The sequence below is a fragment of the Dromiciops gliroides genome, chromosome 2, assembly GCF_019393635.1.
Source record: "Dromiciops gliroides isolate mDroGli1 chromosome 2, mDroGli1.pri, whole genome shotgun sequence".
Lineage (NCBI taxonomy): Eukaryota > Metazoa > Chordata > Mammalia > Microbiotheria > Microbiotheriidae > Dromiciops > Dromiciops gliroides.
The window spans coordinates 399,572,475-399,860,832 of NC_057862.1; the positions used below are offsets into that span (position 1 = coordinate 399,572,475).

General features: G+C 37.2%; 3 protein-coding genes and 1 pseudogene across 4 annotated transcripts; all 4 read right to left on the bottom strand.

The window, feature by feature from the left end:
* Positions 1 to 35,279: 35,279 nt before the first annotated feature.
* Positions 35,280 to 51,125, bottom strand: LOC122738974 (annotated as a pseudogene).
* Positions 51,126 to 98,304: 47,179 nt separating this feature from the next.
* On the bottom strand, positions 98,305 to 179,715 carry LPCAT2 (lysophosphatidylcholine acyltransferase 2). Of its 2 annotated transcripts, none has more exons than XM_043980583.1 (14): positions 179,440 to 179,715; positions 174,699 to 174,838; positions 172,625 to 172,842; positions 171,191 to 171,303; positions 167,736 to 167,796; positions 165,835 to 165,893; positions 164,751 to 164,785; positions 160,637 to 160,691; positions 133,768 to 133,850; positions 129,476 to 129,601; positions 127,601 to 127,754; positions 111,398 to 111,496; positions 105,049 to 105,190; positions 98,305 to 100,272 (listed from the first exon to the last, which is right to left on the bottom strand). In XM_043980583.1, exons 1-14 carry the CDS (start codon positions 179,617 to 179,619, stop codon positions 100,088 to 100,090), a joined length of 1,650 nt encoding a protein of 549 aa, XP_043836518.1. In that variant the 5' UTR covers positions 179,620 to 179,715; the 3' UTR covers positions 98,305 to 100,087. The 2 variants fall into 2 exon arrangements, with proteins under 2 accessions (XP_043836518.1, XP_043836519.1); XM_043980584.1 differs by having other exon boundaries at positions 179,343 to 179,528.
* On the bottom strand, positions 117,912 to 118,916 carry CAPNS2 (calpain small subunit 2). The gene has a single exon (XM_043980586.1). The coding sequence runs from the start codon at positions 118,871 to 118,873 to the stop codon at positions 118,058 to 118,060; it is 816 nt and encodes a 271-aa protein (XP_043836521.1). The 5' UTR covers positions 118,874 to 118,916; the 3' UTR covers positions 117,912 to 118,057.
* A 3,706-nt stretch (positions 179,716 to 183,421) lies between the features above and the next one.
* MMP2 (matrix metallopeptidase 2) lies at positions 183,422 to 218,773 on the bottom strand. Its single transcript, XM_043989939.1, has 13 exons — positions 218,392 to 218,773; positions 209,990 to 210,216; positions 207,347 to 207,495; positions 205,472 to 205,600; positions 204,351 to 204,524; positions 201,376 to 201,549; positions 200,686 to 200,859; positions 199,575 to 199,730; positions 198,946 to 199,093; positions 197,147 to 197,283; positions 196,316 to 196,475; positions 187,624 to 187,733; positions 183,422 to 186,508 (listed from the first exon to the last, which is right to left on the bottom strand). The coding sequence occupies exons 1-13, from the start codon at positions 218,539 to 218,541 to the stop codon at positions 186,405 to 186,407; spliced, it is 1,992 nt and encodes a 663-aa protein (XP_043845874.1). The 5' UTR covers positions 218,542 to 218,773; the 3' UTR covers positions 183,422 to 186,404.
* Between the last annotated feature and the right edge of the window lie 69,585 nt (positions 218,774 to 288,358).

The following is a 288,358-nucleotide window of genomic DNA, read 5'->3' on the forward strand; positions in this document are numbered from 1 at the left end:
AACATCACATCTGTTTTCCAGATCCCTTACCTGGGACCATTGTAAGCAAATTGGTTTTGTTAGCTGATTGTTTTGCCATTAAGCCTGGAGGGGGGTTGTGGGCTAGGAGAATGGCAGCCCCACTGAAGGAGCTGTCCAGGGTCTCAAAGTTATGATGAGTTCCACACTTGGCAGCTCCCCTCCCTGACCTATATTTTAATATGTGCGATTAGATTATTGCTAACGAGGCTTCTTAGGGATAAAAGAATTATGCTTGCTGCCCAGGCTGTGGTAAAAGTGCAATTGAATTAAGGGTTGAAATCGTTTAGGACTGAGCTAGACAAACTGTCCCCCAGGCTGAGCAGTAACGGAGATATTAAGCTTTGGAAATTACACAGAAAAAGTATAATTGATCTAAGGTAACTTTACTAGCCTAAATTAAATAAGGTGAGGGTGATAGGCAGAAAGGTTAGAGACAAAGAGATGTACTGAAAAGAAACTCCATCTGGAAACAAAAAAGAGTGCAAATAAATAAAGAGAATTCATAGCCCCATAGTGTATCAGAACTGAAAAGGCTCTGTGTGTGTGTGTGTGTGTGTGTGTGTGTGTGTGTGTGTGTGTGTGTGTGTGTGTGTACAGAATGTTGAAACTGGAGGGGTCTTTAGAGATGATTTAGCTGAACCTTTTTAATTTAACAAATGGGGAAAATGAGTCCCAGAAAAGTAGCTTTTCTATAATTGGCTAATAAGTATTCTGTTATTTTGAAAGTTATCCTTTCAACAGAAAAATTTAAGGCTTGTTATCCAAAATATTCACCTCCAAAATCAATGTTAGTGTACCTCTTCTCTGATTATCAGAATTTTATGGCTTGTCTGAAATCTGGCTACTATGGGAATGGCTCTACTTGCCCAGTTCAATAGGCAACTAGTCTCCAGAGTACTCTGTTTTTCAAACCAATTCCATCAATATTCTCCGTCTGCAGCACTCCCAATTGCCATCCTCCCCAACTCCAATGGGTTCATTATTTTGCTTAGTCTGGGAAAGTTAGAGATAATTTGATATTTGTATTATGATAACACTCCTTTAGGACTCTGGCACAAGGCCTGTGGCAGTATGGTTAAGTGATGGAAAGCCAGCCTGGGAGTCAAGATGACCTGGGTTCAAGTTCCACCTCTAAGGCATACTGACCCCGTTACCCTGAGCAACTCAATCTATCAGTTCCATAACCAACTTTTTAGGACTAAAACTACAGAATCGATGTCAATATTCACTGGTAGAGTTTCCTCATGTAGAGTTCTCTATCTTATGAATTAGGGGGCACAGTGGATACCAGGCCTGGAGTCTTGGAGACCTGAGTCCAATTCCAGCCTCAAACACTAGTTACTCAACCTCTGTCTGTCTCAGTTTCCTCAATGTAAAAAGAGATAATAATAAACACCTATTTCACAAGGTTGTTGCAAGGGTCAAATGAGACAATATTTGTAATGTACTCAGCACAATGCCTAACACATATTAGACACTTAAATGCTTATTCCTCCCTCCCACCCCCACCTTGCAGTGAAATCACAGATCTGGTAAACACACACATACATACATGCACAATTCTTTCAAAGTGTCTTGGATTTTGAATGTTCTTAAATAGTTGCCCAAGACCTGCCATAATATAACAGAATATCAGCGCCGAAAGGCTCCATAAGCATAGAGAACATTAAAACTGGATAGGATTTTAAAACATAAGCAACCACTACTAGGAGAGACCTTAGAACATGGTATTTGAGAGCTAGAAAAGCTTAAAGAATTATTTAGTATATTTTACCAAAGGGAGTTCTATTTTATCTCATTTGAACTTCATAATAACCCTCTGAGGCAGATACTCAAGTTGTTATTATCCCCATTTTACAGATGAGGAAACTGATACTTCAGAGAAATTGTGGCTTGTCCAGGATCATATACTCCTGTTAGAGGTGGAAGTGGAACCCAGGACTTCCTCACTATAAATCTAGCACTCTAGCTACTAAATCAGGTTACCCCCCAAAATATGCCTAAGAAGGCCCCTAAACTGACAATTCATTTATTTCCCCGGATTAGGGTAGGGTATTGAATCAGGTCATTATCATACATCACAACAAATGCACACACACAAACTGGTGCAAGATCACACTGATCCTATTTCCCTAGAGCTCACACATATAATGTGCTAGGCCAGGTCAGGCCCTCATCATCTTTCACCTGAACTATTGTAACAGCTTTCTAACTTATCTTTAAGCACTAATAGCTTAAAATTGCACTGTGACTTTTGGAACACTTTTTAGAGAAATGTGCTAAGGGGATATCATGGACTAATTTGTAGTGAGGTTGTGATCTTTATTTCTGGAAAGAGAAACAACACTGATGGATCCTTAAATTAAAGCCTTGTATTTAGAGCCCCAGTGTCCCAGAGTCACAGGATTTGAGAGTTGGAAGGGACCTCAATGACCATCTGGTTCAAATCTTATGTACCAAAGGAATTCTCAGTATAATGTACCAGTTAAGTCAGAGGAACTGGGTTCAAATTTCAGATTTGCTACTACTCATGTAACCTTGGGAAAGTCACTTCACCTGTCTAGGTGTTGCTTTTTTCACCTGTAAAACAAAGGGATTAGAAATGATGTCCCTTCAAGCTCTAAATCAATACTACTATCAATCAATCTTGGAGTGAGTTCTGGGGCAGAGTTGATCTGGTTGTAGTTGAGGACCTCAAATATACCTCATTTCTCTATGACCAACATATTTCTAAGACTCCATTAATTTTTTATTTGATCATAAGCCAGGACCAGAGACTGGAATTCCTCTATGTCACTATCTGTTGTTCAGCTGTTTAGGCATGTCTGGCTCTTTGTGTCCCTGTATGAAGTTTTCTGAGCAAAAACACTATAGTGAGTACCCATTTCTTCCTTCAGCAGATTAGGCAAAGAGAGGTTAAGTGACTCTAGGCCTGGCATTCTATCTACTGTGCCACCAAGCTGTCCCCTGCCACTATTAGCATACTTCATACCTTGCTCCCTCCCTCATTTTTCACCTCTATCTTAAGGGATTAATAATTAAATCAACATTATTTTTGCTATTATGAATGGTATAATAACCTATTTATTGCCTGATAACTCTACTCAGAATCCCTATGTTTCTGAGTTAGAGGCTTCCTAGGTCAAAGCTCCCTTTCCTAGCCATTGCTCCCTAGTCATTCATATTAGCCCCTTTCCTCCAGTGTCCTCTCCCATTTTTCTGTGTCCATCCATCGGGACCATTAGAACTATGATCAATTGTTAACAAACCATCTTTCATATTAGACCTGGATCCTTATGAAGCAAAGGCAGTTTCATTTTGTCTTTTTACTCCCCAGGGCCTAGTACAGTGCTGACACATAGTAGGCTCTTTCCCCCACAACAGAATTGTAGACATTTTAGGTGCCTACTATGTTCCAGGCACTGTGCTAAACACTGGGGATACAAATAAGAAAAAGACCACTCCTGCCTTCAAGGAGCTTACAATCTTTTAGTAGTCTCTTTAAAAACCCTTATTGAATTAAATTGAAATACTCTTGGATGTAGCCATCACTCTTGACTCCCATCTCTCCTCCTTTGGGGATAATTCAATTCAAATTCATCACCCAAACTAAATTCTGAAAGCTGTGTTTATCTACTGACTCCCATGACATTTTCCCACTTTTCTCAATTAATTCAGTCTCAAGTACGAAGACTTCCTCTTTGCTCCAATTCCTTGCCTCATTCTAGAAGACCATCATATCTATTGATATTCTTTCAAACATCCTAATTTCCTATTGCCTCAATCTATTTATTTGTCTTGATCTATTGTGTTCTCATGTCACCCCTTTTTCTGCCCTACCCCTATCTTCTCTGTTGATGTCCTTGACTAATACTTTACTGGAAAAATTTGAGACCATTTGCCAAGACTTGACTCTTCTCTCTTCCCCATCTTACATTCTACTGCTATCAACTCCTACTATCTCCTCTCCTCCAGTCTCTAATTATGAGGTGACCCTTCTATTTGTCCTCTACATGTATTCCTTTGGTCTCTTCTCTGTCTACATTCCCTGAAGATTGCTTCCACCATTATCTTCATTTTCTTTTTTCATCTTCAAACTCTTCCTATGTAATGTTTTCTTCTTTATTATCCACAACCATTCCCAAGTTTCCCCTGTCCTTAATAAACTCTTACCAAGCCTGCTAGCCACTGGACTAATTATATCTTTTCTCCTTTTCATAACTAAATTCTTTGAAAAAGCCATGTCTACTAAGAACCTCCATTTTCTATCCTTTCATTCTCTTCTAAACCCTCTATAAACTGGTTTTATAACCTCATTATTCAACTGAAACTGCTATCTACAATTTTACACATGATCTTCAAATCTAGTGTATTTTTCTTCTTTCTTTTAAATTTAAGGTTTTTTTTTCCTTTCTGCAGGGCAATGAGGGTTAAGTGACATGCCCAAGGTCACACAGCTAGTAAGTGTCAAGTGTCTGAGCTCAAATTTGAACTCAGGTCCTCCTGAATCCAGGGCTAGTGCTTTACCCACTGCACCACTTAGTTGCCCCCAATTTTATATATATATATATATATATATATATATATATATTAGTGAGGCAATTGAGGTTAAGTGACTTGCCCAGGGTCACACAACTAGTTAAGTGTTAAGTGTCTGAGGCCGGATTTGAACTCAGGTACTCCTGACTCCAGGGCTGGTACTCTATCCACTGTGCCACCTAGCTGCACCCTCCCAGTTATATTTTTAATGAACAAAACTCTATTTTATCTTTTTTCCTATTCCCCGCTGAAAAAAAATTCTTTGCAACAAATATACATAATCAAGCTGAAAAAAATCTCATATTGGCCATGTCCAAAAATATATGAGTTATTTTGTACCATGAGTCCCAAATAGTACAAATAGTGAAACCTCTGAAATGTTGTATTATTCCAGTTTGCACTGCATATTTCCTTTGATCCGGTACCAATGAATATATTTAACATAATTATAACTTTGAATAATATAAGTTTGAAGATATATAATCACTCCAGGGATTCATTCTTCATACTAATTCAGACCTAGCTATACCTCTTTGTTAGGAAGTGGGTAGCATGCTTCATCATTGGTCTTCTGGAGTCACAGTTAGTCATTGCTCTGAGCAGAATTCTTAGTCTTCCAAAGTTATTTGTTTTTATAGTGTTGTTATTACATAAATTGTTCCCCTCGTTATTCTCTTTTTTTTTTGGTGGGGAAATGAGGGTTAAGTGACTTGCCCAAGATCACACAGCTAGTAAGTGTCAAGTGTCTGAGCCCAGATTTGAACTTGGGTTCTCCTGAATCCAGGGTGAGTGTTTTATCCACTGTGCCACCTAGTTGCCCCTTCCCTTCATTATTCTCACTTCAATCTGCATCAGTTCACACAAATCTTCCCAGACTCCCCTGAAATAGTCCCTTTCTTAATTTCTTAGAACACATTAGTATTCCTTTACACTCATATATCATAATTAATCCAGCCATTCATCAATTGATAGATTCTCCTTTAGTTTCTAGGTTTTTGTTACCACAGAAAATGCTGCTACAAATATTTTTGCACAATTGGATCTTTTCTTTCTGTTTTTCATTTCTTTGAGGTATCGGTGGCATTATTAGATCAAATGGCATACATAGTTTAGTGACTTTTTGGTGGATATATAGTGTCAAATAGTTTTTCTTACATAGCTCTGGCAATAGTGCATTAATATGCCTGTTTTCCCACAGCCTAGCCAACATTTATGTTTTATTTTTTTCATCATCTTTGTAATGGCTTCTTCTTAATCCTCATACTTCTTGACCTTTATTCAGCATTTGACACTGTTGACCACATTTTCCTCTCTTTTCTCTGGTTTTTCTGACTTTTCTCTATCCTGGATCTCCAACTCCTTGTCTTCCCTCTTCTCAGTTTTTTTTTTAGTGGGTATTCATCCATTAATTATTCATTCTCATTAATTGTGAATATATACTAAGGCTCTGTATTTGCCTCTTTTTTCTTTATATACTCTCTCACTTGGTGATCTCATTAGTACCTATAGGTTCAATTAGCATTCTCAACAGATGGTTCCAAAATTTGTTCATTCTAGCCTCAGATTCTCTTTTGAGTTCTAGTTCTGCATCAACAACTGCTCAAGATGTCTAAGAGACATTTCATGTTCAACTTGTTCAAAATAGAACTTATCTTTCACCCCCAAACCCCACCAAACCTCTTCTCTTACTTACCCAATTATTGTCAAGGGCACCACTATCCTCCCAGTCATACATGTTTACAAACTCAGTGTCACTCTCTAAAGATATGCTCCATCTACTCTGTATTTATCCTTTGTGTAATGATTTATATATGTTTCCTTTCTCATTAGAATGAAAACTACTTAAGGGCAGGGTCTGTTTTTGCTTTTTCTTTGTATCTCTAGAGCTTAACACAATATCTGGCACAAACTAAGTGTCTACTAAGTATTTATTGGTTGATTAATATAGCAGTGACAGCAGAACCAGTAGAAGTCAAATAGTGAGTGGTATATTTGGCATAATGATGACTTCTATCTAGTTTTTCTTTAGGGTTCTTCCCTCTTCCCAGAATGGATGCCTTTACTTTCTTCTTGGTTATTCCAAGGTTTTCTCAATCTCTAATGGTAGAATGTCAGAAACTCTGACAAATATTGAAAGAAATATTTTGAGCAGGGTTCATAATCCTCAAAATTACAGACAGCTATTTGTTCAAAAGTTGGCCTTCAGAAACCCAAACGAAAGAGAGCAGGTTTCTCCCATCCCAGCAAAGGGTTTGTAGATTAGTGCATAATTACATTTCCCAGGCTTCCCCTCTGTTACCTTTGGTCACCTGTGGTCTCTGTAAAGCATTCATTACTTTCCAATTGTGTGATTTTCTTTTCTTTTTTAATTTTTTCCTGTTACCTTCAGACTTTGAAATTAGTTCAGTGACTCAGCCATTTTAAACTTGTTATTAATTTCATCCTCTCCTGCATTATCAGCCCCTTTGCTTTCCTGTTTCTCAGGAGCCTGGCTTTGTCTTTTAACCCTTTCTATACAGAAATTAATTCTCTTTAACCCTTGATATACATTAACTTTCCTTCTTTTGCTGGTTTTTACCATTTTTTCAGTCTTTACTATGGATGAATGATCTTATTTAGTTCCCTTCTCTTACTCAAATACCATAATTTGTTAATCCATTCCTTAATTGAGAGGAATATATGCCTTATTCATAAATAAATGTGATAGATACAAATGTGATATGTTGTAGACATATACTACAGATTACCTATACAGAAAATGGAACTGGGTGTGGAGTTTGGGAAACATCACAAACCTACTAAAGAAACATGCCATAGCGATCTAGATCAGCATCTATTTGAGCTCTCTTACTCCATCAAAAGCAAAAATCTGATAAATTTGTGATTTGCCTTAATGGTAGCTTCATCCTTCAATAGCTGGAACAATTATCATGAAGAATTACTCTCCTGGACCTGTTTCTAACCAACAATAAAGAAATGGTTATAGAAGTAGGAATGAAAAGAACATTGGACAACATATGACTATTTCACCTTCAAGTTGAAACTATCAATAGTAAAAACCTGATTTAACCTGGTTAGAGGAAAAGGTCTATTTGCCCTGTTCTCTACTACCAATATTGTTCTGAAGCTTTCGTGTATGTTACTACCGAGGTGAATTCACAGGGTACTTGTCAACAAGCTCATATTTTAAAAGCCATGTAAAGAAGATGCAAGCAAGGGCAAGTAACTGAGTATGAATAGAAAAGTGGAGCATAGCCCTGTAATAATTTTATCAGCACAATTAGTATCCAGAATAAATGAGGCTGGCAATGAAAGCTAAGTATGACAGAGAGGATTTTTTTGGGGGGGGGAAGGGGGGTTAAATATATCTTTGCAGTTGGGGGGCAGGGAAAGATCAAGGAAAGGCTAGGACTACTGTATGTAGTGAAAGGGATGGAACAATAATGAAAAAGCTGAACTACTAAGTTCTTATTTCATTGTTATTTTCTCTTCCAAGGAGAATGATTTTTGCACTGAAAATGGTAGAACAAAAGAGCGGAAACATAAACCCACGATAAATGAAGAAATGATTAGTTAGCAACTAGCTACATCCAATGAATTCAATTCATCAGGCTTGATAAATGAACTACATGTGAATGAACTACATCCTAGCCAACTAGAAGAAGTGATTGTTGAGCCATTGTCTGTGATCCTGAAAAAATGGTAGCGCTGATGCAGAAGGACAAATTTCCTTATTCTCCCCACCCCCAAAAGGACTAAAGGTGGACTCTAAATTGTAGTATATTGGATTGACTTTCATTCCTTGAAAAATTCTGGAATATATTATTAGGAAGCTTGTCGTTTAGCAATGAGAAAATCAAGCAGTGGACATACATACATAATGGCTACAGCAAAAAAGGTAATGCTAGAAAACATTTCCTTTTCTTACAGCATGGCTAGCCTGGTAGGTTGAGAGAATGTTGTAGACATGGTATATTTAAATTTCACTGTTTCACTTAACAAAGGCTCTCATTAAATTTGTGGACATATAAATGAATAAATGACTGAACCCAAAGAGTATATTTTAATAAAATGAAGCTTATTATATAAAATACTGACTTTGCAGTCATGATGGTATGAGTTTGAATCGCATTCCAGAAACTTTATAGTTCTATGACTCTGGTTAAGTTACTTAATTTCTCTTAACCTCATTTTCCATATCTGTAAAATGAGAATAATAACACCTCTCTCACAAGGTTGGAAGGAAGGAGGAAGAGAGGGAGGGAGAGATAAAGAGAGAGAAGAAAGAAATACCTGTTAAGTGACAGAGACTGCTCTAAGTGCTTTCCAAATATCATCTCATTTGGATCCTAACAATAATCCTGGGTGGTAAGTGCTATTATTATTTCTACCATATAATTGAAGAAACTGAGGCAGATAAAAATTAAATTACTTTTCCAGGGTTGCATAAGTATTAAGTGCATGATACTGGATTTAAATTTAGAGAGTTGTCTCTAGTGGAGTGCCTAAGATATCTCTCTTTAACCTTGTGCTATTTAACATTTTTTTATCAGTGATTTTATGGAAGGTATAGCTGACATGTCTGTTAAATAAGATAGATTGCATGCTTTTTGAAATTCTTAGAGTGATACCTAACACATTGTATTTTAGTTTGAATTCAAAAAAGATTTTGTCCAGTTAAAACAATCGACTGAATAAAAATAAAATCCAACTCCTAAGACAAAAAAGAAATTTAACATATAGAATGGGGGAGGTATGCCACATCAGTTTCTGTGACAAAGATTTGAAGGCTATGGGGAACTGCAAGTTCAACACGAGATAATAGTGTGGTATGTCAGACAAGAAAGTTGATCATAGGCTGCATCAAGAAGCACATTGTCCAGTATGAGGGAAATAAAAATTCTTTTATTTCCTGCTTTGGTCTGCTCACATCTGGAGAGCTGTGTCTACATCTTTGATACTTAAGGAAAGTCATTGAAAAAACAAACTGAATTCAGAAGGGGATACAGAGGATGGTTCAAGGACAATATAAGGATCAGTTAAAGGAATTAGGGATGTTTAGCACACAGAAGAAAAGACTTAGAGGGGCAATGCTTACTGTCTTCAGATATTTGAAGGTCTGTCATGCACAAAGGGATTAGGTTTGTTCTGGTTGTTCCAAGAGAGGAGATCTAAGAGCAATGGGTGGAAGTAGCAAAGAGTCAAGTTTCAGCTTAATGAAAGGCAAAACTTCCTATTAGAACTAACAGTGAAATGGGTTTCTTTGGGGGATACTGAGGGCCCTCCCTCCTCACTGTAAATCCTTAAACAAGAGTTGGATGAGCACTTAATGGGGATTTATTAGAAGGACTTCTGGGTCAGGAATGGACTGGGTTAGATGGCTTCTGAGGCTCCTCTCATCTCTGAGACTGTGACTTTCTAATTCTGTGAAAAGGACTCTTCACACCCTATTAGACTAGCTTTCCAAATTTGATTTGGAATTCAACTGCTGCTGAAGCTCTGGTCCTTAAAGGAGCTCACTAGAGGCCAGTAGTGATTTATTCCTTCCATCTACCCTAACTGTTGTCTTTCTCCTATCCCATTTATTTAATTTGTATCAATAGCATCCCTGTAAAATGCACATAGCCAAAAGGCTTTTAAAAGCCCTAAATGATTTTCACCTTATCACTCACCATCAATCCCTGAGACTGGGAAATGTGACTAAAGAAGATGGAAAGATCTCAAAGCTTGGTGTCTGGGGTCCATGGAACTTGATGGCTATTATAATTTAGCTGTGGACCACACCCTTAATCAATTACAAGACTGGCCCAGAGAAAGGGCTGAGGAGCCATGTTGTATAGAAATCTAACTTAATTCATACATTCATTTCATGAAGTATTTTGTGAATATTTATCCTAGGCCCAGAAATATGCTAGTGGTCAGTGGAGCTCTCTAATACTTATAGTCGAAGTATGCTATGCTATGTCCTCTTGGAAAAAAGTCATTCTTGACTCTTCCTTGTTCCCTGGGTAAAAGCAATAGTGCTCCCTATACCTTTTTTTAGGTGTAGGGAGGGAGTCTGGACCTTTGCTCACTCAGCAATAGAGAACTCCCCATATGAAAAGTCGCTCCACCCATGCACATCAACAACTCATCTGAAATTTATAGTCAGAGTTTGAGGTAATGAGAAATTGAGTTACTTATATAGGGTCATACGGCTAATATGTGTTAGGATTAGGTCTTGAATGCAGATCTTACTGACTGAGACCAATACCTTATTTACTACCCCCATGTTGCCTCTTACTTACCAAGAGCAATAATAATTGTTTCAAACACTAATAATGCTACAGTGGCATTGCAGTCTTAGGCTATGATGGACAAGAGTGGTGAAATCAAAATCTTCTCTTACTCTTTGTGCTACTATGGTCTTTATACTCTTATAGGCACTTAAGGGAGATATGAGACAAAGGCTCACAGACCTTGCTTGGTGGTCTTGTTGAGGAGATATGTTAAACATGAAAAAGCACTATGTGAGATTATGAGACAGATTCCCCAAAGTATGCAATAGATATTGAATGCTTCAAGAAGAGACAAAGCTGCTTTAGATTAAACAAGAAACCACACCTCTCAGAAAGAATGCATTGTTTGAGGGTGGGAGGGAAATTGGATTTTGGATCAAAAGAACTGAGTTCAAATTCAGACAATGACACTTTCTGGTAGCATGACCCTGAACAAACTCTTAAACTTCTGTAACCCTTTATTTCTTCATCTATAAAATGAAGATGAAAAAAAGATCATAGATTTAGAGCTGAAAGGGACATTAGCATTCAGCTAGTCTTATACTCATTTTATATGATGAAATTTGAGGCTTAGAGAGAAAAAATCACCTGCCCAATGTTACATAGTTATTAAGTGGCAGAGTTTGGATTTGATCCAGTCTTCTGAACCCAAATCTAATATATTTTTAAAATTTATTTTTAATATTCACTTTTAAAAAATGTGGATTACCAAATTTTCTCTCTCTCACCAGCCCCTTCCCAACCCATAGCAATATGATACCAATTCTTCATGTGAAGCCATGCAAACACATTTCTATATTAGTTCTGTTGTAAAAAAATAAATAGATAAAAGCAATAAACAAAGTTTTTAAAGGGTATGTTTCAATTTGCACACAGACTGGATCAGTCATCTCTCAAGGTTAATAGCTTTTTTTTTTTTACCATTGTCCTTCAGAATTGTCTTGGATCATTGTATTGATCAGAGTACCTAAGTCTTTTGCATTTGAACATCATTACAATATTTTTAATACTGTGTACAATATTTTCATGGTTCTGCTAACTTCATTTTGTATCAATACATATGTCTTCCCATGTTTTTTCTGAGACTATCCTGCTCAGTATTTCTTATCATACTATATAATATTCTATCACAATTATATAGAACAATTGGTTTAGTCATTCCCCAAATTGATGGGCATGTCCTCAATTTCCAATTCTTTGCCACCATAAAAAGAGCTAACATAAATATTTTTTGTACATATAGGTCCTGTTATTTCTCCCTGGAATAGTGCTGTTTCAATTCAAGTATATATACAAAGATTGTGCTAAAACTTAAAACCACATAAAAAAAAACACCTTTTAAAAAAAACCCACTTGCATAATGACTAGATCCTAGTTTCAGTCAAAACAGAAATAAAGAAACTAAACCTTTAAGACAATAACAATTTCCTTAGAATCTTCTGTCCTAAAGAGAGGATTCTGGGAATATGGTGGAATAAGGCAAGAAATTACCTGGCTCTCCCAAATTCCCCCACAAAAAATTTAAAAGAATGATTCAAAGTGAACATTGGAGTGGCAGAAGTAATTAAAAGTCAGGGTAAATCAGTTGTCCAGCATAAGACAATTTTGGAGAATGTTAGGAAAAACCTGACCTCCCAGAGTGATGGTCTGGCTTGATTGAAGTGTAGATACCTGAGGGCAAATACCTCTGAAGAAACAAATAGCAAGCCCTGGGGGCAGCTGTGTCATAGCAGCCTTGGTTTCAGGAATTTTAACTCCATGAAAAATATAAGAGTCAAATGACTAATCAGGGAAAAATTGCAGAGCCCTCTGTTAGCACTAGATTCTAGACTCAATGTACTGACCATACATAGGCCCAGGCTGTGACTGTGGGCAGATGAGTGGGGTCTCAGGGGGGTGGAGTCCCTGGTGGCTATGGCTACTCAAGGGAGAGTAGAGTCACTGGTTTGGATTCCAGGGAAGAAGGACAAGCTGAAGCTTGAAGTCAAGGGAGAAATGAGAGGGAATAAGAGCATTTGTGGGGACAATGTTGCTGGGGGTTTTGCACATGGGTCAGGGGCAGAGAAGAGTACCAGAGGTCAGGAACCCAGATAGAGCTCAGAAAACAATAGCACAAAAACATAAAGGTTGAGACACTATCCCCCAGACTGTTAGAACTCAACTCAAACATAAAATTAATAGTCAAGAAATAAGCCACTAAAAATTTAGTAAGCAAAGAGAAAAAAAATAATCTGACCATGGATACTAACTACAGTGATAGAGAAGATCAGCATTCAAACTCAGGATACAGTGAAGTAAAAACAGCTACTTTTACTTCAAAGATAAATAGAAATGGTAGTTTTAAAAGAACTTTATGAGATGCTGGGGGTGAAGCCAAGATGGTGGCAGAAAGGCAGTGAACTCTAAAACTCATGACATGATCACTCCAAAAAACATCCAAATAATGCCATAGGACAATTCCTGGAGCAGCAAAATTCACAGAAGGATATGCTAAAATCATCCAACCAAGGTTGGCTTGGAAGGTCAGAAGGAGGGAGATGCTGTGCTGAGACAGGAGTGGAGCCCAACCCCACAATCACCCTGACACAGATCCAGTCCCAGGAAGGTCTTGACAGAGAAACAGACCCGCAGAGCCTCTGAATCAGCTGCAGCTCCAGTGTCATCTGGAACTAAGCTCACAGTCTGGTGAGAGGGCTAAGCCTTTGGCAGGGGATAGACTACAGTGGTCTATGCTGGTGCTGAGGCAGAACTCCAGCCTTTACCTTTACTCTTTCTTTTCTGTTTAGAATTTTATTTTCCAAATTACATTAAAAACAAATTTTGCAGGCAGCTAGGTGGCTCAGTGGTTAGAGCACCAGCCCTGGAGACAAGAGGACCTGAGTTCAAATCTGGCCTCAGACAGACACTTACTAGCTATGTGACCTCGGGCAAGTCACTTAACCCCAACTACCTCACCAAAAAAAAAAAATTTTTTTTGAGATCAATTTTTTAAAACTTTGTGTTCCAACGTCTCTTCCTCCCTCCCTTCCCCCCAACCCCCAATAACTCAAGCAATTCAATATAAGTTATACATGAATAGTCATGGAAAACATCTCCACATTAGCCAGGTTGTGAGAGAAAACAGACAAAAAAAACTTTAGATTAAAGAACTATTTTTAAAAATTATGTTTCAATCTGTTTTCAGATGCCATTAGTTCTTTCTCTGTAGATGGACTACAATTTTCATAAGTCCTTCAGAGTTATATTGGAGCATTGCATTGCTGAAAATAACCATGTCCTTCCCAGTAGATCATCTTACACAATTATTATTTTTAATACAGTACATTTCATTCTGCTTCAGTCTATGTAGGTCTTTCTAGGTATTTCTGATAGCATCTTGTTCATCATATAGGACCTTAAACTAGTCAAAGAATTTTCTTCACAATAGCCCAGCAAAATAGGTACCATACATTTTGCCATTATAATCAAGCATCATAACTATTTCCCTCCATCCTATTTCCTTCCCATGATATTTATTCTATTTTCTATCTTCTTTTACCCTATTCCTACTCAAAAGTGTTTTGTGTGTTTCCATCTGTTTTCAGATACCATGAGTTCTTTCTCTTTAGATGGATTGCAATTTTCATAAGTTCTTCAGTGTTAAATTGGATCATTGCCTTGCTGAAAATAACCACATGCACACATGCACAACAGATCATCTTACACTATTGCTGTTATTTTGTATACAGTACATTTCACTCTGCTTCAGTTCATGTAGGTCTTTCCAGGTTTTTTTGATAGTATCCTGTTCATCATAACCTGTATATAGCACCTTAAACTTGACAAAGAATTTTCTTCACAATGGCCCAGCAAAGTAGGTACCATACATTTTGCCATTATAATCAATCATCTAACTTTTACCTCCATCCTGTTCCCTTCCCATGGTATTTATTCTATTTTCTATCTTCTTTTAACCTATTCCTCCTCAAAAGTGTTTTGCTTCTGACTGCCCCCTCTCCCATTTTGCTCTCTCTTCTTTCACCCTTCTCTCCTTATCCTCTTCCCCTCCTACTTTCCTGCAGGGTTAGATAGATTATTCCTCCCAATTGTGTGTGTATGTTATAACCAGCTTGAACCAACTCTGATGAGATTAAGGTGTTTGAGCTAATTCTGTGTTCGAATTTTCTTCCTCCCTCCCTCCTCAACCCTGCCTATGAAATCAAGCAATTCAATATGTCATACATATGCAGTTATGCAAAACATCTTCACCTTCCTCAAAATTGTTTTGCTTTTTACTGCTCTCTCCCCCAATCTGCCCTGCCTTCCTTCACCTCTCCCCGCACAGCCATCATCTCTTCCCCTCCCACTTTCCCTCAGGAGAAAATATATTACTGTACCCACTATGTTTTTCCCACTTTGAGCCAATTCTGATGATGTTAAGATTCATTCACTCCCCCATTCCTTCCCCCTCTTCAAGCTTTTTTCTTGTTTCTTTTATGTGAGCTACTTTTCCCCAGTGCACCTCTCCCTTTCCCTTTCTCTGAGTGTATTCCTCTTACTCCTTAACTTTCTTTTAAAGATGTCATCATGGGTTAGCTAGGTAGCACAGTGGACAAAGCAACCAGCAACCCAGGAGTCTCTGAGCCGAAATTCTGCCTCAGACATAAGCTACTCCACCCTACCTGACACACAAAAAACAAGGATAAACAAAAAATAAATGCTTTACATATATCATCCCTTCATATTCTATACAGACCTGTGTCCTTTGTCTAAGTTTATTCCTTTCAGCTGCCCTAATACTGAGAAAGTTCTTATGAGTTGGAAGTATTATCTTCCCATGTAGGAATGTAAACAGTTTAATCTTTTAATGTCCCTCATGATTTCCTTTTCCTGTTTACCTTTTTATGCTTCTCTAGGGTCTTATAATTGAAAGTCAAATTTCCTATTCAGTTCAGGTCTTTTCATCAAAAATGCCTGAAAGTCCTCTTTTTCATTGAAGTTCCATTTTCTTCCAGAATGATTATACTCCATTTTGCTGGGTAGGTGATTTTTTGCTGTAGTCCCCATTCCTTTGCCTTCTGGAATATCATATTCCATGCCCTCTGGTCCTTTAATGTAGATATTGCTATATCTTGGGTTATCCTTACTGTAGCTCCAGAGTATTTGAATTCCTTTTTTCTAGCTGCTTGCAATATTTTCTCCTTGAACTTGAAGCTCTGAAATTTGGCTATAATATTCCTGGAGATTTTCCTTTTGGGATCTCTTTCAGGAGGTGATCAGTGGATTCTTTCAATTTCTATTTTACCTTATGCTTCTAGAATATCAGGGCAATATTCCCTGATAATCTCTTGGAAGATGCAGTCTAAACTCTTATTTTGGTCATGGTTTTCAGGTAGTCCAATAATTTTCAAATTATCTCTCCTGGATCTATTTTCCAGGTCAACTATTTTTCCAAGGGGCTGTTTCATATTGCCTTCTATGTTTTTATTCATTTGGGTTTGCTTTACTGTGTCTTGGTTTCTCATAAATTAACTATCTTTCATTTGTACTTAGGAAATTATTTTCTTCTGAGAGCTTTTGTATTTCCTTTTCCATTTGGCTTTTCAAGCTGTTGACTTTTTTTCTCATGACTCTCCTGCATCACTCTAATTTTTCTTTCCATTCTTTCCTCCATCTCTCTAAATTTTCCTTTTATCTTTCCTACTTTCTCTTCAAAGTCCCTTTTGAGTGCTTCCATGGCCTGAGACCAATTCATATTTTTCTTGGAAGCTTTGAATGTAGGGGCCCTGAGGTTGCTCTCCTCTTCTGAGGGTGCACCTCAATCTTCCTTATTGCTAAAGAAACTTTTGATAGTTCTAAACTTTCTTTCCTTGCTCATCTTGCAGTCATTTACTTGACTTTTAACTCCCTCTTCCAGTAGGGCCCTACTTCCAAGCTATACTATCCCAATCTTCAGAGGGTCCCAGATGTTTTGGTTTGAGGAAATGCAGGTTTTTCTCTAGCCTAGCCTGTTCTCTGGTCTGAAGATAACCTCAAGCCAAATTGCTAATTAGCCATCAAAACTTTCTGAGCAGTGGTTCTTACCTCTGATGAACCTGAGCCCTTCCTCCCCGCCCCAGGCCTCCTGCTACTCAAGATTTCTTCCTGGTTCCCTGCTGGGGTGAGATAGCTGAATTCCTCCTTAGATCCTGCAGACACCCCTGTATTTTCCACCCCCAACCCCACCTCCTGGCCGGCCATACAGCCCTCTCACCCGACTGTAAGCTTAGTTCTGGAAGACACTGGTGCTGTAGCTGATTTGGAGACTTGGGGTAAGTTTCTCTGGCACAGCCTGCTTGGGGACTGTGTTGGTGCAATTGTGGGGTTGGGCTCTACTTGCAGCCCAGCATGGCCCTCTCTAAGGTGTCCTTGGCTGAAAATAAACTCACCCCTTCTTTTTGTGGGTTTTGATGCCTCAGGGGTTGTTTTATGGCTGTTTTGGGGGGTAATTGTGTCAGGAGTTCTGTGTGTTTAAGGTTTAATGTGTGCCATCTTGGCTCTGCCTCCGTCCCCCACCCTGGGCCTCCATACTCTCTTAATTTGTTTAGGGCATTATCCTTTATGTGTAAATCATGTACCCATTTTGACCTTATTTTAGTACACAATGTGAAATGTTGGTCTATATGTAGTTTTTGCCATACTGTTTTCCAGTTTTCCCAGCAGTTTTTGTCAAACAATGAGTTTTTGTTCCAAAAGCTTGGATCTTTGGGTTTATCATATAATAGATTACTATAGTGTAATTTATACCTATTCTATTCCACTGATACACCACTTTATTTCTTAGCCAGTAGCATATTGTTTTGATAATTACTATTTTATAATAATTTGAGATCTGGTATTGCTAGATCACCTTTGTTCATATATTTTTCATTGATTCCCATGATATCCTTGAGCTTTTGTTTTTCCAGAAGAATTTTCTTATTATTTTTTCCAAATATAAAATATTTTTTTTAGTTTCATTGGTATAGCACTAAATAAATTAATTAACTTAGGTAGGATTGTCATTTTTTACTATATTGGCTCAACCAATGAGGAATTAATATTATTCTAATTGTTTAGATCAGACTTTATTTGTATGAAAAGTGTTTTGTAGTTCTGGTCATATAGTTACTGGGTTTGTCTTAGCAGGTCTACTCCCAAGAATTTTATATTGGCCACAATTATTTTAAATGGAACTTCTCTTTCTATCTGTTGTTGCTGGACTTGGTTGGTAATATATAGAAATGCTAATAATTTATATGGGTTTATTTTGTATCCTGCAACTTGGCTAAAGTTATTAATAATTTTGAGTAGCTTTATAGTTGATTCTCTAGATTTTGTAAGTATAACATCCTGTCATCTTCAAAGAGTGATAGTATTATTTCCTCATTACCTATTCAAATTCCTTTATTTTTTTCTTCTCTTGTTGATATAGCTAACATTTCTAGTACAATATTAAATAATAAAGGTGATAATGGGCATCCTTGCTTCACTCCTGATTGTATTAGGAAGGCTTCTAGCTTATCCTCAGTATAGATAATGCTTGCTGATGGTTTTAGATAAATATTGCTTATCATCTTAAGGTAAGCTCCTTTTATTCCTCTGCTCTCTAGTGTTTTTAATAGGAGTGAGTGCTATATTTTGTCAAAGGCCTTTTCTGCATCTATTGAGACAATCATCTTTTCTGTTGGTTTTGTTATTGATATGTTCAATTATGCTGATAGTTTTCCTAATATTGAACCATCCCTGTATTTCTGGCATAAATCTCACCTAGTCACAGTGTATGATCCTTCTGATGTATAGCTGTAATCTTATTGCTAGTATTTTACTTTAAAATTTTGCATCAATATTCATTAGGGAGATTGGTTTATAATTTTCTTTCTCTGTTCTGGCTCTTCCTGGTTTGGGTGCTGGCACCATATTTGTCTTATAAAAGGAAATTGGTAACACTCCTTCTTGACTTATTTTCTCATATAATTTATATTGTATGGGGTCTAATTGGTCTTCAAATGTTTGGTAGAATTCACTTGTGAATCCATCTGGTCCTGTGGATGTTTTATTAGGAAGTTTATTGATAAATTGTTCAATTTCTTTTTTAAAAATTGTGTTATTTAAATACTTTATTTCTTCTGTTAATTGGTGTCATTTATATTTTGTAGATATTCATCCATTTCGTTTAAATTGTCAAATTTATTGACATATAACTGGGTAAAATAGTTCCTGAAAATTGTCTTAATTTTATCTACCTTAGTGGTGAGTTCACCCCTTTCATGTTTGATACTAGTAATTTGATTTTCTTCTTTCCTTTTTTTTGATCAAATTAAGCAATGGTTTATTTATTTTTTTCATAAAACAGTCTCCTAGTTTTATTTATTAATTCAATGGTTTTCTTACTTTCAGTTTTATTAATCTCTCCTTTGATTTTCAGGATTTCCAATTTTGTAATTAGTTGGGGATTTGTAATTTGTTTATTTTCTAGTTTTTTTTAGTTGCATGCTCAATTAATTGATCTACTTTTCCCCCTTTTATTGATGTAAGCAGTTACTGATAAATTTCTCCCTAAGTACTGCTTTGGCTACATTCCATAAATTTTGATATATTGTCTCATAATTGTAATTTCCTTTTTTCTTTCTTTCTTTATATTTTTATCATTAGTTATTTAGGATTTTATTTTCCAAATTACATGTAAATACAAATTTTGATATCAATTTTTAAAAACTTTGTGTTCCAAATTCTCTTCCTCCTTCCTCATAAAAAAACTCAAGAAATTCAATATAAGCTATACATGAGCAGTTATGCAAAACATTTCCACATTAGCCAGGTTGTGAAAGAAAACAGACAAAAACAAAACTTCAGATAAAAGAATTAACAAAAAGAATGATACTTCAATCTGTATTCAGACACCATTAGTTATCTCTCTGTAAATGAACTGCATTTTATATAAGACCTTCAGAGTTGTCTTGGATCATTGCATGGCTGAAAATAACCAAGTCATTCATAGCAGATCATCTGAAAGTATTGCTGTTATTTTGTGTACAGTATATTTCACCTTGAATCAATTCATGTAGGTCTTTCCATGTTTTTCTGATAGCATCCTGCTCATGATTTTGTTTTAGTGAGGCAGTTGGGGTTAAGTGACTTGCCCAAGGTCACACAGCTAGTAAGTGTTAAGTGTCTAAGGCCGGATTTGAACTCAGGTACTCCTGACTCCAGGATCGGTGCTCTATCCACTGTTCCACCTACCTGCCCCCTAAGATTTTTTAATAGTAAACTACATTTTTATAGTACTTTAAAGATAGATTTCCTTACAATAAACCCATGAGGTTGATTCTTGCAACAACAGTAATAAATAACATTTATATAGTTATATAGGTTGTGCAACCTGCCTGGGGCTGAATCTGTGTTGGCTCAACCTCAGGGTTGGTTTCCACACCTTCCCCAGCACAGCTGACCCCTCCTGATGTCTTTCTAAGATGTCTTTGGCTGGAAAATAATCTCATCCTGTCCTTTTGTGGGTTTTGCTGCTTCAGTTACTGTCTTATGACATTATTTGACAGGATTTGGAGGGATTTGGGGGAGAGCTCTGAGGATTACTTGCCTGTCCTTCAACATCTTGGCTCTGCCCAGCTGTCATTTTCCTTAATGAAATCATCAATTGTTTCTATGATTGTTCTTTGACCCACTTCTTTTTTAGGATCAGTTTATTTAATTTCCAATTGATTTTTAATCTCTCAATTGTTCATTACTGAATGTAAGTTTTATTGCATTATGATCTGAAAAGGATGTGTTTACTATTTCTGCTTTTCTGCATCTGATTGTAAGGTTTTTAAGCCCTAATATACACATAACTGGTCAGTTTTTGTGTAGTTCCCATGTACTGCTGAGAAGAAGGTATATTCCTTTCTATTCCCATTCAATTTTCTCCACAGATCATATCTAACTTTTCAAGAATTTTATTCATTTCCTTAACTTCTTTCTTATTTTTTTTTGTTAGATTTATCTAGTTCTGAGAGGGGAAGATTAAGGTCCCCTGCTAAGATAGTTTATTATCTATTTCCTCCTGTAACTCATTCAACTTCTTCAAAAATTTAGATGCTATACCATTTGGTGCCTATATGATAAGTATTGGTATGACTTCATTGTCTATGGTAACTTTCAGCAAGGTATAGTTTCCTTCTTTATCTCTTTTAATTAGAACTCTTTTTTTCTTTTGCTTTGTCTGACATTATGATTGCTACTCCTGCTTTCTTTGCTTCAGCTGAAACATAATAGACGTTGTTCCAGCCCCTTATTTTTATCCTGCATGCATCTCTCTGCTTCAAATATGTTTCTTGTAAACAGCATATTGTAGGATTTTAGTTTTTAATCCATTCTGCATTCTGCTTCCATTTAATGGATGAGTTCATCCCATTCACATTGATAGTTATCATTACTAACTGTTTATTTCTCTCCATGTGATTTTTCACTTGTTTATTTCCCCCACACCCTGAAGTTTTAAAACTACAAGATAAAATGGAAATTTTTAAAAATTCACCAATGACCACCTGAAAGAGATCCCAAAATGGAAACACACAGCAACATTATAGTTAAGTTTTTAAGCTCCCAGTTCAAGGAAATCATGCTCTAAGAAACTAGAAAAAAATAATTTAAATACAATGCAGATACAGTCAGGATAAGAAAAGATTTAGTAGCTTCTATATTAAAAGACTGAAGGACATGAAATATGATATTCCAAAGAGAAAAGGATCTTTGCAACCAAGAATGAATTGTCTGACAAACCTGAGTGTAATCCTTCATGGGAAAATGGATATTTAATGAATAAAGGACTCAGGTATTTGTGGGGAAAAGACCAGAACTGAATGGAGATTTTGACCTATAAGAATTAGGAGAAACATAAGAAGGTAAGCATGAAAGATTAATTATAAGGGATTTAATAAGGTCATGATGTTGCTTCTTATATGGGGAAACATTGCTACAGCTAGGTTTTGCAGTGGATAAATGCCTGGCCCTGAATTTGGGAGGACCTTAATTCAAATCTCACCTCAGACACTTACTAGCTGTGTGACTCAGAATGTCACTCAATTGCCTTAAACATCCAGTGCCATCTCCAGTTGTCCTGATATAGATCTTGACACTGGATCCAAAATAAGTAAATAAGAAAGAAGCCAAGGAGATGGATAGAATCTCTGATAAATTAGATGTGATATCTGGAAAGAACTGAATGGGAATAGAAAAGAATATGCATTTTCTTCAGTGATACCTTTATAAAAAATTGACCATATACTAGGGTATAAAGACTTTATAGTTAAATAAAAATAAAAATTAAATGAATCTTTTTCATATCATAATATAATAAAATTATATTTAATAAGGGATTGTGGAAACAGATTAAAAATTAACTAGAGGCTAAATAACCTAATCTTAAAGAATGATGAGGTTTAAAATATCACAAAAACAATAACAAACTTCATGAAAGAGAATAATAATAATGAAAACATACCAAAACCTATGGGATACAGCAAAAAAAAATAATCAGATGAAAATTTTGATTTGATTTGCATCAATAAAATAAAATAAAAAAATTAAAGTGAATGCTTGGAAGAATTCTTACAAAAATATAAACCACATAGATTAACAAAAGAGATAAAATACCTAAATAAATCTATTTTAGAAAAATAAATTGAATAAGGCATTAATGAGTTTTCCAAGAAAAAGGCATCAACATTACATGGATTTGCAAGTGAATTGTATTAAGCTTTTAAGGGTTAACTAATTCCAACATTAAATAGACTATTTGGAATAATTGGCAAAGGAGTACTACCAAACTCCTTTTACAAAATAAATATGGTTCTAGTACCTAAATAAGGAAGAGCAAAATTAGAAAAAAAAATTATTGAACAATTTCACTAAATAATATGAATGCAAAAATCCTAAATAAAATGCTTGCTAAGAGACTACAAATATATATATCACAATGATTATACATTGAGAACAAGTGGAATTTATACCAGGGATGCAGAGATAGTTTAGCATAAAGAAAACTATTAACAAAATTAATCAGTGCAATAACAAGTAACAGAAATTACATGATTATATCAATAGATACAGAAAAAGATTTTTGACAAAATATAACGATCATTCCTATTAAAAACACTTGAGAATAAGATAGTGGAGAGGAATCAGCAAGCTGCCTGAGCTCTCCTTCTGTTCCCTGAAAAAGAACATTAAATCAAGCCTCTGGACAGATTCTGAAACTACAGGACCTGCAAAGAGACAGAGAGACACAGTCTTTCAACCAGAGATAATTTAGAAGACTTCAGGAAAGGTTGGTCTGACTCAGGCAAAAGAGAGGTGCAGCACAGGGCAGCAGCGCAACTCAGAGGGGGTCGGAGAAACTCAGCAGGAAGCTGTGGGCCACAGCTAAGCAACTGAGGCCCCTGGATCCTGGCTCAACAAGCTGGTTGTGCAGCAGGACAGTGGTGAAACCTACCTGCACCAGCCAAGAAGGCAGGTTGCCAGCTGGAGGGCCACGGACAGGATAGGCGTAACTAGGCCCACTGATCACAGTGCGCTCAGACAGGAAGTCCGGGGCAGGGGAAATCCACACAACATAGAGGCCTCAGTGTAAAAAGCCGGTCACACAGCCACTATACTCCAGTACAAGAAGCTCAAAACAGGGACCCTGATGCCCCCAGAGCAGACCTCTACTTAAAAAATAAAGAATGAAAGAAATAACCTTCAATATGAGTAAGAAACAAAAAAGAGCCCTCACCATTGAGAGCTTCTGTATCGAAAGGGAAGAGGCAAACACAAACTCAGATGAGGACAATACTCTCAAATTGTCTACATGTCTACATTTCCTCAAGAGGGAAATTGAATTGGTCTCAAGAACAAAAAGCCTTCCTGGAAGAGCTCAAAAAGGATTTCAAAAATCAATTGAGGTGTTCATGGTTGAAGCAGGATGGTGATAGAGGACTTGACGAGGAACTGGACCAGGCTGGAACTCTAGACTAGACTGTGGGCTAGAAGTGGCAATTCATGAACCCTAATCCAATCCAACTGGCACAGAAGTTTTGATATTCTCCATTTTTCAAAGCTGTATAGATTCACCCCTCCATAGGTAGTTTTGTCATCCACCCCTCCCAGGTACTCAGCATACTGGCATTGAACTTAATGTGGACACCCAATTGGATTTAGAAATACCATAGTACACTACAAACTCCAGTGACAGACCAGCCTCATCGTCTCCAACATCAAGGATTAAAGAGGACCAATGACATCAGGAAGATAATGTCCTGACTTGCAAGTGATTTGGATTTAAGTGAAGCAGCAGCTGTACAAAGTCATCACCCTCATTCCCTCCTCCAGAGACAACTGGGTCCAGTGGCAAGACATACTTCAAGACTAATAGAAATGGCCCTGGATGGAGTGGGAGACCTTGGCCTCTTTAAGCTAAGGTCTTTTTCGGGTCATTAATTAAGGTAACCCTAAAAAACTTCTTAGTCAGAGCCAAGATTGTGGAGGAAAGGCAGTAAGCTCCCAAACTCATGACACGATTGCTGCAAAGAACATCCAAATAATGCCATAGGAAAATACCCAGAGCAGCAAAACTCACAGAAGAATGTGTTGAAATCATCTTCTAACCAAGAACGGCTTGGAAGGTCAGAAGGTGGGAGCTGCTGTGCTGATACAGGAGTCAAGCCCAACCCCACAGTCACCCTGACACAGATCCAGTCCCAGGAAGGCCTTACCAGAGAAGGAGACCCCCAGAGCCTCTGAATCAGCTGAAGCACCAGTGTCATCTGTAACTAAGCTCACAGTCTGGTGAAAGGGCTGAGCCCTGGGTAGAGCAGAGACTACAGGGGTCTATGCTGGTACTGAGGCAGAACTTGGGTTTTACACCCCTGCTGAGAACCAGGAGGTAGGCTCGAGTAGCAGTGGCCCAGGTTGGGGGGGGGGGTGTACAGGCTCGTCGGAGCTAACAACCACAACACAGAAAGCTGGTTGATTGGCAAGTTAGTCTGGGGTCATCTAGGACCAGGGAACAGGCTGGGAGAGGGAAGAACCTAATTCACCTTAAATCATACCACCTGGGACTTCTTAAGCTTGGGATACTGCAGCCTGGAAACAGTGCCCCACTTTAAGGAGCTAAAAGTCTAGTAAAAGTAAGGCAAGATGAGCCAACAGAGAAAGATGAGGACCATAGAAAGTTTCTTAAGTAACAAGGAAGACCAAGGGGCATCCTCAGAGGAAGAGGTCAACATCAGGGCCCTTAAATCTAAAGCTTCCAAGAAAAATATGAATTGGTCTCAGGCCATAGAGGTACTCAAAAAGGACTTTGAAGATAAAGTTAGAGAGGTAGAGGAAAAAATGGAAAGAGAAATGAGGGTGATGCAGGAAAGACATGAGAAAAAAGTCAACAGCTTGAAAAGTCAAATTGGCCAAATGGAAAAGGAGGTACAAAAGCTCTCTGATGAAAATAATTTCCTAAGAATTAGGATTGAACAAATGGAAGCCAGTGACTTTATGAGAAACCAAGACACAATAAAGCAAATCCACATGAATAAAAAAATAGAGGTCAATGTGAACTATCTTATGGGAAAAACTGCCAACCTGGAAAATAGGTCCAGGAGAGATCATTTGAAAATTATTGGTCTACCTGAAAACCATGATCAAGGAAAGAGTTTAGACACCATCTTCCAAGATATTCTCAGGGAAAATTGCCCTGAAATTCTAGAAGCAGCAGCTAAAATAGAAATTGAAAGAATCCACCGATCACCTCCAGAAAGAAATCCCAAATGGAAAATTCCTAGGAATATTATAACCAAATTCCAGAACTCTCAGGCCAAGGAGAAAATATTACAAGCTGCCAAAAAGAAAGAATTCAAGTACTGTGGAGCCCCAGTCAGTGTAGCACGGGATCTAGCAGCTTCTACATTAAAGGACTAGAGGGCATGGAATATGATATTCCGAAGGGCAAAGGAAATGGGATCACAACCAAGAATCACCTACCCAGCAAAACTCATCATTATCTTTCAGAGGAAAAAATGGGACTTTAATGAAAAAGAAGACTTTCAGATATTTCTGATGGAAAGACCTGAACGGAATGGCAAATTTGACTTTCAAATACAAGACCCTAGAGAATCATAAAAAATTGGAGCTGGGGGACATACCTGGGGTTGTACAGTGGGTGACTGTCTTGTGTCTGAGGCCAGGTTTGGTCTGGGATCCCCCTGGGTCCAGGGGTGATGCTTTGTCCACTGTGTCATCTAGCTGCCCCATGATGACATCTTTAGGGTTAAATTGAGGGGTGAAGGGAAGTCACTGGGGGAGGGGGAAGGGCAGAAGTGAAATCCTACATGAAAGTAAGAGGAAAAGGCTTATGGAGTGGGGGAAGAGATGGGAGAAGAGCAAGGCAAGAAATGAATTTTACACTCATCAGAAAAGGCTCAAAGACCTTAAACTCATCAGAGCTGCTGCAAGGAGGGACTAACACACACACACCCAACTGGGTGGAGTAATCTTTTTAATCTGGGCAGTAAATGAACCTAACACTCATCAGAATTGGTTCAAAGATCTCAATCTCATTAGAATTGGCTCAAGGAGGGAATAATGTACACACTTAGTTGGGTGGAGTAATCTCTCTAACCCTGTAGGAAAATATGAGGGGAAGGGGATAAAGAAAGAGGGGCAAAAGAAGGAAGGGCAGAGTCAGGGAGGGGACAGACAGAAGCAAATCCCTTTTGAAGAGTGATAGGATGAAAGAAGATGGATAATAGAATAAATATCATGGGGAAGGGAATAGGATGGAAGGGAAACAGTTAATAACACTAATCATGAAAAAGAGAAAAGGGGAAAAAATTGGACAAAAAATATTTATAGCAACTCTTGGTGGAGGCTAAGAATTGAGAATCAAGGGAATGCCCATCAATTGAGGAATGATGGAAAAAGCTGTGTTATATGATTGTAGTGGAATGGTCTTGTGCTACAGGAAATGACAAACAGGATGATCCCTGAAAAACCTGGAAAGACTAATGAACATCAGTATATAGTGAAGTGAGCAGAGCTGGGAGGACATTGTGCATAGTGACAATAGTATTGTTCAATGAGCAATTGTGAATGACTTAACTACTCTCAGCAGTGCAATCATCCAAGACAATCCCAAGGAACTAATGAGGAGGCTTACTATGCACCCCTGTAGAAAGAATTGATAAAAGCATTTGTGGATTGTACATATATAACCTGATTGTGATCTTATGGAGGGGGGAGGAAATGGGGAGAGGGCGGGAGAAAAGTTGGGAACTCTAAATCTTATGAAAATGAATGTTGAAAACTACTCTTACATGTAACAGAAAAATAAAATAAATGTTTGTTGCTGAAAAAAAAAAATCAATTGAGAGAGGTAGAAGAAAAAGTGGGAAGAGAGCTCCAAAAGGATTTCCAAAGTCAATTAAGAGAGGTAGGAGAAAAAATGGGGAGAGAAATGAAAGCAAAACAAGAAAATTATGAAAAAAGAATCAGCATCTTGGAAAAGGAAGCACAAAGATTGACTGAAGAAAACAATTCCTTAAAAATTACATCTGGTCAAATGGAAAAAGAGGTGCATAATCTCACTGGAGAAAACAGTGCCTTAAAAATTAAAAATAGACAGTTGGAAGATAAGGAATCCATGAGACACCAGGAATCAGTCAAGCAGAATCAAAAGAATGAAAAAATAGAAGAAAAACACTTGAGGTATAAATGGATTTTTCCTTAAAATTATAATAATCATCTACCTGAAACCATTAGCAAGCATTATTTGTAATGGGATGAGCTAGAAACCTTCCCAATTGAAACAATAATGCCCATTATCGCAAATATTATTTTATTTTATTTTATTAATAAAGTTTTTTCCCATTACATGTAAAGATAGTTCTCAACTTTTGTTTATACAAGCTTTCCAATTTCAGATTTTTCTCTCTCCCTCCCTCCCCTCCCTCACCCCGACTCTAGACAGCAGGTAATCTGACATAGGTATATATATATATATGTATATAGGTATATACGTATATAGGTATATATATGTATATATATGTGTATATATATATATATATATATATATATATACACATGCATAATAACATTAAACATATTTCTGCATTAGTCATGTTGTTAGAGAAAAATCAGAGCAATGACAAAAACCTCAAAATAGAAAAACATCAGCACCAAAAACAAAAGAAATAGTATGGTTCATTCAGCATCTATACTCCACAGTTCTTTTTTTTTTCCCCTGGATTTGGAGATCCTCTTTTATCATGAGTTTCCTGGAACTCTTCTGTACCATTGCATTGGTGAGAAGAATATAGTCCATCACAGTAGATCAACACACAATGTTGATGATACTGTGTACAATGTTCTTCTGGTTCTGCTCATCTCACTCATCATCAGCCCATCCATACAAGACCTTCCAGGTTTCTCTGAACTCCTCCTGCTCATTGTTTCTTACAGCACAATAGTATTCCATTGTATTCATATACCACAACTTGTCCAGCCATTCCCCAATTGATGGGCATCCCCTCATCTTCCAATTCCTTGCCACCACATAAAGAGCAGCTATAAATATTTTTGTACATGTGGGTCCCTTTCCCCTTTCCATAATTTGTTTGGGAAAAAGACCCAAAAGTGGTATTGCTGGTTCAAAGGGTATGCACAGCTTTATCGCCCTTTGAGCATAATTCCAAATTGCTCTCCAGAATGGTTGGATCAGTTCACAGCTCCACCAACAATGCATTAGTGTTCCAATTTTTCCACAGCTTCTCCAACATTTATTATTTTCCTTTTTTGTCATTTTAGCCAATCTGATAGGTGTCAGGTGGTACCTCAGAGTTGTTTTTATTTGCATCTCTCTAATCATTAGAGATTTAGAGCATTTTTTCATATGGGAATAGATAGCTTTGGTTTCTTCATCAGAAAACTGCCTGTTCATATCCTTTGACCATTTCTCAGTTGGGGAATGACTTGGGTTCTCCTAAATCTGACTTAGTTCCTTATATATTTCAGAAATGAGGCCTTTATCAGAAGTACTGGCCATAAAAATTGTTTCCCAGCTTTCTGCCTCCCTTCTAATTTTGGATGCATTGCTTCTGTTTGTACAAAATTTTTTTAATTTAATGTAATCAAAATCATCCATTTTGCATTTTATAATATACTCTATCTCTTGTTTGGTCATAAACTGTTTTCCTTTCCAAAGATCTGAAAGGTAGACTATTCCTTGTTCTCCTAATTTACCTATGGTATCACCTCTTATGTCTAAATCATGTATCCATTTTGATCTTATTTTAGTATAAGTTGTAAGATGTTGGTCTATGCCTACTTTCTGCCATACTATCTTCCAGTTTTCCCAGCAGTTTTTGTCAAATACTGAGTTCCTATCTCAGAAGCTGGAGTCTTTGGGTTTATCAAACTCTACATTACTCGTTCCATTTATTACTGTGTTTCCTGTGCCTAGCCTATTCTATTGATCATCCACTCTATTTCTTAGCCAGTACCAGATAGTTTTGATGACTGTCACGTTATAGTAAAGCTCCAGGTTTGGTACCGCTAACCCACCTTCCTATGAATTCTTTTTCATTCTTTCCCTGGATATTCTTGATTTTTTGTTTTTCCAGATGAATTTTGTTATTATTTTTTCTAGTTCTATAAAATAATTTGTAGGTAGTCTGACTGGTATGGCACTGAATAAGTAAATTAATTTAGGTAGTATTGTCCTTTTTACTATATTAGCTCTGCCTATCCATGAGCAATTGATATCTTTCCAATTATTTAGATCTGATTTGATTTGTGTGAAGAATGTTTGGTAGTTGTGTTCATAGAGTTCCTGGGTTTGTCTTGGCAAGTAGACTCCCAAGTATTTTATATTATCTACTGTTACTTTAAATGGCATTTCTCATTCTATCTCTTGCTGCTGGACTTTGTTGGTCATGTATAGAAACTCTGATGATTTATGTGGGTTCATTTTATATCCTGCTACTTTGCTAAAGTTGTTAATTGTTTCAAGTAATTTTTGAGTTGATTCTCTAGGATTCTTTAAGTATACCATCATATCATCTGCAAAGAGTGATAGTTTTGTTTCCTCCTTGCCTATTCTAATTCCTTTAATTCCTTTTTCTTTTCTGATTGCTAAAGCTAACATTTCTAGGACAATATTAAATAATAGGGGTGATAATGGACATCCCTGTTTCACCCCTGATCTTATTGGGAAGGCCTCTAATTTATCTCCATTGCATATAATACTTGCTGATGGTTTTAAGTAGATACTGTTTATTATTTTAAGGAAAGCTCCACCTATTCCTTAGCTCTCTAGTGTTTTTATTAGGAATGGGTGCTGTACTTTGTCAAAAGCTTTCTCTGCATCTATTGAGATAATCATATGATTTTGGTTGGTTTTCTTACTGATGTGGTTGATTATGTTAATAGTTTTCCTAATGTTGAACCAGCTCTGCATTCCTGGTATAGATCCCACCTGGTCATAGCGTATTATCCTCGTGATCACTTGCTGTAATCTCCTTGCTAATATCTTATTTAAGATTTTAGCATCAATATTCATTAGGGAAATTGGTCTATAATTTTCTTTCTCTGTTTTTGCTTTGCCTGGTTTTGGTATCACCACCATATTTGTGTCATAAAATTAATTTGGTAGAACTCCTTCTTCCCCTATTTTTCCAAATAATTTGTATAATATTGGAATTAATTGTTCTTTAAATGTTTGGTAAAATTCACCTGTAAACCCATTTGGCCCTGGGAATTTTTTCTTAGGGAGTTCATGAATGGCTTGTTCAATTTCTTTTTCTAATATGGGTTTATTTGAGGATTTTATTTCCTCTTCAGTTAACCTGGGCAGTTTGTATTTTTGTAAATATTCATCCATTTCATTTAGATTGTCAAATTTATTGGCATACAGTTGGGCAAAATGATTCCTAATTATTGCTTTAATTTCCACTTCATTGGTGGTAACATCACCCTTTTCATTTTTGATACTGGTAATTTGGTTTTCTTCCTTTTTTAAATCAAGTTAACCAATATTTTATCTATTTTATTGTTTTTTTTTTCATAAAACCAGCTCTTAGCTTTATTAATTTGCAATAAGCATAAACAACATGAAATACCTGGGAGTATACCTGCCAAGACAAATACAGAAATTACACAAACATAATTATAAAACATTTTTCACAAAAATAAAGTCAGATTAAATAATTGTAGAAATATTAATTTTTCATGGATAGGAAGAGGCAGTATAATAAAAAGGACAATTCTACCTAAACTAATCTACTTATTCAATGTTATTCCACTTAAATTACAAACATTTATTTTATTGAGCTACAAAAATAATATAGGATTCGTTTTCATGAACTTAAGTTCAGGATTTTAAAAGGAATTAATGAAAATGTAGAAAACTTAGGACAATAATGCACTGTTGGTGGAACTATGAATTGATGCAGCCATTTTGGAGAGCAAACTGGAATTATTCCCCAAAAGTTATTAAATTCCCTATACCTTTTGACCCAGCAAAGCCTCTATTACCTTTGGATTCCCAAGGTGATTGGGGAAAAAGGAAAAGAACCTATGTGTTCTAAAATATTTATAGAAACTCTCTCCTTGGTGGCAAAGAACTGGAAATTGAGGGAATGCTCTTCAATTAGGGAAAGGCTAAACGAGTTGTAGTATATGATTATGATGGAATACTACTGTGCTATAAGAAATGATAAGCAGGTTGTTTTTAAAAATTCATGGAAAGACTTGCATATAATAATGAAGAATGAAATGAGCAAGACGAAGAGAACATTTTATACAAGAACAGCAATATTTTTGTTAAAAGAATAACTGTGATCAACTAAGTTATTCTGAGTGTTATACATACTTAGAACAACTGCAAAAGACCTATGAAAGAAGATGCTATCTACCTTCAGAGAAAGAACTGTTAGATAGAAGTATGTATAGTATGGTTTTTCATATGTGGGTATGTGTGCACATGTCCACACATGAATATATATGTTTCTGTGTTTGTGAAATGGTTCTTTTGTGTCAGGGGAGAGGGAGAGAGGGAAAGAGTTTGGAATTTAAATGCAATAAATAAATAAATTTAATTTAATTTACAAAAGAACTTTCTGTACCAGTTCAATATAATTACACTGAAATTATTTCAGCACATTTCAAAATAACAAAGCAGATAAAATAATTAATTGAAAGAGTCCAACAATCACTTCCTGAAAGAGATCCCAAAATGAAAACTTCCAGGAATGTTATAACCAAATTCTAGAATTTCCAGGTCAAGGAGAAAATATAGCAAGCAGCCAGAAAAAAACAATTCAAGTATTGTGGAGCCACAGTCAAGATAACACAAGATCTAGTGGCTTCTACATTAAAAGATAGGAGGGATTGGAATATGATATTCTAGAGGGCAAAGTAATTGGAATTACAACCAAGCATTACCTACCCAAGCAAAACTGAATATAATCCTTCAGGGGCAAAAATGGGAATTCACTGAAAGAGTGGACATTCAGGCATTCTTTATTAAATGTAATTTTCATTGTATCATGATCTGAGAAGGATGAAGTTACTATTTCTGCCTTTCTACATTTGACTATGAGGTTTTTGTGCCCTAATACATAGCAAATGTTTTAATATGAGCCATATACCACTGAGAAAAAGGTATATTCCTTTCTGTCCCCATTCAATTTTCTCCAGACATGTATCATATCTAACTTTTCTAACATTCTATTCAACTCTTTAACTTCTTTCTTATTTTGTGGTTAGATTTATCTAATTCTGAAAGGGGAAGGTTTAGATCCCCCACTAGTATAGTTTTGCTGTCTATTTCTTCTTGTAACTCATTTAACTTCTCTAAGAATTTGGATGCTATACCAATTGGTGCATACATGTTTAGTATTTATATTACTTCATTATCTATCATACCTTTTAGCAAGATATAGTTTCCTTCCTTATCTATTTTAATTAGATATATTCTACCCTTGTTTTGTCTAAGATAAGGATTGCTACCCCTGCTTTTTTTACTTCAGTTGAAGTATAATATATTCTGCTCCAACCTTTTACCTTTACTCTGTGTGTATCTCTCTGCTTCAAATGTGTTTTTTGTAAACAACATATTGCAGGATTCTGGTTTTGAATCCACTCTGTTATTTGCTTGCTGAGCCAGGTCAAGGGGCCTCTGTTGCTCTGCTGTGGCCAAGAACCTCCTGCTGACTTGCCCAGACCCACTCTGTGCTGCGTTGTGCTGTGCTATGCTGAGCTGTGCTCCCCTTTTGCCCTAGTGAGACTGATCTTTCCTGAAGTCTTTAAGTTACCTCAAGTTGGAAGATTGTGTCTCTCTGTCTTCTTGTAGGTTATGTGGTTTCAGAATCCATTTAGAGACTTGATTTAATGTTCTTTTTGAGAGAAATGCAGGAGAGCCATTCAGGTATTCTTTTTTTTTTTTTTGTGGGGCAGTGTGGGTTAAGTGACTTGCCCAGGGTCACATAGCTAGTAAATGTCAAGTGTCTGAGGCCAGATTTGAACTCAGGACCTCCTGAATCCAGGGCTGGTGCTTTATCCACTGTGCCACCTAACTTGCTCACCTTCAGGTATTCTTGATAAAAAGACTTGAGCTGACTAGAAAATTTGACTTTCAAATACAAGACCCTAGAGAAGCATAAAAAGTTAAATAAGAAAAATAAATCATAAGGGACATTAAAAGATTAAACTGTTTGCATTCCTATATGGGAAGATTATACTTTTAACTCATAAGAACTTTCTCATTATTATGGCAGCTGGGTGCAGTATATTTAGACAGATGGCAGAGGTGTGAGTTGAATATGAAGGGATGATATCTTTAAAAAAATAAAAGTAAGGGGTGAGAGTAATGCACTGGGAGAAAGGGAAAGGGAGAGATGAAATGAGGTAAAGTATCTAACATAAAAGAAACAAACAAGAAAAGCTTATAGAGTGGAGGGGAAGATGGGGGAGGTGCTGGGGAGAGAGTGAGCCTTACTCTCATCAGAATTGTCTCAAAGAGGGAATAATGTACACACTCAATTGGGTATAGTAATATATCTTACCCTTCAGGAAAGTAGGAGGGGAAGGGGATAAGGCAGAGGGGAATGAAAGAAGGGAGGGCAGATTGGAGAAGGGGACAGCCAGAAGCAAAACACTTTTGAGGAGGGATAGGATGAAAAAAGATAGAAAATAGAGTAAATGTCATGAGGAGGGAGTAGGATGGAGGGAAATACAGTTACCAATAGTAACTTTGAAAAAAAATTGAAGCAAGTTTGTCTGACAGGCCTCAGTTTTCAAACACAAAGTGAAATGAGTCAAATTTATTAAAATAAGAACCATTCCCCAATTGATAGGTATAAAAAGAAATGAAGTTTTCAGATGAAATAATCAAAGCTACCTATAGCCACATGAACAAAATGCTCAAACTCTCTTTTGACTAGAGAGATGCAGGTTAAAACAATTCTGGGGTACTACCTCATACCTATTGGATTGGATAATAGGACAGCAGAGAAAAATGACAAATGGAGAGTATATAGGGAAAATGAGAAATTAATACACTCTTGCTGATATTATAAACTGATTCAAATGTTCTGTAGAGCAATTTGGAACTATGGCCAAAGGGCTATAAAACCATTATACTCTTTGACCTAGTAATACCAATACTAGGTTGGTAGTCAAAAAGATTAAAAAAAAGTTGAATTCAAAATTGAGGAGATGCCCCTCAGTTGGGGAATGATTGAAGAAATTGTGGGATGAGATTATGATGGAACACTATTGTTCTATAAGAAATGATGAGTGGGATGCTATCCAAAAAACCTGGAAAGACTTATATGAGCTGATGCAAAGTGAAATATACTGTATACAAAATAGCAGCAGTATTATAAGATGATCTGCTGTGAATGACAGTTATTTTCAGCAATACAATGATCCAAGACAACTCTGAAGGACTTATGAAAAATTCAGTCCATCTCCAGAAAAAGAACTGATGGTGTCTGAAGACAGATTGAAGCATAATTTTTTTGTTCCTATTTCTAAAGTTTTTTAGTCTTTCACAACTTGACTAATGTGGAAATGTTTTGCATAACAACACATGTATAACATATACTGAATTATTTGAGTTCTTAGGGGGGAGTGGGGAGGGAGGAAAAGAATTTGAAACACAAAGTTTTAAAAATGGGTGTTTTTACATGTAATTTGGGGAAAATTTTAAATAAATAGGGAAAAAAGAGAACATGGGTCATGAAATGTTGCTGGAAAAATAAAAAAATAAAATATCTTCCATACGCATTTACTTTTTGGCTATTTGTACACATAAGGTATAAATTTAGTCACCTAGCCCGTAGTCTTTCTACATATTTGTATAGTATACATCTGCAATGGTCCTCCTAATAGAGAACAAGGCAGTTTTTAAATAGCTTAAATGTGAAATATTCTAGACCCACATTTTTTCTTTCTATGAATTTTCTCCTCTTCAACAAATATATTCAAGTGATTTGAGTTATGCCATCTTTCAAATAAGAAAGGCCTCAGCAATGATTTTGAACTGTGGCATAATATTAATTTCAGCATTAGTTGCCTTTTCCAAGAATTCTTCTAGTTCCTTTTTGGTTACATAACAATAACTATTTAATCTCAATATTTAATAACAATAAAATATCTCATTAGAACCTTAGAATCTAAGGTTACATCTTTCCTCACAAACAAGATATAATAAATTTCATGTTCTCCCCAATTTCCATAATATTGTGCCTTGTGTTGGATTCATGTTAGATACAAAATATCTCTTGGAAGAATCTGTTCCATGCTGATTCCTAGTTTAGCCTTTAAATGTCTCTGAGCTGTCCATCTTACTCTTATAGCATTATTTTCTTCCAGTTCTATTGGGTTGCTTAGTGGATGACTACAACAAATGTTTGCAAAACAACCTGGAAAAATAATTTTAGCATTTAATCTCTACTACAGTGATAACTTGTTTTCTGTATTAAATAAGAAGACAGTAAAAGCGCCATGTAGTAATCCTTTATCAGTGTTTTTGTTCAGGCAGCAATTCTTTTTAGTCTCTGCATCAGTTTTATCATTTTCAAGAATAAGAATGTACATCTTTTCAAGGAGCTGAACTTGCTGTTTGTCAAGATTGTCAATGTTTATTTTAGGCTTTATTGTGATATGTTTAATCTTTCATACAAAGTCTCTGCTCCTGCAGAGGCTATGGTGCTGTGGCCCTACTCCCAACTCCACTGATGGATGAGGAGCCCTCTCAGATTGTTTAGATTTCTCTTAATTTGTGTGGAAAGTGTTCTGTATTGTGTTCATGTAGTTACTGGTTTGTCTTGGTAGATTAAATCCCTCCCTAAGTATTTTATAATGTTCATACTTATTTTATATAGGATTTCTCTTTCTCTCTCTTCCTGGTGATTGGTTTTGTTTTGTTTTGGTAATAGAAATGCTAATGATGTATGTGGGTGTATTTTATATCCTTCAACTTTGTTAAAGTTGTTAATTGTTTCAACTGCTTTTTTCATGGATTCTCTAAGGTTTTCTAAGTATGCCAGGATACTATGTGCAAAGAGCAATAGTTTTCTTTCCTTGTTGTCCATTTTTATTCTTTCAGTTTCTTATTTTTGTCTTATTGCTATAGCTAGCAATTCTAATATTTGGGTTTTTTTTTCACTTTCTTCATCTTGAAACATAAGAGGTTTCACTTGGGTGTTGGGGGGATTTACAATTCTAATACAATATTGAATAATACTGGTAATAATGTACATTCTTGTTTCAACCCTGATCTTATTAGGAAGACTTCTAGCTTGTCCCCATTACAGATAATCTTGTTGAGGCTTTTAGACAGATGCTACTTATCATTTTAAGGAAAGCTCCATTTATTCCTATGCATTCTATTGTTTTTAAAAGGAATGGATGTTGTATGTTTTCAAAATAATTTTCTACATTTATTGATATAATCTTATGATTTTTGTTGGTTTTGCTAATGATATGGATAATTATGCTCATAGGTTTTTCCTAATATTTAACCAGCCCTGTATTTCTGGTATAAACCCTACCTGGTCATATTTTATGAACTTTGTGATATAGTATTGTAAAGTCCTTGCCAATATTTTATTTAAATTTTTCCATCAGGGCAGGTAAGTGGCTCAGTGGATAGAGTACCTGCCCTGGACTTAGGAGGACAAGAGTTCAAATATGGTTTCAAATACTTGAAACTTACTAGCTGTGTGACCCTGGGCAATTCAATTACCCCTAATTGCCTTGCCAAACAAACAAAGAAAAACAATAATTTTTTTTTAACAATAAAATTTTTGCCTCATTATTCATTAAGGAAAGTTGCCTTATGGTTTTCTTTCACTATTTTTGCTCTTCCTGGTTTAAGTATCACCATATTTGTGTCCAAAAGAAATTTGGTAGGACTTCTTTACCTTTTTCAAATTCTTTATGTAGTATTGGATTAATTGTTCCTTAAATGTTTAGTAGAATTCACTTGTAAATTAATCTGGGACTGGGGATTTTTTTTTCTCAGGCAGCTCATTTATAGATTATTAAATTTATTTTTCTAGGATGGGTTTATTTAAGTATTCTTTTCCCTCTTCTGTTAATCTGGACAGTTTGCTTTCAGTAATATTTACTTAGATTGGCAGTTTTATTGTCATATAATTGAGCAAAATAGCTCCTTTAATTTTATCTTCAGTGGTCATATATTTACCCTTTTCATTTTTGATACTGGTAATTTGGTTTTCTTCTTTCTTTTTTAAATCAAATTAAATAATTGTATTATTTTTTTTTCATAGAACCAGCTCCTAGTTTTATTTATTGGTTCAATTTTTTACTTTCAGTGTTGTTACTCTTTCCTTTGAATTTTAGGATTTCCATTTTGGTGTTAATTGGAGGTTTTTAATTTCCTTTTTTCTAGGTGTTTTTTTTTAGTTGTGTGCCTAAATCATTAATCTGTTCTTTCTCTATTTTATTGATATATGTGTTTAGAGATATAAATTTCCCCCTAAGTACTGCTTTGGTTGCATCCCACAAATTTTTAGCATGTTGTCTCATTGTTTTTATTATCTTTAATGGAATGATTGTTTTCTATGATTTGTTAAGAATAAGTTATTTAGGGGCAGCTAGGTGGCACAATGGATAGAGTATCAGTCCTGGATTCAGAAGGATCTGAGTTCAAGTCCAGTCTCAGACACTTGACACTTACTAGCTGTGTGACCCTGGGCAAGTCACTTAACCCTCATTGTCTATGATGCCCTTCAGCAAGATGTAATTTCCCTGTTTATCTCTTTTAATTAGGACTATAGGGGCAGCTAGGTGGTTCAGTGAATAGAGCACTAGCTCTGGAATCAGGAGACCCTGAGTTCAAATCTAGCCTCAGACACATGAAACTTGCTAGCTGTGTGACCCTGGGCAAGTCACTTAACTCCAATTGCCTCACCAAAAAAAAAAAAAGTTAGGACTATATTTCTTTTGCATTGTATGAGATCTTGATTGTTACACTACTTTTTGGACTTCAGCTGAAACATAATAGATTCTGCTCTAGGCCCTTATTTTAACTGTGTGTATATTCTGTTTCAAACATGTTTCTTGTAACAATATACATTCTGCTAACCACTTGTTTCATGAATGAATTCATCCCATTCACATTCACAGTTATGATTACTAACTGTACATTTTGCTCCATTCAATTTTCTTATGTTTTATCCTTCCTTCCTTCCTTCCTTCCTTCCTTCCTTCCTTCCTTCCTTCCTTCCTTCCTTCCTTCCTTCCTTCCTTCCTTCCTTCCTTCCTTTTTCTCTCTGTTTCTGTCTCTGTCTTTCCATCTTTCTCTCTCTCTATGTCTCTCTTCTGTCTCCCCTCAAAAAATGGTTTTGTTTCTGACCAATGTCTCCCTTAATCTGCCCTCCTTTTTATCACCTCCCCCTTTTTTTATTCCTTTTCCCCTCCTACTTCCCTGTTGGGTAAGATTGACTTCAATATCCAATTGAGTTTATGCTTTTCCTTCTTGAACCTATTTATTTATTTATCTATTTATCCATTTATCTATCTATCTATCTATTTGTTTGTTTATTTATTTATTTTGGGTTCTTGTGTGTTTTTTGTTTTTGGTGAGGCAATTAGGATTAAGTGACTTGCCCAGGGTCACACAGCTAGTAAGTGTTAAGTGCCTGAGCCAGGTTTTGAACTCAGGTCCTCCTGACTCCAGGGCCAGTGCTCTATCCACTGCATCACCTAGCTGCCCCTCTTGAAACAATTTAGATGTGTGAGGGTCAAGTGTTGCCTGCATCCCCCACCATTTTCCATTCCACTATAAAAGTTCTTCCTTTTGTGCCTCTTTTATGTGAGATAGTGTTCCCCATTCTTCCCCACTTTTTGCACTTCTCCCAGTGCATCCCTCTTTCTTTCCCTTTTATTTTTTAAATTCATTTCAATGTAACTGACTCAGTCCTGCACCCTCTGTCTATGTAGGATCCTTCTACCCACCCTAATAATGATAAAATTCTTAGGAGTTATGTGTATCATATTCCCATAGAAGAATGGAAACTTTATTGAGTCCTTTATAATTGCTCTCTCATGTTCACCTTTTTGTAATTCTTTTTAGTCTTTTTCTCAAAAGTCAGATTTTCTGTTGATCTCTGGTATTTTCATCAGGAATGTTTGGAAGCCCTCTATTTCATCAAATATAATTTTGCCTCTGAAGGATTATACTCAGTCTTGCTGGGTAGATTATTCTTGGTTGTAATCCCAGTTCTTTTGCCTTTTGCATTATCATATTACAAGTCTTTCTGCTTCTTTAATGTAGTAACTGCTAAATCTTGTGTGATCCTGATTGTGACTCCACAATATTTGAATGGTTGCTTTCTGACTTCTTGAAGTATTTTCTCTTTGATCTGGCAGCTCTGGAATTTGGCTATAATATTCCTGGGATTTTTCATTTTGGGATCTCTTTTGGTAATTGATCAATGGATTCTTTGAATTTCTAATTCACCCTTTGGCTCTAGAAGTAGTTTTTCTTTACAATTTCTTGAAATATGTATTTTAGGCTCTTTTGAAAATCATGACTTTTAAGTAGTCCAATTAGTCTTAATTTATCTTTCCTTGATCTTTTTCCCAAGTCAATTGCTTTTCTAATGAGATATTTCAGAATTTCCTCCATTTTCTCATTCTTTTGACTTTTTGTGTGTGTCTTGAGGTCTCATGGAATCATTAGGTTCCAATTGCCCTCTAATTTTTAAGGAATTTTTTTTTCAGTGAATTTTTACACCTCTTTTCCCATTTGGTCAATTCTGTTTTTAAGTTTTTTTCTTCAGTATATTTTGTGCCTCTTTTACCAAACTATTGTCTTTTCCTGATTTTTTTAAAATTGCTCTTATTTTTTCCTAGTTTTTCCTCTACCATTTTTATTTGTTGTTTAAAATACTTTTTGCTCTTCCAGGAATTCTTGTTATGCTTAGGGCAAATTCACTTTTTTCTTTGAGGCTATGTTTATAGCTATTTTGACATCATTATCTTCTGAGTTTGTCTTTATCTTCCTTATCACCAATTTTTATGGGCAGTTCTTTCATTTTTGTTGTTGTTGTTGTTTGCTTTTTTCCCCAGCTTATTTCTTGATTCTGAACATTATGTTAATGTTGGGGCACTATTCCAAGGGTGGGGTAGGAGGCACCATCTCAAAATTCAGACTTTTTCACACTGCTATTTTCAGAGCTAGTTCTAGAGGTTTAGAAGTTTTTCATGTTTCCAAGGTGGCATGATCTGGGGAGAGGCATGGTCACTATTTCCTTGTAACCATAAGTAATACTGCTTCTCAGGGCTGTGCTCCCTTTCGACTAAAAAAACAACACTGCTCCTCAGGGACTCTGCACCCTTGGGATAGCAAGTGATCCTTTCCACCCTAAAACTGTAATTCAGAAGAGGATATAGGCAATTAAGTTGCCCAACAGCACCTTATTTTGTGCCCACTGCCAACACTGGGATCCCCTGTAGTCTCATTCCCTTACCACCTCTGCTTTGAAAGCTCTGTACAAAGGTTCTGTTGCTTTTACCACCTCCAATGTCCACTGGCTCTGGCCCAGTCCCCACCCCAATGTCACAGACTTCTTCCTCTGACAGACCTTATCTGTCAAACTTCAAAGTTGTCCTGGACTAGACTCTAACCTTTTGTTGGCCCTGTCACTCCAGAATTCAGTTTGAGTCATTATTTTAAAGTTGCTGGAGGGGAATGTTGGGTGAGTTCAGTAACTTCTTCTATTCCTCCATTGTGACTTTCCTCACCCCTACCAGATCTAGCATTTTTGAAGACTGTTTTGGAAACATTGATTTGTGTAAAGGCCTAAAATTCTAGCTATGATATTTAAAATCTAATGAATGTTCACCTTAAATTAGAAAATGTATAGCATCAATCTTTGGGCATTAAGTATTTATTAAAGTATATTAGGGGTTAGTAAAGAGAAAAATGTGGATGAAATATGAGATTTGCCTGCTCTCCCTATCCTGCCTGTCTCTGCCACCAAGCCTCCATTTGGCAACGAAATGGCTTTGCTCCTCCCTGAAGCCTTCTTTGAAACAGGAAACCGAGACATACACACACACAGCTCCAAGCTAATTGGTTGGTAGCACTGATTGACAGCACCCACAGGGCAGCAAATGTCACTTCCAGACTCTAAAGTCACACGGTTTCTTTTCAGGCCAGAGCTTACAATGTCCTTCCTAGAAAGGGGTGTCATTCCAATCCTCACAGTACCCCGTGCTTCAGGTGAAAAAACATCATTTCCTCACATGAAACAATAATGTTATAGATGCCCATGACTAAAAAAATAAAGGGAATGAAAAGAAAGAACAAGAAATTGAGCAACACATTGACAAAGACTAAAGGGGGCACTCCCCTTTTAGCAGGTGGCCATTACAAACAGAAAAACTAAAGGGGGCACTCCCCTTTAGTATGTGGACATTATAAACAGTGTATACAATGTGCAAAAGGAAAACAGGATAATATCCATTTAAGTCTTTGGAAGTCTTTTCTCAGATGATTCTTGGTTTGTCCTCTGGGTGTAGTTGTGGAATGTCTTTCAGGTGTGGATGCTGGTATTCAGCCAGGAAATTTTCTGGCACAACTTTAAATAGCTTTGCTAATACTCAAATCAAACAATGAGAGTTCTCAAAAAAAAAGCCTAAGGAATTTCAGAATCTTGATTGTTGCACATGAAACATATAATAAAAACAAAAAATTGAAACATTCTCTAAAACTTAATATTACTACACTCCCCCCCTGTGAAGGATAAATTGAGAAGACAATTGGGATATTAATTGAGGAAATATTTTTTTATCTTTGTTTCATTACTTTTTGTATCATCTGCCTAATTATCCTCATGCCATTATGAGAAATTACAGAATCTAATATAATTGGTAGCAGATGTCAAGGCCAAATCCAACATTGTACTTATGACACCTGAGAAAATTATGGGGGTTACCATAAAAGAACAGAGAAATAACTGAGTCAGGTTTAATCAGAAGTATAGGATTGAGATGTCTATGACATCAGGCATATAGAAGGGGGAATTGAAGTCAGGTGTTGAATGAGATGGCATAGCCCAGCCACCCAGTGCCATGTGGAGAAAAATTAAACCAAGAAAATCAAACCTCCATGTTTGTCAATAGACATTTTCTTGGCCTTTCCCAAAGCAGTTCAGTACCTGGACTCCGTGCATGTCTCTCCTCATGTGACAGTTCAATGTCTGTTCTTGTATATATTCCTCTTGTGATTAGATGGCATCTTGGCCAACTGGCATCTGATAACTGAGAATGAAGGCAATTAATGTCTTAAATGATAAATTCCCATAATCTAAGTCTCATATGGATTTAAAGGTTGAGGATAATAATGATTGCAAAAAATGTGAATGTGCCTAGACTCAGAATATAATATCCAATTATGCAATAATTTCAAGTAATAATGTTTTTACTAAGTATACAATTATTTTTGTGAAAAATCAGAACATATTTTAATACAAGTTAAAACACAATCTTAAAAGAATAAGAATCTCTACAAAAATAAGCCTATACTATTGAGTTCAAAATGTAGTTGCAATAGCATAAAAAAGAAACCCCTATGTAGCATTTGAACTGACTTTTTTTTAATCTAGAACATTTTTTTTCAATATCTAAAATCCCCAAATCACATATTATTATTTTGCAAAATAGGTCCCTATTTATGGCAATAATAAATATGATTACATGAATATAAAAAAAAACTTTTGCAAGTCCTCCCCTATTTTTTTAATGCTTATCAAAAATAATACTTCTAGAATTAATTTTCACTTGCTATGGCAACCAATTTGCCAGAGAAATGCTTTGTAGAATTTGATCAAATAATCAGTTGGAAAAAATAAACAATTTAGAATATGGGAGCATAATACTCCCAAAGTTAATATGATATTATAAAATCAAAACCATCTTGGATTGGTTCAAAATTGGAGAGATAGATGAATAGAACAAAATATACATGGAAGAATAAGAGATAATGAAATTCAATAGTCTACATATGCTGGTGCCAATTTTACATGGCAGCAATGTATCCATGAGTCATTCTCTCAGATTTTGATGGCAGTCAGAGTTGTTAGCAGTACTTGAAAAAGACCTTTCCAAGCTGACTGGGTCCCACTAGTCTGCTGAAAATTTTCAATGTATACACTGTCTCCTGGTTTCAAATCATGTAAGAAGTCCAAGGGGCCAGCCTGTACTGCTGCTCCTGCCTCGTGGAGTTCATGTAGTCTGGCTTGTAATTCCTGTATATAAGAAGCAACAGAGGCATCTCCCCCCACCAATGATGTATATACTAGGGGAAAAGGCTTTGCTTGGGTAGGAGAATGGCCAAAAAGCATCTCATAAGGCGATATATGTAGTTCTCCTCTTGGCCTGCTATGCAAATAGAACAGTGCCAAGGGTAGAATATCAGACCACTTCAAATGAGTTTCAGTGCACAATTTGCCAGTCATGCTCTTAAGCTCTTTATTCATATGTTCCACCTGGCCTGAACTTTGTGGGTGGTAAGGTGTATGGAATTTTGGAATAACTCCCAACAAAGTGTAAATTTGGGATAAAACAGAATCAGTAAAATGTGTGCCTTTATCAGAATCAATGTGGGCTGGTGGGCCAAAGCGAGGGATTATTTCTTTAAGGAGGGTTTTGGCAACAAAGGCAGCTGTGGCTTGGGAACATGGAAAAGCTTCTACCCACTGAATGAGTTGATCAACTATAACAAGACAAAACTTATAACTTCCTGCCTTAGGCATTGTAATATAATCAATTTGTAGATGCTCAAAGGGTGTATATGCTAAAGGATATCCTCCATAAGCTTTAGCCCAGAAAGCATGTTGATTATAAGTCTGAGAAACTGAACAAGAGGCACAAACCCTAGAGGCCACATTAGTAACTCCAGGGGCAATCCAAATCCTTTTTACTGAGTCCACAATTCCTTGTTGCTAAAATAGCCTTTTCTGTGAATAAATAGGCATACCTGATAATAGAAGCTCCAGGGAACAAGTGGCTTCCCCTCCGGAGTCACCCAGACCCCATTGACTTCTTTAGCCTTGAATTTCTTTTTCCATTTCTCTACTTCAGACTTATCATAAGTAAGAGAAATGGAAACATCAGAAGAAGAAGAAAGATTAAATACATGTTTATGGGTTCCAAAGCAACAAGCTTAGCAGCAGTATCAGCTAATTCATTCCCTTTGGAAACAGGATCACTTTTTCCAGTATGAGCAGGACAATGAACAATAGCTATGGTAGATGGGAGTTTTAAGGCAGATAGATCTTTAATAAATTCTCAATTAGCAATGGCTTTACCAACAGAGGTTAAAAATCTCCTTTGTAGCCAAAGCATGCCTACAGCATGGGACATGCTAAATGCATATCTAGAATCAGTGTAAATAGTAACACTTTTTCCCCTGGTTAGAGAATGGACTTGTGTGAGAGCCACAAGTTCGGCAGCCTTTGCACTAAGATGTGAAGGCAGAGAAGCTGCCCAGATAGTATCATAATCAGAAACTACAGTAGCTCCTGTATAACAGGTACCCTCACACATAAATGAAGAACTGTCAGTATAGAAAATAAAATCAGGGTTCTCTAAGGGTGTGTCAAAAATATCATCATGAGGTTTCTCAGCTATGTCAACTAGGGAGGTGCAGTCATGCAAAGGCTCCCCTGAGAGTGGCAGGTCAAGGAGCAATGTTGCTGGGTTAAGGACTGTACAATGCTTTAAAGTGATTCTTTCATTTCTTAATAGGTTACTTCATATCTAGTGAGCCTTTGATCTGAAAAAGCCTGTGTCCTATGATGTAGTAAGAGAGCCTCAATTTCATGAGGGCATTTCATGACTAGAGAGTTACCTAAGACCACATCAGAGGCTTTTTCTACCAAAAGGGCTGTAGCTGCCACTGCCCTAAGGCAAGGTGTCACCCCAGCAGATACAGAATCAAGTTGGCTAGAATAATAAGCTATTGGGCACTGGAAAAGTCCTAAATTTTGAGTCAGGACCCCTGAAGCCACTCCCTTCTATTCATGTACAAAAAGAGTAAAAGACACTGTAGTCTGGGAGTGCTAGTGCAGGTGCTGATAACAAGACCTGTTTTAACTCTGTTATAGCTGAAAGATGCTGTGAATCCAGCTGTAAAGGTTCTGGGACAGAATTTTTGGTTAGAGATGTTAGAGGTTTAGTAATTTTACCAAAAGATAGTATCCATTGTCTGCAACATCCAGCTGCTCCCAGAATAGCCCTTAGCTGCTTCTTAGTAGAGCGAGCTGAGAGTTGTTAGTCTGGACACACTTAGGAGAGATGGATTGAATGCCAGCAGCCAAAACAAAACCCAAATATTACACCTGAGGTAGACACCATTGTACTTTAGACTTAGAGACTTTATGGCTTCGTTTGTGCAACTCTAATAACAGGTGTTGGCTGTCTTACTGGAAAATCTCAGCATTAGGTATAGCCAGGAGTAAGTCATCTACATATTGGACTAAGGTAGAGCCTTTAAAGGTAATGGAGGCTAAATCCTGATGCAAAATCTGAGAGAATAGTGTGAGACTATCAACAAACCCCTGTGGGAGTCTGGTCCAAGTCCACTGTCTATTCTTCCAGGTAAAGGCAAACAAATATTGGGAGTCCCGGCATACTGGTATTGAAAAGAAAGCAGAGCAGAGATCTACCACTGTGAAGAAAGTTGCTTCACATGAAATTGAGGAAATAATACAGCAGGGTTTGATACTAGAGGATGACTAGTTATAACATAGGAATTAGTTGCTAGCAGATCTTGTACAAAACAATAAACAGGCTCGTTATCTGGCCCCCACCTGGGTTTTTTAACTGGCAAAATAGGGCTATTTCATGGGTAATAAGGGCATGGGATAATTATGCCTTGCTTTTTTAAAGCCTCAATTATAGGAGAAATTCCCTCAATGGTGTCTCTAGATATTGGATAGGATATTGTGGAATGGATGGTGCTGGGCCACCTTTGATCTTAATGATAACATGCACAGATGATTTAAGGAAACCTACGTCAGTAGAGGAGGAAGCCCATAAGGACTCAGGAATTTAGGGAGTTGATAGTGATACTGGGATTGATAGTGATACTGGGGTTGATAGTGATTCTGGGGTTAATAGTGATCCTGGGGTTGATAGTGATTCTCAGCTGCCCAACTTCACTGCCTCATTATTTCCTGTACTGGAGCTAAAATGCTTTGTCTGTTCCTTTCTTCCCTCTCATTTCCTTCATAAATATATGTTGCTATTTCTTTAAGTCTCTTAGGACTCAAACTATTCCTGTCTGGACACTGCCTTTCAAAGTATTTCCAAATTTCTGGTAAGGACTGGTGTATAAAATGAGAACAGATAATATGGGCATCTCTAGGGTCTAATGGGTCTAGTCTAGCATATTACCTGGCATGCTTACACTACCTGTCATAGAATCTATTAGGTCTCTCATCAGGTTCCTGAACTGTATCTATAAATTTTTGCCTTTTATCAGTCTTTCTAGCATAGGATTCCATTGCCTTCAACAATGTTTCCCTTGCATCCTTCAACATATCAGAATGCCCAGGGATATTGGGATCCTAGTAAGGGTCTTGAATAGGCTATCCAATATCAAACTTTCCCATGGCTTCCAGGGCATTTGCTATAGCTATTATATCATCTCTTTCCCCTGGGTATCATATCGTTTCCATGAGATCATTAACATCATTCCAAGTGGGCTGATATCCTCTGAAAATTGCCCTAACGTGGCTGACAACTGCTGTGGGATCCTCATCAAATTTAGGAATTTCTTGTTTCCATAAACCTAAATCTTTGGGGCCAAAAGGTATATATCGCTTTACTACAACACTCCTTTTATCATGGGTGGGGATCTCTTGAAGGGGAAGGATTTTTAATCTCTGTCTCCTCTACACATGAATTTTCTCTTGTACCCTTTTTTATTTCCTTGGTTGATGTTTCAGCCTGAGAGACAGGTTTACATTCACATTAAGGCTCAGAGTCCTCTTTTTCTCCCTTTTTGGTCAATTCCTTATTTGCTACATTCCAGAGGTTCCAATAAGTTAAATCTTTGGGGGACTCAAAGTGAAGGATCATTTATAGAGTTTTCAGTATTGAGTGGTCAAAAGATCTATTCTCTAACCATTTGTTTTCCAGTAAGCTAGAATAAGCCTTGCTTTTGTCATGCCTGGCTGAATCAAAAGCTTATGAGTCCCATGCTGTGATTATTTTTTCAAGGGGGAGTCTCGAATGATATGAAATGCACTATCATCCATCCCCTTCCTCACTATAATATAAGGAAAAGTAACAATAAAAATAATTCAAAAATTTCCTCACTATAATATAAGGAAAAGTAACAATAAAAATAAAAATAGGAATAGAACATTTGAATTCATAAGGGCCAAGTATAAAAATGAGGTCAATCTTGGCCTGGGTGAATAGCCACAAAAGGAGGCTTACAGGTAGCATTTTCTTTTACAATACAACAAATGTAGCATGGTAGAAAGAGCACTGGATCTGGAGTCCTACCACCTGAGTACAATCCCAGCTGTGTCACTTACTACCTGTGTGGTATTATAGAAATCATTTAAACTCCCTGGGGTCTCAGTTTCTTCAAATTCAAAATGTCAAAATCTAACTAAGGAACCCCTAATTAAATGACCTAACTAAAGGTCTCCAACTTCAAATCTGTAATCCTATTACAGTAATCAGGGAATTTTATGACAGTCTTAGGCCTTCCATGAGGCCAGGGAATGTGCTTTTTTACAAATCTTGTGTGTTTTCTAGCAACCAGCACAACAATCCACACAAAATCAATAATAGTAATAGCTGACATTTATGGAATCCACTAAGGTGGGCACAGTATTTTAACTATAGTGTCTCATTTAATCCTCACAATAATCCCTAGAGGCCAATGGAATTGTTATCTTCATTTTATAGATAAGAATGTTGAAGTTGAGGGAGGTTAAGTGACTTCCCCAATGTCACACAGCTAATTTGAACTTAGGTCTTCTTGACTTCAAGGCAAGCCCCCTGCTATGTCACCTAGCTACCAGTGAGCACTTAAATACTAAATGAACATATTTCTTCTGCATCTCTTTTCTTCTTTGAATAATCCAGGATAATTCCTTTTTTCTTCGGTCTTCAGCTCAGATAATTCTACTTTAGGCAATCTCAGCCTCATATGTATACATCTTCTTTAACAGCCTTTCATTTCTCCCTCTTTAGCTCAATTGTTACCCAGTTGCCTTAGGAAAACTTCCCTTCCTCCTTCTTTCACATTCATTTGTGAAGTAAGAAATTAACACAATAACTAGCAGTTTATTCCAGTGAAAAAAGTGTTAGTGAGGGGGAAGAGAGAGCCAAAGGAGAAAAGGAACAGACAGGATTAATGTTAACATTCTGGAGATGCAGTCCCTGGGGAGGGAGCTGCCTATGCATTCTATATTTTAATGGAGAATTAAGGCATGCTAGCCATACCTCCCCTTTTGTATTAAAGGAGACAACCCTTTGAGACCCAAGGACTAGAAACTAAAGCCTTTGAAAACATGCTAGGACCTCTACAAACATTTTTGTAGTGGGACCCCAAGATATCCAAAAGATTCAAACCCTCTATGTCAAGGGAAAAACAACTCTCTCCCATCTCGGGAATGAGGTGTCATAGGACATGCCCCCAGTTTGGTGATGAGCAATGCAAAGGTCTGCAAGATGATATGCAAGGGGCAGCTAGGTGGCGCAGTGGATAAAGCACCAGCCCTGGATTCAGGAGGACCTGAGTTCAAATCCGGCCTCAGACACTTGACACTTACTAGCTGTGTGACCCTGGGCAAGTCACTAAACGCCCACTGCCCCGCCAAAAAAAAAAGTTAAAAAAAAAAAGATGATATGCAAGATTTAGTTGGATGCCCCATACTTTACTGATTCCTCATTTTTAAAGACCCTCCTCTTAGTTTTCTGGCCCTAGTTTATTTTGTGTTTCTTCTTGCTTCCCCTCAGTTGCCTAGATGGTAGAGGTATTTCCTTATCTGAGAGTTCCTTAAGTCATTGGAATTGCAAGTCCAGTCCCCAATTCTTTTCCAAAATAAATTTTTTAGAATTTCATATTCAATTTGATTATGTTTTATTTTAATGACTAATTAGCAAAAAATGTTCATTGTCTTCCATTTTTTCATCTGATATATGACTGATAGAATTTTGTGGGCTAGCCTGGGAATCTAAAAGAGAAACCATAATTTATAAGACAGTTGCTACAGGAAAATATGTTCTAACTTAAAACCAATCAACTTATAAATGAAATAGGATTACAATGGTATTCATAATTTGAGGGAATCTTTTTGGTTCAGAGAGACTTCTCAGATCATTTCAAGCAGTTGGCTGCCTGTTCTACCCATACATAAGACCAGACAGCCTGAGAATCAAGGGCCAATTATGGACTTCCCTCTCTTTCCTGATTCTCTCTTCCCACAATAAACACAGGTGTTTCCTCTACATGGATTGACTTTTAATCACCTCACCAAACACAATGTATACTCAGCTCCATCCTAGTTCCTGGTTATGATATCGTATTTTCTGTTCCTGCCATTTCTCCACACCATGAAAGGTGAGAGGTAGGTTCTGTGCATTCCTATGAAAGACTTGCAGTTTGGTTCACAATTTAGTTCTGGACAGGGACTTTTCAAATTGTAGGGGTTAAATGGTGATTCTAAAAAGTTTATTTGGAGTGTTTTTTCTACATGAGACAAGAAATAATGGCCTGGTCATCCTATCAATTTAATCATTCTTTTTTTCTGTCCAGGTTTCTCTGTGTGCGTGTGTGTGTGTGTGTGTGTGTGTGTGTGTGTGTGTGTTGTGTGCTACTCTTAATGTTACTCTCTACCTCTGTCACTCTGTTCTGTTCTCTTTTTTTCTCTATCCCTCTTCCCCTTTTCTGTTTGCCAAACCATCTGTTATGCAAGTTCAAGCTCAGTTTCAGTGGTTTCTACAAAAATTGCCAAAACAAAGTCTCTTCATCTTTCTGGACCCCACAAAGAAGCAAGCCAGTGGCCTTCTATGATCCCAGGTATGTTCTTGTTTTCCTACAGAGAGGGGCATATGATCTATCTGATGCTTTGGGATGCCTATATTTCATTGAAAGGGAAGTGACTTCCCTAAGTATGTGTCACTTGTGATGGAGGGTTGGGTAGTGGTAACTTTTACATGCTTTCAATGTTTGCATTGTGGATGGAGGTGGAAAGACATGACTGAGTCCATGTTACTAATCATATGGCTGTTCCACTGCAAGGGCCACTCTTGGAGGCATTCATGGGGTAGGCTGAGAAACAATATGTGATTTACCTGAAGGTAGATTGGCCAAGATGAGTCCTGGGGTCATTTTTATTTCAGTGGGGAATAGGAAGAAGAACCTTGGAGAATGGGTTTATGTTGCTGCAGTGGATATAATGAAACAAACTACTCTCATTCCTTCTTGCTTTCAAAGTCTAGGGTATTAGTCAGAAGTCAAGGATCATGGGCTCCATGTATGACAAAGCATACTACAATATTTCCTCAACAAGAGAACAATCTGCATTCAAGACCTAATAGGATATTACTCTGGAGCACCTATCCTTCTGTCTTCCCCATGGTAGCTAGTGCTGTGTGGCCTGAGATCCACCAGGGATGTGACCACATCATCTGCTCCTGAGGTGTATACAAGCTGTGAGTTTCCAGATTCCTCTTTAGAAAGGAAAATTTACGCATTTACGCAAAATATGGCCATCTCCTTCATTTCCAGGCAACATTGTCTTGGCCCTGATATCATGAAGGATGACCTTAATAGCAAATTTAATTGGGATGTAGCCACAAAAGACCCTGCCTTACTCAAGACCCCTGTCTCAACCCACTCTAATGTGACAACTCCATTAAAGGAGCGCACCTAAATAAAACATAGTGGTGACATCCCTGTCTGTTACATTTCTTAATCCCATTTTCCCATTTAATCTGCATAATGCTGTCCTGGTTTGGCCAAACCTTGAGAGCCTCTGATGAAAGATAACATTTCAGCCCTATCTGGACAGTTAATGGTTCTCTATTCCCTGAGAGCTATCTTCTTTCTGCCACTACCACCTCCCTTCCCTGAAGAGAAGTTCATTTATGAGCTATACCACATCTTAGTCTGCAGACTTCTTTCTGTCATATTGCATTTACAGGTCATGAGTTGAGCTGGAATCCCAGAGTTTATTACTGTAATTTCACTGGATATGTGCATTATTTTTCAGGGAACTTCTCTATTATAATTTGAATAGGGTCCTTGAACCAAAGGAAATAGCAATTCAGCAGAAATCATCCTATGCTGTAGTTTGTTCTGGTCTAAAAGCTCTAGAACATCTCTATTTCTCTAAGCATATTCCCTAGAGTAGGTACATAAATAAATGCTTGTGCAATTGGATTATAGAAAATAAAATATAAAGGGGTCTTTCTAGAATGAATAGGTTCATTTAGGATATATGTGTTTATGTGTGTGCCAGGGGTACATATTTGGTGTGGTTTGAGGGTCAGAAAAAAGTTGATAACATCTGGGTTCATTTTAAGGTTCAGGAAACTAATTTCTTCAGGTTAAGGGTCCTTGATCCCTTTCAATCAAACTATTCAGAGAAAAATTCAGTCATTGAAAAAACCCCGTATATCAGGAAATAAAACAGACACTTCTGAACATAATGAAAATATGCAATAATCAGAGGTTTCCCATAAAACCAAATATTTGGTAATCAATGGAGTCAGGTTGATTATTTTGACCTGCTTCTCTCCCTGAGATCACAGCAGTCTTCAGCATAGCATAGATCTCTGATAAACCCCAGCAGGTTAAGTTAACATCTTTACTTTCTCTAAAAAGACTGACCCATCACAGTCTCCTTATGACTACCATCAAGGATTTTAATACACAAACCATAAACAAGAATTGTTTTGTTATTTATGTTCACAGAACAGAAGTTTAAAAGACATAGTTTGCTTTTGACATGGATAATTTATGGTTTAATCTAAAGCTTCAAATTAGGCTGATTACTTTCTAATCTTTAAATTACCTTTAGTGACTTCTCTAGTTTATATAGACTTTTTTTTTCAAATTGTGTCTTGTCTTTTTGACTAGGCTACTCAGGACTGCACTAGCTTCATAGTGCATTAAAATAGATAACTGAAGATATTAAGTTTCAAAAGGATCTTCTATTTCTTTAAAAAACAAAATGATTTTTATAGTTTTCATCCTGTGCTAGCTCAAATGTTAAAATTAAAGTTTCCTCAAAAATGCCTGAGTTGTAGAAGAACATTAATATGTTCCATTCCGAGTCCTGTGAATACAGGAGAGCTTATTTACCTTCAAGGTAGGTTATAGCAATATACTACTTTTCTGATTTATTTTTCATTATATTGCAAATATGCAATGGTTTATCCTGAAAGAATTGTATTTTCAGTACAATTTATAATACATATCTGTATGTTAACAGTCCAACAAACTTTGGGAAACACATAATTATAAAGTTTTGCCTGTGTTTCTTCATGCCCTAGCTGATGTTTGAGAATTATGGTTAAGATATCAGAAAGGAATATTTTCTATTAAAAATTTAAAAATTTATTTTTACCCAAATTTATATGAAGATTCCTGGATATGCAGAAAGTATGCTCATGATGACAAAATATAAATTAAATTAATGGGACAAACTAAGAAAGAAAAATATGTGCTTTTATTTTATTGCAGGGAAATGAGAGTTAATATGTACTTTTAATGTGTAACCTTTGTATGCTGAGTGGAATGTATATATATGTGTGTGTGTGTATACATACATATATATCTATAGATATATATAGCTTTTGATTAAATTAATGAGTTACAGTTAATGTGTCTTAACTTTTGGGGGAAAATGATATTTGTAGCCAACTGGGACACTCATTTTCTTACCATGGACAAGGAAAATTACAATTAAGACAACAAAATTGAGCAACTGATGTCCTCTTGTTCTCTCCTTTTAAAGATCTTTAAAAAAAAAAGACTAAAATCAAGACATGCATGTGCTGGAGCTTAGGAAGAGAGATTGAATAGATCCTTTTAATGTCTTTTGAGCTCCTTTGGAGAAAGTTCCTGAGTTAATTCCACGGGCATTCTGATTATACCAAAAATAAAGGACTTGAGTCATCCAAACCCAAAAAGAAAAGCTGAACAAGTCATAAATGAACTCTTCCCCCCAAAAAAAACAATCCAAGAACCAGATATATTTATCAGCAAATCCTATCAAATTTTAAAGAACAACCAACCCCACAATTATATAAACTTTTGGGAAAAAATCGGAAAAGGTGTCTTATCAAATTCCTTGTAGGAAAAAATATCTTCTTGGGACCTCAACCAGGTTAAAACAATGAAGAAAAACTATAAATCAACGCCTCTAATAAATACTGATGCAAAATTTTAAAATAAAATTTATTAAGGAGACTACAGCAACATTTCACAAAGAACATACACTGTAACCAGGTTATATTTACACAAGGAATGCAGGACTAGTTCATTCTGAAAAAAAAAACTATAAAGATAATTGACCATATTAATAACAAAAACAACAAAAATTATGTTGTATCAATAAATGCAGAAAAAGCTTTTAATAAGATGCAACATACTTGAAACTTAAAACTTTAAAAATATTTTAAATGTTTAATCATATAACTGGGGGAACATAAAACATATTTTAAAATACACATAACAAAAAAAGTAAAAAAAAAAGATACAATATCCATTCATTCCTATTTTTTAAAAAAACACATCATAAAGCATAGGAAGAAACATAGCTTTCCTTAATATGATAAATATTGTCTATCTAAAAATAAAAGCAACATCATTGTCTGTATTGGGAATTAACTAAAGCTCTTCCAATAGGATCAGGGGAAAATCAAGGATATCCATTATTGCAATTAATATTCAACATAGAAATATTAGCTATAAAAATAAAGCAGAAGTAGAAATTTTGGGAATAAGCATAGGCAAATAGAAAACAAAATATAATTTTTCAGAGATGATATGATGATTTCCCTAGAGAGACAATTAAAAACTAATTGAAACAACTCACTTTAGTAAAATTGTAGTATAGCATAAATCATTAGGATTTCTGATAGTAGCAACAAAATACAACTGGAAGAGATAGAGAAATCACATTTAAAAAGTAGAAAATACTTTAGAATCTATCTCTAAAGACATCTATAGGAATTATATGAATATAACTACAAAATAGCCTACACAAATACAAACAAATCTAACTGAGTGGAGAAATATTAATTACTCACAGGTAGGCTGGTTCAATATAATAAAAATGACAATGCTCCCTAAATTAATTTGTGTATTCAATGTCATATCAATCAACTACCAAAGGATTACTTTATAAAATTAGAAAAAATATATAGTAATAAAATTGTTCTAGAGGAAGAAAAAATGGTCAAGAATCTAGGAAAAGCATTTTTTAGTAAAAAAGGAAGAGGACCTATCAGTATCATATCTCAAGCTGTATTATGAAGAAATAATTGTCAAAACAATTTTGATACTAGTTAAGAAATAGAGAGGCTGATGAGTAGAATTCATTATGTAAACAATATACAGAAAAGTAAGTGAGCACAGTAGGTTGTGTTTGATCAGCCCAAAGACTTGAGTTACTGGGGCAAGAACTCACTCACTATTAAACAAAAACTAATGGGAAAACTGAAAAGCAGTATGGCAGAAACTAGGTATAAACCAGCATTCATATAATATTGCAATATAAATGCCAAATGGATAAATAACATACATAAAGGGTGGCATCATAACCAAATTAGAGGGGCTAGAAGAAATTAGTGGTCAGATATGTGGATAGAGAAAGGTTGGTCTACAAACAAAAGACAAAGAGGATCATAGGAGGTAAGGTGGACAATTTTGACTATGTAAAAAAGTTCTTGCATAAACAAAACTTATTCAACCAAAATTAGAAGAGAAATAGATAAATAGGAAAACATATGAGTAGCAAATTTCTCTGATAAAGGCCTCTTCTCTAATATTTATGGGGAAATGATTTTAGAATTATGATTAAGAGCCATTTCACAATTGGAAAATAGACATAAAATCTGAAATAGCATTATTTTCAGAGGAAGAAATGTAAGTTCTTTATAGTCATATGAAAAAATGCTCTAAATAATTAATTAGATAAATGTAACTCAAAATAACTCTGGAGTTCTAACTCACTACCATCAGATTGGTGAAATTGGCAAAAAAGGGAAAATAACAATTGTTAGCAGGACTATGGGAAAACAAGAGCATATATATGTGTGTGTGTGTGTGTGTGTGTGTGTATATATATATATATTATTGGAGAAGCTCAGAAACTAGCCTACCAATTCTGAAAAGCAACTTGAAATTATGCCCCCAAATCTATTAAATTGTCTGTATTCTTTGACCAAGAAATACTACTACTAAATCTACACATATTCCAAGGAGATTTAAAGAAACAAAGAGGAAAAGTATACGTGTTTATAGGAGTTCTTTTTGTGGTAGCAAAGAATTGAAAACTGAGGAGATACCTATAAATTGGGGATTCACTGATATATAAATGTGACAGAAAACTATCATGATATAAGAAATGATCGAGTGTATGATTACAGAGTAGCATGGGAAGACCTGTATGAAATGATACTAAGTGAAGTGAGAAGAACCAGGAAGACAATTTATACAATAACAAAAATATTGTCAAGACCAATATCTTTGAAAGAGCTAGAAATACTGAACAGCACAATGATCAGTCATTATTCCAAAGGAGCCATGATGAAACATACTACCTGTTCCCTAATAGAAAGGGGATGGACTCAGAATGCTAGCATTTTGGAAGGGGTGGGGCATGACCAATATGAAAATTTATTTTGCTTGTTTATACATTTTTTGTTGTTGTTTTTCTTGCTTTTCCAATAAAAGGCAATGCATGGGAGGGAAGGATGCTGAAATTTCACTTGGAAAAATTAATTGAAAAATTCAAACACATAAAAATAAGAAAAGATCATAGGATATTATTATAAATATGATACTTGTATAGCATTTCATATCTTTCAAATTGCATTCACATGCAGTTGAAAAAAATTACTATTATCTTGGACTGCCTTATCAGAAGGATAATGTCCAGAATGAAGAAAATGATTGGTGAGCTCTTCAGTCATCTTCGTGATATGCTCTTCCCCCCTGGTTCTTGTTCTGAAAACAGTAATACAATCACACAGGTACTCCTGGAAAAGACATGTCAAACAATTGTTCAATGACTCTAGTCACCATCCCTATTATTTCCCAGAATACTAGTCACTGCTCTCCTATGAATATTATCTTCTCCCTTTGGATTGTAAGCTCCTTCATGACAGGGCCTCTCTTGTTTTCTGTTTTTTGTATCCCTAGGACTTAGCACAGTGTTTGAAACATATTACATACATAATAAACTATTTTTTTGGCACTCATTCATTCAGACACTCATTCTTTCATTCATTCATTTATGATAGTTTTTCTGTACTTTGTCTTGGTCAGATCACATCTGAAGCATTGTTTTTGGTTCAGGGCATCATATTATAGGAACAATACTGACACTGTTTAAGACAAACTGGCTCTCTTTCTAGTCTTCACCTGTGATACTCTAACTCCCATCTCCATGTCTGAGATGACAATTTCCCATGCCTAGAATGTACTCCCTCATTTCAGCCTCTTGGTATTATTGTTCTCCTTTAAGATTCTATTCAAGGATAATTGGCTATATGAGGCTTTTCTTCATTTCCCCAGCTGAAAGTGCCTTTTATTTGTTTACTACAAGCTTCACAGTGTGTATGTGGTGGTGGGATAGGGGGTGGGGAGGGAGGTTGTGAATAAGATAAAGCAGTAAACCTGGAGACAGGAAAAGCATTTCAAATCTTGTCTCAGTTTTCTCAACTTGAAAATGGGGATAATGACAGTACTACTTTTCAGGGTTGTTGTGAAGATCAAATAAGGTAATATTGTAAGGCACTTAGCACAGTCCCTGCCATATAGTAAATGCTATATAAATGCTTGTTCTCTTACCCCATTACATATACCTATACAGATAGGTGGCTCAGTGAATAGAGTGCCTGACCTACAATGATCCAAGACAATCCCAAAGGACTAATGATGAAACATACTATCCACCTCCAGAGAAAGAACTGATATAGATGGAAGCATGCTATTTTTCACTTTCTTTCATTTTTTTCTTTCAATCAAATTTTCTTGTACAAAATGACAAATATGGTAATGTTTTACATAATCACGGATGTATAACCCATATCTGATTGCTTGCTGCCTCAGGGAGGGGGAAGGGGAAGGGAGAGAATAAGGGATAAAAATTGGAACCCCAAAGTATAAATAAAAATGTTTATTACACTAAAAAAGACTCAACTTTCTGAGTTTATATTTGTCCTAGCTGTGTGACCCTGGGCAAGTGACTTAAACCTGTTGGCCCCAATTTCCTCATCTGTAAAATAAGCTGGAGAAGGAAATGGCAAGCCATTCCATTATCTTTGGCAAGAAAACTCCAAATGGGTCATGAAGAGTCTGACTGAAACAATTCAACAACAAGGCATGTGCCTGTCTTTCCTTTTATAACAAAAAGTTCTCCAAGGGCAGGAATTGTTTTGCTTCTGCCTTTATAGCCTCAAAACCTAGCCTGGTACACTGTGAGCAAGCATTTTGACTGAGAGACAAACTGATCTGTGTCTAAAAGAGGACATCTGGTATGGTGGTAAAGATGATGCCAACTAAAAAGTAACTGAAGGATTTGGGGATATTTACCTTGGAAAAACTAAGGTTTACTGGGGGATTAGGGGGAGGGCATAAAAGCTGTCTTCAAGTATATAAGAACTATCTTGTGAAAGACTGATTATACTTGTCCTAACTGGCACCAAAATGTGTGTGTGTTGGTGGGGGGAATCAAGCATCTATTAAGTGTTTACTATGTTTCAGACACTGTGCTAAGCACTTTTACAAATATTATCTCATTTGATCCCAAGAGAGCAGAATAAAAAGCAATGGGTAGAAGATTGAGGCAGATGTCAGCTTCCTAGGAGAAAAACCTTTCTAACAAGTAAGTAGTGGGAAAGTAGAATAGGTTCCTTCATGTGTTAGTGCGTTTCCTATCATTAAAGGCTCCCAGTGAAGTTTTGATAAACACTTGTCAAGGATGTTGGAGAAGGGATTGCTGTGTAGTCAGAGGCTTGATGAGATGGCCTCTAAAATCCCTTCCAACTCCAAGATTATATGATTTAAAGTTGGAAGGAAACATGGAGATTTTCTAGTGCACCTCTTTCATTGTATAGGTGAGGAAACTGAAGTCCAGAACAGTTAAATAATTTGCCTAAAGTCATATGGCACAGCTAGGTGGTGCAGTAGATAGAGCACTGGACTTGGAATCAGGAAGATCTGAGTTCAAATATGGCCTCAGACACTTATTAGTTTTGTACCACTGGGCAAGTCACTTAACCCCCATTGCCCCCCAAAAATAAACAAATGAAAAAACAAAAAACAAAATAAAACAAAAGTTGAGTAATATAGCTTTCTCATCTGTAAAACAAAGGGGTTGAACTAAATGAATTTAATAATCCTTTTAATTCTATAATCCTATGACATGGACTGAGCTTTCAAAGTGCAGAAAATTCAGAATGGCAATGGTGGATATATGAGACCTGAATGCTCATTTCTGTGATCCTCATAAATAGAAGCAGTGATTTCTCAATGAATCAAGATGGAGAATTGTGAGAAAATAATTATTAATAATGGATATCTTGGGGGATGCAGGGATCATTTTTTATTGCTTTCCACCCCCCTGCAGAAAGTCCAGTTCTTAAGAAACTTCAGCAAATCTATTTTTGGGACAAACCCAAGGGAACAAAAGAAATGAAGATATATTCTTTCATCTAGCTCAGTGAAGAACTGATGGGATCAAACCACGCCTAGGTGATGAACTTTCCTTTGAGCAACTTCAGTAGGGGTCTTTTGCATTCTTTTCCCTGATGTCATCTGTAGAATTCATTTTAATTTAGACCACCTTCAAGTGATATCAACCAATGGAATTGAATGATTAGCATCATTATGCTAATCAATTATCATCAAATACCAATGTATAATTACCTGCCTCTATCGAAAGAAGATAAAAATTCTGGAAAGAGGCCAGGAGCTCTCTTGGCTTGGCTCTAGCTTCTTGGTATTCTGGGTGTTTGAGTGTTTTTCTCCTGCTCATGGTAAGTGGCATACTGAAACTCTCTCCCTGCTTTCTCTACCATCAGGCCCAAGACCATGAGAAGTTAGGGAGACATGTGGTCAATCCTTTACTGGTTTATAATATTAATAAATAATATGTTTAACTGCTATCTATACCAATAGCAATAGAATTTATTTATTTTAAAATGTAGACACAATGCACTTTATTTTGGGGGGGTGGGATGGGGCAATGGTGGTTAAGTGACTTGCCCAGGGTCACACAGCTAGTAAGTGTCAAGTGTCTGAGGCTGGATTTGAACTCAGGTCCTCCTGAATCCAGGGTGTGTGCTTTATCCACTGTGCCACCTAGCTGCCCCAATAGTAATTATTTTTTGAAAACATAGTTACCTAGAATTAGTTCTGAGACATTAAATGACTTGCCCAGGGTCACAGAGCTAGTACGTGCCTGAAGTAGGACTCAAACCCAGGTTTTCTTGGCTTCGAGACCAGCTCTCTATCTAACAAGCTATGCTCCCTCTCAACCTCTCATTTTAGATACAAGGAAACCAAAGAGAGTATTTTACTTTCCCAAGATCATATTTACTAAGCATCAAAAGCAGAATATAAACCTAAATACTTCAGAGGACTCCAGAGCCAGTGCATAAAGAATAAAAGACTTGAAAGGGGTCACGACTTACCTATGGTCAGATTGCAAGTTAACAGTGCCAATAGATGGAATTTGAACCCACGTCTCTGATTCTTGTGCTCTTCCCCTTCCCCTATAGACAAAAATTGGCCAATATTTTAGTGATAAATTGCTGGGCTCAGGACAATGTAAGGGTGAGGCCTAGGTCCTTGTTTCTTTTCCTTGATCCTTTTCTCCACATGGATCTGGATGTAGTTTGCCAGATACTTCTTAGGTAAGCAAGAAACTGCCCTGGGATATGGTAGATCTGAGAGAATGTGTCCCTTGCCTAGGGAATAGGCCACTGGGAATAAACAAACGGTCTTCCTCTTGTGCCCCTGAATATTTGATCTTCTATTTATTTACATTCCCCAGCTGGGGGTAGGTTTGGGGATGGGGCTAGAGAGACTGTATGTCAAATCCTGCCTGAGGCTTTCTTCCTGTTAATATATTAGAGCTGGCCAGGGTTTCTGTGACATCAGCAGGAATAAATGCATAAACTTGGGAGACAATGGTTGAGGAAACAGGGACCTTTGATGTGTGGCAAATGACTCTCAAATGGGAAGCACTGATATATAGCCAAGCTTGGGGTGAAAGAGGGGCTGATTAGAAAGTGTGTATACTCTTGACAAGATATCCATCTCATCCCTCCCCCTCCTCCTCTTTAGGGGTGCAGGTTAAAGATCTCAGTTCATGCCCAGCTCTGAAGATCCTGGGGTCATGGCCAAAGACCCTGACATCACCAGGCAAGAACTGGGCTCTATTTAGGATCATAGGAGGATTGTATGGCACCTTAAAGATATTAGAGTCTGAATCCATCATTTTATAAAGGAGGAAACTGAGGCAAAAAGAATGAAATTATTTGTCCTTGGTTATATAGGTAATATTTCACTAAGTCAGAATTAAATTTCTTTCATGCCTGTAAGTCTTGATCAGGCAAATGCAAGACAGCTCAAACCAGTAACTCAGGCCCAAAATGTATGATGCATGTTGTCAACTGTATATAACTACCAAAGTTAGGAATTCAGAACAAAAGACTGAATTTGAGGGCTGTATTTCTCCAATGATCCTTCTGGGTTTTGCTGCTGTTGTTGCACTTGACTTTTATTTGCACTAGAGATCAAAGAATCATAGAAATATGGATAAGAAAAACTTCAGGGCCTCCAACTGTGTTAGTTTGTTGAAAGGCAACTCCTTAAAAATTTTTTTTTTGAAAGGGATGACCAATAAGGAATAAATAGAAGTTAAAAGTGACCTACTAATTATAAATCAAATACAGGTCTGAGACATAGACATTTATCCTAGAGAGCAGGAGGAAGTAGGTTCAAGAAAAATTGAATTCCTATGGGGTTCTATTTAGTTTACTAGCTGTTGGTTTTGTGTTCCAAAACAGCTTGGCCCCTGAGTGCAAAACTCTGTTTATGGAGCAAAAACCCACATACATTTAGTATCTTGGGAACCAACAGATTCCTCTCCTTACAAAGAGAGAACAGCTAAAAACTTTCCCCTCATCTGACACTAGGTGGGAAGAATTCACTAAAAAAGTGCTCACTTAATTTTGTGACTCTAATATAAGTAAGAGATGACAGAACTCACTTCCCCTCTTTTGGGAAAAAAAGGTACCCCCTCAAGAGAAGACTCCAGCTGAAAGTGAGAACTGAAAATAGAGAGAAGCTGCTATGACCACATTACTCCAATGAAGTAATGCTTATTAGTCATTACAAAACTAGTGAAGATTACATGTCATTTGAAACTATTAGGGGCATGCCTCTATGAATGTTTCCTAAATGTGTGCCATTCCACTTGTACACCCTAGTCACAGATCACCCACATGTGTATCCTTTCATGAGTGTAGCTATTCTATCACTAATAAGAAACTACTTGTGACAGATTGTGTCCAAACTTTTCTCATGGCTGGGAGACATGATACTGCTACCTTTGTTACTATGCTCTCTTATTATTATGCCTTTGCTTTGAACTATATATAGTCTCTGACTAACTGTACTTGTAAAAGTAAACACATCAGTAGAGCTATGTTGTTGAGTGGATGCCAATCCACTGTGATCTTGAACCTGGGGCACTTTTGGGGGGGGGGGAATCCCCACATGCCAACAGTCACATTCTGGCTATTGGATAAGTAATAATAGCTAGGATTTTTATAAAGATGTGCAAAGCACTTTATATGTTAACTCATTTGATTTTCAAAACAACCAAGAAAGATTCCTTAGTAGATCTATGTAAATAGGTGAAATGATCAGAGAAGAACAAGGAATAGCCCCCCCTTTTAGACACTGGAAGCAATAATGCCTAAAATGCAATAATTATAGAATCATAGCTTTGAATTACTGATTGCTCACTCCTGTATCCTACACCAAGATATCCACCACCTGGGTATATAGTTTAGTGTGAATAAACATCAATTACTGAATTAACTTATTTATCAATTATTGACCTGTGCATTGGAAAGAATGGTCAGCATGAAGACATGGGGACTTTCAGGGACAAAACTGAAAGAGGGAAGAGGACACAGAAAGGAGCAGGAAAAGATCTAAAAATGCAACACAGTTGGCAAAGTAAGAAGCACTGAGAATCAGGAGACTTGGGCTTGAATGACACCTCTGAAACAAACTTGTCCGTGGTCATATCAGCAGTCAAATCTCCTTCTCAGTTTCTTTCATGTTCAATTCAATAAATAAATGGAAAAATTCAACAACATGTGTTAAGTATTTAGTAAGTACAAAACGGTAAGAATGCTTTTGCTTTCAGATTAGACCTGTGATTTCATCAGTGTAGAGCAGAGGCATCAAATACTGCCTGAAAAAGATAAAGTGTAATTGGGAAATATTTAACAAAATAAGTAAAAATACAATAGAACATAGTTGATATTCACTTGTAGTTTGTTTTAAGTCAATAGGAATTGCCCGTGATTCTTATTTATGGTTTAGTGCCTTGTTTCTTTTGAACTTGACATCTAAGGACATGCACAATTTTATAGCCTTTAGGACATAATCTCAAATTATTCACCAAAATGGTTGGACTAGTTCCCAACTCTGCCAACAGTGCATTAATGTATATATTTTTCCACATTTCCCCAGAATTTGTCATTTTAGTTTTTTTCATATTAGCCAATATTGATGTTGTGAGATGGTACTGCAGAGTTGTTTTAATTTGCATTTTTCTCTAATTAGTAGTGATTTAGATATTTTTTTTTGGTGAGGCAATTGGGGTTAAGTCACTTGCCCAGGGTCACACAGCTAGTAAGTGTTAAGTGTCAGAGGATGGATTTGAACTCAGGTCCTCCTGACTCCAGGACCAGTACTCTTTCTACTGTGCCACCTAGCTGCCCCAATTTAGAGAATTTTTTCATATAATTATTGAAAGCTTGAATTTCTTCTTCCAAAAGCTGACTGTTCATAGCTTTTTGACTTATCCATTGGGGATGACTCTTATTGTTATAAGTTCACTCAGTCCTGTATATATCTGAGAAAAGAAAACTTTATCATAGAAAAATCACTGTGATTTCTACACCCACCCCCCAGTTTCCTGCATTCCTTCTACTTTTGGTTACATTGATTTTGTTTGTACAAAACTTTTTTTTTAATTTCATGTAATCAAAATTGTCCATTTTACCTCTCATCACTTTCTTTGTTTCTTGTTTGGTCATGAACTCTTCCCTTATCCATAGATTTGACAAGTAATTTTTTCATGCTCTGTTTATTTGCTTATGATATTACCCTTTATGTCTAAATCATGTATAGGGGCAGCTAGGTGGCACAGTGGATAGAGCACTGGCCCTAAAGTTGGGATTACCTGAGTTCAAATCTCACCTCAGACATTTACTAGCTGTGTGACCCTGGGCAAAGTCACTTAACCCGAATTACCTGATGTGTACATCTTGCCACTGTACCCAGATGGCTCTGGATGAAAGAGTGAGGTTGGTGACTTTGCACAGCCCTCCCTCACTTAAATCTAATTCAGTGCAAGTCATGACATCATCTCCTGATGTCATGGTCTTCTTCGGGAACATAGGACAAAAAACAACAAATCATGTAAGCCATTTTGAGCTCATCTTGGTATGTACTATGAGTCTATGCCCAGTTTCTGTCAGGCTGCTTTCCAGTTTTCCCAGCAGTTTTTGTTAAATAGTGAGTTCTTGTTCCAATAGTTTGGATCTTTGAATTTATCAAATGCTAGATGTCTGTGGTCACTTACTTCTGTACATTATGTGTCTAATCCATTCCATTGAACAACCACTCTATTTCTTATCCAGTTCCAGAATATTTTGATGATTATCACTTTGTAATAAAGTTTGAAATCTGATATTAATAGGCCCCCTTTCTTCATTTTCCCCATTGATTCCCACTATATTCTTGACCTTGTTTTCTTCCAAGATTAATCTTTTTTATCATTTTATCTATCCTCATAAAATAATTCTTTGTGTTTGATATGACATTGAATAAGTAAATTAGGTGAAATTGTCATTTTTATTATATTGGCTAAGCCTACCCACAAGCAATTAATATTTCTCCAATTGTTTAGATCTATCTTTATTTGTATGAAAAGTGCTGTATAATTGTGTTCATATAGCTCCTGTGTGTGCTTTGATAGGTTGATTCCCAAGTATTTTTATATGGTCTAAAGTTATTTTAAATGGGATTTCTCTATCTCTGCCTGTTGTAATTTTGTTGGTAATATATGGTAATGCTGATAATTTGTGTGAGTTCATTTTAAGTCTTGCTTATTATATTGTTTCTCCTGACCTTTTAAAACATTGGGTCACGGTTTACAATCTCTTACATCTGAAATGAAAGAAAAACAACAAGGTAAAAGAACCAATGCCCTTATTCATGGGGACATCTTCTTGGATGGAGAAAAGGCCTGAGTCCTCTTCCTACAGGGTTCTCTCTCTTTCAGTGCTATCTAGAATGAAGAAGTAAGGTAAACTGAAGAAATCAAAAAGCAAGAGAGAGTGGTCCAATTAACAACTTTTTTAAGGCATTCCCAGTTTCAGTTCCATACTTACAGCCATTCAAAGAAGCTGTTCAACACATGGTTGGCAGACTGGAACCAGTTAAAGAAAATCTATGTAAGCTTCAAAGTCTCTCCAAGGCATTTCCGTTTCATGTCCCCACATCTCTCCCAGAAACAGGCTCCCCAAACCTTTCAATATAGGGATTGCATAAGTAGCACTGTGTGAATGCTTATAGAGCTCATTGACCAGTCCTTATTGCACTATGTATGAAACAAGACTGGAAAGATGAATGAGAGCCAGACTACAAATGGCTTTAAATGCCAAGTTGAGGAGTTTGGATTTTACCTTAGAGGACATAAGGATCTACTGAAGATTTCTGAATATGTATGACATGACCAGATATGGATTTTAGTAATATTAATATGGCAGCTATATGTTGAATGAATTAGAAAGGAAAGAGATTTGAGGCAGGGAGACCAATTAAGAAGTTATAACAACAGTCCCAGTGAAAGGTGATAGAGGCTTGAATTACATACAGTAGAGGCTGTGTGAGTGGAGGGAAGGGATGAATAAAAGGTATAGAAGTTAAGAGAAACTAAATAGTCCAGGATGATTCCAAGCTTGCAAAATGAGGTAGCTGGAAGGATGCCACCATCCTTCAGCAATAGGCAAAAGGGAAACTTGGAGAAGAATATTTTGGAAAAAATATGTTTTCCATTTCTGTCACATTGAATTTGAGATGCCTGCTGAGCATCCAAGTGGAGATAACATAGTAGGCAATTGGTAATATGGACCTGAAGTTTAGAAAAGAGATTATGACTAGCTATATAGATCTGTGAGTTATCTAAAACGAGATAACTTAACTAATAGGAACAATGAGCTCATTAAACGAGAGAGTTTAGAGAAATAAAAGTGGCAGAGACAGAGCCATAGCTTTCTACTCTTAGAAGGTGGTGAGATAAGACAGAAAAGGATAGACAGGTAGGAAGACAAGCAAGAGACCAATTTCATCGAAGCCATGGAAGGAGAAAGTGCCCAGGAGGAGGAGATGGTCAACAGTATGAAAAACTAGAGAGAGATCAAGCAAAATAAGGAGTGAGTAAAATTCACTGAATTAGAGACTAAGAGAACCTTAGTCACCTTGGATAGAACAGTTTTAGTTAAATGTGAGAGTCTGAAGTCAGATTACTAGAAATTAAGGAATGAATGGGAGGTGAAGAGAGGGAGGAAAAGAAAACTACAGATAATTCTTTCTAAGAGCTTGGCATTGAAAGAGGTCGGTAAGATATAGGAGAATAGTTTAAAGGGATGTCAGTATCAAGTGAGGCTTTGAAAGAATATGGGGGAATCTATAAAATAAGATGAAACCCAATGTTCCTCCCAGTTTTTAATCCAAATTTTAATGAAGAAATGTGACTTAATGCCCTAAGTTGAAAAGCCCTTTTAATAATAGTATGCATTACCATGGATGGTTGACAAAGTACTTGTGTATCTGATCCCATTGGATCTTCACAATAGCTCTGTTGAAGGGGGTTAAAGCAGGAGATGCCCTCCCTATTTTATATGAGAAGAAACTGAGGTTCAGAGAAGTGAGGTGACCTGCCTAAGGTCACCCAGCTAGCGAGTGGCAGGTCCAGGGCTGAAACCCAAGACTCTCATTGTCAAATCCAGTGTTCCCCCTTCCCTCCACCTACCGAGATTGCCAAAGTCTCTGCCAGTGACTGTTCGTTGGTTCCCTCCTCCTCTTGGCCTTTTAAAGATTAAATTGAAATGTTTCCACAACTGTTCTCCATTAGCTTGACTGTAGTAGCTTAAGTAGCTCAGGCTGCCCAGAGTGATGATAGAAATGGAGAACGCTTTTATGATTTCAAAAGTTGTTTGGGCCCAGGTTGGGTTTCGCTCATAAATTTTCATACAATTTAAACAAAGACTGGAATTGTAATTAGACCAAAGAGATGGCATTTCTCTTTCAGAGTTTCAACGTATTTTTACACTAAAAAAAAGGAAGGAAAAAACCACTTTGGTCTAGAATATTCGGTTACTAAGAGGTTCTGAAACATTGCAGGAAGAAAAACAAGCCCTCTGAGCATAGTTGGGATCAGAAGGAAATGTAATATGCAATAATGAAGTCTTTCAGACTTGTAAGGGACTCTGAATAATTGTTGTATTTCATTGCGAGTTTTCTCTGGTTTCAAAAGGCTTCCCGCAAGGAAGAAAAGTCCTGTTTTAAAAGCATCAACTATACCAGAAACTCCCCCATTACCTTCTAAACTACTCCCTGCCCATTTTATTCAAGCTTTGCGTAAATGCTGGGCCTTCTCCTGTGGTCTCTGATGTCAGGGACCCACCCTGGTGCGTAGAAACACCATCTGCAGAAGGGGTTGATTATATTCTTGCTGGCATGCTTCTTCTAAAGGAAATGGTTATCTCTGAATGATCCTGGCACACAACTTCAGCTTTCACTATCTCCCTTTAATTTAGAAGACTTTCCTGGTGGTAACAGTCAGTCCAAGAAAACTGGGAAATGAACATTTTTCAGTGAACCAGAAGGAATCTGAGACTCCCCTCCTCTACCCTGACTCCTTTAGGCAATTAAATACAACAAAAAAAAAAATCTTTGGGCAAACCTTATAGAGAAGCAAGATGCAAATTTGATAAAACTAATGGAAGTAACCCTCCTGAAATGGATTTGATCCTATTTATCTCCCTTCTTCATTCACTGCTTAGGTTCCATATGTTTTCCATTTCAATATTCTCCATTAAACACATATGCCTCCATTTGGTCTTTCACTGAGAAAATATTTACAAGGAGAGAAGAGGAGATACCCAAAGAAAGGAAGACTCAATAGGCTATATGTTCCTCAGGGAGATGAACCCTCTGCTGCCATATAATTCAGGAATACTGAAGTCTGCTTAGCTCCAGCAATCAGTTGCCAGGTCTAGTCAATTCTGCCTCCATAACATCTCTTCTCTTTACTCACACCACTATCACTAAAGTTCAGTATCTCTGGTCTGGACTATTTTAATATGATCCTAATTGGTCTCCCTGCTTTCAGTCTTTCCTTCTCCAACTCTTCCTATACACAGCTGCAAAATTGGTATTCTCAAAGCACAAGTCTTATCATACTAAACTTCAGTTCAGGATACATCAATTGCTCCCTATTGCTTGTAGCACACTGGTGTCAAACTCAAATAAAATGGGGACTAAACAACACATAGGGATCCCATTGGGCTGCATATTAACTTAGAAAATTATATACTTACATTATCTATATTCTACTATATTTTTATTTATTTTGTTAAATATTTTGAATGTTTTTGTTGATATCTTCTGTTTCTTACATCATCAAATATCCATCCTCTTCCCTCTCCCAGAAAACCATACCATATAACAAATTATATTTTATAGAAAAAATTAGCATAACTCGTTGATATATTTAAAAAGTCAAAGCATATGCAATGTGGAAAACCTTTGAAACCTCCCACATTCATGAAAGGGTAGGTTGGTGGGGAGAGTCTTCTCACATTTCTTCATTTGAGTTATGCTTGATCTTTAAAATTTTTGTTACATTGATTTTTGATTTGGGGGGGTATGTCTTTGTTCTTTATTCTCATAGCATTGTTATTACTGTATATGTTATTTTCTTGGCTCTGCTTACTTCACTCTGCATAAATTCATATAGATCTTTCCATCATATATATCAAAACTCTTCATCATATATATCATTTATTATAGCACAGCAATATTCCATTACATTCATATACCACAATTTGTTTAACTATTCCCCAATTGATGGGCATCTAATCAGTTTCCAATTCTTTGCTATCACAAAATGTACTGCTATAAATATTTTGGTATAAATGGGGCCTTGTAGTTGGGGTTAAGAAGAATTATCAGTCACTTTCTTTGGGGTATAAGCCCAGTAATGGAATCTCTTGTTCAAAGTCTACAGACATTTTCGTCGCTTTTTTTTCCATTATTCTAAATTTTTTTTTTCCAAAATAGTTTTACCATTTTATGGCTACACCAACAACACATTACTGTGCCTATCATTCCACAATGCCTCAGACAGTGAGTATTGCCATTTTGGGTCATATTTTGCCAATTTGTAGAGTGTGAAGTAAAACTTCAGGGGTGTTTTGATGTCATTTCTCTTTTTATTAGTAATTTGGAGCATTCTTTCATGTGATTTTGAATACTTTTCAGTTCTTTTGAGAACTCATTGTTCATTTCCTTTAATCACTTCTCTCTGGGGAATAGCGTGTGTGTGTGTGTGTGTGTGTGTGTGTGTGTGTGTGTGTGTGTACACACACATGTATATGATATATCTGGTATTTCAGAGAAAATAAAAGATCTACTTCTCTCCAAAAGCTTTTAATTTCATGCAATCAAAATTATATATTTTATCTTTTATAATTGCCTCCATCTCCTGTTTGCTTAAGAATACATCTCCCACCTATAGCTATGAGAGGTATATCATCTCTTTCTCTTCTAATTTTGTGAAGTATGATTTTCAACATTAAAGTTGAAAATCCATTTGGAATATATTGTGTAATAATACAGTTTAAAGTTTTGGTCTAAAACTAATTTCTACCAGACTGCTTTCTGGTTTTACCAGCAGTTTTTAACAAATAAGGAATTTTTTCCCCTGGTAATTTATGTTTTCCACTTTATTAAACACTGTACTGTTAGGGTTTATTTTTATTCTCCTCTGTCTAGTCTGTTAAATTGATCTATATCTATTTTTTTTAAACCAACACCAGATAGTATTGATGACACTGCTTTGTAATATGGTTTGAAACATGAAAGTGCTATTCACTCTTCATTCCTACTTCTTTTCATAAGGTTCCTTGATAGTCTAGATCTTTTGTTTTTCCAAATAAGTATTGTCATTATTTTATCTAGTTCTATAAAGCATTTCCTTTATAATTTGATTGATGTAGTATAAATTAATGTTGGTAGTACTGCCATTTTTCTTATATTGACATGGCCTAACCATGAGCAGTGAATATTCCTCCAACTATTTGTTGTTCTTTACTTTTTAAAGAAACACTTTGAAATTGAGACATCTTATATGCTTTAGTAGGCTGACCCCCAAATATTTTATTCAACTTATAGTTATTTGGAATGAGATTTCTTATTTTTGAGTCAATGTTCATGAATGATGTTCACCTATAGGTTTTAGTCTTCCATGTTTTATCTTTCTCTAGTTTAAGTATCAAGACTGCATTTGTCTCATTAGGATTATGATAGGATGTTTTCTTTCTCAATATATGAAAATAATTTGTCAAGTATGGATACCAATTCTTTAAGAGTTAGGATTGTTCCATGAATCCATCAAGATCAGGGGTTTGTTTTTCCCCCTTTTGGTAGTTCTTTTATAACTCAATCTTTTTTTTTTTAGCTCTCTATCTGGTTTTCTGATAGTTTGGGTATTTATGTTTTGGGGGGGTATTTATATTTTTAAGATATTTCCTTATTCTTTCATGTTCTCAGTTTTGTTACCATATGACTGGGCATAATATGTTCTGATTATTTTTTTCTTCTGGTTTTGTTGTGACTTCACCTTGCTCATTTATTATTTTATTGATTCTGTTCTCTGCCCTCTTCTTTTTAATCAGATTATCTACCTTATTTTCAATCAGATTAGCTAAAATTAGATCAAGTTTATTAGTCTTTTCAAAGAACTAGCTTTAAGTTTTTATTTATCAATACTATAGGGGGGCTGATTATTGCAAATTTTTCTATTTTCTTTCTAATTTTTAATATTTCCTCTTTGTGCTTACTTCAGATTTATTTGTTTGGTTTTTAATTTTTAAAAGACATATTCAGTTCATTAATCCTCCCTTTTTCTATTTTGTTAATTTGTTTTAAGGAAATTATTTTCCCCCTAAGTATTGTGTTATCTGCATCCCAGAAATTTCATTATGTTGTTTCATCATTACAATTGTCTTTTCCATAATTATTAATTGTATTATATTGTACTATTACTTGTACTATATTTGTTCTTTGACCACCTTATTATTTGAGATTTTATTGTTAGGTCTCCATTTGGGTCTGTATCTTTTTTTGGTAGTACCTGAAGCAATGACTATTTTTATTGCATTATGGTCTGTAACTGATTAATTATATATTTATACCTTTTTACATTTATTTGAAAAATCTCTGTGCTCTAGTACATGTTCAATTTTTATAAAAAATCCATGTGGTGTTAAGAAATACATGTTATTTGCAATTCCATTTAGAAAATACCATGTCTTTTAGCTCTAGTTTCACTATTAATTTATTCAGTTTCATATTTATCTTCCTTTTAGATTTATCCAAAACTGACAGATATTGAAGTCTTCTGTCATTGTTGGCTATGTCTTCTTGTAGTTCAGATAAAGTTTCCTTTATGAATATGCCTGCTAGAGGTATTTGGGGCATAAAGGCTTATTAGTGATATTTGTTTGTTGTTTACAATTCCTTTCAACATAATGTAATTTCCTATCATATCCCTATTTATTTTTGAATGTTTTTGCTTTTTCAGATATGATTACTACTCGTTTTTAGGTTTACTTTATTCATAGTAATTTTTTATTCCTCTGTTTTATTCCATATGTGTCCTTTTTAAATGTGTTTCTTGTAAGCAACAGATTGTAGGGTTTTATTTCCTTATCCTTGCCACCCTTTTTCATTTTGTTGGATTGTTTAATCCATTCACATTTATAAGAATTAGATTTATATTTTCTTCTATCAACTCTATTTTTTTCAAGTTGTGATTCCCTACCCCATCTGCTATAAACACAGCACTATGTTCCTTCAGTTTCTTCACTTATTCTTTTTGAAGGTAGTCCTATTCTCAATGGACTCTCTTTCTCTCACCCCAAATCCTTTCCTCTCATTAGTTTTCCCTTTCTCTTAGGGATTTTGTTTGTGAGTTTCTTTATCTTGCTTGCTTTTATCTGGTTATTTAATTATTCCCCTCCCCCAACTTTTTTCAGTTAGTCAAGTAGATTCTTCTTTCATCTAGTCCTGTTCATTAGTTTGTTTGTTTTTTTAATTTTATTCTTGTGCCCCTTTCCAAAAAAGATTTCTCTCATTCTCTTCATTACCAACCTCTCTCTTCCTGTCTCTCCCAGATCCTCCTTCTTTGATTCATGACCCTTACAATTATCTAGTTTCTGTTCTCTGTATCCTTCATTAAATTAAAATTTCCAAAGTATCCATTCTAGGCCTCCCATCTATAGAAATTCTGCTACTGCCTTATAGAGCTTTTCCTATGAATACCCCTTTCCCATTGTGCCTCATTCCTAGAATAATACTGATTATTATAGGTGTCAGAGAGGACACTGACCCATGGTAGGGCCCCTCCTCCACCATGTTCCTGATTATGCAGCCTGCCACTGTTCTATACTCTCCCTTGGTTACCTTTTATCCCCATTTATTTCAAAATCTCCCTGTGTCTGTGTTCTCCCCCAGGTGTCAGTTGTTCCCAGGAGTAGCAACTACCCCCTTCCTGGGGTAAAAGCAGACTTTGCAATCACCAAGCCCCCATACCATGCTCAACGCAGGGTCCTATCTCCCTTTATTGACCAGCTCTCTCCACCCATAGGAGCATTCATCAGTAGAACCTCTTCCCATGACCAAAGTAAAGTCTCCTTCCTACCCCCCTTTCAGATTTCCCCCCTTCTCCTCACCCACAAGAATCACCCTTCACTCATTGCTAGCCCTCCACTTGACCTGGGTACATCACAATTCCTCTCTCCCTGCTTCCTTTCTACCATTCATGTATATCCCTATGTCATAAGGTAGTATACAAAAAACTTTGATTGATCTGTAAGGTGTGTCCAGATTCTATCCATAATGCCCTAGGCCTGACTCCTGTTACTTTTACCAGATTTATGCCTTCATCCCTGTCTCCTTCTGTACATTTAGAAAGAAGTCTCTTAGTGGTATCTCTGTTGTCACTCTGTTGCTACTGCCTATGTTAACTCCTTAGCTCCTGCCTATATTAATTCCTACATTTCTCTTCTTTTGGGTGTTTGAGAAAAGCAATCCATTCAAGTCTGATTATTTTCATAAAATGTTTGAAATCCTTCTTTATTACTGAATTGCCACTTTTTATAATTTTTTTAAAATTTTTTCAGGGCAATGAGGCTTGAGTGACTTGCCCAGGGTCACACAGCTAGTAAGTGTCAAGTGTCTGAGGCCAAATTTGAACTCAGGTTCTCCTGAATCCAGGGCCGGTGCTTTGTCCACTGAGTCACCTAGCTGCCCCCAGAATTGCCACATTAAAATACATATATAGTTAAACTCTGACTTATAAGATAGGTCATCCTGATTTGTATCCTGAGCCCCATTGCTCTTCAGAACACATTATTCCATTCCCTCCTTTTTATTCCCCTAGGGATTGTACAGTAGTCCTGTATTATGTCAATTTCCCTTCCTCTGTATTTAAAGATCTTTCTCCTAATCACTTATAAAACTTGTGGGTTTTTTTTAATTGAATTGTTAAATTTAACCACTATGTGTCTTGGAGTTTGAAGCCTTGGGCATCTTTTTTCCCCTGGAAGCAATCTATAAATTCTTTCAATTGTTACTTACTTTTTTATGTTCAAAAGTTCTAAACATTTCTCATCTATTAATTCCTCCATAATGTTGTTAAGGTTTTTAGTCCTGCCATGTTCTTCTGGGCAACCTATAATCCTTAGGTTTTATCTACACATAACTATTGAGATCAATTTGTTTTGTTTACATAATGAGCATATTTTCCTTTAATTATCTTTTTTTTCTTCTATCCTTCTATATCATCCTTCAGTTCTGTGTATTTGCATTCCCAATCTATTTTCTCTCTTTTGTTTCTTTGGTGAGACTTTTCATTATAAATCATAATGTTTCTATTCTGTCCATTTTTTTTTGCTATGCAGGCCATAAATTCTGCCCTCATAATTCTTACTTCTCTATTGAACCACTCAGGAACAGTGTGTTGCAGTTCTATGTTCTCCTCAAATTCTATTGGGTCTTCTATCTCATAAAGTGTTAGATTATGTTCCTTTATTTTGCAGCATTTATTCATAAATGCCTGGCTCATTTGTTAGATCTAAAGGTCATATCTCTTTCTGCCATTAATGGTTGCCCTTTTAATTTATTTGCTTATGTTCAAAGTCTTTGAGTGTCCTTCTTTCAGGAATATTTAGTAATTCCAGCCTATTTTCTCTGATAATTCACTTTCTGAGTCTCTGACTCACTCCCCTCTGATAATAGTTTCCTTTGGAACTGGACCTCAGAATGTCTCAGCACCTTCCCACACTGGGAAATACAGTGTTTAATGATCAATCTAGGTCTCTGCCCTAAGTGACTTTGTGTTGACTCCAGCTGGATACTAAATACTTTCTCAATACATCCACTGTGTCCTGTCCCACAGTGCCATTTTTACTATAACAGGCAATTTAGAGAACTTCCATGCCAATTGCAGAGGGTTGATTTTGTAGTCTGGGTCACTGAGTCTCTAGGAAAGGGGAGGAGGGAAGGATGAGATGTGGTGTTGAGCTCTATTTTAAGGTCAGACATTGTGTCCTTCCCACTTCCCTCTATTCCTTGCTCTTCTGAAGAATTTCTTTTTTTGTGACACTTAACACTGCCCATTGTAGTGCTAGCTGTGTGGTTCTAGTCAACTTCCATAGTCAAGAGTGCTACATAGGCCTTAGCTATCAGTCTGACCCAAACATCTTGCAACTAAGAATTCCACACATAGAGAAGGATTTCTGTAGAGGTGGGATTTTATTTGGGAATTAAAATCAAGGGAGGGTAGTAGTCAGAGCAGAGGAGTGTGAATGTTCCAGGCATAGAGGACAGATAGAAAAAAATGCCTGGAGTCCAGAAAGGGAAAGATGGATCTCTGTTGTTGATTGTGAGTTTTACCTACCCTGAAAACTCTTTTGGGATTACTTTTGTCTATACATGCTTATCTGTGTACTTATTATATTTCTTATTCCACTCTGGACTATTTCATTTTTGTCTGCCTTTACTCTGTCTAGCATAGTGCAATTAATCAATGTTTGTTGAATTGAATCAAATAAATGTGCTAGCCTTCAACTATGGAGACGATACTCCTGAACCACCATGAATAAGACTCACAATTTGAGTTGTGTTTCCAGTAGTGGAGATGAGTTCACACTGAGACATCTGCATGATTTTTCCTTCTCCCATTACAATGTCACAGCTTGTTCTATGACAGAAAAAGTTATAGTATAACTAATTGGCCCATAGGCAAAATGCTAACTTTATGGGTATTTGGAAGTCCTATATCTAGTTCCAAATCTACTCCTTGCTAGCTGTGTAACCTTTGGTGAGTTTTTTAACGTCCTTGAACTTCAATTTCCTCATCTCATAATTATTTTGTTCTATTGCATAGTGATGATTATGAATTTGACTGTCCACAGCATTCTCCACTGAGGTTTCCACAGATTTCTAATCCTAACTTCATCCTGTCAGCATGAGATGGGAACTCTTTGTATTATAGAAGAGAAAAAAACCACACTCTAATAAATTAATGATGGGTAAAAATATATAGTCCATGTATTCAGTACCCAGTTTTCTTATTTAGCCTTGCAGTAGGAAGAGCACTGAGTTTAATTAGTTTCATTTTGGCTAATGTTATTTGATGTTCACCATATTTAGTACCTTTCTTCTTATAATTAATAAATAATTCAGGATGTATAAGGCCCATAGATTGTCTATAAACCTTTGACCTCTCTCATTTTTTTTTTACTTTTGGACCATTTCCACCAATATATGTTTGGTCCCCCTGCCCTATGCCAATATTTGTATTAAAATAAAGAAAATTAAGGTATATATGTATCTAATTTTGAAGGTATTATACATTTATTATATGATTTCTCTATGTGCATCCCCTTTGCAATAATTTTTGGTAATAAACTTCAGTTATTTTCATAATGATATTGTTGAAAAGGTTTATAATAAGCATTATATTGCAAGATGACTAAATGTCCCATAAAATGATGCTTCTTTATGCCTTTAGATACACATTAAAACCAATTCCTTTATTTATTCTTCAAAGAATATCTATGAGCCATTCTTCCATTTAGTTCTAACTTATCTTTGAGTTTCACTTATGACAAGAATATCAGGATTGACACAATTCAGCAGAATGCCCTCAAATTGGTCACTAACCTAGGCTTTCTTGAACACAACTCTAAGTGACATGCTTTGACTCCAGTGAGGGGTGAGAGGTCAGAGTCCTTTCCTAACCTACAATCATTAAGCTGAAATAGCAGCTAATGCTGAGGCTGAAGCTAGATGAACTAGTCCTTTGGTCCTTGGCAGTCCCTGCCTCTTCCATGTTTCCTTTCCTTGAGCAGGTGCATTTATGAGATCTAAAGGTACAAAGATCCTGGAAGGTCTATGATGTTGCTGAAGTAGCAGTAGCTGATAACCTGGGATGTTTCTGAATTGTAGATACTGGTCACCAACAATAGGATTGCCCAAATCTAGACTGTGATTTTGTTGTTGTTCAGTAGTTTCAGTCATGTCTGACTCTTCATAACTCCATTTGAGTTTTTCTTAGCTAAAGATGCTGGAATTGTTTGTCATTTCCTTTCCCAGCTCATTTTATAAATGAGAAAACTGAGGTAAACAGGGTTAAAGGACTTCCCCAGGGCAGCTAGGTGGCACAGTGGATAGAGCACCGGCCCTGGAGTCAGGAGGACCTGAGTTCAAATCTGGCCTCAGACACTTAACACTTACTAGCTGTGTGACCCTGGGCAAGTCACTTAACCCCAATTGCCTCACTAAAAAAAAAAAAAAAAAAAGGACTTGTCCCAAATCATACAGGTAGTAAGTGTCTGGGGCCAGATTTGAGCTTAGAAAGATGAGTCTTCCTGACTCTAGGTCTGGCACTCTATCCACCGTGCCACTTAGATTGTGTTACTAGAAGAAAAATGTCAGGTGGTTTGAGAGTATAATGCCAAAGTGAAATATAAATTGCCTGCTGAGCAGTGCTGTAAAACTACTTTTGGTTTTACTGAAGCTTACATAGTAACCACCCAACTGCTTCTAAATGCTATTGACTTATGTTCTGATCATATTATTAATATGTATTATGGTTCTTTTTTCTGACCTCTTCTAATTTGGGAATAAATCTCCTAGCTATACCCAATTCAAATTGTACACTGAGTATATTTATTACTTTTTCCATCTGGGAAACTCCATAGACTTGTTTTTTTTGTTTGTTTGTTTGTTTGGGGGTTTTTGGTTTGTTTTTGTGGGGCAATGGGGGTTAAGTGACTTGCCCAGGGTCACACAGCTAGTAAGTGTCAAGTGTCTGAGGCCAGATTTTGAACTCAGGTCCTCCTGAATCCAGGGCCGGTGCTCTATCTACTGCGCCACCTAGCTGCCCCCAGAACTCCATAGACTTGTAAGCCATAATTAGAATTGTGATGAAACAGTGAGTATGAGAAAAGAGAGTCCTCTCTTACCAGAAGTAGACTCCCCCAGTACTGAACCTAGTCCACAACCAACAATGGCTATGAAAAATGTAGGAAAGTACAAGCATCTTAGTGACCTAGGCTGATTGGCTTTTGCATACTAGAGTTGCAAGAGTTTCTGTGGCTAAAGGAGTCATCACCCAGTAGCCAACTGCTGAGAAGGTAGACTGGTCCTCAGAATGTAGACATAGTCTATGGCCCAGACTTTACTCAAAGTGTGATTGAATCTACCATACCACTTATCTGTTACAATGTCCAAGAATTCAAAATGGCCTCTATGCAAAAACTAAGCATTGGAATGGAACTTGATGAATATTATTATTTTTCTTAACAAGCACAGTGTTCCCATTTTGCTCCAAAACCCAACTGCCCTTCCCAGAACCTCCTAGTCTAGAGTTGCTCATTTTGGCAATGACTAAATGCTCCAAATGGATCTTTCCCTCCAATTGAAATTTGGGTCTTCCACCTCTCTCCTTTCTCCAATCCTTGTTCTTTATAGCCCTGTTGAATACTTAACTGATGAACCATTTAATTAAAGAGTATTTATGGATAACAAGTCGAAGTTACCACATTTGCTTCTAAAGAGGGGTAATCTGGAGACAGACACAATACCTGAACCTAGTTAATAGTGGGTATTACCAAAGGAGTCCAGTCAGGGAATATTTTGTGACAAAGGACTTTTCCTAGTCCTCACTAAATCACACCACTCCACTTACCAGGAAGGCTGGTCTTTAAATAACAGGCAGCCTCCTCACTCAGAACTGCCTACAGAGATGGTATGGTTTCAACTTCTAGTCCAACCACAACTGCTCTTCCCTGAAATCCTGAGAGATTATACATTCTGAAAATCCCTTCAATCCCTTGTGGGATTAGATTGTCACCTGAGGGGAGCCAAAACTAGGAATATCTTGGTTCTCTTTAACCTAAAATCATTCTAAAGAGTAGAATATTGTGAATTAGATGAAGCCTTTTTCCTACCTCCAGCCCAAAGTTCTTGGGGAAAACCTTTTTTCTCATTATTACGAAAAAGACATAATGTGGAACAGAGAGAAATTTCAAATCGGTAGTTTGTAGGTTTTCAGGTTTTAAAAATAAATGAAATTGAAATAAAGTTGGGCACCTTTGGCCTACTTAACTACAGGCCTCTTTCAAAACTAGAGATCCATGATTTTTTTTTTCCTAAGGGTGCCTGGAATCCCCGGGATGCTCCTTAGAAGGCATTAAACAGGGATTATATTTGCCTTGACATAATTGCCTTTTGATATCTCTTACCACACTTTTATTGATGAATCAGGTGCCATGGGGAAAAGTGGTTAATAATTCTAAGAATTGGAATGAGGGAGAGAATGGATACAAATCACATTGAGATTAACTCTGTCCACATTGCTTAAGACCAGACCTCAGGACAAAGGGATGGGACTTGAAGATAGACAGGATAGATTCACTCTGTGAAGATTCATTATTGCATTTGTTGTACTCACTTTAAGGTGAAATGGAACAATTTGGGGAAAATGAGACAGTTTTGTAAGCTTTAAAAAACAAACAAAGCAGGCAAAGAAGTGTCATTGAACTCCCTGTAAAAACAGAAATAATTAGCAGTGATGTTCATATATGATAGAGTAGATAAGATGGGAACTTCTTTTCCCAGTCCAAGTTACCCACAGACATGTTACAACATATATAAGCAAAGGCAAGCAATGTGCATAGTGTGTATTACCATTCAAATGGAAAGGCACCCTACAAAAACACCGTAGAATGATCCTGTTAGGATCGAGTTTATACACAATATGATCCTAGTGCTGCTTCCAAAGAATTAATTTGACTGTGAACTCATTCCAAAAATCCAGTGTTGCAGTATGAGTACCTACTGTGCATCCCATTATAGAGAAGAAACAGAACAAGATCAAAGGATGTTAGATTTAGAGCTAAAAGGGACCTTAGAGATCATCTACTCCAACCACCTTCCTCCATGACTCTGTACACACACACACACACACACACACACACACATACACACACGCACGCACGCACGCACATTTTACAGATGACACAACTGAAGTTGAAGAAGGGATATGATTTGCCCATGGTCATATAGGTAGCAAGTGTCAAAGCCAAGATTCAAGCCTAGGTCCTTTGATAACAAATATAACTATCTATTGCTCCATGCTGCTTCCCCGTTAATGCAATAATGTTCAATAGGGCTTTGCTTTGCATATGCCCAGATCACTCAGAAAGGAAGGTGTCCATGCAAGAGACTCCAGGACTGGCTTCTGTGTTCCCTTACCACATGGGTGGAAATAGCTTCTTTCTGCTATCTATATAGCTAGAACAGGCAGCATCTCTGAAACTATCAGACTGCAACAGCCTCTCTCTCTCTCTCTCTCTCTCTCTCTCTCTCTCTCTCTCTCTCTCTCTCTCTCTCTCTCTCTCTCTCTCTTCATCTCCCTCCCTCTATCTCCCCCACTCCTGATGGTGTGCAGGGTGAGGATAAAGCTCCTGTTCACTCACAATATGAGCACCATGAACTGAGCCGAATGTAGGGAAGGGCCTCTTCAAATACCATTACCAGAAAGTCTCCACAAAGCCCACATGGTAGGTTTCCTAATGGCTTCTGAATAACCATATAAGAAATCTCAAGAATTTTCTCAGCCTCCCAGAACTAGATAAATCTAACAACAAAAATAAATAAGAAAGTTAAAGAGGTGAATAGAATTTTAGAAAAGGTAGATATGATAGACCTCTGGAGAAAACTGAATGGGGATAGAAAGGAATATACCTTTTTGTCAGCAGTACATGGCACATATACAAAATTGACCATGTATTAGGGCACAAAGGCCTCACATTCAAATGTAGAAAGGCAGAAATAGTAAATGCATCCTTTTCAGATCATGATGCAATAAAAATTACATGTAATAAAGAGCCATGGAAAGATAGACTGAAAATTAATTGGAAAATAAATATTCTCATCCTAAAGAATGAATGAGTCAAACAACAAATCATAGAAATAATCAATAACTTCATCCAAGAGAATGACAACAATGAGACAACATACCAAAACTTATGGGATACAGTCAAAGCAGTTCTTAGGAAATATTTTATATGTCTAAATGTCTATATGAATAAAATAGAGAAAGAGGAGATCGATGAATTGGGCGTGCAACTAAAAAAGCTAGAAAAAGAACAAATTAAAAATCCCCAATCAAGAAATCTCTGAGACAGTTCTGAGATAATCTCAAAATTAAAGTTTCTAGGGAAGATATAGGCTTATCACAGCTGGTGGGCCTTGAGATCTCTTTTAACCCTAAATACAAAAGCTATGAAAATAAAAAAAATGACAGTTTATAGCATTTATTATCTTTACAGCATGGTTCTTAAGATGCAAGGCATGTTCATATCTGTCTCTGATTGCTGAATGCCAACATACAATATGCAGCCAGCATCTCTGGAAGCACTGCCAGAGCCACCAGGCACACAAAATGCAAGGTATCCCTAAACAAGACTGCTAAGCATATAAGACTTGCCTTCTTCCTCATTGCACTTTCCCCACTTTAATGAGGTTATTTGGGTCTAATCCTTTCAATTACTTCCAAATGTTATGTACCAGGCTTGATTAAGACCAATCTAATAGTTAAGGTATGGAATTGGAACAAAATGAGACACCTGGCTGCCATCTAGCAGATAACAAAGGGACTTTTACTGATCCAAAGCATGGGAAGGATAATCAGCAAGGCTACAACAATAAGTAAATTTGGCAAAGATTCTGCTTTTACATTTGCCATCATGCCACATAGGTGTGAAGCCTGTGGGAGGAGCTCCTACTTCTTACATGCTGTATTTTGCACTTAGACCAGAAGAAGTTATGCCAATGTCTTGAGCTTTTGTCCCTTGGCCCAATTAAGTCTTGAAGATGGTTTCAATACCTTTTAAGTGGGGTAGCTAGGCGGCTCAGTGGATAGAGCATTGGCCCTGGATTCAGGAGGAACTGAGTTAAAATCCAGCCTCAGACACTTAACAATTACTAGCTCTGTGACCCTGGGCAAATCAGTTAACCCTAATTGTCTCACCAAAAAAAAATATCAGTACCTTTTAAGTAAAGGCTAGTCCAGTCTTCATGGGGTACAGCCTTAGTAAAAGTTAGCCCAGACTAAGTGGGAGGTACTCTATTGCTCCTTCCTCAAAAAGTAATATAAAGTATTTCAAGAAATAGAGTACATTATATCCTGTGAAATGTAATGGAAAAAGAAAGGTATTGTCTAGGAGATGACATCTGAGCTGAGCTTTGAATGAATTTAAGGACTACAAAAGGCAACCTTTGGTGAAAGCCCAAGGTCTTACAAAATATTCCAGTGTATTAGACCTGACAGGTTTCTTCTGAATCAAATTTCATATACCCCCCTTCAGTTCAATTAGCATGCTCATATTCCTAAGGAATGATATTTTCTGAGCTTCAGTATGCCATTGGACATTCCTATAGTACTTAGAATCTGTATTATACAACTTAGCATTAGCTTGTGCTGGTTTATATTGTATTTTGTTCCAAATGCATATGTCTTGTCTCTTTAGCTAAATTATAAGATGCTCAGGGGAAAAGACCATTTATTCTTCTCCTTTTGTGGATCTCCAGGAACCTTAGAGTGTGTTGGGAACAGAGTAGGTTTTGTAAATGGAAATATTACTGTTGTAGTCATTAGCCATAAGGGTTGACAATTGAAACTTGCTTCAACAGGGGGGCGGAGCCAAGATGGCGGAGAGGAAGCAGCAAGCTGCCTGAGCTCTCCTTCTGTTCCCTCAAAACGAACATTAAATCAAGCCTCTGGACAGATTCTGAAACTACAGAACCTGCAAAGAGACAGAGAGACACAGTCCTCCAACCAGAGATAATTTAGAAGACTTCAGGAAAAGGTCGGTCTGACTCGGGCAAAAGGGAGGCCCAGCGCAGGGCAGCAACCCAGCGCCGAGGGGGTCGGGGCAAGTCAGCAGGAGCTGCGGGCCACAGCCGAACAACTGAGGCTCCCGGAACCTGGTTCAAAAATCTGGTGGCCAAGAAGGACAGTGGAAAAACTTACCTGCACCGGCCGAGAGGGCCACGAACGGCGGGATCAGACGCCGGGGTCTGGCGCCTGGCTGGCCGAGCACAATCATACAGGAAGTGCAGGGCGGGGCATCTCCACACACCATAAAGGCCTCAGAGTAAAAGCCCGGTCACACAGCACCTATACACCTGCACAAGAAGCCCAAAACAGGGACCCTGGTGCCCCCAGAGCAGACCTCAACTTAAAGAATAAATAAATAAGCTGCAATAATGAGTAAGAAGCAAAAAAGAGCCCTCTCCATTGAGAGCTTCTGTATCAATAGGGAAGAAGCCAACACAAACTCAGATGAGGACAATAACCTCAAATTGTCTACATCTGAAGCCTCACAAGGGAAGGTGAATTGGTCGCAAGAACAAAAAGCCTTCCTGGAAAAGCTCAAAAAGGATTTTAAAAATCAATTGCAAGAGGTAGAAGAAAAAATGGGGAGAGAAATGAAAGCAAAACAAAAAAACTATGAAAAAAGAATCAGCAGCTTAGAAAAGGAAGCTGAAGAAAACAAAGCCTTAAAAAATTCATTTGGCCAAATGGAAAAAAAGCTACATAATCTCACTGAAGAAAACAATACCTTAAAAAATTCACTTAGCCAAATGGAAAAAAAAGGTGCATAATCTCACTGAAGAAAACAGTACCTTAAAAAATTCACTTAGCCAAATGGAAAAAAAGGTGCATAATCTCACTGAAGAAAACAATGCCTTAAAAATTAAAGTGGGACAGTTGGAAGATAAGGAATCCATGAGACACCAAGAATCAGTCAAGCAGAATAAAAAAAATGAAAAAATAGAAGAAAATGTGAAATACCTCATTGGAAAGACAACTGATCTGGAAAACAGATCGAGGAGAGACAATTTGAGAATCATTGGACTGCCTGAAAGCCATGACCAGAAAAAGAATCTAGATACCATATTCCAGGAAATTATTAAGGAGAACTGCCCTGATATCATAGAATCAGAGGATAAAATCATCATTGAAAGAATCCATCGATCACCTCCTGAAAGAGACCCCAAAAGGAAAACTCCAAGGAATATTGTAGCCAAATTCCAGAATTATCAGGTGAAGGAGAAAATACTCCAAGCAGCCAGAAAGAAGCAATTTAAATATCATGGAGCCACAGTCAGGATTGCTCAGGACCTGGCAGCTTCAACATTAAAGGACCGCAAGGCTTGGAATATGATATTCCGGAAGGCAAAGGAGATTGGATTGCAGCCGAGAATCTATTACCCAGCAAAAATGTGCATTTTCTTTCAGGGGAAAAGATGGACATTTAATGACATTGGGTACTTTCAATCTTTCCTGGTGAAAAGACCAGAACTGAATAGAAAATTTGATCTCAACATACAAGACTCAAGAGAAGTTTAAAAAGGTAAACAGAGGGGAAAAAAAAAGTTACCCTATTAGGTTAAACTGTTTATATCCCTACACAGGAAGATAATACTCATAACTCTTAAGAACTGTAAATGTATTTGGGCAGAGAGAAGGACTTTATATAGAGGGTATAAATATAAATTGTCTTTGATGTGATGATACAAAAGAATTAAGGGGATAAAAAGGGAGTCTATGGGGAGGAGAGGAAAGGGGAGGTGGAATGGGATGAATTATATCATATGAAGAGGTGGAAAAAAACCTATTATAATAGAGGGAAAGAAAGGAGGGGGGAACATGGTTTCAACCCTATTCTCATTAGATTTGACTCAAAGAGGGAATAACATATACGTTCATTGGGATAAAGAAACTTAACTCATTCTTTAGGGAAACAAAAGGGGAAGGGAAAGGGGGGGGCTGATAGAAGGGAGGACAAAAGCAAGGGAGAAACGGGTAAAGAAAAGGGAGGGGGGTGATAAAAAGGGAGGGCAGATTGGGGGAGGCAGGGGTAAGAAGTAAAACGTTGGTGAGGAGGAATAGGGTGAAAGAAGGGGGGAAAGTACAAAGGGGGTAAATAGAATGGAGGGGAATAGACAGTCAGTAATAATAACTGTGAATGTGAATGGGATGAACTCTGCTATAAAACGGAAGCGAATTGCAGAGTGGATTAAAAACCAGAACCCTACAATATGCTGTTTACAAGAAACACATTTGAAGCAGAGAGATACACACAGAGTAAAGGTAAAAGGCTGGAGCAGAATATATTATGCCTCAGCTAAAGTAAAAAAGGCAGGGGTAGCAATCCTTATCTCAGACAAAGTGCAGGCAAAAATAGATCTCATTAAAAGAGATAAGGAAGGAAATTACATCTTACTTAAAGGTACTATAGATAATGAAGTAATATCAATATTGAATATGTATGCGCCAAGTGGTATAGCATCCAAGTTCTTAGAGGAGAAGTTAAATGAGTTACAAGAGGAATTAGATAGTAATACTATACTAGTGGGGGATCTGAATCTCCCCCTCTCAGAATTAGATAAATCTAGCCAAAAAATAAATAAGAAAGAAGTGAAAGAGGTGAATAGATTACTAGAAAAGTTAGACATGATAGATGTCTGGAGAAAATTGAATGGGGATAGAAAGGAATATACCTTTTTCTCAGCAGTACATGGCACATTTTCAAAAATTGACCATGTATTAGGGCACAAAAACATCATAGTCAAATGTAGAAAGGCAGAAATAGTAAATGCATCCTTCTCAGATCATGATGCAATAAAAATTACATGTAAGAAAGAGCCAGGGAAAAGTAGAATGAAAATCAATTGGAAACTAAATAATTTCATTCTAAAGAATGAATGGGCCAAACAAGAAATCATAGAAACAATCAATAACTTTATCCAAGAGAATGACAATAATGAGACAACATACCAAAATCTATGGGATGCAGCCAAAGCAGTGCTTAGGGGAAAATTTATAGCTCTAAATGCTTACATGAATAAGAAAGAGAAAGAGGAGATTAATGAATTGGGCATGCAACTTAAAAAGCTAGAAAAAGAACAAATTAGAAATCCCCAATTAGACACTAAATTAGAGATCCTGAAAATTAAAGGAGAAATCAATAAGATTGAAAGCAAAAAAACTATAGAATTAATCAATAAAACTAAGAGCTGGTTTTATGAAAAAAACAATAAAATAGATAAAATATTGGTTAATTTGATTAAAAAAAGAAAGAAGAAAACCAAATTACCAGTATCAAAAATGAAAAGGGTGATGTTACCACCAATGAAGTGGAAATTAAAGCAATAATTAGGAAATATTTTGCCCAACTGTATGCCAATAAATTTGACAATCTAAATGAAATGGATGAATATTTACAAAAATACAAACTGCCCAGGTTAACTGAAGAGGAAATAAAATCCTTAAATAAACCCATATTAGAAAAAGAAATTGAACAAGCTATTAATGAACTCCCTAAGAAAAAATCCCCAGGGCCAGATGGGTTTACGGGTGAATTTTACCAAACATTTAAAGAACAATTAATTCCAATATTATACAAATTATTTGGAAAAATAGGTGAAGGAGTTCTATCAAATTCGTTTTATGACACAAATATGGTGGTGATACCAAAACCAGGCAAAGCAAAAACAGAGAAAGAAAATTATAGACCAATTTCCCTAATGAATATTGATGCTAAAATCTTAAATAAGATATTAGCAAGGAGATTACAGCAAGTGATCCCCAGGATAATACACTATGACCAGGTGGGATTTATACCAGGAATGCAGGGCTGGTTCAACATTAGGAAAACTATTAACATAATCAACCACATCAATAAGAATACCAACCAAAATCATATGATTATCTCAATAGATGCAGAGAAAGCTTTTGACAAAGTACAGCACCCATTCCTAATAAAAACACTAGAGAGTTTAGGAATAGGTGGAGCTTTCCTTAGAATAATAAACAGTATCTACCTAAAGCCATCAGCAAGTATTATATGCAATGGAGATAAATTAGAGGCCTTCCCAATAAGATCAGGGGTGAAACAGGGATGTCCATTATCACCCCTATTATTTAATATTGTTCTAGAAATGTTAGCTTTAGCAATCAGAGAAGAGAAATGAATTAAAGGAATTAGAATAGGCAAGGAGGAAACAAAACTATCACTCTTTGCAGATGATATGATGGTATACTTAAGGAATCCTCGAGAATCAAGTCAAAAATTACTTGAAACAATTAACAACTTTAGCAAAGTAGCAGGATATAAAATGAACCCACATAAATCATCAGAGTTTCTATATATGACCAACAAAGTCCAGCAGCAAGAGATAGAAAGAGAAATTCCATTTAAAGTAACGGTAGGTAATATAAAATACTTGGGAGTCTACTTGCCAAGACAAACCCAGGAACTCTATGAACACAACTACCAAACACTCTTCACACAAATCAAATCAGATCTAAATAATTGGAAAGATATCAATTGCTCATGGATAGGCAGAGCTAATATAGTAAAAATGACAATACTGCCTAAATTAATTTACTTATTCAGTGCCATACCAATCAGGCTACCTAAAAATTATTTTATACAGCTAGAAAAAATAATAACAAAATTCATCTGGAAAAACAAAAAATCAAGAATATCCAGGGAAAGAATGAAAAAGAATTCACAGGAAGGTGGGTTAGCGGTACCAAACCTGGAGCTTTACTATAAAGCGGCAGTCATCAAAACTATCTGGTACTGGCTAAAAAATAGAGTGGTAGATCAATGGAATAGGCTAGGCTCAGGAAATGCAGTAGTAAATGACACTAGTAATGTAGTGTTTGATAAACCCAAAGACTCCAGCTTCTGGGATAGGAACTCAGTATTTGACAAAAACTGCTGGGAAAACTGGAAGATAGTATGGCAGAAATTAGGCTTAGACCAACATCTTACACCTTATACTAAAATAAGGTCAAAATGGATACATGATTTAGACATAAGAGGTGATACCATAGGTAAATTAGGAGAGAAAGGAATAGTGTACCTATCAGATCTTTGGAAAGGAGAACAGTTTTTGACCAAACATGAGATAGAGTATATTATAAAATGCAAAGTGGATGATTTTGATTATATTAAATTAAAAAAATTTTGTACAAACAGAAGCAATGCATCCAAAATTAGAAGGGAGGCAGAAAGCTGGGAAACAATTTTTGAGGCCAGTGCTTCTGATAAAGGCCTCATCTCTAAAATATATAGGGAATTAAATCAAATTTATAAGAATCCAAGTCATTCCCCAATTGAGAAATGGTCAAAGGATATGAACAGGCAGTTTTCTGATGAAGAAACCAAAGCTATCTATTCCCATATGAAAAAATGCTCTAAATCTCTAATGATTAGAGAGATGCAAATTAAAACAACTCTGAGGTACCACCTGACACCTATCAGATTGGCTAAAATGACAAAAAAGGAAGATAATAAATGTTGGAGAGGCTGTGGGAAAATTGGAACACTAATGCATTGTTGGTGGAGCTGTGAGCTGATCCAACCATTCTGGAGAGCAATTTGGAATTATGCCCAAAGGGCGATAAAGCTGTGCATACCCTTTGACCCAGCAATCCCACTTTTAGGTCTTTTGCCCAAAGAAATCATGGAAGGGGGAAAGGGACCCACATGTACAAAAATATTTATAGCTGCTCTTTACGTGGTAGCAAGGAATTGGAAGTTGAGGGGGTGCCCATCAATTGGGGAATGGCTGGACAAGTTGTGGTATATGAATACAATGGAATACTATTGTGCTGTAAGAAATGATGAGCAGGAAGAGTTCAGAGAAACCTGGAGGGTCTTACGTGAGCTGATGATGAGTGAGATGAGCAGAACCAGAAGAACATTGTACACAGTATCATCAACATTGAGTGTTGACCTACTGTGATGGACTATATTCTTCTCACCAATGCAATGGCACAGAAGAGTTCCAGGGAACTCATGATAGAAGAGGATCTCCAAATCCAAGAAAAAAAAAAGAAAGAAAGAACTGTGGAGTATAGATGCTGATTGAACCATATTATTTCTTTTGTTTTGGGTGCTGTTGTGTTTTTTTTTTCTATTTTGAGGTTTTGCATCACTGCTCTGATTCTTTCTCTTGTAACAGGATTAATGCAGAAATAGGATTAATGTTATTATGTGTATATATATGTGTGTGTATATATATATATATATATCTATATGTATATGTATAGAGATATATAGATATAACCTATATCAGATTACCTGCTGTCTAGGGGAGGGGGGGAGGGAGGGGAGGGAGGGAGAAAAATCTGAAATTGTAAAGCATGTATAAACAAAAGTTGAGAACTATCTTTACATGTAACGGAAAAAATAAAATATCTCATAAGAAAATTAAAAAAAAAAAAAAGAAACTTCAACAACAGTAAGCATTTACATACTGCTTTAAATCCTGCAAAGTACTTTGAAAATATTATCTCATTTTATCCTTACAATAACCCTGTGAAGTAGGTGTGATTATCCCTATTTTACAGATGAAGTAACTGAGGCATTGGTTAATCCCAGGGTCATAAAGGTATCTGAGACATTGATAAAATATGAAGGTTAAGAGAATTTTGCAGCCATTCTTACAGAGTAGGCTTTGTATACAAATAGTGAGGTGGGACAATGGAAAAGCATTGGACTAAAGTCCAGTCAGCAGTCAGGAAGCTTCAGTTCTAATACTGTCTTGGACACTTATTAGCTGTATCAACCTGGAGAAGTCAGTTAAACTATCTCTCAGCCTCATCTTCCTTATTTGTAAAATGGGAGGTGGGGAGTTGAAGTGGATGAACTCTAAGGTCTCTTTAAGCTCCAGGCCCATGATCTAATGAACTATGTTTGGACAAAGTGTGAATCAAGGATCATGGCATAAAATTTGAACAAAAATATTTCTATTAGCTCTTTTTGTGGTGACTAAGAATTGGAAATCAAAGGAATGCCCAACAATTGGGGAATGGCTAAACAAGCTGTGGTATGCGATTGTAAATAGAATACTATTGTGCTATAAGAAATAACAAGCAGGATAATTTCAGAAAGACCTAAAAAGACTTGCATGAATTGATGCATAATGAAGTGAGCAGAACCAGGAGAATGTAGTGCACAGTGACAGCAATATCATTAGATGAAGAACTGTGAATGACTTAACTATTCTCAGCAATGCAATGATCCAAGACGACAGAAAATGACTAATGATGAAGCATACTATCCCTCTCCAAAGAAAGAACTGATACTGATTGAACAAACTGAAGCACACAACTTTTCACTTTCTTTCATTTTCTTTTATTTTTCATGTACAAAATTACTAATATGGTAATTATTTACATAATTGCTTATATACAACCTATATCTGAATGCTTACTGCCTCAGGAAGGGAAAAGGGAAGGGAAGGGAAGGAAGGAGGAAGGAATAGAATTTGGAACTCAAAACTTTAAATAAAAATGTTTCTCATTTAAAAAAAGAATCATGGTATAAGAAATGAATTTCCATGATATGAGATGAATTTGTATTCTATCTATAAAAATGTACCTTGAAAGAATAGAAGAGTGCCTCAAAGATGAAATAAGAAATAAAAAGGAATTGAAGAAGCAAGGGGGAATTCTAACTGCAGAATCACACAGTTTTGGAGCTACAAGGAGCTAAGATGACTTAATATAACCTTTACCTAATCCCTTGTACAACATGCCTGACAAATAACCATTTGGTGCTTGCAGACCTCCAGTGAAGTGGAACCTGATAGGTCTTAAAGCAACCCATTTTACATTTGTCATTCTGATTATCAGGAAGATTTTTCTTTCCAACAAAATCAGAAAACTTCCTAAAAGATGCCTATATAAACAAGAATTTAGCATGAATGACCAGCGATCTGACTTATCTAGAAATCCTTATTTACCCACTAACTGAAGCTGGAAGGAAGTCAAAAAGGCCTTTGACCAGTCAAAACAGATGTCATAAGTCCACATATGCAAGCCCATTCATTTCATAAACTGAAGAGCCCATTAGATTCCCCATTCAAAAGCCAATTTATTGTTGTTTTTACTTTTAACTATTATTTATTTATTTATATTTAATTTAATTTTAATTAAGGGAAACTAGGTAATACAGTGGACAGAATATCTGGAATCAAGAAGACCTCTGTTAAGATCCACCTCCAGAGAATTATTTGCTGTGTCACCCTGTGCAAGCTACTTAAACCTGTTTGCCTCAGTTTCCTCATCTGTAAAATAAGATGGAAAAGGTAATTATAAGCCACTCCAGTATCTTTGCCAAGAATTCCCTAAATGGGGTCACAAAGAGTTGAACATAACTGAAGCAACTGAACAACAACAATTTTATTTAATGCACTTAATACCCAATTCTAATGAGATTGGTTACCAGTGCTCTTGTACTATCACAGATTAGAAGTGGTAAATTTTAAAAGGGAGAGAAGGGGTGGGCACTCTGATAAAAATGACAAATAACAGGTGATATTGAGTGAGGGGACAGAAACACTACTTAAAAAATTATAGTAAGGCAAATCTATGCCTTGGAGACTAAACAATAAAAGATACTTCCCTCCCTCTTGGCAAAGACATGGAGCCCAATGGTGACAGAATGGCATAAATACTTTCAGACACATTTACTGCAATTGAATATTCCTGCTTATATGTTCCTGCCTTCCATAGGGGACTCTAGGTCCAAGGCTAGGGATTTTTGAGGATGGAAGGATATAACACAGAGAAGGAAGGGAAGAACTATTACTGCTGAACCTTTAGATCCAAGTAATAGATAGAACCTGTTTCTACAGAGGAGGATATAAAATTTCTTTTACTTGTACCAGTGATGATGTGGACCTATGGGTGCCTTCAGGTAGGAAAGGTGATTGCAAAAGGGTCAGAGGAAAAATGATGAGTAGGGATGGTTGGTGACACCCACCCCACATAGGGATACTGAGATAGCTATCTGTCAAATATGAAATAAATGAGACAGGTTGTATTCACAGGGTATATGATCTGAGACTTGTCAAACCTGATAACTACTAGCTATCTGTGGTGATTCATTGTAGGAACAAAGAATCCTTTGTGGAGAAATCCATAAAATATTACTAAGAACTATGAAATCCTGTGCAAAAAATAAACAAATAAAGATTTTAGGGGACAGAGTTGGTGTTTTCCTCACTATTGCCAATTAACTGTAAGGGAGTCAGAAGAAAAAAATGGATTTATTAAGAAATAGTTAAGGATGTTGGAGTATAGAAAAATGTGAGAAGAGATATTACATGTGCCTGAGAAAGCGGTGTCTGAGAAGTCAGTTAAGATTTTTGGACCTCTGCTTAAAATGGAGATCTATCAAGACTGACATAATAGAGCAAAGGTGGTATAACATAAGAAAATTAGATGAAAACTAGAAATAAAACCAATGGCCTCAGATTTCTATATACAATACAAACATAAGTATCAAAATTGACTAGAGGTCTTAATTCAAGAAGGAAAATTTAATTTCATTAGATTTGTAGATTGAGATTAATTGTCAAGATACCTTAAAGAGGGGGCAGAGCCTCTGAACAAATAGGAAAATAAAAGCATCCACCACAGAATTTTATTCAGAAGGGACATTAGTGTCCATCTATTCCAACTCAAACTTCAAAAGACTCCCCACTATACCATACCTGAAAAGTGATCGTCCAACCTCTTGAAGACATCTGAGGAAAATGAAACCATTTACCTGCTAAGTCCATTCCACTCTAACAAACTATATTTGTTAGCAAGTTTTTGTCTTTGTTTTTCCTGACTGCAAAACTAAATTTACCTTTTTGTATCTTCTGGCCACTGCTCTTGGTTTTGCCAAGTGAAGCCAAATAGAATGTCTAATTCCTCTTCCACATGACAGTCTTTAAATAACTAGAACACAACCATGACTATTTCCCTAATCCCACCAATGTACTGTCCCCAGTCTTTTCTTCACTAGACTAAACATCTTCAATACCTTCAACCTATCCTTCCTTCTAAGATATGAATTCAAGTCCTTTATCATCCTTGTCATCCTCTTAATGGTCTCTAGTTTATCAATGTCATTCCTGAACTGTGCCTCCCAAAACTGAACACAATACTCTAAATGTGGTCTCACTGGGGCCAAGTACAGTTTCATCTCCTTCTTCCTGGAAGCTATACTTCTCTTATTTTAGCTAAAGATCACAGTGACATTTTGGTTGCCTTGTCATACTGCTAAATCATATTGAGGTTGCAGTCCACCAAAATACTCAGTTTCTTTTTTAGATAATTGTATCTTTGAAGTTTTTTTTTCTAACACAAGTATACTACTTTATGTTTATGCCTATTAAATTTCATCTAGATTCAGCCCAATTTTTAGCTTGTCAAGATCTTGTTTTATCTTATCAGCCAGTGTGATAGTTATCCAGTATATAGCTTTGAGCCATCTGTAAATTTGATATACATCTGTCTTTATCCTAGACCTTAATAAAAATATAGTCATCCAAAGTTTATTCAAGTATGAAAGAGGATTACAGAGAGAAGAAAAATGGAAAAGATCTGCCAAAATTATTACAACAAAAAAGTATGCTTCAGTTTGCACTTAGTATTTATCGGGTCTCTCTCTGTAGGTGTATAAAATTTTTCATCATGAGCCCTTTGGAATTTTTTTGGATCATCATCTTGATAAGAGTAGCTAAGTCCTTCATAATTGATCATCATTATAATATTGCTGTTACTATTCACAATGTTCTGATTCTGCTCACTTCATTTTGCATCAGTTCATATAAGACTTACCAGGTTTTTCTTAAACCATCATGCTCATCATTTCTTATAGAACAATAATATTCCATCACAATCAGATACAACTTCTTTAGCCATTCCCCAATTGATAGACATCCAATTTCTAATGTTTTGTCACCCCAAGAAAGAACTTCTATAAATATTTTTATACAAATAGGTCCTTTCCCATTTTCTTTGATCTCTTTGACATATAGACCCAGTAATGATATTGCTAGATCAAAGGATATGCACAGTTTTATATCCCTTTGGGCATAGTTCCAAATTGTTCTCCAGAATGGTTGGACCAGTCCACAACTCTATCCCCTCCAACATTTTTCATTTTCTGGTTTTTGTCATGTTAGCCAATCTGATAGATGTTAAGTGGTATCTCAGAGTCATTACATTCATATATCATATAGTTAGCCCTTTCTCCAATAAATGGCCATTTGCTTAGTTTCCAGTTTATTTTTTGCTACTACAAAAAAGAGCTGCTATAAATATTTTATGTGTATTGATCTTTTCCTTCTATAATAATAGCTAACATTTACATAGAACTCACTCTGTGCTAGGTACTTTACAAATGTTATCTCATTTGATCCTTGCAACAACCTGGTGAGGTGAGTGCTACTATTATTCCCATTTTACAAATGAGGAAACTGAAGTAAACAGAGATTAACTCTATTGCCTAGGGTCACACAGCTAGTAAGAGCCTGAGACTAAATTTGAACTCATGTTTTCCTGACTCTTGAGTCTGTGTATCCACTGTACCACCTGACTGCTTTCTGCTTGATGTATTTTTTAAAAAAATTATTGCTGCTACTGTATTTTGTAAATTGATTGCTATTTATATATTAATTGCTATTGCACCAGTTTTGGTTGTAAGCATTTATTTTTAATTAATATTGGATATCAGTAAAGTACTGACCACATGTCTGCCTAATTTTTCATAGTCTCAGGCCTTCATACCTCCACAATCCTAGGAGGAAGATTGGGCATCGAGAGAAAGCATTCTGAGCCAAAGGAGCAGGTCAAAAGAGCCAAGAGAGCCACCCTCCTGTGGTCAAGGGTTTTATCTTCTTTGGATAGAGGCAAGTTATTATACCTTGATCAAAGCTTATTGGTTAGCATCATTCAATTCCACTGGTTGCCCTGACTTGAGGATGGTCTAAATTAAAATGAACTCTACCCATGACATGATGATTTAAGGGAAGAGACCCTAGCTGAAAGGCAAAGGTGAAGTCTGGTATCTCGGTGTGGTTTAATCTCCTCAATTCACTGAGCTAGACAAAAGAATCAATCTCCATTTCTTTTCTTCCCTTGGACTTGTCCCAGACAAGAACTGAAGTTCCTCAAAAACTGGACTTTCTGGAGTGGGGAAGTGGGGGTGTGAGGGTGGGGAGGAAAGGACTGAAACTGATCTCTGGGTTCCCCTGAAAATTCATTATTAATAATTATTTTTCATATTGATCTCTTTGGGGGTACTGGCTTAGTAGTAACATTGCTAATTCAAAGGGATAATTACATCAAATGTATAATTTAGGGACATTTGGGACAGAGCTTTAAAATAGTTTTCCACAATGTTTGGATTAATTCAGAACTCCATAGACAGTATGCCAGTGAATGTATGTGTTATTCTGAAGTCTCTCCAACAATTGTAATTTTTGACAAAGTTATAGAGGCAGTTGGGTGGCACAATGTATAAAGTGCTGGACCTGGAGTCAGAAAGACCTGAGTTCAAATGCAACCTCAAATATTTACCAGCTTATCAAATATAAACTCCTTTGTTTGAAATTTACAGACCTTCACAAACTGACACTGTATTGCTATTCTAGTTTTATCTCATATTATTTCCCACCATATAGTCTACAGTTCAGCCAGTCTGGCCTTTTTTGCTTTTCTTTCCACACAATATTCTATCTCTTTTCTCTGTGTCTCATGCCTGAAATGTACTCCCTCTACACTTCTGCCTCTTAGTCTCCTTACCAAGCTCAATTCAATGACTACCTCCTACAAAAAAGTTCTCCCTGATCACTCACATTATGCCCGAATTACCTCAGATGTATTTTAGATGAAGTGAGTTTCTGCTCAACCCCTTCTCCTCCTTCATTTCAGTCCAAGAAGTCCAAGATCTAATCACATAAAGTGTTAATAGTGAGATGTTAAAATAACTGTAGATAATCATATATGTATAACCCATATCTGATTGCTTGCTGCTTCAGGGAGAGGGGAGGGGAGGGAGGGAAGGAGGGGTAAAAATTGGAACCTTATACTGTAAATAAAAATGTTTATTACATTTTTAAAAATAAAATAAATAAAATAAAATAATGGTAGAGATGTGTCTGCAAATTTTATCCCTTTACAAAATGAACAAGTATCTCTTTGATTGAGTTTAAAGTGGCAAAGTTATTGGTTAGGTGATAGTAGGCCATAAATTTGATTGCCCCTTAAAGGACTGAGACTTGACACCTATATGTGGTGAGTTTAGGCCTAGAGCAACTGTATGAATTGTGACTTGCTGAACCTTTATCAGACATCATCAAATGGTAAGGACAATAATGTTCCTTCTTCCCTTCCCATTCTCTTCCCTGATTTGGCCATGGCATCTAACAGTGAAGAGACTCACCCAGTAAAAGACATCATATCCAAGTAAACAACCCTACCTCATAGGTTGTTGTGAGGATCAAATGATTTGTAAAATTCTTAGGACAATGCCTGGCACATAGTAGGTAACATATAAATGAAAGCAATCATAATAATAATCTGACTTCATGGGGTTATTGGGGAGACCATGATGCAAAACTTAAAGTCCTAAGTAAATGTGAGGCATTATCAAGATCTAAGGAATAATTCAATTCAAGGAATACTTGCTATCTCTCTAACATATGCCTGGACCTTGGGCTAACAAAGGGAAAAATGAAATCATCCTTAATGAGCTTTTATTCTAATAAAGAACTCTAATTCCATGGATTATTAAAATAATAATTATTATTATTACTAATTTGAAATTCATTTTTAAAAAATTTGAGATATAGTTGAGGCAATGGATACATTCACTCTCCAGTCATACATGGGCACAGAGAGACTCAGAGACTCCATAAAGCAGTTTCAAGCAATAGAATATTTGACAGCAGGTAAGGGACCCTACTATCTATTCTAGGGAGAATTAATTCAGGCAACTGAAAGTCAAGCTGCAGAGAGAAGCAGACCTTTGGAGTCCAAATGAACAATCCAACCAAAACTCCAGAGCAGAGATAGGATATTAAGAGAGGGGGTGTTATATGTATGCATTTTATATACATGTAAATGTTTTCTTGAATTCTAGGGAGTTGAATTGCCTTTGCCACATGTACCCCACATGTGTACTTCATTACCATTGTATTCTACATTTGTGTTCATTCTTTCCACAAATGTATATATTTATGGGGCAGTGTGCTCTAGGTAATTGAAGGGAACATTTTGTAGGTACCATTTTTTACCATGCCACAGTACTAAATGACTTTGTTTTGAACTGATGCTGTCTACAAGATGACAATTAATATGAAACTCACTTTGGGGACTTGTGATCTACAGTTTTAGCAGTACAGTCACAGCAGATAGAATACTAGCCCTGGAGTCAAGAGGGCCTGAGTTCAAATCTTACCTCAGACACTAGCTGTGTGACCCTGGACAAGTCACTTAACTCCAATTGCCTTAAAAATCCTGGGCCATCTCCAGTCATCCTGATGCCACTGGACTCAAATGGCTCTGAGAGAGTGAGGTTGGTGACCTTGTACAGCCCTCCCTCACTTAAATTCAGTGCAAGTCATATCATCACCTCCTGATGTCATGGTCCTCTTCAAGAAAGAAGGACAAACAACAACAACAACAGCAGTCACAGATTATACACTAGAACTGGGGAACAGCAATTGCCCTCTAAGGACCCCATCTGTGACTGCAAGCTCAAACTGAGACAGTAACCCAGTGCTAGGGGTTGTTATATGTATATATTTTTTATGCATGTAATTTTTTCCCCTTAAATGTAAGCTCCTTGAAGGGAAGGGCTTCTTCATATTTGCCTTTGTACTCCCAGTGCCTAGTACCATACCTGGCTCATAGTACATGTTGAATAAATGTTTGTTGACTGATTGATAGCCTTTAAAGAACTCAGTCTCATCTATATTCCACAATAAATTTCACACTAGAACACTTCTCAGACTTAATTTCCCCAGTATTCTATCAATAGCAAATACTTTTATTAGCAACTGTTCAAATACTGCCTCAAATGACTTTAACAGCAGTTGTTCATTTTATATACTTAATATAATGATCTTATTCTGTATATTAATGCTGAATGTGGTGGTGAGCTTATAACAATTGAAGTTGAATTTTTATGGTTTATATGTTTTAGAATTTTAGTATTTTCAAATTCTATGTGACTTATTTGAGCTTCAACTATTTATTCAAAACTGTAGTACATTTGACTGGTTTTAATGAAATTTAATTCTTTATTTTGAATCTTAAGACAGGAAAAAGACTTTCAAAGAAATCTTTGTTGAATGCATAATAGCAAACCTTTGTATAGTAGAAATAATGATCATGATTTATGGTTGTTATCCACAATAATACTATCAAAAGTCAATTTCTTTAGGATTAATATCTATTGCAAGGTTGGTTGAAATCTGAGTCTTTCATTAGAATAAAATTATTTCTGACATTTCATAAGCTTGAAATGCAAACAAAAAATGATTAAACATAACCACACTTATAACTTCTATTCAGCCCACCATGCTGAAAAGATGGAGCAAATTTTGAGACAAAATGGAGAAAACAGAATGAAATGTTATCTAGTATGCTTATTTATTCAGTAACATAATAAAATAGGAAATGTTGAAAGATTACATAGACAAATTATTAGTGCAATTAAATAGCATAAATACTATTTTAAAACAGGAAAACAATATAATCAATTGCATTAGCCCCAAAGAAAGCCTTTAATTTGCAATGTTATTTATTAAGGATCTTTGGTCTTTCGTGATTGATAAGACTAATATCTAGATTTTCTGTGATAAACAACAAACAATTACTGGATCTGAGTATCAGGTATTTTTCAACTACTTGTGGCAGATACTATATAACAATGATGTGCTATTCTAATTATTCAAACAATTACTTCACTTCACTTATTGCTTAATGTCTAAATAGCTTTGAGGGGTAAAAATCAAACAATTGTGTTTTCTTAAGGATATGGGCTGATATTTAATTATCTAAATACACATTTAATTATCTGGGAAATGAGGACATTTATTGATCAATGTGTACAATTAGTTTAAAATCATGATTACTTGCCAAAAATAAATTCTGACATCTACTGTGAATATTTCTATTTTCATTGAAGGGCAACTTTACTTTAAAAAAAAAAAGATAAAGATCCAGACTGTGTAATTCATTTCAGATATTCTATAAAAAGCCAGAAGCAACCTCTTTTTATATCCGAGTGATTCTTTTGCTTTTTTGTCTCAGACTATATAGAGCACACAGTATTTTTTTAAAATATCAAAAATTTGGACAGTGTACATGATGAGGTTAAATTTAAAATGAATTTGAATGCAACTACTAACTAACCTAAAGTAAAACTATCACAACTGCTATCTTAGCTTTTGGTTATGTTTTGAATAATTGTGTATTTTCCAAGTAGGTATTCCTGACAAACTTCAACTTGTCTACTTCCCTCTTAGAAAATAGAGCATTTTTAATGGAAAACTCCACTTTTAAGATTAAACATAGATTTTTCTAAAAGATTGTTAACATAGATAGATAGATAGATACACAATAAAAAATGTCTGTTGGGCAAATAATACATTCTGTTGAATAAAATTCAACTCTAACACAGTTTATTGTTCTCATTAAGCAATCAGTATTAACTTAATAAGGCATTCATACTCAGTCATTGGCCAAAGAGACCACTATATTATCAACATACCCTAAATATGCATAGGAATATCGATTTTGACAGATAATTATGAAGATCTATCAGATGCACACTAAGAATATTAATTTCTTAAAATGTCTTATCTAATAAATAGAATTATGTATTCTAATTGCATAAGTTATAATACAAGAATTATTTTTATTCCTGGAAAATGAATAAAGAATTTAACAAAATAATGGATTACCAGAAATAGCCAGCTTCAGAATCCTGATTCACATCTTATCCTATCCCTGTGCTTTGGGGAATATCTTTTCAAGAGAAAAACCAATTCAGGAACATAGAATGTTTTTCTTTTTTTTCCAGGAGACCCAGAAAAACACATATAATAAAGACATTTTCAGTTGATCACCCCCAAAACACAGACCACTATATTTATTTGGCAGTCATCTTGATTTGAAAAGTAAAATCTATGAAAACTGGAATTTTATCCCCAATAAACCAACCACATTATTGAATGAGACAAAGCATACCATAAGAAAATGGTAAAAGATGATTCAGATAACTTTTTAAATAAGTTCCATTAAAACAACTTTAGAGAAGCAAAATGTTTCCAATATTAAATGTAATCTATATTCAGCAGACACATTTTAAATATCATTAATAAATGCCTTTAAAATATAAAATGAAAACAGATGTCCATTTTTGGTTCAGTCATCTTTTTTGTCCGATGTACCATCTTCATTAGGTTCTGGACTGACTTTGTTATGGGCAACTGATGGAGCGATGTCATTTTCCTTGGGCAATGAAAATACATGACATGTTTGGAGGTCTAGGTATGTAGTAAAAATCTTGGCATATTCTGGATGTTTCAGGGCAAAACTCCTAAATTCCACTGAGAAAGTAGAAAAAAAAATCTAAATTATATTGAGACCCTCTTGAGTAGATCCTATTTTATATGATATCAAAATAATAGAATAGTGCAAATTTCTGTTTCCCTATCTTACATTGGTGAATTAGTTACAGAAAACTTCATGAAATGTCAACAACGACCAACAAATTATTCCAGGTAAATTGTATATGCCTTAATGCAGTCTTGAAAAGCTTGTGGAAATTTATTTTGATTTGGGGACCCTACCTTTGGGCTGAGATTGGAAAGCCTTAGGCCCTCAGTGTCTCTTCTGTGTGGGAGAAGCTGGTGCCCCTCCTCCTCTGCTTCAGCTGAGCCAAAAAGCCCCATGGGCTGTACAAGACGCCAGGTCAGACAGATGGGGGAAAAAATCTCCCAGCTCCCTCCGACCTGAACGGAGCTATCCGAAAGATCCCAGACAGCCTGTGCTGAGGCATGTGAGGCTGGAGCACACCCCCCCCCCCCCCAGCCACAGCCCTGGCTGGCGGATTAACTTGGTCTGTGGGGGCGCAAGAAGCCCCAAGATTTGAGTGGAGAAAAGAAAAGGTATATATAGACCTGGGGGTTAGACTGGGGGGGGGGCAAGGAGGAACGAGAGAAGCTGAGAAGAGGATGGGACTAGAGACAGGGCTACAAGGACGCAGGAGAAGACGAGAAGGACTAGGAGCAGGGAAAAGAGAGGCCGAAGGGCAGACTGACGGAGCAGACAGACAGAAGGTCGGTGAGAGAGAAACACAGGGGTTCATCAGTGGCAGTAAGGAGAGGAAAGTTAGAAGCAGGGGGATTTACAAAGTGAAAGGGGCTCCGAGTTAGAATAAAGTACCTGAGTGCCCTAAGGCAAGCGGCTGCTAAGGCCCTTATTGTATTAAAGAAGTTCCAAAGAGACGCAGTGGAAAGAGAAGCACCATAACGCAGTCAGGTTGTACATTTTATTTCCCTGTATTCTTAATTTTCAATAGTATCTCATAAATAAATTCTGCTTTGATTATTTAGGTAAGAGGATTCTTAACCTTTAGCTTATCACCTTGGGAGCAGTGTAGTGGAACTTTATAAACGGCCCATATTAAATTAATAGCAGTCAGATAGCCAGTTAGTCAAAAGTCCCCAGATTAGTCATCCACAGTTTAGTCCCCCCAAAATTAGGCTAGTCATTTAAAAATATTTCTACAAGCTCAATAAGGTTGGTAAATGCAGTCCAATAACTAACACCTTAGTCTCAGAGTATATGATGATGATATCACAAGACCTTCTGATAAGAAATAAATCATCTTTTATCTCAAATATTTCAGGCTTAAAGAAATAGGGTGAAAGGACTAGGCTTAGCATAAAAATTTGAACCTCAACACTTCATACTAAAAGAGAGTGCCTAATCCCTGAATCATTTAGTTTCACCATACTGTTCAGTCTGGCTAAAGACTTTCAATAATTACATAGAGCAAAGGGAAGCTTGTCTTTTAGTCATCTTGCTATTAATGCTTTTCAGTGGTAGGAGTCTTTGGCTGTACTTCCTCATGAAGATCTGTAACCACTCACATCCTCCATTCAATAATTCAGATCATCAATCATTTTCTGAAAGTTAATATTATATTGATGGTTCGTTCCTTGTGAGAGATTAATAGACTATAGAGTAAGGTTAAACCCACTACTGAATATTCAGTAATCGTTTTTTTATTTCCCAAAATAGGACAACTATTTAATGTTCCTTCTAAATCCCTCTTGTGGTAGGACAAACTTACTAGTTTACTTCAGGGACTAGTAGGGAAACCAAGTTCCAAAGAGGAACACCAGCTTTCCAATGATGAAAAAGTAAGTCAATGTGAGAGCTAACATAATTGAATGCAGGGGCCTTAACTGAGGCCTATGCTCTGTTGAAATGACCAACATCTCAGCCTCTGGCATGAGGGGTGAAATCAAAGTGTTACCCATTTCTGGGAAAACTGCTCATGAAATTAAATCAAATCATGCTTTAATTTGATTTGTGAAAAGCATTAAAGCAAAAATTAGATGTGATTCTGGACAAATCATTTAAGTTCTCAATATGTGAGGCAACTCTTTTAGGACTACACATCTCTAAGACATTCTCTGCCTAGAAAATGCCAACTTGCACAGGCAGAGGAATTCCTCATCAGAAGCTCTAATTATACCACTGAAATCACAGTTCCAGGCCTCATCCATATTCTAATACCAAAAGCATTTTCAAAATGCTTTCTTAAATATTTTCTTCCATCTCCCCAAATTTGTACTTGAGTGAGATTGAGGCAAAAAACTCATCCTAATACCACTGGGCAGAGGTGAGGGATGGGGGGAGAGGAGGAGGAGGGGATGGTTCCCTTCGCTAAATAATTTTTTCAATTTTTTTTAGAAAAGTATTTTAGTTGACTGAGAAAATTATGGCTTTTCACTTACAATATTTTTAAAGCATTTTCTATCATTAAACTGAAAATGAGTTGATATCTCCATTTCTTCAGTAAAAATTGTTCTAATTACTGTTTTGAAGATAGAAAATTCAAAGAAATATATTGTTCTACCTAGGGAAGGAAAAATGGTTAGAGTATGTTCAGTACTCATAAACTTTCCCTCAGTATGTATATGCTCATTTTATCATTTCATTATTTTTTAAATGAGTTTATTAAAGAAAATTAGGCAGCTTGGTGGCACAGTGCATAGAGTACCAGAGCTGGAGTCAGGAAAACTCATCTTCCTCGGTTCAAACTGGCCTCAAACACTTACTAACTGTGTGACCCTGGGCAAGTCACTTAACCCTGTTTGCCTCAGTTTCTTCATTTTTAAAATGAGCTGGAGAAGGAAATTGTAAAACCACTCCAGTGTCTTTGTTAAGAAAACTCCAAATGGGGTCATGAATAGTTGGGCATGACCAAAACAACTGAACAATAACAATTAGTAAGAAAAAGAGCTCTAGGCAGCTAACTACTCAATATGGAATAGTGAAGAACAATTGAACAAGCAGTAGCTAAATTATGTAGTTACAAAATAATAGGATGTAATCTTCCTTTAACCTTAAAATCAACCGACAAAACTCTTCCAACATCAAAGGAGAAAGTGATTTTTCAGACCAGCTAGCTATTCACTCGCTGCCTCCAGAACTCTAAAATTCAAGGATTCTATTTTTATATTTATTAAGTGCCTACTGTGAGCAGAGAATTGTAATAGGTGAAGCTTAAAGTCTATTACAAAATGGGGCTAAGGAGAATAATAAATCAACAAGAATAATTTCATTACTATACTAAAAATTTTGGCAGAATGAAATCTTTGAGAACTCTACAGGCATATTTTTTGTAAGTCAACAACTACCCTGTGAGATTCATAGGTTCAAAGCTTTTCCTATCATCTAGACAACTACAATAGCCTCCTAATGAAGTCTTCCTGTTTTAGTTTTTCCCTTCTCCAATCCATTCTCCACACAGCTACCAAACTGATATTTCTAAAGCACACTCCAGCTCGACAAGCTTCAGTGGCTCTCTGTTATCTCTAGGAAAAAAAAATACAAACTTTTCTGATTGGCTTTTTCTTCTTCTTTTTTTTTTTTTTTTTAAGTGAGGCAATTGGGGTTAAGTGACTTGCCCAGGGTCACACAGCTAGTAAGTGTTAAGTGTCTGGGCCGGATTTGAACTCAAGTACTCCTGACTGCAGGACCAGTGCTCTATCCACTGTGCCACTTAGCTGCCCCTGATTGGCTTTTAAAGCCCTTCCCCATCTGACTATAATCTAGCTGATTATGTATTACTTCCCCTTAAGCAGTTTAGCTCCAGCCAAACTGGGCTACTTGCTGTTTCTTGTCCATGGATTTCCATCTACTATCTCTGTTTCTTTGTACAGGCTGTGCCCCCACAATTAGGATGTTTTCCCTCTCCATGTCTTTCCATTGGAACAAACACCTAGCTCTCTTCAAGGCTTAACTCAAGTGCCATTTACCAAATTATAATTATTTTACATTTAATTTTGTGTATATGTTGTTTCTTTCCAGCAGAATATGAGTTCCCTGAGGTCAGGGATTGCTTTGTCTATGTCTTTGTCTTTGTCTTTGTATCCCCAATGACTAACACAGTGACTGATAAATAGTAGATACCTACTAAATGTCTATTTGATTGAATTTAACTAATCCAATGGGATTCATGACTGACTGCAGAGATGTAGTTAGATGTTAGATAGATAGAGATAGATAAATGATACATAGATATAGATATGTAGATATAGATAAATAAATGAATGTAGATATAGATAGATTATAGTTATAGGCATATCTATATAGAGATGGCATGTCTATATAGATATCTACAGAGAGAGATATGAACATCTCTATATGTAGCGATTTCTATATTTCTCTCTCATATATCTATATTTAAATGTATATCTATTTCTATGTTACTGTGAGTCTGTGTTTGGCTACAAGGAGGGGAGTCAAACACTGATGATGGTTAAGCTGACTCTTTCCCTTCATAGATGTGGGGTCAGAGTCTATAAGGCAAAGTGTCAGTTGTCCATAAATCACACAGGCTGCTCTATTTGGGTTATAGCACACCATGGATAACAAGCCATTGCTATATCCTTAGCAGATGAAATCATAATCCCTAATTCAAGTCCAAGACTGAGATGACCCACAGTGGGGCAGAAGATCTGATAAAGTACCCAAAGATAGCATGTATGGAAGGATAATATAGAATACTGTAAGGGGGTAATCTATTAGCTATAATTACTACTAAGGAACCAAATTTGTAATGTCAGGGTATGGAGCATACTCACTGTAGGAAACATGTGTTGAATCCCCTTTGGCTATTTCCCGGAAGAGGCCAGAAACATTAAGGTCAGGTACTCCAAGAGATGCCTGCAAAATGGTGGCAAATTCTTCTTCTGTTATATAGCCATCCTCATCAACATCAAAAAGCTGAAAGAGAAAGATTAAAGGATTAACTCCCTGACAGGGACACTAGTACTGAGTAATGTTTGAAAATATATAATGATATTCCCTGGCATTCAAAATCCTTCCACAGTTGTCATTTAAATTTGATACACTTCCAAATAAATTTTCAAAAAATTACTTTCAAAAATGGAGTCAACTGGCATTAAATAAATTATACTGAAGGAAAACCCATTTGGCAGAATCTCTAATTACAGTCATATTTGCCTTATAATGTAGTTTTTCAGAAAAATAATTAGAAAATGTGACTAAGTTAATGGTCCTAAGTAAAATAGAATATGTAACTTTGACCAAACTGCTAAGTTTCATGGGGTCATAAGATTCTGAGTTATTTGTCAAAGTACTGACAATCATTCAGGGTAGACAAAGCTACAAAGAAGTGATAATTCTTTTTTTTCCTTAAGAGCATTATTTTCCCTATGCCCAGAGGGCTATAAAATTGGGCATACCCTTTGATCCAGCAATACTACTACTAGATCTGTATCCCAAAGAGATCATAAAAAAGAGAAAAGGACCCACATATACAAAAATATTTCTAGCAGCTCTTTTTTTTGGTGGCAAAAAATTGGAAATTATGGGGATGCCCATCAATTGGGGAATAGCTGAACAAGTGGTGGCATATGAATATAATGGAATACTATTGTGCAATAAGAAATGATGAGCAGGAAGATTTCAGAAAAACTTGGAAAGATTTAAGTGGACTAATGTTGAGTGAAGTGAGCAGAACCAGGAGAACACTGTACATTGGAACAGCAACATGGTGTGATGATAAACTGTGATAGACTTAGCTCTTCTCAGCAAAACAGTGATCTAAGACAATTCCAAAGGACTCAAGATGGAAAATGTTCTCCACATCCAGAAAAAAGAACTATGGAATCTGGATGTATATTGAACCATACTATTTTCACTGTTTTTGTTGATTTTTTCTTTCTTGAGGTTTTTCCTTTTATTCTTTCTGATTCTTCTTTCACAACATGACAAATGTGGAAATACACATTTAATGTGATTATACACATATTACTTATATCAGATTGATTTCTATCTTGTAGAGGGGTCAGGAAAGGATAGGAGGGAGAAAAATTTAGAACTCAAAATCTTATAAAAAGCCAATGTGGAAAACTATCATTACATGTAACTGGAAAAAATATTATTAAGTTTTAAAAAATGTTATTTTCTGTGAAGTACATGCCTTTGCTATCAGCCAAGTCATACCATAGTCAGGAAATCAGTAAATAAGAATTTATTAAGCCCCTACTATGTGCCAGGCACTGTTCTAAGCACTGAAAATACAAAAAAGGCAAAAAGACAGTCTCTACTTTCAATCAATTCACTGGTCCTAGGATTTCTGCATGATAGTACATGGTCTTCTGCTTTATCTCTCTTCATTATGCCTGATACAAAATGACCACTTAATAAATGACTTCTGATTCATTAGATCACAGATTTAGAGCTAGCAGGGAACTTAGAGGCCATTTAGCCTAACTCTCTTGTTTTTACCAATGAGGTAAGAGGGAGAAGTTTGGTGACTTGTTCAGGGTAATCACTATACTTCCTGCTACCTTAACATATACTCACTCATATATCATGCCCCTCACCAAAACATTAAAATTTATGAATATCACATCTCAGGCCTCTTATTCCTCTGCCATTTCCAAATTTCAGGAATATTTTGCCCTCTGTTTACCCTCAAATCTATATTCTCTAGCTTTTCTCAAGTAACATTCAAATGTCTACACTAGGGACACACTTGAGAATGACTACAATGATTAACTTTAAGTTCATTGAGGGTAAGATCCAGGTCTTAATTCATCTCTTAAAGTCTCTGACTCCTGACTTCAGTCCATTGAATTTAGAATCATAGGACAAAGAATAACAGAATGACTGAAGGCCTTTAGAGCTGGGCTGATTTCTTTTCTTTTCTTTTTGGCAGGGCAATGAGGGTTAAGTGACTTACCCAGGGTCACACAGCTAGTAAGTGTCAAGTGTCTGAAGCCAAATTTGAACTCAGGTCCTCCTGAATTCAGGGCTGGTGTTTTATCCACTGCACCACCTAGCTTCCCCCATGGGTTGATTTCTAACTACCTTATTTTACCAAAGATGAATTTAGGTTGAGAGAGGTTAATTAGCTTATGCAAGGTCACAGAGGGAATCAATAACAGAATTAGCCTTCGAACTCAGCTGCTCTGACTCAATCTTGTGCCTCTGCCTTATGCTGTGTTACTTCTGCTCAATAAGTTGTTGAAGAATACATATAAAAAACTGGTCAGTTAGCTAAAAATAAAATCTAGTCCTTCTCCATGTTGTTTTTTAGGTTGGACAGTGAGGCTGGTCCTCCTAAAAATGTGTATTTTTAAAGTGGGGGTTGGGAAGAAGGCAATTTGTTTTTGCAAGTAGAGGTTTACAGAAGAAAAAGAAAGATATGAGCAAGTCAGAAATCATAACATCTCAAAATGTCAAAATTGGAAAAGCCCTTAGAACACAGAAATGTAGAGTGAGAAGAGCCTTCAGAGATCATCTGGCTTAACTCATTCTGTAAGAGTAAGGAATAGAAGCCTGGAGAAATGAAGGGGCCTACTCAAGACCACTCAGCAAATAGTGACTTCAAAATGGGACCATTTCTTTAAGTGTTTGGCAGAGAGAAAAATGAATTAGGTTAGGCTCTGGAATGAAGGGTAGGTGACAGGCCAGAAGGCTATTGAAAGGTTTTCCTAGAGTAATTTAAGAGTATTTCTGATTAAAAAATATCTACCTTTGAGCTGGTCTCATTTATATAAATGGGATATATACCCTACCATTTGGGGGCGGGGTTCCTAAAATCCTTTCTGTCCTTTTGACTTCAGAGATTACAAAAAATATGAGGGGGGAGGGGAGGGAATGAAGGAGCTTTAGAGTTGTCATTCATTTTTAAAAACTGGAACATATCTAATTCTATTAGGAGAAAGGCTAATGCAATGGCAAAGCTTTAGCACTGACTTCTAGGGTACACCACTGCAGTGTATCTGTTGGACCATTGATTGAATTTATTTGTTCAAAGATTCATGGGAGCATAGATTTTTGAGTTGTAGGGGGCTTTAAACAGTCCTGGGGTATCACTCTTTCATTTTAGTGAGGAGGAAAACAGATTTGGGGAAATTAAGTGACATGTTCAGCCAGGGTCTGCGTAGTTAATAAGTGGCGGAGCTCAACCTTGAATTCGGGTCTTCTGATCCCACTTGCAGTGTTTTTTATACAGCATCAGGTTGTGCTCCCTTTTAGAAAGTCTTTCTCAGACCTCCTTAATGCTTGTGTCTTCTCACTGAGATTGTCTCCACATTGTCTTCTTTCTGTCCCGATCTGTTTCTTGCTCTGTGTCTCTTTCTCTCCGTCTGTCTCTGTCTGTTTCTCTCTCTCTCTCTCTCTCTCTCTCTCTCTCTCTCTCTCTCTCTCTCTCTCTCTCATATGTTTTACATGTTCTCTTCCCCATTACATTCTGAGCTCCTTGAGAGCAGGGAAGTTTTTTTGCCTTTCTTTGTTATCTCTGGTGCATAGCACAGTTCCTGGCCCACAGTAGGCACTTACTAAATGAATGTTGATGACTTGTATCTCACAATGCACAACAAAAACATTTTGGCCCTTACTGCCTATGACTAATGTAGATTTAATTATTGTGGATATAGTAAGGGTTGCATGGGCAACAGCTTGTTTTCCATATTGATTTGCCCAGGCCAGCACCCTGGAGAGGATACTCCAGGTACTCCTTATGGGGTAGATACAACACGGGATGGGGCAGTTACTGGTTATAAGTCACTCAGGAGCTGTGGCTCCCACATCAGACTGCACAGTCACACTGTGGCCTGTGGCTCTTCAAGGCGCTGATCCATGGTTATCCGCGACTGGTGGAGGCCTACTACTACTACTAGTAAGGGTCGTGTAGCATGGCATAATAGAGAGCTAGCTTCAAAGTCAAGAAGGCCTGAGTTCCAATCCCACTTATGACACATACTGGCTGTATGACCCTAGGCAGGGTCACAACCTCACAGTGCTCTAAGCAACTTTCTAACATTATAAGTTGCAAATAAAATATGATTGTTTCTTGATAAAGGTAGTTTCCTCATGGAATTAGACACCCCCCCCCCAAAAAAAAAAGGTCTAATTCCTATCCCTATCTCTATAGTAAGGGAAAGGCCCTGCTAAAGAAAGTGCAGTGGACAATTCTGAGAGGGAACAAAAAAATCAGTCCCTTGGTTCTGGTGATAGCAATGACAACTGGCTAGAGTAACAATATTCAGCAGCTTTGAAAGGCTAAGAAGAGAGTAAAACTTGTCCCAAACATATTTCATGGAGCTTCAAGAATAAATATATATTATATGAAAATGGTATTACACTTTTAACACTATAGAACATGAGATCATGACACATTTCTTTATGTAGCAAAGGTTAAAATTAAATGATAAAATGTATGTGAAAGCAGAATAAAAAATGTTGAGCATTATACAAATTTAGGGAATCATTCTTGATATTACTAATAAAATAATCCAATTGGTATTATGACCTTTGTTCCTAATAAGGGGGAGGTTTAATTATGGCCTTAAATCTTGTTTAGGTTTATTTTTTCCCATTTACCATCATAGTATAGAACAGATACAAATCTAACAAATTCTAAGAAACAATAACTATTATAATGAAGGATCACATTTTGTATAAAACCTTTCATCAGTAAATGCCAAACTTTTATTCATTTAACTAACCTTAGAATTATAGGCTCATAGGATTTAGAGTTGGAAGGAAACTTAGAAACCATCTAGTCGGGGAAGCTAGGTAGTAGCACAGTGGATAAAGCACCGGCCCTGGATTCAGGAGAACCTGAGTTCAAATCTGGCCTCAGACACTTGACACTTACTAGCTGTGTAACCCTGGGCAAGTCACTTAACCCTCAATGCCCACCAAAAAAAAAAAAGAAAAGAAAAAAAAGAAGTTGAAACCATCTAGTTCAACCCCCTTTCACAGAGAAGGAAGGAGAGGAAAAGTGATTTGTCCAAGGATATAGGCAGATACAGCAAGTATTTAAATGCAGATCCTCTGATGTGAAATCCCCCAGTAACATAAAAATCATGTTATTAGGAGAAGACAAAGTTATATATTTAATTACTAAGAATTCTCATATACAAAATTGGGATAATTATGACACCTATGACACAGGTTTGTTGTAGACTTTAAAATACTATACAGATGTTAGCTACTGTGGCTGTTGCTGTTATAGAGATGTGTCAGAGAATGGGGATGAAATATGTATGATTACAGAGATTCAACTATGAGTCTGAAATTCAAAGGGGGCAGCCTATTCAAAAGCTCATCCAATATAGCATCTTTTGCAAGAACTTTGAACATGCACTTTTCTTCCTATACTACTAATACCCATATTTTTGTGAGAACTACACTACAGGTTTCATAGTATCAAGGGTTCCACATCCAATTCTACTGGAAATCACCCATCTATTATAACCACATAGCTTTCACACTTACTTATATTATTACTACTTAACCACCTATTCGTCATTGAGTTCATATAATAACATATGTGAGAGTAAGGGAAATACTACTGAATTATTGGAAAATAAGCAAGCTATATGATGAATTTATAGTGTTACTAATTGAGGGCTTCAATACAACAACAACAACAAAAAGTTGCACTGGAAAAATGTGACAAATATTCTTCATACAGGATCAGAGACAGCTCAGGATAAACCCATTCATACTAGTAGAAAAGAAAAATAACTGAAAGTCCATCCTCTATTGACCATGGACCAGCAGATTATACAAGTAGAATCAAGGAATCAGGGAAATTCTGGGACTGAACAAGTTAATGGCAGACATTGCTTATTTGTAAATCACATTTAAGTGCTTCAAAATGAGAAAGCTAAAAAGGGAAATCATTTTCTAACTTAATTTGTTAAATCACTTGCTCCTTAACTGTGACATTGTTACAAATTTCCTTTCAAAGGTCTTTATGACAAAACTGACACCTGCATTTTCTTCCCTGTCAGTGTCAATTGATTTAACCATATTATTTCCGTGTACATGTCAGAGTAGATCTATAAATTCCTCTAAAAGATTCACGGATTTTCAAGTAATACATTTAGAGTCAACACTCATTTGTGAAGCTGAACAAGATTTTCTCAATGGGGCTGACAGTACCTTAAATGCCACCTGGATGAGTTCTTCTGTATTGGCAGGATTACACAGGACGGCCAGACCAATCACGTATTCCCTGAAGTCTATGCTGCCATCGTGATTCTGTCAAAGGATGAGGAGAATTTAATTATGAGGTCCAGCAGTCCAATCACTGTTAACAAGAAAATGTTGGGTGACAATATGATTCAGTTATGCCACACAGCTCAGCAACAACTTCATGCACTGTGGTTATTTGGAAGAAAAGTTTAATTGTGGTGCAACTACAGGCTACCATCTGCAAAAGTAGAAGCAATGGGTAGAAGTGGAAGGGAAGCAGATTTGTGCTTAATATAAAGAAAAACTTCCTAACAATTAGAACTACCCAAAAAAACCCACAAAAAACAAACACACAAACAAACAAAAAAAACCAAAACGGAACACACTGCCAAGAGAGATAGTGCATTTTTTCTCCCTTGAAGTCTTTAAGCTAAGGCTGAATTATTACTTGGAGATGGGATGGAGAGGGATTCTTGGTCAAGTATGAGTTGGGTTAGATGACATTTGAGGCCCCTTTCAACTCTGAAATATTCCGATTCTCAGAAAAGCCAGGACACACAGTTATATTTGCTATTTAATTTGTCATAGATACCATGAACATTCAGCTTTCACTGGGGGGTTGGAGGGGTTGGGGCAGAGATAAGGATGATGATAAGGAAATTTTTTTTTAAAAGGCCACCTGAACATCTTTGAGACAAATGCTATGGGTTATCAATTCCAGGTGTTGTGAGAATCATCTTGGCAGCAAACTCTCAGATGAATTCCTAGATAAACCATGAACTAGTACCAGCAAAGCTAGTAAGATGTTTGATAAACTATCAAAGAAGGCTTGTCATCAGTGAAATGCAGGTTTTCAGTTGTGACTAAAATTTTACTTATATAATAAATAATACTTCTATTCTCCTAAACCACCCTAACACAGAACTTTCCTTCCCTTTACACAGCCTAAAAACTTATATCATTGCCTCTTTTGTCTTTGAAACACCCCTATAAAGGCAAAGGAGAAGAGAGCAGTATTTTTATCTTTCATTTCCACTGGAGAAATTAAAGAACAGAGAGGTGTAGTCATTTCCCCAAAGTCATACAGTGATTCTATAGCAGAAACAGGATAAAAACTCAACTCTCCAAGACTCCTCCAGTCTACCCTACTCACCAGTTTCCTGATGGGGCTGTCCAATTATTGTTAGAGGTGAAAGGCTTGACTAAGTCGGCTATGAATATTGTGCTGAGGACATGCATCAATTTCACCTGCAACCCACATTCTTAGCTAAGTATCACTGTGATATCTTGAAATTCTCCTAAACAGTGAACTCATTACCATTGATGTTATATTAATTACAACTCTGCTTTAAAAGAGAGCATATAATAGCCTAAAATGTCACTTTAAGTTTACATTGTGCCTTTATTCTGAGATGTTCAAAGTACATTACTTTAATCATATAAACTCACAACATCTTGGAAAGAACATAGGTCGGTGATCATTATCTCCTACTTTTCAGCTAGGGAAACATAGAAACTATGCCAGTCATAGATCTAGAATTTATATTCAGGGTTCTCAAATTTTTTCCTGAAATTTCTGATGCAATACATAACACTTGGCCAGGAATGAGTCTAATAGACAAAATGATACCACAGAAAGGTATACTAGGAGGTCCCAGCTCAGGGACCTGAAACAAATGAAACATTTCCCGCACCCTGGGAGATACTATTAGAGGATTAAAAAAAATATGGCTTGCCCAGGTTCATTTATTTACAGAATTTCAAATTTGAGATCAGGGACTTAAGAGCTTGATGGAAGTAGATATTATATTCTTCTTCTTCTTCTTCTTCTTCTTCTTCTTCTTCTTCTTCTTCTTCTTCTTCTGCTGCTGCTGCTGCTGCTGCTGCTGCTGCTGCTGCTGCTACTTTTTTTTTCTGGTGAGGCAATTGGGGTTAAGTGACTTGCCCAGGGTCACACAGCTAGTAAGTGTCAAGTGTCTGAGGCCGGATTTGAACTCAGGTCCTCGTAAATCCAGGGCCGGTGCTCTATCCACTGTGCCACCTAGCTGCCCCCCCTTTAAATCTTTTTACACTTTTATTTTAGTAGAGATTATCTTCAATACAACTTCTTTATTTAAAGAAAGAAACTGAAGCTCAGAAAAGGAAATTAATTCACATGTGGTCACATGGCTAGGCATAGTCAATATCTGAAGCCAAATTTGAAATTTTGGTATTTGTGAGCTCTCAGCTGGAGAGCCATCTTTGTTTTATAAATCATAGCATCAAAGATTAGAGCTGGAAAGAACCTTGGAAACCAGAGAATTCAAATCACACTCACACTTGCAAATAAGAAAAGTGAGAAAAAGAGATGTAAAGTGGCTTGCCCAAGGTCATCCAACTAATAAGTTTCTGAGGTGAGATTTGAACCCATGTTCTCCTGACTCCAACTTAAGTGCTATCCACTATACCATATTGTTTCTCATGTAAAACACTGTATATACTGCTGGCTTCACAGGTATCAAGAAAGCAGCTATTCAGATCTCTCAGCAACCAAGACCTGAAAATGGGGGTGGGGGGCAGGGGAGTTGGAAAACACTCAATATATTATTATAGCTATGGTACAATAAACTCTCACTTACCTGTTATAACAAAATAAGGTATCCTGATTTGGTGAATAATAAGATTACAAAAGAGAACAGTAAGGTAGAGGAAGTATGGTATAATAGAAACACTGCATAAAGAGTCAGAAGACCAGGATCCAAGTCCCAGACTGTAAATTAATAACTGTGTGACCCTACGCAGCAACGCAAATTTGGCCTCAGATACTTACTAGCTATTACCCTGGGAGAGTCACTTAAATTGCTTAAATTTCCTCTTCTGTAAAACATGGTAATAATTGAACTCTTTATTTAACCCACAGTGTTGTTTTGAAGAAAGAAAGCTGAAAGCTGTAAGCTTTAACATACTCTATAAAGGGGAATTATTATTACAGCCACTACATGAAATATTCTTAGAATACTAAATTTCAAAAACTTAGTAGATGTACTTAATACTTATTGTTACTGCATTCAGGTGTTTCAGTTGTGTCCCACTTTTTGTGACTCCATTTTTTTTCTTGGCAAAGTTACTGGAGGAGATTGCCCTTTCCTTCTCCAGCTCATTTTATAGATGAGGAAACTGAGGCAAAGAAGATTAGGTGAGTTGCCCAGTGTCACATAGCTAATTAGTGTCTAAGATCATATTTGAACTCAGGTCTTCCTGACTCTAGGTCTCATAGTTTATCTATACACTGAGCCACCTACTTTCCCCTACTTAATACTGTCTGTACACAATTTCATCTTTCTTTCACAATTCAAAAAGTGTTTTCTGATCTTTCCGTGGCCTCAGCCTTTACCATGAATATCTGGTACACTGGGAGTACAGTAAACAAAAATGGCAACTAGTAGAAATTTGGGGTTCATAGACCACTGTGTTGATCAGTTATGTTCTAGTTGGTTGTTTTATGTATTATTCCAATGAGCCTAAAGAAGATTTTGCACTCAACACTGCCATCACCCACAAATGTATAATTCTTCCCATCCCTAAATTCTTTTTCTTGACCCCACCACCCACTGAAGCCATCATTCTATATTCTCCTTTTCCATTCAATACTAAACTTCTAAAAAGGGTAGTTAATATTTCCTGCCTCTGCTTTACCTCCCACTAACTCTTTACCTCTTGTAATCTGGCTGACAACCTGCCAGTCAGATGAAACCAGTTTCTTAAAGGTCAACAAATGAGTTCTTGATTGATCAGTTAAAATTGGTCTTTTTCCAGTCCTGATCCATCCTGACTTTTCAGTACCATTCAACGTTGAAAACCAATCCTGGGGCAGCTAGGTGGCACAGTGGATAGAGCACCGGCCCTGGAGTCAGGAGTACCTGAGTTCAAGTCCAGCCTCAAACACTTAACACTTACTAGCTGTGTGACCTTGGGCAAGTCACTTAACCCCAAAATGCCTCACTAAAAAAATAAAAAAAAGAAAAAAAAAAGAAAACCAATCCTTTCCTCCTGGACACATTTCTCTTTGGTGGATATTGTAAAAATGTCCTCTCTCAGTTCTCTGACCTATCTACTTTGATGGTTCTGCAATCCCTGATGCCTAAGTATGGCTGTCTATCAAGCTATCAGTGAAAGAACACACACCAGGATGATGTCAGACACTCAAAGTATCAAAAGTAAATAATAGCTGAGTTAAATAGGAACAGTATTGGAGATGAGGTTTGAAGCCAGGCCCCCTGTCTTTTAGAGCCAATCTTCTTCCCACTGTACCATAAGGTCTTCTCTCTTTATAAATGAGGAAACTGAGACTCAAAAGGTCTTGCCTAGAGACTCAAGAAGCAGTAACAAACAGAATTAAGGTTCAAATTCAGTTATGTGGGAATAATCATTCCACTCTGGCCTAAAAGATAAGGTGTGATTGTAATGAGACTCACTTTCCGGCAAGTTTATGCAAACTGTTTTATTACTTTACAGTTAGGTCTCATAAAGGTGACTCACACAGCTAGTAAGTGTCAAGTATCTGAGGTCATATTTGAACTCAGGTCCTCCTAAATCCAGGGCTGACTATTCACTGTGCCACCTAGCTGTCCCCAACTTCATCAATTTCAAAACTATTTTCTGATAACCAATTAAAGACACACCAGGTATGTCATTATCAGTAGGAACATCATCACCACACAGTTGTTTCTTCTGATTGAGAATCAAAGAGGGAAAGGGGTTGCTTCTATCTCACTATTCAAATATTGCATTATCCTTATAGGCAAGTGAAGGAAAGTAATGTCCAATAAATGTGAAATAGTCTTTTTACAATACATCTAACTTACACTTAGCCTGGGATTGGGTTTATAAAATACTTAACAACTCTGTGCCTCTGTTTCCTCACCTGTAAAATGAATAGCTTAAATCTGATGACCTCCAAGATTCCTTCTAGCTCTAGAACTACAATCTAAGAAGTTTGGAGTCTTAAAGACAAAGCTTATGGTCAAATTAAAGCTAAAGAGGCATCTAGGTGGAGCAGTAGAGAGAATGCCAAACTTAACCTGTTTGCCTCAGTAATAGCACCTACCTCCCAGTGTAATTGAGCAGCTAGGTGGCACAATAAATAGAGCAACAGCCCTGGAGTCAGGAGGACCTAAGTTTAAATCTGGCTTCAGATACTTACTTTAGCTGTGTGACCCTGGGCAAGTCACTTAACTCTGCCCCAGTTTCCTCATCTGTAAAAATGGGCTGGAGAAGGCAATGGCAAACCACTCCAGTATCTTTGCCAAGAAAACACCAAATGGGGTCACAAAGAGTCAGACACAACTTAAAAATGATTGAAAATTCAGGGTTATTGTAAGGGCCAAATGAAATAGTAATTGCAAAGTGCATAGCATAGTACCTGGCACATAGAAAGTGCAATATAAAATAAATGTTAATAATTATAATAATTATTATCAGATTGTTTCATGAAAGAAAGGCATGTCGGTGGTAATTTTTCTATATCACTCCCCTCTTCATGCATCCTATGGTGTCAATTTCTTATTGTTCCTTCCTCCCTTCTCTTGGAAAATTGGAGAAGCAGGATTACCCTGTGCTCTTCAAGCTTGGTCTCAGTCTCAGCTATAATACACAGGGCATCACCACAACAGAGTTTTACATGAAAGCCCTACATTTATTTCCAACATTGCTTTACATTCCATTCAACTTACAATTCTGCCTTCAGTTTGTGAAGAAGAACAAAAGAATTTTCCTTGCTCCAAGGCAAGGCAAGACATGACAGGAGCTGGCTAACATCAACTAGGCAAGCCTGATTTTGCATGAAGTGCTTGTAAGAGTGATTCTTTTGATTCATTAAGGCAGCCAAGGACATTCTGAACCAAAGATACACCCTTTTAGTCCTTCTTCATGACCCTTTAAAAAATAAACAGAACAACAAAACAAACTCACTATTCACATTTGCTCTGCTTGAGACTAAAAGTAAAAAATAAGAGACCTGCAAAGAAAACCTCTACTAAAATGAAATAGCTTCTTCACATATGATGGCTTATCCTTATATTTTGAGATTTAAATTACTGTACAATTTGAAACAGTGGCTTACTAGAATACAATTCTTAGAGAATTTTTAGAATTTAGTAGAACCAACAGACATAAAATCAAGGGGAAAATTAGTTCTCTTTTTATTTTTAAAGGTGAGGGGGAAAGGAGTGAGAGGAGAACAACACTGGCTTTTTGTTGATTTATTCCAGGATTTTAAAAATTTTACTCTTAGTAAATATTTTCTACTGCTAAGAATTCATTTACCAAATAATTCCTAGTTGAGAACAGGAAATTATTATAGATTTTTAAAAGTCTATTCCCTTCAAGATTTTTGCACCTGACCTTTCACCTACAAAAATTATACACATGATTTCAAAGAAATAAAATATTTGTTACACAGATAATATCGAAACTACTCAATGTATTTTGCATTAAAATCCACTTTAATGAAGCAATAAAGCCCTGTACAAGATTTCAGAAACTGCAGAGTAGACAACCAGCAGCTACCATGCCCTATCCCAGACAGACACACCTAGTTTTAGAGCAGTCCTATCCTCAAGGCAGGACTGTGTCTTCTCAGCATTTATTTCAGGAATACATAGTCAGTTCCAGCCATTCTTGAATATTTACTTGAACTTGTCCATCTTGATCTCCATCTAGTGACTTAAAGGCACGAAACATGGCATCTAGACGTACCAGGCAGCTAATGAAGTTGTTAAAATCCATGCTTCCATCGTCTTCAGTATATCTACGGATAATCATTTGGTAAAGTTGCTCATTTAGCTGGAAGCCTGCTGCCTGAATAGCTTGCTTCAGCTGCATTTGCCCAAGAGAAGTGGAATGGTCAGTGTTATACTGCTTGTAGACACATTGCCATTTCTTGATGTTTGTCCACAGGTACTTAAATTCCTCAAATCCTAGTTTTCCTGTTGTATCACTATCCATGACAGCTACAATGCTCCGGCAAGTATCAAGGCTAAAGCCTTCTGAATTCAGTTCTGGGTGCTTAGAAATAATCTTGTTGAGAATGTTCATCAAGTCAGTGGCACTCACTTCCATGTCATCTCCAGCCAGCTGATAAAAGATTCGACGAAACTGTCTAACTTCATCACTTTCACTGGCTTCAACTTTTGCAAAGTGCTGGTAAGGGGGTGGTGGTTCAGGTGTATACTTAGCTGCTGCAGCTTCACTGATGAAGTTTACAATTCCCCCAACAATGTTTCCAATATTTCCTCCTCCTCTTTGCCCTCCTCCACCAAGGAGGCCTCCGAGTGCTTCTCCAAAACCTCCTTTATCTGCCCCTTCTAGGAATGCCTTTGCAAGAAACATTCCGGCAGAGTAAGAAGAAAGCTGCAGAAGTTTCTGAGCTGAGACAAAAACTGTAATGGAGTCTGAGCAGCACATGTAGAAAAACTAGTTCATCTGTACTTGCTTAGACTGAACCACACCCATTCATGTGTCATCCAGCCCTTGGGCTTAAGCTGCCTAAATTCCTTGAGGTCCTAGCACCTCCCCCACTTCCTGAGAATTCTAATGGTGAAATCATGAAAACCACATCAATTTTTCATTACACTAACAAGAGTAACATTCAACTGGGAAGTAAGAAGTATATTTTTACATGTTGTATAATTCTCCCAATAGCACCCTCTGTATATCTTGAATACTCCTGCTGGGAAGAAGTATAAGACAATTGGAACAGGTTGGTTCAAGTCAGGGGATCATTTTCAAAAGAATTATTTTACTGAAGTACAGAATTCTAAAATCCTAGAGATAGAAAAGTCATCTAATTTATCTCCTAGTTTCATAGCTGAACAAGGGTCAGTGAACTTCTATTCAGAAGCCTGGGGCTATCTTGCACTTTTTATACTTTTCACAGTAAAAAGGGAGAAAAGGGACCTAGCAGCAAGACAATTTGCCATCATGAAAAGACGTCTTTTCTGTTTTAAGAACGTCTCTGACCCTTAGGAAAACCCAAATTGACCTACTATTTGCAAACAAAAGAACTAGCCTATTTGAAAAGAGAAACATCCTAGTGATTCTATAGCCTCTCCCCATCCCCAAATGCCTCCATTCCCAAGTAGAATTTTGGTGATGGGCTAGCTTTAGGCTTCTATAGTATGATGATACCAAAATTAAGAAGGCAGAATTAAAAGTTAATTAGTCTTTCTTGAGCTCTATTTCCTACAATTATATATAGTAAACATTAGTCCATACTGTCTCATTTTTAGAGTAATTTCATACTATCCCTACCTTGGGATGTTCTTCCCAGACAGTGAAAAAGATGAATTTAAGGAAGAAAATGATGTTTCAGAGACAACTCTTGTATTTAGTGCATCTGGTTAATTCTTATCTCTATATCTCACACCCAGTGCTATTATTCCATTGAATGTTTGGTTTTATTTCTCTTTTATACAATGGCATACTTTGAAACATTAAGACTAAAATGTCTTTCTTAGAAACCAAAAAAAAAAATGACTGCATTTCTAAAAGGAGCACAAGATCCTGACCTCAGTCATATTTATAACACTTTACATAAATTCACAGTCCTACTTTTAAATATTTCTAGGAAGGGATATTACATGTTCTCCTAAGCCCAATTTTCATTGCTTTTCAGGATGTTCTTCCTTTTATATACCTAAAGGATTTCTTACTACAATTAGTTTAATTTCTCTGCATTTGGCCTCCATAATCATCATTTTCTTATAAACAATTTAGAGATTTGAAGGTGTTTATTAAGTTATTCTTATATATTTTTTTCATTTCTAGACTATTAACCCCAATATCATTTGCCTATTCTCAAGGTCCTAATGATTACCATCATCATTTTTGTGATTGTATTTATGAGTCTAATTTCTCTATATGGTACCTAAAATGGAGACCTACACTGAATAAAATTCTCTAAAAAGGAGACTGACTCATGCCAACAAAAAATGAATTATTCCTTCTGGCTAATGAAGGTTATAATCCTACTAATTTCCAGTACAGTACTACATTTACTTAAAAAAACCCTGAAAAATAGTGTAGCTGCATTAAATCAGGATTTATCTATCTATTTTTGATAGGTGTGCGTGGGAGTGAGAATATTGTTGGCAAGTCTGGTTGGGCAAATATTTTTTTCTCACTACAATAGTGCCCATATCTTTTTTTACACAGTTTAGTCAGGGGTTTGATTGAGGCCCCTTTTTTCCCATTGTTTCATTAGTGGGTAGCCTGACTGAATTGCCACAATGTCACAGAATGTCTAAATCTGAAGCCAATCTTGTCCAAAGTGCTAAAGAATCTCAATAAGCCCTTTTGAAATAATGGAGCCCATTTTATTGTTGGGCTGAGAGAGTTGGGGAAAAATGGGAAGAGGGTAGGGATTTTCCCTTAGAATTTTTTCTAGACCTAGGAGTACCATGAGAACCTAGCCCTTCCTCTACTTCCTACTCCTAAGGAAAGGCTAGGCAGAGCAGAAAGAGTCAGGGACTTTGATACAATGCCTAGCCACCATGAGTGACTTCCTTTGGTCTCAGTCAAAAAAAGAGATTTTTAACCAGTTTGAATTAAAAAAGCTTCTAGGTCCAGCAGCAACCATAAGGGCCTTGGCCTCCCACTGCTTCCTCCCAGGGGAAGACTGGAGAAGGGAGAAGGTGGACCTTTTATAGAGCCTGTCCACTACTGCTAAACTACCTCAGAATTTCTGAAACATAATTACCTGCCAGAAAGTGGAGAGATACAAAGAAAATTGAGTCAAAGAAACTTCTTCCAGCTCCATTGTTCAGTCTAGATCTGAGGGAGAAAACTGGAGAAGGAACGGAAACTTCTGGGATGGAGAAGCTGATGTCCAAATTTCTGTGTTCTTATTCTCAGCAGTCTTAGAACATGAAAGTTGGGGGCAGCTAGGTGGCGCAGTGGATAGAGCATTGGCCCTGGATTCAGGAAGACCTGAATTCAAATCTGACCTCAGAGACTTAACAATTACTAGCTGTGTGACCCTAACAAAGTCACTTAACCCCAATTGCCTCACCAAAAAAAAAAAAGAAAAAGAAAAAGGAACAAGAAAGTTGTATGAGTTGGGGTTTTATGGAGAAGATTCCCTATAGTCATGTATTCTTCCATCAAGTTGGAGAGGAAAACCCAACTCAAGAGAAAAACCAGTGACCCATTCAAGACAGCACATCCTCAAGGGCTAAGTTTCATAATATGCAAATCAATGAAAATGCCACAGGAGTTCAGATATAGCAGAGAGCCTTGACTTTATGACAGGAGAGAGAAAAGAAGATGTATATTGGTTCAGCCATGTCTCTGACATGGGTGTCATGGCTCTGACAAGCTGCCAGACACACAAAGTTGAGGCATGTGACCTTCTCAGAAAAGTCATGGCAGAAACACCATACAGAACCCCTATACAGCTGCTGCCAGGCCTGCCGAGCTACACAACTCACAGAGGGACAGAGGCAGGAAGGGCCTGATGGTTATCTGGGGCAAGGTGCCTCAAAGGTCCAAAGATGCAAGGCAGACAAATGAGCAGGCCACAGAAATCCCACCAGCCCCCCTTGGTATCCTAATAGCTCTCCACAATCACTTTTAAAGAGTTATGAGGTAAATCACACATAAAGCAACCTGATTTTGTGATTTAAAAATTCATGTTAACCTATACTGAGTAGAAATCATAACACATAACAGGCCTGGAGAGCTCTCTGTTACTCATTGGCAACAGATACTTAAAAAGCAAGGTGGGGAGGGCTGATATATCTGCTGTATAAATTGACCCCAATGGGAAAGATATTTATGTTAAAACATAAACTACTGGCTGTATAGCATAGAATAATATTTCCATTTTTATTGGATCCTTCTTATTACAAATATATTATTCTTAAAAAAAATCTTTACTTGACTATATGATCCATTCGAGCTATCATCCTCTCTCTGCTAAAACAACTGGTTGTTGAAAGAATTGGCAGATTTAATTGCTGAGCCACTATCAGTAATATTTGAAAGATCATGGAAAAGAGAAGGATTACTAACATCTTAATTTTTTAAAAAAGTGAATAAGACTGAGTCTGCATAGACTATAAGTCGACTAATCTGGAAAAATTCTAAAACAGATTATTAAATAGATGGCTGAACACTTTAGAGGTATCTAATGATCATAAAGAGGCTTTATTAAGAATTCATACCGCACTAAATTTCTTTTTATTTCATTTATTTGTTTATTTATTTATTTTGTGGGGGGAGAGGGAGACAGGAATTCACTAAACTAGTAAACAAAGGGAATGCTATGATCATAGTTTACCTACATTTTACAAAACTTCTCATAAAATTATCTCATACTATTCTTGTGGAGAAAATGGAGAGATGTGGATTAGATGATAAAAATTAGATGGTTTAAGAGCTGGTTTGGTTTGTTGAACGTTTGCAATGAAAGAGTAGTTATTAAATGGTTCAATGCTAATGTGTCAGCAAGTCTCCAGAGTGCTTCAAGGATGTCATGTAACTGTGTGCTATATGATATTATTAACAATGACTGGATAAAATCCAGAATGGCATGCTCACCAAATTCTTAGATAACACAAAGCTCAGAGAGAGAGCTAATACACTGGATGATAGAGTCAGGAAGTAAAAAAGATCTTGACAGGTTAGAGCATTAGCCTGAAACTGGTAAAATGTAATTCAATAAGGAATAAATGTAAAGTCTTACATGTGGTTGCAAGAAATAAACATAATACTGTCAGAGGCATGGTTACTTAAATACCTCTAGAGTAATTCTATGTAAAGTTCATTTGTGGTACAAAGCAAATCATGGCTTTTCTCTGCTAAGGACAACAGCAATTATGACACACATAGCATTTTTTATATAACAAATCAATTACAGAAACTAACTGGAACTGGAATTAGGACTAATTTCTATTTCTGCACATGTCACCAGATGTTACAATACAGATTTCAGATGAATGGGTAACCTAAAATAAGAAAGACTTCACAGTTCATTTTCTATCACCTATGCTTCCAAATTGGCTCCTCCTAATTTTACTCATGAGAGTGGAAAATTGCATAGTAAAGCACTGAACTTTTTCTAACAGGAAAGAAAAAGTCAGGACACTTGCCATCACAGGAACTTTTACTTTAATACTCTAAGTAAAAACATGAACTGAGAAGCTAGGAAGAGCTAAGGAGGAGGCACATTCATACCAAATAATATGAAAAGGTATAAGATCTACAGAAGAACTATAAATTGAAAAACTAGATTTCCAACGGTGCTTAACGTCCACCCAAAATTGTGAATTTGATATTTTCCTATTTGCTATTTAAATCTGAAATAATGCCCAAAATAATTTTAAAGCTGTGAGAAAGTCAGAATCAGGGAAAAATTGACAATTTAAAATATTTTTCATTAAAAAATAGCGAGTACCTATTTAAACTTTCTGAGATTTGTCTATTATCTATTTAAAGGTATTAAACATAGTCAGTTTTATTTCTTTTTCTCCTCTCTAAAATCTAGGAAATTACCCTCCCATATTCTAATGAGCACTATGAATCATTCTTTGGAGGTTGAATGAAATACTACAAGAAGGAACAGAATGATAAAACATACATCCTACAGGAATTAGACTAAAGTTCAAGGTGATACTTTTCCATTTACCCACAAAGCATATTTTAAACTAATTATACTTAGGACAAGTCCTCATTATAAATCTCCAGTTGCCATAACATTTTGTTTTGTTTTGTTTTGTTTCATTTTTTTGTGGGGCAACGAGGGTTAAGTGACTTGCCCAGGGTTACAAAGCTAGTGTCTGAGGCCAAATTTCAACTCGGGTCCTCCTGAATCCAGGGCCAGTGCTTTATCCACTGCACCACCTAGCTGCCCCCTACCATAACATTTTGATTTCAAATTCCATTTTGTATAATTATATGATTTACTCAAAATTCACCTTTTGGGGACCTTTGAGGACTCTATACATATTCAGTAAGTCAAAAAGCATTTATTGAGTACTTACTATAATATGTCAAACACTGTGCTAAGCACTGGGGACACAAGGAAATTAAAAACAAACAAAACAGTCCCTTCCCTCAAGGAGTTTATATTCTAATGGGAGAGACAGACATGAGCATAACTAGGTAAATACACACAGGTCTTCACAGATAAAGTCAATATGCACATATAATAATATTATGGGATCATATTATGATAATTATATTTTAGATTTTGTGTATATATATATGTATATGATTATTTGAGGGAATACATGTAGGTAACATATATTTGAAGTGAAGGAAAATATATAGAAATGGTCCTGTCCACCCCAAATTAATGCCCAACCATACCTCATCTATTTATATGGTCTTCTAGATGTGTGTGAGGTAGAGAGGCAATGAAAAATCAAGATTAAAAAGTAAGAAAGTGAAGAAAAAAGCTCTTAGGAATGGTTTTTACCTATTCAGAAATTGAGTATTAGAATTATAGTAGTTAAGATAAAAATTCTGTCCCTTGATTTCCATCTTTCCACCTACCTTCAAGCACCATTCTGACTTGATATATGTTACTCTGGAAAAAAATGCAATTATTAAACCCTTCCTGTCCTTATCCCATCAAACTTTTTGAAAGTCATTCCATAACTGCTTAAGTGAACCAGTTATCATGCAGATGGGTATGTGTACAGGGTGTGTCAATATCTCTTAATTGAGAGATACAGCCTTTCAAAACAAAGCAAACTTCACATGTACAAACATGCAAGTCAATTTAAAACAAGCCAAGTGAGTTATTCATGCCCCTTCAAAAAATGTTTCCTCTGCTTGCCATAATAGCTGAGCTCAAAAGTAAACTGTTTCACCTCAAGTTCAAGGCTGTCTCTGGCTAGGTCTTACTGTACACACTTGAATCAAGAAAAGCCATGGTTAAAAAATATACAATAGTAGATTGAAGCAGTCCATGCAGAAAGGTGATTGACTAAATTGGTTATGATGACTCACCAACCTTCTCATGCCTAGAGGCAGTTGTCTTTTTCTAGATCAGAGGGAGGCAACCTGGCTGACCAGAACTTTGTATTGTCATAGCTCAGGCAGCACCTAACATATGAACAAAAGGACTTCAGTCTTCAAAATACTCAAGTTAGCACTTCATTAACAAGTAACTAAAAAGAAAAAAGATTATTTGAACTCTTCATAATTATTTGAGTCATGGGATCAATGGAACTGATGATAAGATCTATCAATCACCAGAAGAAAAGGACTAGTATGACAAGTAATTGATACCCAGGAGTGTCACCCAAAGGACAGGGTAAGTGCTATAAATCTTGTTTTCAATTTTGATTATTATTCTTTTTTGGAAAATGTCTTTTAGACCATGTATAAACTTCCATTTTGGCCCCTTCCCAATTCCCCTTCCTGTTTCCTGTTCTTACTAAAAAATATTCCTTCCTCTCAACAGGCTTTGGTTTATACAAGTGAGGTCATTTGCTTGAGCTATGCTACAGAAGGTGTTAAAAAAAATCCTGGGCCTAAAGAATGTGAAAGAATGGTTAAAACACAAATGAAAAATCACTTACAGTTTTCTAACTTACCTCTGCATGTATTGTTTTGCTTATATATATTTTATTGCCCTTTATTTTACCATAACTATATTATGATAATATTAGTCAGAACATGATGAGAAATTAAACTATTCTGCATTCAATTATTCTGTGTTACTGTATTACAAACTTTTGTTGCCCTTTATTGTACCATGTCTATTGAGAGATGAAAAGAAATTGCACTATTCTCCATTATTTTACTTTGTATCACAATTGAGCATGGCATAGTGTCACACAGTGTGGAAAGAATGGAGGATTTGAAGTCAGAGGATCAAAGTTCAAATCCCAACTCTTCCACTTACAACCTGTACGTCCTTGTGCAAGTCACTTAATCTTTTAAAGACTTAGTTTCTTCATCTGATCTGTAAAACTGAGAGGGTTGGATTAGATAGCCTCTAAAGTTCTATCCAGCTTTAAATCTGTGATCCTAAAGGATCAGTTGCATTATTCCATTTGAGAGAAAAGTCGCTCAGCAGCAGTTTAAATAATAAGCACAGTTATACCATCCACATCACCATAGCAATTCTAAATATATTAGCATGTGTCTGGATTTTAAAAAATGAAAAAAATTAATCCTTAAAATTACTATGATCATTTTCTGGTTTCTGTTATAAAACTACATTTTACAAATCATTTCTCTATCCCTAATAAAGTAACCAGAATCTTCAAGGGACAATTTTGTTTTTTAAGGAAGCCTCTTGACAATGTAGTTTTGCAATCATAGTTAAATTATGGATACAAAAGTAACTATACCCACAGCTTCCCTTTCCCCTTATTTTATGAGCTTAAATCATCAAATCTAAGTAACACTAATTAGACTTGAAATATGTCTGTTATAAAAGAAGAACTGAAAATAGACATTGCTTTGTCCTCAAACTTTTTCATGAAAGAAATTTTCAGTGCTACACAAGCCTTAAGAATTAAGGGAGACCTAGTTACACATACACAAATATACTTATGCCATCAATATGAATATATCATAGTTTCAACAGATTTAAACATTCTTACCAATATTATGAAATTTTTTCTCAATTTCATATCTACTTTATACTTTAAAATAATCTTTTCCAAATCTATTTTGATATATTTCTTCAAAAAATTACTTAAGATTACCATGAATATACTTCAGTACTTTAAACAAAAAACATTTAATAAGATAAATGCATTGCAGTTTTATAAAATTTACTTAATATTAAAATGCTTAAACTATTTGCTCAGGGTTATTATTTATAATAACAACCTAAAAAGTTTCAATAACACTTTGTTTCTACTGTTCAGAAATTAATAAAGAAAAAAAACCTTTACCATGAAAACAATCCTAAAAGATAATAAAATTTAGTTTATATATAATGTCTAATGTTGGATCCAGAAAACTGATGAGACAAAAATCTCAACTTGAATTGATGCCCATCCTGCCAGTCAAAGTGAATGTGCTGAACTGATTTTCTTTGATATGAGTGAATTTAACTGTGGGGACTGTGGAGAAAGTGCTGACAATGGTGTGAAAAACAAAAAAGTATCAATAATGCATTTTTTCAAAAATAAAAATCATTTACATTTTTGGAAAAAATAAACATACCCTGTCAAAGAGTGCAAAAAGCTGTCGAAGTACATCTGAAACAGGCAGTTTTAAATACTCTGCAAACTCTTCAATTCCAATTCTTCCACCTTTTGAGGCTGTTGCAATAGCAGCATATTCATCCAAATGCTTTCGAATACCTTCCCAGTCTAATCTAAACAAGAAAAGGTATAGAAATAATTGAGGGAAAAATTAAAATAATTAAAGAGTAGCTAGAAAGTCATCAGATTATTTAAATATGAATATAAACCACATGCAGTTTACATCATACTTTTAAATGGTTGAAATGAAATATAATAATTTGAATTTATGTAAAAAAGCCGTATTGCAAATAACTGTCCCAGTACTTTGAAAGGGGAAAAAAAAACAACGTAGATGAATTAGTTAACAAGGAAAGAGATAACATGAAGGAAGCAAAATTAAATCCATCTATCAGCTGCTTAGCAAGTTAACATTATTTTTCTGAGTGTCACACCCAGTGCAGCTGAGGTGTAAGAATACAGTAAATACACAAGATCCAAATAAGATATAGTCCCTGTCCTCAAAGAGCTGACAATTTATTTGGGATATAGAGCTCCCACAAATAAAATTTCACTTAGCAGAACAAAACCCGGTAATCAAGAAATCTATTAGATGCTATCTAGTTTCCTAAAGTTAGAGATAAAAATTTCAATATTAAAATTAATAAAAATTAGAATAAAATGCAAGTAAATATTCTCTGCATTACATAACAAATACTGACTTTGCCTTGAAGGAATGAAAAATTAAAGTAACATGTTTCTTTTTTAACCAATTTCTCTACGTGGCCTTTCTAAACCTACAGAAACTTTGTCAATATCAACATAAAAACAACCACCCAAATAATTTTTTTCTCATATGGGGAAAATATCGATATTTGCTGTAACAGTTATCATCAACATATTACATTCTAATATTAAAATTTGACATGACAATTAATTGAAGAGCTCCTTCCTAGAGAAGATCCAGTTCTTAAATCAAAGTAGCTTTTTTATTTGCTTTGGTTTGTGTTTTTTCCAGGAGACTGGAAATCCCATCAACCCATAATAACTATAGGCTAACTAGGTGGCAGAGTGGATAGAATGCCAGGCCTGAAGTTAGTAATACTCATCTTCATGAGTTCAAATCCAGTTTCAGATACTTACTAATTGTGTGACCCTGAGCAAGTCACTTAACCCTGTTTGCCTCAGTTCTTCGTCTATAAAATTAGCTGAGGAAGGAAAAGGCAAACCACTCCAGTAGTTTTAACAAGAAAACCCCAAATGGGGTTATGAAATGACACAAGAAGATTGAATGATCCTATAAAGTCTCTAATTATCATGAATCACAATGTTAAAACAAGTCAAGGGGGACAACTAGGTGGCACAGTGGATAAAGCACCGGCCCTGGCTTCAGGAGGACCTGAGTTCAAATCCAGCCTCAGACATTACTATGTGAACCTGGGCAAGTCACTTAACCCTCATTGCCCCACCCCCCCAAAATCAACAAGTTTTGTAGAACTATAGTAGCATCTTAATGCATTCTTCTGCACATATGATGTTATTATTACTGATCTATCATTAAAAATATATAAATGTGCCATGAAATTATCTCCAACAGTAAGAGTCAGTTTGTACTTGTGCAGAAATGCTATCTTTAGATTCCCCTTCTGACCATATCTGTTAGATGGCTAATTACAGAAGAGAAAAGCTAGATGATATATTAGGGATAAAATCCATAAACTTGGCTTCACTAGCCCAATGTAAATCAACTTTGCAATTCTAAATATGAGAACTAAATAATTGAAAAAGAACTCTTCAGAACTTTAATAGAAACATATACAATGAAAACAGTTTTCAACTCAAAATATGTACTTACTTCAATTTCTGGCTAATTTTAGTAAATTCTACCAAACCAGCTTCCATAGGCAAAGTCAGTTGTCCAGCTGAAATCATCAGTCTACAATCTTCATAAGTATGGTCTGTAACAGGCACTCCTAGAGCACTAAAAATAATGTCAAACATTGATTTTCAAATATTTTTTAAAATTATTTTCCTTAGGCTTAGATTGATCAGGCAACAACAGTGAATGGAAGAGTGCTTACTATTATTTATATCTATAGCTCTGTTTTTTGGTGTGTGTGTGTGTTTTTTTTTTCTGGCCAAAGAGACCAATATTTACTACTTAATCACTGAATCACCTTTTTTTTATTGATTTAATCTCTACCTGATTGTGTCCATGTAACTCAGATTTATTTTTACAGCACAAGTGATTGAAATATAAAACTTGGAAATAAAGGGATGTCAGCTCTGTTTCATCACAGCTCAAATACTAATTGACAGAATGACTCTAGAAAAGTTACTTAGTCCTTAGGATTTGAGATTCCTCATCTGTAAAATAAGAATAATAATTTCTGCTCTTCCTATTTTGGAGGATTATTTTGAAGACCAAGTAATGAAATGCATTTATCTCAATTATGATGGTTAAATGATTTTCTTTTTTTATCTGTTCAATGGATAGAAAGGATTATTAAGAAGAAAATATTCAAATGTATTTACATTAAATTATTTGATTTTAGTAATTTATCATTAAAATTAAATTATTTCATTTTAATGATAAATTAGCTAAATTTAAATGATTTAAATAGAAATATTTAAATGAAATATTTTTAAATTTTGTTAAATAATAATATATTTTTTAAAATAAAGGACTAGTGGAAATATTGATGGCACATAAAGCTTTGGCATTTAACATATATAAGGAAATTTATAGTATTTAAAAGTAATCCCTGAAAAGAAAATTTCCCCCCCAAACATAAATTACTAATAATCATTTTTTGAAAAGTTCAATCTGTGTAATAGTAAAAAGATAGGTGCAAACAACTTTCATACTCTCCTGCCCCTCCCATTCATTAAATACCTTCCATCCAGCAAAAATTGGCAAAAAATACTGAAGAGTAGCAAAACTCTGTGCTAATGGGGTTTTGAAGAAAAGGGTATGTCCAATCATTGGTAATGAAAAATCACAAACCTCTGGATTCATTCTGGAAAGTTGTTTGGCAACATACACAAAAAGTTATAAAAATATTTAAAACCTTTGACTCAATAATTCCATTATGAGGAATGTAACTTAAAAGTATTATCAAAAGCAAAGGAAAATAATCATTGTTTCAAAGATTTTCATGACATCCTTATTTGTAACACAAATGAATAAATAAATTTGTAATTAATAATTGCAAAAAAGAGGGAAGAAATCTAAAATCCAACAAAAGGGAGAATAGTTATATAAGCCATAGTATACTACTCTAATGGAATACTGCAATTAAGACTAGAAATATGAAAAAAAATTCTTGGAAATTTTCATAAAATAATATAAAGTTAAAGAAGTAGAAGCAGAGGGAAAGAGTATACACTAATTATAACCCCCAAAAGTGGGTGAGGTTTGGACAAAGACTTGTAGTGACTGAAAAGTTCTTCTGTTATGCAATGGATTTTTATTTGGATTCAGACCCTTTGATTTAACTAATGTAGAACTCTCCTAGGTAGGAAATGGTCTCTACAAAAAGGACAGTATCTCTCTTAGATACTTGTCTGGGACTACTGAGGGGTAAAAGTGACTTGCCTAGGGTCACAGCCTGATTCAGGACTTGAACTCTGATCTTTCTTTTTTTTATTGTTTGTTTGTTTGTTTGTTTGTTTTGCAGGGCAATGGGGGTTAAGTGACTTGCCCAGGGGCACACAGCTAGTAAGTGTCAAGTGTCTAAGGCTGCATTTGAACTCAGGTCCTCCTGAATCCAGGGCCTGTGCTTTATCCACTGCGCCACCTAGCTGCCCCTGAACTTTGATCTTTCTTACAGCGACACTGGCTCTCTAACCCACCATGCCACACTGCCTCTCACAATGAAATCAATTAATTTAAAAGGTAAAAAAAAGATGCTAAGCAAGTTAAATTATTTGCATTGATGTCTGATATCAAATTTATAATCAATTACTTAATAAACATTTTAAAATTCCAATAGCATGAAAAAAGTTTACATATATAATACTATTAACAAATACCCTGAAGAAAGGATAATAAATTAGAACGCTAAATTACCCTGAAATAAAAGAAAAAAAAAAAAACCTATTCATTTAAAATGTGGAGAGAAAAAAAGAAATATAAGGCATATGCCAGAAGTGGGATTGTTGGAAAAGTCAGTTTTCCAGTGGTTGTGCCAATTCACTACTGCACTAAACATGAATTAATGTACCAGTCTTCCTGCAGTCCCTCCAACATTGACTCTTACCATCTTTTAGTATCTTTGCTCATTTGAAGGATATGAAAAGGAACCTCTGAGTGGTTATAATTTGCATTTCTCTTATTAAAAATTTAGAACATTTTTATATTACTTGTTGAAAGTTTACATTCCTTTTCTGAAAACTGTCCATATTATTTTGCCCCTTTTCTATTAACTGTTGGTCTTACATAATTGTTTCAATTTCCTTTGTATGTGGATTTCAAACTTTTAAGAGATATTTGTGCAAATATTTCCATGTTTTCTCTTCTTCTAAAGGAAGCTAAGTAGTACAGTAGTTGGTGTGAGACTTGTCAGGAAGGAAGAACTCAGCTAAAATGCTACCTCAGATAATTACTAACACCAGGACCCTTTATCAGGTCACTTAACCTCCCTCACCTTCAGTTTCCTTATGTGTAAAATGAGGATAACAATAGTACCTACTTTGCAAGACTGTTCTGAAGATCAAATGAGATAATATGTAAAGTGTAGTGAAATCCTTAAAGCTAGCTAGTTATTATCTTTATTTTAACTACATTGATTTTATTTGTCCAAAAAGTTTTAAATTGTATGTAATTGAAATTATCTATTCTATCTTTTAGGATCACCTCTATTTGTTTGCTTAAGAGTTTGTCCCTTAGCCATCCTTGTGAAAGGTACCTTCTAGCTTTCTCCTTTAATTTGTTTGTCATATTGTATCACTTAATAAATCTAAATTGTGGACTTTGATTTTTTGCAAAGGGAACTTCTCAAGCCTACGGTGCACAGAAAAAAAAAAATTGTTGGCAAGGACTTTCAAGGGCTTGAAATAGTATAGGGACAGATACTTGTGTGGGATTTTCTCTTTTATGTAAAGTAGTATCCCGATAATCCAGCCCCTGATTGAATGAGCAGAACTGAAATTATTCTATGGGACATTTTAGGCTATGAAATGAGATCTAATGAGGAGATAATAAAGAGAAAGTGCTTTGCAACCCTTAAAGCCCTATTTAAATGTTAGCTATTATTAGCTTTTTTAACTGAAAGGATACATTTGTTCAATATGATTGTAATTTCCAACTGCTGAATTTTTCTCTGTTATCTCAGACTTTTCTCTCTTTGGTTCCACAGTTTATACTATTGTAACATTTACCCTGGGCTTCCAATAATGGAATGAATATATTCTCAGACCACCTAGAAACAATGGTTTTAAATGACCACAAAAGACACTCTTGAAAAATAATAATAATCCATGGAGTGGCATAGTAGAACCAACCTCAATTATTACTTTTTTTCTGTATGAGCATTTATACCTCAGAAATGAGCAAATGCTAGAAATCAAGGCTTGACTTACTGTTTTGTTGATTGTCTAGACTTAAGAAAGTGATAGATAAAATGTTAATAATGTAGATTAAACTTTAAAGTGTGCCCTGCATGCTTTTTTTCCGTAGAGTTAGTTGTTAAACATTTATCAACATACCTCTGGCCCCAAAGAACTATTATTGAAATTTAATAAGTGGCTGATGATATAACTAATATTATCACTGGGACACTGAAAAGTGTAACAAAGACTAATGAATATGAAGGGGAAATGTAGGATGACATATTTTACCCACTCTATAGGCATTCTGAAGAATAAAGGGACCCTCTGAGAAAAAGACCATGTAAATATAGGATGCTATTGATATTTTCCTTCATAATCCAAATCCTTTAGTCCTAAAGGATTTAGAATTGAAAGGAATCTTTAAAATCTTCTCGTCTAAGAGCCCAATTTTATAAATGAGAAAATATAAGTCCAAGGAGCTAAAGTCACATTAGTTGAAGATATCAGAGCTGGGAACTGCATCTAGATCTTCAGATTCTAAATGCAACAAAAGCTCTTTCCCTTGCTGGCCTCGAGCTTTGCGTGGACACTTACTTTGCCATGATGCTCCGGACGTGATTGGCAAAAAGAACAGGATCATTTTTTTCTTCATCATTAGGAACATGAACAGGCATAAACTGAAAAATAAATTCCAGGAAGGAAAATTACACAGGCTTAGAACCATTGTCAACAATTATGTTGGTATATTTACTACTTCTCAGTCATCTCTGCTTATTTATTTCAGTCTAGTCTTTCCATTTCTTCCAGTTGGAAACATAACTTTCATCATTTGACTTTCTTCTCTAACATTTCTTTTCTCACATTTAAGCTTTCCACTTACTCATTCAGTAAATATTTATTGAGTACAATCATGGAATATATATTTAATGAGTAGACTCAGGATGAAGTTTAAAAAAAAAAGAATAAGTTTAAAGAATGCAAGACTTCAATTCCAAGTGACTATGTTGATGGTATGGCTGTACTAGTGAATGGATGATATGTTATGGAGATGGAGGCACTGGGCTGAAAGCATGGTAAAAGAAGTATCAATAAACCAGTGAATATGTTTTAATAGAAAGAAAAACAGAATGAGTTAGGAAACTTGCTTAAGTCTCAAGAGGAATATATATATATATATATATATATATATATATATGTATATATATATATATATATATATATATATATATGAGACAATTTTATAATGTTGAAGCCAATGTATACAATGGCAGCAGATTGAGGCAGGAAGACAGACTAAAAGCTATAAAGTACTTGGAGAAATAGGGGACTGACTAGTAAGATGGCAGGCAGTAGTGATAAGGATGAGGAGAAGAAAGTATAAATGAATGAGATAAACTTTTAAAAGAAATATGCAATTGAGATTGAACCAAGTTTTTAAAACAAGAGTTCTTAAACTAGGGTCAATGAAATTTTGTTTGTTTTAATAATTGTAATTCAGTGGAATTCATTTCTTTTGTAAGCCTATATTTTTTTTTAATTTTTTGCATCTAAAACATCATTCTGAGAAGAGATCCACTGACTTCACCAGACTGCCAAAGGATAGACTCCAGACCCAAAAAAGGCTAAAGAACCTCGAGTCTGGAGGAATACTGGGGAGCAAAGAATATGCTTGCCCTTCCCCTTCTGGCTCTTTGAGGAAAGGAGGATGGAAGAAGCGGCCTCTCTGGGAAAGAACCAAAATGAAATAATTGGCACCAGGGAGAAGATGAGTTTTAGTTTTTCATTTAAACTGTCATTATTTTTATTCATATGTTTTTCCAGAGTCAGAGGAAGATAGAGTCAGAAGGGACCTTAGAGAACATATAGTCCAAGCCCTTCATTTTACCAGTGAGGAAACTGAGATCCAAAGAAGGACCATTATTTGTGTAAGTTCAAAGACAGATCCAAGGCTATAACTCAGGTCTCTTGACTCCTAGTCCAATGATGTTTCCATTAAATCATACTGGCTCTCTAGTACTGATTGCCCAGATTTTATTATCATATTGGTAGCATTTATATAATGCTTTAAGATTTGCAAAGTGCTTTATGAATGCTATCACATCAAATCCTCACAACAACCATGGGAGGGAGGTACTATTATTATTCCCATTTTGCACAAGAGGAAATTGAGGCAGATGGAGGTTAAGTGACAATCTAAAGAAACTTACATTATAATGAGAGAGATGAACTACACATGTATAGGCATATTTGTAATATCTACTGTAATGATTGGAATGACGCCACCTACTGGAGACTTGCTGTGGAGAGCTCCACCATGAGAAAAATGCCTCAGAGGCATTGTGGCTTTTCCTTGGCGTCAGGAAATGACGCTTGCTCATGGGTGCTGTCTATCAAGTCTACCAGCCAATCAACTGGAGGAGCCTCCTATGGTCTGGGAGGAGACAGGAAGGAGGAAAGGGAGCCTGCGCAGAGAGCGCTGGCCTTTTTTGGCTTCCGGACTTGCGTACCACCATATGAGAAGGTATAAAATAGATTTTTTTTGAGGGAGGGGAAGGGTTACATTCATTACACTTTTCTACTATTCTCTTAATAGATATATGGACTCCAAGGCTCTTTTCAGCTCACATTTCTTTGTCATTCAATAAATTAAGCCACTAGAGGTCTCCAAATCTCCCAAATAGCCAATATAGCAATCAAACCATCTTTTCTCCTTCTTTTTTTCTTTTAAATTTATTTTTATTTAATTAAATATTTCCAATTATATGTAAAATATTAACATTAATTTATTTAAAATTTTGAATTCTGAATTCTCTCCCTCCTTCCTGCACTCTCCCAGCCCTTAATAAGGAAAGCAATATGATATTGATTATACATATGAAGTCATGAAAAACATATTTCCATATCAGCCATGTTGCAAAAGAAAACACATACAAAGAGAAAAATAAAGAAAGTTCTTAAAAAGTATGCTTCAGTCTCTTCTCAGAGTTTTTGTTTTCTCTCTGGAAGTGGATGGTATTTTGGGTCCTTTGGAATTATATTGGATCTTTGTCTTTTTTCAGAGTAGCTAAGTCTTTCACAGTTGACCATCCTTACAATATTGCTGTTACTGTACACAGTGTTCTCCTGGTTCTTCTCGCTTCACTTCAAACTAGCTTTTCAAATAAGTATTTTCCAAAAACTACTGACATTTTCTTCCATCTCACACTACCTGACTCTTTCATAATTTCCCAGTAATGTAATCCAAGAAAATTACCTAAAATAAAATGGTAATAACACTACAAAATGATAAAAAAATTAAATGGCTGAAGGATTGTATTTGTAAATGCTATAATGACTACTTATAATGAATCTTATAAATAAAATAAGTGTATAGCGTTTTCTCTTATATGTACTCAGTCACACTTTGTACAGAAAACACTGCCTAATAAAATGTTTGGTACAATATTAATGTAATATAATGTAGTCGGGTCCCTATTTGTCTAGGTAAGATTTGTCTCTGTAACCACTTTAATAACTTTAATATTAGCATGGCATTTTATAATTGGAAAAAATTCCAAAAAGAATCCAAAGTAATAAAATAAGTAAATTTTATACTTAGATACCTGAAGATTTCCAACTACCGCTAATGAAGAAAGTTCAGTAGAAAATCTAATAAAAAAAGCCTCTGCTTCCAGGGCTAATCTATAGGTCCTTTATAGCATAAATCAGTGAAACATACAAGTCAAGCTATTTAAACTGCTAATAGTAATAGAATGGTGGTTTTCAAACTTTTTAGTCTCAAGTCCTCTATATAGTCTTAAAAATTGTTGAAGAAACCACCCCTCAAAAAATTATTTCTGTGGGATATATCTGTTGACATTTATCATTTAGATACCAATAGAAATTAAAACATCTTAATATTATTATGAAAATAGTTTTGACATAGTGGATCTCCTGAAAAGGGATATCTCCAAGTCCCAAGACTACAATTTGAAAATCCTGGCATGGACATGTACTTTGAAATGAAGTGACAGAGAGGCATCATGGGTAGTGGGCCCTCATCACCATCATATTTTGCCCTTTTTAGCATGGCCACTTTCTTCTATAACCTCAGTATCTATTATTTTTGCCTGCTTTATTTTCTCTACATCTTGTTTCTGACTCCTATCTTCAGAAACTTCAACAACAGTGAAAACAACCCACCTGACAACTGATTTTACATTTATTCAACTTCAAAGAACTTAGAAGTAGAGCTGAGATTAGTTACCCAGACAGTCGACATTAACCCTCATCATTAAATTCAACATTTATTAAACATCTATCATAGAACTAACTAGCCTTGAGTGTATAAAACTTCTTTTCAGAGCACCACCTTGCTTTGAAGTCTTCCACTTACCCTAAAACTGTGGAATTGAAGCACCCTGGACCACTCTCACAGATACAAATATAACCTTCCTTCATTGTAGTATCATTCTATGAGGTCTTTCTTCAACAAATCAATTAAAGAGCATCTATTAAGTCATTACAATATGGCAAATAATCTTGAATACAGATAGGTAAAAGTGCTAGTTCCTGCTCTTAAGGAGGTATACCTATCCTATGTGGGGTGAGGGTTAGGTTGTACCCTACTGTGAGATTAAAATTGGATATTAGATCATAAATCTCCCCTACTTAACCTTTCCCTTAATTTATCTCCCAGACTAGTAAATGGAAGAAGCTTCTGGTTTTCTAGATAGAGCCTTTATTGTATGGTAGTCACAAGGTGATGTTGATTAGAAGGATAGGAAAGTAGAAATACAATACAAATCGTCTTAAGTCTAGGCTTAGTCTGTATTCTGTATAAAACTCACCAAAACCCAAGGCCACTTTTGGGGAGAGAGACCGAGTCAAGCGCGTGCTGATAACCGAGAGCCGGGCCGAGTCAAACTCCAGTCCGCATCTGTCTGTGCAGCGCAGCCAGGAGACCAGCGGAGCAGGAAAAAGCTCCCACTTCCGTTCTCTCCTTGCATTTTAAGCTCGCACCCCGGAAGTCAGAAGTCGAGTGCTCAGCAGGCAATGCTGTTGGTCTCCTCCCCAAAAGGGTGGTCCTAAAAAAACCCAAAAACTGGCGTCTCTCCATTATCTAACCGACTGTTAAAACTTTTTACCACATTCCCCCCTTTTGTTCCTCAAGGAAAAAAAAAAAAAGATGTCATCAGGAGGAAACTGGATTCTGGTCTGGAAAACTGGATTCTGGACTCTGCTCTGGATTCTGGTCTGGAAAAACTGGATTCTGGACTCTGGTTGGAAAGCTGGATTCTCTTCTTTAACTGTTTGAATTGCTGTATTTTTACTAAACCTTAGCATAGCATTGTCAATGATCAAATTAATAAATTCCATTACACTACATCACAGCTGCCTACTCCCATACCTCCACTGTTTGTGTCCCTTATGACAATCTCACTCTTTACAGCACTGGTACCTACTACAAGCAAGACACTATGCTAAAACACTGGGAATAAAAAGACAGAAATCAAGAATAGTCCCTGCTCTCCAGGAGTTTACATTCCCCAGGATATGAAATATAATCAATGCTAGTCCAATACAATCCAAAAAGCAGCCACTGTCTATCTAATGTGGAAAATACAATGGATACAAAAAAGCATCCCTCCCCTCAAAAAGCTTATAACCTATGTGAGATTTAAAATTGGATATTAGATCATAAATCTCCCCTACTTAACCTTTCCCTTAATTTATCTCCCAGACTAGTAAATGGAAGAAGCTTTTGGTTTTCTAGATAGACCTTTTATTGTTATGGTAGTCACAAGGTGATGTTGATTAGAAGGATAGGAAAGTAGAAACACAATACAAATCGTCTTAAGTCTAAGCTTAGTCTATTCCTTATAAAAACTCACCAAAAGAGAAGGCCACCTTTGGAGAGAGAGAGAGAGACCGTCTGTGTCGCGCAGTCAGGAGACCAGCAGAGCAGGAAAAAGCCCCACTTCCGTTCTCTCCACCCCGGAAGTCGAGTGCGTAGCAGGCAGTCTGATGTGCACAGCAGGTGGACTGTTGGTCTCCTCCCCAAAAGGGTGGTCCTTCAAAAACTGGAGTCTTTCAGTTATCCTAACCGACTGTTAAAAAACTTTCATATTTTTTTTACCACATTTCCCCCATTTGCTTCCTCAAGAAATGGAATGTTTCCTTGATGGAACAGTAAAAAGAATATAATAACTATTGCTAACTAATAATATTACCACACCTACATGGGGAAGGGAGTGTAGTGGGGAAGGGAAGACAGTAACACAACATTATTTGCACAGCATGCAAACAGAAAAATATATATGCATGATAACTTGAGGAGTGAGAGAGCACTAATAAGTAAGAGGATTAGCAATGGGTTCTGTAGGAAATGGCAGATTGCTGAGCCTTGAAGGAAACAAGGATTTCAGTCATCATCTCTATTGATGACTACCTCCTGGGCTCCAATCCTACATCTCTAACTACCCATTGGGCATTTTCAACTAGATATCCTGCATCTTAAACTCACCATATCCAAAACAGAATGTTCTCTCTTTTCCCTAAAACCCGATGTTCTTCTGAACTTCCCTTTTTCTTTTGAGGGCACCCAATCACCCAAGCTCCAAACCTTGGTGTTATACTCAATTGTTCATTTTCAAACATCCCATGTATACAATCAGGTGTCAATAACTATCATTTCTATCTTCATAACATTTCTTGAATGTCTCATTTCCTCAATATTCACATAACCACCACCCTAGTTTAGACCTTTATCATCTCTTGCCTAAATTATTGTAAAAGTCTCCTAACTTGTCTCCTTGCTTTAAGTTTCCCTCTACTCCAAGCCATCCTCCATCAAACCACTAAATTGTATTTTGTTTTGTTTTGGTTTTTTTGCGAGGCAATGAGGGTTAAGTGACTTGCCCAAGGTCACACAGCTAGTGTCAAGTGTCTGAGGTCAGATTTGAACTCAGGTCCTCCTGAATCCAGGGCCAGTGCTTTATCCACTGTTCCACCTAGCTGCCCCCTGTTTTAAAGCACAATGCTGTCTATGCCACTTCCCTTATTTAAAAAAATCTAATGCCTCTCTTTTGTCTCTAGAATCAAATATAAACTTTTCTGGCACTTAAATTGCTTCACAATATGGACCAATCCTACCTTTCCAGACTTCTTACACAGTACTCTCTCCATGCACACTACAATCCATCCACTCTAATCCACTTTCTGTTACTCACACACAACACCCCATCTCCCATCTCCATTTGTTTGCATTATTTCCACTCCATGCCTGGAAGCCCATTCTTCCTCTCTCCTATCTCTTGAAATCCCTAGTTTTCTTCATGATTCAGTCCAAGAGCCTTTTTTCTGCATAAAACCTTTCCTGGTTCTCCCATGTCACTGATGTCTTCCTCTAAATGTTATCCTTGCTTTACATCTCTTTTTTATACACCTACCTATATGCTTTATATATACCTAAAATGTATAGACTATCTCTCTCATTAGAATGTAAGCTTCTTGAGGGCAAGGACAGTTTTGCTTCTGTCTTTACATTCCTACTACCTAGCATAGAGCATGGGACATAAAAGATATTTAATAAATGTTTGATTGATTGGATGACAAGTGAAAGTGTTCCAGGCATGATGAATAAGTGGTACAACTAAAACAGTTAGGAGAGGAAATGATGAGTTTGGGAAACAACAAGAAGTCCATTTTCTCCAGTCCAAAGAAGAAAGGACACTCTCCTCATCATGCTAGCTTATCTCTATACTAGATGTGAAAAATATTGTAGAATTTGAGTCAAAAAGAACTGGAAATTAATTGGATATTAGGGAGAAGGGGTAAGTCAGTGGAAAAAGTGGAAGATGACTCTTTGGTTATTAGCCCTGGTAAGCAGGATGGTAGTATCCTCTATGGAATTAAAGAAGTTGGGGGGGGGTAGGTTAGATGAAGAAGGAAAGATAATGAATCCTCTTTTGGACATATTGACTTTGAGACTGCCCGTGGGGCATCTAGGTTGAGAGGTCTAGCAGGTAAACATGATGACAGAACTAGAGCTAAGAAGAGAGATGAGGACTAGATGTAAGATTTGGGAAATTTTGCATATAAGTTCACCAGTATAATATGTGGTAAAGGAAGAGGAAAGAACTCCCAAGAAAGAGCCCTGGGATATACCCTCCTATAAGAAGTTGGAGATGGATGGTGATTTAGCCAAGTAGAAAGAGAAAGCAATAATCAGAGAAAGAACAAGGAGAGAATTTATCATGAAGGCTCAGAAAGGAGAAAAGGGATCTTTGAAGAAGGGATGATTGACTGTGTCAAATCCTGCATAGGAGAAAAAAAATATAAGGGTTTGAGAAAAGGTTCCTGAATTCAGTAATTAAGACATCACTGGTTACCTTAGAGAGAGTAATTTTGGTTAGGTGGAATGAGAAAAATAATGGAGTTTTGGAATTCCCAGAGGCCCCACTGAGAGAGACCTGACCTGACCTTTCTTTTTTAAATTTTTTTTAAGTGAGGCAATCGGGGTTAAGTGACTTACCCAGGGTCACACAGCTAGTAAGTGTTAAGTGTCTGAGGCCGGATTTGAACTCAGGTACTCCTGACTCCAGGGCCAGTGCTCTATCCACTGCACCACCACCTAGCCACCCCTGGCCTGACGTTTCTTAAGGCCAGCCTAAAGTCAGGAAGTTACCTCACTCAGAACCACACCCACCTAAAAGCCTTGTTCCCACCAGAGGATCTGTTCTCTGGGCTCTGACATCAGCACGATGGTGCCGAACCACCCTCAAATCCAGCGAACCAATAGATTTGAATGATGCTAGCCAATTAGCTTTAAGCAGTGTTTAAGGGTGGGCTCTGCCCCTTCCCTCAGAGAGCTTAGGCTCATTTATCTTGCTCCTTGGCCCAGGAACTTAGGGAGAGCAGACACAGCCCATTAGAGTTCCCCATTTTCTTAATATTTTATATGCCTTAATAAATGCTTAATGCCCCAAACTGGTGCAGTAGCCTTTAATTTCTAAGTAAGATATATATGATAAATCGCAGCTAAATTCTCTAACACTTGGGACAATTATAGGGCAACCACATATAGTTTTATTTACCACAGTGGTGGTGGAATAGAAGCTAAGTGCCAGGAGTTTAGTTGTTAGTCATGTCTGACTCTTCATAATTCCATTTGGAGTTTTCTTGACAGTTACTGGAGTGATTTGCTATTTTCTTCTCCAGCTCATTTTACAGATGAGGAAACTGAGGCAAACAGGGTTAGGTGACTTGCTTGGTTTCACATAACTAGTAAGTGTCTGAGGCTAGATTTGAATTCAGGAAGGTAAGTCTTCCTGATACCAGGCCCACCACTTTATCCACTGTGCCACATACCTGCCCGGCAAGGGGTTGAGAAGTGAGTGGAAGAGTAAATAGAATTAAGAAATACAGTTTTTTCTAGGAATTTAGTGGTGAAAGGGTGGCAAGATATAAGATAATTAAAACAGTGGCAGGGTCAAGTGAGGGTGAGGATAAGGAAGGACCTGGGCATGTGTGTAGGAAGCATAGAAGGAGTAAGGAGATAAGGGGATATTAAAGATAGGGGAGGGAAGAATTACTAAAGAGGCAAACTCCAAATGGATATGAGGGGATGAGATCAGGGATATAAGTAGCAGAGTAGATTTAACCCAAGTTTCTGCTCATCACCTCCCATGAGTTCAATTATTATATTTATGCAGAAAACTCACAGACTATATATCCAATCTTGATATCTCCTGATCTCCATTCTCATAATACCAATATTTCCATCTGGATGTCACAAAGCTATTTCAAGTTTAACCTGTCAAAAACTGTATCCATGATCTTTTCCCAGTAAAGTACCCTTCTTCTGAATTTTCCTATCTTAAAGGGCATCATCATTCTCCCAATCATACACATTTGCAACCTCTATGTCATATTCAACTCCTTACTTTCACTTACCCTACATAACCAATTAGTTTATAAGATTTATCACTTCTATTGTCACATCACTCAATCAATATACATTTATTAAACATGTACTATACCCCAGGTACAATGCTAGGCATAAGGGTTATAAATATAGAGAATGAAATAATCACAGTTCCCAAGAAGCTTACATTCTAATGAAGGAAGGCAATTATGTAAATAATATGTACTGCAGCTAGGTGGTAGAATAGATAAAGCACTGGGCCTGGAGTCTGGAAGACCTGAGTTCAAATTCAGCTTTAGAGGCTTCCTACCTGTGTGGCCCTAAGCAAGTCATTTAATCTGTTTGCCTGAGTTTCCTTATCTGTAAAATAGGGGAAATAATATCACCTACCTCCTAAAGTAGTTGTGAGGATCAAATGAGATAATATCTGTAAAGGGCTTAGCACAGTACCCAGCACATAGTAGGTACTATATGAATATTAGCTAGTAGTACTCGTGGTGGTGGTAGTGGTAGTGGTTGTAGTAGTAAGAGAATAAATAAAAATAGTTAAATATAAGGTAAACTTAGAAGAAAAAGTGATTTTACATAAGAAATGAAATCCCTGAAAATTAGAATAGACCAAATAGAAATCAATGATTCTATGAGACAGCAAGAAATATTAAAACAAAATTAAAAAGACTCAAAAATAGGTGAAAATGCAAGATATATGATATCACTAATAGATTATCACAATTATCATAGAGAATCACAATTGAAAGACAGATAATTTAATTATCTTTGGACTCCACGTGAACTATGATTTTTTAAAAGCCTAGATACTATATTTCTAGAAATAATTATTTAAAACTGCCCTGATCAATTTGAACCAGAGGGTAAAACAAAGATTTTTAAAATCTACCAATGGCCTTCTGAAAGGAAAAATTCTAGTAATGTAATGGCCAAAATTTGATGCCCCCGCATCAAAATAAAAATACCATAAGCATCCAGAAAGGAGCAGTTCAAGAACCAAGGAATTACAGTTAGAACTACTTAAGAGCTGGAAGGAACTAAAAATAACCAAGAGGAGATGTTGGAATATAATATTCCAAAAGGCAAATTATATAGGTGTATAATCCTAGATAACTTATTTACCCATAACAGTTGAATATAATTTTTCAGGGGGAAAAATGGACCTTTAATGGAATAAAGCATTGTCACTTAGGTCCTAGTATTGAAATGGTTCTTTACTGAGGGTTTTTAAAGGGGGGAAGGAATGGAGGGTTCCAGAATCCCTTATTTCCTTTAAAAGTTAACTGAAGGGGGGCAGCTAGGTGGTGCAGTGGATAGAGCACCGGCCCTGGAGTCAGGAGTACCTGAGTTCAAATCCAGCCTCAGACGCTTAACACTTACTAGCTGTGTGATCCTGGGCAAGTCACTTAACCCCAATTGCCTCACTAAAAAAAAAAAAAAAAAAAAAAGGTTAACTGAAGAATAACCTACATAAAGCTTTCCCTGATTGTTTTGGTTCCTAGTATTCTCCCCACCCCAATTCCCTTTTTTAATTTTGTATAGAGTACACAGATATTTTATATATATATGAAGGTGCAGAAATGAGTAAGTTTGGTGTGTGTGTGTGTGTGTGTGTGTGTGTGTGTGAGACAGAGACAGAGACGGGGTGGGGGGGTGGGGGCCTATTAGCACAACCTGGTGGGAGTATACAGTACATGTAAGAGAGAAGTGATGCTCTTCGATTGACAAACTACAGAACACCCTTGAAATTTGGTTTATGCTGCCATCACACTACTGACATTCTGTCTAAGGTCACCTTCTAAATACCAAAATCTTATGATCTATTCTCAATTATCCTTCTCTTTCTCCTCTCTGAAAGGAGGAGAAGCATACCCTCTGAAACATTACACATCCTTCCTTTTCTCCTACTTTTGGAGTCATATCTATCTCCTGCTCATTTGGCAAGAAGTATATGCAACCTTATTTATCTTTTTGTGTATATCACATTTTATATCTAAGAGACAGTACTACTATTAATCTCTTCTTTCCAATAAAAGGACAAGAGTAATAGATTAAAATGAAGCTTTAACTCTTAGATTCCTCTTTTAACTTCCTAAGTCAGAGGGCAAATGAAGGAAGAAATCAGTAAACAGTTATCACTGCCCTATCCACAAAAGGAATGACATGCCTATGATGTACTTAAACACAACTGGATATGTTCCAACTCCTTGGGATCATAGAAAGGAGATGATGAGAATAGTTCAGTCCCCTTATTTTATATTCCATGTGGGGAAATGTCTTATCTAGGACAGCAAAGCTAGTTAAAATCACTAGCAAGAATGAAACTCAGGCCTGCTGACTTTCTGACTAGGGTTCTTTCTACTATATCATAATATCACTCATGCTTTTCATGAGCATATTCGCAAATAAACTAGACTTCAAAATTTGTCTCTCTATTCGTGTGATGTAGATCTCCCAAAAGGGAGTGTCTAGGCCAAAAACCACAAACCAATTCAGTATCTTAGAAATTAAATAAACTGCAGAGAGGTTTATGCATGTACTTGAGCCTTCCATAAGTAACTAGTTCTTTTGGGATTTCTAAAGTAAAATATTTCTGAACCTACTGAATAAAACACTACTAAACACTGTCCTTTCCTAAATCAGAAATTCTTGAGTTTGGATGAAAGAAAACCCCCACCTTGAATAACAAAATGTTCTTATATTTCTTTGAGTGGTGAAATGTACTCCCCAAAATGTTTTAGAATACCACCCACACTTTTAAATACACACTATAACCTTTGTAAGGGAATTGCTTAGAACTATGTGAGTACATATGTAGATATACTTACACACAAATCATGTTTAATACCCATAATATGCTGGAATAAAAATGGTCTCTAAGGACTATGTGTCTTGAATGCATTTGCATTATATTGCACTACAAGGAATTAGAGAAAACAGGCCAATATTCATTTATTGGGGGTGAGAGAGGTATGACTAAATATTTTTTGTCATGGGCAGTTTTTTTGTCATGGGCAAAGTAACAGCAATCAATCAATCAACAAACATTTATTATGAATTATTATGTTCTAGGCATGTGCTATATAGGAACTGATATACAAAGTCAAAATGAAATAATTTCCACTCTCAATGAGCTGATATTCTATTGGAGAGACAATAAATTTATGTGTATATATGTGTGTGTGTGCATCTGTGTGTATGTATGCATGTATGTATAAAGGCATGGGATAGGTTTGAGTGTCATCTTGAATGAAGTCAAAAATTATTCGAGAGAGATGTGAAAAGGAAGTACCTTTGAGGCATAGGGCACAGATAGTGAGCAAAGGCAAAGAGGTGGGAGATAAGAATGCTGTATGAAGAACAGAGAAAAGAAGGTCTTTTGGCTAGACCTTAGAGTGCAGAGAAGGAAAGAAAGTATAATGAGGCTAATAGCTTGTAGCCAAGTTGTAAAGGGCTTTAAAAGTCAAAGGAGTTGCTAGAGGCAACAGGAAATCACTCAGATTGACTGAGTAGGAGAATAACAAGAAAATTACATACCTGTGGTAGAATGGATTGGAGTAAGGGGAGAGACTTGAAATGGAAAGAAAGACCATTGAGGAGACCACTGCAATAGTGCAGGAAAGAAGTGATAAGTCTCTCAACTAAAACAATTATAGTGGGAGATACTGTACAGGTAGAAATGGCAAAACTGGCAAGTGAATGGATGTGTGGTGTGACGAAGAAAAAGGAATAAGGATAATGCTGAGGTTATAGGCCTGAGAGACAAGAAGAATGATAGTGCCCTCAACACAAATAGAAAATTGCAGTGGAAGAGAAGGAGAGAGGACACTAAGGTCTGTTTTGGACATGATGAGTCTGGGATTTCTCCTGGCCATTCAGTTTTTATTTTATTTTTGTTGTTGTTGTTGTTGTTTTTTGTTTGTTTGTTTGTGGGGCAGTGAAGGTTAAGTGATTTGCCCAGAGACACACAGCTAGTAAATGTCAAGTGTCTGAGGCCAGATTTGAATTCAGGTGTCCCTGAATCCAAGGCTGGTGCTTTATCCACTGTGCCCCCGCCATTCAGTTTTAAATGTACAATGAAGAACTGGTGATGTGGTACTGGACTCAGGAAAAAACTAGTTAACTACTGTGGTAAAATATGAAAGTTTTTAACAGTCGGCTAGGATAACTGAAAGACGCCAGTTTTTCAAGGACCACCCTTTTGGGGAGGAGATGAACAGTCCGCCTGCTGCGCATGTCAGACTGCCTGCCGGGTACAGTCCGCCTGCTGCGCATGTCAGACTGCCTGCCGGGTTTTTTGACTTCCGGGGTGGAGAGAAGGGGAGTAGCCTTTTTTGCCGGCTTGGCGGGACTCCGGGCGGCGCGGCACAGACGGTCTGACTCACTCCAAAGGTGGCCTAAATCGGTTTGGTGAGTTTTTATAAGGAATATAGACTAAGCCTAGATTTAAGACGATTTGTACTGTATTTCTGTTTTCCTATCCTTCTAATCAACAACACCTTATATACAATAAAGGCTCTATCTAGAAAACCAGAAGCTTCTTCCATTTACTAGTCTGGGAGATGAGTTAAGGGAAGGGTTAAGTAGGGGAGATTTATGATCTAATATCCAATTTTAAATCTCACAGTTTGGCGACCCCGAAGGGACCTTAAGGACCCTCCCACCCTCCCTAGTTTGGCCATAAGCCGGCTAATTCGGTGGATTTTCCAAATACCCCCCCCCCCCCCCCCCCGCGGACTTTCCCTTTGTCTAATCTCCCTTAAAGACTTTAAGCCTCTAAAAGTCTTGCTTTAAACAGAAAAGCCAGCCCAGTTTAAAGGGCAAGATGCTCGAATATTCTACCATCCCTTTGATTTTTCTCATCGGAATGTATTGGGACAGCATAACATCCCGACTTAGAGGAATAGTTTACTCAATGGTCCTTCATAACATTATTGGTTTTTTCCTCATTCAGGCAGCAAAAGGTTTTTTGTATAATAGTATACGTGAGAATCTTTGGGAAAATACGTTTAATATAAGTAGAAATTTTATGCCTGCAATTGAAATACCTTTTAATACCACATCCATAGTTCATACGACTAAGGATTTTATTTTTTTTTGTTGTTTTTTTTTTGTTTTTGTTATTATCATTGTTTTTGTTATTATCATTGTTATGATGTGGGGGAAACTCTCACATATGGAGAGAGACCTCAAAATGGCTGTTTCTACTAGAGATGATCCAAGTTCAGAATCAGATCAGCAGAAACTACTCCCTCTGCAGGAAGCTATAGAACATAGTAAGAAGGGAGTGCCAATTCAAGTCAGAAAATATAGCCCCTTTAGACCAAGTGACTTGAGCGCATGGAAATCAATCATCCCTAGTTTTGAGAAAAATCCAAACACTGTAATTTCACAGTTAAGGACTATATTTAATGCATATCAACCCAGTTGGGCTGATGTTACTTGCCTTTTGGAAACTTTACTGTCCCCAACTGAGATTACAGATATTATCTCAGCAGGAAATGCCCTTGTTGCGAAAGGTAAGGCCGATGTGGAATGGCCTCTAAAGGATCCAGAGTGGAATTATAATGATGATAGGGATTTCCAAAGATTAAAAGATGCTAGAGAAACACTTCTGAAGGGAATGGAATCTTGCTCTAGAAAACCAGAAAACTGGCAGAAATTTTTAAGCCTACCTCAGGAGGCTAATGAAAGACCAAACAGATTTTATGATAGACTTTGTGAGGCCGCTAGACAGTACACCAGATTGGATCCAGTAGATTTAAGAGATTCCTGTATCATTCTCAACACATTTGTTTATAATTCACTGCCAGAAATACGCAGATACTTTCTGAAACAATGTCCAGACTGGAGAAATCTCTCAGTAGATAGAATTAAGGAACTTGCAAATTATGTCTTTGACTCACGTGAGGAAGATCCAGATCACCCTAAACAGAGCATTCTGGCACCAGCGATTCCTAGTCAGCCATGTGGACACCGGAACAAGGACACTAAGGTGTGTTGTTACTGTCGTAAGGAGGGGCATGAATTGAGAGAATGTAGGACTTGGAGAAGAAATTCTAATTCTAATTACAGGCGAAATCAAAATAGAAATAGATCTTTTTGGAGGAATACAGAAAGGCAGTACCAGAATAATGGTAACCAAGACCCCCCTCAGAAGAGGACACAGGAATGATGGTGTCTTGGGGAGGAATGGAACATAGATAATGAAAGCCATATATTCCCAGATCCGGATTTTTTGAATGCACTTGTGCCAGTCCATTCACCTCCCCAGAGTAATGAACCACATGTCACCTTAAAAGTGGGGGAGACTTATTATGATTGTCTGCTAGACACAGGAGCCTCTAAATCAGTATTAGTAAGCAAACCAGATGCTGGGTGTAGACCTGTAGGATTTTTGAATGTAGTGGGAGTCTCAGGAAAGAGCCAGAGAGTGGCAAAATTGAATCCTCGCATGGTATCTATGGGGCCCTTAACAGTGGAACATTCATTTTTACTCATGCCTGATGCCCCTGTAAATTTATTAGGTCGTGATCTCCTTTGCAAGCTTAGAGCAACCATATCTTGTGCTCCAGATGGGGCTGTCTCCTTACAATTGCCAGAGGATACTGTTCATTTATTACCAATTTTACTTACAGAAGCTCAAGGAACAGCAGGGGAGGTATCCAAAATCCCCTCTGACATTCCTGAGTCTTTATGGGCCTCATCCCCTAATGAGGTGGGGCTCCTTAAGTCTGCCATGCCTGTTACCTTTAAAGTTAAGGGGGGACCACCCCCCTCCATTCCACAGTATCCATTGTCTAGGGAAGCAATAGAAGGGATCACCCCTATAATTGAGGCTTTGAAAAGCCAGGGTATTATTATTCCATGTCATCACTCTCCATGCAATACTCCCATTTTGCCAGTTAAAAAACCCAAGCCTGGGCCAGATGGTAAACCTGTTTATCGTTTTGTGCAAGATCTTAGAGCGATTAATAATTATGTTATTCCTAGACATTCCATAGTTCCAAACCCGGCTACGATAATTTCATCGATTCCCTATGAATCTACATGTTTCACAGTGGTAGACCTTTGCTCTGCCTTTTTCTCCATACCAGTACATGAGGACTTCCAATATTTATTTGCTTTTACCTGGAAAAATAGACAGTGGACCTGGACTAGACTCCCACAGGGATTTGTAGACAGTCCCACATTATTTTCCCAAATTTTACAGCAGGATCTGGCCTCTATTACCTTTAAGGGCTCCATACTAGTACAATATGTTGATGACTTACTTTTGGCCTCTCCTAATGCTGAAATTTGTCAGGAAGATAGCCGTCACTTACTGCTGGAGCTGCACAAGAGAGGACACAAGGTTTCCAAGACAAAGGTACAATGGTGTTTGCCCCAGGTAGAATATTTAGGATTTATTTTGGCTGCTGGAACTCGCTCTGTCTCTTCTAAGAGAGTCCAGGCCATTCAACAACTCTCTGCCCCCACTACTAAGAGGCAGTTGAGAGCCATTCTGGGAGCAGCTGGGTACTGTAGACAATGGATACCCTCTTTTGGTGAAATTACTAAACCCCTCATAGCTCTTACAAAAAGTTCTGTTCCAGACAGTTTACAGTTGGATCCCCAGCATCTCTCAGCCATAAAAGAATTAAAACGGGCCTTGTTATCAGCACCTGCCCTAGGACTGCCAGATTATAGTAAGCCTTTCACTCTCTTTGTGCATGAACAAAGGGGGGTGGCTTCTGGAGTCCTGACTCAGTCACTGGGGCCTAACCAACGTCCTATAGCCTACTATTCAATTCAGCTGGACCCTGTAGCGGCTGGAGCGCCACCTTGCCTTAGAGCAGTGGCGGCCACAGCGCTTTTGGTAGAAAAAGCCTCTGATTTGGTCCTAGGTAACCCTCTAACTGTGCAATGCCCTCACGAAGTGGAGGCTCTCTTACTACGTCACAGGACACAAGCCTTTTCAGATCAAAGGCTGGCTAAGTATGAAATAACCCTGTTAGGTAATGAGAATATCACTTTAAAACGCTGCACAGTTCTTAATCCAGCAACACTACTCCCTAACTTACCATTCTCGGGGGAACCGTTGCATGACTGTGCTTCTTTAGTTGATATGGCTGAAAAACCCCGTGACAATCTTTTTGATACACCTTTAGAAAATCCTGATCTTGTCCTCTATACAGATGGTTCCTCATTTATGAGAGAGGGAACCCGTTTTACTGGAGCTGCTGTAGTTTCTGATTATGACACCCTCTGGGCAGCTTCTCTGCCTTCCCATTTTAGTGCACAGGCTGCTGAACTTGTGGCTCTTACACAGGCCTGTAATATAGCTAAAGATAAGAGTGCCACCATTTTTACTGACTCGAAATATGGCTTTGGCATATGCCACTTTATTGGTATGATTTGGCGTCAACGAGGCTTTCTAACATCCTCGGGCAAGGCTATTGCCAATGGGGACCTTATCAAGGACCTCTTAGATGCCCTAAAACTGCCTTCTTCCCTAGCCGTTGTACATTGCCCTGCCCACACAGGGAATAGTGATCCTGTTTCAAAGGGAAATGCACGAGCCGATTCTGCAGCCAAGCTAGCTGCATTAGAAGCTCCTGAACATGTATTTAACCTTTCACCTTCTGAGGATATTCCTTCCAACCTAACCTATGACGATTCTGAAGTAGAAAAGTGGAAAAAGAAATTTAAGGCGAAACAGATCAATGGCATCTGGGTGTCTCCGGAAGGTAAGCCATTTCTTCCCCGGAAATTCTACCACCAGGTATGCCTCTCTGTTCACAGAAAAGGCCATTTTGGTACACAAGGCATTGTAGACTCTATTAAGAGAACCTGGATAGCACCAGGTGTGACTAATACAGCATCTCGAATCTGCTCGGGCTGCTCCACATGTCAGTCTTATAATCAGTATGCTTTTAAGGCCAAAGCTTATGGAGGGCGTCCTCTAGCATATACACCTTTTGAGCACTTACAAATTGATTATATTACTATGCCAAAAGCAGGACATTATAAATTTTGCCTTGTTATAGTTGATCAGCTCACTCGGTGGGTGGAGGCCTTTCCCAGCCCCCGAGCCACAGCTGCCTTTGTTGCCAAAATTCTTCTTAAAGAGATAGTACCTCGTTTTGGCCCACCAGCCCGCATCGATTCTGACAAAGGCACACATTTCACTGATTCGATTTTATCCCAAATCTACTCTTTCTTGGGAGTGACTCCAAAATTCCACACGCCCTACCATCCACAAAGTTCAGGCCAAGTCGAACGTATGAATAAAGAGCTTAAGAGTATGATTGGCAAATTATGTACTGAAACCCATTTGAAATGGCCTGATGTTCTACCATTGGCATTATTCTATCTACGAAGTAGACCAAGAGGAGAACTTCATATATCTCCTTATGAAATGCTTTTTGGTCACCCTCCTATCCAAGCTAAAACTTTTTCCCCAGTTTATACATCACTGGTGGGAGGTGATACTTCTGTTGCTTCCTATATACAGGAATTACAGACCAGGCTACGTGAACTCCATGAGGCAGGAGCTGTGGTCCAGGCAGGACCATTAGACTTTTCATTGCATAACTTCAACCCAGGAGATAAAATATATGTAAAGAATTTTCAGAAAACCAGTGGAACTCAACCTGCCTGGGAAGGACCTTTTCAGGTATTATTGACAACTCCTACTGCCATTAAAATTGGTGAAAAAGACTCATGGATTCATTGCTCTCATATAAAGCCTGCACCATTCATAGGTGAAGAGATTTCAGATAGACCTGAGGTAGACGCTAAAGAGGTAAAAACCCTAAAGATAGCAACTGTTAAAGAGCAAAGAGAGTTCAGAGGAAAAAGGCAGTTCCCATTTAATAATCCCACTGATCAGTTAAATGCTTTGGGACTCAGTCTTCGTAAAGTATCAGGAGACGGAAATTGCCTTTTTAGGGCTTTAGCAGACCAGCTAGAAGGTCACTGTAGAAATCATCTCAGACACAGACAAGAAGCTGCTTCTTATATGATTAACCATAGACAAGAGTTTGAGTCTTTTATAGTAAATGACTCCCCTTTTGAAGAATATGTTGATGAATTAAAGAAATTTGGAAAGTGGGGAGGAAATGATTCAATTGTAGCATTTGCTAAGCAGCATCAGCTGAATGTTGTGGTTCATCAATTAAATCAGCCTTTATTGAAAATCAGTGGCACAGACAAAACTGATGCTAGAGAACTCCACATTTTCTACCATAAAGAACATTATGACAGCATTAGAAAGATCAATGACAATTCAGAAACCCCTGCCACTTTGGCATGCAGAGAATTGGGGAACCAGTTAAAACAATGTGGCATACCCCAAACTCTAGCAGCTTAAATACCTTAAAATTTAACAAGCATTTCCTTCCACAGGCAAAAGCACTGAAGCACATGGCCTAGTTTTCTGGCCCACCTCAATTTCTCCCACCCTTTTCCCTACCCTATACCTATTTTTTTTTTTTATCCTTTTTGCTTTTTGTTTTGTTTTGACTTTTGAAAGGCACTGAAAAGACCTGGAATTCACCACACCTTTAAATTCTTTAAGAGCACAAAAGGGTGCTTAGCGAATCTTTTGCCTTTTATTTTTGGTTTTTGGTTTTGCTTTGTTTTTTTTTTTTTTACTTTTGTTTCTTTTGCTTTTCTTTAAAAACCCGATTTTGTAAACTAAGTGACTTTTCAAAGGCATTTTAAGTATATGCTATTGAATATTGAATCTTGCTTATTGAAGTCTTATTTCTTTTTGATGAATTAATCACCACTTTAAGTATCTGCTACTGTTATACTAGAGAATTCATGTATAAGATGATGTGGTCTACTTGCTAAAAGAAGATTATGTAATAATGTCTAAAAGAAGATTATGTAACAATGTCTAATATAATCAGCTATTTACATTCGTTTATTATTTATATGTCATTATACTCTGGGTATGGTTTGGAATTATTGTATATATCACTAATATATTCTCAGTTATGCAGCATAGCACACATTTTTACCATCATATTGTCTTTGGTGAAATTAATGAGATTTCAGAAATATGGAAACTTATCATTTCAGAGACTAACTTGCTGTGAACTCTGATGCAGGCCCTGGAGAGAATATATGTGCAACAAAAGGAGAGACAGGTATACATAAGTCCATGGTTTGCTTATGATGGTGACTATGTAGAGCACAATTACTAGGCACAGTCCAGTATTCATCCTCTCTCCCTCCTAATTTAACCTAATTTAACTGAACTTACTTATCTTTTTATCTCACTCAGTTGAATTCACCTGTGGCCTAGCACAATCACTGGCTGTCTCGGAACCATGAGATATGGTATGATAACCTTTCCATAACATTTTCAGGTGTCATGAACACATACTAAATTTGACTTTGATCCAGACACATGGTGGTAAAAAGTGTTACTGATTGCAAAATGCTATGCTAAGGTTTAGTAAAAAAAAAAAAAATACAGCAATTCAAACAGTTAAAGAAGAAATCCAGCTTTCCAGACCAGAGTCCAGAATCCAGAATCCAGACCAGAGTCCAGAATCCAGTTTTCCAGACCAGAATCCAGTTTCCTCCTGATGACATCTTACCACTTCAAGAAGACAAGAGAACTCAGAGACTTTATATGAACTGTTTTGCTTTATTAGCTTTTACTATCTCCTTTCTGTTATATACTATCTGTAACATGTACTCTCTGCAGAGGCTCTCCCTTTGCAAGACTAATGTCAAAGCGTCGGTTCATGAGGAAAAAAAAAAAAATCGTCCCTCTGGACAAAACTTTCCTCTCTTCCTTTTCTGTATTGTTGTTCGCATATTATTAGTCAGCAGAAGTTATTATATTCTTTTTACTGTTCCATCAAGGAAACATTCCATTTCTTGAGGAAGCAAAGGGGGGAAATGTGGTAAAATATGAAAGTTTTTAACAGTCGGCTAGGATAACTGAAAGACGCCAGTTTTTCAAGGACCACCCTTTTGGGGAGGAGATGAACAGTCCGCCTGCTGCGCATGTCAGACTGCCTGCCGGGTACAGTCCGCCTGCTGCGCATGTCAGACTGCCTGCCGGGTACAGTCCGCCTGCTGCGCATGTCAGACTGCCTGCCGGGTTTTTTGACTTCCGGGGTGGAGAGAAGGGGAGTAGCCTTTTTTGCCGGCTTGGCGGGACTCCGGGCGGCGCGGCACAGACGGTCTGACTCACTCCAAAGGTGGCCTAAATCGGTTTGGTGAGTTTTTATAAGGAATATAGACTAAGCCTAGATTTAAGACGATTTGTACTGTATTTCTGTTTTCCTATCCTTCTAATCAACAACACCTTATATACAATAAAGGCTCTATCTAGAAAACCAGAAGCTTCTTCCATTTACTAGTCTGGGAGATGAGTTAAGGGAAGGGTTAAGTAGGGGAGATTTATGATCTAATATCCAATTTTAAATCTCACACTACACATAATGATATATGCTCTAATTTAATATATATCCTCCCCTCTGCAGTAATCAACTAGAAAGTTCTTCATTTATTATAAATTTTGGATGTTCTCAATAACTATCTTACTTTGTGTAACTTTAAACCACTGGTGTCAGTTGTTTGCCAAGAAATTTTGGACGTTATGATATTAGAGATGAAAGAAAATTTATAAAACTATAAAATAATTTTAATATAAATTTTACTTACCAGACTATGAAATACGTTAAATATAGTCATCACGAAATACACAAAACTTGTCTATTAAAAGTATTCACTAACCTCAACACATCAGATCTTTAACTCATAAAAAACCTTAGAAAAACAGTTACTCTTATTGAAGAGAAACTGCATGTGTGCAAGCCTCCCGAATCTCCTGTAGGGTTGCCAATTTAAACATTCAGAGGACCATGATTCCTCACACCAAAGAATACTGTGCTGTGAGCAAAAAATGTTTGAGAACCATTCACCTAAATTACAGGTTCATAAACACTGGAAGAGATGTAAGAGATAATCTAGTCTAATTCCTTCATTTTTAAGATAATAAAATCTGCAAGAAGCCTTTCCTGATTACCCCTTAATTCTAGTGTCTTCCCTCTGTTGATTTTTCCAATTTATCTTGTATATAGTTTGCAAGTTGTTTTCCCTATTAGGCTGTTAGCTTCTTAGGTGCAGGGGCTGTCTTTTTTTTCTCTTTCAATCAGCCATCTAGTTGCCCCACACACAATGACAAGCATATAGTATATGCTCAATATTTACCAAATTAAATTGAAAATATATTATCAATAATGAGCAAAACTAATATAGCCAAAATTAGAAGGAAAGCTTTCTTTTAGGAAACTGGGGAAAAATTACATCATGTTTCTCTGATAAAACCCTCATTTTTCAAATATATAAGGAACTGGGGAGAATTTATAAAAATAAGAGCCATTCCCCTATTGATAAAGGGTAAAAACATATGAATATGCCATTTTCAGAAAAAGAAATCAAAGCTATCAATAACCACATAAAAATGCTCTAAATCACCATTTATTAGACAAATGCAAATTAAAAGAAGTCTGAGAAACTACTTTGTATCTATCAAATTGGCTAACATGATGGAAAAGGCATATGACAACTTCTGGAGGGAAAGTGATTAAATTGGGACACTAATGCATTGTTATGAACTGGCTCAACCATTCTAGAAACCAATTTGGAACTATATCCAAAGAGCTATAAAATTGTGCATACCCTTTGACCTAGCAATACCACTACTATGGCTGTATCTCAAAGAATTCAAAGAAAAGGAAAAAGGACATCCTTGTACAAAAATATTTGTAGAAGCTCTCTTTGTGGTGGCAAAGAATGGGACATTGGTATTACATCCATCATTTGGGGAATGGCTGGATAAATAATGGTATATGATCATGATGGAATACTATTGTGCTATAAGAAATGACATGGGGATGGTTTCAGAAAAACCTGGGAAGAATTATATGAACCAGTGCAAAGTGAAGTGAGTAAAACCAGAAGTACACAGTAATTGCAATTATTGTAAGGACAACCAACTGTGAATGACAGCTACTCTGATAACAATGATCCAAGACAATTCTAAAGGACCCATGATGAAAAATGTTATCCACCTCCAGAGAGAGAACTGATAAACTCTGAGTGCAGGCTGAAGCACATGTTTGCACTTTGTTTTTCTTTTTTCTTTTTCTTTTTTTTTGCAGGGCAATGAGGGTTAAGTGACTTGCCCAGGGTTACACAGCGTCAAGTTTCTGTGGCTGGATTTGAACTCAGGTTCTCCTGAATCCAGGGCCAGTGCTTTATCCACTGTGCCACCTTGCTGCGCCCCCTGAAGCACATTTTTAATTTTTAAAATTTCTCTTGGGTTTTTTTTTGGTATGTTTTCTTTTGCAACATGACTAATATGGAAAAATGTTTTGCATGACTTCACATGTATAATTGATATCATACTGCTTGCCTTCTTAAGGGGTGGGAGAGGCATAGGAAGGAGGGAGAGAAGTTGAAAATCATTTTTTAAAAAATGGATGTTAAAAAATTATAAATATAATTGGGAAATAGTTAATGAAATAATATAGATATGTATATACATATAAATATACATATATATTTAAATATAACATCAGTGCTACCTTGAAATGTGACAAATACTTCTCTATTCATAAAATCTGTAACTATCTCCAAATGTCATCATGGCACCATAGAAAGAAAGCTAGACCTAGAGTTGGAAAGAGATGGGTACAAATCCTACCTTCAACTGTCTGATGTTGAACAAGTCACAAACCTGTCTGAAACGCTTTCCTTTTTTTGTAAGACAGATACAATAATCCTCATAGGGTTGTTGTAAAAATCAGATGAGTCACAACATATATATGTTGTACATATATGAGTTATTTAGGTCTTATTTATATAGTAATTATATTTTTAAAATTTGTAATATATATTATTTATATAAATTGATAATTATGCATTATTTATAAAACAGTTATTTACCTGCATAAAATAAAAAAGAAAACTGTCTGTTTATAAAAAAAGGAAGAGAAAGTATTTAAAATACTGCCTTATATGTACTAGAATATATCTAGGTATATCTAAATGTAATAAACATAGAAAATATACATTATATATGTCATATATGTGTATATCTATGTTTGATATATGTATACAGTTTAATGATATATCACAGATAAAAAAAGATCGGATGAGTCAATGTATATAAAGTACTTTATCAAGTTTAAATCCTGGGTTTTCAAGGCACAGTAAATGTAAGAGAATGCATGCAGAAAAAATTTACAGGGTCGTATTTTTTCTTTTTCTTTTTCTTTTAAACTAACATTCAGCTTTTTTTTGATTTTGAGTTCTAAATTTTCTCCCTCCCTCAGGCTCATATTTTTAAAACTTACTGTAACTTTAGATGGAGTGAAAAAGTAGCAATATTTCAATATTTCAAGGATCTATTATGGCATCAGTACAAGGAAACCCATGACCAAAGTAGATCATAACCAACTGTTCTTTCAAGAGTTGTGGCTGAAAAAATCATCACTCTGCAGCTGAAGTCACATAAATAATAAGTGGGGAAAAAGAATAAAAATAGAATAAAGATATATTCCTAAAACTCTGGGCAAAAATATATATTCTAGTTAATCACCAGCAATAGGCTACATAGCAATGGGCAATTGAGATTTTTGGTGATTCAAGATTACACAGCTAGTAAGTTTCAAGTGTCTGAGGCCGGAATTGAACTTCTCAGGTCCTCCTGATTCCAGGGCTAGTGCTTTATCCACTGCGCCACCTAGTTGCCCATAAGGTTTTACTTTTAATGTGGATATACTGGTCAACTGATAATTTAACCACTTTTTGCTAGCAACATCTAATAACAATATCTGAAATATGCTAAATAATGTAATCAATTAATATATTAAAAAACCCACAAACCTAAAGTAAGCAAGATAAACAGACTCTGCAAACAGACACCATGTGACTAGTAGCCAAGTTGAATAAGTATTTAATGTAAATCGTTTCCCCTGCATACAAACACAATGACAAATTAAGAGTATCCAGAAGTCATTAAAATAACTGGCAGCCCTTGGATGAAATGCAGTTTCATAATATTAAATACATCTAAATCCTAAGTGGCATAAATCTAAAATATACACACTAAGACTAAGGCCCTCAAACTCCCAAGATCTTGCTTAATATATCTGCTTACAACACAATTCTTTTTTTTTTTTTTTTGCGGGGCAATGGGGGTTAAGTGACTTGCTCAGGGTCACACAGCTAGTGCCCAGGGTCACACAGCTAGTTACAACACAATTCTAATGTGTTAAATCATACTGTACTCAGGTCAGATTAATGGAAAACTAAATTCTATTTCTGAAGTTAAAGAGTAAGGGAAATACTTTCCTCCAAAAACATATTAACTAACCAATTCCACATCTGGCTAAATAATAAAAATATTGTTATGCAAAAAAGACAAAGAAAACAACATAGCTGTGTGACACAGAGGAAATGTGGCAAGAGTGGTTAGAATAAAAGAAAAGGGGAATTTGAATGCTTCTGTTGCAATCCCAAGTTGACCACTGCCACATATGTCAGGGTAAAGAATGGTTTCATGTCTCTGTTCCTCCATCTGTTTGTTTGGGTTCGTGTCAACAAGATCAGAGAAAGTTCTGGTTTGCTCTGTGGTATAGACAACTCTACAATTCTTTAGTGTTTGTATGTTTGCTTTAGTTAAAAAAATACGAATCTAGAATAACTAATAAAAATTTTCAAAAGCAACAGCAATACTTATAGAAACTCAGATTAATAGGTGCAATGTAATTAAGAAAAAAAAAACAGTATCTTTTCTAAGGAAGTCAAAAACAAAGCAAAACAAATCAAAAACCATTTAGCTCAAATTAAATGCAACCTTGACTTTTATAACTGAACATCCATTTTTAACTAAAATTTGCTGAAACCTAAACAGCTTATATTAATAATGAATTACTTTTGGAAGGCTAAAGAACAAAAGCAAAGTTAATAATCAAAGTGAAATGATTCCCTCATAAACTGAATCCCAAAAATATTATAAATTTGAAGCCGTAATTCCTATTTGTGACTTGGGTATGCCGTTGCATAGGTTAGTTTCCTGTTATGTTGCTGAATGAGGTTACTATTACTCAGAATGTGTTTCCTAACAGGGGTCCTGGGACTGGAACTGATAGCCTGTGTCTAAATGCAGACCTCATCTAAATGTGGAACCACTTTTCAAAGCACAAGGCCTGTTGTAACTTCAGACCAGTTTGCAGTTATTAAATCCAATCCTGTGGTCTTAAAACAGGGGTTCATAAAATGGGTTCTTAATTTCAGGACAACTGTGAATTTTTTTTTAATTTTGAGAATAATATTTCAAAATAGGTTCCTTTGTAACCCTATGTGTTTTATTTTACGCATTTAAAAACTTTATTCTGAGGAGGGTTCTTTAGAATGCCAAAGCAATCCATGACACACAAAAAGGTTAAGAGTTCCTGATTTGGAAATTCAGGGAGAAAACCAATAAACCTCATCCAAAATTTCACAGTTAAATTCTGATCAACTTACCTCAACTTCTACCTTTGTGAAGAGCTGGCAGAAAGTAAGCATACAAAGCTGAATGCTGGAGGAAGGGGAAAGAGACAATGCCATTTTTATATAAGAACATAGAAATTATTTAATGTCATGCATTATTCTTTTCATTTCCACAGCATCAAACAACATAATTTGGAGATATCCCTTTTCTACTGATAATGTTCCATAATAATGTGCTACAGACTTGAAAATTTATCATATCTTAGAAAATGTTCTCAACATCCAGAAAAAAGAACTGTGGATTATGAATGCAGATTGAACCATACTATTTCTACTTTTGGGCCAGTTTTTTCCTTCTTTTTTGAAGTTTTTCCCTTGTGCTCTGATTCTTTTTTCACAATATGACTAATGCAGAAATATGTTTAATGTGATTGTACATATATAAACTATATCAGATTGCTTTCTGTCTTGGGGAGGAAGGAGGGAAGGGAGGGTGGGAGAAAAATTTGGAACTAAAAATCCTATGAAAATAAATGTTGAAAACTCTCCTTACATATAACTGGAAAAATAATAAAATACTTTTGTTAAAAAAATTTTTAAAAAAAGAAAATTTATCATTCTTGCTATTAAAAAGTTAAAATTGTAAGGTACTTGTGAGTCTGACAGATCAGTAGATTCAATTCCAAATTTGAAATCTTTCCAACCTACTTAAGACTTCACTTTAAGGTCTATTAGACAACAAGAATCTCTTAAACATAATCTCAAGCTTCTAATATCTTCTAATGGATATTAGGAATTATTTATCCTTTTCCTTTAAAGTAGTAGCTAACAGGGTATATGTCCTTATCATATCAGACAGCATTCTCAGAAGTTCTAAGCTTTGTTTTAAAACAAAATTAAGACTTAACTTTTTAAAGATGATTTTTTTCACTCTTTTTTAACCTTTTAAAAAACATTCCTCTATAAGTCTTTTACAAATGTATGATCCATGGTTGAGCTTCTGAATTCTGAACTGCAGTGGGCTAAGCCAACTGGGTGTCCACACTAAGTACAGCACTGGCATGCAGAGCCCCAAGGCCCAGCAATCCATAATGCTGCCTAAAGAGGACTGAACTGACCCAGGTCAGAAATGGTGAAAGACCATACTTCTGAGCTCATCAGTAATGAGATCGCCCCATGAGGGGATGCTTCCAGACTGGGTGACATAGGGAGATCCAGTGTGTGTATTCATATGCATATATAGATACATATAAATGTGCATAAACACATATATATCTTTGTATATATACATATATTTATATATAATTTTATATATTTATAAATATTCCAGTTATGGAGTGCAATATAGTGTAATAGATGCTTATTCAAAACAAAAAATATAGAGTTGATATTTTTTAAAATTAGACATATTTTTTGAGCTGAAAAATTACAGAGAAAAATATAACTCCGAATAGCCAAGGATGTTTTTTTAAGGCAAAAGTCAAAAGAAGGAAGCTAGGAAATAAGAGGTTTACCACTTCCATATCTAATTATATGAGAGGTAATGTGGTATAATGGACAGAGAGCTATACATGGAGCTAGGAAGATATGTGTTTGAGTGCTGCCTCTGACATCAATTGTGTGACCCTGGGCAAATCTTTCAGTTACAAGGCAATCTGAAGCAACTCTCTAAGACTGTAAGTTGCAGAGAAGGTGCCAGTCTCAACCTCTACTGTAAAGAGAGTTTGCTTATCTGGGTATTCCCAGAGCTGATGAAATCATAAGTCTGGTCCCTACCTCTCTACCTCATTATAAATTGTTAATTTACCTTTCAGTTATCATAATTTCCAGCTAAAACTGAAAAGATTTTCTCACTTCTAGCAAGGAGATATATTTAATCTGTGCTTTTTAATGAAAGAAAGCAGTGGCATAGAGAATTAAAAATATTTCTAATCAGATTTTGAAGTTAACATTTATACTTGTATTTGAATATGTCACTTCGAAAATTCACCACCTTGAAATTGCTGTTTGCGGTTAATAGTCCAAAAAGAGAATCTCAAGAAAAATAACTGTTTTTACAAGGTACATCATCATCCGCTGCTGTTTTCTGAAGATTTCTGGCATGATTTTACCTGCTCTTTTTAAAAAATGTTCTTTTTCTATATGTGGCAAATATTCAAATGATGATATATTAAAAGAGACAGAGTAGGTAGGTAACTGAATGTTTTTCCTGAGAAGTGAGGCATAAGATTCAGCTTTTCTTTAAGATATGTTTTTTTATTCTATTCCTTCATGGTTTGTTTGGTTTTTTTTGCACTTGCTCCCTGCTAAATTAGAACATGAATGAAGCGAATAGAAACATGCTATAATAAGAAATATGAGCAGAAATATTATAATAAACATCTAGGCTACTCTATGGTATAATGACTTTTGTCCGGGGGGGGAGGATATTGATTAGAAATATCATTAGTGTAGGTGATTCGTGGTAGAGAAATCTCCTATAATAAAGCAGAAGAGCAACTATTATTAGCCTCAGAGAATTGACTGGGATACTGAGAGGATGAATGACTAAATGACTTGCCCAGGATCACAAAGACAGTAAGGATCTGGGGTAAATATTTGAACCCAAGTCTTCCTGACTCTGAAACCAGCTCTCTATCCACTATAACTCTATGCCTTTTCAAGGCTTCCTATATTTTCTGCAACAGTCTTAATTTCAAGAAAAGAATATGTACTTTTAACTAGGTCATGTAAATGGGGTTATATTTGTATTAGATAACACATAACAATTGTTTTATTTGGAAAATAGTTATAATATATCTATGGGTACCATTTAGATACCCTATAACTTGCTGATTTTGTTGTTCAGTTGTTTCAGGCGTATCTGACTTGTGACCTCATTTGGGTTTTTCTTGGAAAAGATACTGGAGTGGTTTGTCATTTCCTTCACCAGCTCATTTTATAGATAAGGAAACTGAAGCAAACGAGGTTAACTGACTCAGCCAGGGACACATAGTTAATAAATGTGTGAGGCCAGATTTGAACTTAGGTCTTCTAGACTACAGGCCCAACACTCTACCCACTGTGCCACCTAGCTGCCCTTTGCTGATTTTAGTGGGGTTTATAAGAAAATGGAGAAAATAAATATCATGACAAATAGAAGTTATGATTTGAAGGGATAGTGAAATATTCAGCACTACTGAATCATATGACAGTGTGCATGAATACCTTATCATTGAAGGAAATACGAATTATTTTTTCCTCAATTATTTCTAAACTATTAATTCACTAATCTACTTTATAATCATGTAGATAAAATTATTTGAGCTAAACACATGCTCACACAGGGAATAAAATAGGACATACAAAATAGGAGCATGTACTCTGAAGAAATGATCAAAGGGTTCAAGATCAAGATGTTCCTCCAGTAGCTGTCACCAAACATCAAACTGGCTCAGAACTCAATAACAGTGAATTAAGCATAAGAATTTTTTGTGAGAAGAAGAACCTTGACAGAATGTTTTAAATTACTATTTCATAATCAATTTAATAAGTGAAAGCAATTTCTGTTTTTCTTACATACTTCTTAAAGAAATGCTAATGTTTAACATTTTAAACAATGCTAATTTAGAAACAAAACTGAAATGTGGCATCTTCAGCTATCCAACAAAAAGTTAGATTCACTTCACTAAGTATTGATAATATTATTATTTTTCTGTGCTAACAAATTTGAGGCAAGTTGTCCCTGAGTAGCCTGCTTCTACTAACAGAGTAAATTCAAAGTTGAAGCATTATATGACCACAATAAATCTGATTAGGCTTCAAAAGTCTGAAACTGATTTTATTTTTCATGTAAAACTAAATAAGCTATAAAATGAACTAGCCAGCTATTTCTTCAGAAATGACAAAAAAAAATCTTCAAACATCATCATGATACTAAGCAGAATCTTCATGCAGCATGTTAGAACACAAGGATTTACGTGATATACTATGCTACTTTCTGCCAAGACTTACCATTCCCTTATCAGTTAGAAAATCCCAAGCCTCTGACATAAAAACTTGACAAGAGATGGCAAGAACAGCTTTGTGAACTAAATGACCTGTTTTCCCTTACTAACTGTTGATATATCCTAATCTAAACATATTAATAGTAAAACACACAACTTACAATGTATACCCCTGCCATGTCCAGGTCACAGTATCCTAAAACAAGACAAAAAAATAAAAAAGAATACTTGGAATGTTAAGGGGGAGGGAGACTAAATTACTTGTAATTAAATTCCTCAGTGTATTGCTTAAGAATATTCAATTTTTGTAAATGTATTTAACAAACTAGTGATTTTCATAAGGTTATTATCTGTTTCTATATGGAAATAAATTATACTAAAAATTCTTTGACATTTATGCTCACAGATGTTTGGCTCTCCTTTGAAGGGACCAAATAGGTGATTTTAGAGATGACTAAATTTCATACTGAAATTAAAAATTAAATTAGATACAAATCTAGAAAAAGAGAACATTGAGAGAAAATACTGAACAGGAATGCAAAGCAAAAATCATATGAAAACATAATAAATTCAAACCTATGATTAGTTGTACATCTTTTTTGTTTTTTTTTTTGTTTTTTTTATTTTTAGTGAGGCAATTGGGGTTAAGTGACTTAGCCAGGGTCACATAGCTAGTAAGTGTTAAGTGTCTGAGGCCGGATTTGAACTCAGGTACTCCTGACTCCAAGGCCAGTGCTCTATCCACTGCGCCATCTAGCTGCCCCAGTTGTACATCTTACTAAATATTATGTCATTTAATTAGTGCCCCCTATTTTAAGGCACTAGAGGGGAAAGAAAAACTAGCTTCTAAATTATGAGGTATTTTTCAGTTGAGTAAAAGCTACCAGGGACCTCCTAACTTCCTTAATGAAGATTAGGTACATCTTGCCCCTTTACCAGAACAGAAAGGTGCAAACACCTCTGATTTAAAAAAAAAAAAAACAACAACAAAAAAGAATCCTCAGAGTCAACAATATGCCCCAATGTACTCCCCAGTACACCATCTCCAAATTAAAATGTGAGACTATCGTCCAAAGGAAATGTATTATCTCTTCTAAAAACTAAGCGTTGAACAAAATGTGACTCTAAATATACTGGTACCATTTGTGGCAAATAACCACTCAAAAGTTAGTGAGGAACACAAAAATCCATTTTGAGTATTTAAAATGTTTGAAATTCCTTCCATTAGTAATTTACGATGCTTACCAACTTATTTGGATATCTCAGAAGTATTGGCTGCACTGGAACTCCTGGAATGAAGGCTCCTAAAACCACAAAGAAATTTTGCAACTTGTCTTTTATGTCATTGAAAACTATTACACAAAGAAAAGGACAGATTATTTAAACACTAGAGAAGCAATGTGATGGACCAGGCAGAGGTCAGACTCAGATACAGTGAGTTTCAGGTTCAAGGCCTGTCTCTGACACATTCTAGATGTGTGATCATCACAGAGAAATCACTTAACCTCATCACCCCATTACTCTCTTTAAGACTCAGTAAGCAATAGGCCAGTGGCTCATCCATATTGTTAAGAATTTTTTATGTAGATGAAATCTCAGAGCTGGAACCTATAGTTTCTCTTAAAAGTGAATAAATAGTATAAAAATGAGACATTTTGATCGATGTTATAGTCTTATAATGTAACGATTGGAATGAAGCCACCCGCTGAAGACTTACTGTAGGAAAGCTCCAACATGAGGAGAGGGCCTCTGAGGGCAGGACCATGTGGCTTTTCTTGGGTGTCAGGAAGTGACATTGGCTTGTGGGAAAAAGAAGGGGGAGGCTGGCACTCTGACTCTCTTTCTTTCCTGAGGACTCTGGTGGAGAAGGGATCTAGAAATGCACTCTCCCTTTAATAGATAGATGAATGTAGGCCTTTCTCTCTCTCTTTACCACATTCTTATTCTCCTTAATAAATGCTTAAAAGTCTAACTCTTGCTAAAGCTTATAATTTATTGGCGACCACTTAATAGATATTTTAGACAGTATAGCTAGAATTTTAGCCCCTTACATAAGATAGCTAGATGGTTCAGTGGATAGAGTGCTAGCTATGGAGTCTGGAAGACCTGAGTTCAAATCTAGCCTCACACACTTACTAGCTATGTGTAGACAAGCTGTTTAACCTCTGTTTGCCTTAATCTACTGGAGAAGGAAATGACAACCCTCTTCAGTATCTTTGCCAAAAAAAAAAACCAAAAACACAAAAATCATGGACAGCATTGCTGTGCTATGGTCCATGAGGTCACGAAGTGTCAGACATGACTAAACAACAACACAGTAGTATAAAAACAGGTGAATATTTAGAAGGATTTCAGAGAAACTGGGGAAAATGTCAAATTGTTGGGGGTTTTTTCATGCCACTCCATGTTTAGGAATTTATAGAGAGGGCAAAAACTCTGGGGAAACAACCTGTTAGATCATTTCTAGGCCCAGATTCTGGCTCAATCCAATAGGAAAGAGGAACAGTAACATAAGATCAACAGGCTTGTGTTTTAAGACATAAAAAATAATGCAATAAAGTCTGTGCCCTTACAAACCCCAAAACTTTTTTTCAGGATATAAATATTCAGAGAAATACATAATAGCTATTTCATGAAGTGTTTTTTTTTCAATCAAAAATCCTACTCTTCCTCCCCACTTTCTCCCCTTTTAATCCCACCAAGACAGGAAAAAAAAAACTGTTAAAAATATGTATAGTCAAACAAAATAAATCCTTTCCCCTCCCCCCCCCCCATTTGGACAAGTCTGCCCAAAATGTGGGAAGCCTGCTTCATCATATCTCTTCTGGAATCGTGGTTAGGTATTGCATTGCTCAAAATTGGAAAGGCTTTCAGAGTTATTAGTCTTTATAATTTCATGGCTTATCACCAATTCACTTGAGATGGCAGCAAGGTATAGTAGAAAGCACTCTAGATTTTTAGTTAGATCTTGATTTGAATCCTGAATCTGTCACTTACTACATATATAGCATTAATCGAGATTGCAGATTCAGTTTCCTCAACCTTGAAATGAGGGCCAAACGATCCCTAATGGCCTTGCTAGCAAATCTATGCTTATATGATCAGTTATACCTATGTTTCAAAATAAATTTTTAAAATTCACTCACCTGGCTTAAAAGTGATCAGACAGGTACGATTAGTGCAGGTGCCTTCTGGAAAGACTAGCAACTTGAGAAAGCAAGGAATATATTTATTATTTCAGTCTCATTAACAGATTAGCATTTTATTTAGTGTATTACCACATAACTGTTGCTAGTTCTGTATTTTTAATGCTTTAAAAAAAAGCAAAGGATAATGCAGGAGGTTAGGTAGAAGTCACTGATTTTTTTCCAGTTTTTCTTTAAAAGGTAGTAATGATGATAGAATCTTCAGCATGATTACCACAACAAGGGTCTTGAACCCTACATGTAGCTGGCACTCCAAAATGCTTGTTATTGTTAATAATGATGATTCAAGGTCCCTTGAAACACAGAGACACTGAACTATGCTCCAATGGGACTTGCACTGAAATGAGCATTAGAGTATGTTCTAGTTTTCCTTCTACCTTTATAATAACTTGGTCAAATAACCTCTTAGTTCCTCACTTAAGTTTTCCCTTTCAGAAACAGTACTAACATTTCAATACATATGTCTCAACAACTAATTTTTTAAATGCTCATAAATGTTTTTACTGAGCAATACAACATATGGAATATTACTTTATAATATTAATAACTGTACTTATATTCTGTCTTAAGATTTGCAAAGCATTTTCAATATATTATCTCATTTGATTCTCAGAACAATCCTGGTAAGGTAGGTGCTATTATTACCTCCATTTTATAGATAAGGAAACTGAGGCAAAGAGAGGTTAAGTGACTTGCCCAGGGCCATGCGATTAGTAAGCAACTGAGGTCTTCCTGACTCAAAGTTCAGCATTCTTTCTTCTACACCACCTAGCTGCCTAATAAGTCATTTGAAAAATGAAAATTATAAACATCCTCTCATTAAAAAGTGTTTCCTTTCAATGCTTATATTCCATTTGATAGTCATTTCAACCATGTCCAACTTTTTATGACCCCCCCCCCTCTGCCCCTTTGGGGTTTTCTTGGCAAAGATACTGGAGTGGTTTGCCATTTCCTACTCCAGCTCATTTTACAAATGAGGAAACTGAAGCAAACAGGGTTAAGTGACTTGCCCAGGGACACACAGCTAGTAAGTGTCTGAAGCCAGATTTAGGTTATGATTAAGATTCTACAAATTCAATTCCAACAACAAATGAATATTGAGAAAAAGTTTGGTCTAGAACTCAGTGAAATCAGCACAATTGATCCTGCACACCATTTTTTCTTTCATTCAAAAAAAAATTCCCAAAACAAGAAGAGAAGAATTAAAAAACAAATAAATATTTTTAAGGACCCATTTGATTTATAAATATATCTATGTTTAAGAATACATGTGATTCATATTTATCAATTTAATTGTTACATGCTGAATGATTAGAAAATACCCAGTTTACAACCAACATCTCTTTCATGGAAATTAGATCCAGAATGGTATCTTTAGAGGATATTTTTATAGTAAAAATTAAAAATGTATCCAATGAATATCAGGCTTTAATAATATTCTTAATTCAAGTCCTGGATGTATCAAAGGAAAAGGCTATACTATTAACTAAAATCTATTAAATGCCTACTATGTACAAAACATCAGATGCATGTAGTGGGGTATAGAAAAAAGAAAAAGATGTAGTCTCTGCTTTCAAGAAATGTCGAATTTAGTAATTGCTATAAATCATTTGTTATTTACTTGCGGTGCCAACAATGTAGAGAATATTATTTTAAAATATAATAAGCATAGATTACATTAATTCAAAAAGTTCTTGCACAAACAAAAATCAATGTAGCTAGAATGAGAAGTAGTTAACTGGGAAAAATCTGTGCAACAAATATATCTGTTAAAGGTCTGAAAAACCATGGTATATAGGGAATCATATATTACAAATTTACAAGAAGAAAAGATATTCTCTACTGGATAAATGGTTAAAGGATATTAAGTGGCATCAATTAAAAGAATAAATGCAAGTTATTAACGACAATATGAAAAAACGCTCCAAATCACTAATAAGAAAATAAACATTAAATTATTCGGAGGTTTCACCTCACACCCATCAGATCTGTTGTTGTTGTTGAGTCATTTCAATCATGTCTGACTCGTCGTGACCCAATTTGAGTTTTTCTTGGCAATAGATATTGGAGTGGTTTGCCATTTCCTTCTCTGGATGATTTTAAAGATGATGGAACTGAAGAAAATAAGGTTAAATGACTTCCTAGAATAACACAGATAGTAAGTGTCTGAGGTTGGATTTGAATTCAGATTTTTCAGACTCTGGGCCAACTGCTCTATCCACTGTACTACCTAGCACCATTAGATCAGTAGATGTCAAAAGGTGAAAATGGTAAATGTTAATGGGGTTGTGAAAAGACAGATATACTAACGTACTGTTGCTAGAGTTTATACAGATTGAGCCACTCTGTCAAACAATTTGGAATTATGATTTTTAAAATGCTTTAAGTATACATACATGTACTTAAGCCCAGAGATGTAAGCACCAAGCATATACTCCAAAGACATCAAAGACAAAGGGAAAGGTACCATACACAAAAAAATATTAATAGCAGCAATTTTTGTAGTGGTGAAGAACTGGAAACAATAGACAAGTGTCCATCTATTAGAGAATGGCTGAACAAATTGTGGTATATGAGTGTGGTAGAATATTCTTGTGCCAAAAATATAATGAAAATGAAGAACTCAAAGATTTTTATGAAACAGATGGAGACTAAAGTAACAAAACCAGGATAACTTACATCAGAAGTGTCAAACTCAGGCAACTGACCACAGCAGCCACAAACTCCTGAGAGCTTCCCAAACCAGATTAAAATGGAAAATGTAATAAAAAAATAGTAAAAATATAATAAAACAGAGATAATGTTAATTATGGTTTTCTAAGTCAATATGCAGCCTGAAGGAATTCATTTATATTTGAGTTTGACACCACTGACTACACTGAAGACTACATAATTTTAAAATAACATTAAAAGACTTCTAATCAATATAGTAACCAATTGTGACGTCAGAAGAAAGATGATGAAGGAGGCAGCAGCACAGAAATGAGAATAAGGCATGCCTTTTCATAAAAAGTATATGTTGGGGGAAGCTAGGTGGCACAGTAGATAAAGCACCAGCCCTGGATTCAGGAGGACCTGAGTTCAAATCCGACCTCAGACACTTGACACTAGATGTGTGACCGTGGGCAAGTCACTTAACCCTCATTGCCCCACAAAAAAAGTGATATTTTCTTTTGTTTGAATGAACTCATTTTTTTACAAAAGAAGATTATATTTATTTTTGTTTGCTTTTTGATAGAAGAATCAGTAGAAAATGATAGTGATGTTTAAAAAATCAAAACATTTTTTAAATCTAATAAGTACATTAAGTATTCTTAAAGGCAAACAAATTCATAAATTAATAAATCTACAAACTCATACGAGGCAGGTACTAAAAAGAAGTAAATATATTTTACCTGTGGCCATTCCCCTCTTGAAGTGGCTCTCCTTCTTATTTCATTTATTGTGGTCTTCCGAGAATCAGGGTCTACACGGGACACCAGCACTGGCTGAACAGCTCGTAATACTCCTTTTAAAACAAGTTAAAAACCACAGATAATATTCATGGTTAAAAGGTAATAATCTAAGTGACAAATAATTCAAGCCAACAACAAGAAACAACAACAACAAAATACATGAACATTGTTTTAAGTCAACCTATCATAAGGAAGTTAGTGTTTTGTTTTTGGGGGGAAGAGGGTGATAGAAGCAAAGGAGCCTTCAAATTCTAAGACTTGGGGGTTCATTTCCAAGAGCAAAGTGGATATTTAAGCATAAAATTCTATTTAATTAGCTGGCCTGAGAGAAAGAAGGCAAAGAACACAAAAGTAGCAGATTCAATTTTTAATGACCACACAAAATGACTTTTTCTTACTTAATAATAAATTTAAATTAAATACTGAGATATACTATGAAAATTTCATATGTGAAAATGTGGATTTACAGTAAAGATTTCATATACATATTTTATAAGAATATCTCCATCAAACAAAAAGGAAAACATCTAGCATAGTACATAAATTGATTCATTTAGATAGGGAGCCTCTTCTATCAATTTGGATCAGTACCTTCTCAGTAATTTATAAGTTAAGCGATTTGCTCTTTGTCATACAGTTAGGATATCTCAGAGTGTAGACTTTAACTTAAATGTACCTGACACCCAGACCAGCTTTCTCATCTACCACATCACAAAGAAATAATCATCTTTATTATTTCTATAACAAAGAAGAAAGCACCAATAGCATTCCCCCAAAGCAATCTAAGCAATAACAAATGAGATGAAAACAGAGAACAGTTACTCAGAGACAGGTGCCTTAGGGAAAGACCACAACTCCTTATGGGAAAAGACATTTCACTGACTTCATTATTACATTTTATGGCAGGAAACAATTATTGGTTTCTGTCATCATTTAAAAAATACATATTGGCCTTTCAAGGAGGATTTTGTAGGCAATAATGAAGAAAGCATAAGCATTAAAAAAAGATTTCACACACCAGTTGAATCAATGGTCTCTGGCTCCTTCTCTTCATATCTTGAAAAGAAATTCATTCAAGACTATATTAACTATGTCATTGTCATGGAGCTCTTAATTTTGGCTTGTTTTGAAAATTATTTAACTCTACATGATAAATCAAGAATTCAAATTATTAAAAGTACAATAATATACTGGATCACATTTAAATGATGTACAGTACAACAGAAAAAACAGGCAAATATCATTTTTCAAAAATGTAATTTTCCAAAAATAATGTTTTAATTAAAAAGTTAACCAACAAATCATATAATACCTTCTAGTTTATAAACATGAACACAAAAGCATAAGTCACTTGTGTTACCTACAAATACTTACTGCCAATCAGTGGGACATATGCATTCTCAGTTCTTGATACAATAGATGGTAATCCAGCAACAACACATGCAATTCCATCAAAGAAGGTTGAGTGAGGAGCTACAATAAAAATCGGTGCTTCCATTGGACTTGCTATTTTTCCTTTCACTTTAACCATGAATCCCATTAAAAAAAACATAGCTCGACCCAGGAACTTCAGGGCTGGGTGAGTAAGTTTCCTTTAAAAAATGTTAAGAGAATATATTAGTTTTACTAGTTGATGGCAGCAGCAAGATGACTTTCATTCTCAAGTGTAGTAAGAAATTCAAAGCATCACACCACATCAAAACTAGGGATCAGGATTGGACCTGTAATTTCACAGGGAATTGGTCAAACTCTCTTCTACCAGTGTTCATCAGCACCTTCTCTGTAACTTAATGGCCTAAGAGAACCAAGAGACAGTTTGCAAAATTGGCCTTGGAGACCTTGGGTAAGTCATTTAGAGATCTTAGTACCCATGGCAATCGTCTAAACCTAGCAAAAATATACAAGGTGTGACTATAGAGTAACTAGACAGAATTTCTGGCAGAGCTCTTTTCTAAAATGCCTCAGAAAATAGTTTCCAAACAGGAGCTCTTAAAATGGTTTGAGTAGTATTATCTCCAAAAGTATCCACTTTAAGGGCAATACTCATTTGTTGTTCTAAATCTAACTTATGATATGCTTATTTAGTTTTTGGGGAAAAAAAATCAGTTTTATTAACAATTAGAAACACACCCAATTTCTGAGGTAGATAGACAAACTAGCAAGCCAAAAATATTTAATACACATCTTATTCAGCCAATGTGACTTTAAAAGATTTGTGGGAGATTTTAAAAATCAATTCAAGGGCAGCTAGGTGGCACAGTAAATAGAGCACCAGGCCCCGGAATCAGGAGGACCTGAGTTCCAATCCGAGCCTCAGACACTTGATACTTACCAGCTGTGTGACCCTGGGCAAGTCACTTAACCCTAATTGCCTCACCAAAAACAAACAAACAAAAAAATCAATTCTACCCTACTAGGACACAAAATTCACCACCAACACTTGAACCACTGAGGATATTCAGAAGAATGTGTCATAGATTCTGAATACAAGCACAAAGGAGGAGTTCCAAAAATCATAGAATCAAAATTTTAAAGAAAATTTTTGATCAGTGACACCATTACTTTGAAAGGTACACCACTTATGTATATGAATTATGTATATGTTCTGTCATGTTTCATTTTTTAAAAAATCAGAATGATTACCTTTTTGTCATACCTGCTATTAATGTAGTCTCTTAGAATTTATTAGCTGGAAGGGACATCTATCAAAAAGGATAGGGCTGGAAAAAATGGTAAACCATAACTGTTTCCTCCTCCCCTGATGTACTCATGCCATTCTGGAAACACAGCTCTCTACCTCAGTAAAACCATGGCAAAAAATCATGTGGAAAGAAAAATGAAAAAAATTTGGCTTTGAGAGAGAAACTAAAGTAAGTTAGAAAACTAAGGAAAGTTAGGATTCATGGCAATCAAAATAGCATTGTATATAATAATTTAATACTTTTAAAACCATTATCATGTTTTGGCAACAATTTAGAAAATTATTATATTGGGATATTTACTACAAAAAAGAGAGCTGCACTGTCTTTAATAAGACACATATTGCTACAAGGCATTAAGGCCAGATTAATTCTTTTCAAAAATAAAATAATGATAAAGGTGATGATGATAGCTAGTATTTCTATACTGCCTAGCATGTTCTAAGCACTTTACAAATATTATCTGATTTAATCTTCGCAACAACACTATGAGGTAGGTGCTATTATTATGCCCATTTTAAAATTGAGGAAACTGAAACAGAGGTTAAGTGACTTGCTTAGGGTCATGCAGCTAGTAAGCATGTGAAATTGGTGTTGAACTCAGGCCTTGCTGACTCCAAACTCAGCATTCTATCCACTAAACTATTTAGCTATCCATTTAGGCTTGGCATTTCAATAAAACTGGCACACTGACTAAGCTAAGGCAGGTTTTTTTAATCCTCAAGGATTTAGTCATAAATATTACTTACCTTCTCCAACCTATGATTGGATGTGTTAATTTTTCTGGTAAGCCTACTGTTGCAATTGCAGCAAATGGCCAAGCCATTATCAAAATCAATGCAACACATATGGCACGTATTGGAAGCAAAATACTTCCCAAAAGGAAAATCTGAAAGTGAAAATTGATAATAATGGATAAATACAAATTGTTTTTACTGCAAAACTGATTAAATTGTGCTATAAAATTGAAATGTGAAAAGGCTGTTACCTTAAAGAGAACTGCTATAATTTGAAATTATTTCTGTGTAATTTATTTGTTGCATTAAACCTGTGATTTCATTTGAATAAGGAATTTCCAAAGAGAAAACTCACTGTACTAATGAAGATCAACATCTTTTCTGCAAGTTACAATCATAGGGTTGCCTGGAGCACTTGCTCAGGGTAACAGGTTCCATATATGTAAAAGCTAGAACTTGAACCCAGACCTTTCTTAGCCCAGAAACTTTATTTTTTACTTTTATAAAATAGATTTTTATTCATATCTTTTATTTTTACATTATCTATATTTCGTATCTTCTTCCTCCTCCCCCCACCTCTCAAAGAGCCATCCTTTATGTTAAATAATTTTTGAGGATAAAAAGAATAATGTAGGAGAGAAAACAATCAGCAGAATTAGTAAATACATAAAAACACATGACATCAAAGGCTAAGTTATATGTCCGTAGATCCTCTAACTCTATGGAATATGTGGAGAGATAACCTCATATGTTTACTTTGGGGGCCAACCTTTTTCTTTCTAATTTTACACCATTCATTTTTTGTTTTGAGGTCTTTGATGTTTCCATTTACAAGGTTGTGGTTATTTTATATACTGGGTTGGTTTCTTGGGTTTTTTTTAACTGGCGCTTGAAGGAAACCAGGAAAGTCAGAAGATGAAGATGGGGAGGGAGAATAGTCCCAGAAGAGGTAACAACCAATCAAAATGCCCAAACTCTAGAAATAGGGAGTATCTTTTTGGAGGAATAACAAGGAGGCCAGTCAGTGTCACTGGATCATTGAGCACTTGGTGGGAAGTGTAGTGTCAGAAGAATGGAAAGGTGGGAGGGGCCTCTGAATGCAAAGGGCTCTGAATGCAAAACAAAGGATTTTATATTTTATCTTAGAGATGAAAAGGAGACACTGGAGTTTATTGAATAGGTCTGATCTGAGCTCTAGGAAGATTAATTTGATAGCTGAGTGGAAGATGGACTAGAGAGAGGAGAGACTTAAGCATGGGAGCCCAATCATTAGATGATTGTGATAGTCTAGGCATGAGGTAATAAGAGCCTGATTACAAATACTGCAAGACCATTAGTATTATTATCAGGCTTCGAGATTCATAAAGTGAATCTTTTAAGTATTCACAATACTTAATGGACCTGTGATTTCTTCCACAGGGTATAACAGCCAATAAGGCAGACCCACCCTTGCCTTCCCATCCTTGTGATTCTAGCCCATATCTCCCACTAAGTTTACTACAAGGAGTCCACCTAACATGATGAAGGCCTTCTTCATGTTTTTTTCATATTTTTGAATGTGACTAGCTCATTTAAAAAATTATATATTTCTTTAATGATATTCTTCACAGTTTCTTTTGTATAATTCCTTTCTTGTATTAAGGTTTGCTTGTGGCCACAACAGGTCAGTTCATTGCCCTTTGGGTGACCTTCATTCAGACTGGTACAGTCAAAAGAGCACTGGCTCTGGAACCTGAGTTCAAATCCATACCTTTGGTGACTGCTACCTGTGTGACCTTGGACAAATCACTTAGACTTCTTGGGCCTCAGTTTACTCATTTGTAAAGCTGGATTGGATTGGATTAAATGGCCTGTAATTTAGAAACTTCTAGCTCTAGATTGTCTCTTAAATTCCCCAGCTCAGTTAGGTGAAATTTTGCTGTCTGCTGCTAAGGCCCAGGCTTTCAGGACACTTGCTTAACTTTCCTCTAGTCTCCTCTCCCCTCCCCCTTCCTGGAATTATTTTATGTGCAGTCTTTTTTTCATTAGAATATAGGTTTCTTGAGGATAAACACTAACTTTATTACTAATCCACAGGGCCTCACACACTACCTAGTAATCCTTAATTAATACACTCTCCTGCATTTTTCTGCACCTTTGAGGGTTTTCTCTTCTTCCTTTCTCTCTTCCTCTCCCTCTCCCTTTCTCTCTCTCAAAGAATGCCATATTTTTGGAGACCACAGTCTTGTGTGTGACTTAAAGTCATATGTAATCCCTGGAAAAACATAGGTATTAAAAATAAGGGGCTTTGTTTCAGAAGAAATGTGGGGCAAATGATCATTTAAAAAAATTAAACTTTGCAATTTCCCAAAGGCAAGAAAGCCTTCTTGTTCTATTATGGGCACAACTCTTTGTCTATTTTCATTGTCTTCAAAATATGTATGCTGATGGGTAAATTCTAGAGATTACTCATATAAGTATATATAATAGCCTATATAATGGAATTTCCCATCCATTATTTTGTTTTCTCTGTATGTTCAGGCTACGGTGTTTGGGGTGATAATAGATCTAAGTCAAGAAGGTTCTGAGGTATCCTTGGGCTTAATGCAATCAGCCCACCATTATACATAAACATTACTATTCCGAAGACCTCCTCATACGTAAGGAATCCCTCTTTCACTTGTACTCAGTGACAGATCTCAACCTTGATGGTAATGGACACCATCAGAGAATGGAAATGGTACATTTATTAAGCACTTACTGGCAGTTTCCCACTACACTGAGTTTCTTGAAAGCAGGAACTATCTTTTAAACTTTGGATCCCTAACACTTAACACAGTGCCTTGCACACTTAATAAATGTTTACCGACTCATGGACAATGCTAGGTGCTGGGGCTCTAAGTACAAACAAGCAAGACAATCCTTGCTCTCAGGGAGCTTACATGCTGGTGGAGGAATATGACACAAATGGAAAAGACAAGACATAGATCTCTGTTTTATGCTATGCATGACATTAGTGATCCAGAGGGTCATCAAACATGGTTATCTCTGTTGAATTTTTCAAATATAATTGTACAAATGTTGGCACATCCTGTTGAAGGAGAGATTTTAAGGCATTCTGACAAATTAAATGTTTTTTATTGTCAAAAATATATCCACAGTGGGATTTTTTAAATTCTCTGTATCTTTAAAGGGATTGTACAATGGTAAAAACGTACTCTGCTGTAGAAGATGGTCTTTCTTCCTTTCCAATACTCTCAATAAGGATGACCTCTATGTATGTGCAGATTATTCTCAAAAATTCATATATGTGTGTCTGTATGCGTATGCTCATATATATAAATGGGAAAGCAGGCATATAGATTATTAATTGATGTTCTCTAGATTGCAAGTAGTTATAAACTCAAGATTTTGTTCCATGTCTCTGGGATCTTCCCCCTCCTAAATTTAACTTCCTGAGAACTAATTCTTCAAAGCCTTATAAATGATACCTTTGTGTCATACATAGGCACACATATAACATAAATGACAAATATGACAAAATTTTAACAATTGAAAATGATGCCATTAATGTGCCTGAAGAACTAATATTACAATATTGAAATGATGACCACTGTGTTTTTAAAATATTTCCTGTTAAGTATAAAAAGAAAAAAAAATTCCATTTGCCAGCTATAAATTTGCAAAGAAAAAAAAAACTTTCAAAACCACATTTTTATCATCGTCTTCTTCCTCCCTTCATAACACTTGTCTGCACTGCCCTCCAAAACATCTAAATGATATGGAATGACTACCTAGATGAACACCTCTGCAATTTTTCACCAAAACAAAGTCATTCATTGCAGAATCCAGTTTCCATGCTCCATTTGTATTGATAAATAATAGTTAAATTACTATGCGTGACCTAGACCAAAGTATTATTTAAGGGAAGAAAAAAAAAATGCTGTCATTTGTGGATGCAGAACCAACAGTACAAATAGAGATTACATAGGCCTATCTTTTCCTGGGATCAGCCAAATTTACCAAAGAGGAAGTCCAGGGTGTGTAACTGCGAAAAGCTGCATTAAAAAAAAAGTGAAGAAAAGGAAACTATCAAATACTTAACTATGCATCCATGGCATAGTAAACACAAGAAATACTATTGTTTTCTGAGTTGGGGGGGGTGGGTAATCAGGCACCATTCACCTTTAAATACAATCTACTAAATTGTGTTGTATGTCTTGCCTACCTAGTCTTTCCAAATACAGGTCCTGGTTCACTTACCACATTCACCTTCCTTTTCAATAAGTCTATAAACATTTGTGTAATGCCTCTGATGCTGAGAACACAAATACAAATTTTCATAGATTTATGCTCAGGTTCCTTGACACAGACTGATAACCCCAAATTCTACTGCAAAATCTTACCATGTCACCATTAAAAACTTCCAACAGCTTGCTAGTCACTATCCTCCCTAAATAGGACCTGTCATAAAACTTCTACCATCTCCCCATGGGACAACTCAACACCTCCATCCCAGTTTAAAAAAAAAAAAGCCCCTCAGGCTCCTCCCTTGTCATAGACGCACCTTTAGCATAGTTAAAGATTGACCATCCTCCACCCACCCTCCCCACATGCACTTGATCACATATTTGCACCCTGATCACATCATAGACCTTCCCTGGTCCTAGAACCTACCTCCCACAAAGCCCAGGCCCTCCTTCTTCTCTTCCTCCCTCTCTTCCCACCTTTCGTTCTCTGTCCTCCAGAGCCCTCTTCAGCCCCTCCCTCTCACCAGGACTCGGCTGCAGGCGCTAATCCGCGTATCCTGCACAAATGGGTTGGGCACGGGCGGCGGGAAGAAGGATGCTTGGCGGGGCACCATTGGCGGCCGCAAGCCGGGTGCCCCCGCGTCCGTGACCCCTGCTCCGGGCAAGGTCGCCGCCACCGCGGCAGCCTCCGCGCACCCGCTCATGCCGAGCCGGCGCAACCTTCTTCACTCTCCCAGACTTGTCAAAACCGGAGCTATGGACGCTCCTCCAGGCCCCCACTGAGCAGGCCGACAGGTCCCCTCCCTACCTTGCCTTGCCCCGCCCCTCCCCGCCCGGCCCCACCCAGCATTTACTCCACCTTCTCCCATAGACTCAGGCGAAATCCTTCCTGCCCAGACTTCCTGGCCTTCCCCTGCTTGGCCCCGCCTCTTTCAGTGCCCCCGCCCCCTGAGCTCCAGCATCTACCTTTTTCTGCCGTGGAAGGTTGATTATGAAGGATAACAATAATTACACATTTCCTCTCAAAACATCCTTCCTCACAAAGAATATTCCTTAGAAAACGTCTGCTGTAAGGTAGGTGATGCACCTGCCGTTATCCCTATTTTGCAGAAGAGGAAACAGGCTCAGAGAAACTTTGTGATTTGTCCATAATCATACAGCCCAAGTGTCAGATTCAGGATTCAAATACAGTTTTCTCGATTCCAAGCCCAGTAGTTGAGGGATCGTAAACTTTAAAGTTGGAAAACCCCATTTAGCGCAGCCTCCCAGGGTCAAGACAGGAAAAGCAACTATCTCAAAATCACACATCTAATAACAAAAGCAAAATTTGAAAACTGAGATCACCTAAGTCCAAGTTCAGAACTCTTCCACTGTGATACTTAAGAGGATCCCGTGATCTCATTTCCACCAACACAGACTGAAACCCCTCCAAGCTATAGTAGATATTCCAGGTTAGTTGCTGTGGCCAAAAAAAAAATATTCATTTGATGCTTCACTCTCCAGTGATAACACACTCCACCCAACTTAGTGAGACTAGCCTTCAGACAGTATATATGCAAGCCAGATTGGCCTATGGTCACAGCTTTTCCCACATGGTAGAACCTCCAAGGGCTGAGTATCACTGAGCATCTTTGGGACCCCCTTAAGGCATTAGAGGGCTTCAGTGGAGAATTGATTGTCATTACCATCTAATCCTATTTATAATGTGTTAAGGTTTACAGAGCAATTTCTTCACATTAACCCATATACTTTTTTTTTCTTTTAGTGAGGCAATTGGGGTTAAGTGACTTGCCCAGGGCCACACAGCTAGTAAGTATTAAGTGTCTGAGGCCGGATTTGAACTCAGATACTCCTGACTTCCAGGGCCAGTGCTCTATCCACTGTGCCACCTAGCTGCCCCACCCATATACTTTTTTTTCCACCTTTACAAATAAGAAAACTGAAACGCAGATCCAAAGTAGCCTAAGGTCACAGGAACAGGAATTGTCTTGGTTTTGGTTTTTGTTTGTTCTTGGTTTTGTTTTTGGTTTTTTGAGGGGCAATGAGGGTTAAGTGACTTGCCCAGGGTCACGCAGCTAGTGTCGAGTGACTGAAGCTGGATTTGAACTCAGGTCTTCCTGAATCTAAGACCAGTGCTTTATCTACTGTGACACCTAGCTGCCCCTGGACTAGGAATTGTCAAAACTAGAACTGAAACTTCAAGTCCTTCCAAATCCAAGACCTGGGCTTTTTCTCCACATGAACTCCCTATTGTCCCTCCAACCTTCAAAGGGGCTTTGTAAGGCTCTCTGCCTTTTTTGTACACATATCCATTCATCTTCCATCATTTCCTGGGAAACTGTGGTGATTTGAACAGAGAGGACTGTGGAGTGAGGTACAAGGGAGCTGAGTGCCCTGAAGCCAGAAGCTGGAGAAGAAGGTGGCTGAGGAGGAAGGATACCCCATAGACCAGACTATGCAGTTCCTCTTTAGGTCCCCTTGGCCCAGCCAACAATAGTTGTTTTGCTTCTAGCTTCAAACTCCCTTTCCTTCCCCAGTGTAACCTTTTCCCAGGCAACCTGAAGCTCTCCATAGCTTCTGCAGACTGGTTTTAACCTTTGTGTAAGAGGAATGGAGTGAAGGCTGCAGGGGAGAGGAAGCAATGGCCTGAAGTCTGCAGTAACAATACTCCCTTCCAGTGCATATAGTTCTGTTGGGGGGGGGGGCCGTTTGGGAGGGGAGAGTTTCAGCGACATAACATTTCATCACCTACTCTTTGGGTCTCTATGTGTCTGATGTCTTTCTATGGGTGAGGTACAGGATTATCTGGCTTCCTTGGAAGAAGTAACCTGTTGATCAGGTCCATGCATGACCCACAAGGTCCAACCTTCCTCATCTCATGCTGAGAAAATAGCAAGTCTTCTGTTGGTCTCCCTGCCTCAAGCCTTTCCTCATTCTAGCCCATCATCCACTCATTTATCAAAGTGATCTTCCTAAAGCTCAGGCCTGACCGTGTTACCACCACCTCCACCTACATCACACACACACTACCTCCAGGATCAAATATAAATCCTCTTTTTAGCTTTTAAAACCCTTCATAGGGGCAGGCAGATGGCGCAGTGGATAAAGCACCAGCCCTGGATTCAGGAGGACCCGAGTTCAAATCTGGCCTCAGACAGTTGACACTTACTAGCTGTGTGACTCTGGGCAAGTCGCTTAACCTTCATTGCACCACCAAAAAAAACAAAACAAAAAACAAAAAAACCTTCATAACCTGGCTCCTTTCAAGATTTCTACCTTATTCTCTTCCTTGTCCTCTACTATCAAAGTGACATTGGGCCTCTTTGTTAATCCTCATATAGTGTACTCTGTCTTCTAACTCCATGAATTTTCATGGGTCTGCAATTCCCATGTCTGGAATTCTCTTCATCCTCATTGATCCCTCCTAGTTTCTCTGGCTTCCTCTGAGTTTCATTTAAAATTGTTTCTTCTGCAAGAAGGCCTTCAGGATCCCTTTTAAAGCCATTCTGTATCACCAATTGATCATGTATGTCTTGTTTATACCTAGATGATTTTATGTTGTCTCCCTCTTTAGTCTGTAGGCTCCTAGATAGTATGGACTGGGTTTTTTGTTTTGTTTTGGTTTTGGTTTTATTTTGTGTTTGTTTTGGTTTGGTGTTTTGCCATTCTTTATATTCCTGGTCCTTAGCACAGTACCTAGCAAATAGTAAGAGCTTCAAAAATGCTTCTTGATTTGACTTGACATCATCTGCTATCCCTATGCTGTCCCAAAGAAAGGGGATAGATTTTTTTTGCTAGGCAAAAGAGAATAGAATTAGGAGCAATGGATAGAAGATGGGAAAAGACAAATCAAGATTGGATAGGCATAAGGTTAGGGGCTACACCTGTGATTTCACTAGTATAGGGAACTCTCAGATGAGAAAACCCCCTCTTCCTATCAGCACCTTCTTTGCCTTAAGAAAGTTGCCTCTAGGGGTGTCAGGTTAAGTAACTAGTCCACAGTCACATAACATGTGTCAGAGATAGGACTTGAACTCAGGTCCTCCTGACTCCAAAGCTTTCTCTCTATCCATTATACCAAGCTGTTAGGAAAAAAAAATCCTTACAATGAGAACGATGCACAATAGGAATTGATTGCTTCAGAAAGTAGTGAGTTCCATGTCAATGGCCATTTTCAAGCAAAGGCCGGATGCCTTTTTTCAAGTCAAGGATGTTGTAGAAAGGGTTGTGGTTCAAATGAAGGTACAGGTGATACTAGATGGCTTCTAAAATCCCTTTCAACTCTGAGAGTTTGGATTTGAATTGTCCATAGCTGGGTTACAGTATTTAACTCATGGACTAAGCAATTAGATCTAGGCAGCACTAGACCATTTTTAATAGTTCATCCTGACATCCTCCAATACACCAGGGTCTACCCTAAATGGGCATCTGGACATCTGTCCTGCTATGTGCTGTTCCCTTTCCACCTCTTGCTCTGAAAAATATAATGCCATTGCCACTGGAGAGTTTGTAACAATCTACTACTGCCTTATTGTTTATAATCCCTGTGACTATCTAGACCAAGAGTTCTTAATCCAGTGTCCCCAAATCCCCAAAGCATCTGTGAATAAATTTCAGATTTTGATGGGAAAAAATTACATCCTTATTTTCACTCACCTCTAACTTTAATTTAGTATTTCATTATTATTTAGCATTTCCTTCCATTATGAATATAGACAGTAAGCATTATTCTGAGGAGGGGTGCATAGTCTACCAAACTGTTAAGAAAGGGTCCATGATATTGAAAAGGTTAAGAACTCCTGCCCTATATTAAAACCCTCATCCTTTGACACCAGTCCTTATATGTATTGCACCCCCTCCCCTATTAGAACGCAAACTCTTTGTGGTCAGGGACTGTCGTTTTTCACTTTTGTATTCACAGCACCTAGTGGCTTGCACATAAATGTTTGTCACTTGATAATGAATGAATGCTTTGTTGATTTATAGACAAGAGGCTGGACCCAGTGCAGAGGGACTTGGGCACAATCTCTGTGACTACACCTCTCAACAGGTTAACTGCACTATTAATATTCTTCCAGAGAGCACTGTCTGGAATGCTATCCTGAGACTGAAACAACAGAAGCAGATTTGTGTTGTAGAAAGAGCACTTCATTTGGAGTCAGGGTACCTGGGTGTTATTTGTGGACTTGCTGTTTGCTACCATTTTGACCCTGGGCAAGTCACTTCTTGGTCTTCTGAGCCTAAGTTTTCTCATCTCTACACTGAGGGGGTTGGACTCTGTCCTCTAAAGATCTTTACAGCTCTAAATCCTTTAATCCCAATCTGTCTACTGGGTTGGGGATTTTTTCCAACCTGTTTTGTATATTCATTCCTGTCCCTAATTACATCTGTGAGCATCCAGTTCTGGATACATTCAACTAGCCACTATAGTTTTCTCTCTTTCACTTTCTAGGACTTGGTCAGAAAGGAGGGGGTAAGAACTGTGGGTGAGAGGGTAGAGAAGAGGAAGGCACTGACTTAAAGCATCATCTTGAGAACAACTCTACTAAATGACTGCCATCCAACTGATATATAATGATATAGAAGGCAGGCAAGCCAGCATAGCCAAAGCAGCAGAATATTATGAGGGAGAGATAGGAAGCAGCATGTGCTAGGCAAATAAAACCACCACCAACTTGATCACCATCAACCTTCAGACACTGGTGGACACCCCTCAAGACTTTGAACCCAAAAACTTTTGGAAGAATGATACTTCAAACCCAATACCCTCAGCCATCATCCTGGGAAGCAACATCCATGGAGATACAGCCTGGGAATTGCTTCTATAGGTGCTACAGCCACATTTTTGAAGATCCCCAAAAGAAAAGTCTTATCACCAAAGTCCTTGATACTTGTCAAATGATTCATTATCAAATACTGATGTGATTTTTATCAGTGGAAGTGACATGCAAGAAAGGGCATTACCATTGGCTGTGCTGTTGCATCCTAGAAACTGTGGGAATTTTCCATCTGACTTGCAACTGAAACCATCCTATGTATTATTACCCCCCTTTAAAATGTGAGCCCCTTGAGAGCAAGGACTGTCTTATTTTTCTATTTGTATCCCCAGGATTTACCACAGCGCTTTGCAAATAGTTAAGTGCTTAATAAATGCTATATTCATTATTTGTAACTTCCATTCCACCCTACCCTCTTTCTTGTCCTAAATGATCTGTTTGAAAGAGGGAACATGAGAATGGAAGAATTAGAAGACATCTTGGAGGTGACCTGGTCTGTCCCCCTCATTTCATAAAGGGGGAAACTGAGATCTGGTGATATGAAGTAAATTGACCAAATTTACAGACCAATTAGTTTCAGAGACTGTAGTACAATTCAGGTCTCCTTACTTCTAGTCTGGTGTTCTTTCCCCTGTGTCACATTATACCAAAGGTTTTCTAGTTTGTGAACTACCTCTATGTGGAGGATCTTCTTTATATCTTGCCTGCAGGACAGGCATGCTAGACCATCTTCCCCCATCAATGGGAAGAGGGTTTGAGAATTTGCTCCAGTTGAGGCCCTTCTCTTTTCTGCTGCTGTAGCTACCTACCTCTCCCATGAGCTGCTGCAATGCTCCTCAAACACTCCCGGGAACAATGGATTCCTTTATTCATACTTGTTGACATATCTCACAGGGAAGGAAGGAGTGGGAAGGGGAAGAACTGTGGCTTTTTTTTCCCCCTCCACCAGATGTGAAGGGGTCATGACAGTTGGGAAAATGCTATAAAACCTGAACCAGTTAAACATTATTATGTGTCCCGGGCACATCATGCAGTGACTTCAGAAAACCTGAGTCCTTCTGTCCAGAAATGAATTTTAAACAACAAACAAACAAACAAAGACCAAAGTGCATTGAAGCAAATGGCTAGTGAATCTAGTACTAGGGCAGCCAGTTGTGTTAAAGCATATTAACACAGCTGCCATTATACCATGTCTCGCTCCCAGGGCTCCATGGCAGGCTGTCAGGGCCACCAGTGCCCAATCCAGATAGTCTCTGCTGGGCTTTGAGGATTAAGAGATGTCATACAGGAGCAAAGGAGGGAGAAAGGTCTTTAAGTGGAGACAGCACCAGGGCAACCCTGGGCAGGGCTACCCAGAAGATATCCAAATATCTCCTCTCCTCAGAGGCAGGGGGTAAACACGAGGAGACCCTCCGTGGCTCATTCAACCCCTACTGGGGGCCCGGAGGTAGAGCAGGACAGGGAAAGGGAGGAGATAGGGGTATATATAATAAACATCTATATCCCTGGGTTAGAGAATTGGGATAGGAGGGGAGGCCACTGTACAAAATCTTAAATTACCAAAATGTGAGAGAATTGACCAGTAGGTCCTTAATGCTTGGGGCAACCAGTACCAGCCTGGGCTAGTAACGAGTATTTAGATCTAGCTAGTGACCAAGATGGGAGGGAGGGATAAGAGATGTAAATATTGTGTTACAGAGAGTTTGCATAGTTCAGCAGCTCAGCCAGTCGGTTTTGATGTTTCCAACTTTTACAATTTTCAGACTCTTGTTCTCCAGTTTAAGGTAATACCAGTCCTTGAAGAAATAGCTGTGTCCTGGGAAGGAAAAGAAAAAGGGATATAAGTTGATCTTCCCTTTCTCTGAACTATCACTGGGGATTATGTTTTACCCTTGAGGGAGGCAGTGTGGGACAGTCAAAAGAGCACTGGTACTGATGTCAGAGGACCTGAATTCCAATCCCACCTCTTTTGTTTGTTCCCTGTGTAACTTTGGTCAGGTTTCTTAACTAGCTACATTTCTTCATTCATAAAAAGAGAATGTTGGGCCAGATGATATCTAAGATTGTTTCCAGCTCCAGAGCCATAGTCCTTAGGATCTTTTCCATCTAGCAGGAAATCTTAGACTGCATCATGTTCATCTACAATTGTTTCCGCTGTGTTGATCTTGTCTCTGGAAGTAGATTTGCAAGCTTCTGTAGGGCAGAGGTTAGATACTTTTACTTCTATCTCCTACAATGCCTAGCACACTTCTAGACAGAGCAGGCTCTTGGTAGATCCTTGTTGCCATAAACTGAGTTCTCATTGCAATTCCTAAATGTCTTTAACTTGCCTGCCATGCCTTGGAAAATCCCTCAAAACCACCTCAGGAATAGGGATCAGTGCCCAGGGTTCAATATTGGCCAAGCATCACCAAGAGGCCAAGGACAACTGAAGCAGTTTAGGGGCTATTTGTTCACAGCAGAGAATTATGAATAAATCAGTAACATCTCAAACTTGAAATGAGTCATTCCTTGAATGTGATGTTGCCCTTTGGTGCATAGTTGCCAATATAAATTCAAACAGGGCAGGTCTATAAATCATGATGAGCTTGAGAAACTGGGAGGGGAGGGGCAGGGAGAAAAGGTATGCATGAGCCACCCCAACTCTAGGGCTACCCTTTCTTTAGGCCTGGCAGCCGTGAGGGTGCCAGTGAAGCCTTTTTTGGTTTTCCTGACAGAAGCCAGGCTGAGTTGAGCAGAGGTCAGCTGCCCTGGAATCTCTCCCAGCATGAGGCTGAAGGGGCTGGTTTGTTTTCTCTAGGCAGACTCATACCTCCCCCACACAATGAATGAGTGTGTGCTTGGGGAACCACAGGGAGCCTGGGACTGAGGTGGGGGTGGGGAAAGGAGGCGATTAGTCCTAGAAAGGCAGGAAAGGCCTGGACAACTCACCACTTCCCTGCAGTTCTACCACAGCATCCAGATTGTCAGGGATGCCATTCCAGGCATCAGCGATAAGCTTGGGGAAGCCAGGATCCATTTTCTTCTTAACTTCATTGTACCTAAGGAGGGATAGGATTGGGTAGGTATGAGGAAGTGAAGAACCCAGTTAATCCAGATCCAGCAAGAGCTGCATAGAGTCCACCTTTACCATCCACCCCATTGGAGGGTAGCAAAAACAAGCCAAAGTCTCCTCCAAACACCTTGCAATCTAAACCAAGCTCTTGTGATGCTAGAAAGCAGTGCAGTGGAAAAGGTATGAGACTCAAAGAGAAAAGACTCATGTCCTAGTAGCAAACCTGCCACTAACTGCCACTAACATGGCATTGGATCAGCCACATTATCAAAGAATCACAAAATCTCAGAGTTGTAAAGTATCTCAAAGACTTTCTAGTCCTACCTGAATCTATCTGAGAATCTTCTCTGTGACATCTCCAATAGGGAAAACAATCATTCAGCCTTCACCTGAAGATTTCGAATCCACAATCTCTAAAGACCTCCCATTCTCTTACTGGATAGCTCTAAAGCTTAAGATTTCCCTTTCATTAAACCTAAAACTACCTCTCCACCACCTTCATTCACTGCTCATAAATTCTGCCCTCTGAGGTTAATAGAACAAGGATAATCCCTTTTCTATGTGACAATCCTATAAATACTTACAGATTACTATCAATTATGACCCCAGGTCTTCCTAGACAAAACATCACGAGTTTCTTCAACCAGTTCTTGTATTGCATGATTTTGATGCCTTTCACCATCTTGGTTGCCCTTTTCTGAAAACTCCAGAGTTTAATGGGGATCCCCTCAGCCCTATCTTCTTTGTAGAAGTAGAAGACTCTTGGTGGGGTAAAATTTCATTTTTCTATAGGGTAGTTAATTTTTGCAAATTGTTTTCCCTCTCTTTTTAATTCTTTCTTATAAGAATTTTAAGACCATAGATTTAGAGATAGAAGGAAATTCAGAAGTCATCTAGACTAACTCCCTCATTTTGCAAATGATAAAACTGAGGCCCAGGGCAGCAACGTGACTTGCTCTCTGGTTAAACAGATAGGAAGCATTGGGATGGGATTTGAACCAAGTTTCTCTGAATCCAGGGCCAGTGCTCTTTTTACTATACCACATATGCTGCTACAAAACGGGGGTAGGTGGGAGATACATTGGGTAATATAGATGATATAAAATATATATCAATGAAGTTTATTTTTGAAAATGTAATTAGGAGAACTAACTACTAGCTACTAAATGTAGTTCGAACTAACATGTTATTTCAGATATAGTATAACCACATTAAAGTACAGAGGAGTTATCAGCTCCTGAGTTCTGGATATAATGTATCGTTTAATGCTGCCTAAGATAGCATGTGTTGTAATGGTTTTCCAAATCAACTATTGACTCAAACTGAATTCAAATTCTAGTAAAGACTGCAGATCTTTCTCAGACAATTTGGGATTATCCATACCTCCCCCATTCTGTATCAAGAAGCTGATTACTTTTTCAACCCATGTAAGACCTTGTATTTATCTCCAATATATTTCATCTTAGATTCATCCCAACATTGTAAGCTGTTCACGTACTAGAGTGGTTATAATGTTAGCTCTCCCTCCCAATTTTATGTCATCTACAAATGTGTTAAGCATGCCTTTATCTACTTGACTGAAATTTCTTTAAATTTAATATTTCCTCAATTATATGTAAAAACAATTTTAGGGGCAGCTAGGTGGCACAGTGGATAGAGCACCAGCCCTGGAGTCAGGAGTACCTGAGTTCAAATCCAGCCTCAGACAGTTAACACTTACCAGCTGTGTGACCCTGGGCAAGTCACTTAACCCCAATTGCCTCACTTAAAAAAAAATCGAAACAATTTTAACTTTCTATTTTTTCAAAATTTGAGTCCCAAATTCTCTCCTTCCCTTCCTCCCCTCATTGAGAAGGCCAGAAATTTGACATAGGTTATGCATGTGTAGTCATGCAAAACACATTTCTATGTGAGTCATGCTGTGAAAATATACACACACACACACAAACCAAGATGAAAAATAAAGAAAAAGTATCTTGATCTGCATTCAAGCTTCACCAGTTCTTTCTCACCTTGCATCATAAGTCCTTCAGAACTGTTTTGGATCATTGTATTGCTAAGAATAGCTAAGTTATTCATAGTAGATCATCCTACAATGTTGCTCTCTCTGTATATGACGTTCTCCTGGTTCTGCTAATTTCACTTTGCATTGGCTCATGTAAGTCTTTACAGTTTTTTCTGAGAGCATCCTGCTCATCGCTTCTTATAGCACAATAGTATTCCATCACAATCATAAACAACTTGTTCAGTCATTCCCCAATTGATGGATATCCCCTCAACTTCCAATTCTTTGTCACCACTAAAATAGCTTCTATAAATATTTTTGTTACATATAGGTCCTTTTCCTTTTTTGTTTCTTATATATTTGTGATACAGACCTAGTAGTGGTATTGTCTATTCAAAGGGTATGGAGTTTTATAGCCCTTTGGGCATAGTTCCAAATTGCTCTCCAGAATGGCTGAATCAGTATATACCTCCACCAACAGTGCATCAATATTTTAATCTTCCCATATCTACTCCAACATTTGTCACTTTCCTTTTCTGTCATATTAGCCAATCTGATAGGTGTGGGGTGGTAACTCAGAAATGTTTTAATTTGCATTTCTCTAATCAATAGTGATTTAGAGAACTTCTTCATATGACTATAGATAGCTTTGATTACTTTGAAAACTGACTGTTCATATTCTTTGACCATTTATCAACTGAAGAATGGCTTTTATAACATTATTTCTTTAATGTAAAGAATGTTACATTTGGAACAAAAGCACTTGGGCTTGAATCATTTGAACTGGGGTCCATCCACTTACCTAGCTATATGAACTAAGGCAAGTACTTCACCATTTAGCCCTTAGTTTCCTCATATGCAAATGAGTGGGTTGGACTAGACCCTAGCTTCTTTTTATTTTTATTTATTTATTTATTTACTTACTTATTTACTTACTTATTTATTTATTTATTTTTGTGGGGCAATGAGGGTCAAGTGACTTGCCCAAGGTCACATAGCTAGTAAGTATCAAGTGTCTGAAGCCAGATTTGAACTCAGGTCCTCCTGAACCCAGGGCCAGTGCTTTATCCACTTTGCCATCTAGCTGCCCCTTGACCCTAGCTTCTTAAACTGAGGGTTGTGGCCCCACATAACTGCATGTGGGGGTCACAAAAAATTGGCGACAGTAAAAATTTATGTATACCATTTTTTTTATACCTATATACCAGGGTCACGTAAAAATTTCTCTGGTAAAAAGGGTTCATGAGTGGAAAAAAGTTTAAGAAGTCCTGGACTAGATGGCCTCTAATATACCTGCTAGCTCTAAATCAATGATGATACTACACTGATCACTGGGTCAAGGACAATCCTTAGGTTACTCCATTAGAGAGCCCTGCTCAAGTTGATGTTACGAACAGGGCATTCCCTTCTCCTATATGCCAGAGCTTTAATTACTACAACTGTCAAATGGCCATTATAGTCCCTGCCCTGCCCAGATTATCTGAGTGTTGTGAAATTCAAAAGCAATACTATTAGGAGAGTAATTTATTAAATACTGTTATTATTTAAAAAAAAAATGTTAGTCACAGAATAGACTTCCCCATGTCTGAATAATAGCTACTGGTTTGAAGCTGGTTTGAGGGTGTGCTAGCTGTCAATCTAAGTTCTTCAAATAAATTTACAGGAAGAAAATTGGATTGTCTACCATCTTCCCTACCTAGGCAGACAATGTGGAGTCATTCTTTACTTCTCCTTCTCTACTCACTACATCTCTAAATAGAATATTCTTCCAAAAACTTCCTATCCCTGAAATGTGCTTCCTTCTTCTCTACCCCTACCTCCTATCCTGACCCTAGGGACAAAGTCATAAAACTCAGACTTTGGGGATCACCTTTATCCAGTCCTGAATCACTTCATACTTGGACTATTACAATGGCTGTAAATTACTCAGCCTACAGCACACCTATCCACCCAAGTTTACTTACCCCATTTCTTAACAATAATGCCTTATACTTTATGCACTGAAAAGTTCACCTAGACTCCCCACCCATCCTTACTTGATCATCCCCAATGACCCCTAGAGACAGATAAGGACAAAGAAGACTGACCAGAGAGGTGAGGAAATTGAGCAAAGTTATACCAAAGTGGTGTAGTAAATAGAGTAATGGGTCTGAAATAAGGAAGACCTGAGTTCAAATCTGGCCTCAGATACTGATTAGGTGTGTAACTCTGGCAAGTCACTCAGCCTCTGTTTGCCTCAGTTCCCTCATCTGTAAAATTGGGATAGTAATAGTTCCATCCTCCCAGGCTTGTTGTGAAGAACAAATGAGATAATAATTCTAAAGTGTTTAGCACAGTTCCTAGTGTATAATAAGTGTAATATAGATGTTATATAAATACTAATACTGGGGTCCTTTCTATTATACAATACTGCAACTCCAGCTAAGACATTCTTCTCCCCACCCTCCATATCCAGCTTATTTCAGTTTATAATCTTTCACATAGGACACCTTGTCCACTTAGACTTCCTTCAGGTCTCTGATATGCCCTGTAACTCTTCTCCAAACCCCAAAGTAAATCCTTCCTTTACTCATTCTACTAATTATCACAGAATAATAGGATTTAGAGATGGAAAAACTGTAGGGTAGTGCCCCTCCTCCCACAGAGGAGGAAACTGAAGCCCTGAGGGGTTCAGTAATTTACACATGGTCATAAGGGTAGTAAGGAAGTGAGCTGCCATTTTTATATATATACATATATATTTTGGGGGGGGGGCAGGGTCACACAGCTAGTAAGTATCAAGTGTCTGAGGTCCTCCTGAATCCAGGGCCGGTGCTTTATCCACTGCACCACCTAGCTGCCCCAGAGCTGCCATTTTAAGCAAGTCTTCTGAACCCAAAGCTATTTTCAGTGCACCATGTTTCCTCCATCATTAGACTATCTCCTATATCCAGAATATTGTCCTAGGCATGAGAGACACAAAGGTTAATATGTGCAGGGTTGTTGTTAGGATCAAATAAATACAAATTGTAAAGCACGGTATTGCTAAAACATTTAGAAACTCTCAGGGCGGAGCAGACAGTCCTAGAGCTTTCCATGAGAGGCTCCCTTCTAAATTAACATTGAATCATTAATGTCTTTGAGTTCTGTTGGCCGATTCAGAGTGCTATATAAACGTTAGCTATTATTAAATGACTTATCCAAGGTCACACATGGATTAAATAGCAGATTCTGAACTCAAACCCAAGTCCTCTGAATCCAGTATTCTTTTGATTTCACTACATGGACCACTGTACCATGGGATATCAGGGACTTTTGTACTTTTACATTATTTTATACTTGTTCTATCTGCTACATATGTAGATCTTATATCTCTCATTAGACTGGTTCATACTCCCAAACTAAGAGCTCTGTCTATTCTTTTGATTCAAATAAAAATTTAGAGCTGGGGGCAGATAGGTGGTGCAGTGGATAGAGCACCAGCCCTGGAGTCAGGAGGACCTGAGTTCAAATCCGGCCTCAGACACTTAACACTTACTAGCTGTGTGACCCTGGGCAAGTCACTTAACCCCAATTGCCTCAATAAAAAAATTTTTTTTAAATTTAGAGCTGGAAGGGATTATTAGAGGCTACCTAGTCCAACCCCCTCTTTTTATGGATGAAGAAACTGAGGCCCATAGAGGTGACATCATTTGCCCAAGGTCAAACAGATAGTATATGACAGAGGCAGGATTTAAATCCAGATCCTCGAGGTCTAAAGGGAGTATGATTTTCACTTTACCACTCTGAGATTTCACTGGTGTTGCAAATTATGAGGTGAGCAGACTTCCTCTATCAAGGAAGGTCCACACCTTTTCTACAACTTGTGGTCTTGAGGAATTGTCTAACACCAAGAGTTTGAGTGACAACCAGAGTCACACAAACAGTATGTATCAGAGACAGGATCTGAACTTAGATCTTCTGACTTCAAGGCAAGCTGTCTTTCCACTCTTCCATGCTGTGTAGAATGTGCCTTGCGAATCCTGAAGTCTCATACAAATGTCAGTGTGGGTAGGGGATCTGCCGATATGCTTATGCATGTATGTGTAAGTGTGTCTGTACTCCTATATGTTTATATGTCTTCATATTTTTGTCTATGGGATATGTGTGTGCTTATTTGGGTGTGTCTGGTTCTATTAGAGTCTATGTCTGCCTTGCTTTTCTCTTCCTGGCTGAGATAGAAACCAACTTAGCTGCTAAATGACTTAATAGTAAATCTGGAATTCTAATCTAACACAGACTTAAGAGAGAACCAGAGGGGAGCAGGAATGGAAAGGAATTCAGAGGGCTGGGTGGGAGAGGGGAATGGAAGGATGCCCCTCTTGTGGTCCACCTCCCTCCTGGGTCTTTTAAGGTGTTCCCCAGACAAACATTTTGGGTGTAGTAACAAGAGTGTGTGTTAGTAGCTAGCCACAGAGGGTGGTACAGGTACCAAGAGCCTTGGAGGAGGAGAGAGGATCTCATTGGAGAATAGCCTAGATATGCAAAGCTGTTACCTACCCCACCTATTCTTGTCCAAACACAGAAAGGTGATGTGTAGTGAGTTAAAAAGCACATTAGACTGAGAGTCAAGAGACCTGGCTTCTAATAACCACTCTGGCATTAACTCACTCTGGGACTTTAGAGAAGTCATTTAGTCTCAGTCTGGTGGGGAAAAGCTTTTACTCCAGATCTGTTTCTTATTATTGCTGTGACCCAGCAGAAGTCACCTCCTCTCTTTGGGCCTCACTTTTCTCATTGCAAAACGAGTGGTAGATGGGTATGTATGCTTAGGTGGTCTAGTCAATAGAGAATTAGAGTTAGAGTCAGGAAGTAATAAAAATACTTATATAGCACTTTACAAATATTAACTTATTTTATCCTCACAACAACCCCAGCAAGTAAATGATTTTATTATCTACATTTTACAGATAAAGAAACTGTGGTCAACAAGGTCAAATAACTTACTCAGAGTCACACAGCTAATAAGAGTCTGAGTCTGTATTTGAACTCATGCCTTTCTTACTGTCAGTCCATTGCTCTAACTACTGTTCCACCTAGTGTGTTTTGGCATTTTCTAACTGATCATGGTAAAGTCACTTCATTTTTTGAGCCTCAGTTTCTTCATCTATAAAATGGTCATATTTATACCTGTAGTACTTACTTCACTGGGTTGTTGTGAGGCTTAAATTATGTTAAGGGCTAAAATTCTAGCTAGTCTGTCTAAAATATCTAATGAGTGGTCACCAATAAATTATAAGCTTTAGCAAGAGTTAGGCTTTTAAGCATTTATTAAGGAGAATAAGAATTTGGTAAAGAGAGAGAGAAAGGCCTACATTCATCTATCTATTAAAGGGAGAGCACATTTCTAGCTCTGCTCTCCACTAGAGTCCAAAGGAAAGAGAGTGAGACAGAGCACCCGGCTCCCCCTTCCTCCTCCCACCAGCAAACGTCACTTCCTGATGCCAAAGAAAAGACGCATGGTCTTACCCTCAAAGACCTTCCTTTCATGGCGGAGCTTTTCTACAGTAAGTCTCCAACAGGTGGCATCATTCCAATCGTTACAATTAGAAAGTGTCCCAAAAGTCAGTGCAGTTTTAAGCTCTAATGGTTTTAATATATAAATTTATATACACATGTACACATATATGTGTGTATATGCATACATGTGTATATGTATATCTATATGAATACATGTATATTTGCTGTTGTTTAGTCATTTTCAGTCATGTCTGACTGTGAACCCATTTGGGATTTTCTTGGCAAAGATACTGGAGTGGTTTTCTATTTCCTTCTCCAGATCATTTGACAGATGAGGAAATAGAGGCAAACACAATTAAGTGACTTAGTGTCCAGGGTCACACAGCTAGTCTGTCTGTCTCTCTCCCTGTATGTATGTATGTGTGCACATATATGTATATATGTATATATACATACATACACATATCTGTATATATTTGCATGTATACATAAACACACACATATATTTAGTAGTGTGTATAAATCACTTTTTTAATCATAAAAACATTTTATGTATAAATCACTTTTAAAACTTTTTAACTCCAAATGTATTCCAGCCACTTATTATTATTGTTGTTATTATTATTACTTATGTGGGTATAAGTGGGGAATAGAAGATCTCTAATGTCCCATTCAGCTCAAAATTCAATGATCTCCAGGGTTTATCTTCCTCATTTGTAAAAATGGAAAGAGGATTCACTCAATTGACTTCATAAATTCGTTATGATATGACAAGCAAGGCAGTTTCTCCAACTCATTAAGACCAAAACAGTGAGATATAGATCTCTCTCTGTCTCTTCTGCAAAGCCAGGAAGTGTCCTAAAGAAGTACAAAACTCTTATGTCTGCCCTTTAAATCAGTCTCTCTGTTCTTCCTTCTACCACTGCCCTGGAGAAAACTTTCCTGTACTTCCTGTCTCTGTGCAAGTCTGTGGGCCTATCACAAGAAAGGATCTGAGAAGCAGTTCCTGGAGACTTTGTATAGAAAATCAACGTGAAAGTATTTAGAAAATTCTTGAATTGCCAAGAAGAGCCAGCAAAACCTACCTCCAGAACTTGTCTCCAGAAAAGATATAAGTCTTCTTGTTTTTGCTCCAGCTGAAGGCAGCATCCACATGCTGAACATCTGGAGGCAGCCCGAGGCTAGTTAGCTTCTTAGGATAGCCCCGCTCCAGGGTGCTGGCTGAGTAGACCCAGTATTCATCCCCTGAAATGGTGACAAAGGTCAGGTTAGTGATCTAAGCATATAGAATACCTCCCATCAATCAATCCCTCTCACCCCCCATCTGTCTGTGGTGGGCCTTCTCTGTGATGGGGCCTGCTGAGGACAGGAACTATGTATTATGGGAAGATCTCTTTCCAAGCCCCAAGTTCAATCATAGGAACAATTCCTCAGGACACAGAGTTTTATGCAAAAGGATTGGGGCAGACAATGGACCCACAGTTGACCCAGGAACAGAGGATAAAGGGAAAGGGTTTGGAGATATTAGGAAGGAAGGGCAGAGGATGAAATGGGCAGGAGAGGAGGAGGGCAGGTGCTTTGTTTTGTTTTGTTTTGTTTTGTTTCAGAGAAAGGAGCATTAGGTACAATGGGAAGGTGGTTTGAAAGAGAAGGACCCGAGGGGTTGGGGAGAGGGGCTTGCTTGAGTTTGTATGTATAAGCCTTAGGTCAGGTAGATATGATGAACAAAGCCTTCACCCAATATTATGAAGATAGAATTATAAATTTAGAGCTAGGGACCTCATAATCCTTTGGGTTCAATACCCCTCATTTTACAGATGAGGAAACTGAGGCACAGAGCAGGTAAGTGACTTACCCAAGACCATTGAGGTGAACAACACAGACCCCCTTTCCTCTCTCCCTCCATTCATCAGTACCTGAGAAGAACACAGCCTTTTCCTCCTGTGGGGCCTCATACACTGCATCTATCTTCTCAGGAACTTCTGGCCAGAATGTGGCCACAAGCAAGGGCCCAGTGGGCTTCTCCCTTGAGTTTGCCGTCCGCCACATGAACCTGAGTGGACAGACAAAAAAGTCTGGGGAGATTCACCCTCATGACCACTTCCCACTCCCCCTCACAAAGTCCCCCAAAATATCTCTTTCCTCATTCCTGGCCTGTCTCAGTCAGACCCCCCAAAGGAAGTCACAGGCCATAACAGCTATCAGCTACATGGGAGAAGGAAGGAAGAAGAGAATGAACTGGAATGAGAGAGGGAGGAAATGAGAGAAGTTAGGCTTGCCCAGATTCCATTACTTGAGGTGTGCTGCACGGGGTAGCCTTATTATCACTTTCTCCTCCTCCATAAAGGCTGTTTGGATTCATACCAGTCCACAGTGACTTTTACAGGAAATATTATCATACCCCCAGGTTCCCTAATGGATACTTAGCACATACTCTTGGTCATCCTTTTTACTATTCATTCACATGTATTTATCACATTTTTGATGATAGTTTATCACATTCCTAAAAGCCAAAACTATATCTCCTACATCTTTATATCTCTGGATTCCACCAGTGACCTGCACACAAGTAGGAGCCTGCCAAGTTTTTGTTGACTGATCCAAGTAGCTACTTGTTTAATAAGATAATTATGATCATCTCAATTCAGTCAAGGCCAGCCATGGATAGGAGGGTTCTCTGAGTCCTCTCTTCCCAATTCTAGGGACCACAAAGAGCTTCTTCTATGTTGTTATCCATATTCTCCACCTCAGAGTCAGTTTAAATTCTAGGATAATGAGAGTCAGCAGGGGAGCACCTCTGAGCTGCCAGACTGGGTAGCTTCCATTAGAGTTGATCAAGTCCTCTGGCATTATCTCTGAGAGGTCCTTTCTGGCTGTTAGCTGAAAGGTATTTCTAACCTAGAAACTCCTGAATGATCCACTGGTTGCCATGACTAGAGTGTGCTGCAGATAACTGGAGACAGAATCCCCAGGAACCTTCCCTGCTCTGTAGACTGCAAGAACTAGAAAAAGGCTCTAACTTGTCTGAGGTCCACTTAATCCTAGAACTGGAGCCCCTTGTGGGAAGAGCCATTCTCTCACTTACTCTTACATTATAGGTGATATTAAGGTCCCCATCAAAAGACCAAGAAAGGATCTCAAGTGTAATAATCTCTTGATGAGTCCCAACTCAACTAATTTGTGTGACCTTAGGGAAGTCACTCAGGCCCTCAGTTTCCCTCCTATGTAGTCATGACAGTGGACTCAATCCCAAAGTTTCATTCAATCTATAAATATTCATTAACTATAAATTAACATTTCTGTTAGAGAAGGGCCTCCTCACTTCATTGATCTCTGTGCAAGCTGTTGGTTGCAAAGCCAACATTTACAGCTATTTTAATAAATATATTCTGGTCTCACTGCACAGTTCCAGGTGCAGTATAACATTCTAGATATCAGAATGTAATTCCCCAAATCTGCTTTCACCCACCAAAAGGTCTAGATGGTTATGACCTCATACTGCAGGCCTGAGTGAGGGCACTTATCTCTCTCTTGCTCCTGTGGTCACTTACTTTCCATGATCAGGAGAGTTTAGCCTGGGACTGGAGTTGCAAAGAGGAGCATCCTTGGGTCCTGGTGCCAGTAGGAAGGTATAGGTATAAGGTAGGCTCAAGGGCGGCAATGGACTCAAGACAGGGAACAGGAGTAGAGAACACAGGTAGGATCCATCACTCACCTGTCCTTAAAGAAGAATGTTTCTCCTCTAATCTGTGAGATGCCATCAAACACAATGTGTGTGTCCGGTTTGCAGATCTCAGGAGTGACAGGCCCCGGAGTGGGGGTAGGGCCAGTGTCAGTCCCAGTGTCGGTGTCAGTGGAGGACCCTGGGAGAAGCACATGGGACCTTGGGATCTTCTCCCAGAATTCAGGGGTGACCCACTGCCTCTTTCCCAAACACGTCACATTCAAACAGAATGGCTCCTATCTACACTGTTGCTCCACCCACAAGCAAGCTCCATCCAGCTTTGAAGCCTCATCTCATAAGCCCCTTAACTCCCAAGCTAGAGGTCTCCAACAATTCCCCACCATTTGTCCCATCTTTGCACAGCCTAATTTTCCCTCCAGTCTTAGGTCTCTTTGTTCACAACCCAGCAGCTTTAATTGACTTCTGTAGATGGCAGACAGAATGTTTGCCATCTGACCAGTATTAGTCAGGCTTGTTGGCCAGTATTTTATCAGATAAATGGAAGCTGTTCTTACTGATCTGTTTTGTTATGGCTATATGGTATTTTTTTCACATTTTCACTTTGGTAGTACAAGTGGAAGATCTAGTCCCCATGTCCCATGCTGGGGCTGGGATTTTACCATACAGCTCCCGAATGCCCTTGATGTCATCATTGGATAGGCGGAAATTCTTGGTGTATGTGTAGATTGGTGCCATCAATGCCCCAGGGTCTTCTGAGTGCTCCAGCCCCATAGCATGACCAAACTCATGGGCTGCCACAAGGAACAGGCTATACCCTGAAAGGCAAGAATGAAGTAGAAAGGGGATGTAGACATGTAAGTGCTGAAGAAAAAAATCAGTTTCTCTGTCCGTCCCATTCACTGTCTGTGTCTCTTATAAGTCACTGGACAAACATAACCTTATTTTTTATCTTATCTACTACATGCCTGGAATTTAGTTTGATATGAGAAAAACTCTTAAAAATTATAGCTTTCCAAATTTCTAAAAGTGAAATTGACAGACTCGAGATGTAATAGATTTCTTCTCATTAGTTGTTTTTGAGAAAAGGCTAGATGACTGCTTGTTGGGGATGTTATTGAGAGAATTCTTGTCCAGGTGTGGGTTAGATTGAACTATGTAACCTATGAGGCCTTTTCCAACTCTGAGCCTTCTACAGTGCTGTGCTTATTACTTCTCTTCAACTAGATTGCGAGCTCTTTGAGGGCAGGGACTATATTTATTCATCTCTGTGTCTCTGGTGCCTAGGACAATATCCTGTAAATAGTACATATTCAAATGATGGAAACAACATGGTACACTGGAAAAGGGTTTAGGGTCAGAATATTTGGTAAAAATGCCAGATCTGTTGCTTATTACCTTTGTGACCTTATGCAAATTACTTAACCCTTCTGGGCTTCAGTTTCTTCCTCTGTTGGAGGAGGGGAGCCATCCTATGGTTCTCCTAGCTCTAAATCCTAATCATTCTATGATAATTAGGATTATGATCAGGGAATTTTATAACCTTCCCCAAAAGTCTGGTTTTGATGCTGGAGCAAGGGGCTAAATTGGCAAGGAAATTCTTTTTCTTTCCCAAGGTAGTCTTTGATCCAGGAGAGGCTGCTATGTCTCTGCTTAAAGTGGGGATGAGAAAGGAAAAACCATATAGAAGTTGTATCTGCCTGTGGTGGGACAGATGATATCTTGGCTCATCAGAGTAGATGTACCCCCACTCCTCCCACACATCCCTAATACCTTGGTCAGGGCAAAAACCCCACTTTCGATCATCATCATAGTTGGTTGTTGTGGCACACCACATTTTGCCATCACTGCGGCCAGCACTCGTACAGGATTCATGCTTGTTGCCCAAGAAAGTGAAGGGAAAGACACATGGGGCACCCTCAGAGTTCCCCCCAACAGTTGACATGGCTGTGAGAAGAGAAGAGTACAGGTAAAAGGGAAATGTGTGGGACAACAAGGAAAGGGAACAGGGAAGGAAAGAATCTCAGATGGCCAGTGTGTCTAATAGCAGCCTCCCCACTCCCCTTTGCCCAAACAAGTCAAGAATTTTCCATAAAGGTGGTGGGTGGTTGTGCTGGAAATAAAGGAAATTTGGGTATGGCAGAACTGAGGAAACCATCAAGCTCACTGAGATCTTTGGATCTCCCATAATGTCTTCCACTGAGCTAGGCAGGAGAGGTGCTCAATATTTATTGAATGGATGTATGGATGGAGAAATTAAATAAATGAATAAGGGAATATTCTACTGGGGGAACAGGAAGCAAAAAAACAGAAATAGAGAGAAGTAGACAGAGAAAGGCTAAAGAGACAAGGAGAAAAAAATAGACAAAACCTAGCTGGGGGTAGGGAGGTGGAAGGAGATACTACCCCAAACTCTCCATTATGGCCCTATGGAAGGACAAATCACAAGGTAATGACTCTCACCAGTCTCAGGACAGAAACCATATTTCTTGTCACGATCATAGTCCTCGGTAGTGCCACACCAACGGTAGCCATCTGTTCGGCCCTCAGTAGTACAGCTGTCATAAGAGGTACCCTGGAACTTGAATGGGAATTTGCAAGGCTGCCCCTCAGCATTCCCACCCATGGTAAACAGGGCTAGAGACAGAAAGAGAAAGAGGGAGAGAGAAAGAGAGAAGGAGAAAGAGAGAGAAGGAGAAGAGGGGGAAGAGAAAGAGAGAGAAACTGGGTTAGTTCATGCCCATATACACATATAAACATATGGTCCCTCATGCACATACTTATAAACACATGCATATTCATAGGTGAATGTATATGCTCCTCTTCTCCCTGATACACAGAGTTCTCGGTGGTAACCAGGGCCAGGGAGAGTCAGAGATAGATGAGACAAACAAGCATGTGTACACACACACACACACACACACACACACACACACACACACACAATTTTGTAGCAAGAGATAGAAGTCAAAACACACTATGATCCTGCCTGTCTATCCCCTTTCCCAGCTCCTCCCCTAGTAGGGCCCATTCCACTCCCTACCTAAGACAGAAATAGGAGGGAGAGAGGCAGTAGAAGAAAGGACATGGAGGAGGAGGTCTTTACAAATACTTAAGACTCCCACTCTGACTCAAGAAAGAAACTATTACCCAATAGTGTAGGCCAGAAGACAGAGCTCAAGCTATGGGTTTTCTTTCCCTGGTCTTTCTTTTAGTCCCCTCACCCACCCCCAATCTGCAAAATGTTGTATCTCTGGAATTGCCAACAAGCAAAACCACACAGACTAATGAGGACCATCTGTGCTGAGCAGGGCCAGAGGTGATCTCACTCCCCACCCCCACCAACATTAACTCTACTATAACTGGAATGGTGTTAATGCCACCCCCACCCCCTGGTCTAGGACTCAAGGACTCTAGATTTTACATGCCTGGCAGTATTCCATGAGACTCTTGTCCTGCTCCCTAAGCACGTTAGGAATAAAGGGGGCAGGGACTGGGAGATGGGCCAGAGACTCTAGGGTCTTCATTTTGGGAAGAGTCAAAGAGTTAAGCTTGAATTTGACTGGTCCTAGCCTCCCCATCCAACACCAGCCCCACCCCACCCCCATTTTCTCCTTTGCCCACCCAGGAAGCCCCTTGGCTCCTCACCGATCTCTCAACCCCATGTTCCTCTACAAACAGAGGTTGAAGGAGACACTGAATCAGCAGTCAGGAGGAACTGAGTAATAGAAACTTCTATCCCAAATATGTACACTCTGTTTCAAAACCAAAAAGCAGGGGAAAAAACAATCACCAAATAGATGCCTTCTATTCTTGCTTCTATCCTCAAGGTTAATGATTCATTTAATAAGGTCTTCTCATTTGATTAGAAGTGTCAGCATATGAAAGTGATAGTTGAAGTACATGATACAGAAAATTCAAACATATCAATGAAATGATTCTTTGATAAAACCAATAACTTTAATTTACTAATGGATCTTATGAGCTGGAGTCAGGCATGCTCATGTAAAACAATGAGTAATTTGGTAAACAGAAGCATAAACAGAAAAATGGATTAATGGATTAATTTGCTAATTTGTTTCCTTGATGCCAAGACTAGTTGATATTCAATCTTCCATTGTGATGAAAACATTTCTCTATCTTTAGACACACAAAGAAAAAGAAACAGATAGCTACTGCATATGCTTAGAGATGCAGGCTAGAGATGGTGAATTACCAGTAAAAACAACCCTGAAAAATCTTGATCATTACCATCATTCTTAACCTTGAAAATCAGGAAAGGGGATTAAAGAAAGAGAAAATATATCCCTCATCACTTAATTGTTCTACTTTATCTTACTTAGGCCTTCTCATGTCTAAATATATGTCAGGCCTAGGCCTTCACATTTCTAAAGTGTGAATTTATGAACGAGCCAAGTTATATATCATAGATTTCTTTTTGTTTTCATGCTAAACAAAGAGACTTTAGATTAATGAGGAGAACTAAAATGTAAATGTATCCTAACGTGTAAAGAAAAATAATTTTCCTATAATTTCAAAAAGTCCAGAAAATTTTATATGTGTGTACAAACACACCACACACACACACACACACACACACACACACACACACAGAGCCATTCCTTATCTCCAGGGACAGGTAGTGATCCAGCTGCACATAGAACCATCAGGACATAGAGAGACATAGAGAGAGATAACAGATACAACAACAACAAATACAACAAACATTTATTAAGGGCATTTTATATGCAGAACATTGTGCTAGACATGGAAGAAAATACAAACCTTAGATATCCCAGCCCTTTCAGACTAGTACCCCATATTTGTTGTTGTTAATCGTTCCAGTCTTGTCTGACTCTTTGTGACCCCATTTGGTGTTTTCTTGGCAAAGACACTGGAGTGGTTTGCCATTTTCTTCTCCAGCTCATTTTACAGATGGGTAAACATAGACAAACAAGGTTAAGTGACTTGCCCAGGGTCACCCATCGAGTAAGTGTCTGAGGCCACATTGAATGCAGGCCCAGCACTCTGTCTGAGGTACCACCTAGCTGCACAGCCCCTCCCCCATACACAATACATAGACATAAATTAATTCTAACATGAGGTCAAATCAAGGAGGACCTATTGCTAGCATTCTCTTTGTCCCCTTGACCAGGTAGTCAACCTAACCTCAGTCTACAAGCTCTTCTTTCTGCACCATAATCTGGGCCTCTGACCCATCCTAAACCTTCTAAGCAATTTCCTGGATTCCACTCCCAGACTGAATAAACAAACAGTTCTTAGGAAGGCATCATGTTTCCCATCCCTACACTACACTTGGAAACCAGATGCAATGAAAGTCTAAAATTGACAGGGGGCCCTAGACAGTTTTTGCCATTGTCAGGGGGGAATAGTAGCATGGAGGGTCTAAGAAAACTTTGGTGAAGAGGGGAACTCACCTTCATGGGGACAGAAACCATACTTCCCATCGCTGTCAAAGTTGTAGGAAGTCGCACACCAGAGGAAGCCATCACTCCGGCCAGCATCAGTGCAACTGGTGTATTCCTTGTCGTTGAACAGGAAGGGAAACTTACAATACTCACCATCAGCATTCCCATATTTTACTCGGACCACTGTAGGCAAAAGGGAGGCAGTCACTACCTTATTCAAAATCAAGGGCCATGGGTTTGTGGAGAAGGGGTAAAATTGGAATAGGGGAAAGTTTGGAAAGCAAGAAAATATGTAATATATCTAAGGCAGTAGGGCAGGGTGGAAGGAATAATGAATCAGGAAACCTGCCCTAATATGAAAACCTATTAACTGTATGACTTTGGGCAAGTCACTTAATTTTTCTGAACCAGTGTTCCCTCACCTGTAATAATCCACATTGTTATGAGGAAAATACTTAGTAATCCTTAAAGTGGTAAGTAGTGTCTTCTGTGTACTTCTATCTGGATCTCTAATTTATTAGTCATGAAAAAAAATCACCAGGTTTTTTTTTTCTCTAAATAGAGGATGCTTTTGAGTTAGTGACAGGAACTCAGCCCTGTCAAGGAACAACATGCAGTCACTATAGCTCTAGAAAGCCCATTGGATTTAGAGTCAGAAGGCCTGGATTGGAATCCCAGTCCTGTTGTTTGCTAGTTGAATGGCTTTAGTCCTTTTCTTATATGACTCAGTTTCCTCATCTGACATAGAAGGATTAATAATACCTGCTCTGCCTATCTCAGAAGGTTGTTTGAGGCTAAAGTGAAATAATGTTTGTATGTCAGGTAATTGGAAAAGTGTGACCCCTAAATCAGTATTGGCTACTATTACTACTGCTGAGAGATGCCTGTGGGATATAGCATGTGTTCCAACTATGTGCTGCCAAGTGGAAAAACACAGTGTTTTCAGATGATAGAGATGGGGGCATGTGGGGAGAAAGCTACACAGTGGGTATTACAGGGTGATGAGGAGGAGAGGTATTTCCTGTACACCTGAAATCTATGAGTAAAAGGAAATATTAAGGATATAGTAGTAAAGGAATGTAGGGGAAAAGCAGCTCTGGGAAAATGAGAAGAGTCAGTCAGGTTCCTACCTTGCCCTTCTCCCAGGGTCCATAGCTCATCATCATCAAAATGGGAATCTCCTCCTACACCAGTGCCAGGAGCGAAGGCATGAGCCAGGAGTCCATCTTTCCCATCAAAGGGGTACCCATCCCCATGCTCTGCAACACACATGTACCCATCAGTTCCTTTGCTCCCAGGAGTACCTTGCCCACCACTCAAAGGAAAACTCAGGATATTCAGGACAACCCAGATTTACTTAGGGTTTTGATGTGTTCCAAGAAATCATATGAGGTCATTGACAATTCCAAGTCCTTGGCCCATGTCATAGCTGCCTGGGCATTCAAGCATTTATCCACCATCCCCTGTATTCTAACCCAAGCCTTGAACAAGTCTGGACAGAGGAGGTACTCAGGAAAGAACTGCTGATATTGATCATTCAGCAGCATTGTTTTGTGGATGGGGTCTTAGATTAGGAGTCATGAAAATATAAGGTCAAATACGGTCTTAGTCATATGTAAAAATTATTTATAAGAGCTGTTTTCATGGTTATAAATTGAGGAATGGCTGAACAAGTTATAGTATATGAAGTTTGTGGATTATTATTGTGCTATAAGAAATTATGAAGGGGATGGTTTCAGAAAAACCTGGGAATACTTGTATGAACTGATGAAAAGTGAAGTAATTAGAACCAAGAAACCAATTTATACAATGATAATGACATTAAAAAGATAATGAACTGGAAGGAAGGAAGGAATAGAATTTGGAACTCAATTTTTTTTTTAAATGTTAAAATTATTTTTACATGTAATTGGGGAAAAATAAAATATTACTTTAAAAAGGAAGTTAGGGGCGGCTAGGTGGTGCAGTGGATAGAGCACCGGCCCTGGAGTCAGGAGGACCTGAGTTCAAATCCGGCCTCAGACACTTAACACTTACTAGCTATGTGACCCTGGGCAAGTCACTTAACCCCAATTGCCTCACTAAAAAAAAAAAAAGAAGAAGTTAAAGTGAACATAAAATTAGAGGTAGAAGGTATGAGGGGTGTGAAGAATATGATAAACAATAAATAACATGAGAATTTGTCATAAACATATGCAAGTATAAAAAACCATACTTGGATTCTAGCTTGTATACTGGCAAATTAAAGCAGATAATTCCTCAGGATAGGCAAATTAAAAAAAAATCAAACTTGTCTTTGCCTGAATGCATATCAATATCATCTGTTAGAACAACTAAGAAAATAAAACTGTAGCTTATGTAGAGTTTCAATTGTCTGCTTCATTTCAACAGAAAAGTTACAAAAGGCTTCATAAACTTAAAAAAAAAAGATAACGAACTTTGAAAAAAATACCTGGGAAGACTCATATGAACTTGTCAAAAGTGAAGTGAATGGAACCAGGAAAACAATTTATGCAATGACAATAGTATTGTAAAGATAATCAACTTGGGAAGAATTAGGAACTTTGATCAATACAATGATTAACCAAAATTCCAAAGCATTCATGATGAAATACACTATCCACCACCAGATAAAGAGCTGATGGACTGAGTGCAGATTGAAGCATATTTTCTTATCTTATATTTTCTTTTCTCTCTGGCTAATGTGGAAATTTGTTTTGCTTGGCTATACATATCTGTACAGAATTTTCATTTTTTTTATTCTTCTCAATGGGTAGAGAAGATGGAAGGAAGAGAATTCAGAGTGAAACATAAAATAAAATAAAATAAATTTAAAAGGTTGTGTCTTACATACTTATTGTGTGTGTATAACCTTGAGGGTTACTAAACTGTGCCTCACCTCAGTTTCCTCATATGTAAAATGAGGGAGTTAGACCTATATGATCACTAACATTCCTTCCATCTCTATAGTGTTCCTGGATAATGCCAGTATCTGTAGCACCTACCCCAACGACCAAAGTTGATCATGATGTCAGCTTCCCCATCATGGATACGTGAAAACCTAAGGGGTGTCACATCACTCCAGACCTTAAAGGCTCGAGCAAAAGCATCATCCACAGTCTCAGGGTCCAGATCAGGTGTGTAACCAATGATCCTGAGGTAGGCAAAGAGAATGGGGGTTAGGGAAAGCATCACAGCAGGAACACCTCTCCCACAATGCACTGGAATTCCAAGCCAATCTTTTTCCAGCCCAGTTTCCATGGGTGTCAGCATAATGTAGTAGATAAAAAGTTAATCTCAAAGCCAAGATGACACTGGTTCAAGTCCTGTCTCTGACAGTGTACTGTGTCAACTTGAACAAGTCACTTAACCTCTCAATGCTGTAGGCATCTCTCTGTAAGTTGTCAAGAAGGTCCTAGTCAGTATTAATAGAGGGACTTTCCTCCCTTGGGAGTTCTCTATTCCAATGAAATCATGTATCTAGTTCATACCCTTTCACCCCTCACTGAAGACCTGGGATGATATAATCCCACCCCCAAGTAATAGTAAAGAGGATTGTGGGAACATTAACCCTGTTATTTCATTGATGTAGGAAACTATGGATAAGGAAATTCTCTCTCAATGCCAAGCAGCACATGTTCTGTCCCCTTCATTTTTAGAGATTTATCTGGAGCACTGAGCCTTGTCCAGGGTCACAGAGCCAGCATGAATCAGAGTACAGTTTCAATCTAGGTCTTCCTGTTTCTGAGGTAAACTAATATCCACTACTCCACGTTGCCTGTCAGAGATAGAAATGACCTCTAAAGATCTCCTCCACAACCTCCGCAGCATCTCTCCCATTCCTCCCCTTCTTTCCATTCCCGTGGCCCCCAGCATTACTTGTCACACTTGGATTAGCTTCTTAACTGGTCCTCCTGCCTCCTGCCTTTCCTGTCTCTCTCCTTCTAATCATTCCTCTACACAGCTTCCCAAATAGTATTCCTAAAGCACAAGCATATGACTATGTAACTCCCTTTCTTAAAAACAAAACAAAAAAGACTTCAGTGGTTGGTTCCTAATGCCTCTAGGCAATTTGAACCTATTGATCTGACATTTAGTCCCCCTCCTAATATGTCTCTAGTCTACCTTCCCGGCCAAATTTCACATGACTCTAACTAACCTTCACACACCCTACAATCCAGCCAAACTAGAATACCAGCTGTTCCCCAAATTCAATATGCCATCCCCTACCACCAGGTATTTGTACAATTCCCACATTAACCAGAGAAAAAAGAAAATATAAAATAAGAAAATATGCTTCAATGTTAATATTGAATCTATGCTAGTAATGAACTCTTTCCTCACATCCATCTCTCAGCATCCTTATAAGCCTTCCCTGATTCCCTTAGCCCCATTGTTAGTATTCTCTCATTCTTCGAATTACCTTGTATTCACTTTTCTATGTATATGCTAACAGGTACATATCCTTATGAGAATATAAGTTCCTTGCCACTGAATGCTTTACTTTTCATTTTTTAACCTCACCATCTAGGACAGTGCCTTGCACAAACATGTTTGTTAAATTGAATTGAATTGAAATTAAATGTATAGAATGGAATCTTCTAGTCATAAGGAGCAGATACCATCTGAAAATTCCATGCCACCTTCTCTGACTTGTGACAGTAATGCCATTTTCCCTCTCTGACCCTCAAAGCATTTTGTTTTGCAAATCTCAAAAGTATTTGTCATATTTTATATCATATCATTATTTGTAGCATTACCCTACTGGACTGTGAGCTCTACCATGAACCATAACTAATCTAAGTCTTGTTATCTTCTTCAAGGATAGCATATTACTCTTTATACTATAGGTGCTAACAATATTGAAAATGAATTTAAGCCCTGTTTTTAGAATTACAGGCTCTAGGCTAGAATTTTGGCATTGCTACTTACTATATAGGGTCAATACATTCCCCTTCACTCTCTCTCCCCCCACCCTTTAGACCTCCATTCCTTATCTGTTTGTTGAACTTATTTTAAATGGGGGTGCTGGAGTAGGAAAGAGGTACTTAACTTTGTGTGTGTGTCATGGGCCCCTTTGGCAGTCTGATAAGGCTAATGGAACTTTTCTATGAATAATGTTTCTAGATTCATAAAATAGGGTTGGAAAGGAAATCAATTATTTGAAATTCAGTTGTCAAAAATTCTTTTTTAAGTTATGGACTCCAGGTTAAGATCTCCCAGATTAGATGATCTGCAAGGTCTCTTGCAGTTCCAAATCCTGTAATTGCAATCCATCAGCAGAAAAAAAATCAATCAACAAACATTTATTAAGTACCTACTACGTACCAGGCACTGTTCTAAGAGCTGAGAACACAAAGGCAAAACTGAGACATTCCATACTACCAAGGAGCAATACCTCCTATAATCTCCCATGTCCGGACACTTCCCACTTGCCCACCTTTCCACTTCATCTACCAAGATTCCCATGGATCCTGGCCCAGAAAGAAGATCAGGGCAGGCCTAAGATGACTACAGTTCCTTTTGATCTGTAACTTGATGTCCCAGAGGCCTTATTGCTGTGCAGCCCAAATTATATACCTTGGATCTCATATCGCTCTGTCTCTTGCTCTGGGTCTCCCCCCAATCTTCTCCCCTTCCCTGGGTACCTGTATGTGATCTGGTTCTTCTCCCACTTGGGTCTCCGGGGGAAGAAGTTGTAGTTGGCCACATCAGGGTTCCCACATCGTGGCTTCTTCATGGTCTCAATAGTGCTCTGGTCTAGTTCTCCTGTCTCTGGAAGTCCAAAGAATTTCTGCATCTTCTTCAGGGTATCCTTCAGCACAAACAGGTTGCAGCTCTCCTTGGGGCAGCCATAGAATGTGTTCAGGTATTGCTAGAATATAAAAGTGTGTAGGACTGAGTCCCTATGTGCCCATTCATATCCTCTGATCATAGTGTGAGAGAAGCTGAACTGACCAGTGCTCTAGACAGGCATCATGTCTATAATGCTGACCTATATCCAAACCTAGGTCTTTTTAAAGGTCTTCATCCTCAGAAGAAGCCCAGAAAAATCTCCAGAGGCAATGGAAATACTCAAGCCATGTTTATAGAAACATTTTGGGAGTAGGCAGTGGGGAAGGTCCTGTCTTGTGATTTTGTTTGTGTAGGGAACTCTTATTGAAAAAAAAAAAACACCTCCCTCTACCAACACAGATCAGCTACTGCCCTGCCACATACAGGTTTAGAGAGTTCCTTTAGGGTTCCTAAAGTTTAAGTTAATTGTTCTGGGTCCATAGCCAATCAATCAATCAATCAATCAACACAGGGAAGGAGCAGGGAAAGGAATAAGCATTTATATAGTGTCTTCTATGTGCAAGGAACTTTACATGTTATCTCATTTGATCCTTATAACAACTCCGTGAGTTGGGCACCGTTATTATCCCCATTTTATAGTTGAGGAAACTGAGGCAAACAGAGGTTAAGAGATTTTCCTAGGGTCTCATAGCTAGTAAGTGACTGAGGCTAGATCTGAATTTGGGTCTTCCTGACTCTTGGCTTAGTGCTTTGCCCATATTCTGCCACCTAGAAACATGTATATTATGTGGCTAGCATAGTGCTAGGTTCTGGGAAAAATAAGCCAGCATATGTCTGAGCTGGAATTTGACCCACACTCTCCTGATTCTAAGTTTGACTCTTTATCCATGACCACCTCATTTATGGAAGCAGAGTGTGGGGGAAAGAGATATGGATTTGAAGTCAGAAGCTGGGGGGTGAAGCCAGGGGTATGTTTGAGCCAGCTCAAACAACCTTTAGCAAGCAGATTGTTAAATTTTCAGTTGAACAAAGAATACCTTGGGAATCAGTAAATGCTAGGAATCACGCCTTCATTTATTGTTTTGCTGATGTCTAGACTTAAATGGGTGGTGAAGAAAATATGAATAATCATGGAGATTAAACTAAAAATGTGTCCTGCATATTTTTTTTTTGAGATCAGGTCATTAAAAATTTACCAGCACATCTCTGATTTCATTTATGAAAATAAACCTCTGGTTCAAGCCCTGGTTTTTCCATTTGCCAGCTCTTTGCCCTTGGGCAAATCAATCTACTTCTGTAGGATTTAGTTTTATTGTGTAAAATGATGACTTTGGAACAGAGAATCATTAAGTTTACTTTGGCTCTAATTATCTGTCATTCTTTGTCTAGCTCAAGGCTGGACCCATAAAAGAAACTTAACCTTAATGCCTACAGGGATACAGGCCAAGTCTGGGTATACAAAGAATCCCTCCCCCCCTCCCCCACATTCGGACCTCCAAGTGCACTAGACCCCATTTAGAATAATTCATTCATCCTTCTTTAGTACAATGTGCAAGGCACTGTACCAGGTGCTATGGACGAAACAATAGAGGAATAAGAGATGATTCCTGCTACAGAGGAGCTTATGGTCTAAGTGTAAGAGCAGAACGGCAGACACAAAAAAGTAACAAAAGTTCAAGATAGTGAATGCTAAGTGCCCACCATGGAGACAAGTGCATTAGGACACAGGGAAAGGGAAAATCACTGAATACTAGAGTGGTCATAGCAGGCTCCATAAAGGAGGTAGGAAGGGTAGTATTTGGATTGAAGGCAAGAAGGATCTAAACAAAGGCACTGGTTGGGTAGAGAGGAAAGCATAGTCTGTCCGGGAAGCCAATCAAAACACCAATCTCACTAAAAACAACAAATATTACTGAAGCAGGAGGTTAAGAATGAATAGGAAAAGGGGCAACTAGATGGCACAGTGGATAGAGCACTGGCCCTGGATTCAGGAGCACCTGAGTTGAAATCTGACCTCAGACACTTGACACTTACTAGCTGTGTGACCCTGGGCAAGTCACTTAACCCTCATTGCCCCCCAAAACAAAACAAAACAAAAAGAATGAATAGGAAATCAATATGACTTTAAAACAGTAGGCAAACTATTTAAAATAAAAAAGAGAAAAAATGAGTAGGAGATAAATTTAGAAAGAGTGGGGAAGGTGAACAAATTTTGTTGTTTTCATAAAATGTTGCATACCCAAGGAGAGTTTTGGAAAAACAGGTCGAATGCAGACTATGGAGAAAATTAAATGCCAAGCAAAGGAATGAGGACAATGAGGAGTTACTGAAGATTTCTTTTTTTCTTCTTCTTTCTTTTTTAGTGAGGCAATTGGGGTTAAGTGACTTGCCCAGGGTCACACAGCTAGTAAGTGTTAAGTGTCTGAGGCCGGATTTGAACTCAGGTCCTCCTGACTCCAGGGCCGGTGCTCTATCCACTGCGCCACCTAGCTGCCCCTACTGAAGATTTCTAAGCAGGAAGTATCATGGTATGTTTTAAGAAGAGCCATCTATCTAATGGGGGTGTGCAGGATAATTTAGTGAAAGTGACATCAGAAGCAAGGAGGCCAATTGAGAAAATATTACTGTAACCCAGGTATTATGAGATCTTATGACCTTGAGGTAGAGTGGGTACAAGTGGAATGGAAAGGAAGGAATATATATATATATATATATATATATATATATGAACCATTAGAAAGGAAAACTCAATGGGACTTGATGACTGACCATGGGAGGATAACTGACTATGGGAGGAAAGGCAAAGCATCAAAGATGATTCTGAGGTTTCTGAGATTCTTAAGGTATAACACCTAGAATGATTGTATTGTGACAGAAATAAAAAGTTAGGAAAGAAAGCTGGCTTGGGGAAAGATGATGATGAGTTTGATTTAAGGAGTAGGCAACCAATCAATCAATCAACAAGCATTTTAAAGTACCTACTGTAGACCCTTAAAACCAACCAATCAATCAGCAAGCCTCTTTAAGTGCCTCATGTGGCTTAGATGTGTTAGATGATACTAGGGGTACAAAAACAAAAATCAAACAGTCCTTGCCCTAAAGAAACTTACATTCTATGGGGAGAGACAATGTGTATAAGTATATACAATATGATACAATATATGTACCTATATATGTGTATATAAATATATGTCCATATATGTATATATATATATGTATACACACATATATATGTATATGTGCAAAAATACATCAAAGACAGGGAGAGGACTTTCAGGAAAGGCTTCCTGTAGAAGGTGCTGCTTAATCTGAATTCTGAAAGAGAAAAAGGTATTCTTACTAGGAAAAAGTACATTTTAGGCATAGGCAGGACATCTAAGTATAAATGTTGTAGGCAGTTGGGTATTCAGGACAGAAGTTCAGACATAGGGTCAAGACTGGAAATCTATATGAAGGAGTTATCTCTATGGGACAGAGCCAGAAAAGTAGATGAATTCTCTGAAAGTGAGTAGAGAAGAGAACTCAATACAGAGCCTTAGGGAATGCCCCTGGTTAACAGGCTAGAGAAGAAAGAAGGGCCAATAAAAGTGATATCACTTCCTCTCCTATTCCCAGAGCTCAATTCCCTGTCAAGCTGTTTTTATGACCTCCTATGTAGACTTGGAGTCTCTAGAAAATACATAAATGTTCTCCTTTTAAACGAAAACGTATTTCTCCTGATCCACCCATCAGTAAGGCAAGGGCTCTGAGTTTTGCTAATAATAGTAGGGAGAGATTTGCATTTAGCAATTTATATTTTGCTTGATCACATCAATATCTCAAAACAGCTGGTTGGTAGCCAGTAGCCACAGTGCATAGTGAATCTAACTGATCCACCTGAGAATTGAACTTGTGAATATGATCTCATTATAAAGTTGGCTACAACCATGAAGCTAACCAGCCCCAAACCCTAGTCAATCTTATTACACCCAACTACTCTTCCATTTGGGAAAAAAATTCCCCCAGAGATTCAACCCACAAGGCTTGGGTAAGATTGCTCCCCACTCTCAACGACTCTACCTACTTTCTCCCTGCATTCAATCCTGTCAATTCCCTTCAGTTTAACCTTAATATTCCTTCCAAAGTCTTCTCCAGATGTTATTTTAACTATGCTTCCCCCATCTTTAAGCCCCTTAGTGTTTTCTCATTGGCCTCATCACTTTTTTCTGGGATTTGCATTAGCCTCCATTGATCGTCCTACCTCTCCAACCCTTCCTTCACAAATTGCTATTCCTACCACACAGATGTGATTTTGTTATCCTTCTCCCATGCAAAAATCTTTAATGGTTCCCTATTGCCTCTAAGACAGAATGTCAACTCTATAGCCTAGAATTTAAAGCCTTCCACAGTCTAACTCCTAGCTATTTTTTCAGGTTTATTTCTTTTTTATTATCTCCCACTTCACCTCTGCATCCTCCTTCTCAAGCTTCCTTCAAAGCACAGCTCAGCTGACACTTCCCATAGGAAGCTCCTGATCTTCCCAATTGTTGTCACTTTCCCTCTTGAAAAGACTTTATGTATACTTCATAATTATTTACATAGATGCTATAGCAGCACCAGTAGTATGCAAGCCCCCTGATGACAAGGACTGTTTGATTTTTCCCTTTGCATCTCCAAGATGTGGCACAATGCCTTGCACATAGAAGGCACTTAGTAAATGCTTGTTGATTTGGATTGAATTAAATAATAGGATCATGAGCCTTCACTTTGGGAGAAAAAAAACCTTACAGATTTAGGCAATCTCATTCCTTTTACAAAAGAAATTGAGGCTCAAAAAGGTTTATTATCTGGCTCAAGGTTACCCAGCTAGAAAGCTACAGAGAATGGCTTCTAAAAAAGGACTTCTAATATCCAAACCAGTGCTCTTTCCTTTACACCATACATGTCTATGCCCGACTTTGCATAGACCCTCACCAAGTTGGACTGTATTCCTACCTGGCCAAGTGTGGCTTTGTGTCCCAGTACTTCATTTCAATTCAACAAGCTCTTGAATTCTCACTTCCTCAATGAAGCCTTCCTGGATTGATCAGGGAAGCAATGACAGCTCCTCCATTTAGCACTCAACCTGAGCATAGAACCAAATTGGTGCAAAGCCCATAGGGGTGAGAAGAGGTGGGGAAGTTACTGAAGTGCTGTTGGTGCTTATAAATCTTATGATGGGCAAAGTAAACATAAGAATCAATCCTAAATAGGACTCTCACATGTCGACTTTTCCTGACACTCTCAACTGGTCACAAAGTAGCTGCTTAATAAATGTAATTTTGATGCACAGAGCATACTTTTCTCTGATCAATTAGGGATGTAATATTTTTTCCTCCAGTTGGCTGAATAGCAGCCACATACCTTTATGTGCCTCCCTCCTCGAGTCTATTGGCTTCACTGACTTCCCCTAAGTACCTTAATTATAGTTTCCCTCTTTTGACTATTTCCTATTAATCCTATATGTGCCTTGTTTGTATGTATTCATTTGTTGTCTCCTCCCTTAGACTGTGAGCTCCTTGAGGGCAGAAACTTTTGCTTCTCTCTGTGTCCCCAACACTTAAGTCTAATTCCTTACAAGTCAGTTTAACTACAATTGTTGCTGTTGTTATTGAATCATTTCAGTGATATTCAATTCTTTGTGACCCCATTTGGGTTTTTTTTGTTTGTTTTTGTTTTTGTTTTTTCAAAGATACCGAAGTGATTTGCCATTTCCTTCTCCAGTTCATTTTACCTGAGGAAATGAGGCAAACATTGGGTCAATTGACTTGCCCGGGGTCACACAACCAGTAAGTATCTGAGGCCAGATTTGAACTCATGAAGATGAGTGTTCCTGATTCTAAACCTATTGTTCTATCCACTGCAACATCTAGCTTAGCCCATAGTAGGCATTTAATAAATGTTTATTGACTTAATGGATGATTGATTACACATCCGTGTGTCAGCTCATAAACTTCCAGAGAGGAGATATTATCTACAGACTTTTTCTAATAGTGGCCAGCACAGTGTCTATTACACTATCAAGTAAATAACATTCCTACTATGCTAATTGTTTTCGTGTATTATTTCACATTCAATGACAGTATACATAAAATTCTTTGCAAATCTTAAAAGCATTCTACAAATGTTAACTAATGCATTAGTGGCAGTAATGGTGTTCTCTTTTCAAATAGACTAGGTCCTTCTTGCTTTGTTTGTTTTTTGTTTTTTGTTTTTTACATTGTTGGAGATACATTAGATATTTAATAAGTACTTGCTGAGTTGCAAGGAATATTGACTCTGAATTCAGAAGACTTGAGTTTAAATCCTACCTCTGCTAATCACTTTGTGACCCTGGAAAGTCATTTAACCTCCCTAAGTAGGCCTCAGCTTCCTCATCTTAAAAAGAGGGGCTGGACCAGATGACCTGTAACGGATGTCCCTTATAGCTCTAAATCTATGCCCTTAATCTTGAATGATAGTGATTAGTAAAAATTTCACCATAGAATATCCAAGCTGTAAAGAACCCTAAAGAGTACCTAGTTCAACTTCTTTCATTTTCCCATGTCACCCAAGGCTTTGATACTCTTTTGCTGTCATGTATTATGGTTAGAGTTTTGAGCTCTCTCACTTGATGACCCAAACCCAGCATGGTGACCCAAGAAAAATGTTGCCTCAGCTGTTTCTGCTTGGAAGGACTCTGCATCTAGTTTTTTTTCTTGCCAAGCTCTCTCAAGCTAAGGGCTACCCTAAATAATCCAGAAAACCAAATTGCTCATTCCTCTGATGTGGTTCAGGATTCCCCCAACACCTTTGTCCTTTTAGAAATAATGGATCCATCAATAAATAAATGAAAGTGCTTAAGATACAAGATAGCCATGGGGCTGGAGGATCACATATTTAGAAATAAAAGGAATATCAGAAGCCATCGATCTTGTCCAAAACCCTAATTTGACAGTTCAAGAACTAGACACAAAGCCTCTACTATGCTCAGATGAAATCTAGAACCTTTTGTTTTGTCAGGGACATCACATTTAAAGGATATTGACAGATTGAAAAGCATTCAGAGGACACGTCTAGGATGGTGAGGGGACTAAAGAGGGTCAGTTGAAAGTTGAAATGATGTTTTAGCATGGAGACAAGAATACTTGGGAGGGGGAAGAAGATGTGTTATTCCTTTTTGTGTATTTGAGGGCTATTAGTGGGGTGGAGCAACTGGACTAGATCTGCTTGGTCCCAGATGTGGAACTAGGAACAAATGGGCATAAGTTGCAGAAAGGCAGTTTGGGGCTTGTTGAAAGGAAAATCAATTAGAGCAATACAAGACGGGAATTGAGTGGCTTTAGTGGGTGATGAATGGATTTCCTATCCCTGGATGGCTTCCAGCAGAGGTTAAATGACCACTTTTCTCAGATGATATAGTGGTGATTCCTATTCGGTTCAGGTTGGAGTAGATGGCCTCTGAAAAACTCTTCATTTCTGGGGCTGGATTTTATTAATTCTTTAAAACAAATGCCAAGGGAAATAGGACCGGGGGTCAGGTATAAGATCCCCCGATTTAAAGTCTCCCTCCCTACCTCACGTAATACCACCCCCTCTTCCCCCCACAGCTTTGAGAAGAGCCCGTTCTGACCGCGGGGACCAGTGCTCCAAGCCGAAAGTGCTCATTAAAGCCAGAGGCTCAGCAGTCCCTGAGCCGCACAGTAATTGTCCCTCCAATTCTGCTTATGCAACGATGTGGTGAATGCAGGGAAAACAACATCTGAGCTGCTTCAAGGAGCGGTCCAAGCCCTGGGGGAGGGGTTTTCTGGCCTCCTCAGTTCCCCAGGAATCAGTTGGGGGCTCCCTGCTTGCCCGCCCTCTTTCTCCCCTAGCTGTGTGCCGGCACTCACTAGGAGTTGCAGGAAACCCCAAGGAGCCTCGCGCCTCCATCCCTCCTCCCTTCCTCTCTCCTTCCCCCTATCCTCCCTCCAGCCCCTCGCCAGCCTCACTTCTCTAAAGTCCTAGGAAACTTTCTTTGGCCGTGGGTTCTACATCCAAAAGGCTGACTTTGCCAATTCCCTGCTCCCGGGACACCCTGCCCCTCCCCAACCCAGGCAGACCTCCCACCCTCCAGCTGTCTCCTCTCCCCTTCCCCCTCTTCACCCCCCTGGGAGCTGAGGGATCCAGTTCACCACAGCTGTTTGCAGTACCCCCCTCAGCTACCCTTCCCTCCCCACCAACCCCCACCCTGCTGAAGCCCAACCGAGACACTCACTACAGCCAACTCTTTGTCTGTTTTGGGAGAGACATCGCCCGGGAACTTGATGATTGGGGACGGGGCTGCCCAAGTTTGGTGGAAAACGCTGGAGTGGAGCCAGAGGGCAGGGAGGAGAAATCCCAGGACCCCGGGGGCTGCCGGAGTCATCGTAGTCGTTCCTCAAAGTGTTTGTGCAGTCGCGATCTAAGAGGGGGGCTCTGTGAGTCTCCAATCCACGTCTCCGCCTTCTTTCTCAACCGCGCATCGTCTCCAGCCCGCACGCCGAGCAGCCTCTAGCTCGCTCGTTCCCCTCCCCTCTCCTTCCCTCCCCTCTACTCCACTCCGCTCCGTGCAGCCTGCCCTTTTGCTGGTCCCAGCAATTCCTTTGTATGTTTAAACCCCCAGATGCGCAGCCTCCAGCCACCGCAAGAGGAAGTCTGGATCCAGCGGAAACACGGGAAAGGGGCAGTTACCAGATGTGGCCGGCTGGGCTGGGAGATGGGAGAGCAGCAGTCAAATCTGTGGCCTTGGAGGGAGGGAGGGAGGGGCGAATTCCCTCCCCTGTTCCCCTCCTACTGGGGTCACTGCTCACCCCTAACCCCTCCTGTTGGCTGCACTAGAGTCTTCGTGACCGTACCCTTGGGTCCTGGCGGTTAGTTTACAATCCAGGTCCCACATGCTTCAGGTCGCTCTCCCCCACCCCTCAACATCTGGACTAGTGACCTTTGTAATCTCTGGTTCTGAAGTGTTTTGTTTTTTTTAATAGATAGCAATTTAGTGATTGATGTTGGGGAAAGTCGAGGGCAAGAAGAGGAGGACATAGCTTGGGTGTGGAGAGGCTAAGAGAGATAATCAGATGATCAGAGATGGAGAGGGATAATCAGAAAAATGAAGAGATGGGAGAGAAATATCAAGAATGATGATGGGTGGGAAGGCATAGCAATGGAAGAAGATGATGTCAGATAGCTAGAGATATGGAGAGAACCAAGTAATGAGACACGGCAAAGTAGTGAATGGCAGCTGGGATGGGGCTGGAATTTGAATCTTCCTCTAGTCTTCTCTCTGACTTAGTGGTGACAGAGTGAAAAAAAAAAAAATATATATATATATATATATATATATATATATGTACACATATATACGTGTGTGTGTGCAATAACAATAAAATAGCTCAAGCGTCTATAGAGCTTTTTGGTTTGCAAAGTGCATTCCTCAAAACTACCCTATGACACGTATAGTGTCAGTATTAAAACTCATTTTCTACTTCAAGTTATTCAACAGATTGCAACTCATTCAAACCTTATATTATGCTCTCACCATATAACCAGTCCACCTCCTTTTCTGATTATATATTGCCAATAATATGTCCCTTATGTCACTTCTTGATCATCTGCTGTCATTGGGAAATGTGCTGTAGACCACCTGTATGTGCCGTGCTTCTCTCCATAGTCCTTTTGGTCACTAGTAACCTTGATTCTTGAGAGATTTTGATGTTCAGAGATTCACAACCCTGTCAGGGCAACCCTGTCAGAAGATTTGTGTTTGGGGAAAAAAAAAGGATAGGGTTTTCCACCATTGTGCAAATTAAAGATTGTAGTGTTAGAAGGATTAAGTAATTTGCTAATAGCTATTTAGTGGTGTTGGTAGGGATTTGAATCCACATCATTTTACTTTTAGTCTAATGCTCTTTGTTCCACAGTGTACTAACACAGAGAGACAGCCAGATGTATAAACAGATTCAGAGACAAATGAATCTTTTTTTTTTTGAGGGATTGAGTACTGGCAGGAATCCAGTATCATACTGGGTCCACTTCTCTCTTGCCCAGCCTATGTCCTAGGGCTGAAGCAGATCCAACAATCCAGACCTTAGGGGGTGGGCTCTGGGAAATCTGGCCATACTTTTTAGCAGCTACAAAATTGGAGTGAAGGTCCAGACCCCCTCCTCCTCACACCATATCTCCTTAGAATTGCTGAGGGAAGGATTATTATTCCTTGAAGTCAGCAGAGACAAGACAATTAGGATCACAAGATCATATGACTTAGAGCTGGAAGAGACTTTTCAAAGATATTTAGTAAATACAGCTCATTTTACAGAAGAAGAATCTGAATCCCAGGAAGATTCTTATCTTGAGGCTCAGAGAATACCGAGATGGATTTTTCTTCTGCCAATGATTCCAGAAACCTCTAGACAAGCACTAACGGGGCTACTAGTATGGGATGGATTAATCACTAATTCTCAGCTAGTCCAAAGGGACACCTTCCTAGAATCAACAGCAGACAGTATGTATGAAGGGAGGTAAACGATAGTGCTCAATGCCTGAATTGGGCATTTAGGGCTCTTTCAGTGTTACGATTCAGGAAAGAGCAAGTCCTGTGTCAGAAGGACAAGCATCTTTGTCCAGCAGGCAGATTTCTGAATCAAAGATAATAATTGACCTGAGGGTCATGAACTGGGTGTTTCTGTGCTTAGGATTTGGGTTAGTAGGAGGTGGAAAGGGAGACAGAGTAATCTGCTTTCCTAACTCATCCAAAGTCATCCCCAGGTCTCAGACACATCCTTACATCTTCTGCTGAGCTTCTTTACCCATGTGCCACTAGTGTCCCCAAGGGCACCATTCCATCTCCCCCAAAACTCTTGAATACAGCTTCCCCATCTCTTACCTTCAGCAAATACTGAGTCCTATCCCTATACGTACTTTCCTCTAAAGTCATGTCTTCAACTACTGCTCACCACCACCACCAGCTCCACCTCCATCCAAGCTATGTCCTTGTCTTGTTTTGTTTTGCTTTTGCGGGGCAATGAGGGTCAAGTGATTTGCCCAGGGTCACACAACTAGTAAGTGTCAAGTGTCTGAGGCTGGATTTGAACTCAGATCCTTCTGAATCCAGGGCCAGTGCTTTAGCTACTGAGCCACCTAGCTGCCCCCTTGGGGGCGCTATGTTCTTGACTAAAATCTCTGATCTTGTCATCAGAACAGATGTGAAAGCTCTGGCTTAAGGGGGTGAGCAGAGGAGACAAAACATGGTATCTCTGGATGTGACTCAGAACCTTGAAGGAGCTACAAACTGCCTCCACTGTGCAGGCAGAAGTCACTCCCAAGATATAAATCATCTCTCCAATTACTCAGGTGCTTCTGAATATCACTTCCAGAAGTCACAGCTGTATGTACCTGGGGCCAAACTAGGAACTGAGATTTTCTAATTTTAGTTATGGCCTTGATACCATACAATAATCATTTTATTCTTTTTTTGATTAACATTTTTCACAGAAGCTGTTCAAAAACTTCTCTCCTCAAGCTTTCTATGCCACTCCCACCCACCTCCCTCTCAAATGACCTCACTTTTTCTTTTCTTTTAATCTTTATCATAAATTTAGCAATCATCCACAAACACAAAAGAGTATTGTATATGAAACCATGAGTTTCCACTATAAACAATTTGTTTCTTCATCCTTCCCCTTCTCTCATCTTTTGCTCTATTCTTTAACCAAGAATTGACCCTTCTTGTTACAAGAAGCACTTATATTGGTATCCTTGACCTCATCCTCTCCAGTCTCCTCTAGCAATGTAACTTTATTTATGCTAATCCTATTCCTTCTGAAATTACTCATATTTGTTGACTCTCCTACCGGATCACTGCCTTATCATGGCAGATGGACTTGAGTAACTCAATGAAACTATAAGTTGGCAAAGGTTACAACGATGGATAAATTATAGTGGAGAGTTCAGCCAAAAGGTGAACTACTGGAAAAGGAAATGGCAGGCATCTAACACTGCTGGGAAAGAGTAGAGGACAGCTATAAGTAACTCCAGAAAGAATGATGTGGATGGGCTAAAGCTGAAAGGAAAATCAGATGTGTATGTATCTGGTGACAAAGGAAAGTTTTATACTGCAAGGATCGGTATTGCATAGGAATCCAGAATGTAATATCTATGAACCAAGGTAATCTGGATGTGGTCAAGCAAAAGATAGAAAGTTTAAAAATCATCATCTTGGGTGTCAGTAAAGTAAAATGAATGGGAATGGGTGAATTTAATTCAGGTGATCATTACCTCTACTACTGTGGGCAAGAACTCCTTAGAACAAATGAAGTATCCCTCATTGTCAATAAAAGGGTGAGAAAAGCAGTCCTGTGGTATAATCTAAAAATGAGAGAATGATATCTATTTAAATCCAAGGCAAAACATTTAACAACACAGTAATATAAGTCTACGCTGTAACGATTAATACTGAAGAGGTCAAAGTTGCTCAATGTTATGTAGACCTACAACATTTTCTAGAAATAACACTGGCTCCCCCCAAAAGATGGAAAATTCATCCTAAGGGATTGGAATGCTAAAGTAGGAAATCAAAATATAATTGGAATAACAAGCAATTTTGGCCTTGGAGTACAAAATGAAGCAAGGCAGAGAATAATAGAGTTTTGTCAAGATAACTTCCTAGTCATAGAAAATATATTTTTTAACAATGCAAAACATGATGTTACATATAGACATGACCAAATGACAAAATATCAAAATCAGATTGATTGTATACTTTGTTTCTTTGTTTGTTTTTTATATTTTGTGGGGCAATGAGGGTTAAGTGATTTGCCCAGGGTCACACAGCTAGTAAGTGTCAAGTGTCTGAGGCTGGATTTGAACTCAGGTCCTCCTGAATCCAAGACCAGTTCTCTATCTACTGTGCCACCTAGCTGCCCCCGATTGTATACTTTGCAATAAAAAATGGAGGACCTATACAGTCATTTAAAACAAATGGATGATGATTCAGATTATAAGCCTCTTATTGAAAAATGTATATTTAAATTGAAGAAAGTAGAAATGGAATTCTGTTCCTGGGTTAAAGGGAAAGCGGGCCTGTGGTTGTTTGCAGAGCAGAACACAGGCCAGGGGAAGTGGGTAATGAGCCTCTCCATACCACTTTGGATCCCTAAAGCTTGGAACAGTGAATCCTGAAAGCAGTGCCCAACTTTAAGAAGAAGTTAAAAGTCAAGAAATAGACCAGGAAAATGAGTATACAGAAAAAATGCAGACCCTAGAAAGTTTCTTTGGTGACAAGAATGATCAAAATACACCCTCAGAAGATAACAAAGTCAAAACTCCTACATCCAAAGCGTCAAGAAAAATATTAATTCATCTCAGGCCATAGAAGTACTCCAAAAAGACTTTGAAAATAAAGAAAGAGAGGTAGAGAAAAAAATGGAAAGAGATATGACAGAGATGCAGGAAAGTCATAAAAAAAGTCAATAGCAGAACAGCTAGATGGCGCAGTGGATAGAGCACCAGTCCTGGAGTCAGGAGTACCTGAGTTCAAATCCGGCCTCAGACACTTAACACTTACTAGCTGTGTGATCCTGGGCAAGTCACTTAACCCCAATTGCCTCACTAAAAAATAAAAAAATAAAAAAGTCAACAGCTCAAAAAGCCAAATAGAAGAGGAGATACAAAAGCTCTCTGAAAAAAATAATTGCTTAAAAATTAAGATTGAGCAAATGGAAGCTAATGACTTTATGAGGAATCAAGACACAATAAAGTAAACCCAAATGAATGAAAAAAATAGAGGGCAATGTGAAATATCTCCTGGAACAAACAACTGACCTGGAAAATAGATCCAGGAGAGATAATTTGAAAATTATTGGACTAACTGAAAGCCATGATCAAAACCAGAGCTAAGACATCATTTTCCAAGAAACTGTCAGGGAAAATTGCCCTGATATTCTAGAAGTAGAAAGTGAAATAGCAATTGAAAGAATCCACCAATCACCTGAAAGTGATCCCAAAATGAAAACTTCCAGGAATATTATAACCAAATTCCAGAGCTCCCAGGTCAAGGAGTAAATATTGCAAGCAGCCAGAAAGAAAAAGATTCAAGTACTGTGGAGCCACAGTCAGGTTAACACAAGAACTAGTAGCTTCTATATTAAAGGGTCAGAGGGCATGGAATATGATATTCCAGAGGGCAAAGGAACTTTGATTACAACCAAGAATCATCTACCCAATGAAACTGAGTGTAATCTTTCGGGAGAAAAATGTCAATTCAATGAAAGAGGCATTCTTGATGAAAAGACCTGAACTGAATAGAAAATTTTACATTAAAATAAAAGACCCTAGAGAAGCATAAAAAGGTAAACCAGGAAAAAGAAATCATGAGGAATATTAAAAGGTTCAACTGTTTACATTCCTACATTGGAAGATACTTCTAACTCATTAGAACTTTCTCATTAATGGGACAGCTGAATGGAGTATATTTAGACAGAGGGAACAGATGTGAGTTGAATATGAAAGGATGATATATTTAAAGCATCATCATCCTCATCATCATCGCTTGTGGGGCAGTCAGGGTTGGGTGGCTGACCCAGGGTCGTGCAGCTGGTGAATGTTCAGGTGTCTGAGGCCAGATTTGGGCTCGGGTCCTGCTGAGTCCAGGGCTGGTGCCACTTAACTGCCCCCATGATGACATCTTTTTTAAAAAATACAATTAAGGGGTGAGAGGAATACACTGGGAAAAAGGGAAAGGGGGAGGTGGAAGGGGGTAAAGTATCTCACATAAAAGAAGCAAGAAAAAGCTTATGGAGTGAAGGGGAAAATGGGGGAGGTGCAGGGAGGTGAGTGAGCCTTACTCTCATGATAATTGGCTCAAAGAGGGAATAACATATACACTCAATTGGGTATAGTAATATAACTTGCCCTGTGGGAAAGTGGGAGGGGAAGGGGATAATGGGGGGAGGGATGAAAGAAGGGAGGATAGATTGGGTGAGGGGGCAGTCAGAAGCAAAACACTTTTGAGGAGGGATAGGGTAAAAGAAGATAGAAAATAGAGGGGCAGTTAGGTGGCACAGTGTATAAAGCACTGGCCCTGGATTCAGGAGGACCTGAGTTCAAATCTGGCCTCGGACACTTGACACTTACTAGCTGTGTGACCTTCAGCAAGTCACAACCCTCATTTCCCCCTGCCCAAAAAAATAGAGTAAACATCAAGGGGAGGGAATAGGATGGAGGGAAATATAGTTAGCAATAGTACCTGTGAAAAAAATTTGAAGCAGACATTGGAATAGAACACTTATGCTGTAAGAAATGAAGAGTAGGATGCTAGCAGAAGGACTTATGAAAAATGTAATCCATCTACAGAGAAAGTACTAATGGTATCTGAATACATATTGAAGTATAATTTTTTATGTTCCTCTTTCTAAAGTTTTATTGTCTGTTATGTTTTGCATGACTGCACAGGTATAACATATTGAATTAGCTAAGGGGAGGTGGGGAGGGAGGAAGAGAATTTGGAACACAAAGTTTTAAAAAATTGATGTGAAATTTTTTTTACATGTAACTTGGGTAAAATTCTAAATAAATAAATATAAAAGTGACTGAGAAAAAAAAAAGAAAATATTGACTCATTATCTTTACCCTCAAACCTTTCCCTTTTCAAAATTTCTTATTACTATTAAGGATATCACCATCATCCCAGTTACCCAGGCTCACAACCTCAGTGTCATACTTATCTCCTTGAATTCACCCCATATGTCCAGTCTGTTGTCATATCTTCTCATTTCTATCTCCACAACATCTGTTTCCACTCATACAGCTGCCACCCATCAGGCTCTCATCAACTCTCACCTAGACTATCACAAAAGCCTTCTAAATCATCTCTTGTTTCTTAAGTCTCTCATCACTTAAGCCCATGCTCCATTAAACTGCCATGGTAATTTTTTTAAAGAATAGGTCTGGCCATGTCTGATACCACCCCCTCCTCGAATTAGTTCTAGTAGCTTTCACCAAATATAAATATAAGAACAGATATAAAATCCATTGTTCTTCATTTAAAACTCTTCTTAACTTGGCCCCTTCCTACCTTTCCAGTTTTTTAATACTTTATTTTTCTCAATACGCTCAAAGATCTAGCTATATTAACCTATTTGCAGTTTCTGGAACTCTAAATTCTATATCCTATCTCTGTGCCTTTGTGTTGGCTAAGACCCAGGTCTGAAATACTCTGTGCCCTGACCTCTACCTCTTAGTTTCCCTGGCCACCTTTGAGATTGAGTCCTACCTTCTGCAGGAGGCCTTTCCCTGTCTCTCTAGCTGGCACTTCCTTCCCCTCTTAGATTACCTTCTAACTACTCTGTATACATCTTCTATGTAACTAGTTGTTTACATGTTATTTTTCTCATTATTAATATATGTTACTAGAAGTCAGGGATTGTTTTTCTCTCTTTGTATCCATAGTGCTTAACAGAATGACTACACATAGATCATTATTTATCCTTCATTCTTGAAGAGGACCATGACATCAGTAAGATGATTTCATGACTTGCAAGTGAATTTAAGTGAGGCAAGGCTGTGCAAAGTCACCAACTTCACCCTCTTCTCCAGAGCTTTTTGGGTCCAGGAGCAAAATATAGATCAGTTCTACTGGAGACTGACCTAGATATAGTGGGAGATCTTGGCCTTTTTAAGGTAAGGTCTTTCCCAGGTATCAGTGTGTCTGAGGCAATTCCCATTTAGTGATTAAATCTACAAGAAATAAGGCAAAGAATGTCCTCTTTTCAAAAAACAAATAAATCTAGGAGGGGAAGACCCTCAGGGTTTCTGGCCAAAACAGAAACAATTGTTGTTTACACTTACTCCAAGTCATCAGAGTCCAAACAATGACCAAGTAAGGCTTGGGCTGAGACCTATTGTTGGCCAATCAATGGGAACCAGAGTCATTTTGGTTTAAGGAATGGTCCTTAATAAGAAATCTTGACCATAAATGCCAAGACATCTTGTGACTTTTCAGTGAACAAAATTTATATTTCTTTGAGCAGAGAAGCTGCAGGTGAGGGTATGATTCCTTATGTGGATAGAGGGAGAAGAGAGAAGGAAGAAAGGAAGGAAGGAGGGAGAGAGGGAAGGAAGGAAGGAGGGAGGAAGGGAAGGGAAGGATGGAAGGAGGGTGGGATGGAGGGAGGGTGGAGCTGACTTGCCCAACTGGAAAGGGCCAGTTAGGTCCTCAGTAGGGCAACTACTATGACTCACAGATGATTGTTTGTTCTTCATTCTTGAGGAGGACCATGACATCAGAAAGGTGAAGTCATGATTTGCAAGTGAATTGGATTTAAGTGAGAGAGAGATATATGAAGTTACCAGCCTCACTCTTTCCTCCCTGGTGGTGATTAAGTAAAGTCATCAGGAGGGGCAAATTTAGGGTGGAGAAAAGTGCTGCTTGACATAATTGACTTTTTAGATGCCTGCAGGGTATCCAGGTGGAAATTTCCAGCAAGCATATAGTGATGGAGGGCTAAAGTTCAAAAGCCTGAAGATTTAAAGGTAATTTACACAAAATTGATAGCTGTATTCATGGGAATTAGAGATCAAGGAAGAATAATTTTAAAAGTGAAAAGAGGAGCCAGCAGAGAGACCTCCTCTGTCTCTCTTCATACTTTTTCAGGGCTAATCTAATAGCCTAATGCACAAAAATATAAGCAGGGAATTTTTACTATGTTTTAATTTAAAGACTGTGCCTTCTTGTCAAATCCAAGCCTTTAAGAAGGTTCTGGAAACTACTTATTTTCCTTTTTCCCTCCTATTAGCCAAAAGCTGACTATCAGACTATCAATTAGGCTACCAGAAGCCAAACTGCTATCTATTCTGCTTCTAGAGTTAATTAATCCAGCGGTTCTTTTGAAAATTACTGATCAATATTATAATGTAATCATATAATCTTAAGAGTTATAAGAGCCCTCAGAGGTTGTCTAGTCTAACCTTTACTTATAGCAGGAATTATTTCTAATGCATCACTGACAAATGGTCATCCATCCTATCCCTGACTATTGTTTAAAATTTATTAGAATTCCTTATTTTCCAGAGGAACTATATAACAACCTGTCCTAACACATCAAAGGTCCTTTGTGCCTGACTGGATACACAATAAAAACACAAACCAAGCAAGCTACTACTGGGACATTTGGGAAATGATGGTCCTTCCAGAGACATCATTATCTGCAAAGATTCCCAAAGACTCCCTGCTTCAAATCCTCTATCTCATTGCTTAGTCTCAAAGAGTGAGCTATCAAACTGATTTGCATTGTGAAAATGGAATTGAGGGCATCCTGTTACAAACCAGGAAGCAGGGGGTTAATCAATCCAGACCTCAATGACTTATCAATAAAGACATAAAACTTAATTTTTCAGGGTCTGCAGAATCTACCCTAACAATTATGTGACCCAACTGCTTAAATAGTCTCCTTCCCCAAGTGTGGATTGAACCTCTGTTGAGAGGTTCCCATGAATTACTTGACTGTCTTGCTGAGCAGAATAAATGGGTGGTTGACTTAACAACTGTGCTTCACTCTGTTTCTGTTTTGTGGAGTGGTCAGGTTTCTGTTTTAGACCTTATCTTTGGTATTGTAAAACTGAAACTCACTGACCTCCAAAGAAGTTTTAGATGATATCAGATGCCAAACTTATGAACTCTACACCTCACAAGATAACTGTCACCCTTCTTTCAGTGAACTATAAAATTAAACATAATAAGTAAACTGTAAACAAACAAAAATTCCTCTTCTAATGCCTATTATATTGTCTATGACTGCACATAGAAGTTCTTAGTAAATGGCTGTTGTTCAACTGACTGTGAACAAAGGTAGAGATCAGATCACTTCATGAGGGTAAGAGGGGAAGTCTAGCTGGCTTCTTCCTATGCTGTTGAGTTATTAAAGTCTCAGACCACTTTAAAAATACAGAATCCTTCCTTCATTTATTTTTTTACGGTTCAATTTCTCTGTATTAGCCACTTCTGAACTGCTACAAAAGTGGATGGGCAGCCCCAAAAAGGACTTGGCAAGCCCTCACACTAGAGGTGCTAATCTTCCTTGAACACCCCATTTCCTCTAATCTTTGGGTGGGGAAAATGTCAGTAGCCTACCCTCTCCTTCTGGACCAGCATGAAACTATGAACACATGGCTGTGCTGTTGCTTCAATTCCTGTTGTATCAATTCTTTCTTGCCTTAGATGGAGGAGTATTGGAGACAGAACAGACTACAATGAGACTTTATAAGTTTAGAAAAGTTGTGACAATACCAAGGGTCCAGTTACTGGGGTAGATACCAGTTTTTAGGCAGCTGAGCTCTGAGAGAAATGAAGCCTTGCAGCAGTGAATCAACACATTTTCAAACAAGAGAGCAACCTTTATACTTCTGACTAACTTACATTCAGAAGGGAACTTGATGTCGAAAAAGTTTTGTAGCAATCTCTTTAAGTAAGAACCCACTCTACTCAGAGAATGAGGATATATAGAGGAGAGTGTGGTGCTGGGTTCAGAAGTTTGAGAAGTAGAGAAAACAGGAAGCTACACAGAACCACCAAAGAAGGAGGAGGTAGAAAATATCTAATCATCTACATCAGATAGAGTTCAGCAAAGTTTTTTCTAAAAAGGGAGACGTAGTAAATATTTTAGGCTTTTTGGACCATGAGGCAAAATAGAAGCTCTCATGACAGCACTTATATAATGAGAGAAAATAATTCCAAAAATTTTACTTGATGAAATTCAAAAATTTAAAACTGAGTACTTTTTGGGGGTAATACAAGTCAACTAATAAAAAGAATGGCATTCTTTTGGGGAAAGATAGCATTTAGCTAGATTGAGATTCAAAGTTAGTGTTCCCTATCATCAAAACTGCTTACCAATGTTCATCTGTTAATGCTGGTATATAATAAGATTTTACATAATTCTTTTTTTGAAAATGTCTTTTCACAAAGATAGGCCATGCCACGTACTAATGACAGTTCTCTTATAATTTTGTTTTTTTGTTTTGTTTTGTTTTTGCAGGGCAATGAGGGTTAAGTGACTTGCCCAAGATCACACAGTTAGTAAATGTCAAGTGTCTGAGGCCAGATTTGAACTCAGCTCTTCCTGAATCCTAGGCTGGTGCTGTATCCACTGCACCACCTAGCTGCCCACCTTGACCATATAATTTTTTTTTTAAGTGAGGCAATTGGGGTTAAGTGACTTGCCCAGGGTCACACAGCTAGTAAGTGTTAAGTGTCTGAGGCTGGATTTGAACTCAGGTACTCCTGACTCCAGGGCTGGTGCTCTATCCACTGCGCCACCTAGCTGCCCCTGACCATATAATTTTAACTGATCTTATGCGTTGTTGGAAGCCATCTATAAAATTCTATTAGATTATTCACTTGATATTTATTTTTTAGCATTCAATTATACTGCAGATTAATCATTTCCATTTGAAGGTTACATGGAAGCCCCTTAATTACATAGTTAAATGGATTTTAAAATATGGATATTTCTTTTGCATTTGCATCAAAGTCCAAAAATTGCTGCTGGAACTATAGTATGAACTTGGAAAATATACCCACTGTAAATTTGGATGGAAATGGAAATTTTGCTCCTAGTTCTAATTTTTGACAGTATGGGAAACATACAAAGTAGCTTGCCATCCCTAAAATATTAGATGCCATTGAATTGACTTTACCACGGTATACATTTTGCCAACAAACACTATTTTGCCTTGTAATTTTAGGCTGAATTCATTAAGAAACATCAAGTCGGCAGCAAAAGCTTATTTTCAAAGCCATTCAAATTTTAACAATATTGGTTAATAGTTGGTCTTTTCATTCATTAAAAATTCAATTTGGGGGCAGCTAGGTGGTGCAGTGGATAGATCACCAGCCCTGGAGACAGGAGTACCTGATTTCAAATCCAGCCTCAGACACTTAATACGTACTAGCTGTGTGACCCTGGACAAGTCACTTAACCCCAATTGCCTCACAAAAACAACAACAACATCAACAACAACAAAAATACAATCTTGACCCTGAGCACAAAAATTCATAAAAAAACAAACATTTTTTCTCTTCTTTTGTTGTTTAGGCATGATGGTAATGCACTGGTCATAAAAAATGTCAAGCTACAATGATACACACAGCATTTGAAATGCTATTGAGTCATAACCCCATCACTGAGACCTATAGTGTACCAGACCATCAGTGAAAAGTTGATAAGAGCAGTATATTCAGTCTCTATTGCAACTTTTCAGTTGTAGCAAGTTTTAGCAGTTGTGGCAAGAAAGGAGTCATAGAAAATTTGTAAATTAATGCTGTATTCTGATCAGATTTTATTTGACATTCAGATTTCAATATAATTTTTATTTATTGTGAGATGTTATTTTTTTTCCACAACAAACATTTATTTTATTTTCCAGTTACATGTAAGGGTAGTCTTCAACATTCATTTCCATAAGATTTAGAGTTCCAAATTTTTCTCCCTTCCTCCCTCCCTTTCCTCCCCCCTCCACAAGATCGAAATCAGGTTATATATGTACAATCCACAAGTGTTCTTTTTATCAGTTCTTTCTATAGGGGTGCATAGTAAGCTTCCTCATTAGTTCCTTGGGATTGTCTTGGATTATTGCACTGCTAAGAGTAGGTAAGTCATTCATAATTGCTCATTGAATGATACTGCTGTCACTATGCACAATGTCCTCCCAGCTCTGCTCACTTCACTATACATCGATGTTCATTAATCTTTCCAGGTTTTTCGGGGATCATTCTGTTTGTCATTTCCTGTAGCACAAGTCCATTCCACTACAATCATATAGCACAGCTTTTTCCATTATTCCTCAATTGATGGACATTCTCTTGATTCTCAATTCTTAGCCTCCACCAAGAGTTGCTATAAATATTTTTTGTACAATTTTTCCCCCTTTTCTCTTTTTCATGATTAGTGTTCTTAACTGTTTCTCTTCCATCCTATTCCCTTCCCCATGATATTTATTCTATTATCCATCTTCTTTCATCCTATCACTCTTCAAAAGGGATTTGCTTCTGTTTGTCCCCTCCCCAACTCTGCCCTTCCTTCTTTTGCCCCTCTCTCTTTATCCCCTTCCCCTCCTATTTTCCTGCAGGGTTAGAGAGATTACTCCACCCAATTGAGTATGTACATTATTTCCTCCTTGAGCCAATTCTAATGAGATTGAGGTCTTTGAGCCAATTCTGATGAGTGTTAGGCTCATTTACTAGCCATATTAAACAGATTACTCCACCCAGTTGGGTTTGTCTGTTAGTCCCTCCTGGAGGCAGCTCTGATGAGAAATAATTATTTTGTTTTGTTTTTGTTTGTTTTTAGGTGGGGCAAGAAATAATTATTTTGTTTGGTTTTTGTTTGTTTTTAGGTGGGGCAATGAAGGTTAAGTGACTTGCCCAAGGTCATACAGCTAGTAAGTGTCAGGTGTCTGAGGTCGAACTTGAACTCAGGTCCTCCTGAATTCAGGGCCAGTGCTTTATCCACTGAGCCACCTAGCTGCCCCTATTTTTTTTATTTTACCATCACCACTACCACTACCACCACCATTTAAAAATGTGAAAACTATTCTTAACTTTCAGGTCACATAAAAATGGGAATTAGGCTGGATTTGGCTCACAGGCTATAGTTTGCCAATCCCTAATCTATATGGTCATAATATGACATGAATGCAAGTGTTAGCAAATGAAAGAGAGAAAGCTCATGGGCCATTAATATAATGAGTAACAGAACAATTATATTAGGGAAGTAACTGAGTCTCTGAAAAACTGAAAAATTATAGGGATATATAAGGTTCATAATTTGGTGACTTAAACACATTAAATTTATAATGTATGAATTACCTACTGGCACTGAGAACATCTATGACTCTTCTAAATATAGATCAGTTATATTTATGTAGTTTTATACAAAATATTTATAGCTTATATAATAGGCGAAATACTACTAATACTTTTATAAAACATATACATACATACATATACACATAAACGTATATGCATGTATGTTATGTGTGTATCTCTATATCTAGATATATTAGATATATTTATATCATGGGATAATTTGAGTAAATCAGTCCTTAATGGGAAAGACTCTTATATTTGGGATTAAGGCAATATATTTAGGAACTACAAAAATATTTTTAAAATATATATAATTGGATCAATATTACATCATACTGGTCTTGAACACAATCAGTAAATTATGCCAAAAGTGATAAAATGAATAAAGTTATTTTCTACTTAAGATAATTTGGAGATGCCATCAACTGAATTGATATCTTTTAACTTGCAATAAATTTTGTTTCATATTTTATTTGTTTTGTTTTGTTTTTGTGGGGCAATGAGGGTTAAGTGCCTTGCCCAGGGTCACACAGCTAGTAAGTGTAAAGTGTCTGAGGCCGAATTTGAACTCAGGTCCTCCTGAATCCAGGGCTGGTGCTTTATCCACTGCGCCATCTAACTGCCCCTTGTTTCATATTTTAAATGCATGATAATGCATTCCTAAATTTTCTTGTATTATGAAATTTGGAAAACCATTCTATCAGAAATACTGTTAGAAGAGTCACGTATCTTTAATCTGCATGCTGTTAGATTATGAATTGCTCTGTAAAAATATTGTGGTAAAAATGTTTGAAAAGTATTAAATGCTTAATGGGGTATATTTGCTTTATAGAAAAAAATAATAATAACTTTCTAGTGGGAGAAAAGTGAGAGAGACCCCTTAATTTGTCCTTATCTGTGTAGTTCCTTGGGTCTAATGTACTATAGTTTGAGAAATTAGGACAACATTCAGCCAAAGGCATCAAGGTCATACCATACTGAATAAATTATTTAACTTGAAAAGGCTATGAGCCAACACTAAAGTGGTGGGAGAGTTGGTGTGTGATTTTTTGTTTGTTTGTTTGTAGATGATTGTGCACTCAATGCAGACTCTGAGGCAAAGATGCAACAGAATATGGATCAATTCTCTGCTGCTTATGTTAATTTTGGTCTCCCAATAACACAAGAAAACAGAGATTCTCTACCAGTAAGCACTACACCATCCATATGTGGAATCATCAGTTACAGCAAATGGAGAAATTTTGAAAACTGTGGATAAATTCACTGACCTTGGCAGTATGCTTTCCAACCATGTACACATAGATGATGTGGTTTTACACATACATTGCTAGAACTAACTTAGCATTCAGGAGGCTCCAAAAGAAAATGTGGAAGAGAACAGTTATTAGTATGCTTACTAAACTAAAGGTCTAGAGAGCTGTTGTACTGCCTGTGAAACCTGACAGCCTACTAGTATCTTGCAAGAAAATTGAAAAGTTTCCATTTGTATTGTCTTAGAACATTCTGACTATCACTTGGCAAGATAAGGTACTGACACTGAGATCCTTCCTTGAACTAACCTGCCAAGTATTCAAACTCTACTGCAGAGAGTGCAGTTCTCATAGGCCACATTGTTCAAATGCCAAATGTATTTTTACCTCAAAGATTATTGGAGAACTCACACAAGGCAAGGGCCCACATGGAAATCTGAAGAAGCTATACAAGGATATTCTCAAGTTCTGTCTGAAAAACTGTGGTATTGATTGTAAGATGTGGGAGACACTGGCACAGGACCATCCAGCACAGCAAACTTGTATTAAAGAAGGCACTGTGCTGTATGAGCAAAGCAGAATTACAGTAGTAATTAAAAAGAAACATAAGATGCACAAATTAAGAAACATTTTCATTCGAAATGTTTATATGGACTATTTGTGCCCAACTTGTAAAAGAGCCTTTTGTCTAGTTTTGGCTTGATCAGCCATAGTTGGACACACTGTCCAATTACCTCGACATGGTGATGTCATTTTGGTACTCTTTGAATACAAAGGACAACAACAATTGATGATAACTGACATCATTGCTTCACCTATGATATAATTTTTTCCATTACATATAATATTTTGGTAGGTTTTAAAGAAATAACACTTGCTGTATTAAGGAAAAGTCCATTTATTTCTAAGGTTTATCATGTTTTGAACAAGAACAGATGCTGGATTCTATTAAGAGTTGTAAAACATTTATTGATACAATAATTATTAATATAGTTTATTATGTTTATATTCTTCCTTATATTAAAACAACTATATTCCTGTTATCAATCCAATCTAGTCCTAATGTATAAAAATACATTAATATTTACAATAATATTTATAATCAATACAATAATATTTAAAAATATTATTGTGGCCTTTTTGTCATATTTTATTTTAAAATATAGTGTAAAAGTTCATTAGGCATATTGGTCTATAGTTTTCTTTCTTTGCTTTGCCTCTTCCTTACTTAAATATTAAGACCATATTGGTATCACATAAATATTCCCTTTTCATATTTTTGAAACAGTTTATATAATATAGGAATCAATTGTTCTTTGAATATTTGATCGAATTCACTTGTAAATCCATCTGATCTTAAGGGCTTTTTTGTGGGCAAAGAGGAATTCAGTTGTAACTTATTCAACTAAGGATATGTTCAATTTCTTTTTATGATATTGGCTAATTTACATAATCTCTTCTGTTAATCTGTGTATTTTATATTTTTGCAAGAATTCATCCATTTCTTCTTTTTTTTGGCAGGCAATGGGGGTTAAGTGACTTGCCCAGGGTCACACAGCTAGTAAGTGTCAAGTGTCTGAGGCTGGATTTGAACTCAGGTACTCCTGAATCCAGGGCTGGTGCCTTAACCACTGCATCATCTAGCTGCCCCCATCCATTTCTTCTAAGTTACTATTTGTTAGCATATAATTGGGCAAAATACTTTTCTGAGAATTTATTCATTTATGAGTTCTCTCATTTGAAATGATTTGTTTTTCCCTATCTTTAATCAGATAAGCTACCTTCACATGTTTTATTTATTTTAAAGTCTCCTATTTTTATTATTAATTGGATTTTTGCTTTCAGTTTTATTAATTTCCTCTTTGATTTTCAAAATTTCCAATTTGTTGTTCAGTTGTTTTTTCCTTGTCCTGTTTTTTTTTTTTAACCTGCGAGCTCATTTCGTTGATTTGGTTTTTTCTCTCTTTGGTGGATGAAACCATTTAGATATCTAAAATTTCTACTAATGATTACTTTAGCTGCATTCCATAATTTTGGCTATATTACTCATTATTATCAATTGATTATTTTTTCTGTTTTTTCTATAATGTCTTTTTTGACACGAACATTATTTAGGATTAAGCTATTTAACCTCCAGTTAAGTTTTGGTCATTTTTAAAAAGCTTTTGTTGAATGCATTTTCATTGCAGTATGATCAGTAAATGATATGCTTAATATTACTGCTCTTATGTATTTTTGTGAAGGTGCAATGCATGACTGAGACATATGCAAGTACTTTTTATTTGGCATTCAGGAATTGTCGGAGATCCATTATCTTTAATATTTCTAAAGTTTTATTCAGGTCCATAACTTCTTTCTTGCTTATTTTTTGGTTAGATTTCTCTAGGTTTTAAAGGGGGTACATTGAGGTGCCCCACTGTAGTTTTAATGTCTCCTCCTTGTAATTCAATAAAGTTTTCTTTTAAGATTTAAATATTATGTTATTGGGTAAATATTTAATGTTGGTCCATTATCTATCTTCCTTTTTTTATTACTCCTTTCACACTTTCTCCTCTGATGCTGGAGTTTGCTTTGTTTATGGATATTCCCTTACCTCTCTTTTCCTCCCTCTTCCTCTCTTGTCTCCAGGTACCTTACTATTTCTCTTTTTGAGTTTGATATATTTTTGTACCAAAATCTCTGCAGGTGTGATTATATTCAACCATTCTTTGTCCCATTAAGGTGAAGGTGAGGTTCATAGGATACCTATCTTGCTCTCCATGTTTGAATAGTTTTCACCTTATTCCCCTCTATTATGTGTATGTGACATATGATTTCTCTCATTTCTTTTCTCTTTGCCTCAACCACCATAGCACCACATTTTTCCCATTTATTTCTTGTGATCATTAAAACAGAATAAAATCTTACCCAGGTCATCTGTCATATTTAACTTTCTCTATGAACCTAGAAGATCAATAGATTTCTAAGAAGACAATTGTTTTTTCCTCTATTAGCATATAAACAATTCACCTTTGCAAAGTCTTTTCTAATTGACCATGTGTGCTCTTTTCTACAATTCTCTTGACTTCAATAATTCTACTTCAAAATGCCTACTTAGCTTTGTCCTTTTCATCAGAAATCCTCTATCTTAATAAAGGTACATCCCTTCCCATCTTCCCCAGGATAATACTTAGTTTTGCCAAGCATGTTGTTCTTGATTATAAGTTGTTATATTTTGCTTTTTGGAATATATTTCAAGCTCTAATCTTCTTTAGTGGTAACTATGCAGTTTTTCTTCATTCTAATTGTGACTTTGTGGAACTTGAATTCTTTCTTTTTGCCTGCTTCACACACACACACACACACACACACACATGATACACACAAACACACATAGCTGCTGTAAATATTTTTGTACATGTAGATCTTTTTCCCTTTTTTATTATATCTTTGGGATACGGACTTAGTAATGGTATTGCTAGCTCAAAAGGTATGTACGCTTTTACAGCCCTTTGAATATAATTCCAAATTGATCTCCAGAATGGTTGGATCAGTTCACAACTCCACCAACAATGCATTAATGTTTCAATTTTCTCAAGTCTTCTCTAACATTTATCATTTTCCTTTTCTATCATATTAGGGAATCTGATAGGTATAAGGTGATACCTCAGAGTTATTTTGATTTGCATGTCTCTCGTTAATAGTGTTGGAGTACATTTTTCATATGACTATAGATAACTTTAATTTCTTCATCAGAAAACTTCCTGTTCTTATCCTTTGACCATTTCTCAGTTGGGGAATGACTTGTATTCTTATAAATTCGATTCAGTTCTCTATATATTTGAGAAGTGAGTCCTTTTTCAGAAACACTGACTGTTCAACACTATTTGGTACTGCCTAAGAAATAGAGTGGTGGATCAATGGAATAGGTTAGGCATATGAGACATAGTAGTAAATGACTACAGTAATCTACTGTTTGATAAACAAAAGACTCCAGGTTCTGGGATAAGAACTCACTATTTAACAAAAAACTATTGGGAAAACTGGTAAAAAGAATATGACAGAAACTAGGCATAGACCAACAGCTTACACCATATACCAAAATAAGGTCAAAATGGATACATGATTTAGATATAAAGGGTGATACCATAGCCAAATCAGGAGAAGAAGGAATAGTTTACCTCTCAGATCTGTAGAGAGGGTAAGAATTTATAATCAAATAATAGATAGAGCATATTATGAAATGCAAAATGGATCATTTTGATTACATTAAATTAAAAAGGTTTTATACAAACAAAACCAATGCAAACAAGATTGGAAGGAAAGCAGAAAGCTGGGAAACAATTTTTATAATCAGTGTTTCTGAAAAAGGGCTAATTTATAAAATATATAGAGAACTGAATGAAATTTAGAAGAATACAATTCATTCCCAAATGGAGAAATGGTCAAAGGATGTGAACAGGCAGTTTTGGGGTGAAAAAATTAAAGCTATCTATAGCCATATTAAACGGTAGATCACTATAGTCATTTGCTACAGTGTCTTGTGTACCTAACCTATTCCACTGATCTATCACTCCTATTTTTTAGCCAGTACCAAATAGTTTTGATGATTTCTACTTTACAATAAGTTTTAGATCTTGCATGGCTAGACCACATTCCGTTGCATTTTTCCCATTAATTCCCTTGCTGTTCTTGGTCTTTTGTTCATCCAGATGAATTTTGTTATTATTTTGTCTAACTCTATAAAATACTTTTTTGTAGTTTGGTTCTAATAGTTCTAAGAAGTTTTCTTTCATCATTTAAGGTATTTGGATGATTCTGAAATTATCTTTCCTTGGTTTTTTTACAAGTCAGTTTTTTTAAATATTATATTCATTACATTTTCTTCTTTTTCTCAATCTTGATTTTGTTTTTGGGTTGTTTTTTTTTTTTTGGTGAAGCAATTGAGGTTAAGTGACTTGCCCAGGGTCACACAGCTAATAAGTGCCAAGTATCTAATGTCAAATTTGAACTCAGGTCCTCCTGATTCCAGGGTCGGTGCTCTATCCACTGCGCCACCCAGCTGCCCCTTGATTTTGTTTTAATGTTTCTGATTCTCACATTGAGTTGTTGTTTTTTGTTTGGTCCATTTTAATTTTCAAGACATTCAGCCATTGGCTTAGGTTTCCTAATGCCTGTTTAAATATTGCTTCAGAAATTCCATTTTTAATTTCATGTTTCATTTCTTTTAGGTACTTTTTACAGTCTTTGTGACAGGAATTTTTTTCTTCTGAGGATTTACTTGTGGATTTCTTTGGGTTTTATCATTTGGACATCTCTCAAACCAAGGTATTTCTTAATTGGTTTTGGGTTTGTCTTTGGTTTGTTCTTATCGCCAGCTTCAGTGTCCAGCTTGGGGTTTGTGTTTTGTTCAAACTCTGCTTCTGTACTCCCTAGATAGTGGAGTCAACCCCTTCTTGGTTCTGAATTCAGTGACTATGACCATTCCTTACCTTCTGCAGGAAACTTTTGGCCTTATCTCCCATTGTAGTTTAGGCCCAGGCTGCTTAGATACTGTTTGGGGTCTTTATTCTGCTGTGGCAGAGTAAAACTCCAGGATACTCCTTTGCTGGGCTCTTCTCCAGGCCTGCCTGTGACCTTTCTCCTGTTGTGAACATAAATTATAGAAAGTTTTTCCTTAAGCAGCAACATAGATCATTAAAGAAAATATGATAGCCAAGGTAGCAAATCACTGTAGATTGTAAAAAGAAGTAGCATATGCTTACAAGAGATAAACTGGTGGCTAGGATTATACAGGAGAGTCTTGATTCCTTCCATATACAACAGATGACAAATCTTCATCTTTAAATGCAAATTTAAAAGTTTTTTTTTGTTTTGTTTTGTTTTTTTTGTAAAATCAACCTAGAAATAGTATTGGAACTGGACTATTATCTTAGTCAGAACTGCTGCTCGCAATTTTCTAGACCAGAGCTTCCCTTACTTTTTTTGGTCACAGCACCCTTAGAGTCTCAGTAAATTTTTCATGGCACCCCTGAGTAAAAGAAATGCCTATTAGTTCTTTTATTAAGTTGGAAGATCCCAATAACTTAATAATCATTTATGTTATAACAACTTAGTAGCTGCCTGAAAAAAATAGACATAAATTGAAAGAGAAAATATTTTTATTTCATTCTTAAGTAAGCACAATTGCTTACTAATGAGGTCTGTGCACCTGTTGAGCATTGCATAACTTCACAAACCTTGGTATCAGTACTACCACTCTCATTTCCTGTTCCATATACATTTTCACACAATACTTGCTTTTTTACCACACCAACCACTTGCAAAGATATGACATTGCAAATGAAAAAGTTCAAGATGCTACTGTCATTAATAGAATATAATTATCACCTTCTTAAAGAGATCTCAAAATGAAAACTCCCAAAATATTATAGCCAAATTCTAGAGTCCCCATTCTAGAGTACAATTTGGAACTGTGTCCAAAAGGCTATAAAACTGTGCATACCCTTTGACCCAGAAATTCCACTGCCAGGTCTATATCCCAAGGAGACCAAAGAAAAAGAAAAAGGATGTACTTGTACAAAATTTTATTGAAACTTTTTTATTTAATTTTATTGAAACTTTTTTTGTGGTGGCAAAGAATTGGAAATAAGTAATCCCCATCATTTGGGGAGTAGCTGAACAAGTTATAGCATACAGTTAAGATGGAGTACTATCAGGGCAGCTAGGTGGCACAGTGGATAAAGCACTGGCCTTGGATTCAGGAGGACCCGAGTTCAAATCCAGCCTCAGACACTTGACACTAACTGTGTGACCCTGGGCAAGTCACTTAACCCTCAATGCCCTGCCCCCCCCAAAGAAAAAGATGGGGTACTATTGTGACATAAAAAATGTTGAGGGGTGAAATTTCAGGAAAAAAAATGATAATAACTACGTGAACTATTACAGAGTGAACTGAGAAGAACCAGGAAATCATTGTGTACAGTAAATGCAATGCTATAATGATGATCAACTGTTAAAAATGTGGCTCTTCTGTCCAATACAATAATGTAAGACAATTCCAAAGGACTCTTGTTTTACCATTTTTGTCTGTCACAAAGTCTTGTGGTGCCAGGCAAGTGACAAAGCAACACACATAGATACCCTAGGAACTGTAGTCACAATTTTCCCCACAGGTAGCCCAGGCCATAGGATCATCTCACTGGAAGCATCAGTGACATCCAGTGGCACATGGATGTCTGAATGGTCTTTTAAAGACTGCATTGCTCACCTCCTGGTATGAGGAAGGGACTAGAAAAGGTGCCCTAAAAATTGTCTGCTTATCTAACCCTGGTCTGATTACCACAGCAGGTGGGATCCCACCGTGCAGTTGAAACACGCACAAAAAATGAACAAAAACTTCTGCAAAGATGATTACACTCACCCTTGGGACATGGAGGTACACATGCATCTGAATAACAAAAATTCAGTAGACCTGAAAGATGAACAGCTCTTGTTGAAAGAGAACTTGCTAGGTATCACATCCAAAAAGCAGCCCTGAGTGAAACAAGGCTGGCAAATGAAGGCCAACTTACTGAAGTCAGAGCTGGATACACTTTTTTTTTTCTAAAGTGGCCACAGTGAAGGGGAGTGCTGTGAAGCTGGCATAGTTTGTGTAATCAAAACTTGTAAAAAGACTTGTATGCTTACCAAAAATAGTGAATGATAGGCTCATGACAATGCAATTGCTACTTTCAGGAAAATGCCATGCAACCATCATCAATACCTATGCTCCCACCATGATGAACCCTAATAAGGTCAAAGAAAAATTTCATGATGACCTGTAGACCCTTATCATCAATGTGCCAAAAGGGGACAAACTTGCAATTCTGGGTGATCCTAATGCTAGAGCAGGCTCAGACTACCATACATGGCAGGGAGTCATTGGGAGGAATGGGGTTGGAAACAGCAACAGCAATGGTCACTTACTATGGAAGACATGTATCTCATGACCTTTTCATCACCAACACTGTCTTCTGTTTACTTAAACACAATAAAAATTCATGAATGCATCTTTGCAGCAAATAGTACTTAATAGACTAGGTGATTGTAAGGAGAAGAGACAGACAGGATGTGAGAGTGATGAAGGCAATGTGTGGCCAATAGTGCTGGACTGATCATAGACTTATCCTCTCCAAGCCAAATATTCACATTCAACAAAAGCAGTTTCCCCAAGGCAAAATGATTACCAGAAGTCTTAATGTCAACAGATTAGAGCTTCTCTGAGTGTGAACAGTTTGTTGCTAACTTGGAGGAAAAGTTGAAGCAACATGTGGTTGGCAATAGTGGAGCAGAAAAGGAGTGAGCAGCTTTCAGAGATTTTGTGTATGGCATTGCATTTGCTCATCTGGGTCAGAAAACTCACAAACATCAAGACTGGTTTGATTAAAATGATGGGGAAATTCAGAAGCTGCTAAATGAAAAACAAGAACTCCACAGAATTTACCAGCAGGATAGTTTACCCATCTCTAAGAAGGCGGCATTTATCTCCATCAAAAGTAAAATACATGGGGCAGCTAGATGGTGCAGTGGATAGAGCACCGGCCCTGGAGTCAGGAGTACCTGAGTTCAAATCCAGCCTCAGACACTTAACACTTACTAGCTGTGCGACCCTGGGCAAGTCACTTGGCCCCAATTGCCTCACTAAAAAAAAAAAAAAAAGTAAAATACAAGCAAAACTTAGAGATATGCAGGATTCTTGGCTTAATAAGAAGGCAGATGAAATTCAGTCTTATGCTGATAGCAACAATTCAAAATGCTTTTTATGATTCCCTGAAGGTTATTTATGGGCCAACTACACATAGTGCATCTCAACTACTCAGTGCTGATGGAGCCACATTGATTAGTGATTGGACATGATCCTTAAGAGATGGGCTGAACACTTCCATAGTGTTTTCAACAGACCATCATCAATCAATGCTGAAGACACTGACTGTTTACTTCAGGTTGAAGTCAATCTCTCTCTAGACAAATTTCCAACAGAAGAGGTTTTGAATGTCATTAGACTCCTCTCCTGTGGCAAAGCACCTGGTAATGATTCTATTCCAGCTGAGATTTACAAGGAGGGGGATCCATTGCTTATAGAAAAGCTGAGCGAAATTTTCCAGTTTATATGGCAAGAAAATGTTATCCTCCAGGATTTCAAGGATGCCTCCATTGTTCATATCTATAAATATAAATGAAATTGATTGTCCTGTGACAGTTACAGTAGGTTCTTTCTCTTTGTCATTGCTGGCAAGATTCTTGCCAGAATCATTAATAGGCTGATCCTTTACCTGGAAGATGGTCATTTGCCTGAGAGCCAGTGTGGCTTCAGAAAGGTCCAACAAGCAGTCATTATGGTGTTTGCTGCCTGACAACTCCAGGAGAAATGCCAGGAACATAACAGAGGTCTGCACACAATGTTTATAGATCTGACCAGGGCCTTTGATACTGTCAGTCATGAAGGCTTATGGAAAATTATGTCAAAATTTGCTTCACCAGAGTTCATCAGTATTGTATGACAATTTCACAATGGCATGCTTGCCTGGGTTCTGCAAAATGGACAATGCTCTCACATTTTTCCAGTCACCAATAGAGTGAAACAAAGCTGTGTGCTTGCTCCCATGATGTTTAGCATGATCTTTGCAGCCATATTGTCAGGCATCTTCAATGAGGACAAATATGGCATCAAGGTCAGCTACCACACTGATGGTCAGTTCTTCAATTTGAAAAGACTACAAGGCAAGACTAAAGTGGAGGATGTGTTGGTTCGTGATTTTTTTTTTTTTTTTGCAGATGATTGTGCACTCAGTGCAGTCTCAGAAGCTGAGATGCAACAAAGTATGGATCTACTTTCTGCTGATTGTGCTAATTTTGGTCTGACAACACCAAGAAACACAGGTAATCCATGCCATCCATCCATGGAACCATCGGTTAAAGCAAATGGAGAAATTTTGAATACTGCAGATAAGTTCGCTTACCTTGGCAGTATACTTTCCAGGGATACACACATTGATAATGAAGCTGGTGCATACATTGCCATAGGTGGTTCAGAATTTGGGAGGCTCCAAAGGAAAGTGTAGGAAAGAAGAGGTATTAGACTGACCACCAAACTGAAGGTCTCCAGAGGCATTGTTCTGACTTCATTGTTGTATGCCTGTGAAACTTGGACAGTATACCAGCATCAGGCCAGGAAACAGAATCGTTTCCATTTGAATTGGTTTAGGAAGATTCTGAAGATCACCTGGCAGGATAAGATACCAGACACTGAGGTCCTTTCTAGAACTATAAATGCTACTGTAGAGAGTACAACCCCAGTGGGATGGCTACCTTGTTTGAAAGCCAAACATATACTTGCCTAAAATACTATTTTATGGAAAACTTACACAGGGCAAGGGCTCACATGGTGGTCAGAAAAAGCAACATAAGGACACTCTCAAGGTCTCTTGAAGAATTTTGGAATTCATTGCATGACACAGGAGACACTGGCATAGGACCACCCTATATGTCGTGCTCTCATCAGAGAAGGTGCAATGTTCTATGAGCAAAACAGAATTGAAGCAGCTCAAAACAAACATGAGATGTGCATATTTACAGAATCTAATCCAAATGATCACATGGCCTATTCGTGCTCAACCTGTGGTAGAACATTCCAAGCTCATATTAGTCTGATCAGCCACAGTCAGACATATTTTGTTGTTACTGGTTATCCTGTTGATTGAAGGCCTATGCCCAAGCTAGCTGTTGAGGCCTGAGGAAACAGCCATAACCTGAAACCAGAAACCACTAGAAAGGGGGATGGGGGACTGGGGTTTAGAGTTTTGATGTAAGTCTTTGTGGTGTCCTTGGGACTTCTGGCACATCCTTGCTGCCAGAAATATGGAAGGTGGGGGACATGTGCTGTATGAGCTCATGGTCAGTGAGCATTACTTCCTGTGCTTGAAGGGTTTTTTTTAGCTTTTTGGATTCTGAGTATCTTTAACCATGGAAACAGCTGAAGTTGCTATTATATTTGATACATATTTTCTGTTTTGGAGAGGTTTGAGAGGTCATAGGGATCAGAGAAAATGTCTACTCCACAATCTTGTTGTTCATATGACCAAGAACTTGGGAAACATTTCAAATAGGTATTACCATTCTAAATTCACACAATCTTCATGTCAAATGGGGTGAAAAGCTTTCAAAGTATAGAAACCTTATTGAAGAGGTATAAGTCATGTGGGAACAAAAGGAGGTACATCATCCTTCTCCCCCTCATCATAGCTAATGTATCATAATGTATAATGGTTTGCAAAGTGCTTTACAAATATTATCCCAACAATAATACTGTAAGGTAGGTATTGTTATTATCCCCATTTTACAGATGAGAAAGTTGAGGCAGAGGTTGTCGCTTGCTCAGGGTTATATGGCTAGTAAGTGTCTGAGGTTGAATTTTAATTTGGTGTTCCTGACATGCCAATCCCACTGTCTTGTCTGCTACCAGAGTTGTACTGAGGATAGTTTCAATGAGTCTGGAGATGGTCTTGGATCCTAATACTTTTATTCAACCACAAAATCAGTTATTTTAATTGACTTTTTTTTATTATTCTTTAGACTAATATGCACTCGTATTTAGATCACTTGAATATATGAAAATTACAATAGGAGAACAATTTGTCCCAGGGCCATTTCTAGCCCAACCCCTACAAAATAGATGAGATGAATGTATAATAATTATATAGCACTTTAAGATCTTCAAAGTATTTTTAAAACATATTATTTTGGGGGCAGCTAGGTGGGACAGTGGAGAAAACACCAGCCCTGGATTCAACAGGACCTGGGTTCAAATCTGACCTCAGACACTTAACACTTACTAGCTGTGTGACCCTAGGCAAGTCACTTAACCCTCATTGCCCTGCCCCCTACCGCTAAAAAATCTTATTAAAGAAAAACAAACAACATATTATTTTATTTCAGCATCACAAATTTATAAGATATATATTTTGTGGGTCAATGGGGGTTAAGTGACTTGCCCAGGGTCACACAGCTAGTAAGAGTCAAGTGTCTGAGGCTGGATTTGAACTCAGGTACTCCTGAATCCAGGGCCAGCACTTTATCCACTGTACCACCTAGCCACCCCCAATAAGTACTAATATTATCCTTATTTTATAGATGAAAAAACTGAGACTGAGGGAAGTTAACTAACTTGTCCAGGGTCACATAACTAATCACTGTCTAGGTACATATTATTATCATCATCATTATTACTAAGGTTGTTAATCATCATAATAAAATAAGAATAGTTCACATTTTTAATAGAGGTTTAAGTTTTGTGAAGCACTTTCCTTATAACACCCCTTCAAGGCAGGTAATACATATATTATTGACCCACTTTATACCTGAGGAAACTGAAGCATAAGGGAATTAAGTGATTGGCCCAGAGTCACATAGATAGTAACTATGAGAACCAGGATATGAATGCTGATATCTAGACTAAAGTTCTCAATTCTTTTCTATGTACTTTAAGATGAAAATCTTACCAGCCTTTGAGATACTCATAACTCTAGATTCCTTATGTATCATCTATATTCCCCAACCATCTGAAAGCCCAGTGATCAATTCCCTCTTTTTTTTTTTCTTTTGCTGGGCAATGAAGGTTAAGTGACTTGCCCGTGGTCACACAGCTAGTAAGTATCAAGTGTCTAAGACGGGATTTGAACTCAGATCCTCCTGAATCCAGGACCTGTGCTCTATCCACTGCGCCACCTAGCTGCCCCTCCCTCTTCTTTTAATGCCTCTTACCTTTTAACCTACCTCCACCAGCTACTGAGGAATCTTATATTTGGTCATTACCCAATGAAGACTCTCTGTCATAGCCATTTGATCCTACATATCTATAATGGAAAACATCTGGATTTAAATCCATGTACTCTCTTTTACTTCCTGATTCTTTTGAAGCAAGTCTCTTTTTACTTTTATGAACCTCAATTTTCTATTCTGAAAAATGGGATGGAGTTCAATTAGATGAGGTCCTTTCCAGCTATAATCTTATTACCTATGAATGCTCCATGGCTCCTCTTTTGAACCTTTGATTCAGAGTTTACCTCAATTGTGCTTCTTCCAAAGCTGACTCAAAATTCACCTCTACAGAAAGTCTTCCCTAAGAGACAATATGGTGTAATAGAAGAATCCTTGGCTACTTTAAATCCATGTCATAAGACCTGGATTTAAATTTTTGCCTCTGATCAGGATTTAAAGAAATAGGGAAGTCACTGAAATGGGGTGTAGTTAGACATAATAATAGCTAGTACTTATATAGTGCTTTACTGCTTGCAAAGTATTTTACATATATTATCTCATTTGATCTTCACAATAATCTTGTAAGGGAGGTGCTACTATTATACCTATTTTCTACATAAGAAAACTGAGCCAGGTTAGTTAACTTGCCCAGGGTCACATAGCTAGTAAGAGTGTGAAGCAGAATTTAATCTCAGGTCTTCTTGACCACAATTCCAGCACCACCCACTATGCCACTTAACTGCTAGTTAGTAAAAAGAACTTTGATTTTGAAATCAGATTTGGACTTGAATCCTAGCTCTATTAGTCATATAGTGTGACCCTGGGGAAAATCACTTATCTCTCTGAGCCTTAGTTTTTGTTTGTTTGTTTGTTTTTGTGGGGCAATGGGGGTTAAGTGACTTGCCCAGGGTCACACAGCTAGTAAGTGTCAAGTGTCTGAGCCTGGATTTGAACTCAGGTACTCCTGAATCCAAGGCCAGTGCTCTATCCACTGCGCCACCTAGCTGCCCCCTAGTTTTCTTATCTATAAAATGAGGTGGTTGGATTGTCAAGAGTTTTTAATACAGGATTCATTAGCTTGGGTTTTTTAAAATGATAATTATATTATCAATATAATTGATTTGCTTTGTAATCCTATGCATTTTATGTTATGCTCTTTAAGACAAACAAACAAAAAAATTCATCCTTTTGAGAAGAGGTCTATAAACTTCATAAGTCTTTCAGAGGGGTCCATGACACTAAATGTTTAAAGGTCCTTGGACTTCAAAGTTCATTATAGTTCTAAATTCTGATTCTATGATTCCTCTCAGTTTCCTCAGCCTTCAAATGGAGATAATGCTACTTGCCTTGCTTCCCTTACATTATTGTTATCTGGATCAAATCAGATAATGGATGTTTAAGGGCTCTGAATGGAGAAAAATTAGGAACAAACATTTGAATAGATACAAAAAGAAGTAAGCAAAACCAGGAAAAACAATATGCATAATTATAACAACAATATAAATTGAAATAACAAAAAATTAAAGGCTATATAATTATGATAACTTTTGCCACATAGAACAGATAAGAAAATGCACCTTCCTCCCCTCTTCAGAGGTATGAGATTATGGGTGTTGTACATTGCATATGGTCAGCCTGGGTTGATTTGTTGGTAAATTTTACTGAATTTTTTTTCTCTTTTTTCCTTTTTCTTCTTTGTTATAGAGGATGGTTCACTGGGTAGGGGAGAGTGGAGAGATATATCTGGAAATGAGTGTGATTTAAAAACAAAAGTTAGCAATACAATTTTTAAAAGGGATTTAGAAGACAGGCTTGGGAAAGGATGCTAATAACTATAATAACCAATATTTATATAGGATTTTAGGGCTTATATAGTGCCTTATATACATCACAACAACCATATCAGTTAAGAAATATAAATTCTTATGCTTTCTATTTTGTAGGTGAGGAAACTGAGACATATTTACCAAGTTCACATGTTGAGAAGTGGTAAATCTGTGATTCAAACCTTTTTAGAGATTAAAACACCATTCAAATCTCACCACTCCATACAATACCAATCACTCACTTGGGAAAGTCACTAAAACATGGTGTAATTACTAATAATGGTAATTATATTAACAATGATAATAGCTAGGATTTATATAGTGTTTTAAAATTTGCAAGTCATTTTAAAATATCTCTTTTGGTCTTCCCAATAACCCTTTGAGATAGGTGCTATTATTAGGTTCAATTTCTAGATGAAGAAACAGACTGAGCAAGGTGAAGTAATTTGCCTAGGGTCACAAAGCTAGTGTATGTCTATCAAGTTTGTAAGCTCTAAGTCTGTGCATCCGTTAGCCCCTGCTGGTACCATATATTTTGTATGCACTAGATATTTTTTACATACAGCCTTATTTCCTTTGTCATGCCAGTTTTCCTGGGTTAGCAGGAATTCTGAGGAGTTATAGGGAGAGGAGGACCTTGAAGAAAAGATTCTATCAGCAGAGAACTCCCTTCTTCTGCCTGTTTTAAGGGAACCTCCAGGTACCTTCTGAAGATTCATTCTGCCATCTGGTGGCTACTCACAATGCTACAGCCTGATGACCACAAGATAGGAAAGCCGCTTTCCCTAGGCTTCTGCTATCATCTAGTGGTCTTTATGTATAATTACAGCTGAGCAGACAGGTTTTCTCACAGCTTGAGCTCTCCAAATTTGTATTGCAAAAGCAAGCCAATTCTATTCCCTTTCATCCAACTTCTCTGCAAATGATATTCAGTATCTATGGTGTCGGCTTCTTCCATTTAGCCTGGACCCCACATTCCTGCTATTTGGGAAAAGAATTAATTTCCAACCCTGTCCTTAATTTTTAAAAACTGTTTTCTCTTTTCTTTTCCTCTGCCGCTACTGCTTCTTCTTCCTCCTCTTCTTCCAACTCCTCCACCCTAGGCTCTGCCCAAGTCCTCAGTCTTGGCCCCTTTAGAATTTACTATTGTTTGTGTAAAGGGGTCAGTACTGGGAGTACTGTGATGGAAAGGCATCAAATCTAGCCTCCCACTCATGCAATAATCTGCTCCAGAGCAGGGGTTCTTAACCTGTAGTTCAAGAACACCCAAATAACTCCATGAATAGATTTTTGGCATTGAGGTACATAAACTTGGATAGAAAAATACACTATCTCACCTAATTCTACTGAAATTTAATATTTCCTTCAATAATTTAAAAACATTCTGAAAAGGAGCTGAGTGGAAAATAATCTGACATAAAAAAGTTTGAGATGTAAGGGAATCTCAAACAAAATAGTTATCCAGTCTTTGCTTAGTCCCTTCCATCAAAGGGCTGCTCATTATCCTGAAAGGAAGTCCATCCCACTTTTGGACAATTGTTGTTAAGAATACAGCAAAATTCCAAAGGATCTGTGAACTCATTCATGTTGGTCTCTCTTACAATACAGTTCACAGATTATCCAAACCTAATCATCCTGTGCGACTCTTCCCTATTCTCCCAAAAGTTCACCACAGAAAGTCTACCCAATGTATTGGGATCCTTTCTTCTATTCACTTGACTTTTCAAGAATTCTGGTGGGGCACCTGATTTGCCTTGCTTTCTAACCTCATTGCTTAGCACAGTGCTTATTACATAGTAAACAAATATTTGATACATGTTTAGTTGACTGACTGTATGATTGAAATCATCTTTCAATTATATATTTCTTTAATGGCATCTTCTGCAGTGTAATTCCTTGTCTACACTGTTCTGTTCCTGCCTTCTCACCTGAACCAGGAGAACTCTGGGTGACTCTCCATTTCAGTCTTTTAGAGACTGTTCAGCCTCCAATCTGTTGTCAAGTTTGATTGAGTCAATTTCCACAATACCTCATGTGTATATCCACCTTTCTCCCTTGACATGACCACTACCCCAGTGCAGGCTTTCTTCACCGCTCATCTAGACAACTGTAATAAATAGCTGTTGTTTGGTCTTCCAGCCTCAAGTCTCTTCTCACTCCAAATAGCTGCTGTTTGGTCTTCCAGCCTCAAGTCTCTTCTCACTCCAAATAGCTGCTGTTTGGTCTTCCAGCCTCAAGTCTCTTCTCACTCCAGATCATTCTTCACTCAGCTACCAAAGTGATCTTCCTACAATGCAAGTCTGACCATATCACTCCAAACATCCTCCCATTGACTAAACTCCACTGGCTCCCTATCACCTCCAGGAACAAATAGAAAATATTCTGTTTGGCATTCAAAGTTCTTCACAACTTTGCTCCCTCCTACTACTTCCTACTTACTACTCATATATTACACAACTCCCTAGTGTTATAGTGCAGGATTTCTTAAACTTTGTCCACTCATGAACCCCTTTTCACCTGAGAAAATTTTATGCGACTCCAGGCATATAAGTATGTAAAATAAGTATTCATAACCTTTTACTGTTGCCATTTTTCTTTGCTCCCACTCCACACAAGCCCATATGTGGTTGTGACCAACAGTTTATGAAGTTTTGATCTAGTGACATTGCCTTCTTTGCTGTTTCTCACACAGACACTCCATTTCCTTACTCTGGGCACTTTCTTGGCCATCCCCCTATATCTGGAATTCTCTTATCCCTCATCTCTACCTCCTAGCTTTCCACCCTTCCTTCAGGTCTCAGCTAAAGTTCACCCACTCTGTAGGATGTCTTTCCCAACCCTCCTTAATGTTAGTGACTTCCATATGTTCATTATTTACAATTTATCCTATATACTATATGTGGTGTGTGTATGTGTGTGTGTGTGTATCTTGTTTGTCCATAGCTGTTTATATATTATTGTTCTCATTAGATGGAGTTCCTTGAGAGCAAGGACTGTGGTTGTTGTTTGCTTTTCTTTATATTTCCAATGCTTCACTCATTGCCTGGAGCATAGTAGGGACCTAATAAATGCTTGTTAACTGATTGACTCACAACCATATGAATCACCAAAAGAATATCATTATTAAAATGGCAGATATTTGTTTCAAGGACAAAGTTAGTCATTAAAATAATTTTGCAATTTATCAAAGGCAATATAGCTCATTCTCCAAATTTTCTTCAATCCTGGACCCAAGCAATACCTGTGATATTGCTTAAAATAAACATATAACATGTATCAATCTTTATAACACACACATATGTGCACATCCATATCTAAGTATACACACAAGTGTGCAAATATGTATACTTGTGTGTATACACACATATACTGATGCACAAATTCCATAGGTTGTCCAAGCAATTGCAAAGTTGCCCTATTATTAAAAATTGTTCACAGCTACTAGCTTGGAGTCCTTCATTCCTACCTATTGAAATCCTCTTTTTTTTTCTGGGCTCCACTCAAGTGCCATATACTCTATGAAGATTTTAGTGATTGCCCTCAGCTGAAAATCATCTCTTCCCAGTAGCACACTTTGCTTGGACCTCTCCTTTGATCTTTTATCACATTCTACCTTTTATCATTTATTTGTGTACATATCAACAGATGTGTGTATATGGTGCTTCCCCCACCCCACCCCTTTAAATAGTTCATTGAAATTATAGCTTGTTTCATTTTTCATCTTTGTATCCCCAGTAGTACTTTGCACATAGTAGGAACTTGAATAAATGTTAGCAGAATCAAATTTAATTAGCAAACCTTCCTATAATGTCCATCTAAAGTCCCAGTTTAACCTTCTTGGACCAAGCAGAACACATTTGATCCCTCATATATATGATATCCCTTCCAGTATTTGAAGATTACTTAATGTTTGACAGCTTCAAGTGAGGGAATGGTAGTTTGGGCAAAACCCACCCACATCTTTTCTCTGGGCTGAACATTTCCATTGTTTCAAAAGATCCCCCATAAGGCATGATTTTGAGTGTCTTCTTCTAAACACGACTCATCTTTTCAATTTCCTTCCTTAAATGTGCTGAAGACTAAACATAATGTTCCATATGTGGTCATATCAGGGAAGAACACATGAGACCATCATCTCATCCATATTTGTATTAATACATTAGATAATAGTAAATTCATTTTATGACTATCACACTATTGATTCATTTTGAACTTGAAATTAGGTTAAAAAACCCCCTACATGTTTGTTTTATTTTGTTGCTTCACATGACCTGCTTTTAAACTAAGTCTCTCTTGTCTTGTACTTGACAGCTATAGGGGGCAAAAATGTCTAGAGCTCTGGACCTGAAGTCAGGAAGACCTGAGTTCAAATCCAATTTCATATATTTACTGTGCAACCTTGAAGAAATCGCTTAACCTCTGTCAACTTAAAAAGAACAACCCCAAACCACTTATCCTTAATTGTAAAATGGGGATAATAATAATAATACTTACTTCCTAGTATTGTTGTGAATATCAAATGAGATATTTGTAAAGTACTTAGTGCAATGCCTGGCATATAGTAGACATTTAATAAATACTTATTAAAATCATTCCCTTGTGCAATTGATTTTTACACCTCTATTCAAGACTTTTCATTTATCCTCATTCAATTTAATCCTGTTAGATTTATCTTAAAGTCTAACCTATTGGTATATATTGAGACCTTGATTCTGGCATACAACATACTTTCTGCCTATCATAATCTTATGCCACCCACAAATATAAGAAATACTACCTATATCTTCATTCAAGACTTTGATAAAAATGGTGTATGATATTGGAGTTGAGAACAAAGATCTTGTAGCATGTCACTAGGGATTTTCTTCAGGTTGGCATAAATATATTGCATTAACTAATATTCTTTAATCTGGCATGTTTTTTAACTAGTCTTTAATCTACTTAACTGTATTATCATCCAATCTACTCTTGATCATCTTGTCTATAACAATTGTGCCAGACACTTTGTTAAAGGCTTTACTGAATTTACTGATTATTAGCTTAGTTCTAAGCATTCTCTAAATGTACCAAGTCTAATGATTCTGTCAAAAAAGGAAATAATTATAGGAAAAATATCCCTTGGAATTTATCTCCTCCAGGCCAGGTCAAGCCTCCTATGGCTAGAAGACAGCAAAGGATGAGAAGTGACTATGTGCATGGCATATACTATGGAGAGTGTGGGACCATTTAGAAGTGAGGGAAACCTGGGGAAATCTAGATTAGGGATGAGGAAGGAATCTGAGGAAGACTAGAAAAGGGAATTAGGAAGTAAGGGTTAGGACATGTTGAAGGAAAATAGAGGACTGGGACTGAGGGAGAATGCTAGGAGTTAATGAAATGAATTAAGATAGGGGAAACCATTAAGATCCCAGGAAAGGAATAGGGGAGGGGTGTGTTCTATGTTAGGGATTTGGAGGAAGATGCTAAGAAATGAAGAAGAGCCCTTAGAGAGAGCTTGAGGTTGGGAGAAGGATTTAGGGCCTGAGAAAGGTGATAGGGAAAAGGGAATAAAATTGAGCTAAGAGAAGGGAGTTAAGGAAGAATTTGGGGATTGTGGAAAGGGGTTAGCATTTTGAATTGCTTTTTTCCCCTTTAATCTTTTGACTTCATGAATCAATCTCATTGTCTCTTTAGTGCATCTGGCCATTGTTTTTCCCTCCACACTACCTCTACAAACCATTAACCAACAAATCCATGGAGTCTGATAACATATCTGATATCCCACACCTGTTGTCCCTTACCTCTTCAAGGAGAAGAGAAGAGGGTATATCTTCTTAATTCTTCTGTGGGGAAAAGCTTGGTCCTTATAATTATATAGCATTAAATTATATTTTGTCCTTCTATTTATATATTTGTAGTCAACATGTAGATTGTTTTCCTGGTTCTGCTTACTTATTTCATTTTGAATTAGTTCATATAAAAGTCTTCCCATGCTTCTCTGAATTCTTCATTTTGATATTTCTTATTGTACAATAGTATTCTGTTGTCATGTGGCATGTTTTATTTAGCTGTTCCCTAGTTAGATAGTTATGCAGCTATTTCACAAGTGGATCTGTTATAGTCAGAATCAGAGAGTATCTGTAAATGGAGGGAACAAATTAAATATCTGGAAGTCCTTGATGGGTGTGTGTGTGTGTGTGTGTGTGTGCAGACACATGTACTGATATATATGTACAAATGTGCGTGTTTATAGACATATACACATATATGTATATATATGCACATACATATACACACACCATGCATGCACACAGAAACACACATGGAAATCTCCATGATTTACTTTTTTTTCATGATTTACTGTTATAAAAATTGCTGTGGTTACTCTTATAGCATAAATGGGAACTTTTTTTCTGTCTTTAGCTCCTTTGGCATATATTTACAGCAGCAAGATCCTTGGGGAGGCAGCTAGGTGGTACAATGGATAGAGTACTGGTCCTAGATTCAGGAAAATTAATCTTCCTGAGTGCTAATCTGACCTCAGACACTTATTAGCTGTGTGACCCTGGGCAAGTCAATTGACCCTGTTTGCCTCAGTTTCCTCATCTATAAAATGAGCTAGAGAGGGAAATGGCCAACCACTCAAGCATCTTTGCCAAGAAAACCCCAAATGGCATCATGAAGTGTCAGAAATGACTAAAACAATGAAATAAAAACAAAAAGATCCCTGAGTCAAAGAACTTAACTGTTTTAGTCATTTTTAAGAGTGTAATTCTTGGGCAAGTCAATTAACCCCAATTGCCTCCAATTTAAAAAAAATTAAATAAAAAAATAACGTAATTCCAAATTTCATTGCAGAATAGTTGAACCCATTTACAACTCTACCATCAGTATATTGGTCTGCCTGTCTTCCTGCAGTCTCTCTAATATTAACTATTTCCATCTTCTGTTAATTTTGCCAATTTGATGAATATGAGACAAAATCTCAGTATTTTACCATTTTATATTAAATCAATAACCCTATATAGGACTACAGTCTTCTCATTCCTTCCTTCCTTCCTTCCTTTCTTTCTTTTTGGTGAAGCAATTGGGGTTAAGTGATTTGCCTAGGGTCACACAGCTAGTAAGTGTTAAGTGTCTGAGGCCGGATTTGAACTCAGGTCCTCCTGAACGCAGGGCCAGTGCTCTATGCACTGCACCACCTAGCTGCCCTGTTCATTCTTTCTGTGTGTGTGTGCTTCTAGCTGATATTAGTCCCACCTTCTTCTTCCTCCCAAATTCTTCCCCTTTCCTCCCCTTACACACTTGGTGAAATAGGCACAACTTAACTTTCTGCACTTTCAAAACTTCTCCAATCAATGATTCCTAACAAATCCCTGGTGTCCCCCAATGCCCACCACTTCCGTACCCTATCTAGTCACCATCCTTCAAAACTATGTTTCCTACTGACAGCAGCGGCATCCAGAAATCATCCTCCGAGCCTCACTGAACATTGAGGCGCAGGCCCTAGGGATGATTGACAGTGAAAGGAACAGGCAGGTACTGAACAAAATGGACTAAAATCAGTCTCTGGAAAAAACACGAGAACTAGAAATTGCAAACAACAGGAAAACAAAGAGCATTTCAAATGGGACTTAATCCAATGTTTCTAGGTTTTCACAGTCTACTGCCTGGCCCCACACCGAGGATTGTATTCCTTGAGATTAATCTGACATGTGGTCACATACTGGTGTGAATATGAAGGATAGGGAGGAAGGGGTCAGAGGACCTAGGATTGAAACCTATCTCTGCCACTTACTCCCTCTGTGACCAAACCACTCACCCCTGCCCCCATTCCCCTCATTGAGACATCAATTTCCTTTCTTATAATGTGAAGGTGCTGTTCTAGCTTCTAATTCTAAAATCACGAGGCTCTTATGAGTCTACAAAGCAAGTATGAGCACAGAACAATAATGAACAGCCTGACAAACATGGGAAAATTTGACCAGTTCAAGTTTGAGCCATGTGCATCTACCATATATGTCCTAACATAGGGGGAAAAATATCTATGCCTCACTAAATTAAGAACCACATTAAACCTACTGAGCCCTCTTCACATCGACAGATCTTTTAAGTACCCATGTAGCACCATAATGAACAATGTATACTGTTCTGGAAGCCACATTTTAAGAGGAACTTGGTTCAGTTGAAGAGTGTTCAGAGAAGAGGTGGATGGCATACTGAAGGAGACTGGAGACTGTCATAATAGAAGGACCATGTAAAGAAATTGATTGGGGCAGCTAAGTGGTGCAGTGGATAGAACACCTGCTCTAGATTCAAGAGTACCTGAGTTCAAATACGGCCTCTGACACTTCACACTTATTAGCTGTGTGGGTAAGTTCTCATTGCCTCGCAAGGAAAAAAAAAGCATTTTCTTCCTGGGAAAGAGATTTATGGGTGTCCATGTGAAAGAGACATCAAACTTACTCTATATGTCTCAAGCAGAACTGAGATCAAGAGGATGAATAATTATAGAAATATTAATAATGATGCTAATGGTAATAATACCTTGCATTTATATAGTGCTTTAAGGTTCACAAAGTATTTTACAGATATCTCATTTTATCTTCACAACAACCCTAAGATATAAGTGATACTATTATTCTCATTTTACAGGTGAGAATACTTAGGCAGATAGAGGCTGTGACTTGCCCAAAGCCCATAGCGAGTAGGTATCTGTGGTTGGATTTTAACTTTGATCTTTCTGACTCGCAGTCCAACACTCTATCCACCAATCTACCTAGCTGGGGAGGCAAGGTAGAGGTTTATATAAAGAAAGACTGACACATCCAGAGCTGTCCACCTTAAGTTATCCCTTGAAATAGTGATCTCCTCATCACTGGAAGTGTTCAAGCATGGGATGGATGATCACATCTCAGCCATGACTCTGCAGAAGATTCCAGAATAGAAGGCCTAAGGTCCCTTTGAACTTTTAGATTCAATCAGAATGTTCTTGATATCACAAACAATTTCATTAGCTCCTATATAAATGAGGGTTGACTATACATTGAGAATATGTTCTCCTCCCCAAACTCCACTTCCTACTCTTTTGGCTCCTCCCTACTTCCTATCATATAATGGACACTTTATGTTTCTTGTAATGAGTTCATAGGTTTGAACTGTTTACAAACTTTACCCCTAGTCCATCTCAAAAAGTGTGCCCTTGATCACATGGAGGACAGGCAAGGAAGTATGGATGGATGGTAACAGTGAATGTGATAATTCAAAGACCTCCAGTCCTGAAGAAGTAGCTCAGCTATTTCCCTTCTTTGAGTCTGAGGACATCTCATTCATTTTTCAGAGTAAATTCCACTTGCACCCAAAGCAACAAAGTAGCCAGAGCTCTGACATTTCCTGATGATCATCCTTATGGAAACTACCCACTGTTGTTTCCCAGTGGCATTAAATGAGAACAAAACCTTTCTCTCTCTCCTCTCCTGGCTTGGGCCTGTATGAACACAGTTTCTTTTTTCTAATCCACATCAAGGTCCAATTTATCAGGTTATAAAATGTCCATTCCTTCTGGAGCCTGGCACCATAAACAGTGAATTTACTTGGATGTCTGGGCCATATAAGACATTAATATAGTCAGTATGGGATGAATATAATAAATGCAGTTAGTTTTCACAGGCTACAAAAACCCTATCATTGACAGAACTACCCAAAAATGGCCTGGGTAGGGATAGGGATAGATAGCTATTGTATTGAATGCTAGGAAAATTTTTCCTAGCATGAACCTAGGAGGTCAAATGGTATTTGTATTCTCCTCTGTCTTGTACACTGATGATTGATTTTGGTTACCTATACACCTTAGGGTATTTTCCCATTATTTTTTTTCGTTCTCCTGGTGGCACAAAATAATTCAAAGAATCAGAGGAGTAGGAGGGGAACCTTAAAATGTGGAATGTCAGAGCTGAAAACAGATCAAAGAAAAAATTAAAGACTGAAGGGAACCTAGAATGAAGAATGACAGAGCTGGAAAGAAGCTTGGAACATGGAATATCAGAGCTCAAAGAGTCCTTAAAAGTGATAATGTCTAAAATGGAAATATTTTACATGATTGCATGTGCACAGCCTACATCAGATTAGTTATCATCTTACAGACAAGGGAGGGAATGGGGAAGAATTATGGAACTCAAAAACTTAGAAAAATGTTAAAAAATTGTTTTTACATGTAATTAGGGAAAATAAAACATTGTTGTTTTTTTTTTTTTTATAAAAGAGATAATGTCAGACCTGGGAGGGACCTTTAAAGTGAGAAAATCCAGAAGTGGAAGAACCCTTAAAACACAGATTGTCAGAACAATAATGAATATTAGAGATAATCTCATTCTCATTCACCACTGAGAGGGCATCTAAGGGAACACATCTTACTTTGTATTAACAATCATCCTTCCTCTCAATTAATGTCAATTTCTTAATTACTTTGCAAGCTACAAAAATACAAGCCTACAAGTGTTTTAAATTATTACTATTTCGGAATCAGAAGACAATGATTAGTTGTCCAAATCTATCTCACAAACAAATTAACAGAGTTCTAGCTTTTGGTTCAAAATATGATTCTTGTCGAAAGGATTAAATGCATTAAATCCAGCTCGAATATGCTGTGATCATGTTTTTTAGCAAAGCTGCAATAATCAGACATTTACAACTAATAAATCAGTCCTCTAATTCCTCTGCAATGAGGCTTTGAAATATAATCTGTCATTTTGGATTTATAGAATATGACTTTTCATAATTATAATTCACTGACACACATTACTACTTATAATTAAATTCACTTTTAAAAAAATCTGAAGCATTTTTTGTGATTATCTGTTCATATTGTGTCTAATGGTAAAATTAATGTATAATCTGTTGAATAAATTTTGTTCCTTCTTGGACAGAAAACACACTTTGCTATTGATCAAAAGCTGGAAAGAGAGATAAGAAGAACAAAATGCATATTATGTATTAGAAAAAGATTCAAACAAAGCCAGGGTAGACTCAATCACACTTCCCTCTACACCAAAAAAGATGGCTTAGCAGCATGAAAGAGGAAATAAGAATGTTTGAACTAGTTGGAAAGGCACAAAAATATTAAATTACAGACATATTAGAAAGCAACTAAGCACTGACGCTCATGACAATGGAAAGGATTCAATTAATGGCCTTTTCAATGAAACAGTGAAGGCAGACATTTCAGAGAGAAGGCATATTTGAGACCCTGGCTTGACCACATACAAAAATAGCATCAATTTCCCATTAAATTTAAGAGTTATGCAGCACTTAGAATCTAAACAATCCTTTCACAGAGGGTAGTGCAAGTGTGACTGTCCCCATTTTATAGATGACGAACTGAGGCTCATAAAGATTCAATCAGTAATCAATCATTTATTAAATATCAAACTATCATGTCAGATAACTAGTTTGGTAGTGGAAAATACAAATACAAAAGAATGATACAATTTCTTACAAGGATCTGCTTTTATGAATGAGGAGTCATACTTACATATATCACACAAACATGAAGTGAATAAATTCACATCTATGAAAAAACATTGCTGGTCGATCATTTGGCCACCCTCCAACCCTTCATGATTTCCAGGATATAGCATACTACTCTCTTCTATCCTCTACTATCTTTCAAGGTCTATCCAGTTCATGTCTCCATGTGCTTGTGTGATATTATAATCCATCTCATCCTCTGCAGTTGCCTTTTCCTTTTGCCTTCAATCTTCCCAGCAAGTTTTCCACCAGGGTGTTTTCCAATGAGTCTTGTATTCTTATTATGTGAACAATGTATTTAAACTAAAGGCTTCATCTGTGACCTTCCGTGAATAGCCTGAATTACTTTCTCTAAGTATTGATTAATTTGATCTCCTTGCTATCTAAGGGACTTTCAAAAGGTCTTCTCCAGCACCACATTTAGAAAGAGCAGATTCTGTACCATTCAGCTTTCCTATAGCTAAAACAAAGCGTAGTTTGATAGAGAGGGCAATAGTAGGCAGGGAGTTCAGGATAGCCCTTCAAGCAGAAGGTGGTGCTTGAATTGATCTGAAAGTAGAAGAGGGACTCTATGAGGCAAAATGTAATGGAAGAATGCATTCTGGGTACATGGGATGACCAGTGCAAAGGCCTGGAAATGGAGGATTGATCTAAGAATAGAGACATGGCAAGTATGGATGTATAGAAGAGGGCAGAAAGTAGTGGGGGTGATATTTACAATAAAAATGGAAAAAATAGGTTAGAGTTAGGTTATATAGGAATTCAAAAGTTAAACAGATGAGTATATATATATATATATATATATATATAGATTTCATCTTATAAGCAATGTTAAGCCACCTGAAGTTGATTGGGTAAGGAGAGTTACATAATCAGATCTTTGCTGAAGGAAAATTACTTTGGCAATAGTTTGTAGGCTGGACTGAAGTGAGAGATTGAGGAAGGGAGACCAATTAGTGGGGCCATAACAAGGAAAAATAAGAATGGAAGTCGAGAGAGAGAGGCCTGGAAGTTAGGGCGATGCTCTAGGTTAATGTATAGTAAGTATTTCACCGCAGAAAAAACCATTAATAAAAGCTATCATATAGGTCTTTAAAAACTGGCAGCTAGGTAGCAGAGAGGATAGAGCACTGGGACTGGCATCTGGAAAACTCATCTTCCTGAGTTCAATTGTGGCCTCAGACACTTACTAGCTGTGTGGACCCTGGGCAAATCACTTAACCCTATTTGCTCAGTTTTCTCATTTTGACAAAGCAGGTAGTTCTGATATCTTTGCCAAGAAAATCCCAATCATAAAGAGTCAGACACAACTGAATAACAATAAATTAAGGATCACAAAGCACTTTACAAAATATAATTCATCATCACAATAATGCTGTGAGGTAGGTGCTATTATTATCTGCTTTTATAGGTGAGGAAACTGAGACTGAAGAGGTTTAATGTGATTGCTCAGTCACAACAGTTCAACTCGGGTACATGAGACAGGATTTAAACCCAAATCTTTCTGACTTCAGGTCTAGGAATTTATCTACTTTGCCACCTGGCTACCATAAAGTATTTGCTTAAAATGCACAGAGGAAAACAAAAATATAAAGGAAGGTGAACCAAATAAAGCAATTTTACTTGCATTGATTATTTTAATGTATTCATCCATAATATTTATATACACTCTGCTTATGTGCATTTCTTTAAAAAAATAAACTTATGTATGGGTAAAATTGGCAGCTTCAGACCAGCTTCTTCTAGCCAATTTAACATTTTCAGATTATTTCATATTCCTCCAATGTTTTACCATGGAAATGTGTCTTGATGGTAATTATATATGTTCCTACTCATTGTACCTAGTACCAGCAACATTGTGTGATGCACAGTGGTGATAGACTCTTCTCAGCAGTGCCATGATTCAAAACAGTTTCAAAGAACTCATGATAGATAAAATGTTCTCAACATTCAGGAAAAAGAACTGTGGGTTATGAATGCCAATTGAACCATGCTGTTTCTACTTTCGGGCTGTTTATATCCTCTTCTTTTTTTAAGGTTTTCCTTTATGCTCTGATTCCTCGTTCACAAGATGACTAATGCAGAAATATGTTTAATGTGATTGTACATATATAACCTATATCACAATGCTTTCCATCTAGGGAGGAGGGAGGGAGGGGAGAGTGGGAGAAAAATTTTGAACTAAAAAATCCTATAAAAACAAATGTTGAAAACTATCCTTATATGTAACTGGAAAATAATAAAATATTTTTATTTATTAAAAAAAATTAGTCCCGCTCTGGGGCTAAACTTAATATAAATAAGATGTTATACTTACTACTATAATGTGAATTACTGTATGTTTGATCATGTTTTTTTCTCATTTTGCTGTTATGTTCATTTGACTCTGTTTTTTGTTGTGTTCATGCTATAGCAATCTCTGTATTGTTTTGTGTATATGCTGCTGCTTATAGTTAGGTTGTATTTATATGTATGGAAGTTAACCATTCTTTCAGTTGACTGCTGCATCCTATGTATATGCACATATTTTCAAAATATGCATGTGTTATGTCCTGTATGTAGTAAAGTGTGGTTGGTAGTATAGTGTCTTCCTAGCTGATGCTCTGTATAGTGCTATGTACTAATGCATATAGCTGTTAATAAGCATTTCTTTTATTTCACTGTCTGTAGTACGTTTGGTCACCTTAGATGCCAGCACTGATGTTTGTGTTCCTCCTTATACTTAAAGATTATGTACTTGCCCTACCTGATTTTTGCAAAATGTTGCAATGAGTTTCAGTCCAAGGGAGAAATGTAACCCTTTGCTCTGGTTGAGACTCTTTTCGTTGGGGAAGATAAATGCCTTGTGCTTTCATGAAGGGTGGGGCAGATTAGCAAGAGTGGGAGAAAGGAGAGGTCTCTTTAGTCTCTTTGGGCTCATCTGGCTTTGAGCTTTGAGAGACAAAATGGATGATGCCAACCCCACTTCAAATTGCTGAATGGAGAAAAAGACTTTAGGAAGAAGGTAACATGCAGAACTTCAGGCATGTCCCCTTTTCCCTTGGGGCACTAGAGACCTTGGGAAATTTTCCTTTTGATGAGATTTGGGACTCTCTCTCTTAATCAAGCTGAGTTACTTGCTTCCAGTAGGAGAATTCTGTCAATCTGAATTGTCTGGAATATATTCTAATATGGTACTTTGATTTATTTTTTGCTAATAACTTGGATAAATGGATTTCCTTGCTTTAAAAAAATTCTATGTAATGAAAATTCAGTTTCTGCTTTTGGGGTTGTCTTTCTTGTTCTTCATACATTCTCCTATGGACTCCCACAGCAGATCATTTCTACTTCTACCTATCATGAGTTCATACACTATCCCTCTCATTGAGGCAGCAGGTACCACAGGAGCACTGGGCTCCTTGTGAATCAGGAAGACCTGCATTCAAGTGTGACCTCAGAACCTTTACTCACTATGTGACCTTAGACAAGTCACTTATCTCCATTAGCCTCAGCTTCCTCAACTATAAGATGGGGATAAGCACAGCACCTACCTCATTGGATTGTGCAGATAAAATTAAATATTTGTAAAGCACTTAGCACAGTGCCTGGCACATAGTAGGCATTATATAAGTGCTTATTCCCTTTCCCTCCCCTTTCCAGAAGAGAGGAACCCAAGTAGTTTATAGCCAGTTGAACTAGCTCCCAAATAGCTCTTCTATCTCCTCAATAACACAAGAGAAGAAAGAGCTCAGTCACTCATGGAAGCAGTGGGAAACTTGCTGTAGTTCTTGAAATATTCTGGAATGATCATTATAACTAATGGTACTAAAACTGGTGATAGAGTTTCTATGGACAGGCACCTTAGTTAAGGGAAGAAAAAGCCCTCTTGTCACTTCTGCCAAGGATGTATGTACTGGCATGGTCTGGATGCAAGGAAAAAACCTCAATTTGTATGGGGAACTGAACCTTATATCTCACTGCCCCAGTTTTTCTGCACTGGGCACAGAAGGAATTGGACACAGAAGCTATAATGTTTCTTTTCTGTGATGTCTTTCCAGCTCTTTCTATGATTGTCTGGGACCAAACACATGTCCCTGGAATGTGTCTCTCATGAACTGTCTTCTAGAACAAGATTTCCATCACCTTTTCCTAATGAGCAAAACTATCTATCCCAAATCCTTGTGGGGAATGTAGTCCAGAGAGTTTGTGCCTATTGAGACAGGGGCACAGCTAGTCCCCAATTAGTGTGAATAATGAATCCCCTGAAGTAGTTATATTATTTAAAATTACACTGCATATTTTCACTGGGCTGGAACTAATTATAATGTTTTATATAATTATGATTTTGAATAGTACAATTTGAATACATGTGATCATTTCATAGGATTCTTTATTCACACTAATTGCGACCTAGCTATTCCTACACAAAATCTAGCCCACTTCATTTTAGCAGTTAAGTGGTGCAGTGGATAGAGCTCTGGAATTGGGAATCAGGAAGGAACTGAGTTTAAATCTAGCTTCAAAAATGTCTATGTGACCTGAGCAAGTCACTTAACCTTTTGTTTGACTCAGTTTCTTATCTGTGAAATGGTTTTAATAACGGTCTCTATCTCCAAGGGTTAGTTTTGAGGAGCAAATGAGATAGTACTTGTAAAGGTGCTAAGCCAGATCTGCACATAATTAGTGTTATAAAAATGTTAGCTATTATAATTGTTGCTATTATTATTATTATATTATTATTTAGATGGAAAAAATGAGACTCAAGTGAAATGACTTGATCACAATCCTTCAACTAATAATAGGTTTTGTGTTCAGTAGTTTTAGTGTGTATAACTCTTCCTGACCCTATTTGGGGGTTTTCTTGGCAAAGATTCTGGAGTGGTTTGGCATTTTCCTTCTCCAGTTCACTTGACAGATGAGGAAAACTAGGTCAAACAGGGTTAAGTGACTTGCCCAGGGTCACACTGCTAGTAAGTGTTTGAGGGTAGATTTGAACTCAGAAAGATGAGTCTTCCTAAGTCTGGGCCTGCCACTCTATCCACTAGCTGCCCCTAATCATAGGAAGTAAGTAGCAAAATAGGGATTTGAAGCCAGATTCTCTGACTCCAACCAACTCTTTCCACTACTATGTGTTTCTTCCCTTTCCCCCATCTTCACCTTCAGAGAAGCCCACATATTTAATTTATAAAACAGTCTTGATATCCATGTTAGTGATCCTGAAAAGAGCATTAATAAGTGAACAGAAAAGTATGTGACCCTTCTTAGACACTGCTCAATTGTAAAGTCAACCAAGTATGTTTTTGGTTCCCTTCATCACTTCTTTATTCCTTTCCTCAGTCCTCAGCATAATTCCTCATTTGCCCTGCTGCTAGTGCTTTCACCTGCCCTGAACCTCAGCTCTTATGGAAGAAATTTGATAAATTAATTTACTCTAAAGGACAAGGAAGTAGATTAATGTGCTGAGACTTCCACAGGTACATGCAACTTGAAATAATTTTAACATAAAATAATTACACTAATGATGGAATTTAGATATTATACAGAGGAGATGTTGGGGGGGTTCAAGAGGATAAATCCTAGCACCTTTTGAATCATGACACAATATAGATTGTATACACATAAGGCAGGCTTGCTTCTCATAGTTTTACCTTAACCCTATCTCATTAGGAACTCAGACAAGGGCAGGGGGGAAGGGGAAGCGTATGTCTCATCATAAGAATTTAACCTGAAAGGAACCTTAGACCATTTTGTGCAAACCTCTCATTTTAATAAGGAAGAAAGAGAACAAGAGAGGTTCAATAACTTGCTCAAAATTATATAGGAAATATATAGTAGTGCCAAGATTTTATTTTTTTTAATTTTTTAAATTATTTTTTAATGTAATAAACAGTTTTATTTATACTTTTGGGTTCCAATTTGTATCCCTCCTTCCCTCCCTCCCCTCCCCCTTCCCTGAGGTGGTAAACAATCAGATATGGATTATACATGTATGAGTATGTAAACCATTACCATATTTGTCATTTTGTACAAGAAAACTTGATTAAAAGAAAAAAATGAAAGAAAGTGAAGTGCTTCAGTCTATTCAGTCTATTCCATCAATATCAGTTCTTTCTTTGGAGGTGGATAGGATGTTTCATCTTTAGTCTTTTGGGACTGTTTTGAGTCATTGTATTGCTGAGAAAAGTCAAGTCATTCACAGTTCTTCATCAAACAAGATTTCTGTCTCTGTGACAAAGTTCTCTTGGTTCTGCTCACTTCACTATACATCATTTTATACATGTCTTTCCAGGCCTTTCTGAAGTCATCCTGATTGTTATTTTTTATACCACAATAATAATTCATCACCATCAAAAATCACAGTTTGCTTAGTCATTCCCCAATTGATGGGCATAGTGCTAAAATTTTAATCTATGTCCTCTGAATAGGAGGCAGTTAGGTGGAACAGTGGATAGTGTCAGATCTGGAATCAGGAAGATCTGAGTTCATATATGGCCTCTGACACTAGCTGTGTGATCTTGGGCAAGTCACAACTCTGTTTCCTCATTTAGTCATCTATAAAATAAGCTGGAGAAAGAAATGGGAAACTACTCCAATATCTTTGCCAAGAAAACCCTAAATGGAGTTGTGGAGAGTTGGAAACAACTGAAAAACATCTTCTGACTCCCAAGCAAGTTATTTTTCTATTGCACTATATTGTCTCTTGGGAGTACACTGTCCCTGAACAAAACTGGGATGATGATAAAAAGAGAAAGTTCTTGAAGGAAGAAATGTAAGCTATCAACATCCATGTGAAAAAAATACTCCAAAAAACTAATAATTGAATTAATACAAATTAAAGCAATTCTACCTTACATCCATCAGCTTGACAAAGATGAGCCAAAAATGACAAATGCTGGAGGGGCTGTGGGGAAATAGTCACATTCATGTGCTGTTGATAGACCTGTGAATTTTTATGATTATTCTAGAGGACAATTTAGAACTATGACCCCAAGGTCACTCAACAGTACACATTCATGGTTACACATGCACTCGAGCACACACATACAGACACATACACACACACACAAAATAAAACAAAACAAAAATATCAGTAACCCCTGTTGTAGTGGAAAAGAACTGGAAACTAAAGGATTACTTATCAATTGGCAAATGACTGAGCAAACTATGGTTTGTGAATGTAATTGAATATTATCATGCCATAAGAAATGACAAAACCAGATGGTTCTAGAGAAATGTGGTAAGACTTGTATGAAATGATGCCAAATGAAGTGGACTTGAACAGGTGATCATCCTATGATATTGCTGTTACTGTGTACAATGTTATCCAGGTTCTGCTCACTTCACTTTGCATCAATTCATGTTTTTCCAGGTTTTTCCGAAATCATCCTGCTTACAATTATAGCACAATAATATTCCGTCACAATCATCTACCACAACTTGTTCAGCCATTTGTGTAATTTAAAATACTAAATGTGTGTTCTAATCTGTCCCCCCAGTTTTGGGGGGAAACTGACTAAAATCGCTGATAAACAAATTTAGTTTTTTTAAAGGGTTTATTGAAAAATAGTAAAAGAAAGAGAAAGATTGAGAGCAGATTTCCAATAACCTGGCAATCCTAGCCTTTCTAATCTCCCACTTCTGAAGTTCTCTGCCACCATGCTGATGTCTCCCAGCCAAAAAAAGGCTGAGCTCTCCTTCCAGCATCCGCTTCTTCCTTCCTGTTCCCCTCTGAGAAATGGGAGATTCTTCAAGCTGATTGGCTAGTGCCATTCAAATTCATTGGTTCACTGGTGTAAAGTTCAAAATTGTTAGCTTCTGAGAACAATTACTTTCTTAAGTACTCTTAAGTACCAGCCAGATGTGCTTACAATCTAGTAAACCAGTAATCCAGTCACTTTATCCAATTCAATCAGTTTAAACCAGTCTCCAGGTGGGCCCCTGAGTATCTGCTAAATCTCATCTATCACATTCCATTATCTTGACACATTCCTCAATCAACAAGCATCCCTTCAATTTCCAATTTTTGCCACCACAAAAAGAGCTGCTATAAATGTTTCTGTATATAGAAGTTCCTTTCCTTTACTATAAATCTCTTGGATATACAGATATAGTAGTGCTATTTCTGGTTCAAAGGGTATATTCCCGTGGGCTTCATTCCAATTTGCTCTCCAGAATGTTTGGATCAGTTCACAACTTCACCAAGAATGTATCAATGTCCCAATTTTCCCAAATCCCTTTGAACATGTGTCATTTCCATCCTCTGTCCTATTAGCAATCTGACAAGTATGAGGTGGTAGCTCAGAGTTGTTTTAATTTGCATTTTTTCTAATCAATAGTAATTTAGAGCATGTTTTCATATGACTATAGATAGCTTTGATTTCTTTATCTGAAAATTGATTCTGGATACCATTTGACCATTCATTAATTGGGGAATGACTTGTATTATTATAAATTTCATTCAGTTTTCCATATATATGAGAAATGAGGCCTTTATAAGAGACACTTGCTATAAAAAAACTTCCTATTTTCTGCTTTCCTTGTAATCTTGGGTACATTAGTTTTGTTTTTGTAAAATCTTTTAAATTTAAAATATTCAGAATTATCCATTTTATATCCTGTAATACTCTTTATTTTGTTTGGTCATAAATTCTTTCCTTGTCCATAGATCTGACAGGTAAAATATTTCATGCTACCCTAATTTCTCATGGTATTATCCTTTATGTCTAAATTATGTACTGATTTTATTCTTATTTTGATAAATGGTGTGAAATTTTGGCCTATACCTAGTCTCTGCCAAATTGCTTTCCAGTTTTGCCAGCAATTTTTGTCAAATAATGAGTTTCTGTCTCCAAAACTTGGATCTTCTGGTTTATGAAACACTAAATTACTATGGTCATTTATGACTATGTCTTATGTACCTAATATATTCCCCTGATCCAACACTCTATTTCTTAGCTAGTGCCAGATTGTTTTATGATTGTCATTTTATAATATAATTCAAGAACTGGCACAACTAAGCCACTTTTGTTCACATTGTTTTTTCACCAATTCCCTATTATTCTTAATTTTTGTTCTTCCAGAGGAATTTTGGTTTTTTTCCCAGTTCTAGGAAAACATTTTAGTAGTTACTATGGCACGAAATAAGTAAATTAATTTAGGTAGAATTGTCATTTTTATTATATTGGCTTAGCCTATCCATAAACAATATTTTTCCATTGTTAAGTTCTGACTTTATTTGCGTGAAAGGTGCTCTGGAATTATGTTTATAGAGTTCCTGGGTATATCTTGGCAGGTAGACTTCCAAGTATCTTATATTGTTCACAGTTATTTTAAATGGAATTTGTTTTTCTGTATCTAGCTGCTGGACTTTGTTAGTAAGATATAGAAATAGATATGTAGGATGATTTATGCAGATTTATTTTATATCCTGCAACTTTGCAAAAGTTGATAATTATTTCAACTCATTTTAATTGATTCAATAGAATTTTCCAATTATACCATATCATCTGCAAACAGTGATACTTTTGTTTACTCATTTCCTATTCTAAATCTTTCAATTCCTTTTCCTTTTAATATTGCTATAACTAGCATTTCTTTTTTAAAATAATACATTTTTATTTATAGTTGTGAGTCCTAAATTGAGTCCTCTTTCCTACCCTTCCCTCCTCCCTCTCTGAGGTGGTAAACAATCAGATATGGATTCTACTTGTGGAACTATTAAAACATTACCTTATTAGTCATTTCGTATTAGAAAACTTAAAAGAAAAAAAAAGAAAGTGAAAAATAGCATGTTTCAGTCTGTGTTCAATAAATATCAGTTCTTTCTTTGGAGATAGATGGTATGTTTCATCATTAGTCCTTTGGAATTGTCTGGGATCATTGTATTACTGAGAATAGTTAAGTCATTCACAGTTCTTAATCAAACAGTATTACTGTCTCTGTGTACAACATTCCCTTCGTTCTGCTCACTTCACTGTCCATCAGTTCATACAAGTTTTTTCAGGCCTTTCTGAAATCATCCAGCTTGCTATTTCTTATATCATAATATTCTGTTACCATCATATACCACAACTTGTTTAAGCCATTCCCCAATTGATGGGCATTCCTTTGACTTCCAATTTTTAGCCACCACAAAAAGAGATGCTATAAATATTTTTGTACAAATAGGTCTTTTTCTCTTTTTGGGGATGTCTTTGTGATATCAACCTAGCAGTGGTATTGCTGGATCAAAAGGTATGCACAGTTCTATAGCCCTTTGGGCATATTTCCAAATTGCTCTCCAGAATGCCTGGATCTTTTTACAACTCCACCAAGCAGTGGATATATTGCTAGCATTTCTAAGAAAATGTTGAACAATAATACTTATGATGGGCATCTTTAGTTCACCCCTGATCTTGTTGCGAAAGTTGCTTATCCCCAATACAGATAATACTTGCTCTTGGCTTTAGATAAATACTGCTTATCATTTTAAGAAAAGTTACATTTATTCCTATACTTTCTAGTGTTTTTCATATGAGTGAGTGTTGTATTTCATCAAAATCTTTTTCTGCATCTACTGAGATAATCATATGATTTCTGTTGGTATTTTTATTGATATAATCAATTATGATGAGAGTTTTCCTAATATTGACCCACTTTCCTGTTATAAATCCCATCTGTTGCAATGTATGATCTTTGTGATACATGGCTGTAATCTCCTTGCTAGTGTTTTATTAATTTTTTTACATTAATATACATTAGGGAACTTGATCTATAGGTTTTTTTCTCTGTTTTTGCTTATCTTGGCTTATGTATCAGCACCATATTTGTGTTACGAAAGGAATTTGGTGGGACTCCTTCTTTGCCTATTTTTCCAAATACATTATATAGTATGTTCTTTAAATGTTTGGTAGATTTTACTTGTAAATCCATTTGGTCCTGGTGATTTTTTCTTAGGGACTTTATTAATGGCTTATTCAATTTATTTTTCTAAGATGTGGTTAAGTATTCATTTCTTCTATTTTTCTGGGCATTTTATATTTTTGTAAATATTCATCCACCTCACTTAGATTGTCAGATTAATTATCATATAATTGGGCAAGACATTGTCTAATAATCACTTCATTATTGATAAATTCATTCTTTTCATTTTTATATTGTTCATCTGTTTTTCTTTCTTTCCTTTCTTTCTTTCTTTCTTTCTTTCTTTCTTTCTTTCTTTCTTTCTTTCTTTCTTTCTTTCTTTCTTTCTTTTTTTTTGTGGGGCAATGAAGGTTAAATGACTTGCCCAGGATCACATAGCTAGTAAGTATCAAGTTTCTGAGGCCAACTTTGAACTCAGTTCTTCTTGAATCCAGAGCTGGTGCTTTACCCCCTGGACCCTTTCTTTCTTTTTAAAATAAAATTAACCAATGGCTTATCTGTTTTAGTGGTATTTTCCCCAGAAAATCAGCTTCTACTTTTATTCTTTCAGTGGTTTGCTGTTTAGAACTGTATTAATTTCTCCTTTGGTTTTCAGGATTTCCAATATGATGCTTAATTGGGAATTTAAAATTTCTTCTTTTTCTAAATAGTTACATACTCAATTCATTGATCTGCTCTTTCTCTGTTTTATACATATAAGTATTTAGAGATAGAAATTTTCCACCAAATACTGTTTTGACCACATCCCATAACTTTTGTTATATTGTCTTATTGTTGTAATTTTCTTTAATGAAATTACTGATAGTTTCTATGATTTGTTCTTAGATCCACTTATTTTTAGTGCTAGATTATTTAGTTTCCAAATAATTTAATCTATCTTTCCATTGCCCTTTATTGAACATAATTTTATTGTGTTTTGATATTAAAGTTATATAACATTTCTGCTTTTCTGCATTTAGCTGTGAGGTTTTTATGCTCTTATACATGGTTAGTTTTGTGTAGTTTTCATGTATCACTGAGATAAAGTATATTATTTTCTATTCCAACTCAATTTTCTCCAGAGGTCTATCACATATAACTTTCCTAAAATTCTATTCACCTTCTTAACTTCTTTCTTGTGCATTTTTTGGTTAGATTTATCTAGTTCTGAGAGTTCTCCTACTAGTATAATTTTATTGGTTAGTCACCTCCTGAAAGTGATCCCAAAATAAAAATTCCAAAAAATATGTAGCAAAATTCCAGAGATTCCAGGTGAAAGATAAAATATTGCAAGCATCCAGGAAAAAAAAACAATTCAAATATCATGAAGCCACATCCAGAACAACACAAGATTTACAAGATTCTACATTAAAGGATGAGTGCTTGGAATATGATATTCCAAAGAAGCTAGTATACAACCAATATATCCCAAAGGAGCTAATATACAACCAAGAATCACCTACCCAGAAAAACTGAATGTAATCCTTCAGGGGGTGGGGGAGAATAGATAGTTAATGAAATAGAGGACTTTCAAGTATTCCTAATAAAAAGAACAAAGCTGACTAGAAAATTAGACTTTGAGATATAAGGCTTGAGAGAATCATAAAAATGTAAACAGGAATTAGAAATTATAAGAGATTAGATAAGTTTAAAATATTTGCATTTCTACATGGGGAAATGATACCTGTAAAATATTTCCACATTAGTCATGTTGTGAAAGAAGAATCAGAAAAAAAAAAGAAAAAAACATGCAAAAGAAAAAACAATAAACAAAATAGTGAAAATAGTATGCCTCAATCTGTAATCAGACTTCATAGTTTTTTCTCCGGATGTTGATAGCATTTTCCATAAAGAGTGTTTTGGAATTGTCTTTGATCATTGTATTGCTGAGAAGAGCTAAGTCTATCATAGTTGATCATCACACAATGTGATGTTACTATGTATAATGTTCTCCTGGTTCTTCTCACTTCACTTTGTATCAGTTCATGTAAGTCTTTCCAGGTTTTTCTAAAATTGAACTGCTCATCATTTCTTATAAGCACAATAGTATTTCATTACAATCATACACCACAACTTGTTCAGCTATTCCTCAACTGATGGGCATCCCCTCAATTTCCAATTCTTTGCGACCAAAAAAGAGCTGTATAAATATTTTTGTACATGTGGCTTCTTTTCCTTTTTATGTTCTCTTTGGGATAAAGACCTGGTAGTAGTATTGATGGGTCAAAGAATATGCAAAGTTTTATAGTCCTTTGGGCATAGTTCCAATTGCTTTCCAGAATGGTTGGATCTATTCACAATATATTAGTGTTCCAATTTTCCCACATCTCCAACATTTATCATTTTTCTCTTTTCTTTCTTTTGGTCATAGTAGCCAATATGACAGGTGTGATGTGGTACCTCAGAGATGTTTCAATTTGCATTTTTCTAATCAATAGTAACTGAGAACATTTTTATATGACTATAGATAGCTTTAATTTCTCTATTTGAAAACTACCAGTCCATATCATTTGACCATTTATCAATTGGGGAATGACTTGTATTCTTATAACTTCGATTCAGTTCTAGATATATTCTAGAAATGAGTCCTTTATGAAAAACATTGACTGCAAAAATTGTTTCCCAGCTTTCTGCTTTCCTTCTTTTTTTAAATAAAGTATTTTATTTTTTCCTGTTACATGTAAAGATAGTGCTCAACTTTTGTTTATACAAGCTTTCCAATTTCAGAGTTTTCTCCCTCCCTCCCTCCCCTCCCTCCTTCCCTCCTCCCCTAGACAGCAGGTAATCTGATACAGGTTTTATATATATATATATATAATAACATTAAATATATTTCTGCATTAGTCATGTTATAAGAGAAAAATCAGAGCAATGACAAAAAACCTCAAAATAGAAAAACAACAGCACCAAAACCAAAAGAAATAGTATGGTTCATTCAGCATTTATACTCCATAGTTCTTTTTTTCCCCCCTGGATTTGGAGATCCCCTTCTATCATGAGTTCCCTGGAACTCTTCTGTACCATTGCATTGGTGAGAAGAATATAGTCCATCACAGTAGATCAACACACAATATTGATGATACTGTGTACAATATTCTTCTGGTTCTGCTCATCTCACTCATTATCAGCCCATGCAAGACCCTCCAGGTTTCTCTGAACTCCTCCTGCTCATCGTTTCTTTTTTGTTTTTTTGTTTTTGTTTTTTTTTTAGTGAGGCAGTTGGGGTTAAGTGACTTGCCCAGGTCACAGCTAGTAAGTGTTAAGTGTCTGAGGCTGGATTTGAACTCAGGTACTCCTGACTCCAGGGCTGGTGCTCTATCCACTGTGCCACCTAGCTGCCCCCTGCTCATCATTTCTTACAGCACAATAGTATTCCATTATATTCATATACCACAACTTGTCCAGCCATTCCCCAATTGATGGGCATCCCCTCAACTTCTAATTCCTTGCAACCACATAAAGAGCAGCTATAAATATTTTTGTACATGTGGGTCTCTTTCCCCTTTCCATGATCTCTTTGGGAAAAAGACCCAAAAGTGGTATTGCTGGATCAAAGGGTATGCACAGTTTTATAGCCCTTTGGGCATAATTCCAAATTGCTCTCCAGAATGGTTGGATCAGTTCACAGCTCCACCAACAATGAATTAGTGTTCCAATTTTTCCACAGCTTCTCTACCATTTATTATTTTCCTTTTTTGTCATTTTAGCCAATCTGATAGGTGTCAGGTGGTACCTCAGAGTTGTTTTCATTTGCATCTCTCTAATCATTAGAGATTTAGAGCATCTTTTCATATGGGAATAGATAGCTTTGGTTTCTTCATCAGAAAACTGCCTGTTCATATCCTTTGACCATTTCTCAATTGGGGAATGACTTGGGTTCTTATAAATTTGATTTAGTTTCCTATATATTTTAGAAATGAGGCCTTTATCAGAAGTATTGGCCATAAAAATTGTTTCCCAGCTTTCTGCCTCACTTCTAATTTTGGATGCATTGCTTCTGTTTGTACAAAACCTATTTAATTAAATGTAATCAAAATCATCCATTTTGCATTTTATAATATTCTCTCTCATTTGGTCATAAACTGTTTTCCTTTCCAAAGATCTGAAAGGTAGAGTATTCCTTTCTCTCCTAATCTACCTATGGTATCACCTCTTATATCTAAATTATGTATCCATTTTGACCTTATTTTAGTATAAGGTGTAAGATGTTGGTCTATGCCTACTTTCTGCCATACTATCTTCTAGTTTTCCCAGCAGTTTTTGTCAAATACTGAGTTCCTACCCCAGAAGCTGGAGTCTTTGGGTTTATCAAACTCTACATTACTAGTGTCATTTACTACTGCATTTCTTGTGCCTAGCCTATTCCATTGATCCTCCACTCTATTTCTTAGCCAGTACCAGATAGTTTTGATGACTGCCGCTTTATAGTAAAGCTCCAGGTTTGGAACTTCTAACCCACCTTCCTGTGATTTTTTTTTCATTATTTCCCTGGATATTCTTGATTTTTTGTTTTTCCATATGAATGTTGTTATTATTTTTTCTAGCTCTATAAAATAATTTTTAGGTAGTCTGATTGGTATGGCATTGAATAAGTAAATTAATTTAGGTAGTATTGTCATTTTTACTATATTAGCTCTGCCTATCCATGAGCAATTGATATCTTTCCAATTATTTAGATCTGATTTGATTTGTGTGAAGAGTGTTTGGTAGTTGTGTTCATAGGTTTGTCTTGGCAAGTAGACTCCCAAGTATTTTATATTATCTACCGCTGCTTTAAATGGAATTTCTCTTTCTATCTCTTGCTTTTGGACTTTGTTGGTCATGTATAGAAACGCGGGTGATTTATGTGGATTTATTTTATATCCTGCTACTTTGCTAAAGTTGTTAATTGTTTCAAGTAATTTTTGAGTTGATTCTCTAGGATTCTTTAAGCATACCATCATATAATCTGCAAAGAGTGATAGTTTTGTTTGCTCCTTGCCTGTTCTAATTCCTTTAATTCCTTTCTCTTCTCTGATTGCTAAAACTAACATTTCTAGGACAATATTAAATAATAGGGGTGATAATGGACATCCCTGTTTCACCCCTGATCTTATTGGGAAGGCCTCTAATTTATCTCCATTGCACATAATGCTTGCTGATGGTTTTAGGTAGATACTGTTTATTATTTTAAGGAAAGCTCCACCTATTTCTAAACTCTCTATTGTTTTTATTAGGAATGAGTTCTGGGGGCGCCTAGGTGGCACAGTGGATAGAGCACCAGCCCTGGATTCAGGAGTACCTGAGTTCAAATCCAGCTTCAGACACTTGACACTTACTAGCTGTGTGACCCTGGGGAAGTCACTTAACCCCCATTGCCCCGCAAAAACCCCCCCAAAAACAACAACAAAAAAAAGGAATGGGTGCTGTATTTTGTCAAAAGCTTTCTCTGCATCTATTGAGATAGTCATATGGTTTTGGTTAGTTTTCTTAATGATGTGGTTGATTATGTTAATAGTTTTCCTAATGTTGAACCAGTCCTGCATTCCTGGTATAAATCCCACCTGGTCATAGTGTATTATCCTGGTGATCACTTGCTGTAATCTCCTTGCTAATATCTTATTTAAGATTTTAGCATCAATATTCATTAGGGAAATTGGTCTATAATTTTCTTTCTCTGTTTTTGCTTTGCCTGGTTTTGGTATAACCACCATATTTGTGTCATAAAATGAATTTCGTAGAACTCCTTCTTCACTTATTTTTCCAAATAATTTGTATAATATTTGGAATTAATTGTTCTTTAAACGTTTGGTAAAATTCACCCGTAAATCCATCTGGCCCTGGGGATTTTTTCTTAGGGAGTTCATTAATGGCTTGTTCAATTTCTTTTTCTAATATGGGTTTATTTAAGGATTTTATTTCCTCTTCAGTTAACCTGGGCAGTTTGTATTTTTGTAAATATTCATCCATTTCATTTAGATTGTCAAATTTATTGGCATACAGTTGGGCAAAATAATTCCTAATTATTGATTTAATTTCCACTTCATTGGTGGTAACATCACCCTTTTCATTTTTGATGCTGGTAATTTGGTTTTCTTCTTCCTTTTTTTTACCCAAATTAACCAATATTTTATCTATTTTATTGGTTTTTTCATAAAACCAGCTCTTAGTTTTATTAATTCTATAGTTTTTTGCTTTCAATCTTATTAATTTCTCCTTTAATTTTCAGGATCTCTAGTTTAGGATCTAATTGGGGATTTCTAATTTGTTCTTTTTCTAGCTTTTAAAATTGCATGCCCAATTCATTAATCTCCTCTTTCTCTTTTTTATTCATGTAAGCATTTAGTTATAAAATTTCTCCTAAGCACTGCTTTGGCTGCATCCCATAGATTTTGGTATGTTGTCTCATTATCTTATTGTCATTCTCTTGGATATAGTTAGTGATTGTTTCTATGATTTCTTGTTTGGCCCATTCATTCTTTAGAATGAAATTATTTAGTTTCCCATTGATTTTCATTCTACTTTTCCCTGGCTCTTTCTTACATGCAATTTTTATTGCATCATGATCTGAGAAGGATGCATTTACTATTTCTGCCTTTCTACATTTGACTATGATGTTTTTGTGCCCTAATACATGGTCAATTTTTGAAAATGTGCCATGTACTGCTCAGAAAAAGCTATATTCCTTTCTATCCCCATTCAATTTTCTCCAGACATCTATCATGTCTAACTTTTCTAGTAATCTATTCACCTCTTTCACTTCTTTCTTATTTATTTTTTGGCTAGATTTATCTAATTCTGAGAGGGGGAGATTCATACCCCCCACTAGTATATTATTACTGTCTAATTCCTCTTGTAACTCATTTAACTTCTCCTCTAAGAATTTGGATGCTATACCACTTGGTGCATACATATTTAATATTGAAATTACTTCATTTTCTATAGTACCTTTAAGCAAGATTTAGTTTCCTTCCTCATTTCTTTTAATGAGATCTATATTGCCTGTGCTTTGTCTGAGATAAGGATTGCTACCCCTGCTTTTTTTACTTTAGCTGAAGCATAATATATTCTGCTCCAGCCTTTTACCTTTACTCTGTGTGTATCTCTCTGCTTCAAATGTGTTTCTTGTAAACAGCATATTGTAGGATTCTGGTGGGTTTTGTTTTGTTTTGTTTTGTTTTGTTTTGCTTTTTTGCAGGGCAATGGGGGTTAAGTGACTTTCCCAGGGTCACACAGCTAGTAAGTATCAAGTGTCTGAGTCCAGATTTGAACTCAGGTACTCCTGAATCCAGGGCTGGTGCTTTATCCACTGCGCCACCTAGCCGGCCCCAGGATTCTGGTTTTTAATCCACTCTGAAATTTGCTTCTGTTTTATAACAGAGTTCATCCCATCCACATTCACAGTTATTATTACTGACTGTCTATTCCTCTCCATTCTATTCATCCCCTTTGTACTTTTCCCCCCTTCTTTCACCCTATTCCTCCTCACCGACATTTTACTTCTTAATTCTGCCTCCCCCAATCTGCCTTCCCTTTTTATCACTCCCCCTCTCTTTTTTTACCCTTTTCTTCCTTGCTTTTGTCCTCCCTTCTATCAGTACCCCCTTTCCCTTCCCCTTTTGCTTCCCTAAAGAATGAGCTAAGTTTCTTTATCCCAATGAACGTACATGTTATTCCCTCTTTGAACCAAATCCAATGAGAGTAGCGTTGAAACAATCTTCACCCCTCCTTTCTTTCCCTGTATTGTAATAGGTTTTTTTCACCCCTTCATATGATATAATTCACCCCATTCCACCTCCCCTTTCCTCTCTTCCCAATAGATTCCCTTTTTAACCCCTTAATTTTCTTTGTATCATCACATCAAAGACAATTTATATTTATACCCTCTGTGTAAAGTCCTTCTCTCTGCCCAAATACATTTACAGTTCTTAAGAGTTATGAGTATTATCTTCCTTTGTAGGGTTGTAAACAGTTTAACCTAATTGAGTAACTTTTTTCCCTCTGTTTACATTTTTAAACTTCTCTTGAGTCCTGTATGTTAAGATTGAATTTTCTATTCAATTCTGGTCTTTTCTTCAGGAAACATTGAAAGTCCCCAATGTCATTGAAAGTCCATCTTTTCCCCTGAAAGAGAATGCAAATTTTTGCTGGGTAATAGATTCTTGGCTGTAATCCAAGCTCCTTTGCCTTCTGGAATATCATATTCCAAACCTTCTGGTCCTTTAATGTTGAAACTATGAGGTCCTGAGCAATCCTGACTGTGGCTCCATGATATTTAAATTGCTTCTTTCTGGCTGCTTGGAGTATTTTCTCCTTCACCTGATAATTCTGGAATTTGGCTACACTATTCCTTGGAGTTTTCCTTTTGGGGTCTTTTTCAGGAGGTGATCAGTGGCTTCTTTCAATGATGATTTTATCCTCTGATTCTATGATATCAGGGCAGTTCTCCTTAATAATTTCCTGGAATATGGTGTCTAGATTCTTTTTCTGGTCATGACTTTCAGGCAGTCCAATGATTCTCAAATTGTCTCTCCTGGATCTGTTTTCCAGATCAGTTGTCTTTCCAATGAGGTATTTCACATTTTCTTCTATTTTTTTTTTTGTTATTTTGATTCTGCTTGACTGATTCCTGCTGTTTCATGGATTCCTTATCTTCCAACTGTCCCATTTTAATTTTTAAGGCATTATTTTCTTCAGTGAGATTATGCACCTTTTTTTCCATTTGGCTAGATGAATTTTTTAAGGCATTGTTTTCTTCAATGAGATTATGCACCTTTTTTTCCATTTGGCCAGATGAATTTTTTAAGGAACTGTTTTCTGCAGTCGATCTTTGTGCTTCCTTTTCCAAGCTGCTGATTCTTTTTTCATAGTTTTCTTGTTTTGCTTTCATTTCTCTACCCATTTTTTATTCTACCTCTCTCAATTGATTTTTTAAATCCTTTTGGAGCTCTTCCAGGAAGGCTTTTTGTTCTTGAGACCAATTCACCTCCCCTCGGGAGGCTTCAGATGTAGGCAATTTGAGGCTATTGTCCTCATCTGAGTTTGTGTTGGCTTCTTCCCTATTGATACAGAAGCTCTCAATGGAGAGGGCTCTTTTTTGCTTCTTAATCATTATTATAGCTTATTTATTTATTTTTTAAGTTGAGGTCTTCTCTGGGGGCACCAGGGTCCCTGTTTTGGGCTTCTTGTGCAGGGGTATAGGTGCTGTGTGACTGGCTTTTTACTCTGAGGCCTTCATAGTATGTGCAGTTTGCCCCCCTGCACTTCCTGTCTGAGCATGCTCGATTAGTTTGCCTAGTTGCACCTGTCCTGTTCGTGGCCCTACATCTGGCAACTTGCCCTCTCAGCTGGTGCAGGTGGGTTTTTCTACTGTCCTACTAGGCCACCAGATTTTTGAGCCAGGTTCCAGGGGCCTCAGTTTTTCAGCTGTGGCCCACAGCTTCCTGCTGACTTTCCCCAACCCCCTCGGCGCTGGGTTGCTGCCCTGCGCTGGGCCTCCCTTTTGCCCGAGTCAGACCGACCTTTTCCTGAAGTCTTCTAAATTATCTCTGGTTGGAAGACTGTGTCTCTCTTTCTCTTTGCAGATTTCTGTAGTTTCAGAATCTGTCCAGAGGCTTGATTTAATGTTCTTTTTGAGGGAACAGAAGGAGAGCTCAGGCAGCTTGCTGATTCCTCTCCGCCATCTTGGCTCCGCCTCTCTGCTTTCCTTCTAATCTTGGTAATCTTGCTTGCATTCATTTTGTTTGGGCAAAAAATAGTATTAATTTAATGTAATGAGAATTATTTGTTTGGCATTCCATAATGTTCTTTATCTCTTGTTTGACCATAAATTCTTCCCAACTTCATAAATCTGACATGTAAACTATTCCTTCCTCTCCTAATTTGTCTGTGTTATCATTGTTTATATTCAAATTATCTACCCATTTTTACCTTATTTTGATATACAGTGTGAGATGTTGATCTATGCTTAGTTTCTGCCATACTGTTTTTGAGTTTCCCAGCAGTTTTTGTCAAATAGTAAGGTCTTATCCCGGGAGCTGGAATCTCTGGGTTAATCGAACAGTAGATTACTATAGCCATTTACTACTGTGTCTTGGGTACATAACCTACTCCATTGATCCAACAATATTTTTTAGCCTGTACCTAATTTTTTTTTCTCCCAATGTTCCACAATCCTGCCAAACAGGTCTCTGTTTCCCAAATAGGACATTCTTTTTTTTCTGTTTAGAATTTTATTTTCCAAATTACATATAAAAACAAATTTTCACACACATTTTTTAAACTTTGTGTTCAAACTTCTCTTCCTCCCTCCCTTCTCACCCTTGTGGTAAAATATGAAAGTTTTTAACAGTCGGTTAGGATAACTGAAAGACGCCAGTTTTTCAAGGACCACCCTTTTGGGGAGGAGATGAACAGTCCGCCTGCTGCGCATGTCAGACTGCCTGCCGGGTTTTTTCCAACATTCACCAAAGGTGGCCTTTTCGGTTTGGTGAGTTTTTATAAGGAATATAGACTAAGCCTAGATTTAAGACGATTTGTACTGTATTTCTATTTTCCTATCCTTCTAATCAACAACACCTTATATACAATAAAGGCTCTATCTAGAAAACCATAAGCTTCTTCCATTTACTAGTCTGGGAGATAAATTAAGGGAAAAGTTAAGTAGGGGAGATTTATGATCTAATATCCAATTTTAAATCTCACACCCTCCACCCCAAGAATTCAAGCAATTCAATATGTTATACATGAGTAGTCATGGAAATCATCTCCACATTAGCTAGGTTGTGAGAGAAAACAGATAAAAACAAAACTTCAGATTAAGGAATTGTCCCCAAAAATGTGTTTCACTCTGTTTTCAGATACCATCAGTTCTTTCTCTGTAGATGGATTGCAATTTTCAGAAGTCCTTCAGAGTTATATTGGATCATTGCCTTGCTGAGAATAACCACATGCTTCCCAGTAGATCATCTCATTTCACTCTGCTTCAGTTCATGTAGGTCTTTCCAGGTTTTTCTGATAGCATCCTGTTCATAACTTTTGTATAGTACCTTAAACTTGACAAAGAATTTTCTTCACAATAGCCCAACAGAGTAGGTACCATACATTTTGCCATTATAGTCAATCATCACAACTATTTCCCTCCATCCTATTCCCTTCCCATGATATTTACTCTATTTTATATCTTTTTTACCTTCTTCATCCTCAAAAGTGTTTTACTTCTGACTGCCCCCTCCCCAGTTATGCCCTCCCTTCTTTCACCCTTCCCTCCTAATCCTCTTCTCCTCCTACTTTCCTGTAGGTTAAATAGATAACTCCTCCCAACTGGGTGTGCATGTTATTCCCTCCTTGAGCCCACTCTGATGAGGTTAAGGTTTTTGAGTTAATTCTGTGTTTTAAATTTTTCTTACTCCCTCCCTCCTCAACCCTCCCTATGAAATCAAGCAATTCAATATATGTCATACATGAGGTGTTATGCAGAACATCTTCACCTTCCTCGAAAATGTTTTGCTTTTTCCTGCTCCCTCCCCCTATCTTCCCTTCCCTCCTTCCCCTCCCACTTCCCCTCAGGTCAAAAATATATTACTATATCCACTTGAGTATGTATGTTATTCCTTCTTTGAGCCAATTCAGATTCACTCACTCCCCCACTCTTTCCCCTCCCCTCCATAAGCATTTTTTTTGTTTCCTTGATATGAGCTTCCTCTCCCCAGTCCACCTCTCCCCTTCCTCCTCACCCAGTGCATTCCTTCCCCCTCATCCCTATTTTAAAGATGTCATCATGGTTTAGCTAGGTTGCACAGTGGACAAAGCACCTGTCCTGGACCCAAGAGGCCTGGAACCCAAATCTGGCCCCAGATATAAGACAAGCCAGCCTTCCTGCCCCACAAAGAACAAGGATAAACAAAAAATAAATGCTTTACAGATATTATCCCTTCATATTCAGTTCAGACCTGTGTCCTCTGTCTAAGTGTATTCCTTTCAGCTAGCCTAATACTGAGAAAGTTCTTATGAGTTTGAAGTATCTTCCCATATAGGAATGTAAACAGTTTAATCTTTTAATATCCCTCATGATTTCTTTTTCCTGTTTACCTTTTTATGCTTCTCCAGGTTTTTGTATTTGAAAGTGAAATATTCTATTCAGTTCAGGTCTTTTCATCACAAATGCCTGAAAGTCCTCTTTTTCACTGAAGCTCCAGTTTTTCTCTGAAAGATTATATTCAGTTTTTCTGGGTAGGTGATTCTTGGCTGTAGTCCCCATTCCTTTGTCCTCTGGAATATCATATTCTGTGCCCTCCAGTCCTTTAATGTAGATGCTGCTAGATCTTCTTTATCTTTATTATAGCTCCACAGTATTTGAATTCCTTTTTTCTAGCTGCTTGCATTATTTTTTCCTTGATCTGGGAGCTCTGGAATTTGGCTATAATATTCCTGGATGTTTTCCTTTTGGGATCTCTTTCAGGAGGTGATTGGTGGATTATTTCAATTTCTATTTCATCTCCTATTTCTAGAATATTAGGGCAATTCTCCATGATAATCTCTTGAAAGATGCTGTCTAAACTCTTATTTTGTTAATGGTTTTCAGGTAGTCTAATGATTTTCAAATGATCTGTCCTGGATCTATTTTCCAGGTCAGCTGTTTTACAAGGAGATATTTCATATTGCTCTCTATTTTTTTTTATTAATTTGGATTTGCTTTATTGTGTATAGTTTGAGGGAGGGCAGGTTTTTCTCTCACCTGGCTTGTTCTCTGGTCTGAACATAACCTCAAGCCAACTTGCTAATTACCCAGCCAGCAGAACTTTGTGTGTTGTGGTGCTTCTTAGCTTTGACCAGCCTGCGCCCCTCCCCAACCTGGGCCTCCTGCCACTCAAAATTTCTTCCTTGTTCCCTGCTGGGGTGGGATAGCTGAATTCCTCCTTAGGTCCCACAGACACCCCTGTAATCTCCCCCACCGGCCAGCTGTTCAGCTCTCTTACCCGACCATAAACTTAGTTCCAGAAGACTCTGGTGCTGCAGTTGATTTGGAGGCTTGGGGGTAAGTTCCTCTGGTGTAGCATGCCTGGGGTTTATGTTGGTGCTATCAGAGGGTTGGACTCTTCTCACAGCCCAGCATGGACTCCTTTAATCTGTCTTTGGCTGGAAAAATAATCTCAACCCATCTTTTTGTGGGTTTTGTTGCTCCATGGGTTCTTTTATTGCTGTTTTGGGGGTAATTGTGTCAGAAGCTCTTTGTGTTTAATGTCTTTCCTCTGCCTTCTTGGCTTTGTCTCCTGTACCTAATAGTTTTAATGATTTCCACTTAATAATATATTTTTAGACCTGATACAGCTAGGCCACCTTCCTTTCTCCCTTCCACCCCCGACAATTAATTCCCTTGATACTCATGAACTTTTGTTCTTTCAGATGAATTTTGTAATTATTTTTTCCTTAGCTCTATAAAATAATTTTGTTAGTTTGATTGGTATGGTACTGAATAAATAATTATTATTTAAATTATATTAGCTTGGCTTACCCATGAACAATTAATATTTTTCCAAATGTTTAGATCTGATTTTATGTGTGTGAAAAGTGTTTTTTAATTGTGTTCAGATAGTTCCTGGGTTTGTCTTAGCAGGTAGACTCCCAAATATTTTATATTGTCTACAGTAATTTTAAATGTAATTTCTCTTTCTATCTCTTGCCACTGGCCTTTTTTTGGTAATATATAGAAATGCTGATGACTTATGTAGGTAGGATCTAAATTCTTGTTTTTTGGTGGGGTTTTTTTTGAGGCAATTGGGGTTATGTGACTTGCCCAGGGTCACACAGCTAATAAGTGTTGAGTGTCTGAGGCTGGATTTGAACTCAGGTCCTCCTGACTTCAGGGCTGGTGCTCTATGCATTGCACTACATAGCTGCCTCATGGGTCCAAATTCTTAAATTTAAAAATACAATAAAATTAGATACTAGTGGGAGACATCAACTTTACCCTCTCAGAACTAGATAAATCGAACAAAAAAAATGCCCCTAAGAAACAAAAAACAAAACAAATAAATAAATGAACAAGAAAGAAGTTAAAGAGATGAATAGAATTTTTTAAAAGTTAGATATGATAGACTTCTGGAGAAAACTAGATAGAAATAGAAATTAACATACTTTTATTCTTGGTGGTACATGGCACCTACACAAAAATTGACTATATATTAGCGCAAAAATACTTCAAAACCAAATGAATAAAATCTGGGAATTGCAGATTACATGATAGGATATTTACAAAATCCTAGAAAATCAACTAAAAAAAAACTAGTTATAACAATTTACATCTTCAGCAGCAATATAAAATAAACCCACACAAAACATCAGAATTTTTATATATTATCAACAAATCCAGCACCTAGAGATAAGAGAAATTCCATTTAAAATTACTGTGGAAAATATAAAATACTTGGAAATCTACTTTCCAAGACAAACTTAGGAAATATATGAATATGATTACAAAGCACTTTTCCCACAAATAAAATCAGATCTGAACAATTGGAAAAATATCAATTACTCATGGGTAGGCCAAGCCAATATAATAAAAATGACAATTCTACCTAAATTAATTTACTTATTTGATGCCAATAAAACTACTAAAAACTATTTTCTTGACCTAGAAAAAATAGTAAGAAAATATCTGGGAAAAAGCTTCCAACAATATTAAGAGAATTAATGGGGGGGAAGTAAAGAAAGGTGACCTTGACATACCAGATCTCAAACTATATTATATAGCAGTAATCATGAGAAGAATCTGGCACTGACTAAGAAATAGGGTACTGGATCAGTGGAATAGATTAGGTACACAAGACAGTAGTAAATGACCATAGTAATCTAGCATTTGCTAAACCAGGAGATCCAAGCTTTTGGGACAAAAATTCACTATATGACAAAAATTGCTGGCAAAACTGGAAAGCAGTTTGGCAGAGAGTAGGTATAGACTAATATTTTTATACCACATACCAAGATATGGTCAGAATGGGTTCATGATTTATATATAAAGGGTGATACCATAAACAAATGCAGGGAGTATGGAATAGTTTGCCTGTCAGATATAAAAATAAGGGAAGAACTTATGACCAAAAAAAAAATAAAGAGCATTACAAGATATATAATGAATAATTTTTTATTATATTAAATTGAAAAGGTTTTATACAAACAAAACCAATGCAGCCAAGATTACAAGGAAAACAGAAAATGGGGACATTTTTTACTGTGTTTCTGATAAAGGCCTCATTTCTCAAATATATATAGAACTAAATCAGATTTATAAGAATACACATTATTTTCCAATTGATAAATGGTCAGAGGAAATGAATAGGCAATTTTGAGATGAAGAAACCAAAGCTATCTATAGTCATATGAAAAGCTGTTCTAAATCACTATTAAAACAGTTCTGAGATACCACCTCACACCTATCAGATTGGTTAATAGGACAGAAAAGGAAAATGATAAATATTGGAGGGAATGTGGGAAAATTTGAATACTAATGCATTATTGGTCACATTGTGAATTGATCCAACCATTCTGGGATGTAATTTGGAATTAAGCCCAAAGGGATATTAAATTGTACATATCCTTTCACCCATTATCCCACAGGGATCTCAAAAAAGGGAAAAGAACTATTTATACAAAAATATTTATAATAGTTCTTTTTTTTGTGATTGCAAAGAATTGGAAATTGAGGGAATACCCATCAATTGGGGAATAGCTAAACAAGTTTTGGTATATGATTATGATGGAATACTATTATGCTATAAAAAAGTACAAGCAAGATGATTTCAGAAAAAACTGGAAATACCTACATGAACTAATGCAAAGTGAAGTGAGTACAACCTGGAGAACATTGTATACAATAACAGCAATATTGTATGATGATCAACTGTGAATGATCTATATATTCTCAGAAATACAAAGATCCAAGAAAATTCCAAAGAACTCATGATGAAAATTGCTATCCATCTAGAGTCTGAATGCAGATTGAAGAAAACTATTTTTCGCTTTCTTTTAATTTTGTTGTTGTTTTATTTGGTTTGTGTTATTTTTGCAATATGACAAATATGGAAGTATGTTTTACATGATTGCACATGTATAATCTATATCAGGTTGCTTTCCTTGAGGGGAGGAAGGGAGAGAATTTGGGACTCATTTTTTTTAATGTTAAAATTGTTTTTAAATGCAATTGAGGAAAAACAGGATTTTTAAAATGTTGTTTGGAGAAGAATGCAGGACATCCCAGATGAGAACCTGCCTTTACTCTACCATCTTATCTCCAAACACAGACCACACACCAGAAGCAACCTTAGAAAACTGAAAATAAGAGCATAGACCACCGGGTACATCTTGGTACAGTAGAAAGAGCATACATATAATGTGGAGTCCCAGAACGTGAGTTTGAATCCCAGTTCTGCTACTTAGTTGCTGTGTGACCTTGGGCAAATAACCCCCTCTTTGAATCTGTTTCTGTGTCTGTAAAATGAATGGATTTGATTAAATGTCCACGAAAGGTCTTTCCAACCCTAAATCTACCACACTATGAATATAGAATTTCTCAGCTAAGAGATCTTTGAGGGGCTAGAACATTGTGGCTGCCAAGGACTTTAAAAGATCACTCAATACTATGCTGTTGCTTTGCTTTTACAGAGGAGTCTCAGAAAGGGGGATTGACTTGCTCATGACCTGTGTGTCATCTGAGAGACAGAAATAAGAAAATCCACTGAATTCTAATTCTATGAAATTCTGAAGCAAATGTGGCAGTAAGCCATGCCCCTCTTACCCACCACTAAGCCCCCATTTTCCCAGACTTCACCATGGCCTGGGTGAACTGAAGTGGTAGGTTCATGGAAAGAGCAGCCGTCCTGAAAAGTAGGAAACAAATCATTTCTGAAAATGTCCCTTATGCATGTTTGTATTTCATTGACATTTTAATTAAGACTGGAACACTCTTGGGGGAGCTCAGCTCTGAAGTTGAAATCACTTTAATATGCTGCCCTAGCCTAATGTAAGAGATGAATGGGGACCCAGCATTCCCATATGTTTTATGGCACTTAGCAATGCCTCTTTTTTTAAAAATGCATTATGATGTTAAGATGTTTAGTGAGTTTCTATTGGCTAAGTGCAGCCATAGCAAATTAT

What these genes read in the sequence shown, in the direction of transcription:
- CAPNS2 (XM_043980586.1), bottom strand. Translation starts at nt 118,873, where the DNA reads ATGTGCTGCTCAGACTCCATTACAGTTTTTGTCTCAGCTCAGAAACTT.
- LPCAT2 (XM_043980583.1), bottom strand. Translation starts at nt 179,619, where the DNA reads ATGAGCGGGTGCGCGGAGGCTGCCGCGGTGGCGGCGACCTTGCCCGGA. An exon ending in CAAGAGGGGAATGGCCACAG is followed by an intron (nt 167,797 to 171,190) that starts GTAAAATATATT and finishes TGCTTTCTCAAG; the next exon opens with TTGCTAGTCTTTCCAGAAGG. An exon ending in TCTGATCACTTTTAAGCCAG is followed by an intron (nt 165,894 to 167,735) that starts GTGAGTGAATTT and finishes TTGTGGTTTTAG; the next exon opens with GAGCCTTCATTCCAGGAGTT.
- MMP2 (XM_043989939.1), bottom strand. Translation starts at nt 218,541, where the DNA reads ATGACTCCGGCAGCCCCCGGGGTCCTGGGATTTCTCCTCCCTGCCCTC. An exon ending in CAGACAAAGAGTTGGCTGTA is followed by an intron (nt 210,217 to 218,391) that starts GTGAGTGTCTCG and finishes TTTATATTCTAG; the next exon opens with CAATACCTGAACACATTCTA. An exon ending in GACCCTGGGAGAAGGGCAAG is followed by an intron (nt 204,525 to 205,471) that starts GTAGGAACCTGA and finishes TTTTGCCTACAG; the next exon opens with TGGTCCGAGTAAAATATGGG.